Source organism: Oryzias latipes, chromosome 4, assembly GCF_002234675.1.
Source record: "Oryzias latipes chromosome 4, ASM223467v1".
In the NCBI taxonomy this organism is placed as follows: Eukaryota; Metazoa; Chordata; class Actinopteri; order Beloniformes; family Adrianichthyidae; genus Oryzias; species Oryzias latipes.
Window position 1 is genome coordinate 21133771 of NC_019862.2, and position 243066 is coordinate 21376836.

Sequence of the window (243066 nt, forward strand, 5' to 3'; positions counted from 1 at the left end):
TGGGGAAAAAAATCACAATGTTGTTCTTCAATTACTGGTTTCCTGTTTCCTCAAAACAGGATTTGGGCCCCCTGTTGGACCTTCACCAAATTACATAATAATCTCATTTACAAGCTCATAACACCCTGTGGTCATGTTGTCACAGACACCGAGTCACACTGGAGGATTATGGCAACACAATGGACATCTATGTCTGCATTTCCTACAGTGGCTATAAATATAGTGTTGCTCTTCAATGCAACTATGCCAAAGGTGTTCATAAAAATATGAGCTGGTTGCTAAAAATAAACAATAGCTTAGCTAAGGTTACATTTAGCTAAAAACATGATTACATCTAACACATTTGATGTCATACAAACTGCAGATTATGAGATGAAAAAATATTTTTTTTTTTTTGTGCTGGCAAATGAGTGCATTGTAAATGTTTGATTCCTGGCCTCTTAATAGTAAATAAAGCGAGTAAACCTCTGTTTTGTGTTTCACTTGTCCACTTCAACGATGCATTTTTCACAAATCCTCCACTTGGTATCCCTCTGGGTGTGGATGGAAAAGCGGGAAACAGTCCACCTAAAATGTAAACAGCCGTTTCTCATTTCTCTGTCTTCCTTCATTTTAATGTAAACCAAACGAACCCCCTTCCCCTCTCTGCTCACGGTCAAACCACCAAACTTGATGGTTTCTTGGTGTTGCTTGCCCCCCGGCCAGGCATTTTGCTCGGAGTCCTAAACACATTGGTTCAACATTGTACAGTAGCTTCAAGTAGAGAAGAGTTTTTGGTTCTTTATTTTTGTTAAATCCACTCTTCATGGATTTCTTTACATCTTTAAGAACTTAAAAAGAGTTCTTAATGTAAATTTTCCTGGAAAGACTGCATACATGTACACATATAAAAGTGTGAAAGAAAAAAAGAAATGCATTCACTCTAGAACAATCAATGCCTCACAGATGTGTTTAATAATTTAATGAACTAATTTCACATCGAAACTGAACTTCATTTAAATAAGATCATTATGGTTAGAGTTGTTCCCCCAAAGGACCCCTGATGGCTGACAACTGAAGTTTCAGTCAGAACAGAACCCCCCCCCCTCAAAGAAGTATAAAATTTAACAATAAAATTACGTAGTATAAATAAATCTAATATGTAACCTGACTTGACACTAATATATCTTTGTACACCCAGACTAAAAGGGAATAAATTATGTTTTTTTATAGTAGCATCAGGTGCCTTTGCTCAACCGAACACCTTGGTGAAGCTTTAACTCTGTCTTCTGCAAAGATGGTAAACAAGAAGAAGAATCTTGTCATTTTTAAGTAAAAACTTGTTATTTTTGTATGACATGCTTTCAGTAGATTGAGTGTTGTCTAGCAGTCATGCACAGTGATGGATGCTCAGCCATCTGTGAAAAAGGTAAAACCAACAGCTGAGACAAGACTTTCATAGCTCCAACTATAGAAACACTGAATATTTTTTAGTTTTAGTTGTTTTTTTTGTTTTTTTTATTGCAAACACAAATGAAAAGTCAACACACACAGTGGTTTAAGACATAAAATAATACAGTGTGCTTGAAAACGAGTGGGTTGAAGATAAATCTTGTCTGCTCCCACCCCTTTTTACAAAACATGATGATGTACAAAACATTCACAATACAATTCTGCATTGCAACTGCGCTAAAGTGACAGTTTTTGTTTAACTAATCGTTTCTGGCCTTATACAGTTCTATTAGTGACTTCTTGTAGGTTTTTTTAAGACATATAAACTTTTGGTTTGTTTTAAACTTTCATCCAATCCATTCCATAAATCCACACCACAATTAGATACACACATTTTCTTTTTTGTTGTTCGAATGCACTGCTTTTTGAAATTCAGTTTTTTTTCTTAGATTCTAACTCCCGTCTCTGTCTTTGAACATTTGCTGAAAGTTTATTAGAAGTAATATTGAATATTTATTTAACTTTGACCATTAAAAAATAGGCCTATTTATTACAACTTAGTAGTCAAACAGATCCAAAAATCTAACAGGACAGAGAAGCAGGATAGATTTGCCTTAAACTGTGAAAGTTTTCTCAACCACCAGCATTTACAATCATAGAGAGCCCTCACACAGTCTTCCAGTTGTTTCTTAAAATTACTTTTGTGGTCTTTTATTTTTGAAATCTCAAGTTTTGCTCCAGTAATTTGATCTGGTGCAGAGGTAACTAAACTCACAGAACTCTTTCTTACACATTTCTTTCTTTCTGAAGTTTCTTTGTGGACAGTTTTGCTGTACCGTCCTACTGGACGTGTCCCTTTTCAGACGCTGCATGAATATGACGCTGCTAATCTTCTGATTCCAGCTGCTGTTACTGCAGCCTTTTATTGCTCTTCTACTTTTGTTTCTATTAACACAGATAACGAGATCAACAAAGATCCAGAATTGAGGCTCTTGTTAAAACAATAAAATAAACATAAATCTGTGCAGGTACATTCAAGCATATTTGATCACCTAAGCTCTAAAACAAACTGTGGCTCTGATTGCAGACCAATAAACATCAGTTTGAGATAACACGGCTCACATTATCATCTCATTGAGCAATTCCTCATCTCTCTATAGATTTTACCTGCAGATAATCTGTTTCTTTTTCACTCCTAATAGTTAGAGCTATTGATGTCCTTCAGATGTTACTAAATCCATGTAGTGGATGGAAATCCCGTCTTGCAGACAGCTACTGTAGCAGATAAGCTTCTGCTGAGCTCTTAGGGTGCTGTTTTATTTCTGTGTTGTGGTAATTTAGAGAGAAAAATAGAGCATTTTCCATTTTTTTAATAATTTAAATAAAAACACATAATTTTTGTTGTTTTCATGTTAACAGAAGCATTTCTACGCCGAATTTTCAGACACATTTTTGATACAAATCCAGTCCAATCATGTCTGGTCGTAGAGGAAACCGCACACATTAAAGGAGAAACACTGACTGCGGTTTCCTGTCACTCGTAATATATGTCAACATTATCGATTTTTGATGATGAATGATTTTAGTGGCTATCTATAAAAAAATTAGCCATGGCGACACATGACAAAGTTCAGAGCTTTATCAAAATATTTGATATTACTTTACAACATTAGCGTTAGGTGCACAGCCAAAAGCCTTAATAAAATACAAAACATGCTAGTTCAGTTCTAGGAATAAAATGCTCTGTAACTTATTAAACTTTTGTCTTTTTTTGTGCTTTAAACTCTAAATTATGTGACTGTAAGGCAAATACAGAGGCACATCTGCTCACACTTGTGTGTTACAAAGCCTATTTTCATTACAGTCCATGCAGTCTGCTTAAACATATGTAAACGGATGATTTTTGCTGGTGGAAATTACTTTTAAGTACCGACCTGTTTTGTAACAGACTGTTTAGCTAATGATTACGTAAAGGCCAGTTAACAAGCTGAGCTCTGATCAAATCAGGGTGTGTTGGAGGTCTAATATGTGACTTACCTCAGGAATTGCAGATTCGGCCGATGAGGTGTCACCGCGTGCGCAACCAGAACTCAACTACAGTATTCAGTACTTCTATTTTTTTTAAAATACCAGATGGTTATATTTTCAAAAGAAAAATATGTCAACTTGTATACTTTTATTATTATTATATATTATTATACTTTATTTTCCTGGTTGTTAATTAAACAAATTTGCACATATATATATATATATATATATAGATATGTATATATCTATATATATATATATGTGTAAGTACATACATATATATGTGTAAGTACATACATATATATATGCAAGTACATACATACATATATATATATGTATATATATATATGTATATATATATATATATATATATATATATATATATATATATATATATATATATATATATATAAGTACATACGTGTATCATTCAGTTTACATACATACACACATGTATGTAAGTAAACTGAATGATTTTGAATTAAAAGTGTGGAGTTTTCTCTTATTAGCCAAATGCTACAATACCTGATCTTTTTTTTAGTAATGAGATTCTTTTACCATAGATTTAAAAAAAAAAAAACTTAAAACTGGCTTGTTTTAAAAGAAGTGATCTTGTTGTATTGTCTAGAGATTTTATCAGTATTAGACCTTTAATTTTTATGAAATATAATCCAAGATACTGCTTGAGCCCTACCAGATGAACTTTAATTTATAAATAAAAGAAAAGCTCCACAGTGTTTCTGCTCGTTTTAAACTCTTGGTTAGAATCATTATTTCTAATTGTAAAAGTAAAAACTATATAACTCTTTTCATGTATCATTTATAGTTTTCTGGGCTCTTTTACCAAAAATGTTACGGTCTATTCTGCTGACCTTAGAGAAAAACTTTAGCTTTTTTTTATTTGATGTTTAATAGTGCATACGAATATTAGAGAGGCAAAAAATTATTAAACAAACTTTTAATGCTGATGACCTAGATCTTTGTCTGGAGGTGTTGCAAAACTGATGAATAATTTGGAGTGTAAGAAGTTCTTATGCAAGCTACAAAAAACTGTAAATAAAACAACTAAAGCAACAGCGTTACACAATTCATTCACAAGATCAGTAGGGAGACAAACTTTAAAAGTATAATTTAAGCAGCCAAACTTTCAAGTTTTGTACAAGAATCTAAATTGCAGCTTATGTTAGATATTTTGAAGGCCTGGTGAGGAGACAAAAGCAGTTCAGTGTTGCCCTTTTTAATAATTGAGAACTGAGTTTCCAAACAATGAAGCAGTTTGCGTGTACACACACACAATGCAATTTGCACTCTCTCCCACTAGCTTACAGCCCCTCACACCTTCCAACCTAATATTAGTGGTGCAACAAATACTCAAATTCTTTTCTAAAGGACTGTCCCCAGATGTTCTCATACAAATCCAACATATTGGATGTGGTGGTGGAGTATGGGTCAGAAAAGGAATCCAGTTTAGCAACCATTCCATTCAAACCCTCTGGACCCCCGTAGGAGAAGTGGGGTGAAGCGCATCTCACCCTCTTAAACCAAGTTAGTTGCATCCCTTCAACCCTCTAGAAAAGTAGCGACCTGATCATGCCGGGAATAAGCGTTATAGAAGCAGAAGTAATGCGAATGAGGACCTAAGCTGTAAAAAAACAATACCCCTGCAGAAGATTCTCCTGCATGGTGGTCACTTCATTCTTACAGAGGGCACAGAAACGGAAATATTTTATTAAATAAACTTGTAAAATAAAAATTGGAGTAAAATTGAAACATGAACACAAATATAAAAAAACGACTGCCAACGCCAAACTGCATGAGGAGATTAAAAAAGGGCAAGAGGATCTCAAACCAAAGATTAACAAACATATAATTACCCAAAACACAAAAAGCTGGTGGGATTAACAGCTCTAACCTGCTGTTATCGTGAAGCATAACTTAAATAGCCAAGCAAAACTATTTCAACACATTTACCCTTAAGAATTTAAATATATGACAACGCTTAGCTAAAGGGCTTCATGTTGTGCTGATGATTTATTTTAAGTGATGATACTGGAGTTGCCCTGACATGTCAGAGGCTGCATGTTTCTTCAACCTCCTTAAGCTAATATTTTTCTCAAAACAAAAGCTGCTTTGGGTTTCAAGTTGACCAACTTGGCTTGGTTTTCAATCTGACTCTGCGTGATGTTTTCTCGATGGTGGATTAATGGAAGTGGAATACTCCCAGGTTACACAATGTCTTGCCAGTGAGTGATTATGAGAGCCTCTGCAGCAGAGGAAGAAAACACTCTGTCGCCATCCAGCTGGAGCCCAACTACATGAGTCAGCTAGCGCTGGAACATCACCGAAACTCAGCAGCTCCAGACTTCTCACTTGTTGACAGATTGTTAGCGTGGGGACTCTTTGCACTCTTCTTGTTGGGCTTTGATGCTCCAGATAAAGACAGTTTGCTTTTATCTGTGAGGACTAACACTCCTGAAAAGTTAAATACAGAACAGAGTCCTTAAATATCGGGTTTCGTATAAAAGGAGAAATTGACTCAAGGAGCTGTTAAAGCAATTCACACATTTTTATAGAGGACAAAAATCCAAGAGTTCTTTCAACCGTTTTTGTTCTTTTATCAGTATTGAAAACCTCATGTTTCAAATGAAATCATATGTTCACTCATTAATCAGAGACAACAGTGGTAAATTTTTTTTGCATTCGACTAGCAAGAATTGTTCATGGCATGGACAATTATTTTGTTAATTGCTTGCTAATGTATTCTTTCCAGACTTCATCAACTTTAAGATTACTGTTTTTAGACAAAATTCTCACCAAATGAATACTATTTTGCATCACTTCTCATCAGCTTTCAGCAAGAAAATTAGTTGTAATCTGAAATTAGTATCATTGAATTTGGATTTTGTCGTAATATTTGATCTTCAAATTACGTGTAAATAAAAATTCATGCTGTCATATCACAGACTTTTCAACTTTCGCTAAAAATAAGCAGAAATACAAAAAATTCATATGGTTTTATTTATATTTTTTCAAAGCTAATAAAAAGATGAAAAGTAAGTACGTTTAGAATCTAACACAAAGAGAAGAAGTGATTCTGCACTAAGGGACAGCTGTGGCTTTGTGCTTCTCTCATTCTCTTCTGTGGTTCTCGCTGAAGTCAGACACCTTCCAGTCTAAAACTAGAAACTGGTGCCGCAAAAAATAAAAAAAAAGTTCAGCAGAGATAAAAGATAACAGTTTGAAAACCAATACACAACTTAAACTCCTTACAGATTGTGGGAAGCTGATTCTTTTTCTTAGAAGTGTTCAAATATAAACGGAATCAAACAACATTAATGATTTTTTTCTGTCCAGCAGATGAGCAAGAAGATGCCAATTTTTGAGAATTGTTAACATTTAATTTGAGATTTGCAAAATGCTACTATTTTCTAGACATAATGGGCTATTTCTTTTTTTTTTTTTCATTTAACTACTTTTTTCTTCTTTGGTTTGGTTTCAGAAGATCTGAGCTTTTTATTGTTGATACAGGTTGGTAAAACATGGGTTGCCTTTCAGGACAGCCACTCTAGTGAACCAAACAAAAGAACAAAAAGTAGTCGTTGTTCAAAACTTCAAACGTTTGTTGTTGGAGGCAGTAGCAGAGAGTGGGAAGAGGCGGGGATCCCACTCAGACTGGAACCTGCAGAAAACAATACCAGTAAAAGACAAAGACACAAAGTCAGTCTGGCAACAGAAATGAAACGCACATGGCGCTCACTGACCGAAAGTGTGACACAAAAATGAATCAAAGAACAAAAATGTGGGTAATTTGGGGCACACTGCAAACACATATACAGTATATCTAGTGTACACAATTTGTGTGTGTGTGTGAGTATATACAGGCACACACTAGCCACTTTATTAGGCACACATGTCCAACTGCTCATTAACACAAATTTCCAATCAGCCAATCACCAGGCAGCAACTTAATGCATTAAGGCATACAGATGTGGATAAAATTATCTGCTGCAGTTCAAACTGAACATCAGAATGAGGAAAAAAGTGACTTTGAAGGTGGCATGGTTGTTGGTGCCAGACGGGCTGGTCTGAGTGTTTCAGAAACTGCTGATCTACTGGGATTTTCACCCACAACCATCTATAGGGTTTACAGAGAACAGTCAGAGAATGAGCAGCAGTTATTTTGGTAGAAATGTATTCCTGATGTCAGAGGTCAGAGGAGATTGGCCAAACTGGTTCCAGCTGATAGAACGGCAACAGGAACTCAAATAACCACTGGTTACAACCGAGGTCTGCAGAAGAGCATCTCTGAACACACAACCCGTCCATCCTTGATGCAGATGGTCTACAGCAGCAGAAGACCACACCAGGTACCACTCCTGTCAGGTAAGAACAGGAAACTGAGGCTATAATTCACACAGGCTCACCAAAACTGGAGAATAGAAGACTGGAAAAACATTGTCTGATCTGCTGAGTCTTCATTTCTGCTGCATCATTCGGACTTTAGGGTCAGCATTTGGCGTCAACAACATGAAAGCATGGATCCATCCTTTCTTGTATCAATGGTTCAGGCTGGTGGTGGTGGTTTAATGATGTGGGGGATGTTTTCTTTGCACACCTTAGACCCCTTAGTACCAGCTGAGGATGGTTACAACACCACAGCCTACCTAAGTATTGTTGCTGCCCATGTCCATCCCTTTATGACCAAAGAGTATCCATTTTTTATTGTCTACTTCCAGCAGGATAACATGCCATGTCATAAAGGTGGAGTCTTCTCAGACTTGTTTCTTGAACATGACAATGAGTTCACTGGACTGAAATGGCCTCCATAGTCACCATATCTCAACCCAATAGAGCACCTTTTGGGATGTGGTGGAACGGGAGATTGGCATCATGGGTTTTTAAAAAAATGTTCCTTGTGATTTTTCAACTGACAAATGGTAAATGGCGTATACTTACATAGCGCTTTCTACTTACAAGGCCCAAAGCACTTTACAGTCAAATCAAATCAAATCAAACTTTATCTATAAAGCACTTTTCATATAAAAATAAAACAGAAAGTCAAAGACCCATTCACCCAGTCACACACACATTCACTCAATGGTGACGGCTCCGCTGCTGAACACCAGAGGCAAGGTGGGGTTCAGTGTCTTGCCCAAGGACACTTCAACACATGGGTGTGCAAGGCGGGAATTGAACCTGCAATATTACGATCATGGGTCCACTGCCCTACCGCTGCACCACGGCCGCCCACTTTCTTGTTATGGAGGGACTTAAAACTAAAGAATCACCATCATACAGTCCTAAAGACATGACTAAAATGTAAGGAGTGCTGTAAACTGTGTCAAATGTTGTAAATGTATGAAGGTTGTTAAAGCTCAGGCCCTCCAGTTCAATAAAAAGATGTTATTGTAAGTAAATATCAGCTTCTGCCTGTTTAGTACAATTTTTTTGAGCTGAATAAGAAATAAAAGGAAAAAAACACTATTTATTTTTGAGACATGTTGGGTGGATCATGTTCTCCAATATCTTTGGTTATCTAAACTCTAAAGAGGAGAAAAACTGAAGGTTTTACAAAACTTTCAAGTATGCCTGCTTCTTAATAAACACAAATGCAGTTTAATATCAACATGAAGCTTCAAATACCTGCATTCATCTCTACAAAAAGGGTGAAAGTGAAATGATCCTTGTGGAAAAATTCAGACTCTTAGTTATGAAAGGATGGTTTTCTGAGTTTGATGATGGCAATAACAACAAAGGGCAAAGTTTTTGGCTTTTGTGGTTTCAATGCGGCGCGGAAATAGGCTTGGAGTTCAGGAGCAAATTTTCCCTCCATCTGTCTGAGACTTCTGTTTATGCAGCCGCTTCATTTACCCCGACAACAAAAGAGCACAGCTCACCTCGTTCACTATGTTAATGGGCCTCTTTTACTGCGTGCGCTGCACACGTTGATAACTCTCAGCCCTAATCCAAGCCTGTGCTTTGGGTAAAAGTACGTTCCCGGTGGCGTCTGCACCAGGATTAGCTGCAAGGGTCGCTGTTCCTGCAACTAATCTACAGTCACTCTGTTATTCAGGAACTCCCTGCTTACAGTCGATCTGTACCCTCAGCACAAAAGAGGTGCCAGACATCATCCCTCAGCAAATGCTCTGCAGTTTTCTGTCTCTGAATAAGACCTGCTATTCTGAGCAGCTCGTCATGCTGTCCTTAAAAACAGCAAGTGTTTGTGAGCCTCTTGTCCTCCTTTGCTGCATGGGCCCAGGTGCTTCTTGGACAAAGATATCCAGGAAGAAAGTTGTTTATCTGAGCAAACAATCCTTTCAGGACTGGATCCACTAAATCTCATTATTTCTAGTTGACACCAAGCTGAGATGAGGCATGTGCGGAACACAAGCCTAAACAGGGACTGCACACACTCTTCATGTAATCTCTGTGTGGTTCCTCTGTTTTTGTGCGGCCATCAGTCAGGTATAAGTTGAGGTACATGGTGTTTATGTTCAGATACCTCATCAACAACCCCCCCCCCCACACAGACACACACACACCCCTCCAAAGTTCATAGCTCCCATGTCCGGTAGCTGAACCATGAGAGCTGCATGCTTTGGTATGCAGGAGTTTTGCACCGTGGATGTGAGGTGTGTCTGAGGGCATTCGGAGTTTGAGGAGCTTAAAATGACAGAGGAAAAAGACTGGTACAAGAAAACTTGTTGTTCCTGCCTTGCATTTTCCCTGTGGTTCATTGGGTTCAGCCTTCAGCCTCAGGCTCAGACTGTTGTGTTTTGTAGGTTAGGAGGGCACATACGGTGGGACAGCTCTCTGAGGAGGGAAAAATTATTTATTGAAGGGTTCTCTTTGTCCATAATCTGACACGTGAATTAAATCAAAATTCTGCAAAGATGGACATCATTTGTTTAAAGTGCCTATAACATGAAAAATTTACTATTTTTTTTAGCTTTTAAGTGTACTATAATGTTAATTCCTCATGAAAACCACCCCAAAGGGAGCACCATCCCCAGGCTAACACACGTCCTCCGTGGAGCTAGCGGTAATCGGCTGGGTCAAGACTGGAAGGGTTCACAACATGCACATCCATCTTTGCAAAAGTTTAGATGTTTGTTCTTGAAGCAAGGCAAGGCAAGTTTATTTGTTTAGCACAATTCGTACACAAAGCAATTCAAGCTGCTTCACAAAACAGGAAAATGCATTAAAATCACAATACATAATAGTGCAAAGATTAAAAACATACATAATCATTATAAAATTTACTTTAATAGAAAGGAAAGAGAAAAGAAAATGAAAAGAGGTCTCGATAAGGACTCTTCAGTTATGTACACGGCTAAACAGGAACATCTTGAGTCTAGATTTGGACCTTAACACAGTAGAGGCCTGTCTCACAACCTCAGGAAGACTGAGGAAGAAACTCAGACACGCTGCCGAGGCCGACTCTACGCTATCATCATGACATGAGTTGGGTATACTTCCAGGTCGGAAAATTAACTGCAAAAATAACTTATATTTCATAAAAAAATTGTTTTTTAGTGTTCCAGAGGTAAGATATTATCATATACATTGATATAGTTTTTTCTGAAAGGGTTAGAAAGCATGATATAGGCCCTTTAAAATCTCAATTTAAATTTAATCTGTTTAAATGTAACAAATTTCAATAAAACATTTTTGTTTCAGTTTTGGTAAAGGTATGTTTCTGTTGCACAGCTACTTCCCTCTAGGAGTTTATGTAACGCGTCAAGGAAATGCTTCCTTCAATTCTCACTCAGCATATTTGTAGAAGAACGTTGCAAGTTAGCTCCATTCCACAGGCTTTTCCCTTGCCACAGACAAAAAAAAATTCAGATCATGGTGCAAAATGTAACCATCAACATATGACAAGCCCAATCAAAACCATTACTTTCCACACTAGGACCTTAACAGTGCTGACTCATGTCAACTGTCTCTCAGGTAATTGTGTTTAAACAGCTTTCACTGTACTGGGAATTTGTTGTAACTTTAAATTGACTGAATTTCCTTTGCCATTTTCGTAATTGACTTGTACAGTTGAGTACTCTCTTATGACTAAACGGACTAAATGCTGAAGAAATGTTTGGAGTTAATAACAATACATGTATTTCTGTAAATTGACATAGGAGTCAAAGGCACTGAAGCATAGTAGAAATCCTACAGTAATTTCTTCCCCACCCCTTCCTAGTTTTCACATCACATTCTAAGTAACTCATCCGCTGGAGAGTAGGAACTGGTTGTCCTATCGTCGCTTGCTAATGAAAGTATTTTGAGCCTTGTTTTTTTTTTTTTGAGGGTCTGAAAGCTTTTGTACTGTTGGATGCACTATTTGTCAAGGAGACAGAGGACCTAAAATGTAGAGAAGAGAATATTGTTGATTTGTGCTTTAAACGTGTTGCCAGACCTGAGATAGCAGATTAAAAAGCAGTCAAATACAGTGGAGGAAATGAGTATTTTATGTCTTTCTGATTTTGTTCATAATCCCACCTAAAACATATTTTGACAATCTGCCTTCCTTATGGTAAGTTCATTTGAACAATAAGAGATAGAAAATCAAGGAATCAACTTTGAAGAATTTATATAAATGCATTTGCATTTAATTGAGAGAAATAAGTATTTGATCCCTTAGTACCCATTAAGAGTTCTGGTTCACACAGACCAGTTAGACTCTCCTAATCAACCTGTCACCTAAAGCTGAAGACAGCTGATCCCTGTACATGGAAACTCTCCAACATGAGAAAGACTAAAGAGGTTTTAGTGGATTTAAGGGAGAGGACCCATAGAAGACTGGAATCGACTACAAAACCATCAGCAAGAAGCTGAAGATTGAGGTTAAGGTGGCAACTGTTGGTGAAACTGAGGTGGGTTTTCCATGATCATGAGAACAGTGAGAAATTAGCCTAAAACAACATGGCTCAAACCATTAGTAATACTTTACACTGCAACGGTTTAGGCTGCACAGTGGTTAGTTTTCTTCCCTCACAGCAAGAAGGCCCCCTGTTGAAGTACCGGCTGGGGGAGCTGAAACAGAAAAAAACGGGTTAGACGATTAATGAATGCAATGTTTTAACATCCTGCATGGCTCATAAAGTACTTGTTTCCCAGGATGGTATTGTGTATGTATATTTGTTCAAATGAGCCTACCATTAGTGTCAGTTTTCTTAGGTGGGTAAACCTACAAAATCAGCAAGGGATCAAATACTGATATCCTCCACTGTATATTGGAAAAACAATTGTCTTTTTGAACAGTTTTAAGTTTTTTCTTAACACATCTACGATGTGTTGTCTCAATTTCTATGACATCTGACAGTATATTTCTGACTTTACTACCGTCTTATAATACCCAAAGCGCTTTACAGTCACAGTCCCATTCACCCATCCATCTACATATTCACACATTGATGGCAGCTCCATTTTTGATTACTGGTGCCACCAAGTGCAATGTCGAATTCAGTGTCTTGCCAAAGGACACTTTGAAGGGCAGGCAGGAACTGAACCTGTGATCTTCCAATTGCAGGTTGACCATTAAACTGTTTCCATTAAATCAAAATTCTGCAAATAGACACAAAACAACTCATACTATATGTCATTCAAAATACATGGATCCCAACAATACTCTGATTTACAGCAGACTCCTTCAAATTTTTATGTCTCATTACAATCTATGGTAGATTGGATTTATGTTTACTCTTGCAAGTGTATTCTTCTGTTTTCTGTACTGCTGTGAGTGTCTTGCCTAAGGGTCTTGGCTTTAAAGAGATTGGATTTATTTATTTTGAAAAGGTTTAAAAAAGCATTGGTAATCACATCTCCATGTCTAGGTTCACAAGATCATTCAGTCTCTCCTGGTGGTGTGAGCCTGACTCCCACTGCAAAAGCTGCTTTCTGTCGCTCCTTGTCTCTGTGAGCCATGTTAGTTTGAGAGGGGAAAAATAAAAACAAAAATCAAACTAGAGGATCTTTTTATTATTTTCCTGATGAAAATGAAAAATATATTATAAGATTTAGGAGGCCCGAGTTGGCTGCCTGGCCAACCCGCAGCGACTTTCTGTCTGCCGCCTAGCCAGCTGCCTAGATCCCGGCATTGCAAGCAAAGATCCCAGCCACTCCAATTTGCACAATTTCATAGTCAATAGAAACGCGTTTATTGATGTTTATGAAGTTTTATATTTTTACCTACTCAGAGTGAAACCTGGGCTTGTTTGGATGAACAAATAACTACCGGTAAATGGTAATGAAGTTTTTTTTACACCAATCAGTTGAAATTGAATAATTATCCATAATATACCTGATGATTTCTCACGGCACCTCAGGCACACTGGTTGAAAAACACTGATTTAGTCTATCTTTGGAAGGGCCTTGACTGTTTTAGGCGACATTCTTTGAATGACATACTTTAGGGTGGATCACAATTATCCAAACCCCATCCAAGTTTCTATTCATGTCTTTGTTTTTCTTTTTAAAGGTCACTGATATACTAGTTGAACTAGTTAAACATCTGAAAACTGAAAGGCTTTGGCAGAAATTCTGGCATGAGAAACCATCCTGGACCAGGCCAGAACGTATGTCAAGTTTGAAAACTATCAATTATCCATCTGTTTATGCTCGTTCTCTCACTAGCTCGGTCCCTCACAACCCCAACCTAACATGATTGGCGCAACAAAGATGGCGAGCAATATTGGAGCGATCCAGCTGTGCAGTTTTTACCAAGATGCCAGCTCTGACGAGGAAAACAAAGACGTACATAGATCTATTTGTCTGCAAGTGGATGCATCAGAATGGAGCTGAGGAGGGAGCTTGTGGCTCTCCAATTGTGGCTTCTATGTCACAGCTTCTCCTGATTTACAACCATTTGAATAAAGAAATACTCAGAAATTAAATTTTAGGTGAGAAAAATGCCACAAGAACATAATTAGAAAACAGAAGACACATTTTTTGTTGGAGTAGGTCCTTAAACCTTGTTAGTCAACTAAAACTGTAGGATTATTTAAAGTTTAGTATTTTACATGAGTTGATAGAACAAAATCAAAGTTAATACATTATAGAAATTTCATGACAACCCTGCAAATTATTTTTTCAATTAAACTTATACATGAATTATTTTGTTTTTACAATACAGTGTTCAAAAATCTTTTCTTATGTTGAAGGTCTGTTAATGCAGTAAGGTATTTTATGTGTTTGGGTCATCCTCTTAAATGGAAACATTCCTATTTTGAAGGTTCCACTGAAGGAAAAATGCAGAAAACACCAGTGGAGAAGAAAACACAAGCGGAGGTAGTGCTGCTAAAGGAAAAGGGCACTAAAGTTCTGTGATTATGTCATGGTCCAGATGAAGACAGTAAGAGTAACATGTGAGTTTAAAAAAGACTAAAAGGGAGCTGAAGGGGAAGAGTGAAGAATGAGTAACATCACTGTGAAGACAAGCTGTTCTATACTGGAATGCTGACATACATCATGTCGTCTGTTCTTAGGTTATCCACGAGTTAGAATACATAGAATGTTTTTCAAATGAGAGGCTATTTCAAATTAGGCTATTGAGGCATACCATGTTCTTGTCTTGTAGGATGCATAACCCTGTCTGGTGTACAAAAAGATCCCAAAAAAGACACGCAATTTGATTTAGCTTGCTTCTACTCTGCAATCCAGAGAACAAACAACCTGCCTGGGGTCAAAGCAGCACAGTAAACATGAGAATACACGTGTTTGTGCAAACTTAAAGCAGGAAATCCAGCTGGTCCCATCAATTCTGTAATACCTTCACCCGTTCACTCCTACTGAAGCCATTTTCCAAAGTTTTTATAATTTGTGCATCTTCAGATTTGTTGGAAACGCACAGCCCTTTAATCACTTTCTGTCTTTGGTTCAGTTAGACTATTTGCAAGAGTGAACCACACCAGAGTTCACTTGCAAGTGAGCTAAGACCCTCATGTTCAAATGAACCTGGATTAACCGTGTAAAGTCCACTACATTAAAGAATTCACAGAAATGTCAATATTTTGGGAATTAAGATGTTTTGAAATCCAAAAAAATGTGCTCTCTTTCAGTAAGTAATCATTTAAAGAAACGAATAACAATACAAGATTTTTTTTCATCACAGTTTTAAAAATTAGTAAAAACGTTTCCCACCAAACGTGTTTTAAGACTTTATGGAAGCAGCCATTTTGAAATTAGCAGGAAAAGCCCTTCTACTGCTCCTAGAAGAAAGATAATCTTATACAGGGCAGAAAACATGGACCAAATTATACCCATAGGTCTTCAAGGAAAGTTTTGATAATGCTAATGAGAAGGGGGTCTCAGAAACCTATGTATCACATGTGATACGAATGGTTATATGGGGTTAATTTTGGTGGGCAACACTCTATCAGCTTTTCTAGATGGGACAGATAACCCATGTTGATAAATTGTATTTGATTGGTCTGTCACACAAAAAAATATAGCCAGGCAATGAGGTAACATATTTCACCCACAATAAAGTCCTGAGGCCAGCTGCCACAAAGCACACTTGCTTCGATACAACTAAATCTACGTTTACACCACCCTCGGCGGCAACGCGTGTTCAAGCAACCACTTCAGATGAAAATTCTGTGTAAACAAGAGTAAATGCGCATTTCGGGCTTCCGTATTCAAAACGCTCCCGTCCATGCATCACTAAGCACGTTTCTACATCGTTTTTGTACTATGTACAAAACGCATTGCCATTGAACTTGCATTGAAAGCTAGACCAGGGTTAACTTTGACCAATCAGAGACTGGGACTTGGTAGTGACGTATGGATGACGTCACCTTCCAACTCACAGAAGTAGCAACCGTTTGAAAATTGATCATGAAGAAAAATTGATAATTGAGGTTTGGCCCGCACAGCTATGACACCAAGTCTTTCAATGAGAATAGAGCTGTGAAAGACAAAGCCACAGCAAGGTTAATGAGATATGCACAGCTTTGACATTCTGCACCAAACTGTAGGTGACGGACATTCGCTAGTATCGGGTAGTGACAGTCCAGTGGGAAAACCCTTTGCTAAATGCACGTTCAAGAGTGTGTTCTTGAACACACCCGGTGTAAATGTAGCATGACAGATCTCAGGAATAAAGAGACAGTCTTTCTAACCTGCTTTCAAATTGTCTTCTTTCTCTTTATCTTCTAAAGTCCTAATAGTTCTGTTTTTGTCAAGTGATGCACATATTTTCAGTTTCTGTTAATGAGCCACCTTAAGCTGCTTTATGTTTTTGTATTAAAATCTCTCTCCTTGAAGCCTACAATCATTTTCATACTGCTTTCGTTTATCTTTTCAAAGTTGTTTTTCTCTCTTCTCTGTATTTCACTTTTTACCTTTCTAGAACATTCTCTTCTTCTTTTTGAGGATCTTTTCAGGTCACTCGTGACCCCAGGCTGGTTATGAGGAAAACGCCTATCAAGGATTATGTTCTCCTCTGTGAGGTTAATGTAGCCTGTCATGCAATCAGTCATTGCAGCGATGTCATCTGTGGCTCAAATTGTGCAGCCTAGTCAGCAGCCTTAAAGCAGAGCTGCAGTTCAGAGTCAAACATTGGCAGGTGGAGGTGAGAAAATCCAGATTAGGATCTGCTGGCTTTAGAACCGAGTGCATCTTTAATATTTGCATAGAATAAATTAATCGTTTTATTTTCTCTGGTGAAGCAGTTGAATAACTGTTAGAAAATTGGAAGTAAAGCGATGAGGCGTGTTTGAAATCTCCGGAGTTTGGCCTGAATGCATCAGCTTATTGTGTTTGTATCCTGGCAGTGAGTGTGGGCAATGTGTTTTCACTCAATCCTCAAAGGATGTGCACTGATTAAGACGGTAACTGTCTGGAATGGAATTCCCTCCATCTTAATGCAGGCACATCCAAACACAAACTCCCTGTTTTTCTGTAACCTGATGCTTGTTGGATTTGTGGAGAAAGTGACAAAAATAGAAGTGCCTCTTTCACAGGTGGAGGTCACAATAGATGAGGTGGTTACTCATTAGACAGACACTCAGGAAGCATTTGCAACAAAAGCAACTGCTGGGTACACAATACTTACTCAATCTAGCTAGCCTCTGAGGTGTCTGTTACACATCATGTAACCCACTAGGTAATATAAATTGTCCACAATTCATAAAAAAGCAAAAGAGGGGTTTAGCTATGTTTTTATATCAGCATTGAATCAGACAATGCATGATGCTCACATGCATTCTCAGAGGACAAGTGGAGGTGTAGAGTGGCTTGCTGCCATGTTCACCCTGCACGTAGACAAAGAGCAGCGGGCGATTCAGGTGTCAGTCTTCAGATTTCAGATTCACAGGTAACCGGAATGTAACTTGAGGATTTAACTCTCTAGTTTGAAATGTATAAGAAATATATTTTTTTATGAATGCTAAAGTTTGGTGCTATACAAAAAAGTCTTTACCCTCTTTGAGTGACCTGAGCGGAATAAAATTACTAATTTCATTTATTTTGGAAAGACAATTCCTCCCTGCAAATGAGAAAATGTGTAAAATTCTGACAACAGTGGCTCAACTTATTATTTTACTTTAGATTTTATAATAGTTTTATCCTCCCACAAAAATGAGCTTTTTACTCATTAGTAAGCATTGCAACTGCCCTTGACTTTTGTTTTTTTCTAATACTTTATCATCCGTAGTTTTTCTTCACAAATAAACTTTGTTTAATTCTTTTTTTATTTTTAAATTTCAAATTCATGGGTTCTTTCCCTTAACCCTTTGACACCAGAGATGTCACTGGTGACAACTAAATAACACACACTCTTTGACATACCGTAACTCTTTGACCGTTTACCCGATCAACGTGAATCGACTGATTCTGACGTGGAGAAAAGCTCTAGGGGTAATTTGCTGCCAAGGCAGCACTAAACCATCATTTGTTTTAAGGATTTACTTTACTTGATTCATTATTATGAAAAGTTATTTAATGTTTTAGATTAATCCCCTTGATTTGTGTCTTTTAGTTTTGATGACTTGACTTATTAATAGTTTACATTATTCAACTCTTCCATGACTACAAGCACTGGGCTGCACTAACTCATCTTAAAGCTATCTCACATTTGCAGTGATCAGATCAACAGTATTGGAAGGTGTGTGCCATATCTGTGTAAGTGAATTATGTATTGTTTTTTTTTTAGTTTCTTTTGGTTTCTCTTTGTCTTAGCTAAGACCAGTTTATCCTCACATCTTACTTAATCTGTCCGTTTGTTTCCTTGTTTTCAGTTCTCCTGCGACGGCGTCTTGTTTCCTCGGGTAATCTGTTTGTGTCCCTCCACACGCTCCAGCTTAGTCACCGCCGCCTGTCATGTGGGTCACTTTTCAATTGGAATTCCACAAAAGTGTTTTCTGTTTAACTGCATGTAGAAGCTTTCCTCAGAAAAATACCCCCTTACACATCCCAATTCATAAAACACAGAACATTAAACAAGTAGGTCAATAAAGTTTCAGTCTGCATGACGATAAAACAGTGAAAACAAACAAATGAGTTTAAATTACAGGGTGAAAGCTAATGAAGTCATGTATATAGTTATTGAATGAAACAAAAATTGGTTTAGGGACACTTCAGGATATTCAAACTGGATATATTGGTACTTAAAAAATATTTCTACCCTAGCAAGAGGAACAAATCTTGACTACACATGTGGCACAAGATCTCACTCCCTACATTCATTTAAAAAAAAAATTGAAAGAAAAGTGTAAATAAAACACCATACTGTAAAAATGCATACAACATGTTTTTGTCCTGAAAAAGATTGGAGTGATTACACTCAAATATTTTCATTCGAAATGTTTCCCAAAATCACCCAACATGATCATGTAACTCAAGATACATGTGAACATTAACGAAAACGTGATTTCCTTCTCGTTTCTGAGACAAAGGTCGGTAGTGGGTTTCTGTTTTTCTGGTCGCCTCAGCAAACTGACTTGCGTTGATGAGTCTTCGCCAGGCGTTGGAGAATCCGGCAATCCCCGAAGCCTTTCTGGAGCCGTTCTCTGAGGGTGTGTCTGCAGACTCTCCAACTTTGTCCTTTGTGCGAATGACTAAGCACTCACATTAACACAAACAAGATGACAGATTTATAGCTGTTGAACAGAGACTGAATTATTAATGCAATGTGGACAACAGCTCTTGGCAACAGATCGTCTGTGGAGAAATTATTTTAGTGACGGCGTTTCGAATGTGCCGATGAACAAAGCTGTGTTTTCACAGCAGCTCGATCTTTGATTTCTTTCTAAATTTTCAAGGTCATTTTGGCAAACAACTCAAGATTACTACAATAATTTACAGCAGCCTGGAAAAGAGACCAAAGTTTGAAGGAGGAGCGGACTTTGGAGTTGTGTTGTTGCCTTTTTTAAGTTGGGAACGGGTCTTTTATTGTAGACTTTTGGAACAAGCTACAGCGAATCTAGCACATGCTCAGATGTGTTGTCCGAATCGAGGTCAAGATGATCCAACACCTGCTCAGCTCCGCAACTTATGTTGCTTCAGAAATCTTCCGACAAAGCCACAGAGCCGTTTCAGTACATCGTACATTCTTTGACCCCCCAAATGGTTTTAAAATGCATTTTTTTCCCTTTGGCTGCTTAAAAGCAATTTACATTCTTTCCTTTCCACTTGACAGGCAGGTACATAGAGGGGTGTTGCAGATGGAGAGACTCCCTCCTCACTTTCAGACACAAGTCTTTAGGCGTATGACTTTCGGTGCAATGTCTGCATATTTGCTCGCTGTCCTCAGACTCAAAAAAGGTTTTCCAAGAGCAATTACGCCCATTGTCATCTCATCAATCACCTATAGGTCTCATTACCTCTGGGAGTTAACCTGTTCTCAGAAGTTGTACATGACAGTTGGCCGCAATGAGCCCATGATTACTCATTTGTATATGATGCACACAAACCCACTTTTATTGTCAGACGCATATCAGCCCGAAACATCTTACCTGTACATTCAAATTTAGGTGTAACGGCTCACTTCAGCAATCAACAGCTATCACCCAAATACCGCTTGGCGCAAGCGGCTACTTCCCATCTTTGCACATCCCTGCTCTGTTATACTTATTGTTGGGTTTTGATTAGATTTGATAATGTGGACTGTATTCAAAGTACGACATGGATCTGCATTTAGAAAATAATGCCAAAGAGGAACCGCGAGCTTGGTGAAGAGGGATGGATAACTGCAGGGGTGAAGCTGAAATGGAGGTTCTGTGTTGGTGTATTGGTCGGTTTTCCTAGTTTGCATATGTTGTACGGAGAGACCGCAGTGCAGAGTGTGTCTGTGCATGCTTGCATGAGCCACTGTATTGGAATGCTGGCCTCAGGCAGCTCACAGCTTTAACTTTTGTAAACAAACTAATGGCTGAAGGCTGGAGGACCACACAGCTTCTGTGGTAAAGTTGCAGTCTGATGCTGTGCAGGACAACAGTCCAGAAGACATAATTTAATGATATAAAATCAACCATTAGCTGATTTCCAAAGGATAATCTTCTCTAAAATGGGACATGGTGCCCATGCTGTAATACTTTACTTCACTTTTAGAAACGTGCATATTTTTACTGTGGCTTCTCAATAAAAAAATACGAAAATCAGAAACCACCCTGACACAGCAATCTTTGCTTGTTAGGAAAGACTTGATGTCCACAGCATGCTTGAGTTTCTCAATAATCAAAAGGGCTTTTTTTTTTAAAGTAAGTTTGACGTCTGACAAATGATTGAAGTTCCATTCAGTTCGACTGCATGGCAGTGATTTGTAGTTAAATTGCCACAACATCCAGTCTTCCAACAGTGAATTTGTGGTTTCAGTGTGGAGTACACAAATAAATGCATTGAAACCACAACGCTTCATGTAGAGCCCAGCCAAAGCGTTTTGAAACAGCTGCAGCATAAAAGGGTTCCCAGTCTGACTGGATAGACTTTCCATTTCCAAAGGAGGATTCCTTAATTACAAAGAATGAAGAAAATGGGAGAACACTGAAAGAACACTTTTGCTCAAATAAAACCAAAAAGAATCTTTAGACTTTTAAATTGAAACACATTTAAAAGCAAACGGTGGCTGCAACAACACATTGAGTTTTCAAGAGGTGAGATAAGTCATTTCAATGGAAAGTTGTCCAGCTTCTCAACAAACATAAACATAGTTATTGATTTCACTATTCCTGAAACTTCTGTCCAATCAGAGGGTCTGAATACTGTGTCGTTGCCTAAGCCTGCTAGAAGGTCCTGCTGACACCAACTCAAAATCTGATTGGTCGGCCTTCAGATCTAATAGTGAAGGCCTCTTCAGCTCTGACCCTGCCTGGCAACAAAAGACAGCTGAAATGCGATTGGTTAAATCCTCCAATGTGAAAATACAGCATAACCATCATAAACACAATAAAAGGGAATGGACAGACCATTTGGAATGATTTAATGAGTATGCATGGACAAAATAAAATTAACACATGATTCAGATATTTTTTACGTTCAGAGAAGGCCTTGAAGGCCCTAATGGCCCACCACTGTGTGAAGGCAATAATCTAGTTGCATGTTAGTGCAAATAAATTGTGTGCAAATACCAAAGAGCTAATGAAACTTCTTACTTCAACTCCAAAAAAAATCGGCCATTCAGTGAGACTCTGAGATCTGCTGCTGACTCCATGATGCAACTGTTTGCAGAATTAATCAACAGTAAGGCTGGTTTGTCACATGTCATGCTGTCACAAATCCACTCCAATGAAAATTGTGTTTTTGATGTTTTTAACATCTTCTTGTGTCATTTTTGTGATGATGGAGGACATTTATAAAGAAAATTAAGCTCAAAATTGTATTTTCTGAGTGTTTCTTTATTCAATTCATTTTCAGTCAGGAGCAAACAAAGGAAGGTTGTTTGAAAAAGCTCTCTGCTGTGACGCAGCAACTGAAATGTGAGGGTCATAGTCTCCCTGCTCCGCTTCATTCTGACGCATCCACTTGCAAATAGACAAATAGATTCATTAAGGTCTACTGTACATTTTTCTTGTCTGGGCTGGTATCTGGCTCAAAATGATATGGCTGGATAGCTTCAATATTGCTCACCATTTTCCTTGCACCAATAAAGTTAGGTTGGCAGTGTGAGGGGCTGTAAGCTAGCGGGACAGCGTGTAAACAGATGGATGACAGGATGTGAGGGAAGGCTTTCTCCGTGCCAACAGTCTCACTTTGAGTGACACCTAACGGGGGGCTTGTCCAAATGTCAGCAGGTCCCAATCCTGCTTTTATCTGAAAAATAACAATCCAGTTGTCAGCCCATTATAAGCCGAACACAGAAACAGGTGAGAATAGATGTGTTAGAAACCCCTCATGTTTCAGGTGATGATAAACAAGTCTGTGTCACTGCAAGTGTGTGTTGAGTAAACCAAACACAATCGCACTCCCACAAAGGTTTGTGTAAGTACGGGGCTATGTGTTTTTTTTTTTTTACCACACATTCATATTCTGGCATGTTTTGTATTTGTGTGCATCAGGTTGAGGTTGTTGTCTGTTGGCTGTAATCACATAACAGATTAACTCCATAAAAATCCATAATACAGCAATGAAAGCTGAGTTTTGGAATCAAATTAACAGATACAAAGCCTTGTATTCCATTTCCTGCTGCGGGCGCTGGAGCTGGGGGTGGATCATGAGGAGGCTGAAGGTAATTAAAAGTGGAATATGAGATAGAGGTAGGAATCTGAAAAACTTCCTGTTCCATCACACAAAGGCTTTCACAGTGCTATAAGCTCTTCTGTCAGTGTTGGCCTTTTTTTGTTTAGTCTGTATATATATAAACTATTCGTGTAGACTTTGTCCTTTTCTCTGGTTGAATTGGTCATTTTTACATTTTCTTCAAATTTTGATCTAAAAATATTGCAATTCCAATTTTTGCAGGACATGATTATGATTTCAACTTTACAAATTGTTAAATTGAAAAAAAACTGCAAAAAAAATGCAATCACTTTGATGACATAAAATGATTAAAGTTGTGCTTGTTAATCGTTTTTTGAAGGAAAAAAGATTTAAGTGGGGCAAATTCATGAAACTTGTTAAAATGTTTTTCAGAATCATTTTTAAAGCTACTAAAAATGTTGTATATTGTCTAACATTTTACTAAGTTGTAAACTGATAAACCGGCTGGGATTTTTGGTTGTTTTCTTTAGCATGTTTTTGTGGCATATATGAAGAAAGTTGAATTTCTATTTTTTTCCCCCCAATCATTGTGAATCAGGAGCAGACAAAAAATGCTATTTGAAAAAGCTTGTAGCAGTGACGTACAAGCTACAAAGGACAGGCAAAAGTCTCCCTTCTTCACACCATTCCGAGGCATCCACTTGCAGACAAATAGATCCATGAACGTCTTTGTCTTCCTCATCTAAGCTGGAATCTGGCTCAGATTGCGCCAATATTGCTCACCAATTTTGTTACACCGCTAATGTCAGGTTGGAGGGTGTTAGAGGCTGTAAACCAGCTCTCAGAAACGGTGGTTCATGAATTTCTAATGAACTACTGCTGGTCTGCAGAAACTGTCCTAAAAAATGACACAAAAACAGCGTGATCATAATTCCAACACCACTGGAAACACTTTGAAAGTAGGTAAAAAGATGATTGGAGTGGGACTTTAAACTTCAGGAAAATGGAAAAATATATATATAGAGAGAGATATATGTATATCTCTCTCTATATATATATGTAATTTGTATCCAACTGCATTTTTAGAAAACATTGATTGTTAAAATAACATCAGGACTGGGATGCTCTTTAAATTTTGACTAAACCTTTTAACCTTTTTTGATATTTTTAAAGAGTAAAATACTTGAATATATGTATGCAAGTTAAATTTAAAAAAAAAAACACTGTTTATGGTATTTTGTTTGTCATGAAATGTATTTTATTTTAACTTGCCATCACTTTTTGTGTAGCTAATATTTTGGTTTAAAATGAAATAAAAATCAGGCCCTTAGTTTGTTTTTGGAACTTTCAGAGTGTGTTTTTAAAAGTTACAAATTTAGCTTTTTCTCCAGTGTCATTTTCAGTTCCTTAGGTTGTCATTGTACTTGTCTGGACTGTATATGTCCAGGGTAATAATATTATTAAATTTCAGCTGTGTTTTTGCTTTGAAGTAGATGCCAAATTAAGGTAATTTCGGAGCACACATGATGCATATGTGTATCAACAGGAGTAAAGGTTTCAAACAAGAGATGAAAATTTGTTCAATTTTGTGATTTGCTCAAATTCACAAACCGCATTTTATATAACTCTGTCTGAAATAGTGATGTAGAAACTCAATTTTACTGTAGCCGCTTTCTAATAAAGACAGTTGGTTTTCTTTTAATTTATGCCCTTTTTTTTCTTTTTACTTTTGTTCCTGAACTGAGTTCAGGCTGGTATGACAAATTTAGGATTGGCTATAAAGATTATTACTGAAGTGATCCCTTCAGTGCACATTAGCAGACAAGCTGCTGCTTTTAGCACCCAATTTTCATTTTTGATAAAGAAAAATCTGCCTGTTAGAAACAACTATGCACATACATTTTAGAATTTTGACCTCCGGGCCTTCAGGGGTCACCTCACAGCTGTCTTTTTCAGAAATGCCCTGCAAAATACTTTGAACAGGGTTTTACAAACATTAAACTACTGGATGGTGCTTCAAAGTGAGGTCTCACCTTAATAATGAGTTTAATTATTTATCCTTTTGCTGTTTTCATTTTAGGGTTTACAACTATTACTCACAATTTTCTGAAGATATATTGCATGCTTGCTGTCATTTTGGATTATTCTTCTCATCACTTGAATAAACAGCATTGACGCTATTCAAACTGAAAACTAACTGACAGCTTCTATAAACATCAGGATCACCTGTTGATGCCATGCTGTTCATTTCAGGCTGAGCTGATCAGGAATCAGTTACATAAAGAGCTTGTTTTTTTTACTTCAGTTGAGCAAGGCGTTTTTTTTTTCTTTCTTTTTCGGTCAGAGTTGTCAGGTAAAATTAGTTCGGAGATCCTCAGTTGTTCGGACGTGTTTAGTTATGCAATACGGCGGGTGATTCTATTACCAGTGCCAGTTCTGTCATCAGAGCCACTCAGGTGGTGTTTGCTTCTTTAAGGCATGTTAGCATTTGGGTGTGAGAGATTCATCTTTCTGTCAGCTGTGGTAAGCTGTCATAAAATTGCTTTGTTTGTGATGAACTACTTCAGAATGGCATCCCTCATGTGCATTTCTTTCCTTCTGACAATGAGTCATCCTTACTGTGCAGATTTGTATTTTTGCTGCAGTTAATCTAACATCGGTATGCATGTTATCTTAGGAGTGCTGCCCTGTCTTACTGGCTGTTTACTGACGTGGAGACTTGGTTTGTTCTCACATAGTTTGAAAAGGACCGGGCTTGAACGGGTGCCAGCTGAACTCAGCTATTCAGTGATTCCCATAATGACACATCTGCACAGATTATCTCCCATGATACGTTTGGAGCTCTGTTTTATTTCACAGACGTCATTTGCATCCACCCACTCCCACCAAGACGACCTCCAAGCTATCACGCACCTCCAACCACAATGTCCTGTAAAGTTGCATCTTAGCCTTTGTCTTTGTCGAGTCCATTTTTTATGAATGGCCTGAGCTCTTTCTCCGACATGACTGTTTTCCTTGTTTCCACATTCGCTCACCACACTGTGACCAAAACAAATAAATGAGGAACATGCTGGGCGCTTGTGTGTCTGCTCGTCCTGAATCAAACACAGGAAAGTGCTGCTTGGTTACTCCTCTTTGTTCCTCTGCGCCATTGTTTTGGATCTCATAGCTCCATCCTGTCATACATGGGCCATATGGGTACATTTTTATTCCTACTACCTAGAAGAAAAACCACATTATGAAATGTCTCAGTCCATAAAAGATTAAATAAGGGGAAAATCAGAATTGACTGTTGACACAAACAAGAAGCCTTCTCCAGTTCAACTTTTATTTTATGCATCATGGAACTTCAGCTTTTATCCAGAGGAATGTAATACTCAATCTGGCAGTAAAAGAAAAGCAAACGATGTTTGAGGTGTCAAATCTATTTTTAGCATAAGTTAATCAGGTTGAATTTAATCTGGAGTGGACCTTGAGACCCTGCCTATCATGTTTCTTGAGTTTTGGAGATGTATTTGTGGCATTTTTCTTATGAAAGAGAACAATTGTAATAAAAAATCATTTCATTTTTGCGTTTTTGTTTCTTTCATGAAAAATGCTGTCAATCAAACTGTCGCAAAGACGCTTTTTTTTAATTAATGAGCTGTTGTGATATCACAACGGCGCAGTAGCCAATGCGCGTTCCACAATCTTCCTGATCTGCCCCATCCAGCGTGCACAAGCTCAGGTGTGAGAGAATAAAAGATGGCACATTACTGCATTGCCCGCACGTGTTTTAAGTGTGTCCAAGGATGGATTTTGTTGTTGGCCGCACGTATTAAAAATGAAACTTAAAGTTTCAAATGTGTTCTCTCCCTGATCTAAGTTTGAGGCTTGCTCTCCCACATTATCCAGAGAGGGTAAAATAAAAACAAGAATAAAATTAGTGGACCTTTTTTATTATTGCCTTGATGATAATAAGAAAAACATAAAGTTCAGGAGGCCTGTGCAGGCTGGCTCTCAATCCTGCAGCAGAGCCGGCATAGTGATTGGGATGGCTCCAGCAGCATGGTCCCTGCAATAGAATGTACCCGCCTTCACCCAACATTACCCATCCTGGCTACTGTTGGGCAATTTGGTTCAGACGGTTCTGACAGGTAACAAATCTCGCCGTATTGCTGAACCAAACCTTTGTGCTGCACCCGTTGCTCAAATCGCACCGCAGGACCTCAGACTGCATCTGTAGCATTGACCCAACATTGAAACTGGCCCCCTCTGCCACGCGAAGCGCGTTCAGTGTGAACGCAGCTTAACCGTAACCTTAATCTTAAACTTAACCCTTCCTCTGGGGCCAGTGCTGAACTTCTTTCTTGGCCGCACGTATTTGAAATGACGTGTTAATGGTCACTTTCTGGCATTTCATTTCATTTGCTGTGCACGTTATTTGCAATTTTCACTATTTCTGAGACTGTCAATCGGTGGCGTTGGTGTCCCCCCCCCCTGTGTAAAACTCTTAACTCATGTAAGATACAGCATGCAGAAAGGGGGGATTGAGGGCGGAGCTACTCAGCACCAATGGCCACGCACAAAAAAGGAGATATTGGAAACAGAGGCATCAGACAAACATGAAATATGGCTTTATAAGACATTGGATTTTGGTTAAAATCTTAATAATTATAATTAAAATGCCACTGGGAATGTTTTTATTTGAAAAACAATAATTTCTTTGGGGGACTTTGAAAGCTTAAAAGGATGCCCCCAATCTGATAGCATGGGTGGCTCATTCCATATATATGATCAAACATGGGTATGCCCCTTTTTTTTGTTGCTGCAAGAAACTGCATGTACTGGAGACATGATTAAAATCCACCCTGTCACCAAAATAAAAAATAAAAATCCAATTTTTTGCTATAACTGTATGACATATAACAAAAACAAACAGGACAAATTTGTCAAAAAGGTAACAATGAGTGTTTTAGGAGTGGTTTAACATGAGCATAAGGGGGTGTTGTCAACAAAATTCACATCCTCCATAGAGGTGCTTACCTTCTGATTAAAATCACTGCCTTTTTCTATTGTAAATGTGAAGTTACACAAGCTCTGAATTTTTTTTTTCTTTGAGGAATCCCCTATCTGCCAGATTTAGTACAGCCTCTTCCCAATACAATGATCAGAATTTTCATGTGCATAGATCCACTGGACAGTTAATCTCCATTGGATTCCACACAGTAAAATTAAAGCCTGAATTGGGGACAAACAGGTTGTCTTACTGTTGAGTTGATGTTTATTGTTTATTTACTCAGTCTACAGTAACTCAGCAACATTCCAAAGCGTCAAATGGGCAGGTCAAAATAAAGTTTGAGCTCTGTTGTGTTCAGCCTCCTGTCAATCAAACACCCAAATATGTAAAAGTTTAAGATTTAATTCTAAGTTATTTTTTTAAACCCACCCCAATCCTCCCATTAACAAACTCAAATAGGCACACAGTAGTTATGGAAAACAGTTTTGAACACCAGTTTGTGAATGGAGACTTATTTTTGGTGTAAAAGTTGTCTATATTAACATGAGAGTCAATAAAGAGTGTTGCATTCTGACACCAGCCTCTAGTGGTCCTTTTAGCAACTGCAGCTTTTAGTTTTTTCCTGGTTTCCCAATTTAGAATTCTAACAGTAGGTTTACCTTAAGTTAGAATGTTATTCAATACAATACTAAACCAACATAAATATTTATAGCTTCATACTCGTTTGTTGTTTTTATTTTTAAAAAGTACTTTGGCATGTTTCATTTTCCCTTTAGAAAAGTTCTGCTGAAATGGATTTGACTTTTTTGACCTGTGGCTGTCCTTGTTGATCACGGGTGCAGTAACAATTGAAATGTAAATATTTACTCTTTTCACAGGAAAAACTATAAGTTAAAAAGCTCAATGAATAACTTTATCACTCATTTTATAAGATGTCATTGGCAAAAAAACAAACTAGCGCCAGCTGGTGCAAGGATCAAGGTTTAGATTTTGAACAAACTGAAATAGAAAGTAGAGAACTGGGAGTCGGGGAAGTGCAGATAAAGAGACTGATAATGCTCATCATGATTTTTTTTGGCAGGAAAAAGGTTAGTGAAGAGGTCACTGACAATCCAGCGTGGGCTAGAACATAGTGAAGGTAGAGGAAGAAGCGATCACAATGAGCGATAATTCCTATGTAACAGAGGAAACAAAGCTGCATCACATTATAGTCATCAGTTAAATAAATCTCTCCCAACGTACACACACAAGTTCACAGAGTTGTCCTTTTACGGATATAGCACTGATTATCCTTTAGATGCACAGAATAGTTGTTTATACTTAAACTTAACCAAGGCACAATTGTCCTTGAAAGGGTTATTTTATAAGGTTAAAAGAAATGCTCCTGGTGTACAGCCATGGCACTGTAGACATGCCAGATCTCAATCTACCCCAGCCCCTAAGCAGGGTTAGGCCTGGTTGAGTGACCAATAGGTTCAGCAACCAGATGGCGACACTTATCAGTGCTTCCAAGTGCTGGTCCCAAGTTTGCATAAACTCGGAGGGTGAGTCTGTAAGAATAACTACGATTTGTTGTGGTGGCATCCTGATAAAAAAAATTAACTTCTCATTTTGATTAGGGGCAAAGTATTATACATAATTATCAAAAAATTCTTCAGATTATGTCAATAATTAAAAAAAGTTTTCAGGATTTCTGATTCCTGATCCTGATACCATTAGTCAGTATCTTAATGTACTTACCTCCACTTGAAAATTTCTGAAATAAATAAACTTGATCTAACTTAGTCAATCAAATTGCACTTTCTGCACATAATGAGATATTAACTTGAGTATCAGCAGGACGTCAAGCAACTGATAAAAATTCAATTGTTTCAAAATTCAGACTTTATCAAACTCTGTGATGAAATCTGAAATAAAACTTTTTCTATACATTTTCTTTTTAATTCGGTAAGTTCCTAATTACAGCAATGTTAGTTTAAGATGTAAGTATGTTAACATGAGTGTTCAGGGAAAAAAAGCCCCTTATTTACCCACTATCTCAAATTTGATCCACTGGTGCAAATGTATTATAAAGAATTATGTATCAGCAAATTATGCATTCTTTTATTATGGCAAGTGGTCATTTGAAATGATTAATAAAACCACATGAGGCAGTCTCACCATAGAAAACTAGCAAAGTGTGGAAGCGTTTTTGAGATTTCGAAGAAGAAGTCGTTTTGACATGAGCAGGAAAAGTTCTTCTACTGCCCCTAGTGGAATGGTGATGAACTACAGACCCATGGACCAAGTTCCATCCAATGGATCTTTAAGGAAAGTTTCGATCATGCTAACAAGAAAGGTTCTCAGAAAAGCGCATATTAAAAAATGATACAAATGGTTAGGGTTCAAATTGACAAAAATCCCAAATTTACAGCTCATTACTTTTACATTTTCTACAGGGTTCTTTTTGCAGGATTCTAATGATGGGTCTCAGAGAGTCAGACACGTGTGGGTATTGCAAAAATCCCTGATATTTAGAGACAAACCCAATGTTCCAGGACACCTGTCTAGTATGCTCTCATTTTTTCAGGTCGCATGGCAAATGTCCATGGCACATCCTAGGGATTAGACTACTTAGCAGTGGGACCTTCCCTTTGCAGCACGGATCAGCACCCCTCCCCTCCTAGTTTGATATGCATGTTAGGCACAGAAATATTTGGTGGGAGGGTTATTGGGCACCACTGGCTACAAACTGAACCACCAAAGATTAAATATTCATTTTAGTAAATCTATTCCAGCTCCATCAATGCCATCACAAAATACACTTCAGTTGTGTGTGTTTTTTTAAAGAGCTGGTAACATTCAAGCTTGTGAAGCCTTTGACTTGACCCTGGGCAGGGTGGCTTCTCATACTTCTTGGCCTGTGGTTCTTGGAGGGAGGATGTGGGGCTGTGGTTGTATCTTTGGTCTTGTCTCTAAGTGGCTGGTATTGTATTGCCCGAAGTATAGATGTTCTCTGGCTCCTTCTCATTAGAGGGGGTGGCTGCTTGTGGCACCAAGCTGCCTGCCCTGGACTGGGTGCGTTACATTTAATAGCATCGTAGTGCATTCTAGTGCAAAACTTTTATTTCATGCTGCATTCAAACCGACCGCATGTGGTGCATTCAAGATTGTGATCTACATGGTTTTATGAATGCACATCCAGTCGGCGTTGGACACACCGGATCAGCGCCAGGCATGCAGGTAGCGACAAGGAGAAGATTCTACTTCTTTTGCGTATTTACTGTTTATTTGTGCTCGGTTGCACAAAGTAAAAGTGGTGCAAATCTTGCTTTGCTGTAACAGCTCTGTTCCTATAAATGCCCGTCTTAGTGTCATATTAATCCAACCAGATACAAAATGGAATTATTAATGTTTCTTTTTTGATCATGTTTACAACGGTTGGTACTTCCATGTTTTGAAGCAGACGTCACCAACACGTCACTACTAAATCAGAGTCCCCAACTGGTCACAGTGCTGCGTTGCAGCGATTTAGCGTGAAAAAGTTCAAAAAGTTTAACTTTCAACCTGCGATCAATGAACGTCCCATATGTACGTAGAGCTAGCAACCGGATTTAAAAACTTCCGTAGCGACACGCGATCATGTTTACCCCGAAATTCTGGTCTGAGCCATTGACTGTAGACTGGAGAGGAGCCGGTGCACACCAGAGATGGCTGCAACACTTACACAGAGCATCCTTAATGTGTTTCTAAAAGGAATGAGACCTCTGTAAATGGTTGAAGAGGATGGATTTAAAGACATGATTAAGGCGCTGCACCCTGGCCACCTAAGTCACTTTTACAAACTAAAAGAGGAAAAGTTATTGTAGAATATTTTACTTTTCACTAATAGTAATATAGTAAAACCCATGAAAATATATTTTGCTTACTTTTTCCATGGGAAGTTTAGACAATGATTTAGTGCAGGTATCAGGAAACATATAGCTTGCGAGCCAATTATGTCTTTTTTTGTACTAGCCTAACTTACCTGGGACTTTAAACTTTTTATGTTTTATAGTGTTAAATCGAAATTCATGAACTATACAAAATTTTCACTTCTGTGAACGCACCATTCACCGTGCATTAGAATTACCACACATGGCGCGAACCTCTACTGACTGATTACCAGCACTTTTACCTTTTGTAAAAGAAAATTTCCCATCACCTTACGTAAAAAACCATCGTTGACTAATTGACCAATTGAAAAAATAATAGTTGACTAATTAACTACTAAAATAATCGTTAGTGACAGCCCTACTCTGCATCTTTTCCCTTTTTTACTTTTTTTCCTTTTATCCAAACTATGTTTTCTTAACTCCTTTCTCCACATTTGACTAACTTTTTGTCTTTTCTGTCCAGTCTAGAATTAAAAGACTAAAAAATATGTAAATCACATTTCAAAAGTAAGATTTAGTTTCTAATACAAAATGGGTTTGTACAAATATAGGTGCACCTAGTTAACAAAATATGAAAATCCAAAAATCTCTCCAAAAGACTAGGCTCTCAGCTTCTAAGAAATGTAGAAAAAACACCACCAAAATCTAACCTTAAATGAAAAATAATATTTTGAAGTTCATAATTTGTCATTGCAAATATACCAACCTTTAACGCAAAATCATCAGTGTGTAGATATGTCTATTTCTTTGAACATGCTGTTTGATATCACAGCATTTGGGAAGTGACTTTGTTCAGCAAAAGGGAACCTAGTGGTGACTAGGTGAAATGACTCAGTGAGTTTTGTTTTCAAATGAGCCTCAAACAGGAATTCAAAGTGTTTTTAGTCTTATCTGATTCGTTAACCGCTCACTTAAAAACGTTGAAGAACAAATCTAGGTTACCGACAGTGGCCTTGACTTTAATAAAATTTACACCAATAATATATGTGTTCATATATATATACATATGTAATTATTACTCTGACCATCCCACCACCCTGCTTGACTCCCGATTCTTCGTAGAAGGGGAAGCAGGATGTCTTTCATCCTGTTCAAATACAGGATCAAAGCGAAAATGCCTCTCTGCTGAAACTGACCTCAGATTGCACTGCAGTGCACTCTGCACCTTTGCATTGCACACAATCCTATTGCGCTCCTGCTCTCCTGTACGGCTGCCACTGAGCAACACACAGGCTTTTTCCCTTCCTCTGTACCACACTGTCTAGTCCACTTAACACAGGAAATCTCTTTGTCTCCAATCCATCTAAAGGGCAATTTATTGCTCCCATAGTAAAAGCGACACACTCCGGGGTGCTCTATTCTATGAAACGGGATCACAAATTTTTGCTTTACTTGCATTCAATTTGTGTTTGTGTTGTGTGTCTTTACTCCAAACAGTAGTCTGTTTAGTTTCTCCTTTCCCTCGTTTTAATACAAACAGTTCTACCTCAGCTTGTCCCTCAATTAAATGATAAACGAACTGTATACAAAGTTTTTGAGTTCTGTATATTTGTGTATGTTAGACAAATGCCACATATAGTTGAGAACTTGTAGATGTGTTTATTCTTTACATTCTTGTTTCTTGTGAATTTACATGCTTCCCTTTTGTATATGTATATACTTTATGTATAGTGTAAAATCTAGTCATGTCGATTTATGCATCAAACAAAGGTATAACTGGTAAATTATTTATTATTTCTCATAAAATCTTATCTAAAAAAATTATCTACTTTTCCCATAATTTAACAAAACAAATAAAAGCAATCCTTAGGCACTCTGTTTTAAACATATTAAAAATAACAATAAAATTGTTTTAATTATTCATTTACTTTTGCTTTTACTTTTGTGTACCATCATCCAGTCATGTGTTGGTTTCTGGGAAGGCACAACTGGAAAAATATTTTTGGGATAGTCTTAAAATGATTTTACATTTTAGGGATTAATTATGTATTATTTTCTGGATGAAAAGCCAAAAGGTTGTATTAGACTAGTTTTTGCTCAAATTATAATTTCTCGATTTGGTTTAGCACAATAAAACCTTTGTGGCTTTTGTGTGAAAAGAAATGTTTATTTAAATGTATGATTTATTACAGCAAGATTTTTTTTTTTACTTTTTAAACAATAGCTGTTTAAAACAACAAATGATCTGTCAGATCCTTCACACTATCTACTCCAAGACTTTGACTTAATAAACCTAGACAAATGAAAAAACAAATAAAGGTTATACAAACAGACAGCACTTACAAGAACTCCCTAAGTGTTGGTCTTCTTGTTTCCATATGAAAATTATTACAATCTCAAAAGAAATATTATATTGCATAAATGAACAATTTTTAGTGACGTCCACAGTTGCAGAAGTAAATTTTTAGCAAAGGAAAACTCCAACGGTTTATTTTCTCATTCATTTGGACCATATTTTTGAAAACTCAACTGCCTCCAGAAGGCTTTTGCAGATGAGATCTAAATCCTAGAAAGGTATTTGAGGGTGTAAAAGGAAATATAAGTTATTTTAGGATACTGTTAAGAGATAAGTATTGTACAAAAGGGCTTAAAATAAAAGAAAAAAATATTAAAATAGGATATAAAAATGACAGAAATAGGAGGGTTCTGTGTTTGCCTTGTGCCCCTATCTCAGGATTGTTGGTCTTTTTGTGGCCCAAAAATTCAGAGCGCTTTGTAGAACCAAAACTCACAGAACTTCCTGTCCAGATCAGTATGTTTCCCAATTTATTTACTTGTTTTACAACCCACATTAAAAAAAGGAAAAACCTTAACATTAACGCATGTTGTAAACATAATTTGTCTTTCCATTTTTTATTGTAATATTGTTCTCGTTTGTATTTAACTTTTTCTTTTTTACATTTTTTTTCATAGGTTGTTTTATAGTATAATCAAAATTTGTTTTTGTTTTTTTTGTTATGATCTATACACATAAATTGCCAGGGTCTATCGGCCCTAACATAAAATGCTTATTGTTTATAAATATATATTTTCCAACAGGCTGTATTTGAATATTTAAAAATATCTAATTTAATCACTGCATTTGTGCACACCATTCGATTATTTTCCAGTGAATAATACCTCAGAACAACAAAATGTCGGACCTTCCTTTCTCTTCACATCAAAAGTTTTCCTTGCTTGTCCTCCTCTGCGTTGCTCCACATCTGTTACCCGTCCTGACAAACAAAGTGAGTCTGCAGAGGCCAGGTCTTAAATGGTGTTCTGGGGCGCCCCCTTCTGGGCTTTTAAACGTTCTTTTTTCAAGCTCTTTTTTTTTTTGGAAGAATTTAAGAAACACACATTCCAAGAACACAGACAAGCAAGTCTAAATTTTTACTAATACAAATAAACCATAACGTACATCAAATTTAATGTATGCCTTTATAATGTGCATTTTGGTATATATCTTTATATTAATGGCTCGTCTCTTTTTGGTATTGGATAGGTGCATGTCTGTTGTTATACTATATAGTCAGTCATTTGTGAAAACAGTTTTATAGAAATTCATTTGTGTTTTTGAAAGTTTAAGGTTGTACATGTTAGAAAACAGGTAAAAACGTTTTCTTAACAATAATCATGCTGTAAAAATGTAAACATCTGGTTCAGTCTAAAATATCCAAAATGTATGATTACATGAAGGTCTCTTTTAATTGTCCTTGGCTTAAGCGTATCTGGAATATAAATGATCCCCCGCCCCTCCAACCAGCCTTAACCAGGTCCACCTGTTGATGAGCAGAAACATCGCAGAAGTAGCTGGGGCTCATCAGATCTCATCCCAGACAGAACTCCAGAAGCCACACCCCTCTGCTCCGGCTGCTTCTTCCTCTCAGAGTTGCATTTCTCATCCAAAGATGAAAGACTTTGACTGTCGCCCCTCTGGAATAGCATCTCCTTTCTAGATTTTTTTTCTCAGGGAATATCCCTGCATGGAGCTAGACGTGACTGCGCCTCCTGAGACACAGTAGCTTGTTGTCTGGCCCAGGGGGCTAAGGAAAGTTATTATGAGAAGGCAAGCTACATGTTATGTTAACCTGGGTGGTAAACTTCTAAACATATAAACATAAAAATGCCCCTTTGTACCCTCCCGGACCCTCCTATTTGTTTAAAATCACGCACTGGTTCCAGGAAAGTTTTCAGGTTAATAATTTTATTCATTTTTATATTATTAAAAAATGTTTTATAATTGTTGCTCATTTGTGACGTGTTTGATAAGGATATTAAAAAAACAAGGATGTTGTCATCTCAGATTTAATTTTGTAGAGTATAATCCATGGTGTGGATGTGATGGAGAGCTGATGGAACCTCACAATTCTTTCCGGCATTCATTTATTTTTACTTTTTACTGTAATGCAAGTACAGAAAGGATGTGTGCAAACAGTAACTATTTAAAATAACCCGCGTGCACTCTAAAAACAAACAGAACTGCAAAAAATGGTAATAAATAAATTAAATCGGGTCAGCACAGGAGTGCATCTGGTTTGTAGGCCTAAGCCCAACAAAAATGTAATTCTTATACTTGGAAAGAAGACCCACCTATGGTTAATTTTTTATACACAGACACGCAAAAAGGAAAGAAACAGCTTTATTTACAAAATTCTTTGTTTAATTTGCAGAGTGAACAATTGAAATGTAATTAACACGAAGGACCCCTTACCTTAGCATTTAAAAGACATTCCATTCAGAATTTTTTTTTTGCGTTGAACTGATGTGCTTTGTTGGCATAGTGGGGCAGAATAACCATATGACATTTCACTTTGTGATAAGAGCCAGATTGGGCATGAACATAGCTCGATACAGCCTTTTTTTCTAGAAAAGCACTTGAAAAATGTAAAACGGCGGCCATTTTTCAAGATGGCCACCATGCAATTTACAAAATCTTCAACTGGTTAACAAGATAATACAGTACATAGGTGAACGAATAAAAAAAAAAAAAAAAAGAAAAGCAAAGAATTCTGTTTGGACCATTTCTGGAACAGACTGCCAAATAACTATAATTACACTCAATACTTCAAGTATGGTGCATATCCATAAAGGTGTTTAAACATAACCTAATTAAGGTTTTTTTCTTCTTAATAGTCATTAGGAATGATTTGGGACTCTAAAGTTTAAGAATTTATTAGATAAAGATAACTAAAATGAATAAGATACTGAACTGTAGCTGAGATTTTCAACATAGTAAAAACAGGCCACCAATTCAAAATTTTCAGGTGGCTTAAATTTTATTCTAAAGCAGGGATTTATAAGCTAAATTTGTATCAAGTCCGGTGCTTCTATCACAAACGGAAGCGTGCTTATGAAAATTTGATGAAACTTGCCTTTAAACAGGGTTTGTTTCCCCACAATTCTCTTCAAAAGGCAATGCTACCTTTCTGAGGCCCCAGGTCGGCTGGGACGAGAATCTATTGATTCTTGTCTTCAGCTTAGAATTAATCTATAATTTTAATTCTATAATTTTTATTAACACTAGCAAAAGGAGTTAGAATTTTTTCAGTCTTTTTCTTTTTTTGGCACTAACCTCAGATTGCTCAGCAATAAAACCTCTCATTAAATCTGTCAATTTAGCTGAATTTCTGGTGTGTGGCATGGTAACTCTTCTTAAATGTAACAAAATGGCATCTGGAATGAAAGGACAATTTACAATATAAATTCTACATTGCTGAAGACATTAAGATGCTTAGTAGGGATGCAACGATACACTTTCTTCCCAGTTAGGTTCAAACCTCAAATTGTGGGTCATGTTTTTTGTTTAGATTAAAAATGTGTGTGTTTTAAAACAACAAACAGAAATTCCAAAAAATCATTTTTTTTAATTTGCTAATAAGCAAGTAACAATCAAGTAAAAGCTATCAGTTGGCTTATAACTTTAGTATAATGTAATAAAACAATAAATCCATACTAAATTACGCTCAACACGTTTGACACTTTGAACATAGACCTTGTGGTATGCAATAGGGAGGTAATGACACACTCATCCCATGATTCTGCTCATTGGTATACCATTCGATTTGGTTTTGAACTGAGAATTGTTGCGTCTCTAACGCTAAGATCAAAAATGTAGAGAAATGAAAGTGTCTATTTACTTCTTGCATGTCCATGTACAAATCAGTTCTTTTCTTTTATACAATACTGACAGCATGTGATTGCTGGATGTTGCAAATTTCACAGATGTGTACTTTACTTCAGTTCTCTTGCATTTTTTTTATGTAGAATATTTTTTAAGCTCAGTCTGGCACAGGCCAGGACACCCTGAACCTAACCATGAGCCCAGGTACCAAGCTCCACCAGGAAATGGAGAGCTACTGGAGATAAAGCCCCTCTCCGAAGCAAAACAAACCCAAATATCACAGGTTTATTTGAAATATTCTTGTCTTGCGTTAATAGCAGCCCTACAGGCTACGGATTAATTACACGTGGGTCAGTGGTTTCTAAACAGACCAATTCTTTGGAGTATAGTTTCTTGAGAGATTTCAAGTCCAGGAAGCGATTGCATAAATGAGGGGTTGTTAAAAACACAGAAAATGCAACAGCAAAGCATTTTCTAAACGTATAGATGTCTAGGCAATCATGGATCTGGCTCTCTAGAAAATTCTGCAACCTCTCAGGTTCCTGTAATGTCAACACCCAGCGAATGATCTCACTGTAGCGATCTTTGACATAGAAGGATTCACACCCGTTTGATGTTTTACAACTGAAATGCCCCGAACAGGAAGGAAGTGCTCACCCACCGCTCGTCTGTTCCATCTTCAGGAGCTCAATGGGGGGGGGAGGGGGCAGGGAGGATTTTAGCGCAATATTTACAGTGACCTTTTCCTCTTACTGGCCAGGGGCCCATGGGAAAAACTGCAGAAGACAAACAATGAACAATAGGATTCAGTGATGAGCAATGGTGCCAGCGCAGCATGTGCCATAACGGGATGTAGATTGTACAGGGCTGGAAGGAGGAGTGGGGGTCACTGCAGGGATGATGGCTCCAGTGGTGCCCCTCGGTACTGCACCTGGACACCTGCTCTGTAAGTGAGACCTTCACTTTTGTTTTGTTTTATTCTCATTACACGAGATGGTTTCAAAACTCGAACATCAGCATTCTTTTGAAATAAACTGCGATATTTCCATTATACCTAAAACCTAGTTCATTTTTATAATTTTTGGAGCAAACAGGTGTGCACTTGTGACATTCCTTCTGTAAATGACTTTGTCACTCTTTATCAGTTTTAAAAGTGAGGGACGGTGAGTGCATTGTCTTAAAATCAAGCAGAAATGTTAAATATTTAATTTATAATTGATTTTTTTCAGTCCTAGACAGCTCACTTTAATTTGGTCATCAACCCATTGCAAGTCTTAGTGTTTTTTGGGAGAACCATCTGTTTGTTTTATTGTTGATGTACCAGTTTATTACATTGTGTTACTGAGCCTAGCATATTTTTTCACAGTCCTTTGTACAATGTGCCCTGTTTGATAGCATGATGACAACAGGACTAGAGCTTTGTTTTTAAAAAGCCAAGCTTGTGGTCTTGAATATGGTGACACCTGTATTGTTAATTCTTCAACCAGCACACTGAACTACATGCCCCTGCTGTCCATTTGTATTCCATTAGGGAAAGCCAAAGTTTCCAAACCAAAACTCCCCTGCCCTTAAATCTGTTGCCCTTATCTTATATTGTATCACACAATTCTTTAGAACTTCTCCTAGTAGTTCATGCAAGATGGGCCAGAATCAACACTGAGACTGTAAATGAACACAACGAAGCAGGGTGATTTTGAGCTTAGGTCAAGGACAAGCAGGAACTCCCCATTTTCGCTTTGTATTTTACAGTTTATTTGTTTAGTAATCCATCTTCTTTAACTAAAAAAATAAACAATGTTAATTTTTGTAATTGATTAACTGTTAGTTGTAAGGTGAAAGCTTTTATTCTTGGCCTTTAAAGTCTGTCGGGACAGATGTAATTTACCTCCTGTTTTTAATGAAAAAATTGATACATAATTGATATATAATATATATATATATATTTTCTTTTTATGTGACATTTCTCATCATCTTACATGCAAAACTATAAGCATCACAAAATAGTTTGGTAGACACTAACAAAAGGCCAACTTAACCAAGATACAGCTTACCTACCCACATTCTAAAGCAGGGGTGTCCTCAAAGGGCCAGATATCACTTATACATGTAACTAAATGTAATGAAAAATAAACGTAACTACTAAAATAACTCATTATTTATTTATTAGAACTTTTTAAAGTGACATTTACAGTTGCATAGAAAACATATGCTTGCTTGTTACTCTAGCATAAATTCTTTTAAATTTGATTCTGACAGGTTAGGTTATGTGGACAGTGTTTAAGTCCTTATATATAGTTGCCCAATCCAATATTCTAAGTCGGATTCCTCCAAGATATGATTAAATACACACCAATTTTTATTTTTTATTCTATGAAATTGAAAACTTGTATGCCCTTGCGGGCCACATAAAATGACATGGCGTGCCACATTTGGCCCGCGGGCCTTGAGTTCGACACGTGTTCTAAAGTATTTCATATGAGAGCCTGAGCAAATAACTATGTATTATCAATTGTCTTGATTCTTAGTCTATACATTCATATAGTTTATACATTAGTTTATACATTCATATACATTCAATGCTATACATTTAGCAAAGTAATTCATTTTACAGATAATTTTAAATGCCCCCAAAATATGGAGTCTGAAATAGTAATTATGTATGCAGCCCTGCACCACGTGTAGAATCACCAGGTGGTATGTGTGATATGCCACTGATGTTCTCATTCATTGGCAAAGGCTGCACCGCTGAGACTGAGATCAAAATCTTCCATCGTCATTGCTGTAAGTAGATGTTTATGTAGATAAACAGCCTCTGTGTCACATCAGCATCTGTACAAATTCCCAAGTCACAGTTTGATCCCTCAATTATCAGATTGCCCTGTGTAATTGGACAATATGTTTCCCTGGAGACTGGGCCTTGCCTTATCACAGAAATTCTTTCTGCCCTGCACAATTTGGTGAGATAAATGTAATGGTATCAGTGCTCTTGTGTGTGCCTGGGTGGTCTCCACTGCATTTCTAATGATGCTGCGCCTTTCCCAGAACAAGTGGAAATACCTCAATGATGCACCGTGAAAAGCGAGACTATGAAGGAGCAAACCTCCCACTGGGCTCTGCTCACACAAAGAACATCCAACTCGCCAGAGGAGCACGCAGGTTTGCTGCACAATTTCTGTGCACTATCAGAATAATGTATTGAATTTAAATCATACCAATTTGTCTTCAAATCTTCTTTCTTGAAATATTTTGCCAGGAACCAAAAGAAAGAAGATCTGAAATCCAGTTGTTAGGATTCAACTTTAAGACGTCACCTGGATGAATGAGAATCTTCTCTGACTAGAAATAATTATCTTAACTACTCAAATTTCGGTCATAATTAGCTGTGATAGCGCATAACATCAACTATCTTTGATTTTAAAAAACAAACAAAAAAAGGCAAATTATGATAAGCAAAAAAATTAAATTAAATACATAAAACATACAGTATATATCTAGGTTTTATAAAAGATTTTTGACTCAATAGTCAAGTTCAACAGGATCTTAGGTGGTGAGGAGATGCCTGAGAATGAGAAAAGTGTGATGGTGCCCATTTTTAAGAATAAGGGAGATGTGCAGACTCGTAGCAACTACAGAGGAGTAAAGCGGATGAGCTTATTATTATTATTATATAATGAAGTCATGGGAAAATGTAGTAAAGCTAGACTAAGAGAAGAAGTGAACATTTTTGAGCAGCAGGATGGTTTCATGCCAACAAAAAGCACAACAGATGCAATATTTGCTTTGAGGATGTTGATTGAGAAGTGCAGAGAAGACCAAACAGGCTTTTTGAAAGGTAGACATTCATCCACTAACATGCGCAGATTAATCAACCTAATAGATTACACAACTATCGATAACCAAGAAGCAACCATTGTGTCACTGGATGCAGAAAAGGCATTTGATCGGGTCAATTGGAAATTTCTAATAGCCATCTTGAATAAATTTGGCTTTGGAAAATCGTTTATTAGCTGGATTAAAATATTATACGCTTCTCCTAACGCTCGTGTCAGAACAAATGATCAAACATCTCCAAGCTTTAACTTACAAAGAGGGACCAGACAAGGCTGTCCACCATCTCCGTCTTTATTTGCCCTCTTTATTGAACCTCTAGCTGCTGCAATTAGGCAAAGCCAAGATATTGAAGGCACTCAGACTAGAAATGTAAAACATAAAATAAGTCTGTACGCAGATGAAGTTTTATTATTTACTGCAAATTCACAATCTTCCATTTGCAAAACCATCTCCCTTATTAATACATTTTCCTCGGTTTCGGAATACTCCATAAATTGGTATAAAAGTACAATTATGCCAATTAATTGTAACTATCTAAACCTATCATCCATTAAATTACAATCAGGCAACATAAAATACTTAGGTATAAATATTTCCTAGACTTTCTGATCTATTCAAGTTAAACCTCCCCCAACTATGGAGTCAATTCACCCAACTCCTTAAAACAATTGAGGCAGATCTCACTAGATGGAAAACTAATAGGGAGAGTTGCAACCATAAAAATTACGATTCTTCCCAAAGTTAACTATCTGTTTTCAATGATTCCTTCCAAACCTCCAGCTACATGGTTTAAATCATTAGACTCATTCATCTCCCAATTCCAATGGGGAGGTAAACCACCAAGGATCAGTCTAAAAACTATTTAAATCTCTAAAGACAGAGGAGGTCTAGGCCTACCTAACTTCCAGGATTACTACCTCGCAAACAGATTACTTTATGTCCTAAAATGGCTTAAACCTGGTGTGTTAGATGAATCTTGGATAGATATACAGACCACTCTCTATGAGAACCTAGATATTTCTAATTTGCCCTTTTTCAGTCCCAAAATTAAACAACACAAGTGCTTCAGAAGTGAAGGCATCAGCTCATCTCTAATAGCCTAGTGGGATTTTCTCAAAAAACAACTTCACAATATTTCCATGCAAACTCACCCCCATCTGGAACAACTCTGACATCTTAATAAACAAAAATGTGATTCACTTTACTTCATGGAAGAACAAAGGGATCCAACAGTTTCAGCAGATAATTCAGAATAGAACATTTATACCCCTCCCAACGTTATCCTCAATTTATGGGATTAGTAAAAACACATTTCTAGAATACCAGCAACACAGATCAGCTATAAATTCTAAATACAGCTTGATCCAAATAGACCTAGAACTTCCTCCTACAGTAACACATTTCATTGACCTTAAGAATCCAAAGCTTACCTCCAAAATTTATAAACTGAACTAGGGTAACTCTCTTTGGGGCCTCGTCGGCACCCACCCTCGATTCCACTTTTACTCGCATATTAGACACCTTGATTCATCTAGGGTCATATGGGGATTATCTGGTGGAGGGGGCACGGTGAAACATCCGGGCTCATCTCTCACCGGTCCGTCCTTCAATTTTAACTCTCACTTTAGATACCACATACTGCATGTTGGTACCACACACGCAGCAAACAAATGTTTACACAGAGGGACCCCGGGATGGGGGGGCCCTGCTACTTGGCACCCCACTGGAGACCTCCCATTTTAACCTGCAACACACACACTGCACACCCACACCACAATACACAGGTGGGATCGGGAGGGGCGGCCCGTCTTCACCCGCCTGGTCCTCTCGGGGCGGCCTGGCGTGTGGGGACCTTGTTAGCTGAGCCGGTGGCTGTGCGTGTGGCGCTAGGGGTTTTGTGGGCTGAAGAGGATACTGTGTAGCGACGGGGGGCAGGGGGCAAACAGAAGAATGTGTGTGTGCGTGTGAGAGTGCATGGGTGGGGACAGGCCTGGGGGCTACCTCGCCAGTACCCGCTGGGGCTCACCCTCCCTTTTCCAGAGTGGGAAGGGCAGCGGGGGGGGGGGGGAGGACGTGTTGGGTGAGGGGGTTGTAGGGGTAGTTTTGTGTCGGGAGAGGTAGGGCTGGGGCTGCTCCTGGGCCCTCTGGGTCCTGGCCTCTTCCTTGGCCCGCGTATCGGTGTCCAGCGCCCAGTGGCCCCAATGACTGCTGCCTGGTACGGCAGAGCGCACCTGTCCTGTGGCCTGGGGGCCCTGACGCTGGGCTTGCCTATGCCTCCCAGTGCCGGAGGGGCCCCCCCCGAGCTGCATGGCTCCCGTCGTTGGGGACGCTCCTGGTCTGGGGGTCTCCCCGTCAGGCTGGGGAGGATCTGGTTCCCCTTATGATCACATGGTTTACTTTGGCAGCGTCCATGTAGCTCCACCCCCATGTGCACATGCACACTGACACACTGCTCCCTGTCTGCCTTATCCCTCCTCCTAAGATATCTTCCACTCATCTTAGTGTCACAATTTCAAGTGTGGATGTGATATTTGCCTTTCTCTAGCATAAATGTTTCACAGCTTCAAATAATAACGTATTCAAATTGGCAACTCGGCACTTGCAACCCCTCACTTTCTCCCCCTCCTTCTCTTTTTCTTTTTCTTCTACCCCCCCCCCTCACACACACACACACTTTGCCCTTCTCCCTCCCCTTTAATAAAAAGAATATGTATATGTACTTAAAACACAAGATGTAACAAATTAATAATAAAAATAAATAAATAAAAAAAGAAAGGGGTTTATACAAATGTACACCCTGGCTATCCGAAGATCCATAACCCCTTTTTGTAATAGTAAAACCTGTCCAACACAAAAGGCCTTTAGCACTCATCTGTTTGCTTATGCGTTGGACAGAACCAGTTGAAAAAAAAGGGAGTACAGAGAAGGTCAGAGAGTGCTACACTTTGTCTTTTGTATTTGTAAATCTGGAGAAAGCTCATGACAGGGTGTGCAGAGATGAACAATGCAGAACAATGAATAATGCAGTATTGTATGAGGAAGTCTGAAGTGACAGAGAAGTGTGTTAGAGGACATGTTTGAGGGCTGTAAGACAGTGGTGAGGTGTGTTACAGGGGTGACAGAGGAGTTCAAGGTGGATGTGGGATTCCATCAGGGATCAGTTATGATTTGTAGCAAGAGCAGGGAACAGGTGGAGGAGAAGCTGGAGAGGTGGAGGTTTGCCCTGGAGAGGAGAGGAATGAAGGTCAGTACATATGTGTGAATGGGAGGGACCCAAGTGGAAGAGTGAGGTTACAGGGAGAGACAATGAAGGTGGATGATTTTAAGTATCTAGGGTCAACTGTCCAGAGTAATGGGGAGTGTTTAAAAGAATAGAAGATATGAGTTCAGGCAGGTGGGTGGAGTAAAGTCTCAAGTGTGATAGAAGACTTTCCGCTCAAATGAGAGGAAAGGTGTACAAAACTGTGGTGAGACCAAGCACGTTGTTCAGCCTAGAGACAGTGAGGAACATACAGAAAGCAGAGCTGGGGGTAGCAGAGATGAAGATGCTGAGGATCTCTTTGGGAGTGACCAGGATGGATAGGATCAGAAATGTGTACATCAGAAGAACAGCACATGTTAGATCTTTTGGAGATAAAGTAAGAGAGGCCAGACAGAGATGGTTTGGAGATGTCCAGAGGAGAGAGAGTGAATGTATTGGTAGGAATTGTGCCATGTCTAGTGCTGCCAGGTAAGAGGTCTAGAGGAAAGACCAAAGAGGAGGTTTATGGACACGGTGAACAAAGACAAAAGAAAAATGTCTACATTTTTCAAATATTTGTTTATCTAATATAATTAATCTCAAATATATTTTCAAAATGTGTTTTACACTTTTTGAAACTGCATTGATCAAAGTTGTAATGTAATTGATCAAAGTTGTTCCAACTTTTATTTTCATTTTGCTTGCTTTTATTGTGAAGGCTAGATCCGGAAGTTCCTGCGGATTACAGGAAATGGTCGCGGGGACAAGCTACAGTTAACTGTGAGTTACCTTTTTCCGAAATTTCCTCTGCTATTCGCAAGACAGAACGACAGTGATTTGAAGTACACACTTATAAATAGTGGAAGTATGTAAGGTTACAACTTAAAGAAACGACTATTCTTATTTTACATCGTTGTCATCACAAATGTCGCAAGCAAAGGCGGCGTAGCCTAGCTAGTAAAATTGTCAACAAAACAATAATGGTTCCTTAACCTCCGACTAAATGGGTTTTGCGTGACTTACCGCCAACTTAAAACGTAAATAACGGTGTTTGTTCAAATATTTCGAGACTTGTCCGTGGAAATAACTGTGTCTTACTGTCGCGTTGACAACAGGACTTGGGTTGCCGAAAAAAAGGTTAAGAACTTAGTCTCACGAATAATATGCCACACAAAACTTGGGTCGGGAAGGCTTAAGTTATGAACGAACAAACGTAAATTTGTTTGAATATTTTGCGTAAAAAAATAAAAAACAAAAACTTAAATAAAAGATTGTCGCTTAAGGGGCGTTTCCTCTGGCTGTAATCTAATGTGCTAATCCAGACAAACACAGGGAACCCCGGTTATTTCTTTGCACTATCCTCTCCGTACATGTTGTGAACGGCTTGTAGTTACGGTAGTTGACCCATAAGAATCCAGGCAAATTATTTTCTATCTTTTCTTATATGCTTCTGTGGAGTAATGCTGTTCCAAGTGATGCATCTAGAAGCCAAGCATTTCCCTCCTGTGCTTGAAACTCATGAATGATTGCTCTTTTAATGTGTTCGCCTTAAGGTGGAGTTTGAAATCACTTGGCCACAACAGATTAGAGCTAGTTGGGATAATAAAGTTTAAAAAAAAAAAACTAATTACAAATGATTTCTTCTTGAAGTGACACTTAGTAGGTATTCAATAGATGTCACAGAAACTTTATCAAATAATAACCTGGATCACACAACAATCTATGTCTGCCACTCCATTTTTTGAAATCTCTGATCAACAGCACTTTACTCAAAACTGTTTTTAAGATGGAAATATTAAATATACAATCAATATTAGAATCACACACACACAAAAATCATGACGTCTGTTGAAATAAATAGTTGTGAAATTACACTGATTTGATATTTTTACAGCAATAAAGCTCTATATTTTCCTGGCCTGTTAAATATCCTGACCAAAACACAACTGGACTAATCTGGAATAAATGGAGTAAAGACTCATTCAACATCCATGTCAGACTTCAGAATTGCTTTGACACTCCCATTAACTTACTCCTAACACTTGTAAAAGCCTTTCTAAAATAGATGAAGCTAGAATATCTATCATTATAAATGTCTGCAAAGACATGAATACTTTGGCAATACAGTATATGTTTTTAATAAAAATATATTTTATAATAGATTGAAAATAAGACAATGTTGAAGTGCAGGGCTGTCTTTTACTAAAATGATATTCAAAATAATGTGCTCATGAGTTTAAAGAGCGTTTTAAAATGTTTTCATGTTAGAATAAAAAAATGACATTTACCATTTAATCTACTCTTCATTCAAAGATCTTATTTTGTTTAGAAAATATAAATTTTGGAATTTCTGCTTGACATTGTTCTTTTCGGCTTTTCTCTTAAGGGGTTGCCACAGCAATTCAGCTTCCTCCATCTAACCCTGTCTTCTGCATCCTGTACTCTAACATCAGCTACATTCATGTCTTCATTCATGCTTTTTGCTTGAAATTGATTATTTTAAACCTTTTCCAACACTAGTAATTGTGCAATCGTATACTTTAGAAGCCTACGCACCCTTTTCAATCCACATGTTACATTTGATGGCTATGTTCAGTGCTTGAGGAAAACAAAGACGTTAATAGATCTATTTGTTTACAAGTGGATGGAAGCTTAATGTCTTTATGAATGTCCATCATGAGAAAATTTTACAAGAACATAATGAAAAAAACACAATTTTTATTGAAGTGGGCTTAACATTTACCATGTGATATGTTGTATTATACATAAACTACACAGAATGAGTTGACAAAAAATGTTAATGCAAGCTAAGATGCAGACAGTGTGATGTTCTTCGTAAAAGACTAACCATAATAGAAAATATGATTCCAACTAAAATCAACAACTCCAGCTATTTTCATTGGATTCATAGTACTATTAATATTATGTTCCCTCGTTAATCAGAGCAGTAAATGGACTAAAAATGAGCTAGGATAGGGGAAATCTAATCATTATTGTTTTTTTGTTTTTTTTTAAACAATATTTATTAATGATTTAAAGCTTTATACACTTTTCTCATACAAACATGGAACATTTTCACTCTTTTTATTCTCTGGTCTGAAATCTCAAAGTTCCCACCTTTGTAGAAAAAGAAGTCCAGTATTAAAGAATGAAAGCAAAGATTCATGAGCAATAAAAGATTTATGCATATTTAGCATTTCTGAATGCATTCTATACTGTGTGCAGGAGACATGGCAGATTTAGGAGATTGATTGAAATGATCTACAGCCAATCACAATGCAAATCACCACTCGTTGTTTTAAAGGGTCTATACCATGCTTTTTTAAGCTTTTCAGAGTAAACTATATCCATAAATATGATCATAAATTACCCTTTGGCTTACTAAAGAAAGATTTTTAATTTGAAATATTAGTCATATTTGCATCCCTTTTTCCTACATAGATCTGAGGCACCTCCTTTCACTCCTCGTGGGTGCTGCCCATTTCATGATCTCATTTTAGAGTCGAGCTCAACAGCATATGCCCAAGAAAACAAACAACATCCAAACTTTTGTAAATATGTATAGAAGCGTTTTGCCGATCACCGCTAGCTCTACATAGAATGTGTGTGAGTCTTTTAGCCTGGGGGGGACTCTTCCTGGAAGGGCCAGTTCATCACCTATCTAGGTCACAATGTGAGAACCTGCTTGTTTTCGTGAATTGGGAGGGGCTGGTGCTCGGAGCGCAGGTTTTTTAGAGGAATACTCAAAAATCCGTGAACGGATCAAAATACCAATTTTGGGTTGTCTTTTGTGATGAATTAACATCATTCACAAAAAAGTGCAGAAAAGTAGATTTTTGCATGATATAGGCCCTTAAAAAAAGGCATGCAAAGTTGCACTGAAAAAAATCAGATTTATTTATTTTGAAGAACTGTACAAAAGCGTCGCTGCACATCTCTATGAAATCCTTCAGAAATCCGTCAGATTCTCTCAGTGAGGAGCAGTCTTTCTCGCACTGTGGCAGGAGAAAGACTGCTCCGTCTGGAACCAGTGGGATCGGCTTTATAGCAGCAGGGAACACAGTGGAATAATGAAAAGTAGTCAATTCTAACATCCCCTCATTCTTTTACTTTTTTTTAACATTCTCTTACTTTTTTGTTTTATATAAAGGATTATGTTGAGTTTAAAGATCTTATTAATGTTTTGTTTTTATAAATAGGCTTCAATGAGACAATATTTTGATGTTAGAATACACTTGTATTTGTATGTTTTGAAGTACTTTATATATGCTTAATTAAATCTATGTTTTGAAGCTTTAAAAAATAATTGTAGACTTTTATTTTGTCGGTTTTTTTTCTGTTGTTTTTTCCCATTTTACTGATCAGAAAAATGATCCCAACCATAACTCTAAAAACGTGACACGATCCCAATGTTAATACTGTTTAAGGAGAAATTGAACTTGGTAAATATTTGTTCTCTGACACATTTCTCTGTTGTCTTGTAAATGTCATTGTTTGTTGACTGAATACCATCGATTCTACCCTGATCCTTTATTGGTCTTCTTTGGAACAATAATGTAGCATCATTTCTTTAAAAAGAGTTTTTTTAGGTGAAACTCTTTTGCTGTTTTTTTTTTTTTGTCAAAAACATAGTGGCATCAGTTGAATCTTAATAAACTAATTAAATGCTAAGTAAGCGTCAGGCCTGCGGAGTTTCCCACAAACTGTTCTTAACTGCTGCTGATGCCCACGTCTAGAAGGCCGCAGTTAAAGCCCTCCATGTCCCATTCACTGACACTTCCGTAACATTAGCAATGGGCAGAGAGGTGAAGGTGAAAACCAGGGGGGGTGGAGGTGGGGGGCTGCACTCATCCATTTCCTGTCCCCCTCTTGGGGCTCTAATTGAAAAATTTTGGGTGGCCCTGCTTGTTTGTTTTGGTGGACTGTGGTGGGTTTTGTCTTTTGGGGTTTTTCCTCGGCTACGAGGCGTGGGGCCTCAGGGTGAGTCGAGTGATGTGGGGGCACGGGGAGGGGGTCACGCCGAGTGTTGTTTGCAAAGCAGCCGTTGACTCTTGCCCTTACCCGCACTCTCTATTCAGTCTGACCCCACCTGGTAGACTCCAGCTTGCTGGTCTTCACGTCACAGTTTCTATAACCCAGTTGGCTCTGAACAGACGACTAAACAATTCAAACAATTCCTCCATCAATAAATGTGAGGACTGGAAAAGTAGTTATAACCCCAGCAAACTTCAGGAAAGCATTTAGAAAAAAAACGATTGATTATCCTTGCGAGCTTAATAACATGTCCATGTTTGTTGAGTAAGCAGCATTGTTTATGTAACGTTCATCTCGTGTAGCTTCGGGAGATTCTCACGCTTCTCTCTCCGAGTAAAGCAGCTCCTGAAGGTTTAGATTGCTCAATTTTGCCGTGTCACCGGGCAGAGCTGCCTGTCTCCAGCGTCCTAATCCTCCCAAAACATTTTCCTGTCGTTGCAGAGCTACTCTTCATATTTCTGTTTATTGGTACAGGATTTTTATATGGGAAATTGGGGACTTTGCTTCATGAAGCATAACTCTACGAAGCACTTGAGACTGACAAACAAACAAACACTTCTAAACACAACAAAGCCTGTGGGCAGACATTGGGATAGCGAGCCAAACGCGCACATCTGATCAGCCTGCCCTCATCCGTTATCATGGAGGGGTCTCTGGGTGAACCCCAGGGTGGCTGCATGCAGAGGAGATGCTGACTCATTGAGTGCTCAGCACTCCAGAATACACTATCAATTGACTGCACATTTCCTGTCCACGGGATTTATTTATTCAAAATAGGATCCAGTTGACACATAATTTTTAGCTGTTGGTCTCATTTACGCCCATCCACTTCTCAGACAAATGTGGTCGTTCGGCCGCAGGCGAACACTGAGCAGGATTGTTCGAAGCTCCGCCCAGCCCGTTTGATCAGACCAGTCATCTCCAGGCAGGGTGATGTTTGGCTGGCTCTGTGCATTCAGAGGAGCCGGTAGAAGGATCTCTGGAATCTGGTGTTTGTGTAATGTTGGGGGGCACGGAGTGAAACGGTATTAGTAGATGTGTGTGTGCTGCGTTTGGGGGGATGGATCGAGGGTGATGAGCTGCCTAAATGGGTCCCTTTGTGCCCGCTAAACTCATCACGCTCTCTTACATACACATTTTATGCCAATCATTGCCATATGTGAGTCACTTTTTACCTTTAGAAGTTGAAATGAGCAGAGTTATGAAAGCCTTATTCAAGCCTTATTCCTTGAGTGTATGTGTGTTTGTGTTATCATTTACTGGGTCAGCTAGTTTAGTAAATAGACACAAAGAAAAGGAACGGAAATAAATTATTGTAATAATGAGATAGACAAATCATTTTTACTCACAAATGTTTAGTTTTCGCAAATTAAAATTTAACATTCACATGCTCAATTTACTATAAATATTAAAAATAATAACTTTAAATCCATACATCTGTGAGCTGAATGTAGACCGAAAAACATCCATTACAATACTCACAAACACACATTTATACATTTCAGATTTAGAAATCGTCTGTATTTTTCAGTGTAGCTTGATCTATCCAGCAAGTTAATATGTGGCTGAATTTTGAGTGGAAATACGTTTTTTCTTAATTTTGATAAGTCTCAACCGGGCTGAACACATTTTATTTTTGTTTATTGATTTATTCAGTCGGTTATTTGATGATTTGGGGCTTGTATTGTCATTTTCTTTTTCTTGAGTTGCCGTTGAGGGAATTACTCTTGTATGAAAACGTTAAATTCAATTAAATTCAAAATATTTCTTCATTTGAGTAAATGCTAGTAATGTAACTAAGCCTCCTTACGCTTCCTTTAATTTACTAGTTTTTTTGTTTGGCTTTAAAGCTTTTTTTTATTTAATGAACGGAATAACACATTTCTAATTTTGTGTTTTAGAAAAATTGTAATCAGATATTTGATGAAGGATTAACACTTCCTTCTGTCTTGCTAAGGTATTCGTCAAATATATCAATGTATACATTTTTTCCCATCAGTATTATTTTATCTATAAGTTTAAGCCTCAGTGGTCTATATTGGACCAAACAATTGGACAGATTTTTATCTTAAAAGCATTATTATCTTCGGATTGACCGTCCATTCCAGGCCTACTTATTTCCTTTCAGGGTCACGGAGTTGGTGGGGTCTACCCAGCTACTGTAGGGTGATGGTGGGATACACCTTGGACAGTTTAAAGTCCCACTTCGATCATTTGATTTTATTTTAAAAGTATTCCCCGTGGTCTTTACATCACGATAATGCTGTTTTTAGCCATAATCAACCAGGACATAGTTTCTGCAGAGCACCAGTGGTTCAATAGAAATTCACCTCTGAGTTGTGGGCAGAACCATTGGTGTGGAGCAACCCTGTCCCCTCCCTTTTGCTTAGAACTTTCTGTTTCTGTGCTCTCCCACTAGCTTACACCCCCTCACACCCCCAACCTAACATTACTGGTGCAATGGAAATGGCGAGCAGTATCGGAGCAACAATTTTGAGCCAGATGCCAGCTCAGGCGAGGAAAACAAAGACGTGCATGGATCTATTTTTCTACAAATAGATGCATCAGAAAGAGAGTTTGCGGCCTAGTGTTTTTTCTACTCCACAAATATGCTCTTTTTTTTTCAATGGCATTTTTTAAATCTTCTGCCAATTCACAGGGATTTGAAAAAGAAATACTCAGAAATAAAATTTTGAGTTGAAGTCTTTTATGTCGTCCATTAGAAAAAGGCCACAAAATATGTTACAAACACAATTTTCATTGGAGTGGGTCTTTAAGTATTTCTGTTTCAATACTTAGTCTGTTTAGGTTAGCTGCAAAATCTTGTTACTTTGTAATGTTAGTTTTTTTTGTTTGTTTTTTAAATCCTTTTCTTTCTTTATTCAACATTTGCTTTTATTTTTGTTATAATATACTGTGATTCCACGCAGTTGAAGAAGTGGGTTTCTTGTTGGCAGTACTGGGAAAGAATCTCAAACCTTCTGTAGAAACCAGGGACGGCCCGGTTGTTTGTTAGTTGGTGTCCAAGGAACACAAACCTACATTTTTAGCCTTTAAATAAATGAGGGTGGGGTGGGTGGCTCAGAGGATGTCCAAGGAAAGGAGCTAAATCTAGCGCTTCTGTTATCATCAAACAAATTTGAGGTGTATAATGGGACACAGCTTGATCCACGTTGAAAGAAAGTTGGGTGTCACCTGAAGAGGATATTTTAAAGCCCCCAACAGGCGTAAACTTAAAATATCCTCCAGAAAACATTGACAAAACTACAAAAAAAAAAAAGAAAAAAGAGTTGAATGTTGAGAAAAGGGCAAACATTTGAATTGGACTCCTGAAATGGCAAAAACAGTCAAAAGTGTTAGCTTACCATGATTTCTGGGGGTTTGCAGTGTGACATGATACCTGTCCTTCATGAAGGGGTGCATCATGAAGGCGTGGGCGCATGAGTGCGCGTGCACGCCACTGTTACAGAGAAGGGTCTGGGCAGTGTTCCCGTGTCCATGCACAGCCCCCAGAGTAAAGTAAACACAGCGGCTCTTTTCTCATCCCAGCCGTCAGCAGGCTCTCCCCAGGCCTGAGCCAGAGACCACACACCCAGACCACACACACGCACTCATGCACTCACACACACTCAAAAAACTGCCCAGACTTCTTTGCAGATCCTTCCACATACTCGCATACGCTCAGACCACACAACACCAACTCGGGGCCCCTCACACGCAACCTTGCTGAGCTGTCATTCCGCGAGCCGTATGCATGCGTGTGAGTGTGCGAAGGCCAGCTTCGTGTGTGTTTATTCACGTGCATTTTTAAGATTAGGGGGATCGGATAAAAACACTCCTGGAAGCGGAGTCAGAACCGAACAAAACTAAAAAAGCTCTGTCCTCCACACCTTGCCACTCCCACTCTAAACATGTGGGATTGATGAAGAATATGCCAAGCTCTTGTTCTGGGCCTGTTAACCTCTTATCTTCATCATGTCAGATCCCTAGCCCCTTCATTTCCTCTGACAAGCGCAGGGCAGCAGCAACAACACGAGGTAAATCCCTCTGGAGGTTTCTTGTTAGTTTTGCAATGTTAGGGCAGTTGAAGAGTGAAGGAGCTGTCCCAGAACAGTTCTCAGAAAGATTCCCACTCCTGGAAATTCTGGCCCTTTAAGAAGTGCTGCATCTTTTCATATGTTAATTGGAAGAAATAGTTTTTCTAATTGTAAAACTAGAATTACTCCAAATGTTTTGCACACAAAAACGTTCAGAAATGGATTAATTGCATGTTTTAGATGTAGCTAAGCTCTTCTGGCTGCTCTAGATTATAGATTTGCAACAATGAATTTTTTGTAGGTAAGGTTGCAGATCATTATTTTTAAAATTGTTTTTATACACTGTCATAAACAATTTTTGGGCCAGTATGTGGTAAAAACAAAAGTGCAGTAGAACTGCAAATATCGCCCCATTTTAATATTTATATAAAAAATTATATTTTTAATGACTGAATTAAGGGCTGCATGGTAGCGCAGTTAGCCTCACAGCAAGAAGGCCCCTGGTTCAAGTCCCGGCTGGGGGACCTGAAACACAACAGCAATGGGGGGGGACCTTTCTGTGTGGAGTTTGCATGTTCTCCCCGTGCATGCGTGGGTTTTCTCCCGGGACTCCGGCTTCCTCCCACCGTCCAAAAACATGCTTCATAGGTTAATCTAAATTGTCCATAGATGTGAATGTAAGAGTGCATGGGTGTGTGATTGTGGCCCTGCGACAGACTGGCGACCTGTCCAGGGGTCCCCTGCCTTCGCCCACAAGTGGCCAGGATAGGCTCCGTGACCCCGAAAGGGAGCCTATCCACTGAATGAATAATGGACACATTGTAAGAGCTTTGAGCATCTGGAAAAGCGCAGATAAATTCAATCCATTATTATTATTATTTAAATAAAATGAAGTTTCCTAAAGATCATGACTATTTAAAAAAACAAAAGATTAGAACAATTTGGAAATGATGAAACACTTCATTTTGATAGTGTCTTTAACTCTTTTTTTATTTTAATTTTATTTTTTATCTCCGATTGACCCCAATCATGGATGTGTTACCGCAGACCCCCACTCCATCAGGTGATGGGTCAGATCTGGTGAACAGCTTTTACACACTCAGGTGTGATACAGTGGAGTTTTCAAATATTGACTTCTCCTCAGAAACTATATCATTTCCACTGGATGAGTTGGAAAAAGGCCCAACTTCCAAGTGAGGAGTGTTCTGATTTGTTTTGTTCGGATCTGGCAGGAAATTGCAGTCTGTCAGATGCATTTTTGTTCGCAAGAATTGTTTTTTTTTTTTCCTCAGCCAATTTTTTCTGGCAGCTTTGACAGAAGTCATGGTGATATCCTCCAAAGTTTAAAGACTCCTTCCTTTTTAGATTCAGACAATTTTTCTCTAATTTAGCCATCAAATTCAAACAGCAGTGATGACATTCTTCCACTTTTCCTGTAGAGAAAAATGTTACACCATCTCCAGACCCCCTTTTGTATTGCCAAATTTGTTTCTAGCAGATTTGATGTTGGTCCATAATTACGATTTCTGCTTCGTCACATTGTTGTGTACACAACTGACCTGTATCTGTGTGAATGGTTGCTACTAGGGGTGTGTATTGGCAAGAGTCTTGCGATGTGAAGCGTATCGGGATACATCTCTGTGTCACTCGTTCTCATCTGGAGGCCGTTACAAAGCACCACAATCTGCATTTTTATTTGATACTGGCACTGGAGTTTCGGTTTGGTACCCATCCCAAGCAAAAACTAGGTAGCACATGTCTCACAACAACAAGAACTGCGAGGCTGACTGAACATTTAGCAATTGAAAGAAGCTGATTCTCGCAAGATCTTGTTGTTTTGGTGCGGTGGTGTAGAACTGCTCAGACAGACTCGGTGTGCTGTGCGGCCAACTAGCGATCGGGACTTTTAAGTGGAAAACAAGAGTCAGACGCTGAAGGACGCTCAAATAATTGAAAAGATATTGTCTTGACAGCATTTTGAATCTATACAAGTTTGGCCAAAGGAAATATTGTAATGTATCGTCAAATCGATTTTTCCCAACACCCACTAGTTGCCACAACGACTTTGCTGAACATTCACTTTGTGTGAGCGACGACATTTGTTTGTGGCGATCGTGTTTTGGCCATAGAGCAAAAAAGGTGTATGATGGAGAGCCTGAGATCGGTCAGCCTTTTTTTTGGGACCTGGCAGTAATTTATTTGCAAACATCTGTGCCGCTGAAATGCATCCTTTCAAAAATGTTTCCCCCTCATTTGGAAATCTTTCTCTTCCTTTTCTTCAGTTCCTCCACATGAACTGATTTGCATGGGTGCTCCTTCTCTGGTGCCATAATCTGTACAATATTGCATGGGCTTTTGAGGAATGATTGGGCAGAGCAGGTTTATTTATCCTGCACTGTGAGGTTTACATTCTTCCTTTCCTCCCTGCTCTCTGTCTACTCCTTCATTCTTGGCTGTCTTTCCTATTCCCCCATTATCTGTAAGATAGCTGCTGGGCTGCCCTTAATGTGTGGAGACCTATGGGGGGAAGATTACTGCCTACTAAATACTGATCATATTTTAGTGTAAAAAGCTTCCAAACATGTGAATCTTTTCTGGTAAAAGAAAATAAGGAAAAACTCTAGTCATAAGTATCCTACACATTAGCAAAGGTCAAGGTAACAGAGGTCATTAGGAGCTAACTTACAAAAACAAACCATGTTGCTCCCACCACCTTTCAGCAGTCAATGTAAAATTTAAAATATGAAATTAGCAACAACAACAAAAAGTAAAAAAAAATTCTCTTGTAACTAAAAATAAGTGGCCTTGATGAAACTTTTCCTACAAGTTTATATTTTTCAGAGAAAACCTGCATAATTTGTCGTTCCTTTTTTGCATAAGGTTAACATCTGTTTGCCTAAACAAGCAACCACGCAATGAAACATCATATCTGTTATTTATCTATAATTCTGCTAGTATTGAAAAATATGTATTTTTAAAATTATTGATGTTTTCAGTAGCTTTAAATTAGAGTTCATAATACTGCACATAAATACTGTAGTTTACATGTATTTGTCAGTGTTGAAGCAGGTTATCGATCCTATTTATATATATGTGTGTGTGTGTGTGTGTGTGTGTGTGTGTGTGTGTGTGTGTGTGTGTGTGTGTGTGTGTGTGTGGGTGTGGGTGTGGGTGTGGGTGTGGGTGTGGGTGTGGGTGTGGGTGTGTGTGTGTGTGTGTGTCAATATAAAATAATAATAATTTTGAGACTCAAATGTTATATTGTCACTTCCTGATGTTAATGAAAGCTTTATAAAACCCATGTTGTTTCTGTTGATACAAAGACAAAATATAAACAATTTTCTTAAATATGTTGTTGATGTTTGAAAAATGTGAACTAGTTTTACATTTTTTTTAGACGAATGCAGGCTAAAGATGTTTTTGATGACGTTGACTCATTTCTACTGCAGATCTCCGTTTCTCTCAGATTTCCCACGAGCTGCAGTTGAGGTTTCAATTGTCTTCAGTCTTGCAAAAGAGAAAAAAACTTTGAGAGACAGAAAAATCTTAGATTTTGCAACTTTAAAAGGGTCCAAACTGATGCCCTCAAGTAAAATGCCGCCAGAATATTAATATTTTCCTTAAATAGACATAACAAGATATCAAACTGCCTTTTTATTCTGTCAGCTGCTTCACTGACTTCCCACAGACGGTCACTGTTTGTCCTCCGTTTCTAACTGTATCTTGTGTTTTCCGTGTCCAGGCGTTGATTGACCCTCGAGTTCCTGTTTGCCAGAGGCCGCCATGTCACGTGCACGTCCACCCCCGCTGGTCACAGGCATCTCCCCCAAGGAAGGAGCAGCATGGACCAAAGTCACAATCCGTGGGGAAAACCTAGGCACGGGTCCAGCCGATCTTATTGGTAATAACATTTCCAACCGCACAGCCCACCACTTAACAGGCTAAAATACACTTTTTTTAAACTTTAGTTTAATGTTTCAACATTATTTAACTGTAACGTAATATTAATATTCACAGGAAATGATAGCCGTACTTCTGCTTTATGGTCTTCCTCTAAGTGTTATTTCTTCTTTTTTTTTCAAAGTAAAATACGCATATATGTTAGCAAGTGAATTAATAAGGTCACATAAATATACAACTAATTTTTTTACAGCCCAGATGTAAATATACAAGATGTCAAAAAGCTGTATAAATTTGTTTTATTCTAAATCATAATTATTGGAGTTCTGCTGTATTAACTGTTGTTGCCATCTCCCATGAACAAACCATGGCAGCCGTTGTTTAAACAAGCTTTTATAAAGTTTCTCTCTGTTTACATGGAAAGTAAGTGGACGGGTCACCATTGTTTGGTGCTTGTCTATAATCAACTTGTCAGTGCCATACTTGGGATTTTGTTTCTTTGGGGTGATATGAAGCTCCTGAATGTTTTTAGTTATTCTTGGACAGAATTAAAGGAAATCCTCTCAACTTGTCAGGATGCTACTTTACCTTATGTAGTTGATGACTGCCGTCTCACAGGAGGAGGGAATATTGATCCCTTGTCTGTCTCTGTGAAACCTCCCTTTGCTTGTCTAAGCAGCTTCCTATCAAAACAGGTTTTTGTACCTTTTATTTTTATTAGCTGTGACGTTTGGGATCAGGTGACAAAAATAACTTTATTGATGTTTGCTGCACAGACTCAACTTTAAATGGGGAAGGATGTAGAAAGTTTGATTGTTTTTCCAACACATTTGATTATTTTTAAGCTTTTTCCAACCTTATACCAAGGCGCTAAAACTGTTACTGGTGAGCTTAGCAGCTGTTAGGACCAGTTATCGGCTTCATTTGGACTTAGAAAGATAGAATATGGAGGCAGAAGCCCAGGCTTCTAAGAGGAAGGGAATGGAGGACTAGGTTAACCCTGAAAAGAAGGTGATTGCAAGAGGTGCCTGAGGGTCTGGTCGGGGATGCAGACAGGTTGGCAGAAGAGACTTAGGAAAAGGCAGGAAGCAAGATAACTGACTTCACATCAAGGTCCAACCTTTTGAGAAGACATCATAAGGGGAAATTGGCAGAAGTGGCTGTCGTTGATGGAGAGGGTGGTACCAAGAATGCAGAGCGAAGAAGTTGACTTTGTGAATGATGTCTGTTACTTTTTAACTTCTTTTTATGTGTATATGTTACATTCAGAAATACTGTGGTTTTGATTGTTTAAGAAATTATTGTTCTGAAATCCAGTGATTTCATTTTTCTTTGTCATTTGGACTGGGATTTAGGCAGAGAACTTGGTGTTAATTTTTCGTATGCAAGGTCTTAAAAAGTCTTAATTTGAACTCAAAGAAACCGTTAGGAAGGAGCCCTGTTAGATTGTATCACATTCTGATTTGCATTTGTGTTTCCTCATATTAGACCAGATTGGTTTTTCTAAAAAAAAGAAAAAAATTAAAAATATCAGCAGAGCATCAAAAATTGTTTAAACAAAGAATGTGCAGCACATCATACATGCATTTCTTAACAGCGACGGGTTAGTGAATACTATACTCTTGGAAAACGGTTATTGACAGAGATTCTACGTGCACGTAAAAAATCATTTATTATCACAATGAAAGACTTTTGGGATTCCGTTTCTAAAACCATGCATGGAATTCAGTGTAGCCTGCGCTGAAATCCATAAATGTGCTAAACGTTTCAGGTTTATGAATGTGTGTGGCACATGTGATCCATTTCAGAACAGGAACACAGTTTCAGATCCTGTTAGCAATTAATCACAGAAATGTGCTTTAAAGAAACAGCACGCAACATATTTTGTTTATCCACAGCTGCTTTTGCTGCTTTTGCTGCTTGTTGTCACACTCCGTCATTCCTTCAGATCTTTTGCTCTGACGGTGTTGATTTTACACACAAATGATCACTTTTCTTCTTTTAATTATCAAAGTTTGCGTTGAGTTTTTTGTATTTCCCCCAACTTTATTCTACTTTTTTATGCGAGAGAAAAAATGAAAAGAAACAAACTGATCCAATTTATGCAACAATATAGTAAAGGAACAGCTCTTCATCTGAAAGCTGGACAGCAGATGTTTTGGTATCTATTAGTGTCAAAATAAGGCTTCTCCTGTGTCACCTGCAGATGAAAAACTTTGTTTTTTTTGTGGTTTGAGAATTGCAGAAGCTTTTTGATGCAGTTTTGCATGTTTTTATAATGGAAGTGATGATAGACCAAAATAGAAGAAAGTGGTCCTGAAATTTTTCCTTTATAAATTATGAAGAAACCTTTCAGGATTTTTTTCTCATAAATATAAAGAGGAAAAGGAAGAAAATCTAATTGCGGTAATGCAGAACAAGGAATCTACATTTGTTTTGTTTATTATTTAACTCAAGTTTATTAATATGATGTTGCCTCCTTTTAGAAGATTTTCTGTCATTGATGCAGTTTAGGGTAAAAAAATTTTTTTTATCTCTAAACAAGCATGAATTAAATAACTTTTTAGTGTAGTTTAAATAAACTCAATGTAGATGGAATACTTTGATTTCAGCATTTATGTTTTTAGTATAAAAATGCTTATAAATTAGTCTCTTATTCTTTTTTTCTCATCTGTATATCCATACGTTTTAGCCAGTGGTGTGTCATCCTCCTTTTGTTTATCTATTCCACCTCTTTTGAAATTCATTCTTTGCGAATTTTGGAAAGTTATTTGAATTTTAGTACAGACTCGCAAAAAAATAAAATCGGCTTTTTTTGTGTCATTTGAACTGTAGCCCTTTATAAAGAATAAAAATTCCTAAACACTAAGTCGTTTCGATTAAAACTGAAACCAGTTTGATCTGTTTGTATTGTCCTTAAACCCACCACCAGCATCTTGCTCTCATTAAGCGTTTGAGGGTCACTTTTTTTTTTTTTTTTTACTGCTGTTTTCTCTCATATTTGCCAAACGTATCCTCCGCAGAAAGCCGAGAACACCGCTCCCACTCGGACTGCAGCGTGCCGGCCAGCCTATTTCTGAGCATCCCCAGGGCCCCGACATTAGATCATTAGATATGCGCAAATGTGTGTGAGTGCTTAATTCACTCAAACCAAGCGGGCAGTGAAGAACAGGAGCAGGAAACAGGGCTCTAATGGGCATATTATTCACGGTTTTATGGGCTATTGGTTGATTAGCTCTCGCAGGCTTTCCTCACGTTTGACGGCTCACACATGAAGCGTCCCAAATCTGCTGAGCGGGAAACATCCCTCCCCGTCTTTGTCATCTTGTGCCCAAACGGTGTTCAAAAGGGTTTCAGAAGAGGCTGACAGATGTAGGAGCACATTGTGCCAGTAATGAGCCACTTAGCATTGAAGAGACCGAGATTAACTTTAGGAAGCTGGGTGAGATGAAGGAAGATCAAGGCCACCCACACCCGTCCTGACCCCAGCGTGAACTCTGACCCCCTGCCGACAGCGTGACTTAACTTGCTGATGGATGTCACCGCTGTCTAAGAGAGCTCCTCTTCTTTTTTATGGACTGTGTGTGTTGTGAGCTACACTTTGTTTGTTTGTTCTATCGGCGTGTGTCTGTTATCTCTCACCCCCTTTCTTTTTTTTTTCCTTCTCCCAGGTCTATCAATCTGCGGGCACAACTGCATGCTGACGGCCGAATGGATGTCCGCCAGCAAAATAGTGTGCCGCGTGGGACCTGCCAAAGACGATAAGGGGGAGATCATCGTCACCACCAAGTCGGGAGGTCTGGGCACCTCGACCGTGTCGTTCAAGCTCCTCAGGCCGGACAGGATCGGTGAGAGTCCAGAAGAAAACTGCAATCAGTTTTTTGAAAAAATGGAGGCAGATTTTCCTCAAATCTTTTTTAAAATCAGAGAATGATAAGTTATTTAAGAATCAATTTCCCTGTTTTATACATGAATTCCTAAATTTGTCATAAATATAATTCAAAAAGTCAAGGTAAACCAATGTTGTTTTTATCCAATGTATCAAAATTAACAAAAAACCATATTAAAAAAAACTTTTCATGAGTTTTAGAAGCCAAAATAATATGAAATAATGTTTTTTCTTTTTTCAGCCATACATCAGTCGAAACTACAACATTTTTCTTGACAAAAACTGATGCAAACTCGTCAAAAAATACCATTTTATGAAGTGAACCCCACACCACTGCTGTTGTTATTAGCAGCTGAAATGTTTATTTTACTTGGTTACAATGTAGTTACATCAGGTTTTATCAGGTTGCTCCTGTCTGTTAAGGAAATATTTATTTGCTTTTTCTTCTTATCAAAATTGCAAGTAATGTAGTTTATACTTTTCTTTTTGTCTTCCCAATTCGGAAACTGTGAACAAACCCTTTATGGCTTTGCACTGAAAGACTCATGCAAATAATCTTTTGCTCTATCCTTAAAGCGTTCCCAGTGGTCTTAGAATATACCGTTTGTAATAATAATAATAAGAAGAAGAATATACAGTTTTTAGCCAAACTCAAAAACAGTGTGTTGTTCTACAGGAATGCATTTCTGCAGAGCGGCAGGAGTTCATTAGAAATTCGCTTGTCAATTGTGGGCGGGACTGTTGGTGCAGTGCAACCCGCCCCCCCTCCCCTTCTCATTGCAGAGAGCTCTGTTTACACTCCCTCACTAGCTTACAGCCCGTCACATCCCAAACCTTACAAATCGGTGCAACAAAAATAGTGAGCAGTATCCAGCCATACAGTTTTGAACCAGATTCCAACTCGGATGAGGAAATCAAAGACGTGCATGCCTCTAGTCGTCTACATGTGGATGCATCAGAATGGAGCAGAGCAGGGAGCTTGTGGCCTGCCTATTGAATTTGCTACATCACAAAAAAATCTCTTTTTTTTAACAGCATTTTTTTCATCTGCTCCTGATTCACAACAATTTGAATAAAGTAATTCTCTGAAATGCAATTACATGTCATCAATCATTAGAAAAATGCCACAAGAACATGTTAAAGGCCCCAAAAACACAAGTGCGTCTTCTGAGTGGAACTTTAATAACTTTTTAAACGAGGCAAAGTTCCAGTAAGAAAGAACTGTTAGTTGGTGTTTGTGCGTGATGTTGTGTAACTGCATGGTGTCTTGCGTGGTTAACATTTAGGATTGGCGCCTGTCTGCCCCCTCCCGCAGGTATCCTGGACCAGTCGGCGGTGTGGGTGGACGAGTTTAACTATTACGACATGAGGACGGACCGCAACAAAGGAATTTCCCCGCTCTCCTTGCGTCCCAGCAATCCGCTGGGCATCGACATAGACAAGTACGGATCTGGAGCGTCCAGACACACACACACTGCAGCACCGACACAATCATGCTGCTGTAAACACCAGCGCTCTGGTCACTGAGTCATGGTTTATGTTCCCAAACAGAGACAAATTCTCCCCACATGTAGGTATTTGAAATATTATGCCCACATGGAAATTGCTGAACAGCCTGTAACCGCTCCACACACACAGAGTGGAAACGACATAATTACGTACAAGCTAAGAGAAGGACAACATGCGGATACATGGAAAGATCTCTGGAAGCTCGCTTCAGAGGAGGCAGCGCAGCGAAGGCAATCCAGCGCCAGGAGTGCAGAGGTTGCGATGTATGCTTTGTGTTGTCATGTTCTGGCAGTTCTGGTTTAGTATTTGTTTGGTTTAGAGGGGCTGGGCCAAGTGGCCGCTCGTGGCCAAGGGCTAGACCTCCATAAACAGGCTCCGCCATTGGCCTGCATTGAGAATTTGCACAGCGTGTGCACCGCTCAAAGGTGTTTGGAAGGAGTTGTTTCATGGATACTTTTGTCAGATTTGCAGCATCAGCTCTAAATATTATATTTAGCCGAACGTGTAAAGAAAGAGTTGAGAGAAGAGTCAATATTGGGTGAAGTGTTTTTTTCTTAACTGGGTCCTGCAGATCTGCCAGGAATGGACTGCGACAGCACAGCAACACATAGCAGCTAAATGTCTGGAAAAAAGACACCCGGACATCCACTGTCAAAGAGCTTTGGAACACCATATTTATTTAAATCTGCACCACATTGCAAACTATTGGATACTTGCAAAGATTTAAAACCTTGCTTTTAGACATTTTAGATATTTGCCCGGTTTGAATTGATCTTTGTTCTACATTTCCTAAATTTCTCAAAATCAATACAGTTGAGAATTTAAAGCCTTGTTAGGAGCTAGGTTTTAGATACAAGGAAATTATTTAAATGAGTCAAAATCCTTTTGCTCCGTACTCTTGACAATAGAAAAACTTAATTTAAGTTAAAACTTAAAAAAAACCTCAAATTCCGCTGTAATTTTTGGTTGCATTTTGAGGATGTTATTTTAAATTTAATAAAAGTTAACAAATTTGTCTAGATATTCTTATTAATATTTTGGAAACCAAATTTTAGATGTATGTTTTAGGAATAAGTGTTAGTTTTAGATTTGATGATTTATTAGAATGGTTCATATTTGTACTAGGATTGTATTCTCATTTTGTTTATATAGTCGTTTCCACTTTTACACCAGTGTTTGTCACTGTAATAAAAATAAATTACAATTAGACACATAAAACTGAGAACTAGTAAAGAATATTGATTATTGGGCTTTATAAGATTCTGCTCTAAGTAATTATATTGAACAGTTAGCATTTTAATCTTGTTTTTCTTTTTTTGAATGCTGCTAGATTTGGATATCTTATTTCTAAAGTAAAAATGATTTGCTGCATGGACAGATATTTTTATTGCTTCCAAGTAGGCCTGCACAATATACCGCAAATTTATCGTTATCGCAATATCCAGCTCTGCAATATGCATATCGCAAAAGACGGCGAATATCGCAATAAATCGCAAACCCAAAATGTGTTAAAACAATCTTCTAGCAGCTTGAAGCATTTAACGAATCAAATAAATCCCTTTATGCTTTGACCAATCAGATGGACGCCTTCCCATTGTTGACCACTCGGATGGAGGCCTATTATGTTAACCCTGGTCCTGACGAGCCTCAACCCTGCCTGTTTTCCAGCTCTCCTTAACCAGCTTGCTGTTGATTGGCTGACTCAAGTGATTTCACATCCTGATTGACTGAACACACCTGACTTTGGTTATCATTATCGAGCAGTCTAGGGAGAATTGGAAAACAGACAGGGTTGAGGCTCTTGAGGACCAGGGTTAGCCACCCTGACGTTTGTCCCCCATGTCGATGAGGGTCATTTGGAGTATAATTTTTAAACTGTTGCAATGAAATGGGAATGATGTTTTTGTTTATTTTTCTATTTGTTTATTTACCGCAAATTTATCGTTATCGCAATATTGATCACTAATATCGCATATCGCAAGTTTTCCTCATATCGTGCAGCCCTACTTCCAAGTGATTCCTGCTCTTTTCCTCTTTTTGCAGTGCAGCATTTACCCTGGGAAAAAGTTCCCTTTAATTACTACCAAATGAAAAAAGAAATCCAACATTAAAATCTTACAATAACTTAGAATCACAATAGATTCTTTTTAAATTATGGAAGTAAAAATGTAAATTTCTTTTCTTTTTCTCTCTCGAATGAATGAAAATAAAAGTACCGGTAAATGATTTGTCTTAGAGTCTATTATTTTTTGTTTACCTAAATTTTTTAGGGTGAAAATATGGAAAAATGTGTTTAAACTTTTCACTGAAAACTTGTGCGCTTTTACATCTTTGTTCATTTGAAAAAAACGAGCATTACATTGTTTGTAACCAAATCTATATGATTCTTTTGGGTCACCATGCGTGCGTGTGTATTTGTGTGTGTATATGTGTGTGTGGGTGGGGGGGTCAGTTTGTGTAAGCCACAGGTCATTAGCAGAGATCAAGCTTTCTTAATGAGAGCTGGGTCCTCCAGGGGGCATCCAGGCGTCACACAATGCACTTCCCACGCCAGGCTCTCCCAGCCTGCTGCACTTTCTGGCTGCATACTGCCCCCTACTGGAAAACTTGACAACTTCAATTTTCCAGCCAAATCCTGCTCCCTCACAGTTCACTGTGATTCAATTAATACTGCTTTTTTTTTTCTTCATTTCAGGGTCACATTCTCTAACCTTGTTAAGCTTCTGCTTATGGAATTTCAGTTTATTGACGTGGTTTGTTTCTTCATTTATTTTTCGTCTTTATTTTGTTTGATGCAGCTTCATCCTCTTTCTTTGCAGAGGAAAAATCCCACAGAAAGACATCGATCAGATTTTTCCAGGAATGAGTGGAGACTTCACCAGTGAGAATTTCTCTGCCACCTGGTACCTCATAGAGAACCACACAGGCTCCAGGTAGGACCATCTTCATGCACATCCTCATCATCATCATCATCATCATCATCATCATCATCATCACGACTGCCTTAGAAACTTAAAGACTTCCAGTTCTTTCAAGAAACTGATTCACTGATTTACTCGTAGAAATACTTTTATTATAACATTTTGAAGAGATTATCAGAAAGTTTGCCTTTAAAGTCTTCATTTTTAAGTTTGGATGCTGAGAGCACAAAGTGGAGATGCGGGGGAGTATCTCCTTTGTTCCTGAAACACTAAATCTTAGTAAAAAAGACAAGTAAAATGAGCATTCAATGTCTCTATTTAAAAAAAAGATTTCTATATTTTCTATGTATATTTTTTAAATATTTCACTAAATGTTTTAATGGTTTCAAGTTGATTTAAATTTCTAGATCTGTAAAAAAAAAAATTTCTTCTTATAATAATCACTTTTTTTTAAATTCATTTCAGAAACTGAATTAGAATACCATCTGTGTTGTTTCTAAATAAAGCGGTTTCATTAGTAATCCTTAAATGAATTTGGATTAGATGCTGGGTTCCCGTTTTTTATACGTCAGAACTGGAGCATCACCACCGGTACGAACAACTGTTTAGTTTGAGAAGTTCTTCAAAGGCCCTCCACCCCGCCAGTCCTCTCTAGAATAATCTGCGGCAGCTGGAATTTTTTCGAAAACCAAAAAAAAATCAAAGTATTTTCCTCTGCAGTCGGACTTCATCTTAATGAAAATTGCCACAAGTAACAACAGTAAACAAATACAAACCAGTCAAGGGACAACGTGTGCCAGTGACTTAAGATCTGGCAGTCCAGCCCCACCGCTCTTCAGAAAATTGTACTTAAAGCATTTTGTAGAAATATTTTCTTCTTCCTATTTTTGTTGCTTTTGTTACCCGTCTTCATGTTGTAAACCTGGGTTTAAAAATCCATGCAGGAAATTGGACAAAACTAACGGTTTTGAGGTAAAATGTGGATATAATGGCTGGTTTTATAGAAAAATGTTGCTATGTAAAAAACTGTAACGTCTCTCAGCAAACGAGAGTTTAAAACTTTTCTTCATTAAAGTTTGTTTCTTCCATAGAAATGAAATCCTGTGAGTCCTTGAAAAACAGTCAAGATGAAGAAAACTTTAGATACCTTTGACCCTAATTCAAAACAAAAAGCTGATGTGAATAGAATCTCCAAATTATTCAAGGAGCTTAAAAAATATTATGAACAGAGACTTAACTGGCCAAAAAAGTTATGCTGGTGACAGGATTTGACATGCATGCTTATATAAATGACATTTGAATGTGGAAAATTGGGTTTTAATGGTTTGGAGTTTTTTGTGGGTGTCTGACACTACAGGAAGACCGAGCATGGTCTTCACTGAAGCAGGAGGTGTGCAGACAGGGTAGCCTGCTGACCTCCAGTCTGTCATGTTAGGGCGTGAGGCGAGTTATTTTGGACACTCCTGGCTTCCTCTACCCCCTCCTCCCCGTTGCTTAGCCTTCCAGTAACCCAGACCCCATGGATCCAGAATGACCAGGGGCCTCTGTTTGGACCTCACCGGGTGGCTGTTTCTTCCTGCAGAGGAAACCTCACTCAGAGAGCTTGACATGCAGACACACGTACTTACAGTGCACCCAGATGTGTGCGCAGAAACTATCTGTTGATGTGCAAAAAGGAACGTTAGACATTTGTTGCAGTCCCCTATTTGTTTTCTTTGTTTTAAGTTGTTTGTGTAAAACAGCTAAGAGATGTTTTTAAAGTGATCTGTTTATTCTTGTTTTCTCAGCTTTGACCAGTTGAAGATTGGAGCGAATAACCTGAAGAAGCAGGCCACCAAAAAGAACGAGGGGAGTCTGGCTTACGTGAAAGGAGGCCTCAGTACTTTCTTTGAGGCTCAGGATGCTCTCGCAGGTGAGACGAATGAATCCATATTTGCCTCCTGTGGAGCTGTACGGGCTCAAGTCAGGATCAGTTTAACGTGGAATTTGAAACTGTCTCACATGACTAAGTAGCACCTTCTATTTTTGCCTGCTTGTTGAAGCTACTTCACTGAAGTGCTTTGTTTAAGTGTTAAATGATGAAATAAATGTGTTCATTTTTTATGTGTTGCCAAAGTATCGGATCGGAACTCAGTATTGGCAGATTTTCAAAATTAAAGGAGAAAATCCTGGTCCAGTCATCACTAGTGATTATGTTTTCCCCAAGTCTCAGGCTGCGCCCACAACATACTGGGTATGTCATTGTGGAGCGGAAATGATGTAACAAACACCTCTATCACCTGATGTCAATCATGTCCGAGCAGCCAATTGGCTCAAAGCCCCACCCTCACATAAAATTAGGGCCAACACTGTAAGCGAAAAGTCTGAATTCCATCCATCCATCCATCCATCCATCCATCCATCCATCCATCCATCCATCCATCCATCCATCCATCCATCTTTTTTCAGAACCCACTGAATCCCTTTTGGGGTCACAAGTTCCTGGGGTCTTCTTGCTGTGAGGCGAGAGCACTAACCACTACATCACGGTGCAGCCCAAAAATTCTGAATTGAAATTGGGAATCAAAGACTGAAAACAAAACTAAACATGAAAATACAAAACAGCAGCTGTCCGAAATAAACTCTCACCTTCATGTTGTTGCAGTTTTAGTTTATTCATTTATTTAAGTTTCAAATTTACTCTTTATTCCCTCATTTTAAACGTTTCTTTGAAGTTTACAGTGTGTACTCTTGAGTTTAAAACATACAAATCTTCATTTTCATTTCCACATTGACAATTTTGTTTATTTACTTTAAGTTGATCCTGATTTGACCCCATAGAGGCGCGACAGTCAAGACTTCAAACCATCACTCCTCATTTTTGCTCAAAAAAAGACTTTTTTTTTTTTGTTGAAAGTGTGCTAGTGTGTGGCTTTGGGGCTTTCTTTCCACACATGTGGTTTAGCAGCAGTTGATTAAGGGGGCTCATTTGGACGCTGTGTGAAAACCCTCCGTCGGCCAACCACAACACGGCTAATTCACCTCCATCAAAATGAGATCAGCTCTCACCTGTCATGCGCTCTCGCTCCACTCCGAAAAAGCGGTTGCACGCAAGCACACGCTCGCTGACCTTGAGATGCCAGAGGGCTTTCAAGGTAGCCGACTGACTGCTGTCGCTCTGCCAGGTACACCAAGTCAATTGTTCGCGTCGTCATTCATGCTTTTGTCTGTTTACCCTCTGCTCCTGCCGTAGCCGCTCAGTTACTTCCCCTTACTATTTATATGTGCACATTTCTTCCTCCATCTTTATTATTATTGCTTTCCGCATGTTTGCGCCTCGGTTGGAAGAGAAGCAGTGTTTTCATTGTTTGCGGCTGAATCTAAATAAACGGAGCGGCCCAACACAATGTCAGCCAGAATATTAGGGCTGATAATGGTGATAACAGATCCAATATGACCAATGGGAACAATGCGGGGTGATTCTCACGTTCCGACTGAGCGTGCCTACTGTGTGCCCACTGCCCCAATAGGAAATGTACAGTCTCCAAAGATGCAGGAAGCTGAGCAACACAGATATGCTAAAGGGGACCTGGACAAGCGGGACCGATGGTACACGGCTGGACTAAAACCTCCTCTCTTTAAGTTTGGAGAGTTTATTGTTTTATTTAAAGCCAGTTAAAAATATGTTATAACTAAAGAGAGAAAACATGAGAAAAATAAATGCTATTAACTTTACAATATTTAAAAGAATTCAAACAAATCAAGATTTTAAAATTCCTTACATAAATAGGCAATTGCTCCTAGCAGAAATGCAACATTTAAAAAAATATCATATGAAGCATAAACGTAAAAAAATACTATATATGATATTAAGAAGGCATGAGTAATGGTAAAAGATAAAATAAAAATAAGCATAATATTTGACAGAGATTAGAAGTGTTTTCTCTTCACAGTGTGGGCTTTAATTTTGAAAGGTAATTTCGTGAACTTTGTGCAGCTGTGAGTAAGCACATCCTGTCAGAGCCAAGTACAATAAACAAATATTTAGTCGTCATATATTTGTTGAATAAAATAAGTCCAACTATTTCAGGATCAGTTTGACGAGGAATTGAAATTCCAAAAGAAGAAATGAATGTGGGGAAAAAAGAGAGCTAAATCAGAAGAAATCTATAGTCTTCTGGTTTTGCACTTTAAGACTCTGGCAAAAAGAAAAACATTGTCTCATAATTGGACCAGCAGCTTGACTTGAAAGCGGATTTCTAAACTCTATGACCTCTGTCTTCACACAATGACTCATTACAGCCCTACAGCATCCTTTCGGAGCCAAGATCTGGCTTTCTGTCGTGAGAAATGAAGTGGCGGCGTAGAGCGGACAGCTCAAGTGGATGTATTCTTTACTGGGCGTGTGCACAGCCAAACCAACATACCAACCGGCACGCAGCTTTTGAAGAGGCCGGCTCTGCAGTAGTTCACTGCCAGGCCTGGATAGCACAGCTGTCTGAGCACCTTTTGAATCCTTTCTTTGTGCTGGAGCTCTCTGTTGTTCCCAGCAAGTCTCCACCAGGCTCACCTGACGCGTGGCCTTTAAAGAAACGAACAGGGAGTCGTTGTCGTTTCCCAGCATGCCGTGTCTCAGGCCGCCACGTACTTCCAGACCCCTCATTCACCAACGTGACATCCCCCTCCCCTCTGGTGTTTATTTTCACCCCCAACTTTCCATGGAGATTTTATTGATGACTTTAAGTAGTATGAAGTTGTATTTAATGTGGAAGCCTGGGTTGGCTGGGAGGCGGAAAGACGAGAACAAAGCCAAACCTGGGGGGGAAAACGCTATTGATAGAGTTAAAACAGTAGGAATTGCCTGTGTTCTTGGGATTTTTACTCTTTTTCTCACTTCTTCTTTTTAATTTTTAGTTTTCTTGAGTCCATCCATTCCAAAACATTTTACAGTTTTGTATCTGTAAGTCAGACATGTTAGTTATGTCTCCAATGATCTAAAATTGACCGTCCACATTCAAAGTCTGGATCGCTGAAAAACAGGTCAACAATTCCAAATTTTGATATAATTCTTAAACATGATGTATATTTCTTGCTGAACTCTTCATCCAGACTGCACATTAGCTTTTCTGCAACAGTCATCCAATCAATCAACCTTACGGTGGTTTTCTTGTACATCTTAAGACTCGAAAAAGATTCCCCTGACCTCAGAAAAGTCCACATGAAGTCCTCCACTTTGGCAGAAAATACCTAAAAAGAAAGCTATGTAGGTTTACCAACAAACCAAAACCTAAAACCATCACATTCAGGCGAGCTGTAACCATGTTTTCAAAGCCTCTTTTTGAAGTTTGTGTTATTCTTGGCCACCCAGGTTGGTTGGAGAGTGTTGGTTCCCAGGCGAGGTTGGGTTTCCTCTGAGATGCTTTTGGTGCTCCGAGAGCTGAAGTCATGAGCCTGATCTTACTTGTGCGACAACATCAGCATGGATCACCTCTGAGCTTCTTATCCCCCACCCTGCACCCCCACCGTGTTTTTACACCAGCACAACTTTTTCTAAAGGTTATTTGGAGATCTTGTATATTTGTATTTATATATATTTCTCTAAATGTGAACCTTCATAAACCGGTGAGAGATTTGCCGGGTTGCCTCTAGCGAGCGTTTCAGTCATGGAGCCTTAGCAGCTAATTGAGTTGTTCTTCTGAGACGTGCTCACTCTAGCAAACTGAGTGAGTGACAGCCCGTCAGGGAGTGGAGAGCTGCAACAAAAAAAAAGGAAAATATTGAAATTAGAGGTTTTTGTCATTGTTGTGTGAAAAGGAAGTCTCCCAATGATGCAGGAAACGGAACGGCCACCGTGTTCCAAAAATGAAAGATTCTCAGGGCCCCGTCCCCCCCCTCCCCGAGTCGCCGTCTCCAACAGGAGTCAAAACATCTCCAGCTTTAGAAACCAGGGACACTGTATTTTTATTCTTATCCCCCCTCCCCTTCCCACCCCTTTCCCCCGTCTCCTCGGCGGTTCCAGGAAGTGAAGCGGGAGCTGCAGCTCTTCCTCGGGCTCTGGGCTTCATGTGTTATCCGGACCCTGACCTGATGTTTAGCTAAACGGTGACGTCATGACCCCCTCACTGTGTGACAGACGGAGAGGACACACAGCTGGCAGCAGAGCTGGGGGGGGTCGGAGACACAAAGCAGACTTGTGGATGTCTTTCTGTTGCGCAGCAAAATCAATCCTTCGACCCGTGTGCGCTTTGGTCTTAAAGACCCACTCAGATGAAACTTGTGTTTTTGGTGTTTTTAACATGTTGTTGTAGCATACTTCTGAAGATGGAGGATAAATATGAAGAAAATGAAGCTCAAAATTCCATTTCTGAGTATTTCTTAATTCAAATTGTTGTGAATTCTGATGCATCCACTTGTAAACAAATTGATCCATGATCGTCTTTGTTTTCCTCATCTGAGCTTGAATCTGGCTCCGAACTGTTCGCCTGGAGGGCTCCAGTATTGCTCGCCATTTTTGTTGCACCGGTAAAGTTAGGTTAGGGTTGGGAGGGGCTGTAAGCTGGCGGGAGAGAGTGTGAACACATGGGTGATGGAAAATGGGGGTGGGCTAACTTCGTACCAACCATCGCGCTGACAACTCAGAAGCAAATTACCAATAAACTGCAGAAACTATGTTGTAGAAAATGTCTCAGTTTTTTTTAATTTTGGCTAAAAACGCCATGATCTTAATAAAAAAAAGATTGCTTGGAGCACTTTTTCACTTTTTAAATAGCTCAAAAGGTGATGGGAGTGGGACTTCAACCTGCGCCTGACCGCATTTTTTTCTTCTGCTGGTCAGTAATGAAGGCCAGTGGCTGATTGGGCAGTGGCATGTTTGAACGGCGTGCTTTCAGAGTTCCTCGCGTTTGCCTCGAGGCTTCTGTCTGTCAGAATGGACCCACATATTTATTTACAGAAGCCCCTCCCCCTCTTCATTTTGGCCTCTTCGCCCCGCCTGCTGTCAGACTTTAACCTTAATGATGGTCATAAAGAAATAAAAAAAACGATCAGGAACGGCTATTACTTGTCATTTCTTTCTCTTTCGTGTCATCCTCTGATATTTTGAGTCGGCCTGATGCACATTGGCTATGAGGGCCCTTAAGCCCTCTCCACCTCTCTCCCACTTTGTCAATAAACCCACACTGCAGCTCTCAGCACCTCTCTGCCCACTACTGCTCTCCATTTATTTATCCACTGGGGTAGACTCGCCTCTCACTCTTCCTCTGTTTTCTCCATCTGTATGTTCCCTTCATCCCCTCTTTTTTTTTTTTTTTTTTAAATTACTTCCACCTAAAGCTCTTCATGCAAACTAGTGGCTAAAAGCCATCAGAGTTCTTGTCCCCTCTCCCTGTCTGGCATCTGGACCTCCATCCGTCCTTGAATGTTGTTCTTTAGATAATCCAAGCATTTTAGATCCATATTACCTCCAGGTCAAAGGGCTCTAAATGTCCCAAGACCGTCACTTGCTAGTAATGGCTTTGTCTGGGCAACCCAATGTGAGGTTAATGTCCTTGTCGTGTGGGAACGGCCCGTATCAGCAGTGGGCTCAACAGCATCTGTGGTTGGTGAGTCGGTGAGGTTATCTACCATCTACCGCTAGGGTTGAGCCTGTTTGTTGTTTTACTTTTTTAGTTCCCAAAACCCAAAATGTTCCCATCTTTGGTTACTTGCCTCTCCACCATGTAGGGATTTGGAAATTATTTTCATAGATTTTTAGGAAGTTCTCAGAGTTGGGATTTGTCTGCTTCTATTTTGGGGTCATTAGTGTCTCGTAACGTAATCTGAGCCGACTTTCTGTTTCAGCTATTCACCAGAGGCTGGAGTCCGATGGCACGGAGAAGGTGGAGGGATCGATGACCCAGCGGCTAGAAAACATCCTCAATCGTGAGTCTTCCTTAACTGATACGATTATTGAACCGTATTGCAGGATTATTATGTCTTTAATCATGCAACAAATAATTAAAGATATAATCTTCTTGCTGCAGGAATAATGGAGTGGAGATTAACTAAATATTATTATTTTTTCTGAAAATAAACACATACCGGTAATAGGAAACAGTAAAAAATACATTTAAAAACACCTAACATTCTCCAAGTTTAACTGTTTTTATATTTATGCTGATATCTTTTATTTATTAATGTATTAAAAACATTTATTGCTGTCAGAATTTGTGCTTTTGTTTTTTTTCCCCGTATTTTATTCGTATTAAGCAACAGGTTTGCCAATTTCTACCTCTGTTTACAATACATAACATTAAAGTTTATTTTTTAAATGTCAGATTTGTTGAGTATTTTTATCCGTTATTAAATATAGCTTTTTTACATGTTTCCTTTATTTCATAGCCTCATTTCTCTTTTTACTGACGTTTAAAGCATTTTATTAATCAATATTTATCTATATTTTTGTGGTGTTTATTTTTTAATGTAACTGTTTCAGTTTAGCTTAATCATACATTTACACTTTTACATTGAATTATTTATCGTTTATAATTATTGTAAAATTTTAGTTATGTTTCTTCTCATACAAACGGCATGTTTTTTGCTTTCCTTGCGCTTTGATTATATTTTACCATTTTTCCTTAATCGGATTTTACATTTTGTACATTTTGCTTCTTTCAGCTAATTTAACTAGTTGATTTGACATTACATGTTTGTCTGTTTTTTTAGCCTTTTGAAATGTCTTCAACTAACTTAACATTTTTTCAAATAATTTGTAATTTTCTGCAGCCTTTTTGAGCTATTGTATTGTATTTGTATTTTTTCTGTTGATTTCTCATTTAGCAGCTATTTTAGTAAATTATTTATAATTTTATCCCTGTTTGACACATGCTTTGTCATTTTTTTCTTCTGCAAATTCAGTTTCTAGAAGTTAATTTGAAACTTTAAAGCATTTTAGCCCTGTTTAGTTTTTTTTGTGTGTGTGGCTCTTTTCAACTTTAGAAATTTCTTCAGGTTTTGTTTTGCAGTTATATCAAAACCCTGAAGCCTTGACTTTTACCCATTTACATTTTACACGCCATTTTTTCCAGCAGCGGACAGAAATACTGGATCTACACCTACACTGTGTGTGTTCACTCTTCCTGTCTCTAAGCAGCAGATCTCCCATCAGTACTCGTGTGTAATTCATACACGATAATGGAACTACTCTTAATGCAGGGTCAATAGGCTGGCTCTTTTCCTGAAGTGCAGAGTAAATAAACCTTCCTGCCGGACATGGCTTTCATTCCCACTAACCCAGACTTAAAACCTATGGCCTAACGGGTCTCCATTTCTATTCGCACCCCAAAACCCATGCATCAAACATAGAGCAGCCAATCACAAGGCCACTTTGTGAAATGTCAGTGCCACAACAACGCAGATTGCTGAGTGAAAAATGTTAAATATTCCTCTATTCTGGCTTGTTCTGTTTTTCCTTGTGGGATTTTGTTATGGGGGGTTGGATTTTTGTTTTGATTAGAAGATCTTTTTTTTTCCCTATCTGACGGCACATCCGAGACCACCCACAGAGCCAGTTAGAGGTTCAGGAGTCCCACGAAGCAGGCCAGCGAAGATACTTCTCACTTTCTTCTCAGGAGCTTTTAGTCTCTACTCCTGCTCTTCCTTTTCTGTCAAATAAAACCCAGAGCAGACAAAAACAAGAGAGAAAAGTAGGAAATGTGTTTCTGACATTTATAAATATCTTTCTTTAGCTTCCCTCACCCACACTTTTACTTTTTGTGACTCTTCCCCTCCCCTATAGGGGCAAGCGATACAGCAGATACTCTGTTCCAAGAGGTTTTGGGAAGGAAAGACAAGGCGGACTCCACCCGTAATGCACTAAACGTCCTGCAGCGTTTCAAGTTCCTCTTCAATTTGCCCCTCAACATTGAACGCAACATCCAGAAGGTACAAACGTGAGAAAAATCAAAAACATGCAGAAATACATAAGAAGCAATCACAAGTTGCATAAGGATCAGAAGCTTTTAAAAGTTGATTGATTATTTTAGTGTATTTTTTAAAAGATTTTCCTAATTTAAAAACCCACTCCAATCATCTCTTGATCTATTGTAAAATCGTTCTAAGTTCTTTGGCATAATCATAATTAAAATGTGTTTTAATTATGATTATGGCATTTTTAGCCAAAGTCAAAAAACCTGCTTCGTTTCTGCAGAGCGTTCATTAGTATTTCTGCCTCGAGTTGTAGACGGCAATGTTGGTGCAGAGCAACCCCGCCCCCTTTCCCTTCTTGTTGCTGACAGCTCGGAGCAGAAGGCTTGTGTAAATTCTACGTTACAAATAAGCTCTTTTTCAACCGGCATTTATTCATCTGCTGATTCAAAACGATTTTAATGAAGAAATATTCAGAAATGCAATATTGAGCTTAATTTTCTTTGAATTTGTCCTCTATTATCAGAAAAATGCCACAAGAGAACATGTTAGAAAGAGGGCCAAAAACATTTTCCTTGGAGTGGGTCTTTATTTTCGTAACCTGTAAAACAACATTTTTGAAATTGCTCTTTTGTCAGTGTGTTTCATTCATTTAACAAAAACAATGTATTAACAATTAATTACTTAAAGCCTGCTCTGATTGGTCAGTGTGTTGGTTAATCATAAACGATGGGTTGTTTGAAAGCCGCTCCATTTGAATTTGGTGATTTAATTGTAGTTTGCAAACCATTCCACATAGTATGGAAAATGCTAGAATAACATAGAAGACACGTATGGATGACCTGGTAAAAAGATGTTTTCAGCTGTCCAAATCTTTTTTATGAATGTTTTTTTAGTTTTTTTCTCTGTAGATTAATTACCTGCTTTCAACCCTTGAGCATTTACTGTAAAAAAATAAAAAAAAACACGTGAATTTAGTTTAGCTCCATAACCAATATTGTTTTTGGATTTTGCTTAATAAATTTTATTTCTAAGTTAGCTGCTAATTTTATTTCTCTTAAAAGTGAAATTATGGGTTTGTTTTATTTGTAAGATTTCTTTATAACTATGAAAAATTAAAACACGAGTGCCAAAAAGTCTAATTTGTTTAGAATAATTCTTTAAAAATTTCACAAGTTGTTTCCTTCTAGACAATACAAAAATTGTTGAAAAAGACAAAGACAAGAACATTTTTGCTTGTGTGTTAGCTCAAGTGCTCTCAAACGTAACATTTCATACTTGCTTTAAATTTAATAATGTTTTAATCAGATTAGATTTCTGATTCTGTAGAATAGAATTGAAAAATAACATGTTTTTTCGAACACAATGTCTCGATCTCAACCTTTGTGCGAGATTCTGTGGTGTCCTTTTTATTTAATCCCAGTCTTTTTTATTTATTTTTTCTTTTTAAAAGCATAAAAAAACTAATATTGTCTGTAACACAGCTATTAGCATTAAAATAATTGACTCCAATGAATAAAACTTAAAGGTGCTTTTATTGAATTCATCAGTTTTTTGTCTTTTCTTTTCAGTTAATTCATAAGCGAGTCTTTCTTCTGCTTGATCACATCAGGCCTTTGTTTTTGGTTGAAGTTTTAGCAAATAAATGTTTTCCAGACTTGATTTTAAAAATAATTATTTGCATTTTTCCAAATTCCACTGTAGGAACCCTGTGTTCCCTGCACTTAAGAAACTCTGTGTTCCCTGCACTCGAGGGACTTGATGTTCTTTCAAAAGTCCACCTCGGCCACTAACATTATAAAAAAACAGTCCATTATCTTTTAAACTCTATTTTTCCTTTGTTTTACCACTCATTCCCTCGTGTTTTTGCACATTTTGAGGTTCATCTTAACCAGATGGTGGAGCTAGAGAGGTTGAAATACAGTGTCAGATTTAATCAAAAGGTGTTTTAATTAAAAAATGTGCCTTGCATCAATAATCAAAGTCATATTTGTTCCCAGGGCGACTATGATGTCGTGATCAATGACTATGAAAAGGCCAAATCTCTTTTTGGCAATACCGAAGTCCCAGTATTCAAAAAAGGTCAGTTCCTGTATTATTTTTCCTTTTGTACTTTCCTCCTTATGCAACAAATACATTTCAGTGCAGATTTTTTTTTTCTGTTGCTGATTTTCTTTTCTTTTTTAACATTGTCAATGTGCCATCGCTCCAGTTTACGCCGAAGTAGAGACGAGGATTGGAGCTCTGAGGCGTCTCCTGTTAGAGAAGCTTCTGCAGACGCCCTCAACACTTCATGACCAGAAAAGATACATCAGGTTCCTAGCACTTTCAGTTATCTTTTATGTTCTTTTTAAACTGTAAAAGCAAATCTGATCCAAAAGATCAAAGTGTCCTTCACTTATCTTCCATTTTTTTATGTTATTGTTTTTTCCTCCTTCAGCATCTCACTTTTCTCCGTTCAAACACCCCTGCATCTTTGTTATGTGGCTATTTGGCTTGTCTTTATCTTCAGTTATTTTCACCCCCCCCCTCCCCTTTCATCCATCTGTCCATTCATACTTGTGGTCTCTCTCGATTTATTATTGTTAAGACCAACCTGTCAGGATCACAGAGAGCAGTTCTGGACCACATGGCAGCGTCTTTCATCCCGTAGCATTAAGCTCTCCTCTGAACGCCCACTCAGCTCCTGTTTATTCTACACGTTGGGGGAGGGGGTACATGTGCTCTTGTTTTGTTCGTGTGGGTATTTTTTTTTTTTAGTTTTTTTTTTTACTTTTAAAAAGATGCCACCTAATGAGAAGCAATCGAGCAGCTGGTTTGAAGGATGACAGAAGAGGAAAAGAGACCGCAGTTTAGAGGGAATCATCTGATATCCCCAAGGACACAGCAGAGATGTCCAGGAAATAAACTCCACTAAGATGGATGGTGATTGCAGAGGTGGAAAATAGCTCTCTGTGTTTGTGCAGTTCAGATGATTAAAAATCCCTTTACTGTCTGATACGGGTCTAAAAACTTGCAGTAGAAATGCAGTTCAAACTGTTTTCCCAATTGCAGAACATTTGCTAAATCTCTTACTTACAGCTTTAACGAGTTTAGTTGTCTTTTAAACTTTTTTTGAATCATCTCATTGGCAACGTTCTCACATTACTGTACAAAAATTTACATTATTTTTTATTTTCTAATGGTTCCCTTCCAAAAATAAAACTCTTTAGCACTCTTTAGAAAACCTTTTAGAGGCTTTAAATGCACGTTATTTTCTTCTGATTGGTCAGTTTATAATTCGAATATTTAAAAAACAAAAAAATATTAACAATATTAGGATTAGCAAGAAGATTTTTTTTTTTTTTTTTTAAAAGGTAGCAAAGCAAGAATGGTTATTCTGACAAATAGAATGCCTGAGTAATAGCTGTTCATTTCTCAGTAGAGCTCTATGGGATTTTGGCTCCTTGGAGCCAGCGGGTAATTCCTATTTGAAATATAGGGGGCGTGTCACTTAGCCAAGTTCTCATGTACTGTCAATGGTTGTGTCAATCTGACACAACCTTCTCTGTAAATGTTTGAGACTCATTATTTTCCACACCTTTACATTGTGGTGTTCCCCAAAGCTCAAATTTAGAACCCATCATCTTTTCTTTAGAGTGGTTCCTTTGGGTTTTATAAAAAGATAAAAGAATCTGTTGTAGGGTTTTTGTTGTTGTTTTGTATTTTAAAAGTTGAATTGGTAAAGGGGAGTGGTCTTAAATAAGCTAGGGTTTCTGCCTATCCCCTTCTCAAACATGTTTATCATTCTTAAGTTCTTCTTAAAGAGCTTGTACCATGCTATTCTTAAATATTTTCTAGAACACAATATCCATGTATTTGATTAAATATTACTTTTGGCACACAAAAGAACAATATTTTAATGAAATATTAGTTATTTTTCTGAGTTCTTTTCCAACCTGGAAGTATAACGCTTTGATCTCTGAGGCTTTCTCTCCGTGTGGGTGCCGCCCATTTCATGATGTCCACTAGTGTCGACCTCGGCAGCGTGTCTGCGTCTCGCCCACAAAAACAAACGACATCCAAACTTTTGCAAAGATGGATGTTCATAGGCAAAGAAAGTGTTTTTGCAGATCACAGCTAGCTCCACGGAGAAAGTGTGTGTTTGTGTTAGCCTGGAGTCGGTGGTGGCAGTGCCGACTCTTCCTGGAAGGGGCTGTTCCTCACTGGTCTACGTCAGCTCGAGAGAACCTGCTCGTTTTTGTGGATTGGGAGGGGCTGGTGCTCAGTGCAGGTTTTTAGGGGAAAACTCAGAAATGCGTGAACGGATCCTAATAATGCTTTGGGGTTTCTTTTGGTTAGATATGAACATTATAACACACTGAAAAGCTCAGAAAATGGTTTTGCATGATATAGGCCTTTTAACAGGCTCTTTTGAATGACTGCCTGTGGTTATCAGTGAGTGTATCAACATCAATTTATCTATTGTTGTTCTTATGTTTGAAATAAATAAACTGCTGTTTCATCTCTTTTTTGCTGATGACACTCTGATAAAGCTATCAAAATAATGACTCTGACTCAATAATTGCTTCCCTCTAACTTTTTAGGATTAACACCTGAAGTTAGTTTTACGTTAAGTGAAGACCCCAAAGTTTATGTAAATAAGGACAAGATGTCAGATCAGCAGCAGGTAAATTGACCTCATCATAAACTGTGATAAACAGATTGTTGGGGTGGTCAAATTTGAGCATTGATCTAATATCATCATGGTGATTTTTGGCTATTAATAAACTTGTTATCCCTTTACAATCGCTCCATTTTAATGTTTTTATTTGGACCTTTAACTCTCCCAGGTAATCCAAATGCTGTTGGTTAATCAACAAATTTAAATATCAATGTGTAGCTCCCAATTTAGTGTCTTGATTGGCTTTCTATCCTTTGAAATGAAATAAGCAAATAAATGAAGCAGCACCGGTGACCAGGCCGCTATGGCTGCTCCAGGATGATAAAACAAAACCTCACAAAAGTGGTTTTCTAATGGTTTTGTGTTTGTTGCCTAGTGAACCTATAAAACCCTAAATATTCTTTATAAAAAAAATATGGATTCGATTTCTTTTAATATATTTATATATTTTCTTGAACAGAAAAAGTCCAGACTAAACTTTTTTTAATCCCAACTAAGGAAAAGAAATGGAACCTGCTTTTACTTCCTTTTAGAATTGAGCACTTGTAATTCTTTCTAAATAATTTAGTTATTAGGAATCAAATTCATTTCTAATTGTTTATTGTAGTGTTTTTCAAGGATTTCATTTTCACCTTTTTTGTCCTGCAGATTTCTTATCTTGAAAATTGATTCCCAAAATTGAATCTTTGGTGACTTCTCTATTTGTTTTTTCTTTTGTGCCACCTGTCCAGGTACCTGTCAGACTTGCACGCCCCGGGTGACCCAGCCTGGCAGTGCATTTATGCTCAGCATAAGTGGATCTTGCAGCTGATGCAGGACTGCAGGGATGAGTTCCTCAGTGGCCAAAGAGGTGAATGGATACGAGTTTCAGGAGGAGTGTCAGTTTTTATCCTGGTCGTCATGCAAGTCTGATGGCAGTAAGGAGAGAGAGCTGGAGCTGCAACCCTCTACCCACATTCCCTTCTCAGTCACCGCCATCCTCGACCCGTTCTGCTTGAGGCCCGCGTGTTTATTTTTTCACGAGCGTATGAGTAAGATGAAAGCTGGGGCGCGTTGGCTTTGGATTCGGGTTTCAGGGCTTGACAAGTTACCGCACACACAAAGGCTCCTCCTCGCTCACGCACAGCTTTGCAGATGGATTGGAACAATTAACCCCAATTAAGCCGTTCCTCTGTTAAATAAGCCAGCAGGAAAGATGTGGATGTGAAAGCGTCCACTCAGGAAGACGAGCGAGTCGCAGCGAAAACCGCATCTCAGAAACGTACATGCGCGACGCATTACGGGTGAGGCGGCTGCGCCGCTGTAACATAAACACGCCGAGGGAGGGAAAGGGCCATTTCCGGGGCTCGGCCTTGATGGATCTGGTGGTTTTGTGCACGCTCTGCCTCTCTGCGTTAAACATCATGATTATCATGTTGGCTACAGCATCTTTTCTGTTTACACATGCGGTGTGTTGCCCATGCTGAGCCAGCAGGTTCTGAAATCACCTGCAATAAAAAAAGAAAAGCAGAGAAACAAACAAGAATGTAAAATCCAAAATACAGTTTAAATCCAGTTAATGGAAACATTCGAGTCCAACAGTAATTTATAAACATCACAGGTCTGACACCACATGTATAAACACCTGCAGACCTGCTTCTTCAATGTAAAACAAACAGCCTGTCATTTGTCAGTGTCTCCTAAAATGAAGCCATATGATCGTTAAAAGTGAGACCTATTGATCTGAGTGATCAGTCACTTGGCTAATGTATGCCGCTGATGGATTGGCCGTTGCTCCTGCAACCAATTGCTTTGAAGGAGATTTTATTGAAAAGAGGCCAAGTGGCATATTGAAGCAGGTGGAACGCAGTGAGCTCTGTAAGCCCGCCTCCTTCTGTTTGCAGCTCCATCGTCTTAGTCTCTGAGAGGAGGGTAGTGTCAAGGAAGGCATGAGTCAAAGTAAAAGCAGGCTTCTTCCACATAAAAACACAAACCTTTTACTGTTGAGCTTGTAAGAAAACATAAAAATGCATTCAAAGATGCAAAGAATGGTTCTTCTTCCTGATGTTTTTTTACTGTTGGGCTCATCCTTTCTAAAAAAAAAAAAATGTATGCCTCCTTTTCTTAATCTGATGGTCTCCATCCAGAACCCTTTAAAGAGCTCAGTTGAAGTTCTAACACCATTTACCCCCAAAAGGTGATGTTGGGTGTTTTGCTTGCCTTAAATGGAAATGAGGACAAGCTGCAATCATAGACTGTAAATACTGCCCCCAATTGACAGTAGAATGCAGTAAAAAGTGGTAGTACAAGTATTTCAGGCACTTTTTGATTTTTATAAATGGGGGGGAAAAGACAATGTGGCTGTGGATGCAGGTTGAGCGCCCTTTGGGGAAACGGGTCAAATGCAAAGAACGAAAAATATTTGAACCTACATTTTTTAGACTCCAGGAAAGTTTTAGTTCCCTGTTTTTAATCAATATAAATCTGAAATAAGAATTCTGCAGACATTCTTTTTTCTGTCCATTACTTACTAATTTAACAGAAATGTCTTGGTTTTGTTTGCTTGTTGAGCCACTAAGCTTTGTCAACACAAAACATAATTAGAATTTAAATAATGTTCCTTTGGAAGATTAACATCTTAGAAAAGTATTACTCTGAAGCAAATCTTTTTATACAAATACTGTTCAACATAGTTGGGTTCCTTTGGTGCTTTAAAAGTCATTATACTACTGAATTTAAAATCTTAAATGATATAAAAATGGATTCCAGGCGGTGTAAAATTCTTTCAAAAGTTTTTAAAATGACGCTCCTGCAGATGTACATAAAAAGAAAAAAGCCCTACTCTATTAAAATTATTCTGAATTTAGCACATGAAGCCAATGTTTCCAGCTATGGAAGTAAAATCCTCCCAAAAGTTTTACAATTGTACGATTTACAAATACACATTCAGAGGTTTGGAAAGGTGTAACACAGATTTCTGTTGCCAAAAGTTACAAAAATAAAATCTAAAAATACAAAAATGTTTAATTTTCTAAAGAAATTTACTGAATTACTGTAAATGCAGATTAGTGTTCCCTCATTGACTACGGGAGTTTGGTTCTAAAAATAACCAGCAATAGGTGAAATCCACACAGGATTCATATTTATTTTGTACATTTATAGATGTTTTAAGGCTGTAAAACCGCTCGCTTCACAGTTTATACTATTTTTCTAAGACAAACATGAACATTTCCACACTTTTCTATCTTTTTTAAACTCTCAAAGTACCAAACCTTCATAGAAAATGAGTCCAAACTGGAAAAACAATTATCTGCCTGCGCTTGAAGATTTATGTAGTTTTGGAAAAATGAACACATTCTTTACAGGAAGACGCTGCATGGAGGAGCTTGATTGACATGGTCAACAGCCAATCAGGATGCAAAACACTGTGTCCTAAGGGGAAAAAAAGTCTGCAAAGTTGCACATTAAAAAAATCAATGAAACATTGAAGCTGCGAAAGCTGAACTGTGAAATACCAGGGGATTACTGTTAAACAAAGACATAACATTAAATGTTAAAAATAATTTTAAAATATTGCTTTCAAAGTACTTAAGTTACCCATTAACCCATATGTTTTACTCAAAAACTCTTTTCACTCAATCACTTTTGCTGCTATTAGCAGCATCCCACTCGACTTTGTGATGGGTCAGGGTTCCTGCAGTCATTTTCTCTGTTTTCTATGCTGAAGTCTCCATTAGGTGTCTAGAGGTGGTTCCGGAACATTGCAAGTTCATTCATTTCTCAGTGAGTTGTCTTAAACATGAAAGAAAGCCATCCATCTCCACTCATAAGGCCAAATTCTTTGGTGAGGAAGCGTACCGGAGTAAGTTGCTTCCGTATGTCCAAACACTCCTCGTCATGCTGCTCTCCCAATTACAAGCTTTATATTTGCCGCTTTCATGCCCATGTCCGTGCAGTCAGCTGGACCTGTTTCTGGTAGATTCTCAGCGCAAATAGGAGGCTTGAACAGCGATGATGGTTAATATGTGCTTTAAAAGGAAGGTTTCTTAGCATGTCAACGTGCCCATTGAATGACCTAAAGGATAAAAAAATTCATGATAAAAAGTAGAATAGGTTTGATTGGACTAAAAAAAACTGAATACTAAATAAACATTTTAGATAAGAGAGGAATAAAAAAAGATTATAGGAGAGACATGCTGGGTGTTTGAGACTGTAGCATGGGAATTGTGCCACATTTGAAGTGCGGGTATAATTAGACTTGTGATTGTGTGTGTGTGTGTGTGTGTGTGTGTGTGTTGACAGCAACAACCTCAGCCTTTTGTCTGATGTGAAAGTGTTCAAAGGACTCTTTCAGTTTTCCAGTATCTTCAATTGACACGCACACACTGAAAGTTTAGTGAAAGTACTCAAACCCCGCGCTTCGAGAACCCCGCACGGGCATTCACACACAGTTCCCTGTTCCGAGGACGCCGGAGTTCAGTGGACACCTGGATCAACAGCCACTCTCCTCCCTGGACGACGGCAGGAAAAACATGTGCCGCTCCATATGGGCTGCATGCACCATGTGAGGAGCGTCTTCTGTTTATAGACCGTCTGAGTCAATTGTGAATTTCCTCATATTTTCTAGAGCGTTTTGAGTGTGTGCGCTTTGCCGTCTCAGCCACATTTGGGGGATTTTTCAAATCTTGCTTACAAACTGCAGTCTGCCTGTGACTCACCAGGACGCTTTTTTTTCTCTGCATGTCTCACATGTGTTTTGGAAATGTGGCCGTCCATCTCCCTTCAGTGAGACAAACTTTATGTAGGCGTTTGCAGAGCAGCACAAACACGGCTTTGAGTTTCATTTTTAAATAGTAACAATTCCGCTCCGACATTTTTTCTCTCCTGTAGTGTTTCGCTTTCATTCCTGTTTGTTAACTTTTACCCTTTTTTTTGCCCAAGTGTGAAGTTAATTGCACAAAAGTTATGTCACTTGCTGACTGATTTTTGATTTTGCGTAGCTCCTTGTCGCCATCTAGTGGAGCTCTGGTGCCAGACGGTCAGATGTCAGTAGGCTTGGTGGGGTTGATATAAACCCACTTCACCCCCAGTTTTCTCCAAATCGCCCTGTTTCCCCTGCACAGGGAACAACTGATGTTCTAACAGCTGCGGGTCGGGTCAGGGATGGATCAGAACAAAAATAAATAAAAGTCGGAGAGGGTCCAGCCGGGGAATGTTTGGTGTGAAAACCTGCTGAGCTTATTGAGGAATGTGGAATTCTGAAATGGGCTTTAATTGATTATTTGATATCTGAGGTATGTGTTTCTTTGTCTTCCAAGTTTAAATATGCCTCCCCTGCTCACTTCCATCTTATTCCGTGTTCATCAGGAGGCGTCAGGGCTCTGGACCTGGAGGGGGATACCCGGCCACCAACGCTTGGCCGACTGAGCCACACATCGTCTCTGAACAGGGGGGGCAGTCTGCATTCGTCACGACCCAACAGTGAGTTCGCCGCAGCAGTTCACCCACACACTGGGGACTGAGGTGGGGGCTTCCCTGCCTGTAAAGGTTTCTGTCATGTACACTGCTTCGGGGAACCTCCTTTGCCAGGCAGCGCAGTAGTACTGTAAACAAAAGAATTTCCATGCCGACCCATCTCCTATCAGGTTCTTGAAGTTTCCTGTTCATTTTCACCGCAGTTTCAAGTTTGTGCTTTTTTATTGCAGCGTGGCGCTTTGAAACCCCTCAGCTGGTGCAGTTTGTGGGGAAGCTTTCAGACGTTGTGATTGGTCAGCTCCCCAACTTCTGGAAGCTTTGGATCTCCTACGTTAACGGGAGTCTGTTCAGCGAGGTACAGTCTGCAGAAATGCAGCTCAGTCATACCCCTCCCCTCTCCCCTGTAGTCATTTGGGACTGTTGTCCTCTCCTGTACGTTCCCAGTTCTACATTTCAACTGGCTGATCAGCCAGGAGCATTTCAAAAGTAATCCAGTACTGTACACATTGTTGAGCACAGGATTTGGATCCAAAGTGCTTCTTTGGACCGTTATTGTAACATTTATCCAATAAATAAATAAGTTACGGTGTACCACAGGGTTCTAGACTTGGTCCACCTGAGTTTTCCACTTAAATTCTAAAAAAAAAAGAAAATCCTATTTTAGCCCAGAGAGCATTTGAAGCTCTCCAGACATGTTTTATACATGCATAGATACAGAAATAGAAAACATTTTCATTTATGAGCCAAAAGAAATAAGAAAAACGTATGAGTTGGCAAATAAGCTAAATTTGTAATAGTAACCACAAAAAAGACCTAAATATTATACAAAGTGGAAAAAAGAATTTGCTATGATATGTGTGGTAAAAAATAATGCTCAAAATTTGAAAGTTATAATCACGTCAATACCTATTGTTCTCTTTCAGACAGGAGAGAAGTCTGGTCAGGTGGAGAAATCAAAGAAGAACGCTCGGCAAAGACAGAACGACTTTAAAGTACAAAACAACTTCATGTCTTAGTCAGACTGGATTTTTACTACAAACTGATTGTTGGTTTGTAAAAACTCACCTGTTTGTATAAATCCTTTATAGAAAATGATTGAGGAGTTGACCAATCGGCTTGTGAGGCTCATTCGGGGAGCTCTCCTCCCCACCACTCTGCCACCTGCAGAGCTGAATTTTTACGGAGGCTGGGAGGGCAAAACAGAGCTGACGGGGGTCTGGCTGACCCAGATCATCCACACAGTCAGGTTGGGATGCCGGAATTACATCTGCGCTTAAGCAGTCATGGAAAATAACAGATGAATGAATCTTCATGCTTCCTTTGTCATCATTATTGATTTTGCTCCTGATTAGGGGTTGCCATGAAGCACTCTCTGCTCTGGAGATCCCAAATGATCTCCTGCAGGTTATCTCGGATCTGCTGCTGGATCTGAGAGTCCACTGCCTCATGATGACGCTGCTGCACACCACAGAAGGTGAGCTTAAGCTCTCTGGAGAAAACCAACTGAACACCAATGAGACAGGGAGGCGCCCATTCTCAGTCAGAGCTGATTTCATTCCATGTTTACTAAAATGTCAAGAAATGGAAAAGAGGGAGCTTTGATCAGAAAACAAACAAACTGAATGTTGCATTTATAGAAGATTTTGTGTAATAAAAATCAAACGGAGGTCATAGGTTTTTTTTTTTTTTAAATTTCTTGATGTCTGTGTGTGAAACGCAACAGGCACAACTGCCAAACCATTGCAGCAATCAAAAAGATTTCTTTTACTTTTAAGAAGCACACGTTTTAATATAACTAAAAAAAAGTACAGATCTGTTGATCTTTTGATGATTCTCGCCTCTTAAAATCAATTCTGAAACGCACAATGAACCAATGTAGCGATTTTAAAACCAGTGTGATGTGTTTCCGCCCCCCGGTCCTGAGCTAGCTAGCTATGTTTTAGGTAAACCAGAGAGCAGGGCATGACAATAATCTAAACCATTAAAAAAAAAAGCATGTATCAGAATCTCTTTGCTGGCAAAAGAGAGGAATGGGCGGACCCTGGCAATGTTTTTAAGAGGAGAAAATCTAGTTTTAACCACATTATTGACATGTGAGAGCAAATTCAGCTCAGAGTCAAAAAGTACGCTCAGGTTTCTCACACGGTGAGAAAGTTTAAAATTCTGAAGGTGTGGTAAAATCATCTCTCTCTTGTCTTCAGGACAGATGATTAAAATTTCAGTTCTGTCTTGGTTGAGCTGTAGGAAATTTTCTGCCATCCATGACTTTATATCTAAAATACAGTTTTAAAGTGTTTATCGGTTCAAGGTCATTAGGAGACATGGCAATGTAAAGCTGTGTATCATCAGCATAGCTGTGAACACCGTGTCTCCTGATGAAATCCTCAAGAGGCAACATATACAAGTTAAAAAGTGTAAGACCTAAAATTGACCCTTGGGGAACCCCACAACTTATTTCATGGATTCTTGAAGAGCATGTATCCATACTTACATAAAAGTGTCGATCTGTAGGATGAGCAATAAACCACTTAAGAACATTTCCAGAGAGGCCCACTTGACTCCTTAGTCTGTCTAATAAAATCTGGTGATCAAAAGCAACACCAAGATCCAGCAGCACCAGAACAGATAGATTCTGTGTGTCTAAAAAATCCAAGATCATTAACAATCTTTAAAATCTGTACTGTGGTCTGTCCTACAGTCAGATTGAGATTTTTCCCCCCAAAAATGTGGTCATTTAAAACTCATGCAGTTAAGTAGCAACACTTTATTTTTCCTAGAATTTTACTTAAAAATGGTAAGTTGGATACAAGTCTTCAGTTATCCAGAGTGTTTGGATGTCAATGACTCTTCTTCAAAAGAGGCCTCACCACTGCTGTTTTACAAGCAAGAGGGGAAGACAACCATCTGAAGAGAACAGTTTACTACATTTAAAAGCTCTGACTTAAAGAATCCATCAAATGTTTTAAAAAGTGAAGTGGGAATGAGATCTACAAGGCAGGTTGTGTACTTGAGATAAAACTCAACCAAGACAAAACTCCCCAGTGTTTCCTCTGGTAAAAACAATGTTAATCTGTTAAAATAAGTATTGTACTGATGAAAGACTAGATCTTATTGCATTGATTTTACCCATGAAGTGGTCTGCAAAGTCCCCACATGCAGCATTAGATGGAGGACTTGTTGAAATGTTTGTTTATTAAAATATTACATGAAAATTAATTGAAATTTTGAAATTAAATTGAAAATTTGGATTGTTTTTATTTTCAGAGATATCGAATAGTTGTTCTCACACACGACAATGATAATATATAATATTCATCCACCGGCTGTCTAATGTTACGAGGATGCTGCTAATAAAGTTGTTCAAACGGTGGATTCAGGTTTATTACTATCTTTAGAAAATATCAGTCTTCGTGCCTTTTTTTATTTGTCACTCCTTTAAAGTAGGACGAGGCTGAAGTTGGTGTGCACTTTTGTAGCTCACGGTTTTTTAGGCAAAAAGCATAAAAGCAAGAAAGAAATCAGATTCCCACTTTAGCTTCTTGCAGGCCAGTCCGTGACCTGAAAAAGGTTGGAGCCCACTGATCTGAACAACAGAAATGTTTTGCAAAAGAAAAACTTAAAAAAAAGAAGTTAGAAAATGCATCTGTAACCACATATACTGATTTGTATTTAAACTGCAAAAGCTTGTGCTGATGCAATCTGTTTTTGATTACATTTTTGATGATTTGCTGCAACAGTGGTATTTGAAAACCCCCCAAAAAAGGTGTAGGATGCAGTCCTTCATGTTTAGCTTCGTGGACAACTTTGAGGAAAAGCTCGAGTCGTTTCTACACCTTCAAGAGTTGGAAGAGAGAAAGTGTTTTGAGACCAAAACCAGATTTGTTAAGTTTCACTTGTGGTTAAAAATGGTCATTTTGAGAAGAAAGCCTGGTTTTCTCATGTAACATCTCTCACACCCCCAGCAGTTCCTCACGCACACAAAGACACACAGTTAGAAGGAAATAACTTGTCTGGAATGTGTGGTTTATTCGCAAAACAATAAACATAGTTATTACCAGTTTTTACTGGTATTAAAAGGCAGTACTGCTGCATTTTTTGTAGAAAAAAATGAATCCAATAAACTATTTTTTTTTTTTAGATTTGCTTTATGTTTGTGTTTCTTTTACTTAGATGTGAAGAGACTCGCTGTGAAGGAAGACTGGGTTGTAGACAATGAAGGAATCACCAGCCTGGTACGTTATATATAATGTATATATATAATGTATATATAATTTTTAGGAATTTAAGAACTTTGGTTATAAATATAATGATCAATGAATTACTATTTATACATTTTCAAAAGGACGCTGTTAGATTGAAGTTTTGATTACAAGAATAATTTATTATTCTTTGCATGAACTATTTTCATTTTTGATCTCTGTGATTAAAATTTTTTTAACATATTACTTTTTTAAAGATATTTTGCGCAAAAGTCAAATTCATTTAAACTTGTAAAAATTGTTTTTCTGTCTATGGATTTTATGGACCTTTAAAAATAAATTAATATTCAAACAAAGGTATCAATCTATTTTGGAAATGAAATGTTGTAAATCAGCTTTTTGTGCTTAAAGCATAAATAATCATCATAACTACTTTACATCCAATATAAATATTGTTTTTCTGTCACCCCCTCAAAAGTAAGTACTTTCATTCATATGAATGAACCTTTCTTATGTTAGTTTAATATTTCTTTCTTTATTTATTTTTTAGCAAATTTTTCTAGGCTAAGTTCTAAATGTTCTTTAATACGCACCATAATATTGCTTGGATTTTTTTTTTTTAAATGTTTAAAAGGCTTCAGTGTTGTCTTCTAAAACTATTTCCCCTGTGTGTTAAAATAACCAGCACACTTATCAAAGTTCACAAGTTCCTTCAATGATTAAAAAACAAAAAAAACGTTTTTGTAGCCAAAGAATCAAACAGCTGTAACAACATTAACTGGTACTCTTTTAGCAAAAACTGTGGTTATTCAATTTAGTGTGGAAAATCAGTTTGACGAGGACTGCAGCAGTTCTAGCTGTGAATTTATAGACTTTTATTTACATTGGGAACAACAAGAGCATCAAACATGGTGCAAAAGCATTCAGTGAATTATTTTTGCATCTCACATCCAAAATGGCTATTTTACTCATCCTTTTTACTCAATTACAATCCCTTTTACATTATCAGACAGAAAGGAAGGAGAGATATATTAAAACTTTGTAAATGAAACAATGAAGTAAGACGGATAAACACTAACAGCACTTTTAAATGTGCTTAAAAATAAGCTAATAAAAGGGTTATTATTATTAAGGATAGATCCAAAACAAAGAATTTTCTTGAAGTTCATACCAACTGTGTACAGTATTTTACTTCCATCCATCAGTTCCATCACCTCTTCTTCCAGTTTTTTTTAATCTTGAGTCTGTTTATACTCTCGTTTTTGCAGCCTTACCACTTTGAACAGTGCGTGGTCCAGATGTTGCAGTCCTTCAAAGAACCTCTGGAGACCAAACCAGGAGAAATCAATGTGAGATACTTACCCACAAATCCCTTTGGCTCAATAGATTCATTTCTAAAGGTTCTAGTGTATTTTTTTCTGTTGAGAAACCAAGCTAGAAAGGTAGTGCATAAAGCTTGAATTATTTGGTTCTGGGTTTGTTCCAGTGCTGTTGATATTCTTCCACAGGTGCTGCAGTTAGACCAGGTCCAGGACCAGGCAGCAGAGCTCATAGTGACCATCATGACGGTAATATGATATGCAGATGCCCACAGAGCCAACATTTAACTGGTTTTACTAAGGAAAAATGTTCAGACATGTCAGCATGATTTGAGTCCAGACATTTGCTGAGACATGTTAGTTTTTGTCAGATAACCTTATCTGTTATATTGCAACAATTTATGGAGTTACAGTATACACAAATAAATTTGTGACTCTGGCCCTAGGGCAATATGAAGCTTTAAAGTCCCACTCTGATCATCTTTTGTAAAAGTGTTCCCAGTGGTCTTTTAATTATTATTATGCCGTTTTAGCCAAAATATTCAAACCTGTGTTGTTTTCTAGGATATAGCTTCTGCAGAACAGCATCAGTTCATTAGAATTTCACGTCTGAGTTGTGGGCGGGACAGTCCCATCCCCCTTCCCCTCCCTGTTTCTGAGAGCTCTCTGTTTACACTCTCTCCCGCTAGCTTACAACCCCTCCCATCCCCAACCTAACATTACATTACCAGCATACCAAAAATGCTAAGCAATCTCAGAGCTGTCCAGCTATAAAGTTTTGAGCCAGCGTAGATTAGCAACCCTGCCCCCCTTCCCCTCCCGTTGCAGAGCAAAGCAGGAAACTTGTAGCCCCCCCCAGTGTATTTTCAACATCACAAACAAGTCTATTTCTAACGCCTCCTGCTTCACAATGACTTGAATAAAGAAATACTCAGAAATGTAATTTTAAGCTTAATTTTCATATTATTTGTCCTCCATCTTGAGAAAAATGAGAACCTGTTAAAATGACCAGAAACCCCATTTTCCATCGGAGTGGGTCTTTAAGCCAACTGACAGACACATGAGATCTTCAGCTACTATTAAATCTATTGACTGTTGCTGTAAAAACTGTGTTACGGTGTGTGTTTCTCTCAACACGCCTGACAAATGTGTTGAACTTAGGCTTTTATAAACTGTCTGGAGCAGCTGAGCATGAAAACGGATGGAGACATCCAAGTCTCTCAGTGAGTATCTTTTTAAAATGATCTTTGAGATGATTGTGCTTTAGGGAATGATTTTAAAGTTGTTGGTTTGTCTGCAGCAACATTTCTGTAGATCTGTCCTCTCCAGACCGCTTCGCAGCCGCCCACGAGGACTTCAGTCCAACTTCAGTAAGCAAAATGCCGTTTCTCTGACTTCCACTCAGCAGTTTGGGGTCCACAACTGACAGGGGCCAGAACAGCCTTTGACACATGTTGACGAACGCGGGCGGCACACTCGTCAGAACCACAAACCTTTATCTGTCTGTTTCCTGGTTGTGGACACGCAGCAGCTACGTCCTCATTTCCTGTAACTCGTTTTGAGAGGTTGGTGAAGGGGGTTAAGCGGTGGGGTGGAGGACGGGGTGGAGGAAGAGCAGGGTATGAAGTGCTTCTGGTAAAGGGAAATGGAGCAAGGTGCAGACGGGGCTTCCCCAGCCTGAATGTGTGCAGCGGGAGTCAGGCAGCCGAGCTCGACTACACAGCGCTGAAGACCGGTGTGAACTGAGGGGTCGGAGCGTTGCTCGATAGGGAGGTGCTAAACACGTAATCTCTCTTTTCTGTTTTCGTGTTCGCCTCAGCAGAGGATAAACAAGGTCTTTCTAGTAAAGTAGAGAATTTTTCAAAATAAAGCGTCAGCCCTGTATGAGTGTCTGTGGGTTTGTCCTTCATTAAAATGAGCTTTTGTGTTATTTTGTCAATTATCATTTTTTTATGTTGTGGTTGAAAGTATACAAGTATACAAGACAATAGGGAAGATTTGAAACTATGTGATGATATTGTACTGTTATGCAACCCGAATCTGAAATTGTGTTGATCTGAAAAAACACAAAACAGGCCTTGAAGCTGCAAATGCATTGGTCTCTGCTTCCGCTCCTCTGAAGAGCCAAAACTGCTGTGAAGCTCTCCACAAATGTGAGCAGGATGTAAACATACAGTGGTGGACAAGATTGTTGGTACCCCTCAGTTAAAGAAAGAAAGTCCACAATGCTCATTGAAATGACTTGAAACATTCAAAAGTAACAATAAATCCAGAGTGGACTTCATGGGAGGTGACCAAGGAGGACACCACTGTTGAAAGGAAATCATAAAAAAGCCAGACTGGAATTTGAAAAAATGCATGTTGACAAGCCACAAAGCTTCTGGGAAAATGTCCTTTGGACAGATGAGACCAAACTGGAGCTTTTTGGTAAGGCACATCAGCTCTATGTTGGTAGACTCAAAAATGAAGCATACAACGAAAAGAACACTGTCCCTACTGTGAAACATGGAGGAGGCTCAGTTCTGTTTTGGGGCTGCTTTGCTGCATCTGGCACAGGGTGTCTTGAAGTTGTGCAAGGTAAAATGAAATCTTAAGATTATCAAGGCATTCTGGATAGAAATGTGCTGCCTAGTGTCAGAAAGCTTGGTCTCAGTCGCAGGTCATGGGTCTTCCAACAGGACAACTATCCAAAACACACAGCCAAAAACCCCCAAGAAAAGCTAAGAGAAAAGCGTTGGACTATTCTGAAGTGGCCTTCTATGAGCCCAGATCTGAATCCCATTGAACATCTGTGGAAGGAGCTGAAACATTCCATTTGGAGAAGACACCCGTCAAACCTGGGACAACTGGAGCAGTTTGCTCATGAGGAGTGGGCCAAAATACCTGTGGACAGGAGCAGAAGGCTCATTGACAAATACAAAAACTGTTTAATTGCAGTGATTGACTCAAAAGGTTGTGCAACAAAATATTAAGTTACGGGTGCCATCATTTTTGTCCAGCCCTATTTCATTAGTTTAAACAAAAAAAGAATTCTGTTAATCAACAACTCAAAAGTAATGGCTGATTTTGATTATCAAATTTTCAATAAATTTTAATTTATTGTTACTTTTGAACATTTCAAGTCATTTCAGTGAGCATCGTGGACTTTCTTTCTTTAACTGAGGGGTACCAACAATTTTGTCCATCACTGTACATCTATTTTAGGTGTGGTTCAAATACACGCATAGGGATGTTATTTTATATTCTCTAATACAGTCAATGGTCCACCCCTGCTTACCCCATCCTTACCCCTGAAAAAGGAGGGATTGAAATAGACTTTATCACTTATTTTCATCCCCCCCCCCTCATCTCAGAGGTCTTTTAATTATTTTATGCCATTTTTAGGCAAAGTCTAAAAACCTGTGTTAGTTTCTAGGACATAGTTTCTGTAGAGCAGCAGTCGTTCATTAGAAACTCTCCTCTGAGTTGTGGGTGGGACCGTTGGCGTGAACCAAACCCCTTCCCTCCCGGTGGCTGAGAGCTTTAAGCAGGGAGCGTTTGGCGTATTTTCTACAGCTAAAAAAGCTAATTTTCAAACTTCATTTTTTTTTCTGTTCCTGATTCGCAACGATTTGAATAAAGAAATACTGAGAAATGCAATTAATTTCTTTATATACATGTCCTCCATCTTTAGAAAAATGCCACAGACACATGTTAAAATACCAAAACACCATTTTCTGCAAACTAGGTCTTCAAAAACATGTGATTATTTAACAAAACGAGTTTGTGCTGGAACAAGGTCTTGGGCTTAAATTACAATCTAACTTTTCCTTTCTTTTATGAACAGGAGCAGCGTTTGCTGATCATTCTGAGCAACTGCCAGTACCTGGAGAGACGCACCTTCCTGAACTTGGCGGATCACTTTGAAAAGCACGGCTTCACGGGAACAGAGAAGATCACGCGGGTCAGTACCTGCTGCTGTGACCTGCAGCTGTTACACTCCTATTGAGGAGAAGTGTGGAGGCGTCATGAGAAGAAAACAAACTACAACAACTAAACTGATCTGTGTGTTTTTTTTCGTTTCTCAGCAAAGGGATGACTAATGAAAAGAAAAAGTCACACTTTTCACCTCTGTTCTCAACATAGTCACACTGCTGCACACAATGACTAATGGCTGAATCACAAAGCTAAGAAGGGTTTGATCTGTTGATTTTCCTGTAAAAACTCACTTTATTTGAAAGATTAAGTTAAAAGTTTGAATTAGACCCGAAAGCATGATGCCTATGATAATTTGTCTAGACTGCTGAGCTGTGCTGCTCCACATTAAACACATTTAACGGTAAACAAGAAAAAGAAGAAAGTATTGAAGGGTTGTACCACTGCTGCACATGCTGCCTTTACAGCATTATTAATAGGAGCTGGTGTCAGAGCAGCATAAATAATGCTAGCAGCTGCTCACAAACACACCATGTGACCAGTTCAGATTGTGCTAACTTATGTAGTGTGCTAAGTTGGTTCTTTTACTCTTTGTCTCAGTCTGGTTTCTTTGCAGTGTTACTCCAATGTCAGATTGAAGGATATACAAGATTTTAAAAAAATCCATCTTGATGCCTGAAAAATTAATTTAGGAGGGTTTAGACCTATTATTTATAAATAAAAATTGGGGGGGGGGGGGGTCTATTTCAATTAAGCCTCAGTTCAAACCATTGACTATATTTGAGAACTGGACTGAGTGACTCCTCCCCCCTTGCATTCCAAACAGGAAGTACCTGCTGGTTCCAAGAAGCTAGACTTTTTCAGAGAAATAAACGGCTATTGCTCAATCATTCCATTTGTAGGAATAACCGTTCTTACTCTGCTACATTTTTTGCTAATCCTCTTTATTTACCATTATTATTATTCTTTATTTCAAGTTATTCAAGTATATTCACTGAACAATCAGATGCCTCAATGAAGGTATGCGTTTTAAGTCAATTGTTTGAAAAGTTTGATTGACAGATTCTACCAAGACCACTTTCAAAAGATAGGGGTGTGACCTTTCAACAAGCTTACTCCTGGTTGGCAAGAGTGGTCGCCATAGAAACGATGACTCAAACTGATTTGGACCAATCACTGCTTACTTACGATTTCTGGCTCCAACATGGCAACATCTACATTGCGAAAAAATGGCGACTGAATTGACTTCATTTGGTTGGAGCCAGAACAAAGTCAGTCCAGTTCTCCTTTATAGTCAATGGCGTAAGCCAACTCTTTCATAATATTTAATTCCATCTCTCTTCCAGCCAAGAATTAAGCTGATGGCAAAGAAAAAAATAGTCGATCATAGTATTAAACCTTTTTTCTTTTCTTTTTGAAAATCTTTGTGTTTCTCCACACTGCAGAACAACACAAAGAGGAAAAAAGATTCATAATAACACATTTCAATTTTTCTGCTTTAGGTTATGCTTATGGATGTGTTTAAGACCCAGGTCTGGATGTCACTTTGCTCCTCAGCCAAGCATGTCAAAGGATAGTAAACATTAGATCCGTTCAAACAGAATCTCTCTGGAATGAAAGCATAAGTACTGCATTCTGCTGCTCTAAAAGTGCAGGAATGGATCCAATGTTAAACGGACATTTAGCACACATTTGTTTGTTTGTACATTTGTTCACACTGGACTGTCACTACCCATACTAGCGCATGTGCCTAAAGTTGGAAGAGGCTTGGTTCGAAATGTCAAAGCCCTGCAAACCTTATGAATCTTGCTACAATTCTCACAGTTCTATTCTGAGATATGAAAGACTTGCTGTCATAGAATAACGGCTGAGCCCAACGTGCAGCTGTTAATTTCTCTTCCACGATCAATTTTCAAACGTTGGGCACTTCCGTCAATTAAAGGGATGCCATCCATGCGTCACTACCAAATCAGAGTCTCTGATTGGTCAAAGATCAAACTTGTTTAACTTTCAACATGCTTTTGATGACAGCATGTTTTGTACATGGAGCCTAAAAACAGTCCTAAAATTGTGCGTAGCGACACATGAATGCTAAAGTGTTGAACACAGATGCCCTAACGCACATATATGTGCGTTTACAAAGACTTTTCAATGGAAGTGATCTCTTGAACGTGTTGCAGATGGCGATGTAAGCAGCTTAATCCACTTTTTATTCTTTTTAATTTCTTTTTTACTTTCCACTTACAAGGTCATGTCCAAAGAAATAGATGACAGCAGCCATCTTTCTCTTTCCCTCCTCGTCCTCCAGGTGAGCATGGACGCCATCCGAGAGCTGGACCGGAAACTCTTTGAAGCTTACATCGAGCGGCGTGCCGACCCCATCGCCGGCTCCCTAGAGCCTGGAATCTACGCTGGATACTTTGACTGGAGGGACTGCCAGACGCCGTCAGGTATCACCTGATGAATGCCAGGAGCCGCGTTTGAGACCATGAGGGAAACCCCCACCATCACCACTCATTGACCCAAGGAGCATGAGAGATCAGCCACCAGCAGACTTGTTTAGTCAAAACCTGGTGACTTTGGTCTCTTCAGCTCAGTTGTGGTTAGAGTGTGTCATGTATGAAGTACAGCTCTTTGAAGCCTTACTGTAAACACTGCTGAGTTCATGCTCTCGCTCTTCTTCCTCAAGCTCTCACGGCCTTTTCTGTGGAGGTGTGGGTGTGAAGTAATTTTTTACTTTACATTGACATTTCTCCCTCAAGCTTTACAAACAAAGGTGAAACTTTAATATGAGTGTGCGGTTGAACCTAACGCAGGATGTGAAGCAACAAAACAGAGCTAGTGAATCTGTCAGAAAGGGCTACGGTTTAGCCTTTTTTTTTTTTTTTTTTACCTTGTCTTGACAACAAAAAAAAGTGTGAGCCCCACACAGGTTTGTTGCTTCCTCTGAAAGTTCATGTTTGAGCTTACATCCGAAAGAGGAACATTATGGACAGCAAACCACAGTTCTAGGATATGATACTTTCACTTGTCGCACTCCTTGTGTCGGTCCTATTTTAGCGTGTGGGGTGTTGCAGGGCATCGAGAATCCGGTTTCAGTACGTTTTTTTTTGTTGCTGCTTTTGTCTATGTCACTTACAGATTTTAGTGTTTGGTTTATTTTAAAGTACTGCTCTTTTATTGACAATACAATTAGGCATCAGCAAATTCTGGCCTTCTGTGCATTTTTTAAACGCAAGAAATGATTGATTTTATTAGAAAGTGTCTTAAGTTATATTTATAGGAAGACAAACATCTTTCCTCTACTTGGTTGTGCTCTGGAACATTAGGATTTCTGGATTTGTGTTTTGCCAACAAGATAACAATTCATCAAATAAATAAAGAATTATAATCTCTGAATTTGGGCTGTCTGCACCATCATACACTGCTGAAAAAGGCAAAACTATGATGCACACAAGAAATGTATCATGATCTGTTTATTTTCCTATTATGGCAGTTACATGGTGTACAGTTTTGCTCAACTGCTAAACGTTAGCATTTTAGAAAAAGCTCTGGCGGTTAAATTCCTAAAGTCATCGATATACTTTCAATACACTTGTGTCCTACTTTCAATAGTCTAAGAAGCTGTGAAATAGGATTCCTTGAACACGTTCTCAGTTTTTGGTTTCACGTCTTTAACAGCTTCACACAGTGGCGCCGAACGCAGGAATGACGAAAACAAGAAGAATGGAGCAAACCACAGAGGAGAAACTTTGACGAGTTTTAGTGGAAAAATGCCCAACTTAAGCAATGTCCAAAGCTCCGAGTCACTTCCACTTCTAAACCAATGATTACTAGTAACAGTGATTGCAGAATGACTCGTTCTCTGTAGTACGATTAGCATTGCGGGCTAAAGATGTGTTGCTAATTTTTAGCAGCTTCGGTTAACCCGTGGAAACCATTTACTCAGTGGTGGGCCGTCAGGGCCTTCAAGGCCTTCTCTGAAGGCCTAAAAATATCTGAATCATGTGTTAATTATATTTTGTCCATGCATACTCATTAAATCATTCCAATTGGTCTGTCCATTCTATTTAAGTGTGTTTATGATGGTTTTGCTGCATCCATGTGTTTTCATATTGGTGCATTTAACCAATCGCATTTCAGCTGTCCTTTCTTGCTAGGCAGGGTCAGAGCTAAAGAGGCCTTCACCATCGGTACTGAAGGTTCTATACTGCGAGATCTAATGTCGGACATTCATTTCTGTCAACCAATCAGATTTTGAGTTGGTGTCAGCAGGGCCTTCTAGCAGGCTTAGGCAGCATCACGGTATTCAGACCCTCTGATTGGACAGAAGTTTCAGGAATACAGGAAACATTTCCCACATGCAGCCTTGCCCAGTTTGACAAAGAACCACGGAGCATTTTTTGATCTGTCTTGGTTAAAAACAGAGCTGACTGTAATGTATGCGATTTTGCAGGAAAATCTCCCACTGATCTCCTTGACTTTATCAGAAAAATCTGTGAGATCGTGAATCAGCTGTACAGATTTGTGTGTTTGGCGCTGACCATCCCCGCGTCCACTGCATCTGTCGAGCGGACATTTTCAGCTCTAAAGCAAATTAAAACTTACCCAGAATCACAACTGGAAAGACTCGCTTTCAGCACTGACCTTGAAGGAAATGAAAAGGACTTGATGGAACTGAAGCGTGATAATCTACATGACAGGGTCATCAAACTGTTTTTGATGAAAGAGAGGAGGACGAATTTTGTCTTCAAATAATCAGATTTTTTGATGAGTGAAATGATAAGTATCATAATAAATATTATTCCAAATGTATGTGTTTTTTTTCAATGTTTTTTTCCTGGCTGTAGTAGCATAACGAGATTTGTTTACTGTTTTGTTTATTCAGCTTATTTAGAGGCATTTATTTGTGGCTACAGGAATTTTCAATATGCAATGCAAAGCTCGTTTTTGCCTCGTAAAAGGGTTCATGAGGGAGTGAGTGATTCAGACGTAGCACTACTGAAGGCCCAGGTGTGTAACGCACGGTCCGCCGCTGCATTTACTAAAAGGTCTGTTGGGTTCATGTTGCTAAAGTGGGAACTTTACAGACGTGTTGCTTCTTTTTCACTGAGGCTGTAGTTTTGACGCCTAAGCACTCTGAACACAGACACGGAAGGCGATCAGCTGCTTTCTTTCTAATGTTAGGACAAAATGGAGATTAGAAGTTACTACATTTTCAAGCGGACTTCACACTTAGTTTAGTCAAAACTTACAATACTTGTTGGTCAGAGAGCTTCTCTGCTTAGTGGAACTTGGAAAACTGCTCTGGAGACACATGCAGAGGTTTCAGCTTCTCTCAGTCTTTGGGATTGGATTCCAAAATATATTGTTTTTTTATTTTTTACTGAAGTGGTTCCAGTTAGTCCTTCAACTGCAAAAAAAGATAGGAAGAGTTTGTTTAACTGAGAAAGCATAAGTACAGTTTAAATCAAAACCAATGCCATAGAGTAATTGTTGGAATTATTGCAAAACCATGCATAAAAAGAAACTACCACACACCTCCATTGGGTCTAAATTTCCATAAAGACGACAGGATGTCGGCTGCAATCCCTCTCATCATTTTCTAACCCTTTTACATTGGAGGTGTTGCCGGCGATACCTAAATGGCGCCCACTCCTTGTCAAAGCGGCAATCTTTGACCATTTTTAATGATCAACATGAATCAGCGGATTCTGACGCGCAGAAAAGCAGCCTTCGTATCGGCTTTGCACCGATATGTAAAACATTACTGAGGTGAAGTTTTGCATAACGACGCGAAGCCGCTTTTCTCCTCTTCAGAATCCACTGAAATTCTGTCAATGGCGTTAACGGTTGAAAAGCTACGGTAGTCAGGAGACCGTTAACACTGGAGCTAAAGCTCAGGTGTAAAAGATTTCATATCGAATTGTTTTTTACTTATGAAGAACCTCCTTACTAATGTTGTACTTTAACTCTCTCAGGTGTGAGGAACTACCTAAAGGAAGCTCTTGTGAGCATCATCGCAGTCCATGCTGAGGTACAAACCCAGACCATCAGCTCTCATCCCTCTGACTTCCTTGCAGTTTGGATCTAAGTGCTCCTTTTTTGTCAGGTCTTTACAGTCTCCAAGGATCTGGTTCCTCCGGTTCTCTCGAGGATCGTGACATCAGTTGCAGATGAGATGTGTCGCCTGATGCAGTGTGTGTCCTCTTTCAGCAAAAACGGCGCCCTGCAGGTACACGATTTCAGTCATAGTAAGACCCTGACTCATAAGCCGACGCCGCACTTGCTTTTTAAGGGGGGAAGTGGGCATGTCATTTCTTCTAACGCCACATCTCAGTTGAAGAAGCTGACAGTTTATCAATTATCACTTGGTCTTGGCTACACCTAGTTTTTTTTTTTTTTTTCCTTCTATTCGCTTAGGCCCGGCTTGAGCTCTGCGCCCTAAGAGACGCTGTGGCCACATACATAAACCCTGACAGCAAGTAAGTATGTGCGCCCTGTGATTTATGGCAGTGAATGTCACAGACATCAGTTTTCACCAGGGGAATATCCCTCTCAACAATCCCTGTGTGTTAGTTAGTGGCTTCTGGAAGGGAAGTGAAAGTAATCTGGTTCTATTGTGTGCTGCTGTGTGCATGTGTGTGTTTCTGCATTCATGTCAGGATGGAGTACATATACTCATCCTGAACTGCATACTCTGGCTTTCATCTGTTAATAAACGTGCGGTTTTTCTTGTAACGTCTTAACCGAGCGCCGTATTTTTTTCAGCACCAGCTTTAAACTGGCTCTGGAGGCTCTGCCTCAGCTCCACAGCGGAGGCGATAAGAAGTGAGTCGGTCATCTCATGTTCTGAGAATTCAGCCTTCTGCCCCCACGAAAAATTCAAAAACAAATTTGATTTGTGAGATTATCATCTCCCCCCTCCAGGTTGCTGGAAGAGCTGCTCAACAAGTTCAAGAGCAGCATGCATCTCCAGCTCACCTGCTTCCAGTCGTCCAACATCCCGCTTGTCAAAAGATGACCTGCTTTTTGCTCCACCACAGCGCCACTCTACTCTCCTTTATCTGCTCACAGTCATCTAACGAACCGTAACTTTATCTCCTCATCTATCATTATATTGTTTACTCATCTGTTCTTTTTATTTTTTTATTTTTTTTTTTACAGTGTCACTTTCAATTTCTGCTTCACCAAAAGAAACACACACATGTCTGTTTATCTGATCTGACACTAAATGAGTGGATTTCATTGTTACTGTGCAGGACAGTCCCAGCTGTTGCGTATGCTAATCGCTCCACTCAAGTAGTTTACAGGCAGGAGATGTTGATTGTCTAAAAAAAGAAAAAAAGTTCTGAAGCATGTCAGGCAAATACATGTCTAAGTAGCTGGGAATATCTGCGATGTGATTTATCCAATAAAATGAATCAACTTGATTTAAATGTTCTGTCTTTAACTCAGGACGAACCTCAGCTCAAAAATCCAACGGCTGTTTTGTCACATGATCATCAACTTTTTATAAAGATGTTTGTTTCTTGATCTGCTTTCACACAGCTCCACTCTCCTAATTGTAATTCACACTGGACCTACAAGGGGGGATTATTCTCGTATTTGTGTGCACCACATTTAGATCGAAGACAAGGTCATGGTAGACAAACCCAGTGGTCATGTCTCCCAGTGGTATGCATTTGCCTGTAAATGTCTTGACCTGGTATGCCTACAGCAGCTTCCCCATGCAGTCCAAAAACATGCTTCTTCATGTGAAGAAAGAAAAACAAAACAAAAACGCTTTTCATGAAAAGTTGCAGCGGCTTAAGTTGGCCATTTGTCCACTTAAGACAGACTGTTTTTTGAGTTTGTCGAAGACAAAGCTCTATTGAGCAGTTACAGTGTTGGACAAAATTGTTGGTACCCCTCAGTTAAAGAAAGAGAGTCCACAATGCTCACTGAAATGACTTGAAACGTTCAAAAGTAACAATAAATTAAAATTTATTGAAAATTAAATAATCAAAATCAGCCATTACTTTTGAGTTGTTGATTAACAGAATTATTTAAAAAAACAAACTAATGAAATAGGGCTGGACAAAAATGATGGCACCCATAACTTAATATTTTGTTGCACAACCTTTTGAGGCAATCACTGCAATTAAACAGTTTCTGTATTTGTCAATGAGCCTTCTGCTCCTGTCCACAGGTATTTTGGCCCACTCCTCATGAGCAAAGTGCTCCAGTTGTCTCAGGTTTGACGGCTGTCTTCTCCTAATGGAATGTTTCAGCTCCTTCCACATATTTTCAATGGGATTCAGATCTGGGCTCATAGAAGGCCACTTCAGAATAGTCCAACGCTTTTCTCTTAGCCATTCTTGGGTGTTTTGGGCTGTGTGTTTTGGATCGTTGTCCTGTTGGAAGACCCATGACCTGCGACTGAGACCAAGCTTTCTGACACTAGGCAGCATATTTCTATCCAGAATGCCTTGATAATCTTGAGATTTCATTTGACCTTGCACAACTTTAAGACACCCTGTGCCAGATGCAGCAAAGCAGCCCCAAAACAGAACTGAGCCTCCTCCATGTTTCACACTAGGGACGGTGTTCTGTTCGTTGTATGTTTCATTTTTGAGTCTACGAACATAGAGCTGATGTGCCTTACCAAAAAGCTCCAGTTTGGTCTCATCTGTCCAAAGGACATTTTCCCAGAAGCTTTGTTGCTTGTCAACATGCATTTTTGAAAATTCCAGTCTGGCTTTTTTATGATTTCCTTTCAACAGTGGTGTCCTCCTTGGTCGTCTCCCATGAAGTCCACTCTGGCTCAAACAACGACGAATGGTGCGATCTGACACTGATGTACCTTGACTGTACGATACTACTGTCCCGTGGGTCTTAAACTTCTAAATAATATCTGCCACTGTTGTCACAGGTACTTCAAGCTGCTTAGAGATGGTTTTATAGCCTTTACCTTTACCATGTTTGTCTATAATTTTGTTTCTAATGTCCTGGGACAATTCTCTCCTTTACTTTCTGTTGTCCATGTTCAGTGTGGTACACACCTTTTTACCAAACAGCAACGTGACTGTTTGTCTCCCTTTAAATAGGCAGACTGACTGATTATGGGTTTGAAAACAGCTGTGATGTCAATGAAAGGACATACCTGAGTTCATCATGACCCCCTGAGCAATTAGTATTCTGTCTTTTATGGAGGTACCATCATTTTTGTCCAGCCCTATTTCATTAGTTTGTTTTTTTAAATAATTCTGTTAATCAACAACTCAGAAGTCATGGCTGATTTTGACACTTAATTTTCAATAAATTTTAATTTGTTACTTTTGAACATTTCAAGTCATTTCAGTGAGCATTCACTGAGGGGTACCAACAATTTTGTCCACCACTGTATCGTTTTGGTGTTACTTCACCCTCAAAGAAATGGAAGGAGTCAAAACCGCAAAAGAAGTGTGTTTTGTGGGAAAGTGGCTGCAGGAGAGCAGCTGGCTTCATACAAATGATGAAAACACGGAGATGTGGTGCAGACTATGCTTTTGACAAACATTACAGCAGCAGAGAGCACCAGAAAGTTGTTGAAGAAATTAATAATGAAATCAGATGCCACCAGGCCTACAATCCCACCGGTCAATATGTCAAAAAAACAGTTATTCGGACACAGCACAGCAACTTTGCCACAAAGTGGCTTTAGTTTCTTTGAGGAGACATAAGTCCTTGTGGTTTGAGCTGTAGCTCAGCAAGAACTGGAATAACAGGATTTATGGTACAATGTTGAAAATCTTAGACCGGACAAGGAATTGTTTCATGATTTTTGTCTGCTGCCCCACTCCTTCACTATGAATCGTGCCTGATTCACCTTTAATGGAACCAATCAACATCAACTTCTATTTTCTTTGAAAGCCAAAAAGAAAAAGTCCCGCCTCGACTGTTCTGCTCTTCAGAAACATGAGTTTAAATATAAACTATATGAAGTGCTTGAGTTTGAAAGATTAACTTTGTTGCTTTCTTAGTAAATGTTATGAGTAATGGTGTCTCAAGATGATGCACACCTTTGTCACTTCTGGTCTTAGTCTTCCTCATGTCAGAAAGTACCTGAAGTTTTTCAGTCTCATAAAAGGTCAAAAGATGGTTTTCTTGCTACTCAAGGAGTCGACATGCCGTACAGTGAAACTCATACTTTCACTTGTCTTTCGTATCTCTGAGGATGCAGAGAAATCCTTGTTATGTACTGAAGATCCGGAGACGTTCACAAAGAAACTGAGCTCCACAGCTGTCCATTGAGGGGGTGAAGATTGAAGGGAGTACAGAGGCTGGTAGAGAGGTTTGAGAGCTCAAGTCATCCCAGGAACTAAGCAGATTTTGCCCCTGGTAGAGTCTCCTGTGGCAGACACGTCTAAGGTGACGAGCCAGACAAAGACTCAGGACCCCCTTTATATTCACTAAACTGCAAAATTTCGTTTCAACGCCTGCATTAGCGTCACCGGACCCCCACTCCGGAGCCAGGCCTTCAGCTAGGGCTCTCAGGCGAATGGGTGGAGCCAGGCCTTCAGCTAGGGCTCTCAGGCGAATGGGTGTTGCCTGGTGACCGGGCCCCGGTCGGATCCAGCACGAAGAATGGGACCCACCACCTGCAGGAGAGTTTGGGTGGCAGTCTGAGGCGTGTGCCCCGGCAGCCCGAACCCGCTTGGCAGCTCTCCAAGTTAGATTTTCTTGAAATTAAACAAATGTGTGCGAAAGAGATGCATCACATTTGTAATTTTCAATTTACTGCGGAGGTAGTATCATGGTTTGAGTCTATACTGCTACTTCTGGTTTCAATGTTTTTTTTCAGTTCTAAAATGTTATCTTCACTTTTTATTCATCCATTTCTAAAGTTCAATTTGACTTGATGTTTGAGTCTGGAGTCCCTGGAGTTCATCACTTTGCTCAGACGGTCAACGACACTACTGTGGGCGGGTGGGAACAGGGCGGATCCAGGGTGTGGGATAGCCGTTGCTGAGTGCCACAGTGACAAAGAGGCGGTTGTGGGTGCAGAGATGCTCAAAGCCTGCAGTATGGTTGTGGTAGTTGAGTTCATTCAGGCTGAAGAGACGGTGACGCCCACCTGTCACATTGCAGCTTTGATGAGTTCCACAGTTTAATCAAGGACATGGCTAAGCAAGGGGTTTACCCGACAAAACTTCACCCTTCGATTAGAAAAAACACAACTGCACTTCTCAGGCGTTTGCTGTAGCATGCGCTTGTCGCCTTCATTCAAACACCTCAAGGTTTTTACTTGCGATCGTCGGCCTTGGTTTCCCATCTACCTGTAGTGGAAAGCCATGCAGCGCAGACAACTTGTTTTGATTGTCTGTGATCTAAACTTAGCTCTCTGGCCTCCCACACATTCATTCACAAAATACGTTCAAAGCAAAAAATATTATCCGCTCCTCACCAGCTCTATGTTTACAGTAATAGAGGTGAGAAGGGAAGTTTTTTTTTTTTTTTCGTTGTTATTGTTGCTGTCTATTTTTCTCTCATTGTTCCATTAGGAGAACAGATGACAAAACTTGTTTTCTAAAACGTGTTCGTTTCATCTCCTAGTTACATAAGAATGAGTGGGGAAAAGCCATGATTGAGAAATGTAACACATGAAAGAGGATGTGCTCAAATTCAGCTTTTTAATTTTTATTTTGAAGAAGGTGATTTAAAGGAAAACAGGCAGCACAGAGAAAACTTCATTTGAGCTCAGATAACTTTTGTCAGTCAGTCTGATCTGAGAGAGGTTGTGTCAGAATTCCTTCACTACTCAGAACTTTGTACACTGCATTGTGCGTTCGCCATTTTGTCGGGCTGTCCGAATCTACAATTCCAATATCCTGTCTTTTTAGAAATTTCCCAGTGAACATCAACGCTCACTATATTGACAAATATAGACCACAGTGCATTGCATTATTTTTTAAATAACCTATCCAAGTTTTCATCTTTAGAACACAGTGGAACCTTAATCAGCTAAAACACATGTGTCAGACTCAAGGCCCGGGGGCCAAATGTGGCCCTCCATGTCTTTACATGTGGCCCGCAAGAGCATAAGTTTTTCATTTCTTAGAATAAAAAATAAAAATTGGTGTGTATTTATTCATATCTTGGGGGAATCAGACTTGAAATATCAGATTGGGCAACTATACATTAGGACGTAACTTCTGCTATCCTAGGCACGTTAACGTTGGGAGTTAGGCCATCTAGTTATAATAAATAAATAATGAGTTATTTAACACTAAGGAGTAGTTACATGTATTTTTCATTACATTTAGTTACATGAATATGTTATATCTGGCCCTTTGAGGACAATGCTATGCTGATGTGGCCCTTGGTGAAAATGAGTTTGACACCCCTGAGCTAAAAGAATTCCTGTGGCTTTTATGAACTTGTTTTGGGGAGAATATAGCAAAAGTTTTATTTTGAATCATGCTTTTTTTTGTTCCTAGCATGTTATTCTTTGCTGTAATTTTTTTTTAATATCAAAGACCTTTTATTTTTCTAAATTACACAACTTAAGTGCTCTTCCTGTGAGTTTTTAGATTATTTCCATGAAGTGTTTGTCAAAAACTTCCCTCAAACCACGGTATTTTTGTGGCTCATGTTGTGAATTATTTCTGTGGCGTCTTCATGGTTTTTTTCCATGGAGGTGGAAACAAAAGTCAGGAAGGCTTTCTCCTCAGCACAACACGGAAAAGCGCGGCCAACCTCTTCCTTTCTCTCCGCCCCTTATGATGTCATCAGATCGTTTGGCGATAACCGTGTGTTTGATTAACCATCCATTTCCTGTATCTGAACCACACTTCCTGTTTAGACCACGCACACGCAGTCACACATCAAGTTGTTTTTTACACTGTTTTTATTCTATCTCAGTATACAAAAAAAAAAGTTGTGATAGTGTCTCCTAACAGCAAGGATGTATGTACAAAAAAAGTGATCAAACTCTAACTATGTTAAATGACTTAGGGGGCCTTCTTGGGAGTCGTCCACACATCTATACAGTGAAAATGAAACCACATCCACATAGACTTTACCTGATCTTTTCTTAGCACAAAGTATCATTTCTGCCCATTTGGAGCTAATCAACCATCCTCAGCCTTATACCGCAAAGTCAAAATTCTGATTCATGAAATTCATGTTGCAATAGTTTACAGTTCCTCCTGAGTCACAGCGTTGCAGCCTTCTGCTATGCATTTTAAGTATTTTAATAGTAGTTCTTTTCTTGTAGTTTTTTTTTTTTTTTTAACAAGGCCCTTTTTGAGTTTTGTCTTTTGAGCTTTGATTATCAGAAGTTGACAAATCCATCTCCAAAAAGAAATATCATCTTAGTCAGTTTTTCAGAAACTTTAGTTAGCATCTCAGTGAGCAACAAAAGCCATAGCGGATTGCAGACAGAAAAAATCTACAAGCCAGTTGGTAAACTCGCTGCCATGGCAACACTAATTTGCTATTGTATGTTTACTAATGTTGCTGCATAATTTGAGTTTGCACTCACAATGATTCCAAGAATGTTCACTCAGTCGATTTATGGTTGTCTCTATTGCACAAATTTGGCAATATATCTATTTTGACTGAGATAACTGTCATTCAAATCACAGGATTCCACATCAGGCCGAGGACCAACATTTTTAAGACATGTAGAAAAACCATAACCTCATATGTTGACCAAATTTTGGTTTTGGTTTCAGATTTCAGGCTTAGCTAAGCTGCTCTTAGCTAATGTACAAAAAAGCTTTACATTATACATTCACTGCAAAAACATAATAAGAAGTCAAAAATTCTAAAATTGAAAAACATGTTCTTTAAATAAGCAAAAAAAGCTGCCAAATGTTCTTACCAAGAATTCCTATTTACAGAAAAGAAATCTTGTCACCAAGACATGTTCTCTTATTTTACTATTGAAAAACTTTTAGTATGATTTTTTATTTTGCAAGACACAAAATAAAACCATTTTTTTCTTGAAACAAGGCTCCTTTTACTTTCTTAAGATTCTGTTTTTGTAATGATTTTAAGTTACACTTAGCTAAGCTACCCATAGCTCACCAAGGCTAAGACAACTAGCTACTAATTTCTTCCCTTCGGACTGCATCCCTGATTTATTATTTTGTAGAAAACGGTAACAAACTAAATCTCTTTTATACAAAATGTGTTTGCTGTGGTAGAGCAACCCTGTTGAAGGGGTTTCCTGAGTACAATCACCTGAGCTGTCAGTTTCCTTTCCTTCTATAAAAAAAGACATTGATCCCTGGAAGTTTATGATTTGTAAGAGACAAAAAAAAAACATTTTTTCCAACTTTCACTCTCAAACACTCAACAGTCACTCCCAAAGCTCCAACAGGTCAAACCCGTTGGAGCGAAAAGTCCATTGTGTTTTCATATAACACTGTCCGTATTGGTCTTGCTGTGTAAAATGCTTTGCCTCTACGGCGCCAACCCCGACTCGGGTCACTCCTGCAGGCTGGCGGCGGCGTGGTGGTGTGTGATGGCCCTCTGGTAGTCCTCGGAGGCGTTTATGTGGTCTGTGACCCCTGGGTGCTCGTAGCTGCGGTAGTAGTGGCTGCTGGTCTGCTGGGCGTAATACAGGAGCTGCCTGGCAAACAAGGGCTCCACCTGTAAAATGCAAGAGATCATGTCACACTTTATCCCTTCTAAACCTAACTGGTTCTAATGAAGCTAGATGAATCTTTTTGTTGTTTAGATGTTTAGATACTTGACGTATTATCCAAAATGTCTATAGCTCCTCTTGATAATGGTATTAACTTCTACGACTAGATTTGAAGTGCTTGTCCTGCTTTAATCCTCACATAAGCCAACTTTAGAGCTTAAACCACATGTATCAAACTCGAGTCCTGTGGGCCAAATGTGGCCCTCCATGTCATTTTATGTGGCCCGGGAGAGCATAAAAGGTTTTAACTTCTTAAAATAAAAATAAAAATTGATGTGTATTTGTTCATAATTGGGGAAACGGACTTGAAATATCGTATTGGGCTCCTAGACATTAGGACTAAAACACTGTCCATATAACCTAACCTGTCAGAATCAAATTTAAAGGATTTATGCTAGAGTAACAAGCAAGCATATGTTTTTATGCAACTGTAATTGTCACTTTAAAAAGTTATAATAAATAAAAAAATGAACATTTGACATTAAGGAGTAGTTATATTTATTTGTCATTACATTTAGTTACATGTATAAGCTATATTTGGCCCTCTGAGGACAACCACTTGGCTGATGTGGCCCTCAGTGAAAATGTTTGACACCCCTGGCTTAAACTCCAAAGCAACAAATGATAAAGCTATACCCTGCCATGTTGAAATCTGATTAAGTTTGTTTTTTACTGTGAACTAGACATCAATAGATGTGGGTGATTCGATCCAATCAGTCGCTTTTTAAATAGCTAAATTTAGCTCTGAAACCCTGCAAAAGTTGACTGAAGTGACTTCTGACTTTCTAATTTTGGAAGTTTTTGATTTCAAATCCCTTTTATTTTCACATTTCGATATTGCTTTCGAAGCAAGATCTCTGTATGCAGGTATGCTTTAGTTAAAAACTCCTCGCTGGTCACCTGAACAGTGAGGGTCCGCCTTTGTCTCTGCGGGTCCAGGCACTCGTCTCCGAAGCTGAGCAGCACCTGGAAGCGGGACGGCGGCCGGCCATGGAATCCAAAACTCTGGATCTCTGATTAGCAGGGAAAGCAGTTGGTGTCATTGGTAGCTCTCGTTGTTCAAGAAATTTGAGCAGGCAAATGATTTCAGAAGAATTTCTCTTGAAGTGGTATGACATTTGGGCAGATTAGAGTGGAAAGTCCTGGTCACACCAAATATGCAAAAACAATTAGCTGTCTATAACAGCTGTCATTGCGTGTAGGCGGGGATGATGTGGCACAGGAAAACTCATATGAATCTCAGCTTATCATGAAATACCACTTCATAAACATCACCACAGCTCTTTTCTTAGGTGAAGGGCCTTTAGTAAATAAGATTAGTCTCAGGTTCAAGCCTGTCTTCTTTATGGCTTTGTGAATAAATTCTGATTAAAATGTTTAATGTCGCTAATGGTGGTGAAAAATATTGTAATATTTTATCCTTCTAAGGGGTTTTCCAAAACAAATGTGTTCAGGTTTAGGGGTAAAACTGTAACTCTTAGGCTCACCTGTGATGAAGTCCTGCGTGTGGAGCAGTTTGCAGGTAACTTCTCTTTCCAACTTATTGGGTTTGTCTCCATATGGCGACAAGCCTCCCTGCCAGTAAACCCGACTCTGGCATAGCCGGCGGGCGTACAGTCCGTCGGCGCTCATCCACAAAAGCACTCCCCTCTCCAGGACGGACGGCGGACTCGGGGGACACTCGTCTGTCCGGCGCAAAGCCGAGAGACTGTCGACGGGCAGGGGCACCACCTCAGGGCCTCCGGCCGTCAGGTAGTGCTTCTCCGGCGGGCACGGCGTGAGGTGGCAGCCCTCTGGACTGGTGACGGTCGCTTCCCGCACCAGCGTCTCCCGTAAATACACCGACACGTGAAGGCGGAGGTCTGCATGAGGGAGAGGAGCAGTTCAAATCTACAGAGCTGGAAAAAGAGATGGAAATGTTCCAAATCCAAAGAAGGTATCCTTTTTGTCTGTCAAACCACCAGAACTGAAATCATCTGTCTGAACACAAACTAAAATCACAGCAGCAGCCTTTAAAAGTAACTTTAGGCATTTCATTTTTCCCTTAGAAGAATTCTGTATTTTCCACACTATCAGGCGCAGATAAAAGTCATACATTTTTTCAAAAACATAACGGTGCGCCTTATGATACAGAACACCTTATGTATAGACTGATTCTGGCTGTGCTAACTCATGTCTAAAGAATTTTTTAACAATACACACTGCTTTGTCAACATGTTTGTTTTATTTAAATATGCCAACACGGCTAATGTGTAGCAGTGTCGAACTGTGGTTTTTTTAAGTTAACAATGTTGAGAGTTACAGGTCTTGTGAATACACTAACACTTCTAACATGGCTAACGTGTAGCGTGATACTTTTTATCTCGCTAAATGCGCCATGGCATTTTGATTGACTCTTTAAGGGCTCAGTATGGATCATTTTACAAGTTGCTATTAAAAAAATTAATTGTTGATTAAGTCAATGTCTCTGGAGTTCTAAAAGACCTGATTGGTCCAAATTTGCAGGATAATGTGCACAAAGACACAGTTATCGATGAGGTACAAAGAAGAAACAAAATGAAGTCATTTTCTGGGATATTTGCAAACATCTCTGCATCTGCAACCTTTTCCTGACCTGTGATGATTTCAGCATATTCCAGTTCAACTCCCTCTAGTTCACAGCTTCAAAGATGGCCAACCTTTTTATTTTTTCAATACCTGAAAGTGCCTCTGCTGATCTGATGCTTGCGTCCAGAGAGAAAGGCGAGGGCTGACTGTCGGGGCCGTACGAGTAAATGGAGGCTCGGAGCTGGTAGCCTGTCCACACCAGCAAACGCCAAGGAGAGGATGTGAGTTGATCAGGGGGGTGAAATGATGAAGACTGAAAGACTAAAAACACTGAGAGTCCTACCGTTCTCAATGGATGGGGTCTGCCAGGGTAGGCTGCGGGGGGGACAAGGACACTGAGCGAAGGACAGCTCAGTCAGAGACGTCTGCTCAGGACAGTAATCCCTCCAGCTGCACTCTGGACTAGAAATGTACGGTGTCATCTGTAGAGACAGGAACAGTTAATAAACATAAAGCTCCATATTAAAATATACTTTTTATTGTGAAATTGCGCAAAATAAACATTCCAAAAGAATATTATAATATTATATTTAGTGTGTTCACAAAATTAAAGCACATTTCTCTAAAACAAATGAAGGATTTTTTAACTGTGATCTTTACAGTATGCAATGCATTTCCTGTTAAAGGCTTCAATAGAGGCTGAGAGCATAAAACATTGAAGTATGCTTGAACAGTAAAGATGAAAATTGGCTTAAAGTTATTTTTTATTTACTTGATCAATATTCAATTGGTTAATAAATTTAAACCAAGCTAGTAAAAATGAAAGCCTAATGCAAACTGCAAGGACGGGTAGTAAATTATCCAGTTGCCAGGCAGAATACTGAATGTGAATCTGACCTGACTTCCTGTGTGATGTTTAGGCTCCTGAACACTACACATACAGAGACCTATTATTACAGACTCAGAAACTGCCTACAATCTTTGATAAACGTGAGCTATTTTATTTTGAAATCTAAAGCAGTTTAAAATCCCAGAGCAGCAAAGGAAATGCAGGATTGTTAAAGATTTAAATGATCTTTTTTTAGCTGAAGTTTTCAAAGAGTAGAAAGTTTTTGAAGCTGTTTCCATCAACAACAAAAATGTCTAAATATTTCAATTATCAGAAAAGTGGATACAATAAAAATTACCAACAGCGAACTCTTAAAGGAGTCCAACTTTTTGCTTTGTTTGGTTTTTAGCAGAATGATCTAAAAGCACCAATGATTTTTAAAAGCGTGCCAACAAAAAAAAGATGTATAAAAAGAGATCCAGTGTGTAAATGCTTTTCACATTTGCACAATATTTCTTTTGAGGAATTAAGAAAGCGTATCTGAGAGCAATCCATGAACCTGCAACTCAGGACCCAGTCATGCATGCACGCATGGCAGCATGCATACCTCTGCTTGCCTGTTTCTGAAGCCCCTCTCCACCCATTCACCCCCCCCCCCCCCCCCCCATATGAAAGGTGAATAAACTCTACCTGGGTTGGCATTGTGGGGTAGGAGGGGTGCATCTGGTAACCCACAGGACTCGTTGGGCTGTCTTCTTGTCTGGGTCCTACAGGAAAACCAGCAAAATAAATAAATATATGTTCCTCATTACGTAAAAACTTGCAGTCTCCACATGAACCGCTGAGATTTATATTTAATTTTAAGGTCTTGTGATTACTTATGGAGGACTGACTTTTCTTGGCACCCTCAGGGATGATGCGGTAGACCTTGTAGGGATCAGAGATGTCCAGCTGGCTCCTCTCCACCAGCTCCTCAAAGTCATTGCTTTTGTTCAGGGCGCAGCGCAGGCGCGTCTTCCAGGTCGGAGGGTCCGGCTTGTCAATCCCCTCACGAAACTTGCCTTTAAAAAGCGCCCAGGCCTGCAGACAGACACATGGGAAGAGCACATAAATTCATTATGGCCTTGCACAAAAACAGCCATATCAGTTATGAAGAATAGGTTTTATTTTCCTAAAGTAGGCAAACACTTAAATGGTTCACAGAAAAAAAGGAATAAATGCAGATTTATTTGTTTTTTGAGATTGTAAAACTTTTTTTTCTGAAGTGCAGCATCAAAACGAATTTTTAATAAGTGATTGTGTAGATTTTATGAATGTATTCCAGCTCAAGTGTACTTCTTTCTTTTCTTTTTTTAAACTAAATTATATGGTTGGATTATTTAATAAGAATTAGAAATGTTTTAAAAATTCCATATTGAAATAAAATAAAAGTAGCTTATCAGTTAAGAACTTTTTCAGGCGCTTTTACTTTGAAAGTCGTGGTGTCTTACCTTGAAAAGCGCGGCATCCTCGTCCCTGTTGTAGTCCTGTTTCCCGGCGTGTTTCCATGGTATCCTGAAGATGCTCTTCTCATCGTTCTCCCACACCAGGCCGGGGTATTTGCCGCAGTCCACCTGCTCGATCAGCCACTGGCGCAGCTTCCCGTTGCCGCTGCTCCCGGAGCCTCCGTAATCCACGTCGAGGTTCATGTCTGACCGAGCGCGCGCTCACGTCCCGCACAGCGATCTCTGTGAGTTTTTTGAAAGTTGGGGGTCGGTATGTGTGTATCCGACAATAATCGGCAAAAAAAAGTGAACCCCACGGGTCTCCCACGCAGACTAACGTGTCGTTACACGCACCCTGGACGCCGATCGAGACTCTTACCTGTGAAACTGGAAACACGAGTGAAGTTTAGAAATCAGTCAGAAATTCCTCATCATCTCAGATGTGCTCCATTAAATACCCCCAGCAGGGGTTGGGGGGCGGAGACAGTTGCAGAGGGGAGATGCTGGGGAGGATGCACCTGGCGCTCCTCCCGTGAAGCTTATCAGCAGCGCGCGCGCCGCGGCACAATGTCCCGTAAGACACCCGGGGAAACCCTGCCGGCGTCAGGCAGAAGTGTCACACACACCCGCACGCGTGGAAACTCGCAGACGAAAAGAATTCTTTGAAATGATAAAGCTTTACTAAAAGCTCCAGTAAAGTGGTCACGCGCCGTCGAAAAACATCCGTGTGTTCCTATGGAAGATACCAGAGATAACGAAGGCAGCTTTTCTGAAAACGTTAGATAAACATGATTGGAAATTACAGGAAAACCTTTTTTTTATTTTTAACCGGAAATGCTTGTAAATTAGTTTTTGTTTGTTTCAAACAAGAATAATCGATTATTGTTTGAATTAATAAAATAAGATAGTCTATAATTAGGAATGCATCATTATATAAGCCTGTTGTAATTCAGATACTAAAACATATCCACAACTCAAAGCATCAAATTCCTTTATTTCTATCATTTAAATTAATATATTTTAATCATTCAAATATCACAATGATCCACCACTGCGCCTTAGAGAGGCCTCAAATGTCCTTAACTGTCAAATTTATATTAAATTGATCTGATCATTTTAACCCTAAACTTAAAAAAAATCCATAAGAGATGTTTATTTAAACAAGAAGTCACTAATTGCATTTATTTATTGTAACAACAGTCATTAGAAATATCCATATAATATTCTGTTGGGAATATTTTCCTAAAATTAGAAACACTTTCGTGAATTTGTCATAAAATGTAGTACATGTGTTTGTCTGTGTTTTATTTCAACATACATAAATAGAATACAGTACCTTTGAAAACCACCAAAGCAAACAATTAAAGCAACTATTTTGAGGAAATTATCCAAGTTTAAAAAAAAATAAAAAGTAGAAGGAACAAAAGCAGATTTATTGAGTTTGATTAATAATATTAAAAAAAAAAGACAGAGAAGGGAACTGTAATTACCTTTTAATGTCTAGAGGGGGGAAAAAAGAAAAATATGATGTTTTGAAAGATTTTTAACTCCCTCAAAAATATTAAAAAGATCAAAAATGATTGCTGACACCCCTGTTGCTGCAGTTTCTAAAATGTAGTCTTCATTTAAAAAAAACAGTTATTCTCATTTACTTTTACACTTAGACTAAATCTTTTTTTTTGTATATCTGTATACATATTCAAAATATGACTTTAGTTATTGATTGGAGGCCTCTCAAACACATACAAGCATCAATCATGGTTTTTTGTTGTTTTTCTTTTTATTAACCCCTTGACACCTATTGATGCAAATATTCATCAAACTATACTTCTGCTCCAACAATGACTTTAATTTAGCATCTACATGTGAGAAGAAATATAAGTGATTTTTTTTTTCTTTTAATAGTTGGAAACAAATCCAGGCATCAAAGGGTTGAGAGTTATTCCTCATTCTTTTATTTTACATGAATATGCAATAATTATCAAAATAAAATACTTAAATTTCCTGTCAGTTTCACAATCTGTGATCAATATTTGCCCAAAAGCCCACAACTGTGTTATATAATTAATAAAATATGAAAAATAAACCATGAAGGCTTTTTCTTTTGCTCAGTTTAACCCTTTTCTGTCTGTTCTCACTTCTATTTAACTGTGTAATACTTCTTCCATCACACAAATAACAAACTTTAATATATTTTTTCTACATCTTTGTCTACAGAAGCTGTAAGGAACTGATAAAAAAATATCTTAGTAGGTAAATTGTTTTAGGCATTAATGGCTTTTCTGGTTAATCGGCAACATTAAAAGCTCTTCTTTCAACATTCTGCAGTGTTTCCTCAAACAGATTTGTGCTCATCACAACACACGGGATGTTAATTTAACAAAAACACACACTGTCTAACACTGCACTGGCATCCCAGCATGTAAAAACGGTTTTCAAACGGTTTTACAGAGAAACATGAGTTATCTACAGAAAACAAAAGTTATATTTTTAAGTCCAGACACAGCATAACGTAACTGACGGGGAGGAGTGCGCTGCTAAATGTGCGTTTACCCAGAGGACTGCATGTACATATTGGTGTCACGCTTGGCTGCCCTTGCGTGTTGTTTTGACAGTTGGTGCGAAGGACACAGCGAAGAGAAGTGGTGACGCCGATACAAAATCCCCCCACCGCACCCCATCACATGGCAGCTCAGACCCTCTGCAAACTCCAGATTCAATCTTTCATATCCTTTTGCTAGTTTTTTGTAACCAGATCCTGCTCGGGATCAGTGGAGGCTAGGTCCGAACAGAAGCAGGCAGGTGCTTCCAACCCGGGTCAAAAGTCTAGAGAGGAAGGAAGAGGAGCCTTCAGGTGGTCAGCCATGCTGCCGGACACCACACTGACTCTGCCATCCGAGGATTTCTGAGCTAACAGCCTCTGAATTTCTTCATCATCCTTGAAAGACTTCTGGCCGTACTTCTCCTTCCACCAGGCCCGATACTGAAACGTGGACAGAGAGAGCAGGGGTAAAACTTAAAGTTGTGTCAAAGAAATGTCCAATGGTGTTTTTAAATTAAACCCGCTGATATACTGTAAACACTCCCTGTCTGTCACTAAAGTGACATTCACACCCGTTCAAGCGACCACTTCCAATGAGAAGTCTACATTAACATGCAAATATGCATATTTTGGGCTCTAAATCCTCGCGATCACACGTTAAAAGTTGAACCAGTTGAACTTTGATCAATCAGAGACTTGTCTTTGTGGTAGTGACATATGGATGGCATCCTTAGAAGTCAGAGAAGTGCCAACCATTTGGAAATTTATCATGGAGGGGGAAAATAATATTGAGTTTTGTGCCCGGCTGAAATGAAATGACACCAAGTCTTTCATAAATTGGAATAGAGCTGTATAAGAAAACACCTGGAAAAAGATTTTCCCCGCTTTGACAATTTGCATCAAATCACCTCCAACTGTGAGTACATGCGCCAATCTCAGGTAGCGACAGTCCAGTGTGAACTGGTGTACGCTAAAAGCACGTTTAAAAACCTGCAGTCAGTATGTTCTTGAACACCCTGGCGTTACAACTATAGTGCCAGCCTTCTTTATTGTGACATGTGATCTAAGCCCAAGGTTAACCTCAAAACCTAAATTCTCTTTGGTTCATTCTTACTTTTGTTTTAGGTTCGGCCATGACCCGTGCTCAGTTTTAACAGACGAAAATGTAAACCGTGTTTACTGCTTCAAGACTTTTTGACTTTGTCAATCATCTTTATCCAAACCAAATTAAAAAGATTGTTTTTTTCCAATAAATTATAAAATGCTTCTACTGAAATTGTAGTGTTTGTGTTGTTAGGGTCAGTTTTGACCCAATCCTAAAAATAAGAGTATAAAGTTAGAAAAAAAGTCAGTCAAAACTAAAATTTTAAGCGTGATTTTAGCCCATGGAGGAGGAAGCCCAACAAGAAGACATGGAAAAAAAATTGGATGATAAATAATAGTTTAACTATATGTTGTAGCTAATTTAAGATGAGGGTCAAAACGGACCCGGTAACACAAGGCATGGTGACAGAAAACTAACACAAGAAGAAGGTTAACGATAACATGTTACTTAAAAGTCAAAGAGAAAAGGTGCTCATAGGGTAAAAAAAATGATAGAATCATTGAAATTATGTGCAGAAGTGTGTCTAGAGGGGGCCATCAGCATCCCCCAGAATTATAGAGAAAATGTAGGCGTGCTCAAATCCAGCAACACATGTGTGTGTGTCGGGGAAAAATGCTGCAAAACTGACCGGGGGTCAGCACACAAAACTGAGAAAGAAAGGAAAATATGAGTTCTGTGTGGTTAGGTTGTTGCATGTATGCATGAATCCATGTGACTTTATATAAATATATGTGGACTTTTAACAAAGATGTTTTCAGAATTGCTGCACAATTTGTGTCTTAAAAACAAGCAGAAGTACAAAAGCTTTTGTACTTCTGCTTGTTTTTAAGTGAAAATTAGTTAGTGATGGGTGATAACACACTTTTAGGATTTGATGCCATTTCTTTTTGCAGAAATTACTCTGTACCAATTACTGCCACTTTCTTATTGGTGAATTTTTTTCTGAAGCACGTCATTTGTTTTCCTAAAAACATTTACTATCAAAAACTGGCCAGGTTAGCTGCAAGGTTAAAAATGCAAAGATGTTCTTTCTGAAGTCACCTGCTCATGCCGTGCTGTTGCTGAGGGTAAAGCTACGTTCATACCGGACATGGGATGCGCGTTTAGCCCATGTTGTTCACAGTGGACTGTCGCTACCCAATATGCAGGTGGAAGAGGCTTGGTGCCAAATGCCGAAGCGGTGCAAATCTTGCTCCAGGCTTTTTCTTTCACAGTTCTGTTCAGGTATATGAAAGACTTGAGGTTATATGATTCCAGCACAAAGTGTGATTAATAATTTCTCCTCCATGATCAATTTTCAAACGGTTGGCAGTCCTGTGAATGAAAAAGGGGATGCCATCTCTGCTTCACAACCAAATCCAAGTCCCTGATTGATCAAAGTTCGACCTGGTTCAACTTTCAATGGCTGTAAAACCCAAAAATGGTTGTGGAAAGTTGCAACACTCAATAGTTTTAAACATGTCACCCCAAAAAACACATTTATGAAGACTTTTCACTTGTGGTCGCTTGAACCCGCGTTGCTGAGGGCGGTGTGAATATAGCCTAACACGCACAACTCGCCGTTCCTCTGGTCATGTGACTGATGGAGCAGTTCAATATGCTGTGGGTTGGGGGGTGTTTCTGCACAAAATTCTGGATTAACTCACCTAAAATATCTAGAAATGACAGTGGCACGTTTATTTTCTCATTTATTAATTACTAATAAATACTTTTAATAGAGTTGTCAATACAAAAAATGGTTATGAATGGTATCTATATGTTGATGCCTTGGTATCAATACTCCAATCACTTATTTTAGTTAAAACAGAGCAACAGGTTGAATGTGGAAATGTAGCAGGAAGTTTGGTCAGTTCAAATTTGTCAAGAATAGTTTATTTGTTACCAACTCGTTCCGGTTCTCTGGCTCTTTTTGGCCAAAAAAAAAATGTCCTGGACACAGCGTCAGATGTTTGGAGACAGAGGTGAGGAAGCTGGACCAAGATGGTTCGGACAAGTGAAGATGGAGGAAACGAAAGAAACAAAGACTGTTTTTGTCAGAAACGAGGCAAAAGGACCAAAGAAAAGATTCATGGATATGATAAAAAGAGGAAAAGCAGAAGAAAACACAGATAAATGGAGCCAGATAAAAACTACAAATTCATGGTATGGTAACCCCAGGAGAACTGATAGAGGAATCTGGAATTTTAAGCTTTTTACTTAACTCCTCACCAAACATGCTACTAGGCAAACTTTTAGCTTGTTGCTTATTTGTTGCTGTTACTTTTTATAAACATATATGACTTATGACCTATGTTTCCTCTCATATGCAACATTTGAACATACAATAAGAGAAGATTTCAATATAATTAAGATCAAAGAAAAACATTCTAAAAATAATATTAAGTTTACATCATATTTCGCAGATTTAATTTTTTATTTAAAAAGTTATTAAATTTACTAATTTACTAATACAAATTTACTCGAGCCTGGGATCTCTCAACCCCTTTTGGGGTAACAGTGTTGCTGTAGCCTATCCCTGGCTGGCTGGGTGGATGGATGGATGGATGCTGTTGTCAAGTGTTGACTTGAGTGCTTTAAGTGTTTTTTATGTCTGTGCACAAATGTTTCTTTTTTTCATAATTGTTGAAATTCAGAAACATTTGTAGGTTTTCCAGCACTAACAGCTTCTTTTCAGCTCATCAAACGCCATCTTAAATAGAGTTAGGTCTGTAGTATGACTGGATCAATAAATGTTCAATAAATAGTCCAGAACTTGTTCTTTTTATGAATCTGAATCTAGTCATGAAGCTACAAAACACTCCCAAACCATCACACTACCACCATCATGTTTTCATGGGACGTTCTTCTTTAACCACTGTGGTTTGTTTATTACTATATGAAACAGAAAAAGTTGATCTTTTCAGTTTAGAGAATATTTCCAGAATGTTTTTGGAGAAAATCCAGATGTTTTTGCTAAATTTAAGACAAGGCTTTGTGTTATGGTCGATCAGTGATGTCTTTCCCCTTGAATGCATGGATTCATGTTGCTCTACGTCTTCTGTGACCATTAGGATGCGTCCTCATTGTGTTCCAGGTGTTCTACATGTGTGGTTGATGGCTTTCACTGTGGCTCTTTTTAGTGTGAAACATGTGGGTGACTCGTTTCTCAGCCATCTTTGATTTTGTATATTTGTACATGTACATTTTTTTGAGTAGATTCGAAACTTTGTATTTTATGGATAGTGGCACATGAGGTTATCCCTAGAAATCAGTGTGACGCCTCACCTCGGCCAGCTGTGTGTTTTCAAATTCCTCCAGCTGCCGCAGAAAGCCCAAGTTTGGCCCCGCACACGGCCTGGCCGACCTCACGGCGGCAAGGGCCTCCACCCAGCCGCAGTCAGTCACCGTCATGATGTAGGCCACCACCAGAGTGACACTGCGGGATACGCCTGCCACGCTGCCCCAAACAGACAACGGTAAGCTCCTCACATTTTGATTCTCTGCTCAAATTCACAAAGAAGTGAAACCCCTTTTCTGCTAAAGCTGTGGTTAAATGTCTGGATTTTCATGTTTGATATGAGAAAAGATGAAAGGGCGATATCATTTCTGGTGAAAATGTTGACTGGTAGCTCTGTTTTGGTGTGGTTGAAAATGAGAGCAGGGTTCACAACACATGCGGACCTCCAGTTTTCCAATTCTCTTTTATGATAACTTTGAATCTTTCTGGTTATTTTGTTGTTTCTGATTTCAGAGGTTTTTTTTAAAAACAGTTTTACAATTTTTTAACATTTTCAGAGCCCCCCCCCCTTTGTTTTTGGAATAAAAAGTGGAGTTGGGTGTGAGGAGAAGGTCACTCACCAGTGAACGAGGCAGCCTTCGCCTTTCAGACGAGACTCATGGATAAACACGATGCTGTCTCGGAAGTACTGAGTCCTGGTGAAAGAAATCCAAACCGTTATGACATCCTCGGTCCACTGAGTCATTATGAGAGGACACGAAGAGACTTATTTTGCACAAAACGTTGGAAAACGCCTAAAAACTCCAGATGTGACTCAGAGGAGCTTCAAACTTACAAGTTCTGCTTGGAGTGGTCAGAAGCAGAGATGCAGAGATACGTCACGCCCTGCAGCATGGGAAAAAGAGGTTTTTAAAACTTAAATCTTTAATTATTTTTATTAATTCATTTATTTTGTCAAATAAAGTGGGTCTGCCACACTTCCTGTTGCATGTCAGGGCATGCACTCCGGTGTGCATTTTGAGTACAGCTGCCTGCACCTGGCAGCTGAGAGTACATGCAGTGGACAGAAACCAGCTCGTCCTGGTATGACTACGCCGGCGCAAAACCCCCAGAGTCCTCTGGGACAGAGCGAGCCCTGGAAGTCCTTCAGACAGGTCAAACCATGTTCACTTAAATGTAAAAACCTTCTGTCTTCATGTTCAAGAACATTACATCTAAAGAAATGGTAATAATTCCGATTTGTGTTAGTTAAAGATACATTCAAAAGAATGTATTCAGGCTCAGGTTTAGCTTTTGTTGGACAGAAAGTGCTGTGTCACGCTTTTTTTTTTTTTTTTTTTTGCAGTATGTTAATTAATTTGCAGCCACATTCAGTTACGCTTGACCTTAGAGACTTAGTGGTTGCAAATTTTACCTTCCTTTATCAGTAACCATCATGCCGTCTTCCAAGAAATCAATCACTCAGCACTTTGACTGTTGGATATGCAAATAACCCGACACATCTGGCCACTTGGCCTAAAGCAAGCCTGAGTCATCCTCAAGCCACAGAACCAGAGAGATGTGTTGCGCTGTGAGAAAACGGGTTAAAAGATCCAGCGGTGGACATCAGGCATTTTTGAGAGTCTGCCGCCTCGACTCAGACAGCGGGAGTGGGCCCAGGCATTGATTTGAGCCCAAAACCTTTCACAGAGTTTTGGTGGTTGACCAGTTTGGGTAGTGATACTGTCATATGGGTTGTCGTTTCTCTTAACTGTTCCAAAGAAACAATGTAGCATGGACAGAGAAAGTGTAGAGTAAAACTGAGCATTTTTCATGTTCGCTTTCAGCAAGGAGAGATGAAAGTTATGAAAGCGGACACTGCGGGTTCGGAAAAGAGATTCAGCTCAATTTCAACAACCAGTGCCACTAAAGAAAATATTAAAGTTAAGTAACTTTTAGTGCAAAAAGATGATTTAAATTAACAATGTCTGTTGTCTAAACAGAAAATAATCTTTTTTTTTATTAAATAGCTTCATTACAACTGTTTCCAGCAGCAAAAAAAACACTAAATTGTAAACCTAAAGCCGTCTATTAAGATCTTATTTTTTATCCTGGGAGCAGATTTAATCTTTTAACAAATTAGAAAAGCTCTGTTCTCACACCTTTATCTAAGAATATTAATGTAGAAACTTTTCAGAAACTTTTTCCTTCAGCTTGAAGGTGAACTTTTAGACAAAAGAATCATGTGAGAAATTCAGCATACTGTCCTGCATCTGCAGCAGCAGCTGCATCCACTGAAAGGGGCCATGCAGATTTTCATGTTGGCTGGGATACTGTCAGTATTGAAGCCTCCCAGTCAAAGAGAAGAGCAGTGAAACCTGGTGAATTCCAGGTCTTGTGATTGACAGAGAATTGAAAAACATCTGACTCTTACCCCGATTTAGCAAGTCTATTTCAGCAGCTTTTGATTGAAGTTAAAAGATTTTGGAGGAGAAATTTGACCTCTGTTCTTCTAAATTGACCTCAAATCACAGAGTGATCTCTGATTGTTTTTATTGATCAGCTGAAAAGGATTTCAAACAACTTCAATACTTATTTTGTAGAAGTTCAAAGATCTTTTTGATTGATAGATGTTGGGAATATGCACAAAGATCTGAACCGCATCTCAGGATTTCAGCTTTGTGGAGATTTGTGGCTGCTTCATGGCTGCATTGGTGGGGTGGGGGGGGTGGGGTCACACAGGCTGTAGGACTCCTCACCTCCAGGACGGGTGCAGCTGTGTCATGGACGGACAGGATGTGGGTGATGTTGTGCTGCGCCAGCAGCTCCGGGTCACGAGCATCTGCGGATCGCAATGAAAACCCAGAAATCTTTACAGCCCCGTCCACCCAATCCACATTAAACCACACCGACTCACACCTAAATTAAGCTTTTTCTGCCCAACAACAACCCCTCCCTCCTCCTAAAAGGCCTTCCAAGCAAATGTGGTTTTATGGCTTCAAAGTTTTGGTCTAGTTTTGAACTGAAAGAAAAACCGGAAAACCAGTGTTTCTAAAACAGGCTGAAACCTTGGTCCAAAAGCAAGAAACAGTAATTCTTTTAATCAAATTTTGTTCTTCAAAAGGAAGCTAAATGTTTTTTACCTTGGACAGATGTGCTTTGAGCTCTTTTTTTTTTCTACTCATGCTTTGCAAGTTTGCACAAAGCAGAGGTCCCACTTGTGCCAGAACAGCAGCATCTGCACTGAGACCTCCTGCCAGGCAAATGAATTCAGCCTTTCTGCACAGTCTCTATTAAAGCAAAGCTTTACAACAGTTGTAGAAAGATAAACTATCAAAGATTTCAATGATGTGCGACCTTGCAATACTGCAAACAAAGGGATCAAATCTTAAAATGTGATGACAAAATGTTTTCCAGGAACACACAGAAATCAATATTATTTCTAATGACATTGTTAAGAAAATGCACAAGTTGCACCATATTTATTTTAGATGATTAAAGGGCAAAACACCATAAAGAGAAATAAAACAGATATAAAGCTTTAAAAAAAACCTTCAATGTGTTTTTCTACCTTTACATGGATCTTGTCTTAAAGGTCTATTGGTTCTTCTGTCCAAAAATCATCAAACACAAGTTTTTTTTATGTTCGTCAAAAAGCTTAGAGCTTTAATTGCATTAGAAAATTTGTGCAATACACAAACACTTATATATATATATATATATATATATATATATATATATATATATAGTAGTAGTAGTAAAACCTGTCCAACACAAAAGGCCTTCAGCTCTCAAACTCTCATCTGTTCGCTCAGTTGTTGGACAGAACAAGCTAGCAGAAAAAAAAGAAGAAAAATAAAATGTGTGCAATAAATAAACAAATGTTATAAAAGACGAAAAATACCTTGATATGCTCACATCTCAATTTTCTTTACTACTCACTACTTAGTCCACTGTATTATGTGTTTGCCATTTAGCAGAGCTGTCCAGATCTACTATTCCAATATCCAGTGCCCAAGAAATCTCCCAGAAGTCTATGCGAAAAAACCAGCGTGCATCGATGCTCACTATATGGTGAATATAGACCACAATGCATTGCATCTTTGTTATTGAAGTTCTGTGCATCACAAATTAATTTTAGACGTCAGCAGAAGCTTTGTTTTTACTAAATAGAATGAAAAGACGGGGATGAGACTTGTTCAAAATATTTCCGGCACTTATTTTGACATTAGAAAATCCTGGAATTTACACATTGGTTAAAAAAAGAAAAGCATTTTACTCAGTACTTGAGTACTTTGTTTAACCGTTTGCTTTTTTTACTCTTACTAAAGTAATTGTTCCAATTTATTTACTTCTATTTGAACATTATTTTGAAGTAAAGGCACTCATCCTTGAATACAGATTATGGATACTTTACCCTCTGTGCTAAATTAAATCAAATAGTAAATTCCTGACTTTTCACAGAAATATACCATACATGAGCTGAATGTAGTCTTCACCAAACGCCACTTTCGAAAGCTTTCTTTGCCTTGTTTTGCACAGACGAAGGCTTTAGCAGGTGTGCGACTATTCCAAGTCAACAGAAAATTTAAAACGTGAACATGAAAGACGGAACATTTCCTATTTGGCAGCTATTTCTGGAACCGAATTAAAAAGCACCGTGCGATTGCTGTCTCATGAAAACATGTGGAACAGATGAAGACACCAGGGACACCCCCAGGTCGCGGGGCACCCCCTCCCACACCGGTGCTCGAGTCTTCAGAACACATGTTAATGGTTACAAGTTCTCTCAGAGCGAAACCCAACGCACATTTAAAAAAAAAAAGAAAAAAAAACCTGAACTGTTGTAGCGTTTTTCTCATCCAATATTTCCAACGTTCAGCTTCACGCTGCGACCTCTCCACTCTATAGAAACTCAGCTCAGTGTAGCAGTTTACCACATGCCCTCCGTATGAGGAACTGAAACGCCTTCTACAACACTGTCCTGGAGATAAATTAGGTCTTTTTACTCGCTTGAAGACAAGCCAGGCAGCTTACCTCTCATGTTGCCAAGATAGAGGTCTGGAAGGATCTAAAACAGAGCAGAAAAGCCAAGGATGTGAAATCAAGCTGATGTCTAACATTCACATCCAGACTGGGCTGCACTGCACCTTGTTGATTCCATTCCCCATTTCTGCAAAAGGATGACTCCCGGTTCTGATTCAAGCCCAGAGGTGTTGGAGCAGCATGGTCCTATTGAGCCTGGAGCATCCCTCCGTCCTCAAGCCACCTCCGAACAGCGCTCAGTGTGACCCGGGCAATCATAAAGCCTTCCACACGTCCACAACTCACACTCCAAGGACCACTCAACTGAGAATAGGTTGCTCATAATTATGTAACGTTACCCCAGGCAGAAGAGCACCCTGCTCGCAGGTTTATTTTTGGGAGCCGGACGGGTCATGAGACCGCACGTCACATTCCAGCCAGACAAAGATGGTTGAAGGCCAAAGGGAGAACAGACCCCAAGGTGGGGTGACGTCAGGGTGTCGGTCTCAGCTGGTGTAGCCATACAAGGAGCACTACTGGAGCTCAAAATACCGACTGAAGCATGTCGATTGAAGACTGTTTCTTTGAAACCGAGAGGTTTGTGCAAACTCATTCAGTAAATGTGTCAAGTTTTATCCCTGATTTTTATTTGTTAACTGCTTGATTTCATCTTCAAGGATGGGAACCCCCCTCCAATTTAGATGTCAACAATGTTTTCCTCCGCGGACATCCACTTGAGTTTTCTTCACCGGTTTCCTGTAAATCTGTCGGCATCTTCAGCACGCCGCTCAGCCGATAGAGGTATTTTTAGCGCCGCTTTGCTTTGTCTTATGTTCCTGTGTGTGGTTCAGTGAGTGGCACAGCTCAGACGCGCTGACAGAAAGGGGAGGGTGGAGGCGTTTACAAAAAAGCCGGCCCCCGAATAGCTCATTGGGACTGACGGAGTCGGAGCCACACATCACAGGCCGGGGCCTTTGTTGAGGTGGTGCTCTGTCATGTTATGGTTTAATCTGAGCGGAGGATGCTGGTTTTCTGCGTGGGAGGAGGTGGGAGGGGGAGTATTTTGCATGATTACTTTTTTACATTTAAATAACAGGAGAAGGAGCTACAAGAACTGCCCTCCAGTTCATGGAAGTTCATTTACAAACTCAGAAACGCTTGACTGAGCTCAGTTAGATCGTTATATAAAAGGGGAAACACACACAACAGCTTCTCAGACACAAAGAAGAAAACTTTTTATGTGAAAAAAATCTCCAAACTTTAATTAAATTAAAACAAACAAGACAGGAAGCAGAATAAATAACCAGCAGGACACTCAGGTTGGTATGTTGGTGTCTCGTTACAACACTACCACTACCAAATACTTAAAATACTTTTATTTTTGTGCAGCTGCTGTAAAAAAACAAAAAAACAAATAGTCTTTTGGGTTTTTACAAATGATATAATAAGCAAATGTAAGAAAAATACAAATTTACAGCTGAGGAATATAAGTTTTCAAAATAAAAGTATGAGAAAGTTAAAGCTAAAGAAAGTGAAAGAAATCAAACATTCTGAAACCTTTTTAATCAAAACATAAAATGTATTAATTTAGGGGCATACAAGACTGTAAAATTTTTTATAAATCTGGTGACAATAAAATAGTTTTGATAAGTTTAAGAAAAACAAATTGGCCAGTTCAATTTTTAGCAACTTTGTCAAAGATTTAGGAATTTAATTTATTGCTTTTAAAGGGCTAAAAATCATTCTCATATTTATATTTTTAAATAGTTTTGTCAATATTTCTTTTTTGTGCTTTTGAATGACAAAAAATATATTTCAGTTAAATAAATTAAAGGAACAAATTGACTAAAACTCTTCAGGATTAAACATAAGGGATGTCTACCGCAGATAAGTGTCCAACCAAAGAGCTGGGAGTGGATGTGTTTGTGTGTGTGTAGGGAGGGGGGGGGGTAAATCCAGGTCAAAGGTCTTATGTTTTATTTTTTGCATTTACACGTGTAATTAAAAAAAACAGGAGAAAAAACATTTTTTTTGGACACCAAACAAGCAATTTCACAAAGCAAAATATAAAAAAATACCTATATTCCTATGGATCTGTGCAGAGATGATTAATAATCACTTAACCTAAATGAGACTCTTATTTGCCTCTTATTTATGTGTTGTACAGCACCCTCAGCCTCTTCTTACATACCACATTACAAAATAACTTGTAACAGATGTCTGTAACTTGTTGTATTGAATATTAAATGCACCAAAGTGTTAATCTATTAACTACAGTGTAGATTCATCTCACAAATCATAGAGAAATACTGTTGCACAGGAGATGAGATTTATGTCAAAGAGCAATTATAATAAGAGCTCAAACACTTTTGATCACCTATATTAAAAACAGCCTTAATTTACTTACTTTTAGCTTTCACTCCTAGACCAAAATATATTTCCTTCCCATTTATGTAAAAAAAGAAAGAACTAAATTTAAACTTGTTATGCAGGCGCATTTGTGACCACAAGAGGGCGCTGCTGTCCTTTTTTTGAGCGTTTATTTGCAGTCATAAGTTAAATTTCAAATACAACAAATATTGAAAGAATGTGTTTTGTTGTTGTTTAGTCACGTTTCTCATAAAAAAAGCAACAAACAGGTAAAAAAAAAAAAAAAAACGTGAAAATATGTCCGCATTAAACATGTGAGCGACCAAATCAGGGGAATCCAGTCTCGTTGTCCCGGTTCGTACTTTCGTCACAAAAGCGTCGCATCAGGAGTGAAAGTGCCGAACTGATCCAGCCTTCAGGTTTGGGTTAAAGCAAACCTGCAGCGCAGAACTGCACGGACTTTGGCCCAAACGATTCAAACCAGCTGGATGATCTGGTCTGCGCAGGCGGACTGGAGCTGGAGCTGCCGGAACCGAACCTGCAGGAATGTTTCTGGTTTCACTCGGGAGATGTTTGTTTAAAAGCGGGTCTGTAGTTCAGAGAACCATGACTGCGACTCAGCCGTACTGGTATGTTTCTGCTGCTGCATGGATCATAATTACGAAAATAAAAGAAAGAAAAAACACGAGCACGAAAAGTACGAAGGCAAAAAGAAAAGAAAAAAACACGGGCACGAAGGTGGAAGTGTCTTTTCTCTTTATTTCTTTTCTTTTTTTTCCTGCTTATTGACCAGCGGTTAGTTTACAGTTTGTCCACCAGGGGGCGCTCCTCGTCCGATCTTAACAACAAATACTCCAATAATGTAAAGGTTGATAGCTCTGTTTTAAATTAGTAATCCCCTTTTAAATATCATATTTTACAAATAAAATCCAAAATCATTTTCCAAAGTTCAGCATGTAAAATATTTACTTACCTCACACATTACATAATTATTTATTTATACTTTATTAGATTTGTAATGAAAAACTGCATTTAATAACAGAAAGCCGCCAATCTATACAAACACACTCATTGATTTCTTATGGAAGGTAAAAAGCAAAATAAAAGTTCTTGTTAGGACATAATTATCCCCCTTAAATATTTGGTTTGAAAAACTAGTATACAAAAACTAAGTTGATAAGTAAGTAAACTTAATCTTTTGTTTAACAAATAAAAAAACTTTTTTTTTAAGTTTTCACAATAAGCCCTTTTCTATATAGTAAAACAACAATTTGTTTCAGAATAACAGCTCCGAACTGAAACAAATATTCAACAGTATTGTTTTGATAGGATAGAATGTAAACACTTTATTTCTTTTTTCTGAAAAAAAATATTGGTCTCTAGAAAAACAAACTCAATATGGTATTTTGTACGATCATGTGATTGGAATCTTTTTCAAAAGACTATCCTATTTTTCACAGAGTAATCAAAATTGCAGTTATTTTAAGTCAAGATCTTCTATGCCAGCTCTAAAATGTCTCCTTAATGCTCTAAAATTATGTTTTTGTGGAGTTCAAAAATTCTAACTATATATTTTCTGTCAAATATTAATACTATTTATAATAATTAAAGAATTTTTTTTCTCTGGTTGAAGAAGTTATTGAAATTGTTAGACTAAACCAGTTGTTTGCAGCCTTGTCAACTTGAATTATTTAAAAAGAGAAATCTTAAATTTGTATTGATTGGGGCTGAAATGTACACGGTTTTTCTTTGGTTTGCTTATTCGGACTGCAGGTATTGTTAGTGTCTTTTTGACACCATTTGTTGATTTGCCTTACAGCTCAGTGGTGTACTCCGGCAGGCAGCGCGTGAACGGAGTAGATCTTTACTATGAGCAGACGGGCAAAGGAAAGCATGCTGTGCTGCTCATACCGGGGGCTCTGGGTAAAACAACAATCACATACATCTATTTGGAGAGTTGGATATTGAGCATGTAATCCTGAAATGTAACTGGCAAATGTGGGGTACAAGTACAGTTCCCTGAGGTACTCCTTTCTGGACACTTGGTCTCAGATTTTGAACCCAAACTGCATTTTGTTTTTTTAATTAATCCAGCAGACTTTAGAAGCAATCCTCACATTTCTGCTTGTTATTTCTAAATTTCCCAATCAAATATATTTTTCTTGCAGGAAGCACAAGGACAGACTTTGGTCCTCAGCTGAAATGTCTGAACAAGGAACGCTTCACTGTAGTTTGCTGGGATCCTCGTGGTTATGGACAGTCCCGTCCCCCGGATCGAGACTTCCCCCCTGACTTCTTTGATAGAGATGCTAAAGACGCAGTGGATCTGATGAAGGTCTGCTCTATAATTATTCTGATAAACTACTAAAAGGCTAAGATGATTTATCTTTGGGCCATTAAGGAAAAGGATTGAGATCAAAAGAATAACTAACTTTGTGAAAAAAGCCTTGATGTTCTTGAAGTTTTTGCGGAACATTTTATGAGAGAACATTAACATTTAATTTTAAGTTTGTGTACTTATATAAATTCTTAGATATTTGGAATATCACATCTTACTTTTGTACATGTTCTACTTTTTAACATTTTGGTACAAATATTTTTAAACATTAGAAAAAGAACAAAACATTTTTCTTTATAATAAACATCTTCAAAACAACTTTGCAAATAACTGTGAATACAATTATTGATATTTTAAAAAAAAAAGAAAAAAATGAAAACAATTTAGATGAAAAATGTAAAATACTCAATTTAAAATAGATTTTCTCTTGTCTTTTGTACAAAGCATTTATAATGAAAGCAGATTTGGTCCCAGTCCAGAGCTTTGTGGAACACCATGAATAATGGTGATGTGGGCTCACCACTATGTGCACAAACTGATATGTAATGTGGGAACTAGGGTTGTGCCGATGGACGATATCATTGTTCATCGTGATGGGTGAGTGACATCCCGATGGAGAGACACCATCGTGATGCCACGCCCCCGCCACTCTGCGAGTGGACACCATAAGCCGCGGTTACATGTGAAAAATATCTTGATCGGATCAATGGTCGGATTAGAATCCAACCGTGTACATGGTTCCAGAAAAATGTTTTCAGAATATAAAAAACGTTCACATGGCTCACACTTTCGGTCGGAATAAATCATTCGCACATGCGCAGTAGGGTTTGAAAAACCGGAAGCGGATATCAGTTCCGCCGAGCGGCTATTTTTTTTCTCAAACTTTATTGAATGTAACAATTCAATACAAAACAATGTTGCCGAGTGGCTTTATACATTGATATGTCAGCTCTGTAACAAGACGATCTTCTAAACGTGCTTTTAATAATGTTACGATTATTATGAAACGCCTGTTCGCTCATCGTTTTATTTTTAATCCGTGTGGTCAGTGCTTTTTCTGTTGAAAACGGAGCCGGAAAGAAGCCAGAATTAGCAGTATGCTAACACGGGCTAACAACATTAGCTTTGGGTGGTGCTGCAATCTGCATCTTGGCTGCATTTAAACATGTGGCCTTTATTTAGTCGGGACACGACTCGAAACAGAAATCCACGTGATTGTTTGAACGATTTCTAAGGACTGAGCGGCCTTTCTGCTTTGAAGCTTACACCGCCCAAAGCGCTGTGTGTGTGCTCACGATCCTCTGCTCAGACACACACTTTTAGACCCGGTTCTGAGTTCGGTAGCCCGTTCCCCTAGAGCTTCGGAACGGATCGCAGTTCTAAATCTCCCACATACTACCGCTCATGTAACAAAGCACCCCCCCCCCCCCTTCCGCTCAAACACAAAGCTGTAAGTCCACGCTCCGCCGGTCCACTTGACTAGTAAAGTGCAGGAGCGAACCATTTCTTTTCTACAGTGATGAAAGTCTTCCGGGAATTCCCGGAAATCCGGGTTTTTGAGCAAACCGAACGTACTTTCCGGGAAATAAAGACCTGATCTCTACGGACAAATCGCTTTCCGGATTAAAAAATGGTCTGAAATCAGCTAATTTTAGCTTTATTTTCTATATTTCTCCGCAGATCGCTTCCTCTATGGTCGTGGCCATCTCTCGTCTTCCCGGCCTAATTGACCAATGACGGGACGTTTTAGTTGCTTTCGGATGCGTCGACGGGTCTGATTGGCTCTGTCTGCACCACGTGGTCAGCGTGACTTGCTTCCCTAGAGACCAAAACTAGCGGACCCACGCTAAATTTTCACAAACACATCTGAAGAGTTTGCGATCAAATTTGTGTTAAAATAATGGCAGGCATCGTCATTATTGAGCGTGGTCACGACCTCAGTTGTGAGAAGACGATAAAAAACAAATTGAAGTGGTCTTGGCTGGAAAAAAAAGATTTTTAAGGTAGTGTAGGTCAAATACTTTTTTGTGTAAAATAATCTCAAAACCACATTTTGAAATAATTTCAATTTTAGTTTTGAGTTTCAGTTTTTATTTTGAATACATTTCTTTATCTAATTTATTTGTATTTCCTAATTACCATGATTTAGTTCAGTATAGTTGACATTAATTATAAGTATTTGATGGTTTGGACCCGCACTCCCTTAAAAAATAATGTTTACAATGTTTAGTTTAGTTTGTATGTTTGTTTTGATATTTCCCAGATTACTTAGTATTGGTGTTAAAGAATTGATGTATTATGTTATAGAATTATAGTTTAAAGCAGATCCCATATTTTGATGTAATTATATTTTGAGAAAACAGTGCAAGTGGATGTTGTACATCAGTCATTTCTAAAGCAGAAATAATGTATAAATAACTGAGGTATTTTCATAGAATATCATAGTTACTGGTGTTCTTTTTGCCATTTGGGGCTTTGATGTTACTATATTTTAGCAATTGTATGTTTTGCAGCTTTAAGGAAAAGCGTAGATTGTAGGATTGTGTTACTTTGAGCAATTTTCCAAATTCTTTTTTAGTACCAGCAAGTCCTTAATGGAGAGTCAAACTAGGGGTTTGAATGACAAATCATGATGCTCCAATTAGTCTTAGTTTCTTGATAAAGAAGTGAATAACTAGTTGCCAGAATGCACCAGAATGCATCTAAGACCACGTATTTTTCCAAAATTTCCCTCTGTGCCCGCCATATCGCTCAAAGAAAAGTTCAGGGATTTTTTCCTTGCCTGACTTTCATCACTGTTTCTAGTTTTGTTACTTTTTTTGTTAGTCACTTCCCTCAGTTTATACTGGATAATCGCGGATGAGTCATTAGTTGGGAAATAAAATAAATAAAGTAAAGTAACGAATAGCAATTATATAAGACCGAAATATTAAAAATAGCCCCCCCCCCCCCCCACGACGATATCATCGTCCATCCCGATGGTTGACAGCAAACATCATCAACGGCCAATATAAGGGACATCGCCCAACCCTAGTGGGAACTGTTTAAAATGTTTAAAAAAAAAAGGAATTTAATGAAAATAAAAAAAGTTTAGAATAAATAGCAGACAATTGTTGTCATTTGACCAGCAGGTGACAGTCATATTAACAGCTTCAGATGGGCTTAACCGGCTACATTCCAACAACTAGCATGGTACTTTTGTTTCGCTTATATTTCTTTTTTTGGAAAGGTTTTTGGTGTAACCCGTTCTTGTAACCAAACCTAGTTTGTGGTTGGAATTGTGGTTGGTAAACTGGAAATATTTAATTGTACATGTAATCTAGATAAGATAACATATTTTCCTCCAATGCACGACCAGAGCTAACTGTACCAAAACTATTGTTTGGTGTGCAGACTCTGGGCTTTGGCAACTTCTCTCTGCTGGGTTGGAGTGATGGAGGAATCACTGCTCTGATTGCAGCGGCAACAAATCCTGCTCTCATCAAAAAATTGGTTGTTTGGGGATCTAACGCCTTCGTTTCTCAGGAAGACCTCAAACTTTACAACAGTACGTCGCATTTTACCGTCCGATAAATGTCGAGAAGCAGATTATGTCTATTGCAGTACCCTTCTTTTATGAATGCGTGTTTTTCTGTACACGGCTGCCTTTTGGGGACGTACAGTGGTACGGGACGTCTCCAGGTGGAGTGCACGCATGCGGCAGCCCATGGAGGAGGTTTACGGCGCTCACGGTTTTGCTAAAACGTGGGAGGCCTGGGTGGATGGAATTGCACAGTTTGCTAAAAAACCAGGAGGTGTGGAAAACCGGAATTTTTTATCGATTTTTAAAGCAGAATTATTTCTGACAAAATTGTTTATTTACTTTGTATTTGTTTTATTTTTTATCTATAGGAAGTATTTGCAGGGAACAGTTGCCCTTAATCAGCTGTCCAACCCTAATCGTCCACGGAGAAAAAGACCCCATGGTGCCAAGTTTTCATCCTCAGTACCTCCTCAAACACATCAAAGGATCCAGGCAAGAAAACATCTCAGAGTTGAATAATTACATGCATTTGCAATTGATCATTTGATTTTCTTTCTTAAATGTAGATTGCATTCCATGCCAGAAGGAAAACACAACCTCCATCTGCGGTATGCTGACGAGTTCAACAAACTGGTTGAAGACTTTCTAGAAGAGTAAAAACTGGAAGCAGTTATTGTAAATGTGGCAATCTTTCTGCAAACCAGTCTTAACTTCATTTATTTGTACATGATCCAAGAATGTGACTTGTTTATCACGTGTATTTTCTGTAGCTATCACAGCTATTGATGGAAATGTAAGCCATAGTGCAAATTTTCTAAGAAAATGTGATTGATACACCTTTTTGAAAAGTATTGTAAAAAAAAACTGCCTTCACCTACAGATTTAAAGAGACTGTTTTACAAAATTAGTTGGAGTTCTTGTGTGCACGTTTTTGGTTGTCTTACAGGTCTGGTGTCTGATTATCTGAACAGAATTTAACAAAAGGGTAATGGTAGAGTATGGAGTCCTATACTGTTCATAATTAAATAAATAAATATTTAATTAAATAAATAAATATGACCTCATGCAAATACACAATAAACCTATAAATCTCTCATAAATATATAAAACAGATCATGAAATTGTGAAAAATCTGCACACAGATTTTAAATTAGCCATTACATTATTCAATATATTTCATTTTGCTTTAAAAACCTGTTCATTATTTTAAAACAACATTTTAAAATATTCATTTTTTATCATGTTGAATATTATTATAATTCTGTCTTTTTTCAGAAGCTCGTATTTCAAAATCAATATTTTCCAAAGTAGCTTTGTTTTTATTTCATGTTGCTGTTTTTCACAATGGCTTATTTATTTCATGAAGAGCTTTTTCAGGAGAATGGGTCTGTCTGTCAATCAAACTAGACAAGGCGGAGACACTTTTGTGATTGGCTACTCCTTTACTCAGACATGAGCAGCAGCACCCTGACTACATCGATCGAAGATGCTTCAGCAAACGTGACGGCGCAATGCCCACCCCTCAACACTAGGGGGAGTATGCACCTCAACACATCCACAGTGTTACCAGAAATTGGGCAGTTTTGGTTCTAAATTTGCGGATAAAAGTGGCTTTGGGCGAGTGTGCATAATTCGGGTGATTTTGTGGTCGGTTCGGCAATTTTTTTTCTTCTCATTAACATCTAGTAGTGGCCTAAGTTAGGCTGAGTGGTTGTTGGAGTTCCACTAAGCTTCTATGAACTAGAGTTCCATGAACGCAACATGCCGCGTGTGGGAGGGGCTACCAGCTAATGTTTTTAGCCTGATAGCCACATGGAGCGGTTGCTTGTGCTTATCTCAATAACAATGCATGGATGCACAATGTACATGGAGAGTGTTAAGATGTCAGAAACGTCATCGCAGGAAAGGTTCAACATTTTCCCTGAAAGGGGAAAAATAAAATCAGAGGACCTGATTATAATCATTGTCTCAATGAAAATAGAAACATATCATAAGGTCCAGGGGGGTATTCCAGAAAGCAGGTTATGCTAGCTCCCACGATAAGTTTGAGGCTAAGGAAGTTGATAACCTCAGCTTTTGGTTCCAGAAATGGAGGTATGTTTCAGGGTAGGTCAAGTTACCATGGCAACTCATGCTCTGAACATAACCTGGTCTGGAGCAGGTTTAGTTGAAGCTTAGTTTGTTTACAGAGAGGGGAAGCAGCATGGCGTGTCCATTTAAAGATGACTTAGTGGATGAAAAAGCTCAGATAATACTTTTTCCACCATGAGGGGGTGATAAGACCACATATGGATGTTGGAAAGATAAACTTTTTTACTTTGATCTAACTTAATTATTTGCTTCAGTTAAGATAAATCATTTTTTTTGTTAGGTCACCTTAAAAATAACACGTAGTTTTCAGACAATTATTTTCCTTTCGTTCAAATTAATTCAATTAAGTAGGTGTAACTTTGGTGCTGCCGTTAGATCGGCACCGCAAGGGATTCTGGGATATCATTCCCTTTGCCTGTCTGGACGGATTTGGGTTTAAGTGTGGGTTTTTTACAAAATGTGTTTAGTTGTATAGCTGTTTTACTGTGTTTCACCGTGTTTTGCCGAGCTATTTTGTCCTACTATGCTTACGTCTCTGCACCATGAGTGAGAGTGAAGGAAAGAATGATGAGTTTATATAGCACCCCTACCACAGGAACCTGCTATGACAGTGACAGAAAATTCTTTAATGAATTTTTGCACTCCGTGCATTTTTTTTCCGTTCTTTTTATTTTTATAAAAATGAGCATATCTGCCGGCTCAAACTTAGACATATGAAAGTTCAAGAAATATAAGTAATTAAGATGGAAAAAAGATTAATGGAGTAATGTGACATTTAGTTAGATAAATACGTACATTTGAGTTGTATAAACAATTATTGAGTTTGAATTAATTTAACTAAATTATTTAAATTATTTTTCAGCCATGTTACTTTTTTGATGGACTTATAATTTTTTTCCGCTCTCATTAAAATCTCAGACTCCGTCTCACTTAAGTACAGCGCTTTCTTTTTTTTTCACCATGCGTTTCCATGGTGACTCCAGAAATCGGCGATCTATTGAGAATGTCTTTATGTACCGTGCGTTAACCCAGGGTTACCAAGTCGAGCGTAATTACGCCAACTCATATCCGGTCTTTTGGACCCGACATACCCAGAGTAAGCAAGTTCAGGCGGATTTCAGCCAGAGTTCAGGCTTAAAGTCAGGGTAGTTTAAACATGCTTCCTGGAATACCCCCCAGGAGGCACGAGCAGGCTTGTCCCGCTTTGCGCAGCTGCCTGGTCTGAGTTTGTCGGTCTGCCAGCTCACCTCCTGCGAGCCGACATCAGGCATGATGTGAGCTTTGAGTGAATGGCGTAAGAATGAGGAGTGTTTCAACCGGGGACTTCGAGACGTGGACGACCGGAGCTCCTCTGTAGTTTGGTCCACACAAACCCTCAAACTAGAAAAACAGAGTCGTAGATGTTTGCTGCAGCAGACAGATTGTTTGTCTCTATTTGATCTCTAATGTCAGCAAAGCCGCGCGGATATCGCTGAAACATGAAATCTCTCTGACTGGCACACTGCTAAGCGGGTATCGAGGAATATGAGTCGATTTCCATGGATGAGCCAATGAACGTTTAGATCCCGCCCACTTTCACTGATTGACAGACAGACCCATTCTCCTGAAAAAGCTCTTCATGAAATAAATAAGCCATTGTGAAAAACAGCAACATGAAATAAAAACAAAGCTACTTTGGAAAATATTGATTTTGAAATACGAGCTTCTGAAAAAAGACAGAATTATAATAATATTCAACATGATAAAAAATGAATATTTTAAAATGCTTTTTTAAAATAATGAACAGGTTTTTAAAGCAAAATGAAATATATTGAATAATGACTAATTTAAAATCTGTGTGCAGGTTTTTCACAATTTCATTATCTTTTTGTATATTTATGAGATTTATGAGATTTATAGGTTTATTGTGTATTTGCATGAGGTCATATTTATTTATTTAATTAAATATTTATTTATTTAATTATGAACAGTATAGGACTCCATAGTCCCAAATAGGCTGCTCCATCGTAGAACTCAGTCTGGAATGTCACACTTTGCATTTCTGAGCTCCTCTACTATGTTCCAGACTGAGATCTACGATGGACCAGCCTATTTGGGCCACCATGTAAGAAAAATAAATGTCTGAGAATAAAGAAATAAAATTAAGAGAAACAATTAAGTTTCCTTTTCTTTTAAGAATAAAGTTGTAAAATTTTTAGAAAAAAAGTTGCACAGCGTTAAAAAAATCAATTTCCGGGAATGAAGTCACAAGTTTATTGCTTCAAAAAGTTGTAACTTTACAAGGAAATGGTCAGGTCTTTTTTTGAAAACAAAATTTTACTTATGTCTTTTAAAATGTTTTTAACAAAGACACACATTATCTATACCCGTACATTTAATTTATGTGATATCAAATGGATATCGATTGTTTTTGTTTTCGATTACTCTGGTCTGACATCCATCGCTGTGGGGGGTTATCGATTGCTTATGTCTGCCAGTTAGTCAGAGCAGGAAGCCTCGGTGGTGTGCACGGCTAAAGCTAACATTCATTGAATGAACGTGTTCAAAAATGAACGGAGCGGACTTCCGAGGAATTTCAGTTCATAATTTTTCTGAGAAAATCCTGGAGCAGGTCGTCCACTTCCATGTCATGAAGTTGGACGGCGGGTTCTTCCTCTGGGTCGGTTCGGCTCCGGTTCTGTCCAACTTAGCGGTCTCTCTGAACAGCAAATACGTGAGTACAGAACCCAGGTTTGTTTTGCTGACATTTAACTTTAAGCTAAAACCTGAACGTTAGCAATATAAACGTTATTAAAACCCTAAAATAACTCATGAAGTATTTCAATAAAGTCAGCTGAGTTTGGAACTTTAATATAACATAAAAACACATTTTAGTTAATTCCATTAAAAGAAAAAAATTCTTTGATATTTTCCAAAACTAGCTTAATTTTTGTTGTTTACATTTATTTTTAACTTTTAATAGTTTTTTCCCCCAAATTAAATGAGCAAGTCATAGTCACAGTCACAGATTTTTATTATTATTAATAATAACAGTAGTAGTAGTTGTAGTAGTAGTAATGTTGTTTTTTTATTTTTATTTTTACAATTACTTTATTTAAAAAAATTGCCTTTCCAAAAACATTGCCTGACTCCAAAATAACAGATTTAGTCTTCCTTCGTGAATATTAAAACAGGAAAATGCAATTCATAAAGACACCCCACATTTTTCACCCCAAATGATCTTGTTTATTTAAAACCAAAAAAAAATCATTGAAGATTTTAGGTCATATACAACTAAACAAATAAAATGTCTCATGTTGTTTTTTTCTTCATTAATGTTTGTCTTCTTTGAAAATTTTTACAAAAGATCCCTGCTTCTAAATACATTGAAGCTAAATGTGAAAATATTCTCATTTGAATTTTTAAATCTATAATTTCCCAATAATTCTAATCTCTTGTTTATCATAAGAGACCTTTCATTCTGTCTGTCATTGTATCCACTGACTTCAGTTCTGCAGTCTTGGATTGATTATTTACAACAGACATCGTTAAATATTTAGTTACTCCATCATGTAAAAAGTTTACTCTGGAAAATCTATTATTATTTCTTTCCAACTGTTTTATAATCCGGATTGGCTTTAAAAATGCGGAACGCAATTACAAAGAAATCAAACTTTCTTTTAGTAAGAATCTAGTAATTATTTCCTGGTTTTACATGCTGTTTGTTTTTGTTTGCAGGATTCAATGCCGTTATCTACGCTGGTGATGGGGGACCCGTCTGAGACCACTGCGAGTTCTTTAGCACAGAGATTAGGTAATCTCAACCCTTTCTATCATTTTTTTTCATAGCTTTATGAGTCCAAAGACAACAAAGTTAAAACTATTCCTTCTTTTCCTGTCAGGCAGTTTCAATTATCATCAGATCTTTCTTTGGAATCACTCCTCTTATAAACCTAATAATCCCTTCACTACACATATGCTTTACAAGACAAACTTCATAATCCATCTGTCACTCATTATTCCACCTAAACACAAGTACAGATTAAAGTTAAACAGAGATGCATATAACTGTGAGAATATTAACAGAAAGAAATTAACCAAAAATAATGGAAGTAAATTATTATTATTTTAAATTAATACATTTTTGGCCCTAAAAGGTCACTTTAAAGAGTTTCACTTCTCTTAACTAGGTTTGAAAGTAATTAATTATTTTCACATGTTATTATTTTTTCATTTACCGGTACATTTTAGATTTGGCTGCTCCATTAGCCAATATAGGTCAATGCGAATGCCCTTTCTGCCTGCAGGGGGCGCCACAAATCATAACGATTATTTTTTAATTATAATAAAGCTTGTTAATACCAATTCTTCTTTCAATGAAAAAAATGTATATTGAAAGATGCATAATTATCATAACTCAAAATGATGCTTCTCTCCTGAAAAAAAGCTTTCCAGGACACAGAAGAAAAGAATTTGGAAAAAGCAGGAAGAATAAGAGTTAAAGCACTAAGATTAAATGCATCTTCAGTTATTTAGCACAGTGAACTGTTCAGTTAAAAATGTCTTAACAAGCAGCTTCAACATGGTATGTTATTAATCTCTAATAAGTACAGTTTTTTAAAAATCTAAGATACAAACCAGTTAAAGTAATTTTTACATCAGACATCTTCATAGATTGTTACCTTTGTAGTTATTATAATTATTTCAGCGGCTGGGTAGCTCAGTTGGTAAGGTGAGAAGCCACCACCAGAAACCAGGGTTCGATTCCCGGAGGGGCCTGAACAATGGTAGTGGGGGCAATTAACATCACCTTGGGCAAGACCCTTAACGCTACTGCCTCCTGAGCGCGGTTCGGCTGCAGCTCACCGCTCCCCCAGGGGATGGGTCAAATGCGGACAACAAATTTCCCATTGTGGGATAAAAAAAACAACAAAAAAAACATTTCATTAATTAGCAGGTTTTTTATGTTATAGTTGGGTTTTCATGTTGGATTAAAACCTTTTTTTGTCATCTATTGACATGTCGGGTGACTTATAGGAAATATAGGCAGAAATAATGATATTCAGCTAAATTTAAGATGGAGGCGAGGAGGGCGGACGATGAGAGGGTCTGGCTTTGACTCTAACTTTTGGAGTTCAAAATCTCCTTTGAAACAAAATAACGCCACAAAAATCAATTATTGATGTACAGATACCTCAACGTATTCACTCATGTGTTAAATGATACTTTATTTACGGAGATGAAGAGGATTCAAATATGAATATTTGACATTTTGTTATCTTTTAGATTAAGAGCAAAGCTTCCCTCCAAAGCTTTTAGGAAAAACAAATGAGTGATTTCATAAATAAACCAACATATGTTTAGGTCAATACAAAATGCTCTTTTAAAGGGAGATGACATTCAGTTTATTGCATTAGTCACATCATGTACCTGTACGGGCGCCTCTGGTTTTTGGGATGTCTGTGGAGGGTTGTAAAGAGGAGCGGCAGGTGTGTTTTGCAGTTGCCTTAAGGAATGTACCATTGTCGTACGTGGGGTAGGCGTATCGTGAAGTATTTGTAAAGATGATGCAAGTTACCCTCACTTCTGATGCAGGGGGGGGGTGCTGTTGTGCGGCGCCCTCACACCACACTAGTCGTTGGTGAGGTGCGCATATCACAAATTCAAGCGCACTTATTTCCTGATCAGCTCTAATGGGCTCCCTGCACTGGGTGCAAGTTTGGGGGGGTGAAAAAAAATGTTATATTTGTAAGACGCGCCTGCGTCTGACCTACTTCGCTCTTACCTACCCTTTGTGGTCGCATAAGTGTTCGCGTTGACCCATCGCCTGGAGCATGCCCATAGAAAAGATGTGCGTGACCATCTTTGCTCTACGAGTTCAATAAGCGTTCTTTGATCTTAAAATTTTGTGCGGGCCACCTGCGTACATTTGTCCGCCGTAGTCCGGCCGTATCAACATATAAGGGCAGTTGTTGTGACTAAGGCATAAGCTAAGCAAGCTTGTATGTTTACTGTCAGGGTGGGCATCAAAGAGAAATTGCGTCTGTTTTGCAGCAAAGAGGACGGAGAAGCAGGTCTTTGTGAGCTACAGTCTTCCCATGAGCGACTCCAGCCTCAGTCTGTTGGTAGAAGGCCGAATCAAAAAGGAGCTGGAGCTTCACCCGGAGCACTTTTAAACAACATAACAACAGCACACAGAAAGGTGAAGACCCACCCAACCGCTCTCCCTCATCAAACAAGCATCAAGTTACCAGGACAACCAATCACAGCCAGTTTGTTTGCTTTTTTTATTAGCATAATAAATTAGGAGGTTTATCAAAACTGGTAGGCCTATGGCTTTTTGTACAAATGCATCTTATTAAAAAATAACACTTAAAAAACAGTATTAGTGGCTTTTTTATGTTGAAAACATACAAACTAGTAACCAGACATGTGAGCTATGTGCTAAATATGGAAACTATTTGTATTTCAAGAAAACAAACGAGTCACGATTTAGGCGTCTTTATGTTTTGGAAGAAAGAAAAATTGGCACAAGTCGGCAAACTATGAATATTGATGCAGTTCTGGTTGATGTTGGGTTTGGAAAGTGGTTAAACCTACACAAGTCACGAGGCCAGACCTACACTGCTCTACTCTAATCCTCACAAACACTTACTCCAGAAAATGGTTGAATATTGTGCTTTCTGTTCAGAGGAACTGAGGTTCACAACACGGTGCAAAGGAGGAAGAGGAGGAGGTGTGGAAGTATCTACAGAGTGTTTCTAGCTAACACCCCTCCCCTCGCTTCTGTGGAATTCAAAAATAAATCCAGAATTTCTTTGATTTCATTCGATCTGGTCTAAAAAAAAAAAAAAAGAAAATCACATTAAAGCCATCTGAGATGCGTCATCAGACACGGCGAAGGTCACTCCAAAATGCCCATTCAGCTCCCAAATGTGGTGGCGTCGATTCTCCGGCTGATGGACAGCCATCATGCGCCCACCACGGTGTTAGGTTAGAAGTCTACACCGGCCTCACCGTTACACATAAAGTGACTTCTATTCAAGACCACAACAGAGACTAAAATTAAAATCATGTTGTGCCTTTTCATGCATTAAAAAGAAATCGTCGTGGTTTTAGCCCAACCCTGGATTTCCACTATCTTGGCTGAAATTCACAAACACCTGATTGTGTCTTTAACATTTAGTGCAAAAAGAACCTGTGGAGAATGTGGGAAAGCAACAAAGAAAAGTCCCAGAGCAAAGCTCACGCTTCACCTGTCTGCAGCCTCTGTGGGGTCAGGCAGGGTCACTTTCCAAATATATCAGTCAGACTATAAAAAAAATGAAGTCCAGACTTGCTTAAAAAGTATGATTTGAAGTCTTACTTCATAGAATTTTGTGAAGGGAACGCACAGACGTCACTGCTCTGAAAAAACGCCTGTTGAGCTTTCAAATACCGAAACGCCACAAATGAGTTTTGTTAATATATTGGGGGGGCGCATAATGGAGATTTTACCATTGACTGTATATGAAAACTAGACTGGACGAGCGGGACATCACCCATAAAAAATAGTTTACCAGGTCCAACAAAATGCAGTGTGGTTCTGGTGCCATTTTTTTCATTCGGACACTGGCATGTTGGAGCCGGACGACGTCGGTAAGTGATTGGCCCGAGTCGGTCTCGGTCAACGTTTCTATGGCAACTACTGTCGCCAATCAGGAGTGAGCTTGTCGGAAGTCCACACCACTACCACTTGAAAGGGGGCTTGGGACAATCTGTCAAACAGATTGAAGGCGAGAGCACCTCCTTTTATCTAGGCATCTGATTGGTCAGTTGATAACTTGTATAACATCTGCTACAGTAAAAATATGAAAACAATTTGGATTCGAAAGAAAAAGGGGCAAGTTATGCTAGTGGGGCAAGAATGGTTATTTTGACAAATGGAGGAACTGAGTAATAGCTGTTTATTTCTCAATTGAAGTCTGAGTTTCTTGGAGTCAGCAGAACTTCCTGTTTGAAACGTGAGGGGGGAGGAGTCACTCCGTCCAGTTCTCATATGCAGTCCATGGATTTTACACTAAAAACCTTTCAGGAAATTCTTTTCATTTTATGACAGCGTTAATGCCAGAGCTGTGGCCTGAATTACTGCAGATCTCAGGAGTGAAAACTAATTAAAATCATATATTCTATGTTTTACCTGAATAGGAACTTTAAAATGAACATATTTATATATTTCTATTCATATTCATATTCATTTTGCTTTAGACAAACCAGACAAAGGCATCTTTTCCGCTTGGCTTTCAATAAAAGACTGCCTCACAGATGTTTGTCACATCCAGACTTCTGTTAATATCTGGGCTTATATTCACCTGCCGTTTACATCACAGCTGAATGTTTTTAAACCCACTAGCAGCTCTAATTCTTGTCTAAAATGACTCTGTTTAGTCTCTGAAATCATCATCATCTCATAAAATTGTCTTGGTGACATGTCTGGACTTAGAATGCATTTACTCTTATACTTTATAGATTAGAACATCTTGCAAATGTTTTTATTCCTGTGACTTTCGTGACGTCTCTCAGACATTTCAAAAGTCTTTTCCTGTGTTTCTGCGTCAGGACAGTGGCGTAGCATTCCTTCTTGAAAAGGGCAATTTAAAAAGATAAAAGTTCTTATTGCATGACCCCCCCCCCCCCCCCCTAACCCCCACGCACCCCTCTGACTGCTGCCCAAGACAATTGCCAGTGCCTCCCCCCACCACAACGCTCAGAATGCTTACAGACTTCACTTGTTCTGTTGTTGTTTTTTGGCAACAGTGCTTCATCATCAGTCTTCATCACAAACCTCACAATAGAGAGTTCATCAGGTTTCTGTTTCCCTTCACGGTTTTGTTCACGAGTCTGCGATGAGTCTGTCTGATGCCGCAGCAGAGGGCGGTCAGACCCCATTGGCTATGGCGCAATTTCCAATCACCTCCCCGCCTGTGGCGAGAGCATAAGAGGCAGGAACCGCTGCCAGAGCGGTGGCCGCCGCCACTGTGGCGCTCCCGGTGGCTGTGAGGTGCAGCGGTGTGTCGTGGACGCGGGAGTAGTCCTTGTCGCACTTGGCCAGGAGAAGGTGCTGCTCTCCGTGTTGGAGCAGAGTCTGGCGCGTGAAGGTCTCTCCGTCGGCCAGGCTCTCGGGGAGGGGCTGGCCCCGCGGTTCCGGCAGCAGCAGCAGACAGATGATGCACAGCAGCGTGCAGCAGGCGAAGATCACGTGATGCAGGAAGTAGCCCTTCTGGTTGTGGAGCTCCATGATGGGAGCGGTGAGCATCCCAAAGCCGGCGCTCGCCAGGACCAGGCCCAGACCCCCACCCCTGCAGGAAAGAAGGCAGGTTTGGTTCAGAGTCTGAAAAAATGTAAAATACTGCTGGAAAACTAAATTTGTTTAAAAAATTAAGGATTTTCTCACAGTCTCCTCTGAATATAACCCAAATACAAGTAGAAAACGGGTTTTTCTTTTTTCTGATTTAAACTTTCATGTGGAACCAACAAGCAAACCCTGAACGACCTTTTCCATTTAACTGCAGGTGAACCCTGGTTTGGTTCAGCACATGAACGTGAAAGCAGACTGTTGTTTTTGTAAGTTAACTAAAGAACACAAGTCCAACAAACTTCACAGAATTCAGAATTCCTTTTGGACAAAAGTGCCCCCAAATGGAGCAGTGCTGATGTGATTACATGTTGCTTCCAGGATGTTAATGTGAAAACAAACCAAGTGTAGATCTGAAGCTTTCTATACCCATCTAAGCTAAGCCTACCCAACTATCAGCGTGGAAAAATGCCTAGAAAATGGACATAAAACAATAAAAAATAGTTTTTCTGTTTATTGTTCTGAAGCAACCTCTTTAGTCGCCTCAACCTTTTTTAAATGAGTTTTTGCAGCTTCATAGTTCTTCTGATTTCAAAATACCAGTTTTTACATTTTTTAGTGCATGTAAACTAAAAGCAGAAGCCCCACACACCAAAATCTTTATACTAGATTACAAATCACGGTTAGCAGTCATAATTCTTATTTTCTGCACTTTTCCTGCTCTCATCACTCGGTTGTTGTATCTGAACCTTTAGATGTCTTTCCAAGACAAAAAACAAGCCTGTCTGTGATTTACTAAGATCGGAGACATCAACATATGACCTGCCCAATCCCTGGCTCATAGAGATTTCTTCTGTTCTAAAAAAAACTTTGAATACTGTTGTTTTTTTCAGGCCTAAATAAAAGTTTTTATTTATTTTATTTTTGTATTTTGCAGGCTCTATCTTTATCTACCCAGTTATGTTAATATTCTGTATTTTGTAATAACCTAACTTCTCTGTCTTTTTGTTTTCTATGTCTCAGTTTCAAGGATCTTTCGCTGCCCGTGTTCTGTTTTTGAGTTGTTATATTTTACTTTAAAATGTTGACATTCTTCCTGTGTTCTAATAAGATTAAGGTTTATTAGTCCTAAATCAAACCTTCTTGGTTTTCACTGAAAATTCTGGCCACAAGGTGGCGCCGCCGTGTAACTTTAGCAGGAATTGAGAGGCCACACTCAACTAAAACATGTTTAAAAAAAAAGCAATCAAAACGAGAGTGTGTAAATTACAGAGACGAATGGCTTTAGCCAGCTCCCTGTTCGCTAACCTGATGACGGTGGGGGTGATTTCTGCACAAAAGAAAATGCTGAGCGTGCTGACGGCGTGAGAGGAGAACATCCCGATGATTGAGAAGGCCACCGAAAACTTCCTGTTCAGCGTGTCGCGCAGGACTGTGCAGAAAAGAGAATAAATAACGGTAACGAAAGCCAGAGGTTGTCCGGGTGAACGCTCACTCAGCACGGATCAGCAGACTGTGGGGCGTACCTGTGTCGTGGCGAAGGCTGTACTTCCCAATTACTGAGGAGCGTTTGAGAGCAGAAGACATAGTTGAACGTCATTAGTAAGCACAGAGAACAGCACAGATCAGTCACAACAAGGAACAAAAAGCCTTCAGGAGAAGCCAGAACGGCCCAATAATGATTTGATGCTGAAGAATCAGGTTAGGGAGGCAGAAGACTCCAGCTTTTATCATTGCCTTGATGAAAACGTACTGTAGTTTTATTGGAACTCAACAACACAACTCAAACTAGATTTAAGCATCTCTAGTGCATCTGTGAGCGGAGGAGGTAAACCTCTGTTCTCCAAACCTGATTGAAGACACAACTTCAAAACACGCATTTTTTTATGTAAAGTATACGGCTTTAAAAGTGAAACGGAAGAGAAAAGTAAGTATGTTGTTCTCGTGTGTTGTGGTGAAAAGCAGACATTTTTTAAAAATGCATTGATAATCATAATCAAACCGATGCCTCCTGAAAGATTCCCCCCCTATTTGCAAGTGAACCCTGTTGTGGTTCAATAAAAATGTTTCTGAAATGTTCTTCAAATTCGGGATTGGCGATAGATTAGCAGAATAAAGTGGGGGAGGGAAAACGGACCTTTTTTCTCGAAAATAAAAGTAAAACATTACTAAAGCGTATGCAGTAACTCACAGTTTAGCAGACCCAACTGTAGCAGCGATGCCAGTGCCGTTATGATCATGAAGGTAAGCAGCCCTCCCCGCCGTCCCATCAGCCCCACTGCGGGGCAGAGCGCCAGGCAGGTGGCCACAGCGATGCCAGCCATGGTGTAATAGTCGGCGTGGCAGAGCGCTGTGGGCTGGGCCTCCGGGTCCATCATGCTGCGAGCGAAGCAGTGGTGAATCCCGTAACCTGTCAGGCTGCACAAACAGATGTGTTCCACATCGTCATGCCCATCTGCATACAAGCACTTGTGTTCCTCATCATCAATCAGTGTTTGATCAGCAATGCAAGTGAGCACGGCCAGCCATTAGCCGAAGACACTTACGAGTTGACACACAGCACCACGATGTTCTTCCACAGGTTCCTGGTGCTCATCATCCGGACTATACAGCTCCGCTGGGGTTTCTTGTGCAGCTCCTGCTCCAGTTCTGGTAGGAAACATGAAACATGACATCTACTCCTTCAGTTCTTAATGAGAGATCGGCCACAGTGGACCTTTTTTTTTAATTTTTATGACAGATTAAGCACGGCTGTGCCTTTAGACTGACACAGGAGCTTAATGCCTCACCATTATCTGTGTGTATTACCTCTGAGAGGCACAAAAATAAAGGAGTTAAACGCCCACACTGGGGAGAAAGAAAGCTGCGCCGGCAACAAGACGAGAATCAGGCGTGACTCTACAGCTGCTCATTTGGGGTTATGCAGGAACTATTTCAGGATTCACAACAGTAATTTGTTTTACCGTGCCAAGTTCTGAATTGTGCAACAATAAAACTTCTTTAGAGCAAACTGATGGGAATGTGTCAGTTAATAATGGACACTTTGCAAAACATTTAAACAATACTGACTGATTTCTGTGAAATTAACCAGTTTCAGTCAACACAAGTTACAATGATGTCACAGTTCAATGAGATGGAACAAATGTATATTCTAAATTTAGATCATTTTTCTGACTACATGTTGTTTGGTCATGTCCTAATAGGATATTATTATTGCTTTTTACTATCCATAATCTGCAAGGATGAAATTAAGCAGGAAACTCAAAAACACACCTTAAATGTTCTTTATAGGGACTTAAACCAGTGGGTCACATGATTACACTCAGCTGTCTTTTGTTTACAGCCAGTGATAAAGAATTCAATGAAAAATATGGAAATATGAAAAGTACTGTTTAAAAAAAACTGTAAAGGTAGAGGAAAAATCAGATTCAAATTTCATACAATTACAGAAATCTGTACATCTTTGTCATTTAATCTGATTGCTAAGGGAAAATGGAAAATTTACTTGAAGAAAACAGAAGTTGTGTGGTTGCTATTTATGTTTCACAGAGCCTTCTATCATGAATGATATGTATTTTGATCAGTTGAGGGGTTATTTGTTTTCCTTAAACTGCAAAAGCTTTGAAGGAGGGATACAATACTGACGTGACATATCTGTGGCTGTCCTTGTGACTTCTCTGATCTTTGGGATCCAAACGTGCTGATTGCAGTTTGGTTTCATCATGGGGGCAGTCTGAGAGCATCCTTCTACACTTAAAAGCTGTTAAGAGTCCTTGCATCTGTTTCATATTGATTTCATCACATGGCAGTGAGTGGCTGCAGCATAAGCACTTGCATATATAATATAAGTTGCATGATGGTGTATGGGTAAGATTGGTGCGAGCTTTTGTCTCGTTTACTATTTCTCCCAGGGTTCGTCCTCACCTGTAAGAAGTCCGCTAGGTTCTGTCGACATGTCTACCCGGTTCTTCCTGGCGATGCGCAGCATCATTTCTTTGGATCGCTTGTAGTGCTGGGTGGCCAGCAACCAGCGCAGCGACTCGGGAAAAATCCTGCATAGCAAAGGGGGAAAAAAAAAAAAGGATGAGAAGGACGAAGAGACAAAGGACGATTGGACTGTGGTCCAAGAGGAGGAAGAAAACCAAAGAAAGAGAGGATTGTTTGCAAGTTGAACAAGAGAGGGCTTAGCACAGCTTTGCAGTGTGTACTGTACAAGCCATCGCCTGGCTCAGAGTGAGAAGACCCCCACCCCCCACCCTCTCAATCCCACTGTCAATACCAATGTCTTCAAAGGGTGGGACTCACCAGACGTAGGGCAGCATCAGAACGAAAGGGCTGATGATGACAATCTGCAGCACCTGCCAGTCATCTCGGTTTGGCCAATGGTGGCAGAGAGCAGCCACTCCTGGCATCAGTAGCTGCCCGCCCACCTTCAGAAAACTGGCCACCATGGTCATGGAGAAGCGCCAGGCTGGCAAACAAAGCTCAATCCCTAAGAGGAGGAAAAACGTGATTGAATGAGTTCAGTGTCATTTTGTAATGGTGAGGGAAGTTTACAAAGCTTCAGAATCACTGAGGACTATTATGACGTTCCCTTGAGACTAGTGCACTAGTTATCATTGCCCCCCCCCCCCTTTAGGAACTCTGAACAGACCCAGGGCTTTAAGAGGGTTCAGCTGCTTTGTTTCCCATCCCCTCCCCTTACTGCCTGTAACATGGTACAGTCCAGATGGCCTGGCCCATATGGCAAGGCCTTCTTGAAGGTGACTGTTGTAGGTAGGTGGTGGTTAGGTGTATGTATAGTTAACTGTACAATGTGTGTGTAAGGAAAAGAAATTCAGATGGGAAAAGTAGAGGAATACAAATGAGTTTCACCTAATCCATTCATGAGAGGAATCACAGGAGGAATGACAACAAAAACCACTAGAAGACATACAGACAGAGCAGCTCCTAACAGCTAGAAAACAATGAAGGGGAGCTGGGACAAAATTGCCTAACTTCTATTTCTCTTCTGGTCCAGACTCCAGAAAGCCTCTCTATGGGTACCGGAGCCCAGGAAGGAAATTAAAGTGACCTGCGTTCTTAACCTGACCATCTGTTTCTTTCAACCACAAACACAGGGATAAAGACAGTATTTACAGCAGTAACGTTTATGAATGTATACCAGTAAACAAGTCTGAGAACGTTTAAGCCAACACTTAAAAAAAAAAGTTATTCCAACTTAGAATTACATTTTTTACGTAGTTCATTGCATCAAATCACAAAGTTTACAGAAACTTTTTAAGTAGGTAAGTATGAAAATACATTCCAATAAAATATTAGTGTACATAGCCCGCTTTACAATATAAGCAGCAGATATGTATATTGACTAATAGATGCGGTTACACATAAGCCAAATGTATTGGGACTTAAATGAGATTAGTGAATTTACATGGTCTACATTTAGATATTTTTGTGAAGAACAAAAATGGGCAGATCATTAACATTGTAAAGGCTCTAGACCGGCTCATATTACAAAAATAAATGTTCTGCCTCTCCTGGAGGACGTTCCAGTTTGGTCACTAGGTGGAGCTATAACATTACACAAAAACAGTGCTTTAGACCACAAATGGTTACTTTAAAAAAAAGTTTCTTTAAAAAATGTACGCCTCTGAGTATATAAAAGCTCTTAATTTAGGCAGCAATGTATGTTTAGGTCGACCAAGCGTTAGCATTAGTCGTTCTATAGGAAATTACTTTATACGTTAGCATCAAGCTAGCGGACCTTAGGTTTACTGCTGTTATGCATTAGATCACCGGAAAAGGAAAGGCATAAAATGTTCAACCTCTATTTTCATGAGTCAGTAATTGATTTTTTAAGCTTGGATAGATTCAGATCAATTAGTCAATTTTATCAACCCAGCCCTACTGTTTAGTGCATGATTGATTTTTTTTTTTTACATTATACAATCAAAAATAAATGCTTACTTTTTTTTTTTTTTTTAGAGATGGTGACCTTAAAAGTTTAACCTGCAGTGAAATAAAAAAGTATTCAGAGTGACAACCCCAAAAAATTCTAGTCTGACAACTGTCCATTTAACTTAGTAATAATTATAATAAACTAATTAGTAATAGTGCATTTTATATATACAAGTTATTCTACATTTTTAACTTTTGATACTTGATCAATTTATGCTATGAAGATTTTTGAAACAGTGTTATGTCTATTTTACTCATATTATTTTTAATCATATACTTGATTTTTCTAATAAACATAATCTGCATATATTTTAGATAACTGATCTGCATTTGCCGTGTTGATTTCTAAAATAGTTATTTTTTACATAATAATTTAAGTAATTCATCTTTGTCATGTGCTTTATAGACACTTAAGGATTGTTAATTCTGTCTGATAAAAGCTAGGAACGGTAAAATGATAAATCATGTAATAAAATGGTTAGAGTATAACAGGGGTGGGATTATTTAAGTTCGCTTCCTTCCACTCCCTTTTAAGCAATATTTAATTTAATGTCAAATTATCCTAAGTTTGATACGTCACTGTATGAATGTATAACTGATGAATGTAACGTTTTTGTGTATTATTCTTATTTGATTGCTTGAAATAAACCATTTCAAATTCAGAAATTCAAAATTTTAGTAGAAGTTTAGAAAAGACACACGTCACCAAAAACCTTTAAGCACAGCAGTAGGGTTTAATAATTTGGGCGTCCTCAACCCAGTTCAATAAATGTAACTAGGTTGAAGTGATGAATTTTAAGCTGTACAAATGCCTTTTAGGGTCCAGTTCAACAGCAAAAGCTCAGCCAAAACTGGGTCATTCAACAGATTCAACAAATTTACAGCTGAAAATATGGAGGAAAAATCTAAATTCAATATGCTGCAATAGCCCCGGTTAAATCCTAAAGCACTTGAAATGCTGTGGTAAAATCTTTGTGAAGCTTTACATTCATAGGAACCCAAAAGGTCTATGAACCCGAGCAGCATCAAAGACAAAAAGGGCCTTTTGCACAATTGTTGCTGTGAAAGATGGTTCCCGGTTGAACTATCGGGTCGTATACGTTTTCATCCACATTACTATCTGAATACTATATGAAAGTTTTTTTTTTCATTTCACTAAGATGTACTGTGTTTTAAAAACGGTAAAATATTTAAGGAGAAGATAATATCCTTTGGGGGTTTTCACCCAAGAATAGCCAAGCAGATTTTTATATAATTGGTCATACAATGTGGAAACATTTCTCATCTTTATTTGGTTTAATTTGCTTTTACACTAAGCAAATTAAATAAAATATAACAAAAGCTCCACATTGGGAGGTGGTACTGCAGGTAGTGAGTTTTGAGTTTTAGAGGAAAACTAAGTGCAATAAAGAAGAAAGCTTTTCCAAGGTGAAGTTTCCCAACCTTTTCACATTTTGTGTCAGTTAGGATCCTTGCTGACAGCTTCTATGTTGGCTTATACCACACACTGTCTTTGTTTTACTTCCTCTCTTTTGGTTCACTGGATACAACATCTCTGTTCACACTGTGGTAATCTGCACCAGGGTACACGTGCATGTAAACTGAGACCCTGAAGTGGACCCCAGTTTGCTTGTTGAGTCCACACCAGAGCAGTTTGAGTTCAAACCTGCTCATTAAAGTGGAATCTCAAGCTACGGTCACACCGGGATTGTAACGCGCCTGCAGTTGGAGGAGGTTTGGTGCGAAACGTTGAAGCAGTGCAAATGTTTTCTCAGCTCTGTTCTAATATATTCTTATATGTATGAGTCCCTGATTGGTCAAACTTTGACCTGATTTAACTTGCAATGCATGTTCCAAACGCATTTAAAAATGTCCGTAGTTCTGAACAAATCAGCTCAAAATGTACATTTACATGCGTTTACATAGACTTCCATTGGAAGTGGCTGCGGTGTGACTGTAGCTTCAGAGGAAACAGACGACTGAAAAGCAAAAAAGCCCTGAGTGAAAAAGTTCTTTAAATTTCCCAAAATTAAAACGACAAATTTCTATTTGTAGTTTTTATACTTGACAGTGAAAACCTCAACTGAAAAAAAGCGGTTCCTCTGGATCAAAACTAGGCAACAATAAACACAAACAACTTCAGAAGCCTTTAAGATTAAGGAAAACAGAAGCACCTCAGTAAAAGCAATGAATCCCAAAGCAACTAAACAAAAGCCGCTCCCAGGCTCCCCAGGGAGGCGTCTGATCCCACTGACTTTAACAAACACACACTGGCAAAGAGCTTTTGTTCCAGCTGTGGGAGAATGGATCTTCTTGTGCTGATTATCTCACTGCCCCCCCCCCCTGTGTGAGCTGATCTTCCCCTGCTCCCCCCTTTTTCCTCCCCTTCCTCTGAAGTGGCTATGACTCTCTGTAAAAAGTAACCCCCCACACACACACCACTACCTCTCCCCACCCTCCTCATCCTCCTCTTCCTGCTTCTCTTAACAATCAGCTTCCCTGACTTCATATCAGACGTGAGCAGCAGCAGGCTGAATAAAAATGAAAATAAAATAAAGTGAAACCTAGCCGAAGAAGAGCAAGACGCAGATGATTTAATGATCACACGCATCTTTGATGACAAATTGCTGACAACTCCATCACACTCACACACAGTGTGTTGCCCTCGCTAACCTTGCCTGAAGCATGAGATCAGAGTGGAAAGACTTCTGGCTTGCTAACAGCACAGGCTCACAGACAGATCCCCAGTCTGTGCTGGCATGCTCAATGAAGCCTACAACTCCGACACGAAAACCCACTTTGATTCAACGTTGATCTATAGGACGCTCTGTAGAAAAGTAAGTGACGTGGCATTCATTATTACCCCTGAAATGCCACCTTGAAGCAGCCCCTGGTGGCTCTCAGTGATGTTTATCCTCATGTTAGTGCGAGAAAAGGATGTAGAGGGGGACGCCATGTAACATGGTGGCGCCTGTTAGCCAGAAACTCCTATAATTATCTATTTCTGTTTCCTTTTGGCTTTAAAGATTAACCAAAAATGCTCGATTTGATAAGAAATAGGGAATTGACAATGATAAGAAAAACAACAAAAACAGTTTGAAAGACAAAAGGGAGACAAACAAACTGGATTGAATTAGAGCCTGCAACGGACTGGCGACACATCCAAGGTGTACCCTTCCTTCACCCAACAGCAGCTGGGACAGGCTCCAGCTACTCTGTCATCCCAAAAGTGATTAAGCAAGTTTGGAAAATTGATTTGAAGAATTTTTTAAAAAGTAGTCTGTTATTTTCCTCCACATTACTCTCAACTAAAGCTTTACTAAACCCACACTAATGTATTGCTTTTGTCAAAAAAAGTAACCTTTAAAATAATCTTTTTTTTTTGTCATTACTTTTCTGAAATGGAAATGAAAGCGATCTTGTGTGCAGAAGACGACCTTTGGGCTGTTCCAAAGCTAAAATGTTTAGTTTGTAAAAAGTACCAGGAAGCAGAGGTGGAAACAGAAACGAATCCCACAAGTACAATGCTACAAAGTGAAAGCAAACCAGAGTTAGTATATTACTAAAGTACCATTAATTACAAGTAGCTGAAAGGGGGAAAAAAACAAGGAATTGAGAAACAGGAAAAAGTCGGGGTCATAAGGAGGAGCTGTTGGAACAAAATCAATCTCTGGTCAACTTCAAACTGTGGGTTTGTCTTCACTTGCACATGAACTCTGGTGCAGTTATTTTTCTGAGGACAAAAAATGTCTTCCAGATAAACGTAGCGTAGTAAAGAGGAGGTTAGGGTAAACTAGTTTTCTCTGTGTTTTCCCCCCATTCCATGTAAGAGCTTGTTTGGGCCTACCACCCATTCATCCATCTTCCAAACTCGCTGATTCCCTTTTCAGGGTAAGGGGGTTGCTGGAGCCTATCCTAGCTAATCCTTGGGGAGGGTCAGTCTGTCACAAGGCCACACAATCACACACAGACATTCACACTTATGAGCAATTTAGAGTCTTTAATTCACTAATCCATGAAGCATGTTTTTGACAGTGGGAGTGCCGGGAGAAAACCCACACATGCATGAGGAGAACATGAAACTCCACACAGACAGGGGACTTCTTGCTGTGAGGCGAACGTGCTAACCACCACACCACCGTGCAACCCCTGTTTGGGGCTTCACCCTCCCTAAATGACCCTCAAAGTCTTGGGTTTGCCCCTGGGTGTCATGTGTGAAGTCAAACTGAGTTCGTGGGAGCTGTTCAGGTGTGAACCAAAGGACCAAAATCCTCAGCCTCAAGCAAAAACTATAAACGTCTAAAAGCGTCCCTTGATCCTCAGGAAAAAATGTAATGTTAAGTTTATTTCAATTTTTGTATAAAGTTTTAAATTTTAACCAGAGCTTCAAGTAAGAAGAAACTTGTCTAGCTAACAAGAATAACACAAATATATTTTACTCTGTACTTGCTGCTTCATTTTTTACTAATAGCAGCGTTTGTGACAACTGCATGTGAAGCCATCTCTCCATCAGCCAGGAGGAAATCAAAGATGAAGGTTGTGCAGAAAGCTCCTAACAGCGCTCAAAAAGGGCGGCCCTCGGGCAGGTGCTACATCACGCAAAAGTGATTCATTTGCACATGAACACAACCCACATGAGAGGGAAAAACTAAAGCCGACTGCTTCAGTGGAGGTCGTTATGTGGCGTGTGCTGCAGAGAGATAAGTGAGATTTAAGCGAGCATTGCAAAAAAAAAGAGAGCACTGGAGGTAATGAAATGGTTTAGATAGGAGAAAAGGAAGAGGGCATGGATGGAATATAAGAAGACGGAGAGCTGGGAAGATGTTGCATTTATAGCAGCCGAGGCTGAGAGGAGGAGGCGCTTGGAACATACGTTCTATAGAAGTTCCTTTCATCTATAATACAGTGTGGGCTTCTTCTTGTTTTTTTTTTTTAATTACTGTATCAACCCTTTTCCTGTTTACCACTCAGGTCCATGTGCCCCTGTGGTGTTTCAGAGTTTGTTCTCAGCAGTACAGCCTGGGTTTTGTGCTGCTGCTCATTTAGCTGCAAGCTGACTTTGGGGTTAAACTTCAGGTTTTGTTTTTTTACCCTTTTAATTGAATAGATTTACATTGACTATGCATGTAAGAGCTCAGCCACAACAGCATGCAGTTAGCAATGAGGCAACATAAGCGAATCACAGTAATCTGAATTCAAGACTGATGAGCGTCCTGCATAAAACCCCATTGCATTTAAAGTTATAACTGAAAAAAGTTTAGTTATTACAACACAAGTCTGCTCATTTTTTTTTTACCATCTAAATGTGACTTAAAGGACAATGCTTCAAAATGCAGCCTTGCAAATTGAACACCTTTTTGTCTTTATTTGATTGTTTTAAAAAAAATATTTGCTTGAGGTATTTTTGTGTAATATTAAAATCTGTTTAATGAATTTAGATCAGAATAGTCAGTTGGATTTGTTTGCTTCGCATCAAATGGCAAAATTTTTATTTGGTTTTCTGGTCAGACAGGACCATATGGACCATGTGTCATACAGTAACAACAGTTGCTTGTTTCACAGAAGTAAAAAAATAAAAATGAATAAAAAGCTAGTGAGCACAGCTAATGTTTTTGCAATCCACACTATTCAAATTTTAGTGGCAAAGAAAATTTCACCAAGAAAGTTGCTGAACCGCACCAGGGTTCCCTTGCAAGTGACCGGTTTTGCGTGTTTGGGTCCAAAGAGTTTGGGGTGAACTTTTACATCTGAAAAAAATCCAAATCAATCTTAGAACCCACGTCATTGTGGATCAAATGGTCCTGAAAAACTCAATTAAAGCTAGATTGTCTGTGCTTCCTATATCTGGCCCATTTTTTCTTTTTGAACACGTCTATTGAAGCGTTCTAGAAGTAAGGATTGACCTGTCCATCACAGAGTTGGTGAGCAGTTCTAAAATTGAATATAAATAAAGCAACATTTTTAATCCTAACCAATGTAACAAAAATCGTTGGACATCCTTGTTTGAGGAACAAGGCCCTTAGTGGTCACTCTGTAAAAGGACAATCAGAAAATGACTTCATTATAGCCAATCCTCTAATAACACATTACAGAAAAATAAATAGAAACAGTTGGGAAGGAGGCAAATACTTTTAGACAGTAGTGTAAGAAAATGTCGGGCTAGCCAAAGGGACCCTCTACCGGTGAGACTCGCACGATGCAGCTGGGAATTATTTTATGACCCAAATGTTTAACTATCCAGAACCACCAAATACAGCACGCATGTCAAAAAAGTGTTAATAGTTGTAAAAGATGTCTGCATCGCCCTGCATTTAAATTGCCTGCCATTTATATTGACAAATGATGTAACATGCATATCTGCTCCATCTGTAGTAGAATAATTACTTGGACAAGGCGGCTGTTTGATGACATGGCGTTTTTCCGTGTGCACTCACAAACCCACCCTTGCATTTTTGCAGTAAAACACCATACAATAAAGAGATAATGAAGAAATAATGACCTCATTCCCTCCCTGTGATGGATGCCTGTTTGGTTTTTTAACAGTGATCTGAAGTTGGACTCCTGGGATTCCTCCGCCTGCTCGCTCAAGTGTAGCTGCAGGACTTTAGCCTCTGACATTATCGAGGAACATTTTGCAGGCTTTGCTTTGTGCTGACATGCTCTCACTGTAGGAACACACAACTCGAAAACACAACGCTGCAACACTTCATTTTTGCACTTCAAGAGCCTGCATGAAGTTCAATTTTGCACAGACAGTGTGGACTACATAAACTTTGAGTGAACAAATAAATCTGATTACATTTTCCTTTCTTTAGCCTTTATAATCTTTAAAGCTGCAAGTAACAATTATTTCAAATGGGTGATTCATTTGCTATACATTCTGAATTATTTACAATTATTTTGACTGTTTCTGGGATTTTACTTTTATTCAAACAGTTGTACTTTGAATACTGGAGTAGAAGGGATCTCACAGTTTGCATTTTGTTCAAGAGCATGTTTGTGTGCTCTTGAGAGCAAATATCTGTCCACACTTGTAAATGAACTCTGGTGCAGGTCAATTTGATGGAACGCTTTTACATTTTGTTTTTAATTTATTTTACACCAAACCTAGGATTTTTCGAGTGGATTATCCAACATCCTTTATCTAATAAGGGCAGTAATCCAACAATGAGAAATCGGACTCAAACGAGTACATTTTTTGCCCCGAAAAGCAGATACTTCCTGGCACATGTTCACCTTTATCCGATAGATTTTGTTTTACATCTGCGTTTGTGTAAACAAAAGACATGAAAGGGGAGTCACATGAGACCCCTGAGCAGTGTAACCATAGCGACCCTGGTTCCTCCTCACTGAGTACAGATGGAGATCAAAACCAACCTTTCCTTTTTTGCTGACATATCAGCATCCGCATTAGCAAAGCCAACACTACAGCTGTCATATGGTTAGGGCAAATGGGAAATGGTGTATACATTGGTCCCTGGCTCCATCCTGGTTCACCTTTCCCCATTTTGTGGATTTTTTTCAGTGCAATTTTGCAGATTTTATCTTTACTTTGAGAATTTCAAGAGAAAAGCATGAAAATCTTATTGTCTGAGAAAAGTATATAAAGTGTGTAGTTAGGAGTTTTACAGCCTTAAAATGTCTAAAATTCTACATCCTGAATTTCACCTATCACTGGTTATTTTCAGAACCTAGCCCTTGCAATAAACGAAGGATCACTTTACTAACGGCACATAGCGCTTTTCTATCTTCCTTTATGGCCCAAAGCTCACTTCAGTCACCGTCCCATGCTTACACACATTTACACATTAATGGTGGCTCAGCTGCCGATCACTGGCATCAACTTAGAACCTCAGGAGCAATGTAGGGTTCAGTGTCTTGCCCAAGGACACTTCAACACATGAGTGGGCATGCTGGAACCAAACCTGCAATCCTTCCAATCAGAGGCCGACCGCTCTGCACCGTCAAAAAAAAAAAATCTGATAATCTACTTCCACAGTTCTTTGCACACCAGAACAGGCAGTGCTGATAATTTCCCACGTTCAATTGTTTTGATTCGCTCTCACACAGCACTCTGTCTGCCAGACCACCTGAAGAAATCCTGCCGTTGACACGCTTTGACAAGAGAAAAAAAGAAGAAACAAAGAAGAAAACCATCTAACCCTGCTAGCCTTCCACTTATCATGTATTATCAAGCGCTCGACCTCCCTACTAAATCGCCTTTACCTGGATTTTTACGTTGTTGTTGTCTTGTTGTTTTTTTTGGGAGGGGGGGGGTCACTTTTAAATCATTGACTCCATTTGGTTCACTTCTGCTCTTTGGTCCAGTTTGAGCTTGAAAGCTGCAAAGCACCTCAGGACACAGAGTTGTGGTCCAAGGCCACGGCTAACTTCACTATCGACAGGATTTTGATCAATCTCTGTTTTTAACCGTGTATTTCACCGTCCGACATGGCCATCAACAGAATGTTGATTAAGCCATAGAAATCTTTAAGGGGCTGCTGTAGACCTTGGTGATGTAGAGGCGTGTCTCAGAGGAATCCACCAATCACAGGCAGATACAATCATTACAGCCCCAAAAACCAGTTTTGGACACCCTTCAGAAACGTAAACTCTGTTCTTTGGAACGTCATTTTTATTATTTTGTAAATAAGACAACCTGGCTGTAGCAATATAGGAAAATGAAATTAAACTCCTTGCATTTAACATACTGGACTATTGAACTATGTTTGACTTCCTGCTTGAACATTCAAGGTATGGATTTTTCTTTTATTGTGTAACCCTGAAACATTGAGAATCCATATTTTAAAAAAGTACGTCCATCTCTCTGCATTCACTCAAGTTAACTGCACCAAAGTCCATTTACGAGTGAAAGGTGACCAGCAGAACAACTGGTTTGATCAGTAAGTGAGTGGAAAGGATAGAAAATGTCTTGTGAACATGGTGAGACGATGCAGGAGCTTAGTATTATTGAAGTCAGAGCACTAATGGGTGTGTTGAGGTTTTTGTTCTTTGTGCTATCTTTCTCCCCACCGGCTCAGAGCTCATTTGGGGGCATTACCACCCTTAATTGAGTAGCTGTTATAGTTCATTTCTGAGAGTGTGTGAAAGCATAGAAGGTGTAAAAACCTCTAGCAGTCCCCACTTGTTAGAACAAATCCTATGGGGTTTTCCAGTGTGAAAGCAACCAAAGTGTCATCTTATAAAGTTAAAATTCTGTATAAAATATAAATACCAAGTTTAATTTAAAGTTTTTTGCATAGCTTGACCAGGGGTGCGATTTATATTCAGGAACATAAATCATAAAACATAAATCGGCTCATATATTTGTTATTTTCTCATTAACAACCACTTTCCCTTTAGCGGTTGTTCGCCACTAAAAACCACTTCACCGCATTGTAGGTGTGTGTATCAGCATTTGCTACTGACAGCAATGCAGACGAAGCACCATCCACAAAAAACATGGAGGAGAATCTGATTGTTCTCCTCCTGAACCTTATGATATTTTTCTTATTTGCTCGGAGACGCTTTTATTTTTGCCGTCTTCCGACCTAATGCAGGACAGCAAGTCGTCAAACTGGGTCACAGAGACAGAGAAGTACCGCTGACAGCACCGTCATTTAGACACAGCTCCTGGACTGTCGAAGGTAAAGATCGTTGTTTCAAAAATAGACAGAATGATCTTATGAACCCAGACATGAAGATGAGTTTGCAGATGCTTTTGTAGAGCTCTTTAAAATAAATATACCGGATCTCTCAACGTCATCCGTGTCTTCTGTACGCTGTAAACAAGACGTTCAGTCAATGCTTCTCTGTAGCAATGAGGCTAAGACGATATCTTCTCCCACACGTTACGGGAGCATCTAATTTGTGAACACATTTTTTGACAAGTGTTGAGCATTGAATTTGGCACACATCAAAAGACGCAGTGGACATGAATTTGACGCGGGAATCAAGTTCGGTGGGAACGCAGCATTACACAAGGCTTGTTCGGAAGCGTTGCACTTTTCTCTCAAAAGTGCAACTTATTATCCAGAGGACTTTATCTCTCTTTTTTTCTTCATTAATATGCATTTTTTGGCTCCCGCGACATATGTTCCGGAAAATACTATGTCTTTTTTTCTCATTCTTTTCTTGCTGACGTGATGATGAAACCTTCTTTAACCTTTTAACACTGGAGGTTTCAAAGCAAATTTTCTCCGTGACAGAATCAGCTGATTTACATTGATTGCATTAACACTTTACTACTGTAAAGTACTACTTTACCACACTTTACTACTTTACTACACTTTACTACTGTAAAGTGTTGCATATCAGTGCAAGTCTGCTTTTCTCTGCAACAGAACCTGCTGGAATTACTTTGCGTAAACAGTTGAAGATTTTCGGTTGTCGAAAGAATGTTAACACTGGAGCTAAAGCTCCTTTTACACCTGGTGTTAAGGGGTTAATATGATCTTCACCTCTTACTTAAATTTTTGCATCCTGTCACCAACTCTGACTTTTGCCTTAAGACTAGCTCACTGTTATTCCCACAAAAAAGACTAAATCTGAATCTCAGACGCCTGTGGGTGCATCTGTTTTGTTTGCTTGTCATTAGAAATCGTTCGTTTGAGATTTATGCAGGAACATCCTCCCACCGCTGAGAAAAACAAAACCATTCGCACTGCCCAGGATCAGGTCTGCCAGAGCTTCGCACAGAAAATCTGACTAATCACACACTGCAGCCTGAAAGGAAGAGGAGGCCTGTGGGGGGGAGAAAGTAAGAGGGGGGCGGTGGAGGCTGCAGAGTAGGCGAAGATAGTCCCTGGAAAAACGAAGGCGTCATCAGTACGCTTGGTTCCAAACTGATCACCCCGACTCTTCCAGTTCAAGCAAAATTTAAACACTCTGGGGTGGGGGATGCTGCAGGGAGGACCCATCTTCGCAACAAACTGGAACCAAAAACAAAGCCCTTTTTCTCTATGCAGATCTGGAAACGGTCCAGGCAGACATACCTGCTTTCACAGCCACATTCTCCAGATTTTTTGGCTGTGTGATACCAAAACCGATAAGATATAATCTTGTAAAGGGCCCCTGGGTCTGTCCCAGACACCTCATCTTGTTGCATGAATGCAGAGGTTGAGCCCCAAGCAGATAAATGCACTCCCCAACTGAGCCCAATTACATGCACAACAAAAATCCAATCTTAAACCCATTTCTTCCAATGTTTCAAGCAACCATGTAAACATGTAAAAGATGGTGGTCTTTCACCGAATTCAGCAGTTATCCAACAACAAGAAATCAGAGCAACCCATGCATTTCTTTTCAGAAACGGGGATTCTCCCGGTTTTTGGTTGCGCATAAGTAAATAAATCGCAGTAGATAGAGGAACCTGCAGGGTGTGGCGGTGCACACCCGGTTAATCTGCCATTTCTATCTTGCAAAGTAAAAAGCGGAGGAGAAGCAGAAACTTCATGCATTATTTCCAGACAAATTAGTTCTCCCAAAAGAACGTTCGTCAGCTCTTTTTTAGCAAGAACAGACAAGTGAAAGTTTTTCCATAAAAGGAAGTTTGAAACAAAATAAATGATACTATAGACTAAAACATAGAAACCGAGATTTTCTGATAATGGGATTTCCAAGGTCATCTTTTGATAAGTCCAATTTGCTTACTTTTTGTGGACATGTAAACAGGAACCATGTCCTATAGACTTATATCCACCGTAATTGGGATACAGCAACCAAGAAAAATAAGGTCACAGAAATGCACAAAAATATGCTATATATTATACCTGGAATATATATACCTGGAAAAACAATCCATTGATTAGTATTCCTAATTTAATTCGAGCAAAAATGGGTTTCAATTCCTCTCTCCTGTCAATCAAAAATCAAGACCGTCAAAAGACATGTATGCAGCTTAAGCGCTAGATTCCTATTATCGTCTTAAACTCATCAGAGTTGTCATTATTTTTACATAAATCACAAACTGTTGCTTTTACACATCAGAAGGCCAAATCTCTTCATAGCTTCAGTTGTTATGTCAGACATGCTTATGCAGCTGTTTGCACAGCGGGACTGTTTTTCCCTGCCGAACAACAGCCGTCATGTTAAATAACAAAACCAGTAATGTCAGATATAGTGTAGTCAATCTACTTCAGTCCATATGTGCATCTTTGGGGTTTAAAGTTGGCATTTACTTTTATATTTGCTGCGTTCTGCTCTCCGGGTGGCTAACCTGTCAGAACAAAATACATATTTGTATTTGTTGTGTTTGATTTAAAACATTATAAGCTGTTCAAGCTCAACAGTTTCCTTTTTGACTTGTCCTGAGGACATAGTCCCAGAAACATCACAGTTTTCGCAAATATAAAAAAAACACAAAATCAAACAGAGTATTATGGGCTTTAAATACAAACTCTTCCCAAAATAAATCCTGCTTTCTGAATCATAATTTTGAATTGTACCTGAACTTGAAGATATTTTATATTTAATGAGATGTTTACATCCTAATAGCCAGAAAGCTTAAATATTTGGTATAGAAAAGGATTGGGGCCACTCAAAAACAGAGACAAAATTCTATTTTTTTTTTTTATATTTTAGATTGCAAACGGTAAATATTAAAATAAAACCAGACAAAATCAAAAAAAACACACAAGCTTTCACATTTCTATGATAAAATAAAGTGTTTAGAGGAGCGGGAGACTCTTTGGAAAAGTAATACGACTTTTTAATGATCGGTAATAAACGGGGAATTTATAAATAAAAAACATTGCAGTGTTTTGTCATTCCACGTTATAAATTGCAATTCAAAAGAATAATTGTATAAACCTTTAATAATTGGTTAATACTGTAAACATAAAAAATTGTAAAAGCATGTACAGATGGATTTACAAATATATTTTAAAGCAGATGTCAGTCACAGATTTACTTAATTTATTTAGAAAACAATTTTGATTTCATTTCATTTTTTCCATTGTATTTTTGCTGCTGCATATTCAAATCTGTTTTGAAATTCAATGTGCTGAACCATTCTGTTTTACCGCTAACTCGCCTAATGCGCCCTATAGTTCTGCGCACCTTATATGTGACACAAGTTCAAAAATTGACCATTCATTGACCGTGCGCCTTATAATCTGGTTCAACATATAGTGAAGAAGTATGGTAAGTTACAGGATATGCAGGAAAGAAGCAAAAAGCATCAGAAAAACCTTCATCGATGTCCAAGGTTTTGCATTTATCGAGGTGATGGAATGACCTGATGATTAGCAAAACGCAACCACAGGAGAACACACGAGTGTAGGTACCTTTTGGTTGAGTGACATGCTAAATGTAAGCATTTGCGTGTGCAAATAAAGGGAAATTAACATTTTCACACGACAGAGACAGTGAGGAGCAGGAGAGCAGATAGAAAAAAAGGCGTGAGAAGCCGAGAGCTGATACTTACTGAGCACATAGAGGGAGAGAGCGAGGCCCGCCAAGCAGAAACCCTCAAAGAAGCGCAATGTGCTGAACATGGTGACATTTACAGAGAAGGCTACAGTCAGACCGAACACCAGCATGAAAAGCACCGACAGGATCAACACCGGGTGTCGACCGAACCTTAGAGACAACGAGAGAGAGAAAAACAAAGATGCAGCAGAGGGTTTTTTTCAGAAGCTGAGCGAGAAACTTTCTGGTAGGAAGTGAAGGAGATTGTTGCTTTTGGACTCTGTAGACTTCCTTGTTTCACGGGGTCAGTGGGTCAGGTCGGGCCTGCATATTTCTACACATTGTCTCTAGTGTGTACTAATCCTGCACACAATGTAAAAAGTTTTTTTTTTTTCCCATGATGCAGCAGAGGTGGCCAACATGGCTACAAGGCACGACCACAATGAGTTCATTTACAAAGGTCAGGTGTGTCTCCGGGTCACTCACATGAGCAGGTTTTCGTGGAATGACTTAATTCTTATGCAACTCTTTCAGTGAAACTGCTGCCAGTAAAGTATGTGAAGCTTATGCAAATGAAAGACAGGAGGTGGGGGGCCTAATTTCTGGAGCCAAATCTAAGAACTCAGTTGGTGGTCTGCTGCTCCATTGGTCTGGACCACAAGTGTCAAACTCCAGATCCTCCAGGTGTGTTAGCAATAAATGGCAGAAAAATAATAAGAAATAAGCAGGATAGAGTTTGAACTCTCAAGTTTGATCCTCTCGGTCTAGGCTGAAACATCTGTTATCTGGAAGGTTTTATCTTGTCTTGAGTCAATAAATCCTCTCACTTCCATTGCATTCATACCTGTAATTTAAAGCTGTTAAATATTTTATCCTGAACAAATGACTTTGAGAGCTTTACACCCTTTTTGAACAATGAAAAGGTACAAAAGTTTCATTTTTGTGTAATTATTTATAGTAACCACCAGAGAAAAGCTCAAAACTCAAGTTAAATCTTAAGTTTGTTCAAAAAGTTTATTCAAAATTTCAAGCTAAGGCTATAATTTCATTCTGCTTACATTCCATTTCAATAATAAATAAGAAAAATATGACATTTTTGCTTAACTATCTCGAAAGATTGCTTTGTAATCTTAATTACAAGCAAAAAAGTTTGTTGTTTTTCAAAAAACGTTAGCTACACTACGTTAACGTGGTCAACCTCTGGCTATGTCCAAATTCCTTTACTTCTGATGACACAGTGCAATTACTATATAGCGCGTTCGCCGTTTTGTAAAGTACAGCTGGACAGTTCCAAAATCGAGTCCCCTTGAAATGTCACAGAAGTCTCTGTGAAAAACATTGATGCTCACTAGACTGGCGAATATAGACCATAATCCATTGCATAAATCCGCTGTTTAATACAATATTAATAGTGAGCATGACGAATTGCTTTTAAAATCCACACTGCATAGTCCTTTTATAGTCATTATATTGTTTTTTTGGTAGTTAGGAAGTGGAGCGAGAATTTGGACATAACCTGTGACTCTTTTTCAAGTGTTGCGTTTTGTATTATTTCTTTCTCTGCTTTTATAAAAATCACAGATTTGTATGTTGCATTTGCGCAATTTACAATTTTAAACCTAGAACGTTTCCCTCTTGTTTTTAGAAGTTGCTCTTTTGTTAATAATAGTCACTTAGCAAAAATGTTAACCTATGTGATGTTGAAACAATAAAATAATTCAGGGTCAGAAATAGGGTCAGTAAATTTACCAGATTATATAAAATTAAGACCCACCAAAGAAATTTATCTTGCACAAAATTTGTTGGGATTTCTTTTTTTCAAAATTATACAAAACATTTTTATTTTTACATGACAAAACACTTGAAAATGGATTTTACATTTTAGGAAACTGTAGGAAACTAATTCAAAAAGTCATTTCTATATTCAGTCCTATTACTGAAACCCTTTAACCCTTTAGGACCGGAGAGTGTTTACATTCTTTTGACATTTGTAACTCTTTAATCCCTTATGCAATCAATGTAAATCAGTGGATTCTGTCACAGAGAAAAGCAGCTTTTTGCGGGGTCAGAATCCACTGATTTACGTTAATCGCATAAACGGCTGACGCGTCACGGTGGGTCACAAAAGTGTGTTTTATTTAAGTGTTGCCAGCAACATCTCAGTGCAATTAAAGGGTTATTGCAATGGCTTTACTGAATCATCTTATGACAGTTGTGTAGTTTTTTGCTTCACTAAAAAAGGAAGAGGAGGCAACGTACCAGTCAGCCATGACACCCATCACCAGGTAGCCAAAAATAGAGCCAACGAGCAGGGAGAACTTGGCAATATGAACCTTCCAAGCCGAGTCACAGACCAGATTCCACTAAAAACAAAACAGAATGAAAAGGTCTGTCAGTCACATGTTTAGAGAAAATTGCCTCAAAAAACATCAGACACACAAATTCTCTTTCAAAAATCTGTCAAATTTGTTTTTGTATGTGTACTGAAACCTACACAGTAATGTGGATGAGTGTCATTGAATGGAAGTGACAGAAAGAGAAAAAGAGTGACTATACGAGTGAGTCTACTCTAACAGCAATCAATAGTTTTTCCTCTGCACGCAGGGGTCAGTGAACACACCGCTGCAGCGCTCAGCATCTGAAACACAGCCAAGGACACACGTGTGGAAGCACAGAGTGTTCTGCATCCCATGCACAACTCATTGAAATGTATCCCATGCAGCTGCCCTGGTGTTCAGATGGAAGTAGCCCTGCTGGACCCCCTGCCTGCATGATTACTAACTGATTATTATTATGATTTTGAAATCAACCATGCTGCACAAGAGCAGAACGATCATGAGTTCAGGCTCTGTTTGTCCATGTCCAAAAAATTGCCCACTATGCATATGGAGGGACTTGAACGCACCATGAGCTGGCTCTCTAAAGAAGGTCACTTCAGTTTAATGAACTGAATGCTCCCTAAAACGAATAGTACTTGAACTTGAAACTAAATTTTCCAACTTTATAACCTCCACAAAAGGTTGAAAAATATAAACCTGAAACATTTGAAGCATGCTGCAATAATTGCAGCATCAACAAAAAAAAAAAAAAACGGTCAACTTCTAATGAAAAATCGATGTAAACGCACAAATATGCACAATTCGAGCTTCCGCATTGAAAACTTTCGCATTCATGCGTCGTTATGCAAGTTTTTCCATCCTTTTTCCAGCTATACGAACAAAACATGGGACACGCGTTGAAAGTTAAACCATTTGAACTTTGACCAATCAGGAAGTCAGATTTGGTAGTGATGTATGGATGAAGTCCTGGAAGTGCCAAATGTTTGTATAATCTGATCATGGAGGACAAACTAAAAATTGCGGTTATGGCGCAAAGTCTTTCAGAAAAAAGCTGTTAAAGAAAAAGCCAGGAGCAAGATTCCCGAGATTTGCACCGCTTCGACATTTTGCACCCAGCCTCCTCCAACTGTAGGTCTGTGTGTTAGCACCAGGTAGCAACTGTCATTGTGCGTTCAAGAACCCGTGTTCAAGCCAGGTCTGAACATAGAATTACAGTTGATGAACCTCATGAAATGCACCTTAAAACTGATCAAATGCAATATTTCTCTGGAAGGAAACACAGTTTTTGTAGTTCATGAAACCAAAACAGACCCTGCTGAGAATATTTAGTACAAAGTGATGCAGCTTACTTTTTCCAATGCAGACAATTGGATTGATGGCAGTCTGTTTGATTTGATCTCAGTGATAGTTTGGGGATTCTCTTTTGTTTTTTACACTTTAGGTGTAGTTTATAATGTGAGTTTGAAGAAAATGAGTGCTAACTGCCCCCCCCCCCCCCCCCCACATGAGAAAATACCCCAAACCCCCATCCAACCGGATCTGATTATTATTCAGTCCTTCGTGCACTCGTGCAGTTTGTTACTGATCAAAGTTGGCTCGACACGCTTTTGACAGATTTCCCATAATTCACTGCTGTGGATTTGACACAAATGGAGAAGTTTGTGGCGAATTGTTTAAAGTCCCCGTCGTTTAAAATGTGCTGAACCGCTGTAAGTCGTGCCATCACAATCCTGCACACGCAGCTCTCTCATATCGGGGTCAGTGGGTTACTTAGTCAGCTGCGCTTTTCTGTGTTGTGATGGGGAGACTGATGGCGAACAGAATGTACTCTCCGCGCGGCGGCTGTGGTGCCTCCGTCCGCCCGTCTCTCGTTACCTTGGTAACCACGTTCTGCCTCAGTCCCGTCTGCAGCTCCAGCTTCCACTCCTTGCAGGAGCACGGCGGCTCCTCTCCGCTGTCGTTGCCTTTGAATTGGCTCGCGGGGGCGCCGCCGCCGCCGCTCGCCGACGCCAGCGGAGGAAGAACCCCGGTCCAGTTGCTGGCGTTGCCGCGCGGCTGCAGGCACGTGCTGTTTGGCTGCGCGAGGAGGAAATGGTCCGAGAACTGGCTGAAGCCGATAAACAATGCCGGTATCCAGGTCAGAATCACCAGATGCTTCTGATGCCTCCCGAAGCCCCCCAGAGATGGCAGCACGCAGCCGTCGATGTGCGGCAGCAGCCGGGGCACCGGGCGCTCCAGCGGGGTGAAGCCGTTCTCCGCCGGGTGGTCCTGCGCTTCGGGCGGGCCGCCTGCCATCGCAAAGCCAAAGCCCCCCCCCCCCCTCTGTCGCCCTGCGTGCACCCTCTCTGTTCAGCCCTTTGTCACAATAAGGACGTCCAGGGGGGGGCAGATTAATCCGGGATGTGACCAACAAAATAACAATCTGCGGGAAAGAAGGAGTATCACCGAGCAGGCGCCCTCATCAAGGCGACCAGGGGATGTCCGAGCGCATAGTCAGCTGGAGAGGCTCCCGGAGGGGGCTGGCGCGCTCACGAGCACGGGCTTTGTGTTCCATGCTCCGACGGTCGGATACGTCCGTGCGCGGCTGCAGAGAGCCAGGACGGCGGCAGACCAAAAATAAAAACAACAAAAGAAGCGGCGTCCAGATCCTCCTCCAAGGAGCGCCACAGGTCTCACACCTGCCCGAACCCGGCCCCCCAGCGAGCGCGCATGCCTCACCTCCACAGCTGTCCCCAGATCATCACCGGTGCGCTCCGAGCTCGGGCGCCGCCGCTCGGTTTGTACTCATCTGATTTGGTGGGATACTGAGCCGGTGTAGATTGGGGGGGGGGTGACCAAGCCCCGCCCTCCCCGCCGCGCGATGCGATTGGAGAGCCCTCAAAGAGAGACTGCGCCAGTGACGGGCATCTGCGGGCCACAATGGCACCCTTTTGTGCAGCCTTCCGCCGAGCAGAAAGCTCCTTCTTTAGTCATTCATGCTTTTCACCGAAGCGGCAGGAATTCTGGGGGGGGGTGGAAGAGAGCTATTTTTATTTTCCACACTCGAGTGTTTTCATCGAAAATCCCACAGATCCGTGCGTCACGCGCCCTTTTTCATAAACTACATATAAATAGATTAATAGGAGACAACGGGCTGTTTTTTTTTGGGGGGGGGGGGGGGGGTGATGCTCTGGATTCAGACGTTAGAGGGCGACACACGATCACTAAACGTGACCAACAAAATGAAAAACTTAATTGGACGTTTTCATATAATGAAAATAAATTAAAGGTTTTGTGCGTCCAGAAAAGGAGATCAAAGCTGCTCCCATGATCTGACACAATGACCTTCAGATGTATTTGAGTGACAGCTGTTAGCAAAGCAGTCAAAGGAGAAGGAGCTACTCATCCCTTACCTCGTCTTCCTCAGACTCTTCTTGTTTGTGATTACTGATCCACTTTAGTCCATTCCTTAACCCTTGTGCTGTCCGATGGGGTCTAGATGACCATTGACGTCTTCTCCCTACCGTAGCAAAGGTGGATGAAGGTGGAAAGATTTCATGTAATCCATGGACACCAGTGAAGATCACAAATCATTGAAGAAAAAAGGTTCAGTGCACTGTCTTGTGGGTCTAGATGACCCAACTCCCAATGTCAAAGTGCCTAGGATAGCACAAGGGTTAAACACAACCCTGTCCACTAATAAAAGTTTCATTCGATTAACTTAAATAGCTCAGTTGGTTAATTAAATTATTTGGAATCACACTTGCAGGCCTGTTTCCTCACAAACATCACGATGACTTATTGCAGCCACACCCTTTAAATTGACGTTTATGTGTGGAGGAACAGAAAAGAACTTAATGAGAACAATTCTGTCACAGAGGAGCCATCAATCTGTTTCAGCAATACGAGAAAACAGTTTGGGGGGGGGGGGGGGGGGGGGTAAAATATGAAAAAATATTAAAAGAAAATGTTTACCAAGTACTGCCAATCTGGAAAAAGAAAAAAACATGTTGGGATAAGTTTTTTCTTAACTTTTTGAAAAAAAATTAAACAGTTTTATGTCAGAGTACCTGATCTGACATTTAAAACATTTTTAAAATAAAACAATTATGTAAAAAAAACATAAAAAAACATGATTTTTTATTGCCCTTAGCTGTGATTCTAAAGGGCCATTGAAGAAAAAAAATATTGAAGTAAAAAGAAAAAACTAGCGGGTGAGCACCTAGAAATTGCATTGCGTGAGCTAATTGAGTTTTACTTTGCTTTTTGACTTTTCTACAAAGAGATTGCAGCTTTGCTTGCTTACCGTCACAATTACATCATCTCTGAACGTCATCTTAAACGAGTTTGAAAGTCATGTGCTTTGTTTCAAAAAAGGGTCCAAATTATATTTGGCATTGGATTCTTACGACAAACTAAAGTCATTTGTTATTTGTATTAATGGCTGTTAGTAACTGGTGAAAAAAAACAATTGAAGTATAAAAAATAAAAAAAACTTTTTTTTTTTTTTTTATACTTCAATGGCCCTTTAGGGGCTCCGTAGATAATTTTGTATTTGTTTAGTGGGGGGAAAAAATCGTTAACTTTTTTTAAACATTTGTTTATATATGTTAAACTCGGATCAACTTTCTGACCAATAAGGTTTTTGTTTTTTTTTAGATTTGATTACATTTTGGTTTTTAAGGTTAAAGCACTCTGGGTGGCATTATCAAACAATTTGTATTCTTGTTTTAAGAGACATAATTTGATTTTTTCCTCGAAATAATTTTTTGTCAGGTAATTATTTTTTCAAATGGCATTAATCTTCATTGTCTATGTAAATTTTTAAGGGTTAAATTTGCAGTTTTGAGCTAAAAACGGAACTAAAATTGTTCATAAAGATGATTGAATGAGTGATTGATATGAAGCGGAGAATCAACTGTTTTATAAAGAATCTTAGAGAGGTATAGGAGATTGTGGAGATTGTTGGGGTCTGCCCAGTGGCTTCCTAAGGGTTTGACAGTCACAGCAGCAATTTAGGAAAGATTCCAGTGATAAAGGAGTGAGTTATCCAAGGGAGATGAAAAGAAGAAGAAAAAAAGAGTGCGAAATTGACCTAAGTTTTGCTGACTTACATGTTTTAAGTACCAGTAAATCCACTAAATTCTCATAGCAAATGAAAACAAAAATATAAAAAAAAGTGCAGCAGAGAACGCTAAAACTAAATGAACACTTTACAAATCAGCTGCTAGGGACAAATTTGAATTTTAGTGGAGGAAAAAAGAGACAAAAATATGATAACAAGAAGCAGAAAACAATTGGTGGACTCTTAAATCACTCATGATACTTTTAAGCAAAAAGAACAGAGCTTTAAATGTTTCTTCCTGCACAAATAAGAAAAATAGCATCCACCTGTCAGGTTACACCTGTTCTCCAGCAGCTCCATTGGCTCCCAGTCACTTATTGCAGAAAAAAACAAGACATAGCTTTGGAGGTCATTCACAAGCTTTTGCTTCGTTCCACTCTGATCTCCTCCACTGTACTTGCCCTTAGATCGTCCTCAACTGTCTATCTTACTGTCTTGTCTATATGCTTCACATAGGGGAAAAGTAATTTGCCCCTTTGCCCCCTGACTTTGGATTTCCCTCCTTTCCAATATTTCACACTTTTAGTCGATTTTTACTCTTTTAGCCTAAAATTTTCTGTTCAGGTTTTTGTAATCTTAACAAGTTTTTGAGTCTGATTTGTTTGTATACTGTGTTTTTTTGTGATTTTCGTTGCACTTTTATCAGTGCAATAATATCGAATACCTGAAATGCATCTAACTAACTAAATAAATAGTTATTATCTATACATGCAGGTTCTCCTATTTTTGTTTTTGCAGACTTTTGGCTTGTCTGGCTTGGTAGCCGTTGAGGCAATTTCATGTTCAAATTGAGTTTTGTGCACAAAATTCTTCTCTATTAAGTATTTGCAACAGCCAAAACCTCTAATGCAGGATTTCTTTTTGGAAAAAATAAACTGCATCCACTGCTGACTTAAATATTCTTTCAGAACCAGAAGCATGGCAAAATACAAACAAGAAAAAAAAACACTTTTTAATCATCTTGATAGTGGTCCCTTGTTTATTGCAGGTGCTATGTTCTAAAAAGTTAAAAATAACCTGCGATAGATTACATCTGCAAAAAGGATTCCAGATGTTTAAGGATTGTGAAAACCCTCACTACACACTTTATACACTTTTCTCTTACAGACTTTAACATTTTCACAATCTTCTCTCTTATTTGAACTCACAACTTAAATCTTTGTAGAAAAATAAGTCCAGTATTTTAGAAAAAAAGAGTTGTGTAGAATTGGCGAGCAGATTCTGTACTGCAGACACAGCAGGGAGGAGGTTGATCAACAAGGTCTGGAGCCAATCTGACTTAAAACACAATGATCTGTAAAGCAGCAAGCAGCAAGTCCACAAAAGGTGAACAGCGAGGGACCACAGTATGCAGGAAATTTCTGTCTTATTCTTTTTAAGCAGCACAACAGACACACTTACAGACTTCACCAGATAAACCCCCAGTAGTCTCTGAACTCACCCGGGAGTTTGCCAAGAACAACAGCTGTTCATAATGACGTAGGAATAACACCGGCCCCCTCCCATTAGTATAGTTTCCTTTTAAAAATTATATGTGAAAATTTCATAAGGTTTTTAGCTTTGAAATTTTGGGTTTAAAATAAACACGGAAGGGTCATACCCCTTGGAATAAATCCTTGGGACTTTGAGTAAAGTTTTGTCTGTTTTTTTTTTTTTTACAAATTTCATTTAGAATTGACATTGTCTTTGTTTTGTTTGTGGATTTATGCATTTGATATTTGTTTTATAAGATTAAAATGGTTTGATCTTAATTCCTGCAGTAAGAGAATGACAAAATTGACCACTTGGAATTGAGTTGTTTGGACAGTTTTAGGTTCATTGTGGAATTACTGTGAAATAAAATCAAACATATTATCCGTAAAAAGATTGATATCAAGAATTTCCACAAAAAAGTTTAGAGATAATTTAATAGAGCAAATTGTAAAGAAGAAAAAAACTGTGCAAAAAGACTCCTAAGGGTTAATCAGTACACTACCAAACCCTGCTCTGGGTTGTACCGTCCCCTTCTTTGCTTGTTATTGTTCAAAAGTTCTTTTTTAGCATTAGAGGATCAAAATCTAAAAAAAGTTACGCACTAAATTTGAATAAATATAGTGTATATAATAAAAACAAAGCATTACAAATATTCCACTTAAAAAAAAATCCTAGTCTCCTTTAAAGAAAAGGTTTCATGTCATTTCTCAAATATCTGGGTTGTAAATCTGCCTTTGTGGTATTCGCTTGAAACACAAGTTTTTATAACTTGGCTGCAACTTTTGTTGACCACAATGCAAACAATTGACAAAAATACTGGGATTAGATTAGGAAAACCTTTACTGCTTTTGTACCGTGTAAGATGAAACTGGATTGTGATACAATGCGATGCTTTATAGCAGAGTACAATGAGACTTGGTCTGTCACAAGCATCAAAAGTAAGATAACTTGATCCAGCATTCAAGGTTTGCCTTTTCTCTGACAGAATAAACCAGAATCATAGAAAAAAATAGAAAAACAGCATAAAACTTATCTATTGTCCACAAGGAATTGTTTATAAGGTGATCCTGGGCATAATGTCACAATTTAAAACCTGGACTGAAAGAATTTCTCTGTATTTCAGGAGGTGAAGCATGTGACCACTGACCCAGATAGGTTCAGGTATCATGTGGCCCGCTTCTGGTGGCGCCTTCCTTCCATCCACCGTCCTGCACCGTATCTGCACCCCCCTGGAGGCATATCCATGACAGCTGCAGCACAGATACTCCTCTGTGAGAGGATCAGGGAGCTGTATTAGCCCAAACTTTACTGTTCCATTCCACCGTGAGCCAAAAAGACAAAGATATAAGAGCTGGAACTTAATCAAACAGTTCTCTCCCCAGCTCTAGGTGATTGGCAGTGTTGTAAATTTGACTGACAGCAAGCAATTAACCCGTGAGTGTATGAACCTGAACAACCGGTTAATTTGAATTTCCTCAAGCGACAAAGGACAGTTGTGTGTGTGTTGTTTTTTTTTGGTTTCTCTTCTTGTTCACACACTCACTCACCTGTGCAGTTGAAAAACTTATCCAAACATACTGTTTAACTAAAAGAAGGTACTTTTCAATGAAGTTTGTTTTTTTGTGTTGCACTATAAATTTGCATCATTGGAGCTTTAATTTCCCAGGGTTTGGTAAATTTGCTAAATGCCAGTTGATGCATTTATTGCATTAAGGTGAACCAAAAGTTAATATTTGTCAGAATTTGGTTCTCATCAACATCAGACGCCCAAATATGACTTGGAGCAGGTCGTTTACGTTAAGTTGAGAGCAGTCAGGCCTTTGTATTTGAAAGAGTCAAGGAAACAAACTCCAGACAGAGCAAATATTGATGACTAAATACGACAAATTTGTAAAACCTCCCTTATGAACTTTAGTGTTTGCAAAATATCTTCCTATTTTGTGCATTAAAATGTAAAACCTGTGCATACGCATGGGCACTATTCTCCAATTTTAAGGCTTTTCTGTCTTTTTGCACCATCTAGTCATGCAGGTGCAGGGAAATATGTTTCCGTGGTATTCCATTAGCCTTCTATATATGTATATGTATATACCCCCTCCGCGGGTGGTTTCTCCTCCAAGCTCGGGTCCTCTACCAGAGGCCTGGGAGCCTAAGGGTCCTGCGCAGTATCTTAGCTGTTCCTAGCACTGCGCTTTTCTGGACTGAGAGGTCTGAGGTCTTTCCAGTTATCTGTTGTAGCCACTCCTTCAGTTTGGGGTTACTGCCCCGAGTCCTCCAATTACCACAGGCACCACTGTCACCTTCACTTTCCATGCTTTCTCGAGTTCTTCTCTGAGTCCCTGGTATTTCTCCAGTTTCTCATGTTCCTTCTTCCTGATGTTCCCATCACTTGGCACTGCCACATCCACCACAACGGCTTTCCTCTGTTCTTTATCCACCACTACAATGTCTGGTTGGTTCGCCATTACCATCCTATCAGTCTGGATCTGGAAGTCCCACAGGATCTTTGCCCTCTCATTTTCTACCACCTTCAGAGGTGTTTCCCTTTCGACCATGGGGTTTCCAGTTCATATTCTGCACACATGTTCCTGTATATAATTCTAGCCACTTGATTGTGGCGCTCCATGTATGCTTTACCTGCCAGCATCTTACACCCTGCAGTTATGTGCTGGATTGTTTCAGGCGCCTCTTTGCACAGCCTACACCTTGGGTCTTGTCTGGTGTGGTAGATCTGAGCCTGTGGTAGATCTGGTGCTCAGGGCTTGTTCCTGAGCTGCCAGGATGAGTGCCTCAGTGCTGTCCTGTAGGCCAGCCCTCTCTAGCCATTGGTAGGACTTCTTGATTTCAGCCACTTCAGTTATGGTCCGGTGGTACATCCCATGCAGGGGTTTGTCCTCCCATGAGGATCTGTCCTCCAGCGCTGTATCCTCTGCTCTCCATTGCCTGAGACATTCACTGAGCACACTGTCAGTTGGGGCCTTGATCTTGATGTACTCATGCATCTTGGATGTTTCATCCTGGATAGTACCTTCTGCGTTCACTAGTCCTCGGCCTCCTTCCTTGCGGCTAGCATACAGTCTCAGGGTGCTGGATTTGGGATGGAACCCTCCACGCATGGTGAGAAGCTTTTGTTTCTTAACATCTGTGGTCTTTATCTCTTCCTTTGGCCATCTTATTATTCCTGCAGGGTATCTGATAACTGGCGGTGCGTAGCTGTTTATTGCCCGGGTCTTGTTCTTGCCATTGAGCTGGCTTCTCAGGACTTGCCTTACTCGTTGGAGGTATTTAGCTGTTGCAGCTTTCCTTGTTGCCAGCTCCAGGTTGCCATTTGCCTGTGGAATTCCAAGGTACTTGTAACTGTCCTCGATGTCTTCTATTGTTCCTTCTGGGAGTGAGACCCCTCCTGTGTGGACTACCTTGCCTCTCTTTGTCACCATCTGGCTGCATATCTCATTTTTAAATTGCATTTCTGAGAATTTCTTTGTTCAAATCGTTGTGAATCAAGAACAGACAAAAAGCTTTGAAAAAGCTTATAGCTTTGATATAGATGCCTCTGTCAGTGAGCCACAAAGTCTCTGCTCCATTCCATTCTGATGCATCCACTTGCAAACAAATAGATCTATTTATGTCTCTTCCTCGTCTGAGCTGACATCTGGTTTAAAACTTAACTGCTGGATGGCATTTGGGGTGTGAGCGCCTGTAGGCTGGCAGAAGGAGTACAAACTAATGATGGGAAATGAAGAAAGACTTACTCCGCCCACAACTCAGAGGCGAATTTCGAAAGAATTGCTGCCGCTTCGATTAAAAAAGGGGTTTATTCAGACATACCTCTGGTTTGTCAGAAGATTCATAACCCCTGTTGTTAAAGTAAAATATGTCCAACACAAGAGGCCTTCAGTTCTCATCTGTTTGCCCAGCTGTTGGACAGGACAAGTTAAGCATAAAAATAAAAAATAAAAAAAATGACATAGGTTTTTGGATTAAGGCTAAAAACAGCATAAACATAATTAAAACTACTGGAAAAACTTAAAATAGATAAAAGGATGATCAGAGTGGGACTTTAACTGCTGTCTAGATCAGAATTCAACTCTCACCTTCCGATGAGCCAGCACACCCCAAATGCCAGCTTTACCCACTATCACTCAGTGATTTTTGATCCATCCTCTCCATGCCTGAAAATTGCCTTTAAATGCTCTGAAGGCTTTCACAGGCCTGGCAAGATGAGACAGCCACTCAGACCGTGGAAAGACAAAGCATAATTATTAAACGTCTCCAGCACTTCAGTGAGCTGTCTGTACATGCAGCCGTCCGGGCTGAGTCTGCGTGATGGTGTAAACATGACGCTCTGAGTGGAACCCTGGGTATGTTCAAAGGGTGGTGCAGGTTGTTCTTTCCTGGGGACTTCGCTCAGGTGAGCCGTGGGCACTTCATCAAATGATTTCCATATCAAAGTCAAAATGACAGGGTTAAGAGGTTGAGAACAGGTTCTGACAAATAATATACTGGTTATATACTGTGCAACTTAATGATCAGAGTAAAACCAGATTTTTTATGGCCTTGAATTGCTGACATAGATGCAAAACAACGCATTAGGCAGAAAATTGGCTTAATTGAGATGATAGTTACTGCTGTATACGGTTCTCTACCCATAGGGAACCGTAAAAAAATAAAAAAAGTGTCTTAAAATAAAAACTGCAAAAGGCCCGTAGCTTCATGGGTGCAGTAGACAACTCTTTGCAGGGTTGCTGGAAAAGTCAGGTTTAATCAGCTAAATTTAAGTTGATAAACCCAGAGCTTTAGCTCCAGTTTCAACAGTCTTTCAACTACCGCAACTCTTTAACCATTGATCCAACTAACATAATTCCAGCAGATTCTGGTGTGGAGAAAAGCACTTTGGCACTGATATGCAACACTTTACGTTGCAAATCCAACATGCAAAGCTGCTTGTCTCTGCGTCAAAAAAAATCGGATTCATGTTGATCGCGTAACAGTTGAAGAGTTACAGTGGTAAAGGGTTAAGCTAAAGCATGGTGCAGAGGTACAGCAGTCAATATCTGACAAGAAGTTCACAGGTTCCATTCCCGCCCTGCCCTGCCCGTGTTGAGGTGTCTTTGGGCAAGACACTGAACCCCACACTGATCCTGGCGGTTACAGGTTGGCACCAGTGTTCAGCAGCGGAGTTGCCATCAGTGTGTGGATGTGTGTATGAATGGGACTGTGACTGTAAAGCGCTTTTGGCCTTCGAGGAAGGTAGAAAAGCGCTATGTAAAGTATACACCATTAACGATTTAAAGCGTTACCTCGGCGTTACCTCAGTTAATCCCAAGGTAGAACTTCAAAGGCTTTTACACGTACAGTCACAGCTTTTTCTGTTACACGTCAATTAAAAGTCCCAGAGGCAAACAGTCTGAGGCGATGCCAGAAATATGCCAGACCGGATCAACACAGGCCACAACAGGTTCAGTTCATTTTCTGCACACTGCGCAGCTATCTCATGTCTTTCACATCTCTATTTCCACCTGCATTACCTTCCAAAAAACTCAGATTTGTTGTGAATAGGTTTTTGTCTGTTTCTCTTGGGTTTCCTCCTTTTTAAGATGAGCAGTTTCAGGCTCGTTTGTTTTGAAGTCAGGTTGGATGTACTTTTTTACAATCACACAGACAGACGCGGAAGGATTTGTAAACTTACTGAAAATAATGTTCTGCAACTTGTGGGAATCTGTTGTATTTGTTAAAAGCCCGATGAAGTAAAAACCATCAATGTTCAAGCTTAGGACATTTTTTTAGAACAAAGAAATATAATCCAATGAACTGTACTTTCACTAAGCTTTAACTTTACAAACATTAGTCACTAAGTATTTTCAGCAGGCTCCTGTCTACTTAAAACTTTTACTCGTTAGATTTACATTAAGTTTTCTTCACAAAGCAGACATCTGTGAGGTAAAAAGTGACAACTCTACAGCTGTGTTTGTGCTCAGAAAAAAAAGGATACATTTAAGAAGTTTAGAAAAAACGAAAAGGTTGGATTTTGACCTTAGACCTTCCCTGTTGTAAATTCATATCACAAAGAGAAATTATTTAGCTAAAAATCCCCTAAAATGATGATGTCTTCAAATTCTTCTATGTATTAACCAAATCTACACATATTGGATTCTTGGTCTTTCGCTTTACTGTTACGGTTTTAGATTCTTTGCTTTTGTGTTCTGGTTCTATTTTGTTCTGTCACGTTTTGAGTTCTGTTTCCTGTTTTATTTTGAAAGGTTTTCTGTTTTGTTGTTGTTTCGAGTTTTGCTTTTGGTCCCCATCTGCCCTGAGTGTTTCCACCTGTGTCTCGTTTGTCTGTATGGATTTAAGTCCTGTCTTTCCCTTCCTCTTTCCCTTCCATAGTTTTGCTATTCCCCTTTTGAGTATTACGAGATTCAAGTTTGCTGTTTCTCCATTTCTAGTGTTTGGAGTTTGCCTGCCTGCTCAGCAGTGTTTTTGTTTTCGTTTATTTTAGTTATTAAAGACCTGTGTTCCTGGAACCTTCTGCCTCCCCCACCTCTTTGCACCTGGGTGCTTCGCTTAACCCCGTCGTAACAGATACATGTGTGATTTACACAATTCATAAGTGTTTCTTGCATTTGTCATTCGTCGATGTGCGCAGATGTCCATGGAGGGTTTCGGCCGACATGACTTTACATGAATTCGACTTTGAACTGTTCAAAATTTTTGGTCATTTGAGAATTATATATTTTCTGCATATTTAACGTAGTTTATCTGCAAATATTACGCAACTCTAACACAATTGTGTTGCAAATTTGTGGCTTTCCACGACCGTTCCTCGTATTTCTAACAGACTTCTCATGCATGTACCACCAATGTATAACTTTTATATCATGTACACGGCGCACATCTAGTGGGGCAAAAAAGTATTTAGTCAGCCACTGATTCTTCTTTTCCTAATTTTGTCTCTTATAATTGAGGTATACCAAAAATGAAAATTACAGGCCTGTCTCATCTTTTTAAGAGGGAGAACTTGCGAAATTGTGGGCTGACTAAATACTTTTTTTGCCCCACTGTAACTTCCTTGTTTATGGGGCTTTGGTGCAGTTAAAAAAACATTCATTATTGTTTGCATGTGTGTGAACACTCAAATGAGCTGCACACATCTGCATGCATGTTAAAATAATGCATGATATCTATTGCTTCTGCAAATCCTTAAAGGTGCAAACATAATCTGCAAACAAAAGGATGGCCTTCAGACTTCACACAATCTGCTTCAGAGGAGCGGATCATACTTTTAGTGCAGGTAAGACAATAATGTGTTATGCATTGCGTTTTATTATTAGTTTGTGGAACAATTAAAAGGTTTTTAGATCCTAAAAAGTTTTGACAAAAATAAAACTGGATCAAAAAAGCATTTTATTATATATTATATGTAACATCGTGATCAGCACTTTGGGTCTCCTTGATTGGTGGTGGAAGGTGCTCTATAAATGAATAAATAAAAGGAAATGTAATAATAAACTCCTGCCGTTCTACAGAAACTATGTCCTAGAAAACGACACAGCTTTTTTAAATTTGGCTAAAAATGCCATAGTCATAGTTTAACCCTTGTGCTATCCTGTGACCCCACCCTTACATTGACGTGTTCTCCCTACCATGACAAAGGTGGATAAAGGTGGAAAGATTTCATGTAATCCATGGACACCAGTGAAGATCACAAATTATTGAAGAAAAAAGGTTCAGCGCACTGTCTAGTGGGTCTAAAAGACCCAACTCCCAACGTTAAAGTGCCTAGGATAGCACAAGGCTTACAAAAAACACTTGGAATGCTTTTAAAACAGATCAATAGATTAACGGAGACTTTAAACCGTTTCCTCTGAGACTCTGGACATTGTTTAAGGATTCTTAGAAATAGTTTAAAGAAAGAATACATTTGAAAAAATGGTTTAGGTTGGTTTCATTTCAGCATCTTCAGAAACCTTTGAAATTGTGCAATTTGTGTCCTGTCTCCACAAACCAGGAACTCACCTGGAGATGAGTCTGGGTGGGAAACTAAGGCTACACCTCACACAGACACCCTGACATTATTTGACACACCCTTCAATGAAAGTCTGAAACATTCACATTCAATTTTTTTAAACATTCTTTTTTCTGAAAAGACTAGCCATGCAAAAGATTATCCTCTCTGTTTTAGCTGATCTGTCCTTATTAAAGCAACAACTTCTGCAATATGGCTTCAGAACTGACACACAAAGATTGACTTTTAAAACGAATGCTCCGTGTGTTTTGAAGGAAAAAAAGACGAGAAAAAAGATGCCCTGCTGGAATGTTGTCTTGGCGTGCTCTTCGCTGCTTCTTGCCAAAGGGATAGGCAAGATAATTTTGTGGGATCTCCGTTTTTTTCTCTGAGAAAATTAAAGCTGTTTTATTACCTTTATGAATCACTGACAGAAACTCCAGAGCATGTCAAATCTCTGACATTTGAAGCCACAGCATTTTCTGTCATCTCCCAAAAATTATTTTGAGTCAAGCTCTTCTTCACAAAGTCTGCAATGACTTTAGGAAGACTGATGTAAAACAGATTTTTTTATATAAAAAAAAAAAAAAGATTCTTAACAACATCTATGTTCCCCTGTCTGTTTCTTGCACTTTCTCGGCTGCATGTTCATACACATAACTAGCGTTCATACACATTTACAGATGTTTGATACATTCTTCAGAAGCTGTCTGAGGAATGTGTTTGCATTTGATTCTGTCCTGTGGGGAAATGTATGCTTGTCAGTTGTTAAACCTCATAACTGTTAATGTTTTGCAAAGTAGCTGTATTGGTGAAGTTAATAAATAAATACAAAAAGTAGCTTAGACTCTTAAATATTTCTCAACTGGATCACAAGAATCAAGCAAGCAGTTGAGAGAATACCAAACTTTATCCTATCTGATCATCTTTTGAGCTATTTTAAAATAATTCCCAGTGGTCTTTTAATTATGATTATGTCGTTTTTAGGCAAAAAAAAAAGAAATAATAATAACTATGTTGTTTTTCTAAGACAGGTTCTGCAGAGCAGCAGTAGTTCATCAGAAATTCACCCCTAAATTGTGGGTGGGACTGTTGCTGCAGAGTACGCCTAAGCCCTTCCCATCACCCATCTGTTAACTTGTAGCTTACAGCCCCTCACAACCTAACAATACCGGTGCAACAAAAGCGGCGAGAATGTCATGGTGCTTGGCAGTTCACCTCCCCCTCCCACAGCTCTCCTTCCCCGCTGATTGGAACCAGCTGATCTTCATCTCCTCATCACCCTGCCGGCCTTCATAAGTAAGCTTCTCACCAGTATCCAGCGCCAGTCCGTTATACTCACTCCGGTGCTTATGCCTGGCCTTTTAGTCTTAGCTCATGTTATATAGTTCATGTTACTTACCTCTCCTTGTATTCACCTTCAGGTTTTCATCCATTGGTCACGCTGGTTCCATGCTGGTCCCGCTGTCCTCGGCATCCACGCCTCACCTCAAGCTGGTCCCGCTGTCCTCAGTGTCCAAGCCTCGCTCCCTCTGGCTCCACGGTCCGACGCGTCCACGCGTCGCCCCCTCACCCTCATCAGCTCAAAGAACATCAGGATCATTCCACGGAGGAAATAACTTCCACATTCCCTCAGAAACTGTATTTACTGTTGGTAAAATAAACCTTTTCAAGTTCATACTCGCCGTGAGTTACTTCCGGGTTTCAGCATCTGGGTCTGTTACGTCTACGACGTCATGACAGAGAGATATTGGAGCTATCCAGGGAGAAGTTATGGCCTGCCAGCTGTAGTTTCTACATCACACCTACAAGCTTTATCAAATGGCATTTTTTGTCTGTTCCTGATTCACAACGATTTGGAGGACGAAACGACTCAGAAAACCAATTTTGAGATTGACTTTCAATTGGATTTATACAGCCCCATATTACAACAACAGTCTTCTCAATGGGCTTCATACCGGTAATTGTCTAAGAACATGAAATCGGTCAAAAAATTGAATATCTGATTGCTAAACTAAGTAGACTAAACTAAACTGGGCATTCCTGCCCTTAGACCCTAAAAACAACAGATTCTGGAAAAGAAGAAACGAGAGGAATGTCCTCATGAAGGACGGATCCTCTGCCAGGACGGACAGGCAATGTACCAGGATTGTTAAAGAAGAATTAGCTTATCTAACTCTACAACTCCATGTTCAAATAGTGTAGCAGATGGGGTTTATCCAGATGGAACAAGGGGACGGCTGGGGGCACGAGACAAGCCAGAGATAGGTATGGCGGGGTACACAGTCAGGTACAGGAGCATGGACGAGCTAACTGGAACCTGAAATCACTCCCGCTTCCCCGTAGGGGAGAGGGAAAGAAAGACATCACATGAATCACACTGCACCGAACAGAGGCAGGGAGAACTAAATGATAAATAAATTATCAAGAGTAGAGGAGAGGAGAAGTTGATAAGAATAAAGGACAGAACCCCAGAGCACCATACTTTCCCCAGCTTCAAACCTCTGGCAGCCTAACAACTAATTGGTTGAATGCTGTAAAGCATTCAACCCTTTGTTTTCCTCTTATGCTATCTTCCGCTGTTTTTCGGCACTTAACTCCTTCTACAATTTTCAACCTATTTTAACCATTCAACTATTAAACTGTTCAGCTCTTTCAGCTTATTACTGCTATGACTTTTGGTTTTTCAAATCCTTGAACTTTTTAAGATATTCCAGGATTTTCCAGGATTTTTTCTCCATTGAAATACATGGAGAATTTTTCGTGCAGAAGTTCACAGTTAAACTACTTCTACAATTTTTCACCTATTTTAACCATTCAACTATTAAAATGTTCAGCTCTTTCATCTTATTCCAGCTATGACATTTTGTCCTTCAAATCCTTGAACTTTTCCAGATATTCCCGGATTTTCCAAAATTTTTGCTCCATTGGCCACACCTTTGCTTCTTTAAACAATTGTAACTTTAACATTCTTTTGGCTACAGACACTATTCAAACATTAAAATGTTCACAAGGCTTTGGACTTTAATATAAGGCTCAAAATTATTATGGGATGGCAACACCACTTACAGTTTGGCGGCCATTTTGTGCCAAAATGTGAGGCAATTTTAAACTTCTTCAAACTTTCACCTATTTTAACCATTCTACAATTACAATGTTCAACCATTTCAGCTTATTCCTTTCAGCTACGACTTTTGGTCTTTCAAATCTTTGAACTTTTCAAGATATTCCAAGATTTTTGCTTCATTTAAATACAAGGATAATCTTTGAAAACCTTTGTTTCTTTTAACCATTGTAACTTCAACATGCTTTTGGCTAGAGACACCGTTCAAACATTTAAATGTTCACAAGGCTTTGGACTTCAACATAGGTTTTGAAATTATTATGAGATGGCAACACTACCTACGGTTTGAAGGCCATTTTGTGCCAAAATGTGAGGCAATTTTAAACTCCTTCAAACCTATTTCAACCATTCTACTATTTCAATGTTCAACTCCTTCAGCTTATTCCTTTCAGCTATTACTTTTGGTCCTTTAAATCCTTGAACCTTTTAAGATATTCCAAGATTTTCGCTCCATTTAAATACATTGAGAATCCTTGAAAACCTTTGGTTCTTTCAACCATTGTAACTTCAAGATGCCTTTAGCTAGAGACACCGTTCAAACGTTAAATTGATCACAAGGCTTTGGACTATAAAATAGGTTTAGAAATCATTATGGGATGTCGAAACAACCTACTGTTTGGTGGCCATTTTTTGACCAAATCTGAAGCAAATATTGCTTATTGATTAAACTTCATCCATGGCTGGAACTGAACATATTGAAATTCACTGGATCCGTACGTATAAGGAATGTGGGCGTGGTTAGCAAACAAACTTCGTTGCTAAGGACGTCCAAAGGTTTACTTTTTCCGATTTGTCTGAAACTGACGTTGATTGGTTCGTCATCCCCAGGCGACCCAAACATAAAATAGTTGCTATGGAGATAAAATCAATAGAAAAGCCGCCATTTTGAAAAAAGTGGATTTTCTATCAACTTAGAACATGTAGCTTTTACCAATAGGATACTCTCAAACAATGTGTTTCTTTGAGTCAGTTGATGATACTGATTCCAATGCTAGCACTTTATCCATTTTAGCAACATCTTCAAATTTTCAACAGTTCAACCATTTTTTCAACAATTTCAGCTTTAATGCTTAACTCCTTCTACAAATTTTGACCTATTTTAGCCATTCTACTGTTACAATGTTCAACTTTTTCAGCTTATTCCTGCTATTATTTTTTTCCCAAATCTTTGAACTTTTAAAGACATTCCAGGACTTTTGCTTCATTAAAATACATAGGACATCTTATCGCTTAACTTCTATTACAGTTTTTTGCCCACTTTGACCTTTCTACTTTTAAAATTTTGACCTCTTTCAGCTCTGTTCAGCCATTTCTTTAGCAAATTCAGCTTTCATTCAGCAATACAGCATTCAACCCTGCATTTTCTTCTGGAAATGCAGCTCTTTCTAGTTGTTATTGTTATTAATTTGAATTCAAACATTTTAATCGTAAGTTGCATACACTATGGAACTTATTAACTTTGCAAATGACCTCCATCATGAGAAAAATACCACAAGAACATGTTAAAAATACTAAAAGCACAGTTTTCATCAGAGGGGGTCTTTAACTTTAAATCTGTTTGTGATTGCGGTGAATTTGAGCTTTTGGCATATTTGTCTTATTTTGGTGATACAGGAAGTGTCCACCATGTCAGCTCAGACATGGTAGGCTCCGATTGTGAGGCAGATAAAGACTCCACTTTTCTCTTGGTGATGCTTTTAAGCAATTTAAGTGAAACCTTTCAGGTTTTTGGCATTTTTAACTGCCTGCTGACAGGTTTCTACAGAAATTTAAAGTCTTTGGGTCAGAGGGGCATAAATGAAGGAACAGGGCATGTCTCTGCTGGATGAGAATCAAAATGTCTTCTTTGACCAGTTTCTGTGATTTATAGTTCATTCCTCATCAGAAGATTTACAAGGGTTTCAGCTCTCTTTTGAGCGATTGACAAACTTGTTTTCCCTGTGAGCCTCACCCACTAGCAGCAGCCAAGCTGAGTTGTAACCTGCATGAAATGTGTTCTTCCTCTGCTGTTTGCCTCGGAGCTCTTCAACCTCTACAGAGCTGTCATTTGCAGAAATCCTGCTCTACATTGATGTATGCATTGTAAACAATGCCAAACGTATCTGCTGTAATTTTATAAATATTTTACACAAAGGGTGACTTTATATGTTCATCAAAGAGCTTTCACGATTCATCATGTTCCTGCAAATTATTCTTGCAAAAAACCATAGCAGTTTTGTGTCTTTATGAGCTGCAAACTAAAAAAAAAATCATATTAAAACTTCATTTACTTACACTCTAAATTGAAACTACAAAACATCCAGAAAAAGACAATTTTGTAAGCTTGAGATACATTTTACATTGCCCCAGTCATTTGCAACAAAATGTTGTAAAAGAAAAAAAAAAAAAAAGAATGAGACAAACTGGAAAAAGGAACCACAAAAAAGAGACATTCTTTAGTATTTTCCTGCCAATTGGGCAAAGCTACCCAGAAGAATTTCTCTGTGTCTGGAAGTTCACATATGTGATTATTTTGTTTGCATTGTTTAGATCACTGATTAGAGTCTACATTTAAATTTTGACATAACAGTAACTTTATGTTGGGCCTTCAGAAACTTATTGTGTTTTACTCCAAAGTTTCCAGAAGTTTCTGCAATATTAATCCAGTCCTATTTTCCTTTAACACTGTTTAAAATGTACTTAATTCTGTCACAGAAATTGTTAGATTTGCCAAATCTTTTGCCTATGCTGCCTTACAAGTGAAGAGAGGTGTAAATATATATTTTTGTGACTAATTTGCAACAATGCAAAACAGAAAATGAAGTAGAACTTTTGTAGTTTGTTGCCCTTCACTATTTTTGTCCTTTAGAAAGAAATCTAACACAGTGTAACAAAACAGGATAAAACAAAGAAGGTTAAAAACACCTCGATGTGCAGCATCTTCTGTATTCTGGGGGTCTATTTGATTTTTTTAATGCATAGCACTTCAGTGTGTAATTTATTTAAACTGCAAGCTGAATTTAAGAAATGAATATTTATTTCAGCTGATTGTGAGGTGCATGGTGGGGCAGTGGTTAGCGCTTTCACCTTACAGTGAGAAGTCCTTGGTTTGAATCCCAGCTGGTTCCTTTCTGTGTGGAGTTTGCATGTTCTCCTCGTGTGTGGGTTCTCTCCATCTTACTCCCACAGTCCAAAAACATGCTTCGTATGTTAATTAGTGACTCTAAATTGCCCCTTGGTGTGCATGTGTGGGAGTTATTGTGTGGCCCTGCGACAGGCTGGCAACCTGTCCAGGGTACCCCATCTTTGCCCAACTGTAGCCAGGACAGGCTCCTGTGACCACGTGACCCTGAAAGGGAGGGATATAGCGGATTAAGAAAACAATCTACATCAGTGTTGCATGCTCTAAAATCAAATTAAAAAATAAATATAATAAAAATATAATAAAAATAAGGGGAATAATTGAATTCTGATGTGAGACCCTATTCTGCATGACTGGATACAACTTAAAATAATTAAGTTTCTGAAAATCGAATCTTTAATGTTTTGTTTGCACAGGAATTCAGTGTCATCCCATTTTCTCCTAAATTCCCTAACACCCCTGAGGTTGTGGGACCTGGGAAACGCCCTTTTCCCTCTAGATTATTCTACTTTCCCCATTACTGTTCCCTCTTTGACATTTGTCCCCGCAGATAGTTCAGAAGCAGGTGAGCCTCGCACGCACGTTTGCGCCTCCAGCTGCATGTTGATGGGAGTGGCAGTAAGATGATTTTGGAAGGGAGGGAGTAGGAAAACTTTTTTGGGTTCAGTGGAAACAGAGAGGTGTGGTCTCCATCCACCCAAAAAGCGCAAGTCTCCTGCTCGCTGCGCGCAGTGTGCAGCCGGGGGTCCCGGGACAGGTGAGGCGCAGGAGAGACCCGCGAGCCGCGGCTGTGAGGCTGCCCCGCAACAGGACAGCATGAGCATGTACGGCTCCCAGCACGGGCTCAACATGAGCCGCAGAGCAAACTCCAAGGGCGACCTGACCAACTCTGGGGGGTACCATTACGCACGGAGCGACGTGGGGCAAGGAAGCGGGAACGGATACGAGCCGCACATGGATGGACAGATGGACAGTCACAGAGTCAGGAGGAGCTACACCGTCAGAACCAGAGGCTCGACTGGAGTGAGTTCCTCTGGAGAAAGGCCAATGGGCGAAATGAGGTGGGAAGGCATGCATTATTACTTAAATGTTTCAACTGCGCGTGTCTGAAAGCTGAACTCCTTTAAATTATTCATCTAACACAGAAACACTTCAAACGTTTGTTTGTGCATTAGCTCTTATCTCTTAAGTCAGTTTGTTAAATAAATGGTGACTAACTCCTCTCCCAAATCCATATGCAAATACACTCAGAGCTGGAGGACAAAACAAGATCAAACGCGTTGGTTCAGTTTTTAACTTATTAACTACGGAAGCCGAGAGCGAACATGCTTGAAAACATTTTGTAATCCCGAGATTCTTGAGTAAAATGCAAAAATGTATCTTGTTGTTTCAAGGTATCATGATTTCATTTCGAAAAAAATAATAATTTTCTTTTCCAAAAATAATAAATAAAAGTGGACTGGTTACACCGAAAACAAAACTCGTTTTGCATTTTCTGTAAAAAACTTGCAGTTCTGTCCAAAACAAGGAACTGCAATTCTGTTTTTGTCACCTGAGGAAACCTTTGAGGCGCGTACATGAAAATGACAGGTATGTTAGGAGGCTGACGACTGATTTAGGTAGAATCAATTGCTCATGCTTTAAGAATGTTATTGGTTCTGGTAAGGGGATCATAAAGAGTAGGAACGCCCCCCACTTTAAAAAACAAACAAAAACAAACCAAAATAAGTGCAAAAATTATTTAGGTGGAGATAAATTGTGAAAAAAGCAACAAAAGAAAACAAAAAAAGGGCTATAAATGTTGTTGTTGTTTTGATTCAATAATATATTCATCTCTATAAATAATGTTGTTATATTTAGACAACGACATTATTATTCCGCTATCCCGGGATAACAGCTTATTAACTAAACCTTGTGCTATCCTATGACCCCACCCTTACATTGACGTGTTCTCCCTACCATGACAAAGGTGGATAAAGGTGGAAAGGATTTCATGTAATCCATGGACACCAGTGAAGATCACAAATCATTAAAGAAAAAAGGTTCAGAGCACTGTCTAGTGGGTCTGGATGACCCAACTCCCAATGTTAAAGTGCCTAGGATAGCACAAGGGTTACAAACGTATGCAGTCGCTCTTGGCTTCCGTAGTTTGAAGAGTTCTCGCTCTATTTGCCCTGAACAGGAAAGATCCCCGTTAATACAGCGCAGCTGCACAGTGATTGACGGTTTAGCAGGCTTTTATTTTCGTATATTTGGGTGGTAAATCAGCGTTTTCTCTGCGCCGCAGATGTTTGCTTTACAGCGCTCTGTGAACTTCTGACCTCCCTGACTCTGCGGTGTCCCCACGTTTCGTTCCAAAGATGTCAGTTTCAGAGTGTACCCTTCATAAAGCAGTTTGAGGGAAAACACGTGACACAGGTTCCAGGAATGTGGGAAGTTTCTGGAGTTAAGTAAAAAGACATGGCCCTTTGTCAGACTCTGCAATTAAAGTAATTATTGAAAGAAAAGGAAAGTTATATAAAAAGCCCCTTGCTGTAAAAACGGTTCACATTGAGCATTTTGATTAAATGCATTTTCACCTCAAATTGTTCTTTTGGGGTTTTTTCTTTTCCCCCCTTGAATAACTCGACGTAATGGTTTGTCTTTTGGAATTATATTATATTGTATTGTATTTTTTTAGGTAAAATAAATAGAAAAAGTTGATGAGTCACCTTTTGATAGGATTTTACTTTTTACACTAAATACAAGAGTTGATGAGTCATGTTTTGATAGGACTTCACTTAATGCAAACAATAAAAGTATAGAAGAATAGAAAAAACTGAACGAGTCATCTTTTGATAGGATTTATTTAATTGTACACGTAAACTTTTTAAAAGACCAAAAATGTGTGTAAACAGGTTTTTGTGTGTATATCTTTCTCTTTTTTCCTCTTTGAATCCATCACTCCCATGAAACCTTCCTGTGTTTATTTCAGTTGTTTGTCAGTCCAGGAGTTTTTTAATGGTGTTGAACTGAATTCCCCTTTTGTATAATACAGTTCAATCAAAATCTTGATTTTAAAGGTGATTCATGTTTCTACCTTGATGTTGGAATGACAGAGGGAGAGCTGCTCTGCTGAGTAAGCCCTTCCTCTTATAAATTACTCCTGCTTTATGTTTATTTCACATGTGTGTCTCAAAAATATGGAATGAATTCAGTCTCAATAATCAGAAATGCACACAACCAGTTTCACAAACACACACTCTGAATCACAACTTTAATTTTACCTTACCCTGCAATATAAATTTGGAAATGCACTGCACACGTTGTGTTTAACACATGCACACTGAATGTTTCACACATTTAGTGTGCCATTCGATTGGCCGAAAGCAAGCGCGGCTGCTTCGCTAAAAAGTTTGACTGACAGATTCATTAGCCAATGGTGACATTAGTTGACCTGCAGCGTGAAGGTAGTCTCAATATTCACCACAGAGAAATCTCTCACAAATGTGGGGAGATTCTAACCAAGCGACTCCGCATTTTAAAACAGCATTTGGGCTCATTGTTAAAGGGGGTGTGTTTGTCACTTGGGGGTGGAAACCTTTCTGGTTGATCTGAATGGCCAAAATTTGCTGCTCAAATTGAGTTTGAGCAGCAGTTTGCAGTTTGAGCGTGCAGTTTTAAAAATGCGGGGTCGCTCGGTTAGAATTGCACTTGCGCGGTCTTAAGGTTCACTCGCTCAGTTCCTGAATACGCCCGCTCAGTTCTCTTTACGCCCTTTCACTTTATGGCAGAGATGAAACGCCATACCTGTTGTGCATTTCTGAAAAATTTATTGGGAATTTCTGAAGAATTGTTTTGTGAAACAGAGTGCACGTTTTTTAAGAAATACTTATTGTGCATGTGTGAAACCTTTAGTGTAAAACACAACGTGTGTGTTTGTGAAACACAAGGTGTGCATTTGTGAAACACAATGTGTGCATTTCCAAATTTACATTGCACCTTTTCGAAAAATTACAGTTGTGAATCAGAGTGTGTGTTTTGTGAAACAGGTTGTGTGCATTTCTGATTATTGAGACTGAATTAATTCCAAACAAAAATGTTATTTTTTTGGCAGGTATTATATAATCTCTTACATAATCCTTTCTGTGAAGGATTTTTAGACACTGACTTATTAGTAATATTGCTATCTTTATTAATCCATTATTTAAACAGGAACGTTTCTTTGAGATCCACAGATCCCCTTTTTTAAGAGTCCTGGCCAAGAGGCAAATTACTACACAACCTCAAGACATTTTTCTACTATTAAAACAGTAAAGACAAAAAAAGTGATTTTATTTCCAGGTCCTTCTGGATAACATCAAACTGAGTCAAAGCTGGGAGATGTGGTTGTTGAATTGTCCTGTGCATAGAATTCCAGTCCGTAGGAGCCTGATACTGAAGACTCACAGCCCAATGAGTCGTGTGAGCTGATGAGCTGCCAGAACAGGCCAATCCAACGGAAGACTAGAGTTCTCAGTGATAAGTTTATGGACCACAGTTTGTTACAAAACATAAAGAGGCATGACAAGCCAAATCCAACATGTGGACAGCCTGGACTGGGGCATCTGTGTGGAAAATATCCCCTACACAGGAGGAAATGTTGGAGCAACAAGTGTCGTCTTTGTACGGAAATTAAAACACAACTTATTTGTGAAATAGAAACTTAACTTGAGATGCAGCTATTTTACAATAGAACCAACAGAAGGGTTAAAAGACAGTCAGTCATCAATTTGTTTGAAAGCACGAACAACTTCAATAAATGAGCCATCAGGAGAGACAATAGGGGGAGTGTTCTTCTACATTATTTTAATTTCATTGTATGTGTGACAGTGGCAAATTATCTATCTGTCTGTCTGTCTGTCTGTGCTTGTAATTTGGGATTTAATATAAAAGATCACAAACAGGGTTACAAAAATAAAAGTTTTGTGAATTAAAAAAAAAGTAATTGATTTTGATCTTTTCATGGATTTAGTGGGGCTTCCCTGTAGATTAAAATATGAAAAAAAATGTCTCATTTTAACCCTAAACGAGATCATGCAAGTGTGTTTGTTCAGTTTGACCGTGATGACAAAAATGCTTAAAGCTTGACTTTGCTGCCCTCTGCAGTGCTTCCCCGCTCAGCCAGAGGGCTTTGGCTCTGCAGAACCAGTGCCACGAATACCTGCTGAAAGCAGAAGCCCACATTCAGTCCGTGAGTTGTGTTTGTTTCCCTCTTTCCCACACTTCAGGGTTGAGTCAGTGTGGTTTTTAACGGAGAAGGGGAGTACATGCTGCTTCACCCTGAGAAAGAATGACAGAAATGCGTTTGCGGCTTCAGCTGCAGAGGTAAATAGAAACAAGAACAGAGCACTTTGTTTGGCTTCTAGGTGGATCGTCTTGAGAAATAATCTCACTGTCGGTCTATTTTATGATGCCAAAGTGAATTCTGGCTGCAGTAGCTGAAACCACACACCCCACCTCTATTTAGATGACAAACAGTTATCACATAGTGTTTATCTCTAGAGGTCATGAACCCAGCATCATCCAGCTTGAACTTATTAAAGCCATTCCTTCCATTGGGTTTTAAATTTGTTTTGTTCTTCCTGCCTATTTAGGGTAATTCTCCGAGGGAGGCAGACTTCTGTATGGTTAAGGCTCGAGAGGCAATTGACAAGCTGAGGAACTGCGCCATGGAAATGACTCAGATGGGCCTCAACAATGAGGGTGTGGTCAGAAGGTGAAGAAAGATCCAGGTTCTGTTCATTTTATTGTTCCGCCTGCAAGTGGCTTACGACCGTTACTTCTCTTCCCATCAAACCTGCAGCGTGGATATGTTCCGGAATCACCTGATGGGGCTTCAGATGGCCCTAACAAGCAGCGTACCACGCAGGAGGAGCCTTCGCGGGAGCTCTGGAAGCAGGGGGGAGGATGCCCTCAGGAGCGTCGAGGATGCCAGAGCTTGGATTGCACAGCAAAAGGTAAGCGTGAAAGCAGTTTTGTTGTCTGTGGGGTAGATTTGCCAAGGTTGCAATCTGCATTCACAGATCTAATGTTGGGATTGGCTCCAGCAACCCCTGTCACCCAACTTAAAAAAAAAAGGTATAGAAAAAGAATATGCCTCTACAATGTCCCTCCTGAGCTACCGTAGAAACACAGCGAGGGGCCATGATTGAGGCCTGGTAGAGGTATGGGCAAGGGGGGGCAACGTCCCCATAACTGTCGTGACTGCCCTTCTAATGGGATGGTCCACAAAAATCTACATTTAACTAAAGAAACGGAAATAAAAAAGAGCCCCAAAAATAAAATTAATGTAAATAAATACAATAAAAAAAATAAAACAAAAGAAAAATGCAGAAAAGACCATCCTTTAAATAAATCCAAAAACCAAAATATAAAAAAAGACAAAATACCCCTAAAATAAAATAAATAACCATTTGAAAAAGTAAAAATAAGACAAAACAGACAGATGGACGTAAAAAGAAAAAAAAAACATATGCAGCCTAAATATGGCACAAAGCAGTGTCTTTCTTGTGCCCGTCCCAAGCCAGGTTAATACAGAGGGTAGTGTTAGGTAGAGCATTCAATATCAAACTTTTAAGTCATATCATAAAGATCAATGGAGAACACATGATGATGGCATGGTTTTCTAAGCATTTTAGAGGCTTGGAGGGATTTAAAAACTCCAAACTCTCAGCGTATCTCAACATATTCTACCGGCACCCCATAATGCACCTGTCTAAATCTGGGCTTGGTTATGACGATAATCCATTCTTGCTTTGATATCCTTGCGAATCTGCAAATGTGAAATGATTGCACATTGATGGTTTAAAAAAGCCCCAAATCTTTGAGATCTGATCTTCTTTACAGAAGGTAAATTTGCCCCTAAGATTCATAAACACATTGGAACAGACCAAACTGATCTGCCTTTTTTTTTGTTTGGCAAACAAGAATCCAGTGTAAACTTTGAAATATTTTGGGGGAAATAGTATCTTAAAAAGACATTTTATCCATTCCTATTGATTTTTTTTAATGGAATGAAAACGTTCATATATTCATTAAGAAAAAGTTAAATTTAAGGTGTTAGTATAAAAATTGTTATACAAATTAATTAAAGCTCCACCCTGAGATAGGGTTCACAAAATGAAAGACTTCTACTTCTACTGGTCCAGACATGTTTGAGAATCTGAAGTTACATTACTTTCTGCTGCTCAGTCCTCCATGAGACCACTCAGATCACACTGACTGATGCTTTTGGAGGTACTAACATGTTGATTTGAAATCCCTGTTGCTGTGTGTTCCAGCGTCTGATTGTGACCTCGCCGTTCGGAGAAGACACTTCAGCCATCGACCGGCAGCTCATCGCTCAGCAGGCTTTTCACAGCTCCATCCAGACTAGCCCTGAGGTACAACGGGCCAGAGAAGAACTGGTAGGTTCTGACTGCTGTGCAGGTCAGATTCAATCAGATTCAACTGATGCAAAATCCTTCAATCCTCTCCCGGTCAGTCAGTAAGGGTGAAAAGGGCAGGCGAGGTCAGGAGTTGTTGAAGTTATTTAAATGACAGTTTGTTGGCTTCTGTGGTCAAACCTTAACCCAGACAATCATTTTATTAAAATAGCTTGATACTTTTTTTTTTTAGTTCAGCAGGCATCCACATTTTTTGCTGTTTTCTCTCCTAATTTAATTATCGTTCATCGAATAAAAAAAACAAAGTACCCAAATAAGCTCACCTGCACACCACTTTCAGACATGCACAATGGAGCAGATTTCTGCTGCAAGCATTGTTTGACCATTTCAAAGTGGACACTAACAGCAAAAAGTGTGAAAAAAGCAAAATACATTTATATGAACAGATTATTAAGACTCTTGAAATTCTCCCCCAAAAAAATCTGTTTTTTGATCTGTTAAGGTTTAAATTAAGCTTAAATTTTGTTTTGATTTTGGTGCCGTCCAGCTGATATTCTATAACATTTTTATTTTCTCTTTAAAAGATAAGGTTTCTCAAGTTAAAAGCACAACTTTCCTCTTCCTTTCAGATAAAAAGGGGAGAAAAAGCACAGGCAAATGCTCTGGACCAAGAATGGGAAAGTCTGAAGGTGTGACAGAAGCCCTGTCGTTGATGTCGAGTTTTTTTTTGTTTTCACTTTTAATTTTTATTCGAACTATCAACTTTTCCAGAAAATGTCAAGTGTCCGGATGGAGCAGCTGCGAGACCTCCATCAGATCCTAGATGAAATCATGAATGAACTCCTCTGGGTGAACGAAAAAGAGGAGTATGAGCTGATATTTGACTGGGGCGACAAGAACATCGCGCATTACATCCCCAAGAAGCAGGAGGCCTACTCTGTGAGTGAACCTGCAGAGATTCCAAGGTTGCAGCAAAAATCCACATTTTCTTTGGTGTTTTTAAGATCTACAATCTCGCCAATGAACATACTAGGAGGAGGAGGGCCGGCCCTGGTCTTCCGGGGGCCCTAAGCGAAATTTAATTTGTGGGCCCTCTAACGGATGAGCAGAACCAACAAAGTGCAACTGTTGTTGTAATATAAATGAGATCTCTCTATTATTACATTTTCTGAATGTATTATTGTTGCTATATATGTATATATATTATGTAACATTGGGCACTCAACAAATGACATTCACAAAACTTCAACTTATTAAAAACAGCAACTTACAATCTCAAAAAAAAAAAAGCAACTTTTTCTTGTGGCCAGTCTAAGGCACACCTGTGAAATAATCATGCTGTCTAATCAGCATCTTGATATGGCACACCTGTGAGGTGGGATGGATTGTCTTGGCAAAGGAGAAGTGCTCACTATCACAGACTTAGACAGATTTGTGAACAATATTTCAGAGAACTGGTTATTTTGTGTATGTGGAAAATGTTTCACATCTTTGAGTTCATACCATAAAAAATGGGAGCAATAACAAAAGTGTTGCGTTTATATTTTTGGTCAGTGTAGGTTACATATTGGCCATCTGAACTTACCAGCAGCAGCATCAACGTTTTCCCTTTCAACAGAAGATGTGGTGACAGGAGTTTCTTCTGCAGCTAAAAAAACAAGAATTATTATTATACAATGATTACTGATAAAGCTAATAAAACAACTATAGCAGAATAATACTAATATAGTGGCTCATTTAAAATCGGTGTGCAGGTTTTTCACAATTTCATGATCTTTTTATATATTTATGAGAGATTTATTGGTTGATTGTGTATGTGCACAAGGTCATATTTATTTATTTAAATATGAACAATTTGGGACTCCATACTCTTCAGCTGCTGTTTATGAAAAAAGGGGTTATGCAGACACTGTTTTTTTTTTTTTTTTTATTACTTTACACATTACATCTTCAGTGATGTCAGGAACATCTTGGGACGTGGATGCTGCACCTCCTCCAATACTTTTTGATACTTTTTGGGAGCAGAAGGAACTGACGGCTGAGAAGGAACTGTGCAAAACATCATTATTATGTAAAACCAAAACTGCAAAATGCAAATAAGAAATAAATGTACCCATTTATAAATAATAAATTTGAACAATACTTTGAGTATAAGTGGAAATATAAGCATTTATACACTTCTTTATCTATTATTTTGTATGCTCATAATTTTAAAATTAGTACATTTATTTTGTTTGTTATTTATAAATGAGAACCTTTATTTCCTGTTTGTATTTGGCAGTTTTGATTCTCCATATTCCATGCCAATGCAAGATTTTAAGACACACTCATTGTTGAAAAGGTCAGACTAACTGTCTTGCTATAACAGATAAACAGCAGTTTTTATACTGACATAAACCAGAAAATGCAGATCGCACTAAATATGTGTGTTAGCAAAACAATTAAACAATACGATAACATGAGTTAAAACATTTATCAGCCACCATACCATTATCATTATTTACTCTTCTCTACTCTCCGCCGTTTTGGAAGGTCATGTCCGACCTCATCTTGGAAACTTGCGTACCAGAATTATTTTCGAGTTTTCCATTGGAAATTGTTTGCGCAAACTTTACCTCAACTTGATTAGTATTTTACGTAAATCGTGGAGCTGCACAGAAAGGCAGGATAATGTAAAAATACGGCCCCAACATCCCCCAAACTTACCTTGTGATTGATGTTGAAGTTCTTCATCCTTTTTCTTCTTTCTTTCTTTTTTCAGCGCCTGATTGTCTCTTTGGCATGATGTTCTCTTGTGGGCGCTTTGATCAGTGTGACAAAATGCCCTCGTAAATGCACACTGTGCCAGGCTCGGATGCACTGATGTTGACCAATCGTTGCTAAGAGTGGCGTAACGTCATTATTTGGGTTGCCAGATTGGTTCAGGTGTGTTGAAGGGGGGATCATTAAAGTGCAGGCATTAAAGTGCATTCTTTTGCACAACATTTAGAGCGCATGTTGATACGGAAGTGCTATGAAATGGGTTGCCAGATTTGGGCCTTTTTTTCCCCGCCACTTCGGGGCCCCAGCGGTGATGACGGGGCCCTACGCGGCTGCGTAATTCGCGTATAGGGAGGGCCGGCCATGAGGAGGAGAAACAACCATAATAGACCTTTTTCACACTTCCGCATTTTTCGACCGGAAATACGTCAATGACGTGTAAAACAACTTCCTGTTAGCGTAGCAGCAGATATGAAGAATGGCAGAGTCGAAGAGTTGCAGTCTCTGTTGCGTTCCAGGCTGTTCGTCTTCCTACCAAAAACAGCCTTACCTTTCATTTCATTATTTTCCTGTGGATCCAAACCTGAAACCCAAATGGATATAGGCGATGCGAAGAGATGAAGGGCATAGTTTTAATGTAAACACAGGTAGCACCCTCTGCTGCCGGCACTTACTAACTTCGCTCCGGATTGTGGTGCGGCTGCGTCGTTCGTCGCCTGAAGAGTGGTGTCGTCCGGAGTATTTTCCCTTGGAAAAACTTTACTGCTCCTTTGAGAAGGGAGTCAGTATATGACAGAACCTCAAACGTCAGTCTATGCAGCTATGCTGTGAAGATACTAGCATACGGTGGCTAAGCTAAGGCAGTAAAGATGGATCAGGACTACGTGACACAGGTAAGGTTGTTCATAATGTGTTTGGTTAACGTTAGTCAACTATGTGTACCGTTATTGGATAAATGCATTTCTACCTGAAAAAATTAATATTTATAATAAAAGATGTTCATGCTCTCACCTATTTTAATTACATGTATTTAATCACTTTTGAGCATTTTGTCATTTTGTAATTTCCTTAACAAAAATAAATGAAATGTATTTGTAATTAAATACTTAACATACTTTTCAAAACATGATTACTGTGTTGTGTTGAAAGGTAGCATAAATATATTAAGACTGATTTTTAATTTCTTTATCTTCACATGTGCTCTGGATGAGGCTTTGGATTACATCCATGACTTAGAAGCCAAGTTCCTTTGCTGGACCCAGGAGACGATGTCATGGCGGACAAAAGTTCCTCGTTCAAGACCTCCTAACTGACATTGGATCTAAGATCATCATTCCACCTTTTAAGCTTTCAGCTCAATTCAGCAAGGAGGAAAATGAACAAATCCAAGCCATCACCCGCCTCAGAATTATGGTGGAAAGAGTGATCGGTAGGATAAAGTCCTTCCACATCAGGAACTCTCTGTGCCGCTCACACTGATGGGCAGTGTGAATCAGATCTGGCTTAACCGCCGTGTTTTGGCAAATTATCAAGGACTTTTTTGTTTTGAAGAGTGAATTAATGTTTGGTATGTAAATAATGTATAATGTGCAAATAGTATGGAAAAATTTAGTGTTTCCACATATTCTTAAAATCTAATTAAATATAAATGTTATATTCGTAATATTTTTCTGTTGAAATGTGACTGACTACACAAAAAATTAGATGAACAAATAAAACAATTTTGGTCAAAATTGTGCCTCATTTAATTTTTTGGTATGCAAATAACATCAAACATTTACAATAAAAAATAACATTACAGATCAACAGTAAGACAGAAGGCTGAACTGATTGTTAAAGACAAGATAAGTGTAATTTAAGGTATGCATTCATGCATTTGCCACAATATATATCCAAGTTCTCTTTCATTCCATCTCAGAAACCCATCCAACACAGCCATGAGAGGTTGGGGCTGCACCTGGCATAATCTGCTTCCAGATGCCATCAGATATGGATCTGGCTGTGGTCCTACACAAGAGAAACACAACACACAAAAGTTAGACATAAACTGTCAACCAGGACAAAACTGAAGTTTTAATCATCGGTTCTGAAGACAAGAGAGAGATGATTTTACCACATCTTCATAATTTTAAACCTTCTCCATGTGTGAGAAACCTGGGCGTACTTTTTGACTCTGAGCTAAATTTTATCCCACACATTAAAAATGTCGTTAAGACAGGATTTTATCATCTCAAAAACATTGCCAGAGTCGCCCGTTCCTCTCTCTTGCCAGCACAGAGGTACTAATGCATGCTTTTATTTTCAGTCGTTTAGATTATTGTAATGCCCTGCTCTCTGGTTTACCCAAAAAGTCTCTTTCAAACTTACAACTTCTGCAGAACTCAGCCGCACGAGTTCTGACGAGGACCAGAGGGCGGGAACACATTACACCGGTTTTAAAATCGCTGCATTGGCTCCCTGTGCGTTTCAGGATTGATTTTAAAGTTCTTTTAATGGTTTATAAATGTTTTTATGGTCTTGGGCCTTCTTATTTAAATGATATTCTTTTAAAATATGAGCCCTCGCGGACCCTGAGGTCCTCCGGTGCTGGCCTCTTAGTTGTTCCCAAGGTGAGGACCAAAACTTATGGTGAGGCTTCGTTCTGCCATTATGGTCCTGGCCTGTGGAACGGCCTGCCGGAGAACCTCAGGGCCGCAGAGACAGTAGAGGTTTTTAAGAAGAGGCTCAAGACCCACCTTTATAATTTAGCTTTTAGTTGATTTTAACTGCTAATTTATTCTATTAGTTTTAATATATGCTATTTTATGTATTTATTTTAATTATATGCATCTTATTCTCAATTTTATGTATTTTTTTTTCTTCTTTTTTATGTTTTTAATTTTAGCATCTTATGATTTTAGCCCCAGTGTTTCTTGAGGGGATCTTTTCCTCCAGGGATTGCCGGCTTGGTCAGCGGTTGTTGCTGCAGTTGTTGCCCTTGCTGGGGCGGCTGGGGTCTAATTTTACAGCTTTTGGGTGTGAGGGGGACCCCGGTGTTGTCCCGGTCTGGGTGGGCGCTGTGGCGATGTTCCGGTGGCCGGGCTGGCTCCTGGTATGAAAGGATTCCCAGATACTGTTTCCTCACAGCAGAGCCAAGCCATACTTGTTTGTTTATTTATTTATTTATTTTTTACAGTTACATAGTCATATTTCATTGTACGTGGGAGCCATGGGTCATGTGCTTTAATGGAGGGGAGTGGGAAGGGTGAAGGGTGGGTTGGGGTTTTTATTGTAATGTTGTGTGTTTACTGTTTTTAGTGTTAAAGCGCTTCCAGCTGCAATAAAGTGCATGAGAAGCGCTATTTTATAAATAAAGTTTGATTTGATTTGATTTGATAAGTGCATAACTACATTTCAATTTAATTCATTATATCTGCTGTAACCATAATTTGGTTAGTCATAAGATTAGAAAAAAAACAAACTTAACTTGCTCACAAAGCAACAAAAAGTTAATTACCTGTATATGCCTTGTACAGTGTGGACCTCTGACCGTCCCTGCCAACTGTTTTGGGCTTTTGCACCACCAGCTCACTAACCGGTTCAGGATGGATTCCCTTATAAGTAAAAGGCAAAAAGCAATTACAGTCTGTAGTCACTACTTGGGTGTTTTTATAATAATTTAGAGTTGTTCTGGATACACATCCGTTCTTAAAAAATAATGACAATATGATCACAAACCCACCTGTGCTCTTGGTCTGTGCCATCTTTGCAAGCCACTCGTGCAGGCCGGGGGGGTGGAGCAGCCTGCAGACCCAGCTGTGAATAATGTGCGCTCTGGAACAGGATGGCAACTATGTGATTGCAAAATCCTTTAGCAGCCACACAACTGCAGAAGAAAGCTTTCAGGTTGGCACATTCTGCATCCAGCGATATCTAGACACAATAAATTAAATAGGTTGAAATTAAGACATACTTATGTTGCTACATCAATGTAAAATGAAACTATAACTTTCAGTAGGGTGACCAGATTTGAGTTTGTAAAAAAGAGGAGTGAAGTGAGTTTGTGAGATATTTCATCGAGAGTAATTGGTGTTCAGAGCTGCATAAATGAAGCAAATATAATTACATTTCATCTATGTTCAATGTTATTTTATTATATAAGTATCAAAAGAGAGGACATGTCCAGGAAAAGAGGACTTCTGCTCACCATACTTTCAGAAAAATAATACTAGTAAGTGAAGAAAGTGCCGCAACCGCAGCAAAAAGAATGAAGACGCATTTGGGCAACTTAACATTTCTTATTTACAGCTTCACCAAATTTTTGGGTGTTATGTTAATCTCATGCCTTTTCACTTAAACATACACACAACATATTCACTGCGATGTGTTATGCCTTATATTACAAATTAATAACACCAGGATTTACAGTTGACGTAAACAAAGAGTTAGCGGTGATGCGGCTATGGCTAAAGCTAGCTGAAGCTTACCTTGGTAATGGTGGATAAACTCTTCGTGGACGAATTTATATCCCTTGTCCAATTTGTTTCCTTTAGTGGACGAATGCATCTTCACACTATTCATCACATCGGTGCTGGTGAACTTCGGAACACAACTCGGGCTCTTCGAAAACACTCTAGGCTCTGCCATTCCTCCGCAAGCGAAGCACAAACCGGAACTAGGTTTACACGTTGATGACGTACTTCCGGTTTTTGCGAAAAAGGTCTATTCCTTTCTGTAAAGTAAATCTGCGCCTCATGAGGGAGAGATCTCTCTGTGGCCAATTACAATTTGGCAGCAGCGGTCATTCATCGGCTGCATTTGGAGTCATCCCATCCCCGCTGCAATTACTGAAGGTTCTTATTATGCAACAGAAACTGATGAGCGCCCTGGAGGAGAAGGAGAAGGAGCTGTTCAAAGTGAAAGCCAAAGCCAACTCCCTGATGACAAACAACCATCCGGGCTCATACATAATTGAGGTGCGAACAGATTCTTTCACGTTTATCCAAAGCAAAGCTGTGGCTGTTAGCAATAATGGAGAATTTGTGTTCTATATTTGTATTCTTTTCCAGACATACGTGGAAACGATGCAGTCCCAGTGGAGCTGGCTGCTCCAAATCACTAAATGCATTGAAGTTCATTTGAAGGAGAATGGAGCTTTCCACCAGGTAACTTACAATACTAAGAGCTTAAAACCTAAAATTATACCCTTTTGGCTCGCCTTTAAAAGAGACTTGAGCATTCATCCGAATTTATTTGATCTAGATTCATCTTTGACTCCTGTTTTAAATGAAACTCTTTAAAAAAGATTTTAACAGGTTTCCAAGCCTTAAAGTTGCACTCCGATCATCTTTTGATCTATTTTAGAAGTGTTCCCAGTGGTCTTTTAATTATGATTATACAGTTTTTAGGCAAATTTAAAAAACCCGTGTCGTTTTCTAGGATATAGTTTCTGCAGAATGGCAGGGGAACGTCCAAAATTTGCCTCCGAGTTGTGGGCGGGTATGGAGTGATATTTCTGCCGCCACGTTGCACACAAAACTTTCTAAGTTGCAAATGAAAATTTCTAATGTTTGCTTTCAATTATTTTTTATTTTTCTTTCGATTATTTTTTTGCTTTCAAATTTTTTTTGCTTTAAAAAACTTTTTTTTTTTTGCTTTCAAAAACTTTTTTTGGATTTGCAAAACACGTTTTCGCATGCATAGTGTCAAATCTCACTTTTTACCGATCTTTGATTTTGCTGACATTAGTTTCAGTTTAGCGTGACAAAGCTGCCATCAAACAGCTGCTGATTGGTCCAGATTCTAACCAATTAAATCGCAACATTTATCTAACATGGTGTCTGCTACCGAGGCTCAGAAACCGAACCAGCTCTATTTACCCTCAATTTTGTCTCTTTGGATGAAGACATTTTCATTTTTATCATTTTAACAATATTTCATACTTTCTTTCTTTTTTAGCATTGATTAATTTTTATTATGTCAGATTTGTGAATTTATGGCGGAGGATCTCCTGAAACTGGAAAATGAACAGTAAAGTTCATCTGCTGACATTAAATCATCAGGCCCCTGTGTGATCTGTGAATCCTGCAGAGCATTTTCTTTAAGATCTGTTTGTTAAAACAAAAACAATAAAAGATTTAAAGCAGATATTATTTGATGGTGCACAAGTGTTTTGGAATAGATGAACAGAAGTAAAATAAGCAAAAGAAGGACGGCTTGCCACAGTAGACTCAATATACTTAGCAGAAGAAGCATTTTTAACTTTTGTGTTAATTTCCACAGTGGCTTATGTTTTAGAACTCGTGTTTGCCCAAAGTAAAGAAAAAAACTCATGAAAAAATAATATTTTCTCTTAATATTTCAACATTTTTGATTAAAATAAAACAATAGTTCAGATACAAATCTTAAAAAGTGTTGCTTCCTGCTGAACGGAGTCGGAGCTCGTAACACGTTGGTCACTACACTGACATAAAGAAATACAAAACTCGGTTTTATTTAAGCTGCTTTGCTCCTTCTGGGTTTTACTCTAAGAGAAACAGGCCAAAATGGTTTAAAAACGGTAGAATCTCGTTAGAACATAACCTACACAAAGTCCAAAGTCCATGTCTGCACCTGATTGGTTAGATTCTGGACCAATCCGCAGCTGTTTGATGGCAGCTTTGTCACGTCAAACTGAAACTTAACTCAGCAAAATCAAAGATAGGAAAAAAGTGGAATGACACAACGCATGCGAAAACTTTTTTGGCTGTGGCAGTTATTTCACGCTGAGTCGCACTCGGAGTAGTCAGCGAAATCAAAGATAGGAAAAGAGCAAGATTTGAAACAACGCATGCGATGTGTTTTGAAAGGAAAATACATTTTTGAAAGGCAAATATTTCATATTTTTACTTGCAACTTTGAAAGTTTTGTGTGCAACATAGTGGCAGAAATATCACTCCACAGGCAGGACCCTGGCATGGACCAAACCCCGGCCCCCCCTTGCCATCCCGGTTGCTTATAGCTTGGAGTGTATTTTACTGTACACCACAAATACACTCTTTTTTAAACAGCCTTTTTTCGTCTGCTTCTAATTTACAAATATATGAATAAAGAAAAACTTAGAAATGCAATTTTAAGCTTAATTTTCTTTATATACGTCCTCCATAATGAGAAGACATGCCACAAAACACGTAAAGAAACGGGGTTTTCATTGGAGTGGGTCCTTAAAGTAATATTTTATTTTTGGACATCATAAAATATTTTCTGAAACCAACTGCCTGCAGTTTCTACTAATTCTCCACAAGGAAGTGCAGCATTAGAACAAATGCACAGATGTTATTTCAGAACAGAACTGGTATGCCTGCATCTGATGCCAAAAAAAAAAAAAAACAAGTCAGTACAGGCTGACTGTTTAGTTTCTTCTTTTAAATAAGAACCGTACATGGTCTGCCTGTACTGAACAGGATTCATTCAGGCATGATCAGAAGAATCCGACCCAGTTCAATTTCTGTTCATAAATCCCTGTTTTTTAAAACCAGCTAACAGTTTTATAACTGTAAATAACGGCAAAAAGCTTCCTGGCTTGGAAAAGATCGCGAATAGACATTAGCTTCCAGGGTTTCACCGTCTTTCTAGACCAGGGGTGGCTAATTATTTTAACTCGCTGGCCACATTGGGTTCTAAAATTCAATAGAAGGGCCGGACCAGGAGTAGATGCGTGGAGTGAGAATGATATAACATGGAATGTAGATGAAAACATTTGGACTGAAAATGATATTCTAAAACAGAATGTTCTAGAGTTTTTAGTTTAAAATTTTTGTTCCCATTTTAGATCTCTTTTTTATTGTGAAGCCTTTGGTACTATATGAATAAAATGTCATTCATTCATGATCCTTTTAATTAAATAAATAATATTATTTATGAAATAAAACAATGACCAAATAACACACTCTATGATTGTCGAAGAGAAAAATTCAGGAAAAATATACTGAGACATAAAAAAAAAACATAAATAGTCGATCCTCCCCTGTCATAATTCTGCTGAGACTTTGAGGGCTGTAGCTCCTCACACGTCTCACAGTTTGCGCAGCTGTGCTGTGTCCTGCGCGTCTGTTTCTTATCCAGTAATAATGAAAAAAGCACATTTCTATGTCTTCTGCTGCAGCTATGCACATTTCTGCGTTACCTTTTCACCAGTACAGAGTTCCTCATTTATTGCAGGAGTTGCTTTCTAAAAGTAACCGTGATCTGTGAAATCCACGGAGTCTAATTACAGACGTCTATGTTAATAAAACTCCTCACTGCACACTATCAACACTTTTCTCAGACAGACATGAACATTTTCATCCTTTTCTCTTGTTTGAAATCTCAAACCTTCATAGAAATTAGGTCCAGGATCTTAGAATGAAAACAAAGATCTGATCGATCAAAGATTTCTGTAGATCTGAAGAGATCGAAGTTTCTATACAGGAGACACGGAGGAGATTGATTAACAAGGTCTCCAGCCAATCAGGACACAGAACAGGGTGCGCTGTTTAAAAAACCCCCAGCATAATCGCTCTAAAATAATGAGCTAAACCGGGAAAAATGAACTGCCACATAGAACGGGAAGACTGTCTTCTGTTCTATTTGACAGAGATTTTAGAGGGTTTCAGATCGGGAGACAGACTGCAGAAGGGGTTCATAAAATGTCACGTCTTGATCATGTGGCCAGATAAATAAATAAATAAATAAATCACAGTTCTCTGATATTATTCAGTGGGCCGGACCAAATACGGAGGCGGGCCGCAGTTTGCCCACCCCTGTTCTAGACCTTCTGGATCTATCTTTCCAATATAAACCTAGCAAATACCTTTAAAAAAAATCTGATTCTTATATAGAATTGTTTTCTTTTTTGTAGTTCTTTAAGGAAGTAGATGAAACCAACAGTGCTCTTCAGAAGGAACGTGAAGTGATTATCAAGAACTTCTCCTGTGACAAGGAGACCTCACTGGAGGACCTGATGGAGCTCCTCAAAGGCCTGGAGGTGTGGGATCCTCTTCCAAACCACGAGAAACACGTTTACACGTTGTACTGTGACACTTGGAATGAGGAAACCTGAGATGTCTTCACCTGTGACCCTTTCTAATCTTCAGAAGGAAAAGGAGACCATCATGGATCACAAGCGGCGGGTGCAAAACCTGGTCAGCAAGTCGAAGAGCATCGTGAGGCTTAAGGAGAGAAGCCCAGATGAGAAGAGCAACAGCATCGTTGTCAAAGCTCTGTGTGACTACAAAGAAGACGAGGTAGCTTCTGACAACATGTGTGCTACACTCCCACTGACTCACTAATGTTTTTTACTGTGATAAAGGTCAGATTTGGGCAAACTTAAATGATGGTGGGAAACATTTGAGCTCATATTTGCATCAGTAGGCATCAAGGAGTTACTGGTTGCATGAATGAACACGAACACTGTGACGTAAACAAATGTTTTTGAATTTTCCCTAAATGTACTCAAGGTTTTGTTCAATTAATCACATTTTTATTGAGCTTGTTCAGGTTCATTTATTAACATTTAATAATCAAAAGTCATTCAGAAAGCAGTGAATCCTATAAAGATCCAACCAAGCAAAGGATACAATCATTTAAAAATAATGAAATCTAGAAATTAATTCCAAAATATACGATTTGTTGAGTCTCAATATATCTTAATCACTCCAGAAAAGCTAAATGATCCTAACTGCATATTAATAATGACCCATATAATGAATGAATGCATCATATATCATAATGTGCATCATATAAATTACTTTATAGAAATTTAGACAAACAAAAACTGTGAAACTATCCGTTTTAAGACAAAAAAGAGACCAGTTAGTAACTGTAAAAACATTGAAATTGTTAAAGTTAGATTTTGGACAGAAGAGGATGCCAACCATGCTAACCTTACTTATGCCTTGATAAAAATCACTTAATTTATGTTGCCGCAAAGATAGCATCATCTTCTTTTCTTTATTTCTTTATCAGTGTATGAATCTTTTGGTTTGATATATCTATGTTTTTTATTGTCTTTTTCTTATATTTTTACTACTTGATAGGAGTGTTTTAAGTCCAGGTTTTGAATATAGAGACAGAGTCAGCCTCCAAATCTAAAACAGGAAGTTGGGGTAAAAAAAATTCTGTCTTCATTTCTTGGAACATCAAGGAGTCATTGAGACCAAGATAAAGTTCTTTATTGAAAAAATTTGGACTTATAACCAAAATGGAGAGCACCAATTACACTTATAATAAAAAGCTTACGATGAAGAATTCTATTGTGCTTTTAGCAGGGAGCCAGTTAGGAGAAGCCAACATTGTTGAGATATGATCTCTTCCACCAGTTTTGGAAAAGTTTAGCAATAAATTCAAATGCATGAACTTGGCCCTCTGAGAGAGGATTCCTTATGTTCCATCCATCCATCCATCCGTCCATCCATCCATCCATCCATCCATCCATCCATCCATCCATCCATCCATCCATCCATCCATCCATCCATCCATCTTCCTCCGCTTATCCGGGACCGGGTCGCGGGGGCAGCAGTCTAAGCAGAGATGCCCTGACTTCCCTCGCCCCAGCCACTTCCTCCAGCTCCTCTGGGGGGACCCTGAGGCGTTCCCAGTCCAGCCGAGAGAGATGTTCCCAGTATAACAAATCCATTATCCCCTCCTTGCAGAAAGTGATCCATACAGGCAACGAGGCCATCCTGAAGGACAACAGTCAGCGCAGTAAGTGGATTGTGACTGGCCCTGGAGGACTGGAGATGACGGTACCGTCTGTGTGCCTGATCATACCCCCTCCAAACCCGCTGTCCATCAACATTGCCACCAAGTAAGAAGATTTTTTTTAATGAAAGGTTTTTTCTTTCCCGTGTCGATAAAACTGGACCTCAGCTACTTTTATAATAGGGTAAAAATAATATCGTAGGAATTGGAACAGTTTTAAAATACACACTGTTTTTAAGATGAGTTATAAAAGTTGAGAAAAATAAATTCACGGTCCACATCATTAGCTCTCCACCCACATGCTTGACTATTGAGTTTCATTTTTTTCAGGAATAAGAAACCCTTACCCTTTTCTAATTGATTTTTTAGTTTTATTTTCATAATGCTAGAAATGTAGGCACAACTGAATTTAAATTTAAATAAAACATTTAAGGCATTATCTTTTTTGTCATGATTTAAAATATGTATTTTTCTCCCAACTGTAAATTTAAAAAATAAAAGCTTTCTGTTGTTTTAATTTGATCCCTGTCTTTTTCAAAGGGTTGAGCAATGCTTTGACGCCATCATGTCTGTCTGGAATCAGTTGTACATCAACATGAAGAGTCTCATCGCCTGGCAATACTGTCTGCTGGATATTAAATACATCAACTCTCTCACCATCGCCATGGTAACACAAAGCAGCATCTCTGTGGTTGATCATCCAAGGTTTTACATGTTAATCAAAGTTGTCACTTTAGAAAACTCCTGATGAAAGCTGAGATGATTTAGGTTCAGCTTTAAAGCTACAATTAACTTGTTTATAATAGTTGACAGACTGACTTTTATCAATTTTGGGACTTGATGTACAAAGAACCTGGATAAAGACTACAGTTAGTGTAGTTGTTTCAAGCTGTGAATCTGTAAATTTGAAAGAACAGAGAAACAATGTGTCTTTATGTTAAAAACAATTAAAAATTAAAAAATTAACAAGACAAAAAACGTCATAGTTTTAGGTTTAGGGGGCTGTCATCTTATCCAAAAGGCTTTGTCAATTCTGAAATAGCTGGTAAAAGAGCTGGTAGATACAGTAGATACAGATGGTAGATACTGGTAGATACAGATGCGCTCATGGGGGAGGAGACAGACCTGAAACTGCATAGCATTGTCAACTTAGTCTACATGGTTTCGGGTCGTTAAGAGTCCTTTGTCCTCAGCTGGGGGTTGGGGAGCCAGTGACTCCCTCCCCAAACTGGTCATCTATTTCAGCTGTTCGGTTTGTTTGGGTTTCAGAACACTGCCGTAGATGACAAAACCTTTTGGATAAGAGGTGAAACGTCTTCTAACTTAAAAAACTAAGTCCAGATGACAGCCCCTAAACCTTCTACTATGATGGAATCAACCTGGATGAATGAGAGTCTTCATAGACATAAGAGAAAAAAACAAACTCTGACCATCAAATATAGAAACAATACAAGATGTAACATCCAGGTGGTAAAATACAATAAAAAAAAATTAATGATGTAGTAGTAAGAGGAACTAGGTGAGATTAATTAACAGGAAGTTTTAGGAATCACAAATAAAAGGGAATTCTTTAAAACAAAACATACATTTAAAAAAATAAACACAACTGAGAGCTAAAGTAAGTACGAAGACAATACCAACTGGGAACTTTACAAATGAAACAGCAAAAAATATCAAGGTTAACATTAAGGTGTGTTAAATATTTTTTACGTTCCAATTTTTTTACATTTTAGTTTTATTTTGTCTTATCGTCCTTTTCCAGCTTTCTGCGATGCGCCCAGATGAGACCAGGCAGATCATCACGAACATGGAGGCTCATTTTGAGGAGTTCAAAAGAACCAGCCGCAACTCCAAGGTGTTTAAGGAGGAGGACAGAAAGAGCATTGAGAACCAGGTGAACGGAGCCCAAGGCCACTTTGAGAAGCTGGTGGAAGAGCTGCCGGTTTACGGTCAGTAACAGTGAACACACACACAAACACACACATCTCTCCTATTCATTGTCATTAGAAGTTCGGCTGCAGCATTTTCAACTATTTAGGATGATCCTTGTTTTAATTCCAGGTAAAAGTTGAAAAAGGAAGGTTCTGGTTGCTGACTCCCTGGTTTGTCACAGTGAGATTAAACAAATCATAGATGCCACAGAGGGAGATTATAATCATATTCTTGTAAACTTGTATTTTGTTTTACATCTTTGTGTGCAGTGTTGTAAAAAATATTACAGTTTTCAAAGCAGTTGAAAACTATAATATGATGTTGAAATTTAAATTGTAAAAAAATAACAAAAAAAGTTGTAAAAAAAGTTCAAGAAAAAATTAGAAGGAATTTGAGTTTTTATTTGCTTTGTTAAAACCTACATTTTCAGCATTTTCCTTGTCTAAACTAAATGTACATGCAAAAGAACATTATATTGTTAGAAAGACAGAATTACGAAATTTAAATTTAAATTTTAGGAGCATTTTTAGTACAGTGTTTTTTGCACTACAGAGGCCACAGGATTATAAAACCTACACTGAAACATACAATGAATAGTATGTTTTCGAACATACACTGTATGTTATATATACGGGGCTAAGGGTAGGGATGCCAAATTTAGTTTAGTCTGTTTAGTTTAGTTTAGCAATCAGCTATTGAATTTCATAACTGATTTTCTGTTTGTCCAATTAGTCAAGCCCGTTGAGTTAACTGTGTTGTAATATTGGGATATATAAAAGAAACCTAATTGAATTGAACGTGTAAAAAAAAAGCTAAGATTGCTAACACGTAGGTTACTGTGACCATGCTAACTCCCGAACAGGTTTGTAACACGAAAAAAAAAGCACAGTCAGACACAGCTACACATTAGCTTCATTAGCATATTCACCAATTCACCAGACCAAACATGCTGATAGAGTACCTCTATCGTCGCGTACCTCTCTAAATCTATTCGACATCTCTAAGAACAACCAAACTGTTGTTTCTGAAAAATACATGAAGGGTTTAAAGTGAGCTTTGTGGTAGTATTATTTTATCAGACATTAATCAACTTTCTTTTTCCTTTCACAGTTGCCAATCAGGAAACGGTGCCGCAAGTTATCAAGCAACAGCAGCTACAGCAGCCTCAGCAGCCTCAGCAGCTACAGCAGCTACAGCAGCCTCAGCAGCTACAGCAGCTACAGCAGCCCCAGCAGCTACAGCAGCCTCAGCAGGTGATATATGTACAGCAGCCTCAACAGCTACAGCAGCCCCAGCAGCTACAGCTACGGCAGCCCCAGCAGCTACAGCAGCTACAGCTACAGCAGCCCCAGCAGCTACAGCAGCCTCAGCAGATGATGTATGTACAGCAGCCAGCAATGCAGCAGAGACAAGTATTTCTAAATCCTCAACAGCAGCAGGTGATTCAGCAGCAACAATTGCTGCAACAGCAGCAAATAATCGAGCAGCAGCGGCTGCAACAGCAACAAGCAATCGAGCAGCAGCGGCTGCAACAGCAACAAGCAATCGCGCAGCAGCAGCGGCTGCAACAGCAACAAGCAATCGCGCAGCAGCAGCAGCTGCAACAACAGCAAATAATCAAGCAGCAACAAGAAGCTGCGGCGCAAGAAGATTCCAAGAAGTTGGAGGAAGAAAGAAAGCCAGCAGAGGTCAGGAAACAGGTGGAGAAGAAGGTGGAAGTGAAAAGGGAGGTGGCGGGCAAAGATTCTGGGATCAAGAAAGAACCAAACAAATGGACCAAATTAACAAGAAGGGTGCTGCTGTCCTCCTCCTCCTCCTCTTCGGCTTCCTTCTCATCTCAGATGTTGACAGAACTGCACACGCTCAGGCTAAGGGTGGAGACTGCCGAGGGCATGCTGAGTCAGCACATTCACATCTGCGTTGGAGATGATGGAGTACAAGACTGTAGCTTGAGGATCACGGAGTTACAGGTAAAGCAATAACAAACACAGGGAAGCTGGCTAATGATATTTACATTTCAAAGATCTGCATTTTCAAAGCAACAACTATTTGCGGATATTTTTCTTTCAGATGGTGCAATGTGACATAGACCTACTGCGTGACGAGTACACACGTTTGAGGGAACGTATCATGAAAGACGTAGAAGACATGAACGATTCCGAGACAGCCCAGTACCTCCACAGCGAGTTTGTAGGGATTAACCAGAGGCTTGGCAGTTTGGAAAGCAGCACCTCAGCTTACATACAGCGGTATGCAAAAAATAAATAAATGAAAGTCAAGACTTTATTTGAGGTTATTGAAGGCATTTAGTTCTTCTGTGGAATGTCAATTTGTTAAGATGTGATACAAATAAGGCATCAGGGTAAAAACAACAAGAGTTGGAAGAAACATTAAAAAAACATTGTAAAAAATTTGGGAGTCTAGTTTTGATCCATGTGGAACACCTTAAGCAATGTTTCATGGGGGAACAAACTCATCATTTATTTAGAACAAAAGCTGACCATTTCTGCTGCAGCTATCACCAGAAATGCCGTAATTCTCGGTTTAAAACCAAACCGTATACCCATTAAACAAAATTGTGGGGAAAGTGAATCATTGTGTTTTTAACGTTGATGGTGTCAAGCATGTAAGAAGGATTTATTATTGTATGACTTTATTACATAACACTAGGCTTAGTATAAGCCAACTGAAAAGTTTTCTGTCATTCTTACAGGCTTTATTATAAAATTCCAAAAAGTATTTTTCTGAATTTTTTGTTTTTTGTTGTTGTTTTGTAATACACAAATAATTAATCAAACCAAAACTTAACAGTGAGCCCTAAAATTGAGGTTTGAAATGAATTGTGGGGATGTGAATTAATGCATCCCTAGCTGTCACTTCTCATTCTATGAAATAAAGAATTCTAAAATGCTGATAGAAAAATAGGTTAGACCCATGGCTGAAGCATTTACACAAAGAATGATGCTGCCTTAAAATTATGTATTTTAATAAACCACTCTAGTCGTGTTGGCCACCGTTCGAAAGTTTCTCCTCCAGATGAAAAGGAGGTAGCCTCATCATGTTTTTGTCTTGAAACAGTTATTGCTAACACTTTTTAAACCATACATGATGCATTCAGAAGACAGGAGCATATTTTCATTTTCATTCATAAAATATTTCTTTGCTCAAAACTTCAGACTTTTAACAACGGAACAGTGAGTTATTATTATCAGCGGTTCCTGATAGGTGAAATGTTTTTTTTCAAGTCAAACACCTCCCAACTCGCTCAAGTCAGGTTTATTTGCAACTTTTGTCTTTGTCAGGCTGCGGGCTCTAAGGGACATGCTGGAGAGTGTGGCACGAGCTGAGGACCTAGTGAAAGTTCATGAAGCAAGACTGACAGAAAAGGAGACCACCTCTCTGACTCCAAGTGAAGTTGAGGAATACATATCAACCCTGAAGGTATTCTGGATACATTTAGATTTTTGTTGTTTTATATACCCAAACGATAATTTTAAGAATGAATACATTCAGAACTCTTTTTCAATTTGTTCTTGTAGCACATTAAAGCAGAGCTGGATCAGAAAAGAGACATTCTGACCTCCATGGAAGCAGAGCTGACAAAGGCGACCCACTGGAACAGCCAGGTGGGCAGTTCTTCCCACAGGTGTGACATGATGCTGACGAAATACACAGAGCACGCTGGGCTGCTGTCTGACCGCTGGAGACGGATCGAGGCTCAGATTTCTACCAGGTTTGTCTCAACATGAACCTTTATTCAGTAGAGGATTTAACTGTCACTTTCCTGTTGTCAACTGGGTTTATTTTGTTTTGAATTGTCCAGACTGCAGGACCTGCAGCTGTATCTGCCTCACTTGAATCACTACAAGCAAACTAGCGCCCCCCTGATCGAGTGGATTGATGGCACACGGAAGAAACAGGACGCTATGCAGGGCACCAAGATAGACAACGTTCAAGAACTCAAAGAGCACATCAGCAACCAAAAGGTCCTCTGCTTGCCATTTAATTGTTGTTTTTTAAGATGTACAAGGGTTTACATTCATGTTTCTGTGTCTGCTGATCTGTCAAGGCTCTGAACACCGAAATCAAAGCAAAGAAGGAAACAGTAGAAAGTGTGCTGAAGGACAACGAGACTTGTGTCCACGCCATTAAGGTATGTAGCCTTGAAATGTTTTAAAAATCATTAATTTTTTTGTTTCCTACTTTCACAACTGTGCTTTTTTGCAGGATTATGAGGCAGACCTGGCCTCTTATGCCTCTGGTTTAGAAACTTTGCTCAAAATCCCTTTCAAAAGGACAATGCTCAGGTCCCCCTCAATGGACCTCAACCAGGAGGTAACGCTTGGTCACTGGTCAATTCTGATCTTTTTCTTAATTTACAGAAACATTCTAATTCTTGAGATCAAACCTGCTTTGTGTTCTAGTATTCACACATTCAGACCCGTTACATGGAGCTGCTGGCTTTGTCTGGGAACTACCACAAATTCCTTGGAGAGTTGCTCAAAAGCATGGAGGAGCTTAAGGTACTGATTCCTTTTATAGTCTTATTTTTATTTCCATGTTACGTATGTTGTAAAGACGAGTGAGTGAATGGCTCATGATTATATGAAATATATGATCCTGTGTTTGTTGAAGTGACCCTGACGCTAAAAAAAAAACCTTGGATGGTGACATGCAGCTGGGAAAACATGGATTTGTCTGTCATAGATTCTGAAAGTTTTTCCACTTTAAACATTTAAAGAGGTCGGTAATGTTCAGCATAGATGACGTTTAACTGAGAGACGGAATGTAAAAACGAATACAGTATAGTTTCTTAAATAGTTAATTTGTAAAATGGTGCAGAAAAAATGTATACACAGTGGGCCAAAAAAATATTTCGTCTGCCACCAATTGTGCAAGTTCTCCTACTTAAAAAGATGACAGAGGCCTGTAATTTTTATCATAGGTGAGAGACTAAATGAGAAAAGAAATCCAGAAAATCATATTGTCGGATTTTTAAAGAATTTATTTGTAAATTATGGTGGAAAATAAGTTTTTGGTCAATAACAAAAGTTCAACTCAATACTTTGAGATAAACTCTTTGTTTGCAATGACAGCAGTCAAAGATTTTCTGTAAGTCTTTACAGTGTTTGTTTTTTTTTTACTAACTATTGCTGGTATTTTGGCCCATTCCTCCATGCATATCTCCTTTAGAGCAGTGATGTTATGGGGCTGTTGCTGGGCAACACAGACGTTCAACTCCCTCCAAAGATTTTCTATGGGGTTTAAATCTGGAGACTGGCAAGGCCACTTCAGGACCTTAAAATCCTTTTTGTGAAGCCACTTCTTCATTACCTGGGTAGTGGGTAGTATTTGGGATTGTTGTCATGCTGAAAGACGCAGCCATGTTTTCATTCTTCAATGCTGATGGAAAGATATTTTCCCTCAAAATCTGGCGATTCATGGCACCATTCATTCTTTCCTTTGCACGGATCAGCCATCTTGGTCCCTTTGCTGAAAAACAGCCTCAAAGCATGATGTTTCCACCCCTATGCTTTACAGTAGATATGGTGTTCTTTGGATTCAACTCAACTTTCTTTCTCCTCCAAACACGGGGTGAGATCTTGTGAGGAGCCCCTGATGGAGGGAGATTATTAGTGGTCTTGTATGTCTTCCATTTCCTAAAAAATGGTCCCACAGTTGATATCTTTACACCTAGCTGCGTACCTATTGCATATTCATTCTTCCCAGCCTGGTGCAGGTGAACAATTTTGCTGCTCTTTGGTCGTGGCCATAGTGGAGTTTGGAGTGGGACTGTTTGAAGTTGTGGATAGCAAGTTCAAACAGGTGCCATTCATTCAGGTAACAAGTGGAGGGCAGAGGATGCCCTTACAGAAGAACTTACAGGTCTGTCAGAGAGAAATCTTGCTCTTTTGTAGGTTTCCAAATACTTATTTGGTATACCTATGATGAAAATTACAGGCTTCTCTCATCTTTTTTAGTGGGGGCATTTGCAAATTTGGTAACTGACTAAATACTTTTTTGCCCCACTGTACAGTATATCCCACAAAAAAGCAATAATTCTGTCCCTTTTGGACCTGTTACTACTTCTTTAAGAGGTTCTATCCTCCTGTATCAGTGGCACCTGTTTGAAATGGTTATGTGTATAAAAGACACCTGACCACACCCTTAAATGGTCAGACCGCAACATCTCCACCATGACCACGACCAAAAGACACCAAGGACTAGATTGTATACCTTAAGACTTGGATGAACATATCTACAATAAGCTGTGAAAGTCTATCTAAAATGAACATTACAGACCAAATTCACATGTTTTGGAGGTACAACTTGAAGAATTAGTGACTGACAAATACTTTTTTGCTCCACTGTATCTAAAAATAATTTGAACTGTTTTTAAACAGAAACATTTACACCATAACAATAAACATCACCAATGTGATGGAAAAGCATAAAAAAGAAAAGAAAATATAACCAAGACGACAACATAGTTTATGTTGTTTTTTATTCGTTACACACAGAAGTTGAATTGAGTTGAGATGAGTGTGGTTCTAACTTTTTTTTTAGATCACCATGTTTCTGCAGAAATGTATTTTGTTGTCGTGTTTCACTTTGACTATCCAAACTCTCGGGTGCACATATTTATTTGCGTTTCCCTAATCACTTAGTGTTTTAACATCCTTATTTATCTATAAAAAATGTGTTAAAATAAAGTAAAAAGATGTAAATATCATAGACAGAAAAGTTGTGTTTAGGGGAAAAAAAGTATTGTTTCCTTCACAATTTTTTTTTTATTCAGCCTTTTTATCAAAATTAATAAAAAGCCCATTTAATACAGCAATTAATTTACATGAACATAAATTGTATTACAAGGTTTTTCTAATTTTTCCAATTGCATTTAAAAGAGGAATTAATAAAAAAATATAATGTTATTGTTGTTATTATATAATTTAATTTTACAAATATGGCTGTCTCTGATTGAATTAGAATATTTTTGAAGGTTGCTTAAAAGTGGCCATTTTCTTCATTTCCAGATTCGAAATACCCGCATCGACATGATGGAGGAGGAGCTTCGGCAGCTAAGGGAAGGCCTCAATGACAGCAACTCCAAGAACAAGTCGCTGGAGGAAGCGATTGGTCAATACCAGCTGCAGCTTTCCCAGTCGCAGAGTCAGTTGCTGTCCCTGGAAGAAGTGGAGCGCACCACGGCACTGAAGTGTAGTACCACCAAGGAGAACCTAGATTCCACCCAGAGCCTGCTAGCAGAACTCAAGGAAGAGGTAGAACGTCTTAAGTACCTGCTGGGTGAAGAGAGGAGGAAGTCAAAGTTGGCAGAAGAGCGCTACAGTCAGCAGAAAGAGGAGTACGATTCTGTCCTGAAGAAGAGGCAGAACGAGCTGGAGACGGTCAGCTGGTCTAAGATGGAGTTGGAGAAATCTGTAGCCAATAAGGAGCATGAGATTGAGCAGCTGCGGCGGCGGCTGGCTGAGAATGAAGCAATGGTCAAGGATCTACAGATGGAGATAGTAAAGGTAAGGAGCATATTCATTATGGAGATCAGTAGCTTAAAACTCAGCTACGAATCTCAGATCCAGATTAGTCGCACAGATGTCCAAAGGCTGGCAGCCCAGAGGGACGAGGACACTGCTGAGCTCCAGCTGCAGTGTGATAGGGTGGAGGCAGAGAGGAGAAATCTAGAAGAGGAAGTTATGAGGCTCAGGATGTCCATCAGTCACGCGGAGGAGCAAAGGAAGATGGCGGAGGAAGAGGCTCACAGTCGACAGGCTATGCTTATAGAGGAAGGGTGTAGGAGTAGAGAAATGGAAAGCCAAGTGGAGTTGCTGATGAGGCAGAGGGATGATGAAAACAGTCAGTACAGAGAGGAGCTGGCTGAGCTCATGAGAAACCTGCAGGAGAAGAGTGACCAACTGGTTTATGTGACACATAGTCTGGAGGAAGAGATGCGAAGGAGGAAGATCACAGAGGAGGGCCAGGCAGTGCTTGAGCAGTCTCTTGCTCAGCTGCAAACAAAGCTAACGGCATCCTCAACGGCTACAACCCAGCTGACGGAGTGCAAGGAGGAGCTTCAGCATATTCGTTTGGAGTGTGAAAGAGAGAGCAAAGAAAGATGCAGATTGGTCCAAAACGTGAACCGGCTACAAGGGCGCATCAAGGACCTGCAGGTTGTGAGAGATGAGCTGGAGGTCCAGGTGGAGAGTCTGAGGACATCTCACCAGGAGGAGGTAAACAGAAGAAGACAGGTGGAGGCAGAGCTGGAAAAGATGACTGAGGCAGTGACAGAGTACACCAACACCATTACAAACCTGCGTCAGAGCCAAGAACAAGCCAGCACATTGCAAACTAGAAGTCAACAGGAGTGTCTTAGGCTGCAAGAAGAGCAAGATTTAACCATGAGACTAAAGCAGACCTCAGCCAATCAGATCAATCAACTAAACAACGAGCTGAAGGCCCTGAAGCAACAACTCCTGCAGGAGGAGGTCCGAGTCAAAGAGGCCAGCCTCAGAAATAAGAATCTTTGCAAAATCATCGAGGAAAAGAGTAAGGCACTCGCTGAGAACTCTGCTGAGCTTCAGAGGTTGAAGGATTTGACAGAAACCCAGACTCAAGAAAGGCTGATGCTGGAGGAGGAGCTGAAGGCCACACAATGCAACAAAGAGGAGCTCATGAAATCCAATAGGGACGAGCTCTCCACACAAATCACTGCCCTTGAGCTGAGGCTAAAAGCCACCGAGCGCAGCAACTTAGACTCCTCCGACCTGATTTCAGGGCTTTCTTTGGAGAGGGACAAATTCAAGCTGGAGGCTGAAACGTTACAAAAACAGGTCACAGAGGTACATGACAAATCTGCCTCTTAGTCCTGGACTAGTTTTTTTCCTTTCACTTAAGTTACCACTGTAGCTGAGCCTTTGGTTGCATGCTCACACACCCTTTAGTAGTAGATCCCTGAAGAAACGCTCCTCCTGACATTTCTGATTGAAACACATATTTCTGTATGTGTTTAGAAAGACGTGCATGTACTGCAGCTGCATGCAGTCCCTCCCTACCTGCTTTCTCAAATCTGTCTGTTTCTCCTCAATGGTTTTGTGCTTTTTTGATACAGAGTTACCACCTTCAACAAATACTTTACTGCTGCCTGTTGCCTCATCTGTTATAGCATGCCTTTTGTAGTAAAGATGCACTTTAAAAATTATGTAAAACAGCTCTATTGTACTTTAAAGACCCATTACGATGTCTGTGTGGCATTTTTCAGAAGCGGAAAAAATATATCTTTTAGAATATTATTAGAATATGCATTTATTAAAATATTTATTTATTTATTTGAATATTTGTAGAAAATGAAGCTCAAAATTGTTTCAACTTCAAATCATGTTTTTGACAGTGTCTACTGCAGTAGCAGGACCAAATAAGCTCACTTATCTTAATCCTTTTTCTGTTTCTTTGCTTGCAGATAAGAGCCAAGATGCAATCCCTTCAGTCTGAGTACAATGAAATTGTGAATGACAGAGATGCTCTGTTGCTGAAGTTGCAACGAACGGAAAAGGACAAGGAGCAAATTCAAAGAATACAAGAAGACCTCAGTCACATGAAACTGTCTCTTGATTCTGAGCATCGCAGCAAGCAACGTTTACAGGAGGAGAATGAGAGGATAAAGATGGATTTAAGCTATTGGAAGGACCAGTCTGATGGTAAACAGGGACTCATTCGACAGTTTGACTCAGAGAAAGAGATGCTTGAGAGAGAAAATAAATCCATGAAAACTGAGCTAGAGAAGATGAAGAGGGAAATCAGAGAGCTTGAAGATAATTACAAGAGCAGATTTGTAACCCTTAAGAAAGATCTACTGGAAGCAACAGTTGTCAAACAGACTTTGGAGACAGAGCTAAAGACTACGAGAGAACCCCCAGCATTGGATGCTTCCTCTGTCATTTTTGATGGAGTTCGGAAGCCCGTCACTGCCAGTCAGCTACTTGACTGTAAAGTATTGGATAACCTGACATTTAACCAAGTTGTAAAAGGATATAAAACAGTCTTTGAAGTGTCTTCTAACAAAAAGGTAAATCTAAAAGGGACAGGTCCAATAGCTGGTGTAATTATTGAGAGTTTTAAAAATCCAGGATCAAGCCCTGGACCTCTTTACAAACTAACATTTACAGAAGCCAAAAAAGAAAATCTTCTTCCACCTGATAGTATCGACTTGCTACTGGACGCACAAGCTGCCACGGGTCATATAATTGACCCAAGAAACAATCAAAAGTTGACAGTTGAAGAGGCATGCAATCAAGGTGTTGTTGATGAAGAGGACAGGGAGAGATTGTTAGCAGCAGAGGCAGCAGCTATAGGATATAGTGCACCTGGCACAAACAAACCCCTCTCAGTTTTTCAGGCAATGAAGAAAGGATTGATTGAAAAAAGCACAACACTACGACTGCTTCAAGCACAAGAGTCAGTAGGAGGGATTTTGGATCCCATACTCAGTGTGTTCCTTCCCAGAGATGTGGCCATTGAGCGAAAAGTAGTTGATGATACCATTTGTCAGGCTTTGAACCAGAAGCCTGAGCTCTACCTGGACCCAGAAAGTGAGGAAGGTGTAACATATATGGCAATGAAACGGAGATGTAAAGTAGAGCCCCACACAGGCCTTTTGCTGCTCCCAATTCCTGAAAAGGTAGATCCCTCCAAACTTGTCTTTGATGGAGTTCGGAAAACTGTCACTGCCAAGCAGTTACTTGAGTGTGGTGTCCTGAACAAACCAACATTTAAAGATCTAGAAAATGGAAAGAAAATGGTTCCTGAGGTCTCTGTAGACAAAAAAGTCAACCTAAAGGGAACTGGACCCATTGCTGGGGTTTATGTTGGGAATCGAGGAAAAATGTCATTCTCCGAAGCTAAGAAACAAATGCTGATTCCAGATGAAAGTGCAGATCTCCTACTGGAAGCTCAAGCTGCAACTGGTCACATCATTGACCCAAAAGCCAATCAAAAGCTAACTGTAGATGAGGCATGTGCAAGAGGAGTAGTCGATGTCATGGATCAAGAACAGCTACTAGAAGCAGAGGCTGCTGCTGTGGGCTTCAAGGATCCTGATAAAGGCAAACCTATCACAGTTTTTGAGGCTACAAAGAAGGGAATTATTGATGAGAAAACTGGTCTGCGTTTCCTGCAAGCCCAGGAATCAGTTGGAGGAATTCTCGATCCTCATCTCAGCGTTTTCTTGCCTAAAGAGACAGCTATTAGGCGAAACCTCATTGATAAAAACTTGTTACGTGCTCTGAACCAAAGTCCTGAATATTACATTGATCCAGAATCAGATGAATATGTCAGCTATGGAACATTGAAGAAAAGATGCAAGATAGAATCTCATACTGGTTTACTGCTTTTACCAATTGCAGAAAAGCTGGACCCTTCTGAACTGATATTTGATGGTGTACGTAAACCAGTAACAGGAAAGCAACTTCTAGACTGTGGTGTTCTAGACAAAACAACATTTAAACAGTTACTCAGAGGAGAGAAAACTGTCCCTGAGGTTTCTGTGGACAAAAAAGTGAACCTAAAGGGCACCGGGCCCATTGCTGGAATTTTAGCTGGTAATCCAGGCAAAATGTCTTTTACGGAGGCTAAGAAGCAAATGCTGCTTTCTGATGAAAGTGCCGATTTGCTCCTAGAAGCTCAGGCTGCCACTGGTCACATCATTGACCCCAAAAACAATCAAAAGTTGACTGTACATGAGGCATGTGTAAAAGGAGTGGTGGACACTCTGGATCAAGAAAGACTACTTGAAGCAGAGGCTGCTGCCATTGGCTACAACGATCCTAATAATACCAAACCTGTCTCCATTTTCGGAGCCATAAAGAATGGAATAATTGACGAGAAAACTGGAATGCGACTGTTGCAAGCCCAGGATTCAGTTGGCGGAATTCTCGATCCCCATCTTAGTGTATTCTTGCCTAAAGAGACGGCTGTTAAGCGGAATCTTATCAGCAAAAGCCTGAGTCGTAGTCTAGACAAGCACCCTGAATGTTATATTGACCCTGAATCAGAGGAAAATGTCAGCTATGAAAAGCTGAAGAAAAGATGCAAGATAGAACCTAATACAGGTCTGCTTCTTTTACCAGTCACTAAAAACCTTGACCCTTCTGATCTGATATTCGATGGTGTACGCAAGACTGTAACAGGAAAACAACTGCTCAACTGTGGCGTCCTAAACAAGCTAACTTTTAAACAATTAATAAAAGGTCAGAAAACAGTACCTGAAGTGTCTGTGGACAAAAAAGTGATTCTGAAGGGCACTGGTCCTATTGCTGGAATTGTTATGCCACATCGAGGAAAAATGTCCTTTGCTGAAGCAAAGGAACAAATGATGCTCCCGGAAGAAATTGCAGATTTACTCCTGGAAGCTCAGGCTGCCACAGGTCACATCATTGATCCAAAAAACAATGACAAACTGACTGTGGAAGAAGCGTTAATGAGAGGTGTGGTGAGCATCAAGGACCGAGACAAATTCCTGGAAGCTGAGGCTGCTGCTGTGGGCTACAAGGATCTTAGTAGTGCCATACCAATTTCAGTATTTGAGGCAATAAAGAAGGGAATTATTGATGACAAAGTTGGCCTGCGACTGCTGCAAGCCCAAGAATCAGTTGGGGGGGTACTAGATCCCAACCTTAGTGTATTCCTGCCAAAAGAGTGTGCTGTAAAACAAAACCTCATTGATAGAAAGCTATCTCATGCTCTTGATCAAAGTCCTGAATGTTACCTTGATCCTGAAACAGATGAATGTGTCAGCTATGGGACATTAATGAAAAAATGCAAGATGGAACCCCATACAGGTCTGCTATTTTTACCAGTCTCTGAAAGGCAAGACCCTACCAAACTGATATTTGACGGTGTTCGTAAAAGGGTGACGGCAAAAGAACTTTTTGACTGTGGTGTTCTTGACAAACCAACATTCAACCAGCTTCTGAAAGGGGAGAAAACTATTGCGGAAGTGTCAGAAGATAAGAAAGTGTCCCTGAAAGGAACTGGATCTATTGCTGGTTTGGCAGTTGGACCTTCCGGGAAAATGTCCTTTAATGAAGCCAAAAAACAGATGCTAGTTGACCCAGATGAAGTAGATTTGCTATTGGAGGCCCAGGCTGCTACTGGCCACATCATTGACCCTGTTACCAATCGAAAACTCACTGTGGATGAAGCGTGTGCAAAGGGAGTTGTTGATAGAGGTGATCGAGACAAACTCCTAGCAGCAGAAGCAGCAGCTGTCGGATATAAAGATCCACGTTCAGCTCAGCCCCTTTCTGTGTTTGAGGCATTAAAGAAAGGATTGCTTGATAAAAAGACTGGCATACGTCTCCTTCAGGCCCAGGAGTCAGCAGGGGGCATTCTGGATCCAAACCTAAGCGTGTTCCTCCCTAAAGACACAGCCATGAAGCGCAACCTTTTGGATGAAGACCTTTGTCGTGCACTCAAGCAGAACCCTGAGTGTTATGTTGACCCAGAAACAGAGCAAGATTCCAGCTATGGAGCTTTGAAGAAAAAATGCAAAACAGAGCCTCATACAGGTTTGAAACTTTTACCCATCTCTGAGAGAAAAGACCCATCCAAACTGATATTTGAAGGTGTCCGCAAGCCAGTCTCAGCACAGCAGTTGTTGGATTGGGGTGTTCTTGACAAACCAACGTTCAAACAGCTTCTGAAAGGGGAGAAAACTATTGCGGAAGTGTCAGAAGATAAGAAAGTGTCCCTGAAAGGAACTGGATCTATTGCTGGTTTGGCAGTTGGACCTTCCGGAAAAATGTCCTTTAATGAAGCCAAAAAACAGATGCTAGTTGACCCAGATGAAGTAGATTTGCTATTGGAGGCCCAGGCTGCTACTGGCCACATCATTGACCCTGTTACCAATCAGAAACTCACTGTGGAGGAAGCGTGTGCAAAGGGAGTTGTTGACACAAGTGATCGAGACAAACTCCTAGCAGCCGAAGCAGCAGCTGTTGGATTTAAAGATCCACGTTCAGCTCAGCCCCTTTCTGTATGTGAGGCATTAAAGAAAGGATTGCTTGATAAAAAGACTGGCATACGTCTCCTTCAGGCCCAGGAGTCAGCAGGGGGCATTCTGGATCCAAACCTGAGCGTGTTCCTCCCTAAGGACACAGCCATGAAACGCAACATTTTGGATGAAGACCTTTGTCGTGCACTCAAGCAGAACCCAGAGTGTTATGTTGACCCAGAAACAGAGCAAGATTTCAGCTATGAAGCTTTGAAGAAAAAATGCAAAACAGAGCCTCACACAGGTTTGAAACTTTTGCCCATCTCTGAGAGAAAAGACCCATCCAAACTGATGTTTGAAGGTGTCCGCAAGCCAGTCTCAGCACAGCAGTTGTTGGATTGTGGTGTTCTTGACAAACCAACGTTCAATCAGCTTCTAAAAGGGGATAAAACTGTTCCAGAGGTGTCCGAAGACAAGAAAGTGTTCCTGAAAGGAACTGGATCTATTGCTGGTTTGGCAGTTGGACCTTCCGGAAAAATGTCCTTTAATGAAGCCAAAAAACAGATGCTAGTTGACCCAGATGAAGTAGATTTGCTATTGGAGGCCCAGGCTGCTACTGGCCACATCATTGACCCTGTTACCAATCAAAAACTCACTGTGGATGAAGCTTGTGCAAAGGGAGTTGTTGATGCAAGTGATCGAGACAAACTTCTAGCAGCAGAAGCAGCAGCTGTTGGATATAAAGATCCACGTTCAGCTCAACCCCTTTCTGTGTGTGAGGCATTATTGAAAGGATTGCTTGATAAAAAGACTGGCATACGTCTCCTTCAGGCCCAGGAGTCAGCAGGGGGCATTCTGGATCCAAACCTGAGCGTGTTCCTCCCTAAGGACACAGCCATGAAGCGCAACCTTTTGGATGAAGACCTTTGTCGTGCACTCAAGCAGAACCCTGAGTGTTATGTTGACCCAGAAACAGAGCAAGATTCCACCTATGAAGCTTTGAAGAAAAAATGCAAGACAGAACCTCACACAGGTTTGAAGCTTTTGCCCATCTCTGAGAGAAAAGACCCATCCAAACTGATATTTGAAGGTGTCCGCAAGCCAGTCTCAGCACAGCAGTTGTTGGATTGTGGTGTTCTTGACAAACCAACGTTCAATCAGCTTCTAAAAGGGGAGAAAACTGTTCCAGGGGTGTCAGAAGACAAGAAAGCATTCCTTAAAGGAACTGGTTCTATTGCTGGTTTGGCAGTTGGACCTTCCCGAAAAATGTCCTTTAATGAAGCCAAAAAACAAAAGCTTCTGGACCCAGACAAAGCAGATTTGTTACTGGAAGCCCAGGCTGCTACTGGCCACATCATTGACCCTGTTACCAATCGGAAACTCACCGTGGATGAAGCGTGTGCAAATGGAGTTGTTGATAGAAATGATCAAGACAAACTCCTAGGAGCAGAAGCAGCAGCTGTTGGATATAAAGATCCACGTTCAGCTCAACCCCTTTCTGTGTTTGAGGCAGTAAAGAAAGGATTGCTTGATAAAAAGACTGGCATACGTCTCCTTCAGGCCCAGGAGTCAGCAGGGGGCATTCTGGATCCAAACCTGAGCGTGTTCCTCCCTAAGGACACAGCCATGAAGCGCAACCTTTTGGATGAAGACCTTTGTCGTGCACTCAAGCAGAACCCTGAGTGTTATGTTGACCCAGAAACAGAGCAAGATTCCACCTATGAAGCTTTGAAGAAAAAATGCAAGACAGAACCTCACACAGGTTTGAAACTTTTGCCCATCTCTGAGAGAAAAGACCCATCCAAACTGATATTTGAAGGTGTCCGCAAGCCAGTCTCAGCACAGCAGTTGTTGGATTGTGGTGTTCTTGACAAACCAACGTTCAATCAGCTTCTAAAAGGGGAGAAAACTGTTCCAGAGGTGTCAGAAGACAAGAAAGCATTCCTTAAAGGAACTGGACCTATTGCTGGTCTAGCAGTGGGCGCATCAGGAAAAATGTCCTTTACTGAAGCCAAAAAACAAAAGCTTCTGGACCCAGACAAAGCAGATTTGCTACTGGAAGCCCAGGCTGCTACTGGTCACATCATTGACCCTGTTACCAATCGAAAACTCACCGTGGATGAAGCGTGTGCAAAGGGAGTTGTTGATAGAAATGATCGAGCCACACTCCTAGCAGCAGAAGGAGCAGCTGTTGGATTTAAAGATCCACGCTCAGCTCAGCCCCTTTCAGTGTTTGAGGCAGTAAAGAAAGGATCGCTTGATAAAAAGACTGGCATACGTCTCCTTCAGGCCCAGGAGTCAGCAGGGGGCATTCTGGATCCAAACCTGAGCGTGTTCCTCCCTAAGGACACAGCCATGAAGCGCAACCTTTTGGATGAAGACCTTTGTCGTGCACTCAAGCAGAACCCTGAGTGTTATGTTGACCCAGAAACAGAGCAAGATTCCACCTATGAAGCTTTGAAGAAAAAATGCAAGACAGAACCTCACACAGGTTTGAAGCTTTTGCCCATCTCTGAGAGAAAAGACCCATCCAAACTGATGTTTGAAGGTGTCCGCAAGCCAGTCTCAGCACAGCAGTTGTTGGATTGTGGTGTACTTGACAAACCAATGTTCAATCAGCTTCTAAAAGGGGAGAAAACTGTTCCAGAGGTGTCAGAAGACAAGAAAGCATTCCTTAAAGGAACTGGACCTATTGCTGGTCTAGCAGTGGGCCCATCAGGAAAAATGTCCTTTAATGAAGCCAAAAAACAAAAGCTTCTAGACCCAGACAAAGCAGATTTGCTACTGGAAGCCCAGGCTGCTACTGGCCACATCATTGACCCTGTCACCAATCGAAAACTCACCGTGGATGAAGCGTGTGCAAATGGAGTTGTTGATAGAAATGATCGAGCCACACTCCTAGCAGCAGAAGGAGCAGCTGTTGGATTTAAAGATCCACGCTCAGCTCAGCCCCTTTCAGTGTTTGAGGCGGTAAAGAAAGGATTGCTTGATAAAAAGACTGGCATACGTCTCCTTCAGGCCCAGGAGTCAGCAGGGGGCATTCTGGATCCAAACCTGAGCGTGTTCCTCCCTAAAGACACAGCCATGAAGCGCAACCTTTTGGATGAAGACCTTTGTCGTGCACTCAAGCAGAACCCTGAGTGTTATGTTGACCCAGAAACAGAGCAAGATTCCACCTATGAAGCTTTGAAGAAAAAATGCAAGACAGAACCTCACACAGGTTTGAAGCTTTTGCCCATCTCTGAGAGAAAAGACCCATCCAAACTGATATTTGAAGGTGTCCGCAAGCCAGTCTCAGCACAGCAGTTGTTGGATTGTGGTGTACTTGACAAACCAATGTTCAATCAGCTTCTAAAAGGGGAGAAAACTGTTCCAGAGGTGTCAGAAGACAAGAAAGTGTCCTTGAAAGGAACTGGATCTATTGCTGGTTTGGCAGTTGGACCTTCCGGAAAAATGTCCTTTAATGAAGCCAAAAAACAGATGCTAGTTGACCCAGATGTAGTAGATTTGCTATTGGAGGCCCAGGCTGCTACTGGCCACATCATTGACCCTGTTACCAATCGAAAACTCACTGTGGATGAAGCGTGTGCAAAGGGAGTTGTTGATAGAGGTGATCGAGACAAACTCCTAGCAGCAGAAGCAGCAGCTGTCGGATATAAAGATCCACGTTCAGCTCAGCCCCTTTCAGTGTTTGAGGCAGTAAAGAAAGGATTGCTTGATAAAAAGACTGGCATATGTCTCCTTCAGGCCCAGGAGTCAGTAGGGGGCATTCTGGATCCAAACCTGAGCGTGTTCCTCCCTAAAGACACAGCCATGAAGCGCAACCTTTTGGATGAAGACCTTTGTCGTGCACTCAAGCAGAACCCAGAGTGTTATGTTGACCCAGAAACAGAGCAAGATTTCAGCTATGAAGCTTTGAAGAAAAAATGCAAGACAGAACCTCACACAGGTTTGAAGCTTTTACCCATCTCTGAGAGAAAAGACCCATCCAAACTGATATTTGAAGGTGTCCGCAAGCCAGTCTCAGCACAGCAGTTGTTGGATTGTGGTGTTCTTGACAAACCAATGTTCAATCAGCTTCTAAAAGGGGAGAAAACTGTTCCAGAGGTGTCAGAAGACAAGAAAGCATTCCTTAAAGGAACTGGACCTATTGCTGGTCTAGCAGTGGGCCCATCAGGAAAAATGTCCTTTAATGAAGCCAAAAAACAAAAGCTTCTGGACCCAGACAAAGCAGATTTGCTATTGGAAGCCCAGGCTGCTACTGGCCACATCATTGACCCTGTTACCAATCGAAAACTCACCGTGGATGAAGCGTGTGCAAATGGAGTTGTTGATAGAAATGATCGAGACAAACTCCTAGGAGCAGAAGCAGCAGCTGTTGGATATAAAGATCCACGTTCAGCTCAACCCCTTTCTGTGTTTGAGGCAGTAAAGAAAGGATTGCTTGATAGAAAGACTGGCATACGTCTCCTTCAGGCCCAGGAGTCAGCAGGGGGCATTCTGGATCCAAACCTGAGCGTGTTCCTCCCTAAGGACACAGCCATGAAGCGCAACCTTTTGGATGAAGACCTTTGTCGTGCACTCAAGCAGAACCCTGAGTGTTATGTTGACCCAGAAACAGAGCAAGATTCCACCTATGAAGCTTTGAAGAAAAAATGCAAGACAGAACCTCACACAGGTTTGAAGCTTTTGCCCATCTCTGAGAGAAAAGACCCATCCAAACTGATATTTGAAGGTGTCCGCAAGCCAGTCTCAGCACAGCAGTTGTTGGATTGTGGTGTTCTTGACAAATCAACGTTCAATCAGCTTCTAAAAGGGGAGAAAACTGTTCCAGAGGTGTCCGAAGACAAGAAAGTGTCCTTGAAAGGAACTGGATCTATTGCTGGTTTGGCAGTTGGACCTTCCGGAAAAATGTCCTTTAATGAAGCCAAAAAACAGATGCTAGTTGACCCAGATGTAGTAGATTTGCTATTGGAGGCCCAGGCTGCTACTGGCCACATCATTGACCCTGTTACCAATCGAAAACTCACTGTGGATGAAGCGTGTGCAAAGGGAGTTGTTGATAGAGGTGATCGAGACAAACTCCTAGCAGCAGAAGCAGCAGCTGTCGGATATAAAGATCCACGTTCAGCTCAGCCCCTTTCAGTGTTTGAGGCAGTAAAGAAAGGATTGCTTGATAAAAAGACTGGCATACGTCTCCTTCAGGCCCAGGAGTCAGTAGGGGGCATTCTGGATCCAAACCTGAGCGTGTTCCTCCCTAAAGACACAGCCATGAAGCGCAATCTTTTGGATGAAGACCTTTGTCTTGCACTCAAGCAGAACCCAGAGTGTTATGTTGACCCAGAAACAGAGCAAGATTTCAGCTATGAAGCTTTGAAGAAAAAATGCAAGACAGAACCTCACACAGGTTTGAAGCTTTTGCCCATCTCTGAGAGAAAAGACCCATCCAAACTGATGTTTGACGGTGTCCGCAAGCCAGTCTCAGCACAGCAGTTGTTGGATTGTGGTGTTCTTGAAAAACCAACGTTCAACCAGCTTCTGAAAGGGGAGAAAACTATTCCGGAAGTGTCAGAAGACAAGAAAGCATTCCTTAAAGGAACTGGACCTATTGCTGGTCTAGCAGTGGGCCCATCAGGAAAAATGTCCTTTAATGAAGCCAAAAAACAAAAGCTTTTGGACCCAGACAAAGCAGATTTGCTATTGGAAGCCCAGGCTGCTACTGGCCACATCATTGACCCTATTACCAATCGAAAACTCACCGTGGATGAAGCGTGTGCAAAGGGAGTTGTTGATAGAAATGATCGAGCCACACTCCTAGCAGCAGAAGCAGCAGCTGTTGGATATAAAGATCCACGTTCAGCTCAACCCCTTTCTGTGTTTGAGGCAGTAAAGAAAGGATTGCTTGATAAAAAGACTGGCATACGTCTCCTTCAGGCCCAGGAGTCAGCAGGGGGCATTCTGGATCCAAACCTGAGCGTGTTCCTCCCTAAAGACACAGCCATGAAGCGCAACCTTTTGGATGAAGACCTTTGTCGTGCACTCAAGCAGAACCCTGAGTGTTATGTTGACCCAGAAACAGAGCAAGATTCCACCTATGAAGCTTTGAAGAAAAAATGCAAGACAGAACCTCACACAGGTTTGAAGCTTTTGCCCATCTCTGAGAGAAAAGACCCATCCAAACTGATATTTGAAGGTGTACGCAAACCAGTCTCAGCACAGCAGTTGTTGGATTGTGGTGTTCTTGACAAACCAACATTCAACCAGCTTCTAAAAGGGGAAAAAACTGTTCCAGAGGTGTCAGAAGACAAGAAAGCATTCCTTAAAGGAACTGGACCTATTGCTGGAATTGAATCAGGAACTCATGGTTTAATGTCCCTTTCAGAAGCGAAGAACACCAATCGTATATCTGCCAATTGCATTGATCTGCTTCTTGAAGCGCAGGCTGCCACTGGTTACATCATTGACCCCAAAAATAATAAAAAGTATACCGTTGAGGAGGCCTGTGTCAAAAAATTGGTGGATCCTAAAGATCAAAATAAACTGATGTTAGCAGAATGTGCTGCCATTGGTTACAAAGATCCTACTTCTACAAAGTCCCTCTCAGTGTTTGAGGCCATGAAGAAGCGTTTACTTGACAAGCAGACTGGACTTCGCTTGCTGCAGGCCCAAGTATCAGCTGGAGGCATTCTGGATCCCAATCTCAGTGTATTCCTTCCAAAAAATGTAGCTATCAAGTTCAACCTTATAGATGAGGACCTCCTTCATGTTTTAAATCAGCAACAAGCTTTTTACCTTGACCCAGATACTAAAGGAGATGTCAGTTATATGGCTTTGTTGGCAAAATGTAACACAAATACGAAAACAGGCCTTCATCTTTTACCAGCCCCAGATACGTTCGACCACACCGAGTTACTTTTCGAAGGTGTACGCAAGAATGTCACTGCACAACAGCTCCTTGACTGTGCAGTTCTTGACAAACCAACATTTGACAAATTAGGAAAAGGTGAGAAAACTGTCTCCGAAGTGACTGTGGATAAAAAAGTGTTTTTAAAAGGGACAGGGGCGATCGCTGGGGTAGCAGCTGGACATTTGGGTAAAATGTCTTTCTCTGAGGCCAGAAAACAGAAAATCATTTCAGCTGCCAGCGCCCAACTCTTTTTGGTTGCCCAGGTCGCTGTTGGTCACATTATTGACCCCACTACGAAACAATATCTTACAGTAAAAGAAGCATGTGCCAGAGGAATTGTGGCCAAAGAAGAAGAATCTGTGCTCCAGGCAGTGGAGTCCGCTGTTACCGGTTACAGAGACCCGCTTACTGGAAAGCTCTTGTCAGCGGGGCAGGCTTTGAGACAAGGCCTTATTGACATGGACACTGGTCTGCGTATACTTCAGGCTCAGGAGTCTGTTGGTGGAATTTTGGACCCAACACTTAGTGTGTTTTTACCTAAAGACATTGCATTGAAAAGGGGTCTCATTGATGAGGATCTTTATCAAGCCTTAAATAAGTCCCCCAATTGTTATTTGGACCCAGATACACAACGACCAACCGCATATGTCTCACTTAAGAAAAAATGTCATTCTGATCCAAGCACAGGACTCATGCTTCTACCAAAACCAAAAATGCCATTGACCACTCCAGGTTTTCGAAATGATGTGTCCGTCATGGACCTGGTAGATGCAAACTTGTTAAAGCAATCTGATGTGGATAAAATCTATGAAGGTAAAATGACTATCCAGGAGATTGAGAAGCAGCTACATCCATACCTAAGAGGTTCAACCTGCATTGCTGGAGTTTATGACGAGGCTAGTGATAAGGTTCTATCAATCTATGAGGCTATGAAGAATGGTTTGTTGCGATGTGGAACCAGTTTGGAGCTGCTTGAAGCCCAAGCTGCTTCAGGATTTATGGTTGATCCTGTCCACAATCTTTATCTGACGGTTGATGAGGCCTATAACAGAAGAGTTGTTGGACCAGAGTTCAAGGACAAACTTCTTTCAGCAGAAAAGGCTGTGACCGGTTACAAACTGCCTGGAACTGACAATATTATCTCCCTTTTTCAAGCTATAGAGAAAGGTGTAGTTGAGAGAGGTCATGGCATCCGGTTGCTTGAGGCTCAGATTGCAAGTGGTGGTATCATTGATCCTGAACACAGCCATCGCATTGATGTAAATGTAGCCTACAAGAGAGGCTACTTTGATGAAGAAATGAACAAGATCCTCACTGATGAAAGTGATGACACTAAAGGTTTCTTTGACCCAAACACAGAGGAAAACCTCACATATCTGGATCTTAAGAAACGGTGTATTGTAGATAAGAAGACTGGCCTGATCCTGTTGCCTATCATAGACAAGAAAAAGAAAGAATCAACAACGACAAATACCCGAAGAAAGAGGAGAGTGATAATTGTGGACCCGGACACTCTCAAAGAGATGACGGTGCTTGAGGCATTCAACAAAGGCTACATTGACCGTGAAACTTTTATTGAGCTCTCTGAGCAGGAATGTGAATGGGACGAGATCACCATCACTGATTCAAATGGATCCAAAAGATGTGTTATCACTGATAGGACATCCGGAAGAAAGTATGACATTACAGAAATGCTTGAAAGGAGGGTCATTGACGAATCTGTGGTACAGCAGTATCACTCACGAGCCATCACCCTCACTCAGTTTGCTGATATTATCACGGAGAAAGCCAAACATCAATCACTATCATCTTCATCAACGTCTCATACACCTTCAGCAACATCAACATCATTTAGCAAATCCTTATCAACTTCTGCTTCAAAAGCATCAACGTCAGCTTTTACAACTTCAACATCTTTTAGAACATCCTCCCCAACACCAGCTTTACTAACTTCAACACCTTTCAGCACATCATCCCCAACATCCGTTTCAAGAACATCAGCATTTGTCAGTACATGCTCCTCGACACCAACTTCAGAAACAGCAATGGCCTTCAGTGCATCATCTCCAACATCCGTTTCAAGAACATCAACATCTTTGAGTACATCTTCTTCATCATCTGTTTCGGCAACATCTTCCAGTACATCAACAGTTTCAAGAGAAACAGAGGCCTCATTTTCAGGATCATCAACCTCAAATTCTTCCTTCTCAAAAGTTGGGTCAACATCTTTATCACCTCCTTTCACCAAGACAGTCACAACAAGAACCACCACTGTCATGGAGCAAAACCCCATAGGCAACGTTCAACAATCTCCTGACAGCCTCAAACGGGTATCTAGTGTGTCATTCACTCTTTCTACGCCCTTTGAAAGCGTTGGTGATCTGGAACCTGTTAGTGCCGTATTTGACACAGACACTGTTGAGAAGATTTCCATAATGGAAGCTTTAAATCGTGGTATAGTGGATTCAATCACTGCACAGAGACTTCTGGAGGCACAAGCATGCACTGGAGGAATTGTTGACCCCACAAATGGAAAAAGGCTCAGCATTCAGGAGGCATGCCGTATTGGCTTGATAGATGGCACAATGGAATTGAGACTCAAACCTGCCCAGAAAGCTTTCTTTGGTTTCAAGGATGTCAAAACTAAAAAGATGATGTCAATTGCTGAGGCTGTGAAAGAGAGGTGGCTGCCATATGAGTCGGGGCAGAGATTCTTGGAGTTTCAGGTTGTAACAGGTGGGCTTTATGATCCAGAGATGGGCTGCAGAAGAAGCATAGAGGATGCTCTGAAAATGGGCTGGTTGGATGAGCGAGCAGCACAGAAGCTCCATGACATAAAAAGTCTCCCCAAGTGCCTGACTTGCCCCAAAACCAAGCTAAAAATCTCTTACAAAGAAGCTCTGGATAACTGCTTGGTTGAGGAGGGAACTGGGGTTAAAATGCTTCCAGCGTCATCTATGTCCTCCAAAGGGATCAGCAGTCCATATAATGCCGCTTCGGCTCCAGGATCCACCACAGGCTCTAGGAGTGGCTCTCAGAGAAGCTCCCGCAGGGGCAGTTTAGATTTAGGCCCTTTTGGAGTAAGAGGCTACACTTCCTCCAGTTCCACCAGTTTCCTGTCAAAATAAACCAAGAACAGTTCTACATATCAGGCTTTTTTCCTGTTTGAAAATCATTCCCAGTTTAAGCTTTTAATTGGAAAAAAATGTTAAACATTTTTTATGCATATGTTTTAATGCTTTTCAGTTTTAGAAGCTTGCACTTTTAAATAGTACGCAAGCTGTGATTCAACTTAATTTTGTTGCAAAGCTTGTTAAAATGTGGTTTCTTTACACTTTGATGTGCTGATACAGCAGAATTGTTATTACACTTATATAACTTTTCAATATAATCAGTTTTTTCTTGCTGGGAACACAAAGGTTTTTTCTTTTTTTCTTCTTTTCTTCTCAATTATTACAAAGATTTCTTTGGCTTGACATCCGACTGCTATGTAACTATTTGTCACAATCTCAAAATAAAGCTTTGTCTGCTCTTGTACCTTCACATTCATTGTCATTTCAATACAAATCCCAAGAGAAATGATTGCAGCATTGAAGGTGTGAAAATAATTTTCATTATTTGTATTGCTTTATAAATCTATAAAGCCAATTTTTTAGGAATGTGGATTATTTAGCAGTTTGGACAAAAAGAAAAGAACATTAAAGATAAAGATAAATAAGAAAAAAGATTATTACATGAAATCCTAGGAGACATTTTTCTCAGCATTAGATTTTTACATGTAAATTCTGCAACAGAAAACATTCCATAAGTTTCCTGGTGTCATACTACAGTAATGTGCGTGTTGGAAATATGCTATTTTACCTGTAAATAAACACCTTTTGGACTGATAAATATGCAAAGATATACATATTTGAAATTTATTAAATCTTTTGTTGGTATGCATTTTGTCCCTATCCCAACTAAGCAAATGTCTCTCACAACATCAATGTATAACCAAGCCCCCCCGAGTCTAAACAGGACCTCAGTGGTCAACTCTGAGCTGTGATGCTGCAGACTCAGATCAGTCAACTGCACAGCCTGCGGCCTTTGTCCCTGATCAGGCAAGAAGCACCCCATACAGACTCCTGTGTGCATGTGTAACCGTATCACTTCTGCGTTGTGTTTAAGGGAGTCAAAAGATGTCGGGACACAGCAGCACCCTTGGAGACCACCTCCGTTTATTGCGATTTATTCTGTCCCGCAGGACAATAAAACAGAAAGGGGCGTGAGAGGTAGAGGGAGCACAGGAAATTCTAATACCCCTTGTGCTATCCTAGGCACTTTAACATTGGGAATCAAAAATTTTTATTTGTCACATTCAAAGTTATATTTAGCAAATACAACCAGTAGTGAAATGTACGCCAGGTCCGCTCCGTGGACAGTGCAAATAATTAAGGAAAACAGCACAGATGAAAATATACATAATATACACAAGTAAAGCTATGTAAAGATGAAATAAGAAAAAAATGTGTATTGTAAAATTAAATATAGAACACAAAATAAAGTGCATGAATGTAAACTGTAGACTTAGATAATTGGGAGTTGGGTCATCTAGACCCACTAGACTAGACAGTGCTCTGAACCTTTTTTCTTCAATGATTTGTGATCTTCACTGGTGTCCATAGATTACATGAAATCCTCTCCACCTTTATCCACCTTTGTCATGGTAGGGATAACCCGTCAATGTAAGGGTGGGGTCATAGGATAGCACAAGGGATACTGAAATAAACAGTCAACATTTATAAAGGTTTTTGTATTTTCTTAACAGATTTCAAATAATGGAACATAACTAACATAAAATGAGGATTCATATCGCTAACATTACAGGACACCCACCTCTCCTGCTGGACAATAAAACAGAAAGGGGAGAGGGAAAACAAGTGCCAAACTTATAAAGGGAAAACCAGCAAAGAAGAACACATTAAGGAGGGGCTACCAACCCAACACTGAATACAGGGGGGAAAGAAACTTAGAGACAGCCAATATTTCTCGTCCCGTTACACATGGTCCTCATTTGCAGTTCTGTAATTTAACTGCTGTATTTTCACAACCATAGGGCGCACTTAAAAGTCCGACTTTGGTAAAGAGGACAGCATGAGAACGGTAAGGTGGGAAGTGTGGGCATGAAAGAAGACACAAGCCCGAATAGTACTAAAGTATGGAGTTAATTCAGTCTCAATAATCAGAAATGCACACAACCTGTTTTACAAATGCACACGCTCCGATTCACAAATGTCATTTTATGCAAATGTGAAAAATAAATTCGGAAATACACACCCTGTGTTTCACAAACACACAGATTGTGTTTCACAAATGCACACTAAATGTTTTACAAATGCACAATAAGTGTTTCTCACAAATGTGCACACTGTGTTTCACAAAAAACATTTTAGAAATTCACAATAAATGTATCAGAAATGCACAGTAAGTGCTACACAAACGTGATTTTTAGTTACACATGTGATGTGAACTCACAGATCATTCGAATTGCAGACTGTGCATTCAAAATCCCGTTCTCGTTTGTGAATCTCCCCGTGTGTGTGAGAGATTTTTCTACGGTGAATATTGAGACTCATCTGACGGAGCGGGTCAACTAATGTCACCATTGGCTAGTGAATCTGTCAATCAAACTCATCGGCAAAGCAGGCGGGTTCGCTTTTAACCAATCGAATGGCCCCTTACACTTTCTCTACGCTTTCTGCAGGTGGCAAAAGCCCCGCCCATATTTGATTCTGTACCAGTCAGTCGTTAGCGTGTTAGCTTTAGCATGGCTTGTCGGTTTATTGCCTTCGGTTGTCAAAATTTACTGGCTTGTGCAACTTTTCAGTGGACCTGGAAGCAAGGCAACAGTGGTTGAATGCAGTTGACATTGAATCCATCGAACTCTGTACTGGTCATGAGATTTAAAATGAATGTTTCACTCGGGATCGTTTGTACGTTATTCTCTTAGCGTTCATGCTAGCGTCATTTCAACACTCAGACACGGTTTTGATCATCTGAAGGTGGAGGAGAAAAATCTTCAACTTCCACAGAAGGTTTTGTGGAAAAACTGGCATCACTTTGCTCCGTACCACGCAGTGGGACTACATTACCTCAAGTTCATCTCACTGTCAATCACAGACGCCCAATATACACCTGCTCAGCCCGAAGTCACTTGGCTTGACCTTAATTTTATTTTTTTAATAACTCAAATGTCATTGATTTTATATGGTAACCATATACATATACACCTCTTGGCCAGGTCACCCTTGCAAAAAAGATCCTCATCTCTCTGGGTTTTATAGCTGGTTAAATACTACACAACAAAAGATGTTCATAGAACAAAGTGCAAACATTCACCCTTTATTGCAGAGTAAAATTCAGAGAAAACATGGACAGATTAAAACATCAAAATTTAAGCAAATGTGGGATCTCTACTGATTTGAATTTTATTTAAACTGGAACTAATTTTCATAACTTCCTTACATACAATGAAGTCCCTTGAACAATACAGCAGTATTGATTTGAACTCTGTCTTGCTCCCCTCAGTCTCTCTTCTTCTGTATGTAATTATGTCGCCTAAATTAAGTTCTAAACAAACGGGACAGTAAAGATGTAGGTCCACTCCCAAACGGTCTGAATTCCACAATGGGTTGATGTCGTCTTGCAGTTCCAACATTTGTGGACCCAAAAGAGGACTGTCCCATTCCAGGACATCCCAGGATGAGGTTCAGTCATGGATCCACTCTCCTCCCATTCAATCTCTGGAACCAGCATACCCTGACAAAAAAAAAAAAAAGATACTGTTTATGAACAGCACTGTTTTTTTGTGTTTTAGATTATGTAGGAACAGAGACCGACTAATAATAACTTATATTGTTACTTGCAGGCAGACCTCATATCTCCATAACTGATTATAATTTGCAAATAAGTGAACCTTAACAAAGTAGTGACATTAGTACATCTGATGGCTCATAATGCCATGCATTGTGATGCATTTTGAACTTGCAGATGTGCTATTCTTCCTACAAACAAACAATTTAGGGAAATTGTTTGCACCACACAACAATAATCCTTTTCATTCATTTTCGATGAAAATTCACTGTAGTCATTATGATTTCATGATACTCTTCTTGATACTTTCCACTTTAGTCAAACTGCACACATCAGTTGTCCAGTACAGTGAGATTAAATAAAGCATTTACCCGGGGATCAGAAACAGGGTTTTGGGTCAAGCCCAACTGCCACAGCTGATTTGGTCTCATGCTTTGCTCCGTCCTGATTGGATGGCTGTCCCACGCGTCACTAAAGACATCCAAACTGGCCTGAATGCGTGGTAGAAAAATGTAATGGCTGCAGAATACGTGATGTGACTGATATTGAGCAAGTCTTGGTCCTCAGGAGAGTGCAGGATGTTGTAATATAAACCAGTAACACTCACGAAGACATCACACCAGAGGAGCTCAATCCTGTATTTGGAAAAAAGCAAAAAGAAATATTATATTGTCAGATTTATTTTTAATACATCATTCACTTTTATGTATCAGGGCTCCAGACTAACTTTTTTCACTAGGAGCATAGTGGCCCCTAACTGAAAATTTTAGGGGCACAACCAGAAAATTTAGGGGCGCATACCGTAAATCAACATTCTAACCAAATCTACTAATTTCCACTGTATTATAAATAAATACTTTAATAATAGATGCAGAAATTACAATGTGCTGTTTCTAATTCAGTGTCACATTTTATTCTGCACTTTTGAAGATGCAACATGAAGGTAAACTGACAGCACCATCGCTGTCACGACAGTACAACTAAGTAAAAATAGTAAAAAAAATACCATACATTTAGAATAAAAAAAAGTTTTTAGTAACAAGTGATTACCGTAGTAACCTTTCGTAATTTCACAGTTTCAAACAATACTTAAATGTATGTAAATATTAGAGGATGGAAATTCATGTTGGTGACACCAAATAGGTTCAGCCAAGATGCACAAAAATTTGAGATCACCCAGATGGACGTAACGCTGCACAGATCACCTGGTGTGAGACGTATATTTTTGTTTTTGCTCCAACATCACCTGTCAATAAAAACAAAAATATCACGAGAAAGGGGTGAGAGCAAGACACCAATCACAGCGAACGCAGCTGGAAATTTAGTATTGAACTGACTAAAAGCTGCCCTACAGACTACAAAACAATGCATTATGGGACATGCGTCCTGATGGGTTTTTTGTAGTTCACTGATCAATTAAAATAATTTAAAATACCAACTGATTAAAAAAAGGCTACATCCATTACAAAACATTAAAATAATTATAAAAGATGTAATATCACAGCTCATACTTAGGGGGAGAGGCATATTAAAACGAAATTGAATGTTAAGGACAACTCCTAATTCCTGGTCTCTTTCAGTCTCGCTGCAGCTTCGATTTCATGCGAGTTTGAGACCCCTGCTGTACACTCTGTCACTGGTACACTAGCTGCAGGTCGGAAGAACGAATCAATAGTTCGCTTGCTCATAGCTCAGACGCACATATCAGGTTGTGATGATATTTGTCTCCGTTTCATTCCCACAGATGTTTACGCGCGCTCGATTATCTCTAGGCCCCGCCCCTCCACACATTTTAGCCACTTGCAGTGACTTTCCCTATTCTTCTCACACGCATTGGCCGCCTCAGGCATCACTCAATGAAACGCGAGTGTGTGCTCGCGTGTGCTCCAGTCTCATGAGTATTCGCGCGAGTGTGTGTGTCTGCCTGCGTGCGTGTGCGCTCGCGTCTCATTGATGATTTCATCTCTCATTTCATCGATCATTGACGTGCTCCTTTCATGTTTAATGTATAAAAAATACGGAGGGTGGAGGAGGCCAATTTACTGGTAGCACATGTGCGACTGGGTGTAAAATTCAGTCGCACACTCTCAAATTTTGGTCGCAAAATGCGACCAAATGGACGCAGTCTGGAGCCCTGTGTATATATTAAAGCTTCTAAAACTAGGTTCAACTCACCGTTGATTGTGTGTACACTTTTCCCACAATGAAGCCGTTTGTGTCAGTTGTACGTACTGTGAGCATCAACTCGGCTATGCCCACATGTTCTCCTCCGTGATCTCCTCTCACCCTGACAATAACATGAAAATCATGTCTCAAACACATAATTACAAATGCATCGGCAATACGGTACACATCAGTTTAAAATGTAATGTTCTTATGTATGATGCCAATAAGTAGAATTTCTAGGTTAGATAAATTGCAGGATTGGGTTACATGTATCACTGGGGAAAAAAATGAGGTGAGAGAGACTGTTAAGGGGGGGTAAAATGTTATTCATGAGGGGAAAGAGTTTTAGAGTTGCCTTTGTTTATGGAGAAGAGTCTAAAAAAAGTACTGGTAATTTTATTTTTGTACAAATAACCAAGTACTTATACTGCCTGATATGTGAATAAAATATTTCTTTATGAATGACATGAATACCTCAGAGGAAAGCCATAAACGTTCACAGCGTCACTGAAGAAGGCCAAGTCTGCACAGTTGTTGTCTGCTATCTTCAGGTACAAGATCTATGGAATACAAGTACAAATGCTTTCAACTGACAGATATTTACAGGGGCAAAAATGCTAAATTCCCAATTGACAGGTAAAACAGTAATACAATAGGATGATAAAATATGAAATAGAATAGAATAGAAAGGTATTTAATAATCCCTGAGGAAATTTTTTTAAAATGGCCATCTTAAAAAAACACATAAACACACATGCATTACAAATAGAAATATCACAAAATAAAAAGATTGATAAAAAAAAGATATAGAATTGGAAAATCAGTGGGTAAAATTAAAAGAAATTACTTGTAAGATGCCCTGCCAGAGAGT

At 39.3% G+C, this 243066-nt stretch overlaps 7 protein-coding genes and 1 long non-coding RNA gene across 11 annotated transcripts; 5 read left to right on the forward strand and 3 right to left on the reverse strand.

Moving 5' to 3' along the window:
• Positions 1 to 45897: 45897 nt before the first annotated feature.
• On the forward strand, positions 45898 to 103334 carry exoc2 (exocyst complex component 2). Its single transcript, XM_011474258.3, has 28 exons — positions 45898 to 45959; positions 57993 to 58151; positions 61822 to 61998; positions 63355 to 63481; positions 66368 to 66481; positions 68257 to 68381; positions 74288 to 74368; positions 76224 to 76369; positions 78352 to 78433; positions 78564 to 78666; positions 81746 to 81864; positions 86361 to 86474; positions 86699 to 86823; positions 87392 to 87460; positions 87557 to 87714; positions 87821 to 87942; positions 90639 to 90700; positions 91936 to 92016; positions 92176 to 92235; positions 93148 to 93209; positions 93287 to 93356; positions 95813 to 95929; positions 98210 to 98351; positions 101883 to 101938; positions 102014 to 102136; positions 102325 to 102386; positions 102673 to 102732; positions 102832 to 103334. The coding sequence occupies exons 2-28, from the start codon at positions 58034 to 58036 to the stop codon at positions 102923 to 102925; spliced, it is 2769 nt and encodes a 922-aa protein (XP_011472560.1). The 5' UTR covers positions 45898 to 45959; positions 57993 to 58033; the 3' UTR covers positions 102926 to 103334.
• Positions 103335 to 109140: 5806 nt separating this feature from the next.
• Positions 109141 to 116028, reverse strand: LOC101161045 (interferon regulatory factor 4). 3 transcript variants are annotated; one of them, XM_020702543.2, is made up of 9 exons: positions 115818 to 116028; positions 115445 to 115681; positions 114833 to 115034; positions 114645 to 114721; positions 113469 to 113607; positions 113276 to 113374; positions 112066 to 112440; positions 111479 to 111591; positions 109141 to 110523 (listed from the first exon to the last, which is right to left on the reverse strand). In XM_020702543.2, the coding sequence occupies exons 2-9, from the start codon at positions 115640 to 115642 to the stop codon at positions 110359 to 110361; spliced, it is 1368 nt and encodes a 455-aa protein (XP_020558202.1). In that variant the 5' UTR covers positions 115643 to 115681; positions 115818 to 116028; the 3' UTR covers positions 109141 to 110358. The 3 variants fall into 3 exon arrangements, with proteins under 3 accessions (XP_020558202.1, XP_023810156.1, XP_004068169.1); XM_023954388.1 differs by having other exon boundaries at positions 115445 to 116028; XM_004068121.4 differs by having other exon boundaries at positions 114848 to 115034; positions 115445 to 116022.
• A 565-nt stretch (positions 116029 to 116593) lies between these two features.
• On the reverse strand, positions 116594 to 127629 carry dusp22 (dual specificity phosphatase 22). The gene is made up of 7 exons (XM_004068123.4): positions 127432 to 127629; positions 127319 to 127352; positions 125041 to 125123; positions 123138 to 123187; positions 122923 to 122997; positions 122350 to 122521; positions 116594 to 118421 (listed from the first exon to the last, which is right to left on the reverse strand). The coding sequence occupies exons 1-7, from the start codon at positions 127450 to 127452 to the stop codon at positions 118257 to 118259; spliced, it is 600 nt and encodes a 199-aa protein (XP_004068171.1). The 5' UTR covers positions 127453 to 127629; the 3' UTR covers positions 116594 to 118256.
• Positions 127630 to 130044: 2415 nt separating this feature from the next.
• On the forward strand, positions 130045 to 136444 carry bphl (biphenyl hydrolase like). The gene is made up of 7 exons (XM_004068124.4): positions 130045 to 130305; positions 131496 to 131599; positions 131845 to 132011; positions 135408 to 135561; positions 135677 to 135808; positions 135906 to 136029; positions 136104 to 136444. The coding sequence occupies exons 1-7, from the start codon at positions 130223 to 130225 to the stop codon at positions 136192 to 136194; spliced, it is 855 nt and encodes a 284-aa protein (XP_004068172.3). The 5' UTR covers positions 130045 to 130222; the 3' UTR covers positions 136195 to 136444.
• Positions 136445 to 140078: 3634 nt separating this feature from the next.
• psmg4 (proteasome assembly chaperone 4) lies at positions 140079 to 143987 on the forward strand. The gene is made up of 3 exons (XM_004068125.4): positions 140079 to 140341; positions 141346 to 141421; positions 143662 to 143987. The coding sequence occupies exons 1-3, from the start codon at positions 140177 to 140179 to the stop codon at positions 143781 to 143783; spliced, it is 363 nt and encodes a 120-aa protein (XP_004068173.1). The 5' UTR covers positions 140079 to 140176; the 3' UTR covers positions 143784 to 143987.
• slc22a23 (solute carrier family 22 member 23) lies at positions 143881 to 171515 on the reverse strand. Its single transcript, XM_023954389.1, has 10 exons — positions 170524 to 171515; positions 168569 to 168672; positions 166326 to 166480; positions 151247 to 151433; positions 150866 to 150993; positions 149488 to 149590; positions 149133 to 149359; positions 148468 to 148500; positions 148250 to 148373; positions 143881 to 146945 (listed from the first exon to the last, which is right to left on the reverse strand). Exons 1-10 carry the CDS (start codon positions 170941 to 170943, stop codon positions 146525 to 146527), a joined length of 1902 nt encoding a protein of 633 aa, XP_023810157.1. The 5' UTR covers positions 170944 to 171515; the 3' UTR covers positions 143881 to 146524.
• Positions 171516 to 181507: 9992 nt separating this feature from the next.
• On the forward strand, positions 181508 to 184908 carry LOC105353965. Its single transcript, XR_002289999.2, has 3 exons — positions 181508 to 182516; positions 184375 to 184529; positions 184655 to 184908. It is a non-coding gene; the product is annotated as an uncharacterized LOC105353965 (long non-coding RNA).
• Positions 184909 to 190192: 5284 nt separating this feature from the next.
• LOC101165224 (epiplakin) lies at positions 190193 to 236720 on the forward strand. 2 transcript variants are annotated; one of them, XM_020702546.2, is made up of 24 exons: positions 190193 to 190536; positions 194603 to 194687; positions 195091 to 195212; positions 195300 to 195453; positions 196777 to 196902; positions 197511 to 197570; positions 197653 to 197820; positions 204492 to 204596; positions 204690 to 204785; positions 208499 to 208624; positions 208734 to 208883; positions 210291 to 210445; positions 210880 to 211006; positions 212102 to 212288; positions 213382 to 214241; positions 214342 to 214520; positions 215574 to 215712; positions 215811 to 216004; positions 216095 to 216257; positions 216341 to 216424; positions 216499 to 216606; positions 216696 to 216794; positions 219306 to 219803; positions 221741 to 236720. In XM_020702546.2, exons 1-24 carry the CDS (start codon positions 190292 to 190294, stop codon positions 236303 to 236305), a joined length of 18795 nt encoding a protein of 6264 aa, XP_020558205.2. In that variant the 5' UTR covers positions 190193 to 190291; the 3' UTR covers positions 236306 to 236720. The 2 variants fall into 2 exon arrangements, with proteins under 2 accessions (XP_020558205.2, XP_023810158.1); XM_023954390.1 differs by lacking the exons at positions 190193 to 190536; positions 194603 to 194687; positions 195091 to 195212; ... (18 more) ...; positions 216696 to 216794; positions 219306 to 219803 and adding an exon at positions 219811 to 221123.
• Positions 236721 to 243066: the final 6346 nt, after the last annotated feature.

Excerpts from the sequence above, each read along its gene's own strand:
- slc22a23 (XM_023954389.1), bottom strand. The coding sequence starts at position 170,943 with ATGGCAGGCGGCCCGCCCGAAGCGCAGGACCACCCGGCGGAGAACGGC. Across the intron at positions 151,434-166,325 it reads TCTCTCCCTCTATGTGCTCA|GGATTGAGCTTTGTTTGCCA; the intron begins GTAAGTATCAGC and ends TCCTCCTCTTAG. Across the intron at positions 149,360-149,487 it reads GTGGTGCTGTGTGTCAACTC|CCTGACAGGTTACGGGATTC; the intron begins GTAAGTGTCTTC and ends CTGTTTGTGCAG.
- LOC101161045 (XM_020702543.2), bottom strand. The coding sequence starts at position 115,642 with ATGAACCTCGACGTGGATTACGGAGGCTCCGGGAGCAGCGGCAACGGG. Across the intron at positions 115,035-115,444 it reads AGGATGCCGCGCTTTTCAAG|GCCTGGGCGCTTTTTAAAGG; the intron begins GTAAGACACCAC and ends GTCTGTCTGCAG. Across the intron at positions 114,722-114,832 it reads GAAAAGTCAGTCCTCCATAA|GACCCAGACAAGAAGACAGC; the intron begins GTAATCACAAGA and ends GTTTTCCTGTAG.
- exoc2 (XM_011474258.3), top strand. The coding sequence starts at position 58,034 with ATGTCACGTGCACGTCCACCCCCGCTGGTCACAGGCATCTCCCCCAAG. Across the intron at positions 86,824-87,391 it reads ACGGGAGTCTGTTCAGCGAG|ACAGGAGAGAAGTCTGGTCA; the intron begins GTACAGTCTGCA and ends GTTCTCTTTCAG. Across the intron at positions 98,352-101,882 it reads GGACTGCCAGACGCCGTCAG|GTGTGAGGAACTACCTAAAG; the intron begins GTATCACCTGAT and ends TAACTCTCTCAG.
- dusp22 (XM_004068123.4), bottom strand. The coding sequence starts at position 127,452 with ATGGGGAATGGAATCAACAAG. Across the intron at positions 127,353-127,431 it reads TGGGGAATGGAATCAACAAG|ATCCTTCCAGACCTCTATCT; the intron begins GTGCAGTGCAGC and ends GCTCTGTTTTAG. Across the intron at positions 123,188-125,040 it reads CAGCTGCACCCGTCCTGGAG|GGCGTGACGTATCTCTGCAT; the intron begins GTGAGGAGTCCT and ends CCCATGCTGCAG.
- bphl (XM_004068124.4), top strand. The coding sequence starts at position 130,223 with ATGTTTCTGGTTTCACTCGGGAGATGTTTGTTTAAAAGCGGGTCTGTA. Across the intron at positions 131,600-131,844 it reads GCTCATACCGGGGGCTCTGG|GAAGCACAAGGACAGACTTT; the intron begins GTAAAACAACAA and ends TTTTTCTTGCAG. Across the intron at positions 136,030-136,103 it reads AAACACATCAAAGGATCCAG|ATTGCATTCCATGCCAGAAG; the intron begins GCAAGAAAACAT and ends TCTTAAATGTAG.
- LOC101165224 (XM_020702546.2), top strand. The coding sequence starts at position 190,292 with ATGAGCATGTACGGCTCCCAGCACGGGCTCAACATGAGCCGCAGAGCA. Across the intron at positions 211,007-212,101 it reads ACTCTCTCACCATCGCCATG|CTTTCTGCGATGCGCCCAGA; the intron begins GTAACACAAAGC and ends GTCCTTTTCCAG. Across the intron at positions 214,521-215,573 it reads ACCTCAGCTTACATACAGCG|GCTGCGGGCTCTAAGGGACA; the intron begins GTATGCAAAAAA and ends TGTCTTTGTCAG.
- psmg4 (XM_004068125.4), top strand. The coding sequence starts at position 140,177 with ATGAACGGAGCGGACTTCCGAGGAATTTCAGTTCATAATTTTTCTGAG. Across the intron at positions 140,342-141,345 it reads TCTCTCTGAACAGCAAATAC|GATTCAATGCCGTTATCTAC; the intron begins GTGAGTACAGAA and ends TTTTGTTTGCAG. Across the intron at positions 141,422-143,661 it reads TTCTTTAGCACAGAGATTAG|CAAAGAGGACGGAGAAGCAG; the intron begins GTAATCTCAACC and ends TCTGTTTTGCAG.